General features: G+C 44.1%; 14 protein-coding genes across 27 annotated transcripts; 8 read left to right on the top strand and 6 right to left on the bottom strand.

Moving 5' to 3' along the window:
• Positions 1-7,939: 7,939 nt before the first annotated feature.
• Positions 7,940-13,902, bottom strand: mtfr1l (mitochondrial fission regulator 1-like). Of its 2 annotated transcripts, XM_072690053.1 has the most exons (8): positions 13,818-13,902; positions 12,476-12,607; positions 12,275-12,382; positions 12,003-12,112; positions 11,643-11,854; positions 10,252-10,609; positions 10,011-10,162; positions 7,940-9,130 (listed from the first exon to the last, which is right to left on the bottom strand). In XM_072690053.1, the coding sequence occupies exons 2-7, from the start codon at positions 12,488-12,490 to the stop codon at positions 10,054-10,056; spliced, it is 912 nt and encodes a 303-aa protein (XP_072546154.1). In that variant the 5' UTR covers positions 12,491-12,607; positions 13,818-13,902; the 3' UTR covers positions 7,940-9,130; positions 10,011-10,053. The 2 variants fall into 2 exon arrangements, with proteins under 2 accessions (XP_072546154.1, XP_072546155.1); XM_072690054.1 differs by lacking the exon at positions 13,818-13,902 and having other exon boundaries at positions 12,476-13,545.
• A 907-nt stretch (positions 13,903-14,809) lies between these two features.
• Positions 14,810-31,252, top strand: LOC140564509 (oxidation resistance protein 1). The gene is made up of 16 exons (XM_072690055.1): positions 14,810-14,925; positions 16,505-16,711; positions 18,944-19,113; positions 19,979-20,055; positions 23,396-23,500; positions 23,949-24,116; positions 24,921-25,052; positions 25,706-25,890; positions 26,040-26,389; positions 26,838-26,982; positions 27,070-27,274; positions 28,228-28,347; positions 28,440-28,592; positions 28,980-29,075; positions 29,326-29,399; positions 29,662-31,252. Exons 2-16 carry the CDS (start codon positions 16,650-16,652, stop codon positions 29,795-29,797), a joined length of 2,178 nt encoding a protein of 725 aa, XP_072546156.1. The 5' UTR covers positions 14,810-14,925; positions 16,505-16,649; the 3' UTR covers positions 29,798-31,252.
• A 6-nt stretch (positions 31,253-31,258) lies between these two features.
• On the bottom strand, positions 31,259-41,190 carry selenon (selenoprotein N). Its single transcript, XM_072690056.1, has 12 exons — positions 40,788-41,190; positions 40,046-40,163; positions 39,824-39,954; positions 39,191-39,403; positions 37,378-37,502; positions 36,404-36,541; positions 35,323-35,404; positions 35,042-35,230; positions 34,282-34,387; positions 33,911-34,023; positions 33,702-33,803; positions 31,259-33,450 (listed from the first exon to the last, which is right to left on the bottom strand). The coding sequence occupies exons 1-12, from the start codon at positions 40,992-40,994 to the stop codon at positions 33,286-33,288; spliced, it is 1,689 nt and encodes a 562-aa protein (XP_072546157.1). The 5' UTR covers positions 40,995-41,190; the 3' UTR covers positions 31,259-33,285.
• Positions 41,191-42,896: 1,706 nt separating this feature from the next.
• On the bottom strand, positions 42,897-45,864 carry znf593 (zinc finger protein 593). Its single transcript, XM_072690576.1, has 4 exons — positions 45,778-45,864; positions 44,298-44,500; positions 44,059-44,121; positions 42,897-43,562 (listed from the first exon to the last, which is right to left on the bottom strand). The coding sequence occupies exons 2-4, from the start codon at positions 44,495-44,497 to the stop codon at positions 43,436-43,438; spliced, it is 390 nt and encodes a 129-aa protein (XP_072546677.1). The 5' UTR covers positions 44,498-44,500; positions 45,778-45,864; the 3' UTR covers positions 42,897-43,435.
• Positions 45,865-48,238: 2,374 nt separating this feature from the next.
• Positions 48,239-51,546, top strand: morn2 (MORN repeat containing 2). Its single transcript, XM_072690577.1, has 4 exons — positions 48,239-48,313; positions 48,541-48,647; positions 48,901-49,037; positions 50,871-51,546. Exons 2-4 carry the CDS (start codon positions 48,573-48,575, stop codon positions 50,971-50,973), a joined length of 315 nt encoding a protein of 104 aa, XP_072546678.1. The 5' UTR covers positions 48,239-48,313; positions 48,541-48,572; the 3' UTR covers positions 50,974-51,546.
• Positions 51,547-54,240: 2,694 nt separating this feature from the next.
• On the top strand, positions 54,241-63,765 carry arhgef33 (Rho guanine nucleotide exchange factor (GEF) 33). The gene is made up of 15 exons (XM_072690579.1): positions 54,241-54,262; positions 55,302-55,345; positions 56,315-56,479; positions 56,905-57,002; positions 57,089-57,198; positions 57,597-57,707; positions 57,838-57,964; positions 58,432-58,564; positions 59,325-59,432; positions 59,775-59,867; positions 60,119-60,336; positions 60,440-60,511; positions 61,008-61,656; positions 62,589-62,725; positions 63,591-63,765. Exons 1-15 carry the CDS (start codon positions 54,241-54,243, stop codon positions 63,718-63,720), a joined length of 2,217 nt encoding a protein of 738 aa, XP_072546680.1. The 3' UTR covers positions 63,721-63,765.
• A 1,141-nt stretch (positions 63,766-64,906) lies between these two features.
• On the bottom strand, positions 64,907-94,169 carry map4k3b (mitogen-activated protein kinase kinase kinase kinase 3b). 3 transcript variants are annotated; one of them, XM_072690057.1, is made up of 33 exons: positions 93,968-94,169; positions 86,711-86,768; positions 85,782-85,872; positions 84,986-85,050; positions 84,828-84,883; positions 84,697-84,744; positions 84,543-84,585; positions 84,354-84,426; positions 83,065-83,196; positions 82,240-82,302; positions 81,927-82,008; positions 81,691-81,813; positions 80,354-80,432; positions 80,104-80,162; positions 79,201-79,241; positions 78,803-78,841; positions 78,441-78,509; positions 76,135-76,189; positions 75,819-75,996; positions 75,084-75,175; positions 74,951-74,992; positions 74,247-74,331; positions 73,846-73,925; positions 73,417-73,477; positions 72,901-73,018; positions 72,668-72,726; positions 72,400-72,503; positions 71,584-71,755; positions 71,178-71,246; positions 71,002-71,094; positions 70,805-70,875; positions 69,767-69,822; positions 64,907-69,500 (listed from the first exon to the last, which is right to left on the bottom strand). In XM_072690057.1, exons 1-33 carry the CDS (start codon positions 94,061-94,063, stop codon positions 69,413-69,415), a joined length of 2,640 nt encoding a protein of 879 aa, XP_072546158.1. In that variant the 5' UTR covers positions 94,064-94,169; the 3' UTR covers positions 64,907-69,412. The 3 variants fall into 3 exon arrangements, with proteins under 3 accessions (XP_072546158.1, XP_072546159.1, XP_072546160.1); XM_072690058.1 differs by lacking the exon at positions 78,803-78,841; XM_072690059.1 differs by lacking the exon at positions 78,441-78,509.
• A 2,379-nt stretch (positions 94,170-96,548) lies between these two features.
• On the bottom strand, positions 96,549-109,504 carry thumpd2 (THUMP domain containing 2). Of its 3 annotated transcripts, XM_072690061.1 has the most exons (11): positions 109,452-109,504; positions 104,848-104,978; positions 103,263-103,395; positions 102,768-103,030; positions 102,000-102,077; positions 99,747-99,799; positions 99,565-99,652; positions 98,725-98,796; positions 98,439-98,553; positions 97,428-97,548; positions 96,549-96,966 (listed from the first exon to the last, which is right to left on the bottom strand). In XM_072690061.1, exons 2-11 carry the CDS (start codon positions 104,947-104,949, stop codon positions 96,657-96,659), a joined length of 1,335 nt encoding a protein of 444 aa, XP_072546162.1. In that variant the 5' UTR covers positions 104,950-104,978; positions 109,452-109,504; the 3' UTR covers positions 96,549-96,656. The 3 variants fall into 3 exon arrangements, with proteins under 3 accessions (XP_072546162.1, XP_072546161.1, XP_072546163.1); XM_072690060.1 differs by lacking the exon at positions 109,452-109,504 and having other exon boundaries at positions 104,848-105,055; XM_072690062.1 differs by lacking the exon at positions 109,452-109,504 and having other exon boundaries at positions 96,822-96,908; positions 104,848-105,055.
• On the top strand, positions 105,754-111,100 carry ecd (ecdysoneless homolog (Drosophila)). Of its 4 annotated transcripts, none has more exons than XM_072690580.1 (13): positions 105,754-105,832; positions 106,639-106,851; positions 106,996-107,201; positions 107,304-107,482; positions 107,659-107,851; positions 107,944-108,072; positions 108,567-108,692; positions 108,794-108,879; positions 108,979-109,085; positions 109,504-109,711; positions 109,870-109,937; positions 110,272-110,468; positions 110,701-111,100. In XM_072690580.1, the coding sequence occupies exons 2-13, from the start codon at positions 106,656-106,658 to the stop codon at positions 110,893-110,895; spliced, it is 1,890 nt and encodes a 629-aa protein (XP_072546681.1). In that variant the 5' UTR covers positions 105,754-105,832; positions 106,639-106,655; the 3' UTR covers positions 110,896-111,100. The 4 variants fall into 4 exon arrangements, with proteins under 4 accessions (XP_072546681.1, XP_072546682.1, XP_072546683.1 ...); XM_072690581.1 differs by having other exon boundaries at positions 110,704-111,100; XM_072690582.1 differs by having other exon boundaries at positions 108,794-109,085.
• Positions 111,101-113,124: 2,024 nt separating this feature from the next.
• On the bottom strand, positions 113,125-117,402 carry LOC140564896 (uncharacterized). The gene is made up of 5 exons (XM_072690584.1): positions 116,879-117,402; positions 115,941-116,045; positions 115,608-115,815; positions 115,224-115,521; positions 113,125-113,730 (listed from the first exon to the last, which is right to left on the bottom strand). Exons 2-5 carry the CDS (start codon positions 115,955-115,957, stop codon positions 113,342-113,344), a joined length of 912 nt encoding a protein of 303 aa, XP_072546685.1. The 5' UTR covers positions 115,958-116,045; positions 116,879-117,402; the 3' UTR covers positions 113,125-113,341.
• A 6,670-nt stretch (positions 117,403-124,072) lies between these two features.
• On the top strand, positions 124,073-124,591 carry LOC140563950 (probable rhodanese domain-containing dual specificity protein phosphatase). The gene has a single exon (XM_072688904.1). It carries the CDS (start codon positions 124,073-124,075, stop codon positions 124,589-124,591), a length of 519 nt encoding a protein of 172 aa, XP_072545005.1.
• A 4,920-nt stretch (positions 124,592-129,511) lies between these two features.
• On the top strand, positions 129,512-145,586 carry p4ha1b (prolyl 4-hydroxylase, alpha polypeptide I b). Of its 2 annotated transcripts, none has more exons than XM_072690585.1 (15): positions 129,512-129,630; positions 133,230-133,306; positions 133,896-133,992; positions 134,207-134,358; positions 134,599-134,736; positions 134,856-135,095; positions 135,706-135,920; positions 136,580-136,756; positions 137,234-137,304; positions 140,551-140,650; positions 140,924-140,977; positions 141,806-141,871; positions 142,411-142,479; positions 142,994-143,090; positions 143,877-145,586. In XM_072690585.1, the coding sequence occupies exons 2-15, from the start codon at positions 133,231-133,233 to the stop codon at positions 143,945-143,947; spliced, it is 1,623 nt and encodes a 540-aa protein (XP_072546686.1). In that variant the 5' UTR covers positions 129,512-129,630; position 133,230; the 3' UTR covers positions 143,948-145,586. The 2 variants fall into 2 exon arrangements, with proteins under 2 accessions (XP_072546686.1, XP_072546687.1); XM_072690586.1 differs by lacking the exon at positions 137,234-137,304 and adding an exon at positions 137,847-137,917.
• Positions 145,587-147,493: 1,907 nt separating this feature from the next.
• actn2b (actinin, alpha 2b) lies at positions 147,494-168,578 on the top strand. Of its 5 annotated transcripts, XM_072690588.1 has the most exons (22): positions 147,494-147,619; positions 153,821-153,935; positions 154,295-154,414; positions 154,533-154,619; positions 155,295-155,382; positions 155,925-156,003; positions 157,898-157,979; positions 158,582-158,667; positions 158,796-158,888; positions 159,209-159,439; positions 159,588-159,749; positions 160,069-160,078; positions 160,207-160,357; positions 163,295-163,403; positions 163,579-163,719; positions 164,576-164,758; positions 164,870-165,004; positions 165,428-165,607; positions 166,007-166,153; positions 166,465-166,530; positions 167,236-167,394; positions 168,420-168,578. In XM_072690588.1, the coding sequence occupies exons 1-22, from the start codon at positions 147,494-147,496 to the stop codon at positions 168,576-168,578; spliced, it is 2,709 nt and encodes a 902-aa protein (XP_072546689.1). The 5 variants fall into 5 exon arrangements, with proteins under 5 accessions (XP_072546689.1, XP_072546688.1, XP_072546690.1 ...); XM_072690587.1 differs by lacking the exon at positions 160,069-160,078 and having other exon boundaries at positions 159,588-159,735; XM_072690589.1 differs by lacking the exons at positions 160,069-160,078; positions 166,465-166,530 and having other exon boundaries at positions 159,588-159,735.
• A 4,085-nt stretch (positions 168,579-172,663) lies between these two features.
• On the top strand, positions 172,664-233,903 carry ryr2b (ryanodine receptor 2b (cardiac)). The gene is made up of 103 exons (XM_072688906.1): positions 172,664-172,708; positions 175,188-175,304; positions 175,382-175,486; positions 175,916-175,990; positions 176,093-176,171; positions 176,475-176,587; positions 176,687-176,804; positions 176,924-177,020; positions 177,625-177,699; positions 177,901-178,057; positions 178,476-178,649; positions 179,287-179,408; positions 179,602-179,776; positions 179,921-180,056; positions 180,909-181,004; positions 181,759-181,877; positions 181,960-182,093; positions 182,413-182,654; positions 182,793-182,985; positions 183,295-183,514; positions 183,670-183,774; positions 184,353-184,456; positions 184,617-184,700; positions 184,865-185,024; positions 185,888-186,035; positions 186,267-186,478; positions 186,564-186,738; positions 186,874-187,082; positions 187,509-187,837; positions 187,936-188,050; positions 188,151-188,311; positions 188,419-188,578; positions 189,794-189,880; positions 189,991-190,217; positions 190,529-191,312; positions 191,448-191,648; positions 192,038-192,143; positions 192,238-192,384; positions 192,468-192,744; positions 192,907-193,021; positions 193,258-193,390; positions 193,486-193,589; positions 193,694-193,829; positions 193,899-194,085; positions 194,167-194,275; positions 194,396-194,516; positions 194,995-195,164; positions 195,257-195,480; positions 195,749-195,839; positions 195,935-196,075; positions 196,332-196,495; positions 196,586-196,664; positions 197,046-197,135; positions 197,241-197,378; positions 198,290-198,367; positions 198,461-198,536; positions 198,673-198,796; positions 199,379-199,494; positions 199,702-199,778; positions 200,715-200,836; positions 200,938-200,987; positions 201,214-201,274; positions 201,675-201,913; positions 205,137-205,218; positions 205,384-205,490; positions 206,021-206,350; positions 207,317-207,557; positions 207,745-207,832; positions 208,092-208,178; positions 209,031-209,204; positions 209,307-209,357; positions 210,199-210,282; positions 210,405-210,517; positions 210,620-210,713; positions 211,247-211,368; positions 212,238-212,289; positions 212,419-212,475; positions 213,154-213,253; positions 214,806-214,885; positions 215,342-215,418; positions 215,859-215,932; positions 216,047-216,127; positions 216,416-216,504; positions 217,356-217,484; positions 217,631-217,735; positions 218,461-218,542; positions 218,951-219,480; positions 219,579-220,373; positions 220,916-220,977; positions 221,190-221,343; positions 222,012-222,098; positions 223,084-223,269; positions 224,366-224,496; positions 224,596-224,638; positions 225,936-226,072; positions 227,032-227,092; positions 227,248-227,394; positions 228,186-228,320; positions 229,181-229,337; positions 231,191-231,255; positions 232,660-232,760; positions 233,136-233,187; positions 233,781-233,903. Exons 1-103 carry the CDS (start codon positions 172,664-172,666, stop codon positions 233,901-233,903), a joined length of 14,793 nt encoding a protein of 4,930 aa, XP_072545007.1.
• Positions 233,904-260,017: the final 26,114 nt, after the last annotated feature.

Raw genomic sequence — 260,017 nt, forward strand, 5'->3', positions numbered from 1 at the left:
CCCTCACTGTATATCTGAGCAACTGGGGGTTCATTTAGGAGAAAGGGACATTATGACCTACTCTAATTACAGTGGAGTACAAACTATGTATCTGTATATATCAAAGTTGTGTGTATATTTATATAAATATATTTTATAGTTATGTGTATATAAGTTATATAGTTGTACATGTATATAATATAGTTATGTGTATACAGGTTATATAACGCTGTATATATGTTTTTATAGTTATGTGTATATAGGTTATATATAGTTGTATATATAGATGTATATAAGATATATAGTTATGTGTGTATAGGTTATATAAAGTTGTGTGTGTATATATATATATATATATATATATATATATATATATATAAATAATAGTTATGTGTATACAGGTTATATATATATATAGTTGTATATATAGATGTATATATGTTTTATAGTTATGTGTATATAGGTTATATATAGTTGTATATGTATGGGCTTATATATAGTTATATAAGATATATAGTTATGTGTATATGTGTAAAATCAATTCTTTTTAGTTATATAACATATATAGTTATGTGTATATGTGTAAAATCAATTTTTGTGTTTACTGGTTTTGATGCAGTGTGTAAACACTGTTAATGCTACAAGACCATACAGTCCATAATGTGCTTAAGAACATACCGTTCAACCCATACAGTCCATAAAATGAAAAAAAAAAAAAAAACATCTTGAATTTACAGCTTTTGTGATGTCACAAAAAACAAGCACATTTGCATAACTCTGTCTATTATGAACAAAATAAAAACAATAAAACACTTTGATGCAGTGAGTAAACACTGGTGATGCCTCAAGATCCTAACATTCAACCCACACCTTCCAAAATTTGGCAACGAAAAAAAAAAAGTCGCAAATTAACGACCACATTTACATAGCTCCGCCTCTTCTGTTTCGGATGTAAAATCAGAGAAGGGAAGAACAGAGGTCGGTTGCCTAACATGTCCTACACTATGTAACAGGCGGAAAGTCCTTATTATTACATCATCAACTCCACCACTTGGGGGCGCACTAGCGTTTTAAACGTCTTTAACGTTTTAAAGGCACATTAACAGAAAGAGTTAAATAAATAATGTTATTTTATATGAATCACAGCCAAACATACAGGCTCTTTAAGACTTTCTACACTAAACAGGAAGAAGCAGTTGGTTAAAATGAAGAGCTGCTGGTCTTCCTTTGTATCTCTGCCTCTAGCCAAAAGCTGTTGCTAAGGATATGGTTTAAAAGTAAGTCCCCGGCACCAAGGTGTGAAGGCCGGCCGGCCGGCAACACAGACAGACAGACGCAGAGCCTCTGGTACGTTTTAATATAGTCTGCGTAGTTTAGGCCAGACGTCACGCTCGTTACCCAAAAAAACGTCTCCTATGGCAACCGGAGCTCTGCGGTGGTCCTGGAAGTCTCATCAGTCATTCGGACAGACTAAACCTGATTAAACGATCATTTCGCAGGTAGAACTTTAATCAAGTGGAGACAAATCGGATTTCTGAGTTTAGGGATTTAATGGCTTGCAGAACTAACGGCCGGAGAATATGGCAAAGACAGCGCAAGTTCGTTAAGCTGATCACTAGTCTTCTGGCTGAGGACGGAGAGTCATTTGGCTGGAAGTTTTGATCTGAGTTACAAAGCTAATGTTAATGTGGCCAGTAACAAGAAATGGAAATGCTAGTTAGCATAATGCTAACTCCAGGCAAACCGTGTGGCTCTCCAATAGACCTGCTTATGTGGTTTCTAGCTACTAACCTGTGCGGAAGCCATGCGCTGGAGCTGTGGGGTAACACCGAACCCTCGTCTGGCTATTGGAGCACAATCAGGTCACTGCTGGCGATCCTGATCAAAGGGAATGTAGTCATAGTCAGTCAGCAAACAACTCACGTTAGCTATTTGGCTAGCTAGTGCAGCTCACATTTACGAAGTTTGCGAAGTTTGTTGTTTTCTATTCAAGTGAACCAGTGTGAAGCCCGATCGCACACCCCTGTCCCAATTTTACTCCCCAAGGACCCTCAACACGATCAAGAACTACTTTATTAGCTAAAGTTAGCCTGAATTAAACCTGTTAGCGGTATTAGCTGGAGTTGACGCCATGTTAGCTTTGTTTGCTTGCATTAGTCCAACAGTTTTTCATTTGGATCGCCAATTACCCAGCCCATGCGTATCCCCCCCCTCCCGACACAAGTGAGGATGAAGACCAACACATGACCCCTCCGACACCTGTGCAGGCAGCCAACGCCTCTTTTTCCAACCGTATACCCGGCTCCGATACATTTCCCAGCAGACACCAGTGCCAGCTAGCACCGCGCTGAAGTAATGTAGGGAGAGAGCGCCATCTACCCACCCTGGAGAGAGCAAGGCCAATTGTGCTCTCTCTGGCTCCGGCTGCCGATGGCTAGCAGCGCCATATTCCGCTGGACCACTCTGGGCCTTGTAAAGTTGCCACATATTTACAAAGCCTTTTGAGGTTCGCCAGGTGTGTTTTCTTTGCTTTAGATGGTAAATAAAAAGTATGTTTCACACCAAACCATGCTGGAAGCCTGCGTTTGCATATCAGGGGGACTTGTCCTTTAAGCCATTCCAGATATTTCTGGAGGAAAAGAGGCAGATGAATGATCGGTGGTTGGGGACCAAGGAGTTGAGCATCTCTTTAGCATTCTGCTAAAAGCTTTCTGCCAAGATTTCTGCCAAACCCCTACTTTCCCCAGAAGAAATGTTCTTAAGATATGCTGCAAAGCCCGGCCTCCAAATCCATACAATTGATTGCAGTCTCAAATCTCAGTTCCTCATGTCTCGCGTCTTCAGAAGCTCTAATCCGTTCTGATGTTGTTGAGATGTATAAACGCCTCAGAAAACGTTGGATTACAGTGAGGATAGCCTCTAAAAATGCTAGAGGTGATAAATGCCCGATTCCATGGCTTCACTTTAGGTATTAGCCTACTTTCAGAGCCAATTAAGCCTTCATATTTTTGAAACCGAGATTCCCTAACGTGTTCCATCTCTGAACCTTTAGAGAATTTAGCAAAATCTGAAGGAGAAAGAACACAACACATTAGCACATTAGCACATTACCCATTACCCAAGGAACTTCAATGCTTGTTGGCTTGCCTGGTCAAGAGAGCGCGAGAGAGACTGGACTGACCAGGCTGGATCTTGTTGAAGATGTGGAAACGCATGTAGCTACTGCTGCGCTAACATAGTTACCAGTCCGCCAGGCCTTCTGCTGACACCGTGGATTAGCGGGAAAGGTGTCAGTGCCACCGTGGGGGTCGATATTTATAGTTTTCACCAATGACATTGTGACACTGGACTCTTTATTAATCCGAGTCTCGACAGACATCTCCTGGCATCTAAAATAGACAGGATCCACTTTGGCGAGGTGAGGAGTGAACTAGGCCAAGGACTCAGGCTCAGAAAATAGACCGCCAGCCGAAACTGGCCTGGATCAAAATGGGCCTTCTAGAGGAGGGGGGGAGAAGATCTCAAAGAAAGCAGGTTAACTAGAATCTAAGAAGTCACAGGGTCTCAGAGGGACGGCGATGAACTGGAAAGTTAAGCCTGTTGCTAACATGGACGAGGGTGCGGCAGCAACCATCACGAAGATGGTACCAGCTATAGGTCCACGGCCTGGTTGTGTCTAAAGCAAAGGTGGGTAGAGCAGGTTCATTCAGCTGTTACTTCCATGAAATAGCTCTAGCAGAAGTAGGTAGCTCTCAGCTTGAGTAGGAAAGCATCAGCTCCTTCAGTTCCTTTGAGATTCTTCCATCAGTAATAAGGTTTCTCAGGTGGTCTACTTCTCATTTCTGGCTCATTTTGGTCTAAAATAACATGCTAAAGCTCCAGAGGTTGACTGAGTAGCCTAAACCAACTGTTACTTCCAAGAAATACCTCTAGTAGAAGTAGGTAGCTCTCAGCTTGAGAATGAAAGCATCAGCTCCTTGAGTTTCCTCAAGATTCTTCCATCAGTAATGAAGTTTCTCAGATGCTCTCCTTCTCATTTCTGGCTCATTTTGGTCTAAAACAAAATGCTAAAGCTTAATGGGTTGATAGGGCAGCCTAAACCAATTGTTACCTCTATAAACTGTCTCAAATAGAAGAGTAGCTCCCAGCTTGAGTAAGATTAGCATTAAAGCATCAGCTCCTTGAGTTCCTTTGAGATTCTTCCATCAATAATGAAGTTTCTCAGGTGCTCTACTTCTTATTTCTGGCTCAGTTTGGTCTAGCTAATTCTCTGCTGGCCAAACTCTGCTGGCCTCTCATGCCTGATTCAGGCCGTACAGGATCTCACGCTGCTACTAGGCCTGAAGGCAGCAAATTGATGCCAGCTTGAGTCCAATTTATAAAGGTCTGAAAGAAGGAAGTGTGGAGCTTTCAAGGTGGGCGATGAGTTATACATCCTGATTCTAAAACATGGAGCAGGTCTACCACGGGTTCCGGGTCAGTTTAGCTTGTTCTCTGACTAGGTATCGAATCCACAAGCTTGTGATCAACACGGTGCCTTAACCACCAAACCACTGCTTAAACAAGCAAATGTCCCAAAGTTTGTGGACACCCTTTCTAATAAGTGCATTCAGCTACTTTAAGTCGCATTCACTGTTGACACACACACTTACACAGAGCTTGTCTAATCCCTGTAGAGAAGGTACTGCCAAGTACTGGCATGGGCTAGAGGCCTATAAAGCCCCCAGCATTGAGCTGTGGAGCAGTGGAACTACCGGAGTTCTCTGGAGTGATGGACAGTGCTCCGTCCAGTACTTTTGGGATGAGGTGGAAATGAGGAGGCGGAGTGGTGTTCATCCTCCAACATCCTGACCTCACTAACGTTCTTGTCGCTGAATGCAATCAACTTTTCACAGCAATGCTCCTTCAAAAGCTGGTAGAAAGCCTTCCTCCCTGGACAGTAGAGGAACCGAGCATAAACATTACTTTCTGTACTGGTGCTGCCCCCATGTGGTCAGTGGCCATCACTACACAGTACATTGAGTTTAAACAAGGAAAATGAGCCACAGGTTCTTCAAACATTGGCCTTTTTTATTTCCCTTTCTATGCATAATATACAGGCAGGTACGGTATTCTGCTATTGAGGGAAAAACACACTCACACAAACACACACACACTCTTCTGCATTAAAACGTCCAATCTGTGAACAATCGTGAAGAATATATAGCTCAAAAAGCCCCCGTTGGACAGCTGGCTTATAACAGATTTGCTCTGTTCCTCTGTTTGGAAGTACATCTTGTGTAGTGCACCATTAAAAGTATAAGATCCTTGAGGAACCTTTGGAGGTTCTTCAGTCTGAAACTGTGGAGGAACCTTCAAGAAAGGTTTTTTTTAGAAGAAAAAGATTCCTTAAAGCACCTTAACAGGTTCCTTAACAGTTTCAAACTGAAGAACCTCCAAAGGTTCCTCAAGGATCATATATCTTTGGAGGTTCTTGAGTCTGACTGTTGCAGAACCTTTTTCTTCTTAAAAAACAAAACATGTCTTGAAGGTTCCTCAAAGCACATTAAGAGGTTTCTCCAACTGAAAAACCTCCAAAGGTTGCTCAAGGATTGAATCTATTGGAGGTTCTTCCATCTGAAACTGTGAAGGAACCTTTTTCTTCCAAAACCCCTTTCCTTGAAGGTTCCTCTAGGATTGTATATCTTTGGAGGTTCTTTAGTCTGAAACTATCGCAGAACCTTTTTCTTCTAAAAACCCTTTTCTTTGAAGGTTCCTCCAACTGAAAAACCTCCAGGATCGTGTACCTTTGGAGGTTCTGCAGAAGAATCTCTTAAGGCGCACTGAGGAACTTTCAAGGATTCCTTCTCCTCTAAGAAAAGCCTTTTCTTGGGGGTTCCTCCGCAGTTTCACACTGAAGAACCTCCAAACGTCAAGGATCCTAAACTTGAACAGCGTCCAGACAATGCAGACGCATCAGCCTGAGTTCAGGTTAGAAACATCAACCCTCAGAAAGGTCAGAACCTCAACACCTGCTCTGCTTTCACTGGATTCAGTGCTGGAAGAGCATGGCAGCCAAGGTCGCAATGTGCAATACACACTAAAGCAGTGCATGATCGGCTCCCAGGGCCTGCCGTTATTAGAAGTGCATGTCTAGGGAACCGTCTGGACCTCCATACCAGGAATGATGATAAGGACTGAACAGGGTTCACGTTGGCATGATTCCAGCCATGCGTAAGGGGGCGGAGTTCACTTGGGCTTTAGAAACGTGGAAAACTTGTGGTCAACACGTGTGTCTATCAGAACACACTGTACAGTTTATCGCAATGGTCAGTCAAAGGATTGCAAGAAGAGAAGGCCCGAAGATGCTAAAGGCTAACTCGGCCAAAACAAGGATAGCGTTAAAGGGCCATTCTGACCTAAACCTAGCATTTGATATGTTACTTGTGGTGCCGTGCATCAGTCTATCAGAATTCATCCAGAATACATCTGCACTGTATCACTACACTTCCCAGCATGCATCACACAAACATGGTATACAACCACTGCAAACCACCCCCTCCCCTCTAAAGGTAGCCTGCTAGCACTGCACAGCCACTGCTCTAGAGACTACCGTTTCCTAGAGGGCGCTAGTTTTCTAAAGCTCCACCCACCTTCAAGAAATATCATCAGAAGGTAGATTTTCCAAACTTTATATTATAAAGAAGTATCTTGCTATACAAAACCTGCTGGTTCTGCAGGAGATAGCTAGGGGGCTTTTTTTTGGGGGGGGGGGATATTGTGGGAAGGTGACTTCCTGGAGTTTACTTCGTTCTGCAGGAGAACGCTGGAGAGCGCCAGTTGCGAGTCTGAAGGTTTTACCACTAGAGGGCGCTAGTGTTTTTAATTTTTTTTCTTTCCCCAAAAGCTCATCATCATCAGGAGGTGATGTCCTAAATATCTTGCTTTGCAGAATCTACTGTTTTCAGTTTCTTCTGCAGAAGCCAGATAGAGGGTGCTTGCCTTTCAGAAGCCCTCCCCCCTACAAGACACGAATTTCCTAAACCTCAAATTATAAAGAAACCGCAGAGTCTGTAGGTTTTACTGTGTTCTGCAGGAGACCACTAGGAGGCGCTATTGTTTTTTCTCCCCAAAAGCTCCTCCCACCCCCACAACGGCATCATCAGGAGGCGATGTCCTAAATATCTAGCCAGAAGCCAGATAGAGGGTGCTTGCTTTTCAGAAGCCCCTCCCCCCTTCAAGTTACATCATCAGAGGGTGATTTCCTGGTCTTTAAGAGGGAAAATCTCAGGCTTGAGACTACGGTGTTCACTTCGCTCTGCAGGAGACCGCTGAAGGGTTACACCGGGGCAGCGATGGTCATGTTTTTCATTTTGGTTGTAACGTCCCTTTAAGAGTGAGCGAAATCCAGGGGGCGGCGGTCAGCAGTAGCCAGGCGAGTAGACCTAGCGGACTGGTCCCCATCAGTGGATCAACCAGGTCCAATGCAACCAACTGGCTTCGTGCTGCACACCCAAAACACACCAAGTTGAACATTATGTACACTTCCCATGCTCCCTCGCTCCCTTGCTCCCTCCCTCTTTCCCCTTTATATTTAAACACATAAACCCTGAAGCGATCCTCGGGCAGCTGTGGCATTGATTTAATAGAAGCGGCTATTAAAATGAGCTCAATCTGCGAGGACAGGCACCCATCCACCCACACCCACCCACAGCAGGGTCAGCGGCTAGAGGCTTGGGTAAGGCGACAGGAGAGAGAGAGACACACACACACACACACACACACACACACACACACACACACACAGTTAGCATTCAAGGCTTCCAACTTTAGTTCAGTCCTCAAGAAACACACATACACACATGCAGACTATCACAAAATATGTTCTTGTAGACTGTGGGGAAGGAACACCACCATTATCATCATCATCATCATCATCAATATAAAAACACATACAGACCCCCCCCCCCCCTCCCTCCTCACAGTCAGCTAATCAGAGAGGCAGCAACAGCAGCTATAAAACACACTGCAGACAAACGTAGGTTACAACAGTTACACAGTCTGGGTGAGACGCGTACACCAGCAGAGTCTCCTCTCACACTTGCGCATGGACAGAAACCCCCCGCCCCCCCAAAAAAAAAATCCCACAGCAAACAATATGAGACCTAGCAGCTAGTTTAGATTAGTGTGTTTCCCCAAACTTGGTAACTTGGTTATCTTGTGGCTCAGATGAAATACTTCAAATCGGCTTCAGCTGCACAAGTAGAAAACTTGAGCTACTCAAGCAAATTAAAATAATAATTAAAAAAAAAGGGGCAACACACCTAGCAGAACTCTTACACCCTCCCAAAAACTCTCAGGTGTTCTGCTTTTTTGGTTTTTAGTGAGAGTAAAAAACTAAAACACACAAAAAAAACTAGTCAGTCATCAAAAATGGTTCAAGTATGTGTAGCAGGGCTTCATGAGGGACCCAAGGAGGCAAGACGGGCTATATATATATATATATATGTTCGGGACATTTAGAGAACTGCGCTCGTTCACTCAAGCATCCTGCACGGCTTAATGGTGTTGAGAACGTCGGCTGAGGGACATCAGGAATGGAGAGGCTTTGCATGCTTTAGAAGTAGATGCAGCGAGATCTAATCTGATCACATCTAGTCTGCGTTAGGGGCTTGTGTTCAGAACGATCATCAGGATCATCAGGACTTTGGAGGCTAGAAGAACGCCGGGCGCTTTAAAAAGGAGGAGATGTTCAAATAAAAAGATGGGGGAGAAGAAGGAGACGTAGAGGAAGATACAGCGAGATGCAGTGACCAATTCCCAACAAGACCACACTACACCACACCTACACTGCTTTAGAGGCCAAACGCTCTGAAGGACATCAACATGGCAATGTGCGCTCACACACTCACACCTCTACACAGATGAATCTTCTCTGTGCGTGTGTGTGTGAGGGAGTGTGAGTGTGTGTGTGTTCTGTACAGAAGTGTTTTGATGGCTAGGAGAACTACAAAAGAGAGCACGTCCCTCTCCTGCAGGTGTAGTCACTGCAACACTGCGTCGTTACGGGGTGGTGGGATGGGCAGGGCAGCGCAGGTCGCAGGAGGAAACTCTGCATCACTGCTGATGGGGCGTTTTGGGGTCTCCATGGCAACAGTCCACGGGCACAGGCCTGGCAACAGAAGCAGAAAAACAACAGACGGAGAGCATCGTCAGACTGAGCTCTTAGAAAGGACAGCAGGTCAGTGCAGCAGTGCTCAGCGTAGCTGTTGTGAACAGCGGCTGTGCCTCCGGAGGACAAACCAGTCCACTGGAATGACCACGCATGCTAATGATTCTGGGGAAGTGATCATATTTACTTACGTGTACAAAGACTGTTTAAACTGGCCAAAGATTAAAGGGCCTGTGTCTTGCTAGATTGTATTTTCCTTTAATTAATTATTTAAAATATAAAAACAGTGAGAAATAACTGCAAAATTATTGTTCAGTCAATTTATACACTGCACAAATAACCCATTTCTATGGAGCCCCTCTGGCAACATCCAGCATTAACAAAACTAAGTGGTGGCCACTACTTAGTAAGGCTTGGAAACAAGATAAGTTAACTCTTTCACATCCTAATTAGGGCTTTACTAAGTTGTGGCCACTACTAAGTACAACTAAGGCGCCTTGAGCAGATAACCAAGTTGTGGCCACTACTTAGTAAGGCATTTAAAATGAGACAATTAAGTTGTGGCCACTACGTAGTAAGACCTTTTTAAATGAGAAAATTAAGTTGTGGCCACTACTTAGTAAGGCGCCTGGAGCGAGATAACCAAGTCCTGGCAACCTGCCTAATGCCAGATGATAAAAGATCTTGCTCCCATGCCTTACCAAAGGTGGGTCAATTGGAAGTACCAATCTGGGAGAAAATGAGAAGAATTAGCCACTAATTAACTATTATAAAAAAATATTTTAAAATCATAAATAAAAAAGTGAAACTCAAAAATAGTCATATATATTATTTCCCATGACATCTACAGGACTGCAAAACGTTTGGTTGCATTTCTTACATGGAGTGCTGGACGAGCAGGTGGACAACGGCGTGGAGACACATTACTTCATACTGACATCTTCGTCCCTCAGCGTGAACTTCTTCCTCAGAGCTTCAGATATCAGAGTTGCAGAGTCTTCCTCTCTCAGTGACGTACAGCCACGAGTAAACCTGCACAAATACACACTTTTTTCCCCCCTGTCCAAACCAAACTTCTGAACAACTTCTGAAAGACAGCGTCTGCGTCCGTGTCCACTCACCTGTCCTTGCACATCTTCATGCGGTTCATGTCCTTCAGAATGTCCTTCACGTCAGCGAAGCTTGTGGACTTGGACAGAGACACCGTGTCTTCCTCCGCCTCTCGGAAGTCCATAGTAGGGTGGTCGAGGTCAAAGGTCGCAGACGCCGTCATGGAGACCGGCGGCATGGGGTCTGGCACCAGCTCGGACACCTCCGCTTCGTCCTCGTCTTCCTCCACCTCGTCTTCCTCAGTGACGTCGCTGATGACGAAGGAGGCCGAGGCGGCCGGCTGGTACATGGCTGCCTCGAAAGGAGCCATGGAGAAACCCATGGTGGTGTCATCAGGAGAGAGCAGGTCAGGGGTGATGGGGTTGGAGTCTGCAAAACAAGAAGCTGGCTTCAGGACGCTCATTATGCGAGAACCGGTGGGTCTTTGCTCATGAGCTCCCCCTACAGGTGGGGAGTGTAATTCACTTCTACACCACAGCTGTAAATACATGTGCACCCCTCGTGGACAACTGTACATGTGCATTTGTTGACAAGCTGAGGGATACAGAAGGTAGAGAAGCAATGTTTCGGCCCGGAGTGGGAATGATCGAGATGCCTCGAGCCTCCCCAGTACAGTCCGTATACCATTCCCATGACTCTGAAGCTTCTGTTCTAAGGCACTATCGGAGAACACTACATAGATTACACAAGCAACCCCAATCTTTTCCCCAGGGGTCTTGTTGCCTTGGTCCGTGCCCTGCCATGCAATGCCATTCAACGACCGGTGTTGCATAATGCACTTCTACCCCCTCTATTTAGACCGCGAAGGACAGGGAGCTGCTGTAAATAGCAGTCACATCTACACCGCGACAGGATTGGGCTTCAGCATTCATCATGCCTGTTAAAGCAAACTGCTGAAGAGTGGCTTTAACACTAGTTAACAATTTCACGTCTCACATATACTACATGTCCAAATGTTTGTGGACACCCCTTCTAAAGAATGCATTCAGCCACTTGAATATGCACCCATTGCTGACACAGCTTGTCTAGTCCTTGAAAAGAAGTACTGCCAATAGAACACCTATTGGGACCATGCTGCCTAATGCCAGGTGTGGGCTAGAGGGGTATAAAGCCCCCCAGCATTGAGCTGTGGAGGAACTGTGTTCTCTGGAATGATGGTATTGCTCCATCCAGTACTTTTGGGATGAGGGGGGGTGGTGATCCTCCAACATCCTGACCTCGCTAACGTTCTTGTCGCTGAATGCAATCAAATCTATACAGCAATGCTCTCTAGCAAATTTCCAATAGGAAGCCTCCTTCCCTGGACAGTGGAGACAGTGTCCCAATATTTTTGTCCATTTAGTGCATGTGAAGAACTGTTGTACATATAGTCACTGTTATAGTCACACCCAGCTCTCCCTACCTGACTCGCCGGACACGATTTTGGCGATCTGGGCCCGCAGCCGGCTGAGCTCGTCCTGCAGGGCTGTGGTGCGGTTCAGTGCGGTCACGCCCGGCTTCCTCAGACCCTCCATGCGCTTGCCCTCACGCCTGAAGTTGGGTACCGAGGAGTTCCTGTGGAGCACCAGCAGGGGCGTCGGCCTCCACTCCTGCCTGAAGGGGCGCGTGTCGCTCCTGGTCAGTGGGAGAAAAGAGCTGGTTGACGGAGCATTTCTTAATACGCTATTTGTCCCGTTATCCCTCCACGGCTCTGCGTTTGGATCGCACTGAGTTCGCACTGAATTAACTGACAAGAATAACCCTTAAAAGGTTGCAGACACACCTCACTCTGGCGTAGGTTTCCTCCTCATCAGCTGCGATCCAAGCTATGTCAGCCAGCGTTGGTACCATTGGGCCATCAGAGGGTCGCAGCGGAGGAAGACCTGGCAGCTCCTGGCAAACACACACAGGACAGATAGAGGTTCCCTTCAATAATAACCAACCCCATAAATATAGAATTGGACAGCTTGTACAAGCCACTGCCATTAGATTATGACAGCTTAGGCACACAGACAAGCTATGCATAACACTACACACAGTTCTCTGCGCGTTTACCTGGAAGCATGCTCTAGGACAAGGTTTCAGCGGCAGCGTGGAGCCGATTCGCCTCACCACACTTCGGGTCGCTCCATGAGGTTTGTTCTGCCAGATGGGTATCACGGCCTGGAAAAACACACAGGCAAATATAAGCCATGTACTCAGCACCACCAAGAGTAGCAGCAAGTAGGTAGCGCAGCAGACAGAGAGAAGGCTTACCGCTTCGGTTTCCATCTTATCAGAAGCAGTTAAGAAGATCTGGCACGCACTACTGCTGAAGGTGTATCACTGAACGACACAGGACATGATGCTGGGGATGATTCAGTCTACAGCTGTAAGACCACCAAACATCTAGAGAGAAGGACAAGGAGTTAGAGGGTTGATTTACAAGACCATGGTGATCAGAAGTCATCAGCAGCTGCAGCTCAGGTATCCAGTTTCCAGCATGTCACCATCATGGAAGAACTCCTCTGGCAGGTCCTGGGTGCCTGGTACACCACCAATGGGAGGTGACACAGAGGAAAACCCAAGAACCACTGGAGGGTCACATCCCCGGGCTGGCCTGGGAGCGTCTAGGGATCCTTATCGGAAAAGTGCTCGGAAAAGGGTTACTGTAGTAACCAAGCCTGTACGGTCTAAACTAATCTAAGGATGTGGAGCAACGTCCAATGTGCCAGGGCAAAGACAGAAGGACCCTGGCAGCGGAAATTGGCTCTTGATTTGTCCTAGTTTGTGTGTGTGTGTGTGTATGTGTGTGTGTGTCTGCCAAGTACTTAGCAGACAGACAGATGGCAAACTTGGACCTGTGTTGATTAATCCTGACCTGATCAGCCCCCTGCCAGACCACTCAAGAGGTTCAAGGCTTGGAGGCTGAATTAGGGAACCACTAAAATGCACCAAAAAGTCTAGGAGTGTCTTCCATTGATGCTATTAAATATGGAAGACATTATTTGAGTTAGAATAACGTTGATCAGACAAACCATTAATAAAAAATATTAATAATAATAATAATAACAATGAAAACCCATAATAATGTGTGCTCTAGTACCCAGGAGTCTCTAAGCAATAGCCTGGCTTTCTAGCTAAGCTAACCTCGCAAAGTTAACCACTAAAACGGATTGCTTTACAATTTAACAATTTATTTTCCTCCCCTAATTAAACTTAGTTCCGTGCTTATAAGAAAGCAAGCCGTTTTAATAAGCCAGCGTGTATTATTGACTAATAACCTTGCGTTGTGTGAAAAGGGGGTAAATGTAGGGCCAGAATGGGAAAATCCACCCCAGGATTTTGTTCCAGCCGCGTTGGCGGCTCCGCTGCAGCTTGACTGCAGCACCGACGGCCAGGCAGGCGGAGTCAAATCCCGGGGTGGATTCTCACATCCTGGACCTGAACGAGAGTTGACCCCCGTTTGTTAGTTAGCTTAGCCTCATTCGCTGCCAGCTAACGAAGCAAACACGAACCAAACGTATCCGCTAACAAACGCGACACGACGCGACCGAAAACACAGAGCAGGTGTCCTGCGATAAATCAGCGCTTAAAAGGAGCAGATTTTCATCGTAACCTGTACAAATCTCCCGTTCTTCGCTCCGTTGAGACGCAGAGGACCGAATACTATAAAGATGCGGCTTTAGCCAGTTAGCCAGAGATGCAGCGCTGTGATTGGTTAGTGGTGGTTCGCGCAATCTTAGCAACCAATCAAAACGGCGGACAAAGTAAAAGTTTAAACGGACAAAATAAAAGTTTTTAAAAAACAAACCTTTGGGCCTCTTTTTTATAACTTTCATAGGTTTTAAGTTAGAAGAAGAAGATTTAAAAAACATAAATAATTCCCTTGATTTAATTAAATATTTCCTCCATTTAAAAATACATCAGTAGATTTAATATACAAAAAAGTTGTTTCTTCAATGTATTTAATCATTCCCTCAGTTCAGCATGGAGATGGCACTTTAGTTAAAGGGAGGGAACAATTAATTTAATCAATAGAATATATCTTTAAAGTGAGAAACGGTTTATGAAATTGATGGAACCGATAGTCAAACCAAAGGAACAATGTATTAAATCAAGGAAACAAAAACATAATAAACTTGGAAAAAATAATAATTTAACAGAGGAAACGTTTTTCTACGCTGCGGAAACGTTTAATTTATTTTTTATATTATTTTAGAGAGGATAAATGATTTATGAAATCGAGGGAATAATTTCTTAAATTGAAGAAATGATTTATTAAACTCAGGAAACGTTTTGAGTTTATATTATTTTAAACTGAGAAAATTATTTATTATATTCAGAAAACGATCGAGAAAATCGAGTGAATTATTTATTAAATTGAATAAATTGTTTATTATATTCACAAAACGATTTATTTAATCCAGAAAACGATCAAGTGATTTTTTTTATTACATTGAAGGAACAATTTATTAAATCGAATAAATGATGTATATTTCTCCCCTGAATACTCGTTCACATTCATTTATTATTATTTTTATTTATATATTTTTATCCAACAGTATAATCCAACAGGAGGCGGTGTGCTCGTGCAGTATGCAGTCCCCTCCATAGAAGAAGCAGAAGTGCGTGCGTGCGTTCATCCAATCCAAACACACACACACACACACACACACACACACACTGCAGCATCCTGAGGATTAGTGGGACACAGTAATGGGAAGGTTAGTAGTCTGTGCTGTTTTTACTGTGTTTTGCACATTCTTACGAAATGCCGTAACGCGTTAGATAACAGCCGCGTGCTGGTCTTCCCTTATGATCATCATCATCATCATCTTCATCATCATCATCTTCACCCTTCACTTGCGATGGGTGGCGGGTTAGCCAGCTACCCGGGGAGGGTGTTCGCCAGCATGTTAGTGAATGGTTGATTCAGTGGAAATGGGAAGCCCGTGTTTCTGCAGCGGTGGTCGGGTGCACTGGCTCGGGGGTGGGGGTCTGTTACGCAGCGCTGCTCGGCTGCTCGGCTGCTCCGCCGGCCAGGTCCGGCCCTGAGGAATTTGAGGCGCTGTTGAGGGAAACTCGCTGTAACGGCGTGTTTTTAGTGGATTAGCCGCAAAATGGACTAAACGAGCCGGAAACGGATCAGAACCAGACTGCGTATTAACATACTGGAAAAGTAGCTCCTAAACAGCACCAGGTCCAAAACCCCTTATGTAACTGTGGAGCTGGGTTCTGCTACAGAACTGCATCTGACTTCTAATAGATGAACTTAGACCCAGTTAAGCCCTTAAAGCCTGAACCCTTCATTTATTTATACACTAATACATTTACATTCAGTCTAAAGGCCATTATTCAGTATCTGCTATAAATGATTCAGTATTCTCTATGAATTGTCCTGCAACCATTCTGAATTATTTACTTTAGTATCCACTATGAGTTATTCAGTATCCACTATGAGTTATTCAGTATCCACTATGAGTTATTTAGTGTCCACTATGAGTTATTTAGTGTCCACTATGAGTTATTCAGTGTCCACTATGAGTTATTTAGTATCCACTATGAGTTATTCAGTATCCACTATGAGTTATTCAGTGTCCACTATGAGTTATTCAGTGTCCACTATGAGTTATTCAGTGTCCACTATGAGTTATTCAGTGTCCACTATGAGTTATTCAGGATCCACTATGAGTTATTCAGGATCCACTAATAATTTAATAACTACTGTGGATTATTTGGTATCCACTATGAACTATTCAGGACCCATTATGAATTCATCAGTACCACTATAAATGCTAAAGTTTCTACTATGAATAATTCCATTTACACCGTGAATTATTCAGTATCCACTGTGAATTATTCAGTACCCATTATGAAATTATCAGTACCTCTTTAAATGATAAAGTTCCCACTATGAATCATTCACTATCAACTATTCAATAATTAACTGATTTGCTTATTATTCAGTATCCATTATGAATCTATCAGCACTACTCTACATTATTCAGTAATTAACTATTATTAATTAGTCAGTAACAACTTTGTTATTCAGTATCCACTATGAATTATTCTGTTTCTGCCCTAAATTATATGTTAATTACTGTAAATTATTCAGTATCAGTTTTAAGTATCAAGTATAAATAACACAGTGTCCGACAGTGTTTAGCAGTGTCTGCATTTACAAAGAATAGTGAGTGTGTGTGTGTGTGTGTGTGTGTGTGTGTATGTGTGTGTGTGTATGTGTGTGTGTAATTCTAAAATATACCTACACAGAAACTCAAGCTCTCCTCCATTTCACTGCAGGTGCTTCTGTAGAACGAGGATGACGAAGGAAAAGCGGAGGAAGACGGGTCCAGCTCGGCGAGCGGGAGGGGACAGCTCCGGCTTTTGTTTCGTCCACTGAAGCCCTCCAGGGACTGGCCTGCTTCTAGACCCGGAACCGAGAGCGATGGACTGCAGGCAGCAGAGGGACAAGGCGAGAGCCGGCTACTTTGGCAGCGTGAAGAACAGGCCAGTCCTTTATCAGCTCAGTACATGCTGGTTCATGTTTCACACGTTTACACATCAGTGCGGTGGAACCTGCTCGCCGTTGCTGATCGTCTGATAAAGACGGCGCGCTGTAGGTGGGCAGATGGTTCTTTGAGAGCTTTTGAGAGAGGCCTGGGTTGCCAGGTGTGTAAAATCGACTCTTTATTTTATGCCTGGTCTTGCTGCACCGCCACATGCTTAAGACCGGGGCGGTCGGGTGGGCTAGGAGGAGTTCTCAAGCGTCAGGTAGGGGTGTAAGGATATATTGATATATATATCGAAATATCGTGATATTATGTTTAGCAATGCTGTATCGATTCTGAAAAAGTTCAGAATGTTCTGACAGCACTATATGTCCAAATATTTGTAGACGCGCCTTCTAATAAGTGCATTTAGGTACTTTGAGTTGCAAATGCACACATACACACACAGCTCGTGTAGTCCCTGTAGAGAAGTACTGCCAAAACAATAGGACTCTGTGGAGCATGTTAGGCAACATGCTGCCTAATGCCAGGCGTGGGCTAGTAAAGGGGTGTAAAGCCCCCCAGCATTGATCTGTGGAGCAGTGGAAGAACTGTGTCCTCTGGAATTATGGTTGATGCTCCTCCATATGTCCAAAACATTGGTGAGGAGGTATGGTGGTGATCATCCAACATCCTGACCTTACTAACCCTCTTGACGCTGAATGCAATGTAGAAAGTCTTCTTCCCTGGACAGTAGAGACAGTTACTCCAGCAAAATCAGAATTAGCTCTTTTTAATACCCTTGATTTCAGAAGAAACCGTGAATGAGCAGGCGTCCAAATACTTTCAGTGGTACACATGGTTTAGTGTTGGATTAGAACCAAAGAAAACGGCACATTTCTAATTGGACGTGATTTAAAAGTAAAGCAGTGACCAGAGTGTGTTTCTAGAGGGCGCCAGAGGGAGCTCTGCTAGAGCTCAGCGGTAAAAACAAAGGATCGGAACTGGATCAGGCTTAGAATAAGTTGATGCTCTGATCCACTGGACTGGAGCCGATCCTGGCAGTTATTTAAGCTCAGTCCGGTTCAGGTCCTTTGTTTTTACCCCTGTGTTCTAGCAGAGCACCCACTGGCTCCATCTAGGAGCCTGCGATGTGGAACATGAAGGCTTAACATGTTATCTAAGGTTCATAATGTCGTAATATCGTCCATATAAAAGCCATAAATAATTACTATAAGGGCAATAAAATTAGTTTATAACTTTAATAAAAATTTTGAATGTGTCCTGAAGGTGTTGGAATTGAGTTCGGTAGTTTAGAATCATACTTTTCAGCAGCTCACCCAGACAGACGTGACTCAGACTAGACCTCTGCATCTGTTTTTTGCCTAAAAAGTCCCACACATAGCGCGATTGCTCACCGTAACCAAGAATGGAACATACTGAGTCATTTCAGTTTCAGCCTCAAGTTCAGGAATTCTCCCAGCAGCAGCTTAGAGAGCAGCAAATATGGCATATTTAACAGCGGACTGACCCAGCTAATCTGGGCTGGGTTTCCTGAAAGCTTCTTAGCACAAAAGATCTTTCTTTAATGGTAGAGCGAGCATCACTTTAAACACTCCCTCTCTCAACCAGTTAAGACGGTCTTAAAGGGTCCGTATCCTACATTATCCCCGGGTTTTATTATTGTCCTTAAGGGCCACTTACAACAGTTGTGCAGTGTTATGTTCCACAAATGGTCATAATTCATCTTTATGGAACCATTTTTAACCTTTCTTTATCCCATAGCTTTAACCTGGTTGTTAAGCACACTGCACCTTTAAGACGGATATATGCAAATGAGCTCTGTCTGATTGGGTGCCCGGTATTGTGCCTCATTCAGAACTCAAACACTACTAAGAATTGCAACATGAGAGAGGAGGAGGGGGGGTAAACTGCTGTTGGTTGAATAGGCGGAGATGTGTTGTTGACAAAAGTATTTGGACACCTTGTCATTTATTGTTTCTGTTTAAATCAATATTAGAAAAACTCTTTTTTATATCCAGAGAAGAAGGCTTTCTACTAGATTTAGGAGAAGTATTGCTGTGAGGATTTGATTGCTGATTGCCTTCAGTGACATTCCAAACCAGGGGTGGTCATAATATTCTGACATGACTGGATAGCACTGGTCTAAATAGCAGGGAACTGGAGCCCTTAAGGAATTTATCAGACGTTGACTGTGTTACATCATCCTCTCTCTTGCACTGACCCACAGACTGGGCACCAAGCTGCCAGCAGGCGTCACCCAGCCCCCTGGTTTCGTCACAGGGCCGTGGGACACCACCTCCCACACTAACCGAGCTCGGAACGTTCTGCCCACAGCAGAGGCCAGCGCCGGACGTCATCACATCCGCAACCCCAGACTGAGGCAGTACTACCTCAAAGGTGAGAGAGTCCAGTTTGGAAATGCCTGATTCAAACCAATGACCACAAGTCTGTAGACGGAGCTACAGGCAAGATCACACACATAAAATAAACAGATCTGAGGTGGGAGGGCAAGCCTTCGGATGCCCCCCGGAACACGGAGAGTTTCTCAACCCCTTGATACAGCCTTTTAACAGGGTGCTTTCTAATTCACTATGTGTCCAAAAGTTTGTGGACACCCTTCTAACGAATGCATTCAGCTACTTAAAGTTGTTCCCATTGCAGCACACAGCTTGTCTAGTCCCTGTGGAAGTAGAAGCACTGCCAATAGAATAGGACTCTCTGGAGCAGATCCACATGAACCTATAGGCACCATGCTGCCTAATGCCAGGCGTGGGCTTGAGGGGTATACAGCCCCCCAGCAGCATTGAGCTGTGGAGCAGTGGGAGAGAGCTGTGTGGAGAGAGCAAGGCCAACTGCGCTCTCTCTGGGCCTCGGCTGCCGATGGCTAACAGCTTGATTGGGATTCGAACCAACGATCCTCTGATCATAGTGACTGTGCCTTAGTCTGCTGGACTGCTTTGAGGGACCTTGTCAATGGCTGTCAATGGCTTTGAATGGAAGTTGGTGGGGAAAATATTTTCAGGTCATTTTAGAGCATTTCTATTGGTTTACTACACCCCACAGTGCCACCATAAACAGCTGAAGATGAGGATCCTGCAGGGAGAGCAGGATATGCAGCTGTATTTGACTCAGACTGATTCTATTTTAATAGGAGAACGAATCAGACACATTAAACAAACAGCAGATCGGGAGACCCAGCCAGCGACAGATGAAGTGTGGGAGGGTTTTTTTAATAGATGTTTTTGTGGGGCTGTTTTTACAGAGGCCGCTTTCCCATCTGAAACAACAAAGACTCTGGAGTCATCATCGAGTGAATCAAGCAGCAGAAATGCACAAGGGGTGAGTAAAAGACTTTTTCACACACACACACACACACACACACTTAAACACACAAACACACACACACATGCACACGTTCTCACATCTATGGGTGCAAATATCTGACCCTCACAACAGATCAGTTCAGTGCATTATAAAATCTCAAGTCCCAGGTTGAATCTGACATGATGAATCTATGATAAATGACTCAATAAACAATGAATCTATAATCTCATTTCTTTTTTTTAAATTATGATTAATAAAGAATCATTTTAGTGCAATATGAAATAAAATATGACCACATAATGAATTAGTTTAATTAAGATTCATTAAGAATAGATTTAGTGCATCATAGAATCTTGAATCTGAATCACAATGAGCTGATTCAATTATCATTAGCCATAAGATATAAGTTCAGTATCTCTGAAACCCGGAATCTCAAATGTGACCTTTCAATGAACAGACTCAATTATAATTCTTTAAGAGTTGATTCAGTGCACAATGAAGTCTCAAATCTGCTCTCACAATGAATCGATTCTGTTATGAATATTAAGGAACCAGTTTAGTGCATTATAAAATACTCTGATCTGACCTTACAATGAACTGACTCAATTATAATTCATTAAGAACTGATTCAGTGCAATTTCATGAATCATGAATCTGAATCACAATGATCTGATTCAATTATCATTATATAAGATCCGGTTCAGTGAATCCTAAGAACTCAGGCGTGACCTTGCAATGAACTGACTCAATTATAATCCTTTAAGAATTGATTCAGGGTATAATGAAGTATCAAATCTGTTCTCAAGATGAATCAAATCAATCACAATTCTTTTATAACCGATTCAGTATCTCATGAAGTCTCAAATCTGACCTCACAACAACTCAGTTCAACTTAGATCCATTACGAACTGATTCTGTGTATTTTTTTTTTCAATCTGAATCACAATAAGCTGATTCAATTACCATTACACAAGATTCGTTTCAGTGAATCTTGAAAATTCAGATGTAACCTAACAGTGAACTGACTCGGATATAATTCTTTAAGAACTGATTCAGTTAGTCTCAAATCTGACTTCAAAGCAAAACATTGTGCAAATAAAGAAGGATGATTCATTATTTATTATATGTTTTATTACATTACAATTATATTTTGCTTCTAAAATTTCAAAGAAATGCAAAATTCAAAGGAAAATAAATCAATTATAAAAATATGGAAGTTATGTGATATTAGTGTATTAATGAGGTTGTTCGTAGTCCCCGCAGACAAAACAATGCACTAAACTTATTCAGTTATTTATACATGTTTTAAATAGCCTGATCAATTTAGTTTGTACATTTGTTTATTAAATATTATTATCTTACGGTCATTGATTTGATGATGTATTACTACACCCTTACCCATAATGCACATACACATTGATGCACAGTATTATGTTGCACAGTATACATAGTGTAGGAGAGGTACTGCAGCTCACAGTGTCTCTCACCCACTTTCGTACTGTCAGTCACACCCTTCTACTCAACAGATAAAACCAGCAACCTCTGCAGATCTTACAGCCATTATGTTACATCATATTGAAACCCACAGAAAGGCTACTGAGCAAAGGTCAGCGAAACGCTGTGAGCTGTCAGTGCTGCACTTTTAAGCCGCCTGTTCATTACCGGCCGTGAGTCGTTGGGATTTATGGAGATTCAGAAATTTCTGCTGAAGCTTTACAATGGGGCCGAGTGGTCTAAAAGAGCTCTGGTAATGACCGAATTCCACATTCCCGTTACTGAAGGACGCCATAGGCTGGAAGCCGGTTGTGGCGTCTTCCAGTTTCTCGCTGGTTTAGCATTCTGTGTTTAGCATAGAGCCTTACTGACAAACACACGTTAACTTCAGCCTGAACGTTTCTGGAGCTTTATTGAGCGTTTATTGACTATTTAAGTCGTTGTTTTGGGAAGAAGTGCTCCGATACGGGCTGATTTACCACCCTGTTATTTTGCCTCGCTGATTTTCCTCATGGGAAACGCCACGGTTGGTCAGCTGGAGGGATTGTAGTAGGGTCTGGTGGGGTTAGCTTTTAACCTAGCACCTGACTGTGGCCTATAGTCTAGTGTCGTCTGGCCTAGCTTAGCCTTTAACCCGCAGGATCATGGGGCTGTCGTCTCAAGGTCCTGGTTCTGTTTGTTGTACTTTCGGTGTCCATTCAGCACAGCGTGCAGTTAGCTAGTCATATGTGATTGTGGTAGAGTCTTGTAGTGTTAGCTTTTAGCCTATCCTAGACCACCTTTTAAAATTGCACAAGGAACTTGTCTTTGTCCTTTTGTTGTCCTCCCAGTGTCCCGTCTGCATGGTTTGGGTTTGCTAGCTGAAGAGATTGTAGTAGCTAACCTTACCAGACCCTCTAACCAGCCCCTCTCAAGTGTTTCGATTGGTTAATCTAATGTTAGCTTTTAGCCTTTTTAGCTCTGCTTCCATATCTTCATATTCATATCCACAGCGTTAAGCATGGATATAAAATATAAGGAGTCAAGACTGTGATGTAACAGTCTGGGGGTTTTGGAATTGGCCCATTTTTCCAGCTGGACGTTCTTCTGGAGAAGGAACAGCAGCGGTTGAGGTTAACTTCCGTGGACTGGACTGATGCCCTTTTCCATTTTTGGGCGTTGTGAAGTGACCAGTGAAGTGACCAGACGCATCATTTAGCCTAGTTGTAGATTTCCATTGGAGATTTCATTCTGAGGGTAATCTGCGTCTGGAAAGAGTGTTGAAGTCATGCCCTGAAGTTATCCAGTTACGACACGGTTTACTGGTTTACTGGTTTACTGGTTGTCTAATGGAAGCGGAAAATTTCAGGGATTGTGAAAGTCGGGTCTCAGTGACTGCAGACACGGTCTGCCTGTTTTCTGCCTGTTTGTTTGGTTCTAGAAGTTCATCTCAGTCAGTGGATCTTAGTTGATCCATCAATCCGTATGCACACACACACACAAACACACACACACACACACACACTGTTGCGAGAAAAGGAAAAGCCAGTAGGCGGTTGTCTGTGACCCACTTTAGGAGCCTAATGGAGGCTTACTTGCTCTGCTGGACATTAACTTAACTCAGATGGACGGTCAAGAGCAGGTCTGCTGGGATTTTTGGATGGTCCCAGTATGGACCACCACATTCCCACTTAGTTAGGCTGTGTGTAATGGAAAACTGTAGACACTGTGTGATGGAATAGGCCTCTATTTGCATTAGTGTGCTAGTCCACTGTTTCCTCAATGCAAAGCATTTGACTGATAGAGGTGGTAGAGATAGGAGGAGTAGAGTTAAACTGTGTGTGTGTGTGTGTGTGTGTGTGTGTTTCTTTCTTTCTAACAGGTTCATCAGGAAGACACAGTCTTCAGCGTGGCCTCTCAGTTCAGCGGCAGACCAACAGATCCTTCCCTGCCACCGGTTCCCGGCTCGGCTCTCTCAGCCACGCAGGTATATACACTAATCAGCCATAACAATAAAACCACCTGGGCTTTCTGTTAGTAAAAACCTTTATATAACTTCAGTATTTTGGACCTTAATATTAACCACCATCTCACCACCAACCTCAGAGCCCCTGTACACAGCACACTTATCGGCCCTCAGGTTGTCCTAGATGACCTATTCCATTTCCTAGAGCGTCCTTCCTCTGCCCAGTTCCCCCAGAGTCGTACAGTGTTTACATCACGTCTAATCTGTCACATCATCTCCTCCCCATCCCTCGTGGGCTGAGTGCTGCTCATGATGTCATGGAGTGGGCGGGCAGGGGTGGGCGTGTTCTCCTGCGGTGAAACTGGAACCTGTGAAACGGGGAAGTGAGAGAGTTAGTAGTGGCCTGATAAAGCAGCGTGTGACTCCTGTGCTTTCCTTTGACACAGTGTTTCTCCTCCACCCTCTCTAGCAGCTCCTCGCTCCACGAAGCAAGGCCTCCTCCGCCCGCGAGCCGCTTCCCGCAGCAGCAACGGCGACGACCCATGACCTCTGTCCAGGTTTGGAGCCCAGGATGGAGGCTGTGACCCCCACAACCCCTGTGTCACCTTCTACGGACGCGGAGTACGACAAGCTGCTGGTGAGTGAGTCTGGTAGAGATCGCAGGAGAACAAAAGGGGGAGGTGGACTTTGGAACCTTGTGGAAATTCGGAGCTGTGGGATTGGCTGGTGGTTGGACACAGTGTCACAAACTAGAGAACTGACTGAGGCCCGGTTCTACCTTTATCTTTGCCTGTTTAGAGATACATTGTCTTCTGTTCTCGTCTGTTGTTCTTCTTCTTGCTTCTTCTGGGTGCCATAAAAAGCTGGTCTTCAGGTCTAACATTGTGTAGATCTTTCTTGTGCCACCAAAATTGCATGGACTCCACAAGAGTAGGCACTGACCACTGCATACCAAGAACACCCCTAAAGACCTGCCTGATGTTTTGGAGATGTTCTGACCCTGATGGTCGTCCTTTTATTGCAATTTGTAGACCACATCCTGATGCTTGCCCACTTCCATATTTCCTGCTTCCAGCAAATCGCCTAATGCCTAATGCTGGATGTACTGTAGATCCCATCCCTTGACTAGTGCCTTTATTGGAGGCAGTTTCCCAGGCCCGGATTAGGGCTAGTCCAAGAGAGTAGGCTTACGGACACCACACTATGGTGGTCCATGATGTGAGCTTTTCAGTTTTCGCCATGGTATTGTTTAGCTTTGAGCACAGTGATGCTACCAGTGGTATATGTACAGTGTAGGGTGGACTGTGCAGTGAATTGTTGGTATCTGTGGCTTAATTTAGGCTAATTTTAGGCTGGATGCTGCACCACATAAACATATACTGTACCTATTGTTCTCGTTGTTGTCTGACGTGTTCCTATTCTCCCCATTCATCACATTCAGGATGTGGAAGCGGTGCCAATGCCCGATGGACAGCTTTGCCTACTGGCCCTCCCACCTGAGTGCACACACGGCGAGGGGCCAGCAGACATGCCTTACCTCAAGTTGTTCTGTCGCTTCATCACAGATCGGAAAGTGAGTACCCAGCACAAGCAGGTCACACTACAGCAGACCACACTCGCGCTGGTGAATAGGGTAAGAACACACACCTGGAGCGTCAGGGTCAATTGGGGCACTTCAGCTGTGAATGTTGAGGGTGGAGAAAGCACTGCTCATTCACTTGGATTGAACTGGCAACCTTGTGGTCCCAATCCGAGAATGAAAAACGCTGCATGGCCAAATGTATGTGGACACCTCTTCTAATGAATGCATTCAGCTACATAGGTATAAAACCACCACCCCCCCAGCATTGAGCTGTGGAGCAGTGGAAGAACTGTGTTCTCTGAAATGATGATGGTGCTCCATCCAGTACTTTTAGGATGAGGTGGGGTGGTAATCTTGTCGCTGAATGCAATCAAATCCTCACAGCAATGCTCCTCCAAAATCTAGTAGTAGAAAGCCTGGACCAATTGACTTGGATCAATTTTGAGGCAGCATTACCGACCTGGGTATCAAACCTACAACCTTCTGATCTAGCCACCAAGAAGCCCGAAAGCTAGAGTCAGCCTTTTTTGTTGTCCGGCTCGTCCAGCTTGGACATTATAGGCCCTCTCGTTAACCCTCTATCCCGGTGTCTTTCAGAAAATAATAATAACATCCCTAATCGCTCCCCCTCTCCCTTTTTCTAGGGCGTGGTCTCTGGGATTTTACTGGTGACAGCCAATAAGATCTTTTTCGACCCTCATAAGTCCCTCCCACTGGTGCAGGAGAACGGCTGTGAGGAGTATTTATTCTCTTGCACCGTGGACGACCTGACATCGGTCAGCATCTTCTCCGACATTTCCAATGTCCACTTCAGCAAATCCACGCAGAGGTCTGTACTGGGGTCAGCTGAGATCAGCCTGTTGACCACACAAGGACAACAGTCTTTTGCTCTACCCTACAGAAATAGGTTCTCCTTCAGTCTACCGTGATGTTCTGTTGACCTCAGCAGTGACCTCTCGGTCCTTTCTGTCGTTGTAGATGGAAAGATCGCAAGAAAGCGGCGAAGGGCAGAACCTCCAAAGACTCCATGAAAGATTCTCAGACTGACGCCCACCGCACCGCAGCTCAGTCCAAGGTGGAAGCCGCTCCTGCCCTGAGGAGGTCCATGACGTGGGGCCTGGGTCCAGAGGCGAGCGCGGGCGAGGAGGAGGGCGGGGAGAGCCGAGACATGGCGGAGGTGGAGCGGCAGCTGGAGAAGATCAGACTGGAGTCCACCGGGGCGGCCGTGCTGAGCAGCGCCGCCACCTTCTGCTGCGGAGGAACCTACACAGAGCTGGAACGGGACGGTAAAACGGAGCAGCAGCCCTGTTTGAAGAAGCAGATTTCAGGTTATTATGCATTATGCACACTATGTGTCCAAATGTTTGTGGACACCCCTTCTAATTAATACATTTAGCTACTTTAATTTGCACCTGTTGCTGACACAAATGTGCAAATGCACACACAAACACTTACACAGAGCTTGTCTAGTCCCTGTAGAGATGTACTGCCAATAGAATAGGACTCTCTGGAGCTATAAAGCCCCCTTAGCAGCATTGTACTAATACTTTTGGGATGAGTTTGGGAGTTGGGGATAGAGGTGGGGTGGTGATCTTCCAACATCCTGGCCTCCCTAGTATACTTCACTAGACACAGGTGTTCCAAAACTTTTGTCCACATAGTGGACATTGAGGAGAAACATCTCAGATCTGTGTGGGTGATGTGTTTTGCATCCATAGATGCATTGATGGCCTCATCTCTGATCCTTTTGTCTTATGCTCTTCCTGTGCTCGCCAGGCCGGGGCGGCACCAGCTCCCTGATGTTCGTGAGGATGCGTCAGAAGCAGCAGGCCGTAAAGAAGAAGGGCTTTGCAGCGCTGGAGCTGGGCAAAACAAGAACCGTGGCCTCCAGAGACGCCTGGTTCACTCTGCAGCAGGAGAGGTAAGAGCAGCAGTGGTTTAGCACCCTGCTAATACGATTTGGCAAGAATTACTGTATGTTTATGATGTGCTCTGCTGACCCCTGCAGTTCAGACGAGCTCTATGCCTACCTAAGCCAGCACAGGCCGGACCTGTGCATCCTGGAGGGAGGCGAGGAGGAGGAGGCAGCAGAGAGGGACGAAGACGACTTTGTGCTTCTCGATGATGGAGAGGGAGGTGGAGAAGAAGAAGAAGAAGAAGAGGAAGAGGAGGAGGAGTCTTTGAGGCATGGGCGCACTGGGGACGAGTGGGAGGTGTGTGTGTTAGAGCTAACAAGTAATAGAAGCTTATTTACACCAATTAGCACTGTGCTAACTGCAGTCTTTAATCCTTACACCCTCCCAACTTCACACACGTCTCCTCCAATACATGCAAAGCCAGCCACAGCTTCTTTTCCAACTGCTGGGCACGCTCAGAGGAAAGCGCCAGATCCCAAGCTCCACCACACCAACAAACACCAGACTCCTGTGCCGGCCAACATGGCTTAAGACTGATGAGGGGAGAGCGCCATCTACCCACCCGGAGAGAGCACGGCCAAATGTGGCATGGCTCAGGCCAGCGCATTAGGCTGCTGAGCTCCTCTGAGCCCTCAGATTGGATTAATTAATCAGGGGGATGTCTTCTATTGCCTACTTGCACCTCTTCAGGATGCATTTCTATTGGTCCATTCGTCATAACATTTGGACACAGTGTAAAGAACAACGGCAGAAAAAGGCTCTGCCACTAGGAGCCAGTGTAGCAATTGGCCTTGTTCTCTCAGGGGTGGGCTGAAGGCACGTCCTCGTCACATGACTCATGGGGAGCTGGGCTGTCCTCCAAGTGCGCTGGCCTACCTACCTAGCGATGCTGCATCAGCGGCAGTTGGAAAAGAGGCGGTGCTAGTCTTCACCCTCCTAGTGTTAGGGGCATTGATAGTGATTGGGGAAGGTCCCATAAATGGGGGTTGGGTATTTGGCTTTTCGAATTGGGTGAAAAAAAAAAATGGTGGAAATGTTTTGCATGATTTGGCAGCTGCTGAGAGGGAAGTGAATGTACTACAGTTGACAGATGTCAAAGAAGTCACACCGGAAAGCTGTGTAAATACAGCGGGATGCAGGTGTGTCTTGGCTTGGGGTGCACTTTCAAGAGGAAGCTTGAGAAGTTCTGTTAAACGTGGTGTCTAAGGTTTTGTGTGTATGTGTTTCTGGTCAATGGTGTCCACGTGTAGATGGTGAGCGTGGAGGACGGCAGGAGCAGGGTCTCCTCGCTCTCCGTAGATAAAGAACCAGACGGACTGAGTGACATTCTGAAGCAGAGCCTCATACTTGATGCCCAGCAAGTCCGAGAGGTTAGGACATTCGCCCACGCATTCGTGCGCTCGTGTTAGTGCCTTACCTTTTTATAATCACGTGTAACCATGTTCATTCATCTCTCCTCCAGCTCTCTGGCGAGTTGCCTCCGCGAACGGTTGGTCACTCGTGGAAGTTGGCCTACGGAACGAGCAAACATGGCGCCAGCCTCAAAACCCTGTACAGGAGACTGAGTGTGTCGGACTCGCCTGTCCTTCTGCTCATCAGAGACGACAACCAGCAGGTCAGGCACTTTCCAAAGCCACTCCAGCCAAAACATTGAACGCTACTTCCAGAACATTAGGACTAGCACTGATATGAGAATTGTCGGCTGATGTCTCATCTGTGTCTAAATGGGTCGGCATTATGGAGCTACACCAATTAGCCATAGTATTAAATCAAAGGATGTTCCAATCAAGGTTTTTTTTATTATTATTTTTATTTATTTTTTTTTAGCCCCCTTTCTTAATGGTTCTTAATGCTGACTATCAGTCGATACCGATCCAATCCGACCTTTGTCTTTGTCTTATGTCTAAATCACTATCGCTGTAAAATCAGACTCAATTCTAATCTCATTTACTGCGATTTACATCTATAACCATTTGTTCTCGCTCATATTTCTGTATCTCAGGTGTTCGGCAGTTTCCTCTCTCATCCTTTACGGCCTAGCGACACCTTTTACGGTACAGGAGAGACGTTCCTCTTCCTTCTGCGCCCTCGCTTTAAGGTAAACGGCAGGTGAACACATCCTTAAACACACCTCCCACTTCATAAGAACCACCCGGTGCTTCTTATTTGAACCAGTCAGCAAAGAACATGTCCAAATGTTTGTGGACACCCCTTCTAATGAATGCTTTCAGCTACTTTAAGTTGCACACATTGCTGACACAGCTTTCTTAGGCCCTGTGGAGTACATAAACTGGCGTGGACTAAAGGTCTAGAACCTCTCTGATCTTCTGGTGTTGTGTGTTTCTCAGTGTTTCCGCTGGACTGGTGAAAACTCCTTCTTCATCAAGGGGGACCTCGACTCTTTTGCCATTGGTGGTGGAAGGTATGAACACCATTCAGGTATTTCTATGCAATCACAGTAGTAATACTCCACAACCTTACACTGCAAATAAGTGAACTTTAGAACGTCAGGGTCAGAGGGCAGGGTCGGCCATGCTCAAGCACACCTGATTCCTGGACTTGGGTTAAGGGCTTTGCACAAGGCTCAACAGTGGACCGGGGTATCGAGCCCACAACCCTGTGGACAATAACGCAGATCCCGTATTTATCCTGTTTTTTATTTATTCATTTCTTTCCCTCCACAGCGGTCACTTTGGCTTGTGGTTGGACGAGACGCTGTACCTGGGCAGGAGCAGCCCTTGCTACACCTTCAACAACTGCAGCCTTTCCGAGACCAGTGACTTCAGGGTGCTGGAGCTGGAGGCCTGGACCTTCTGGTGATCCAGTGGAATCTCACAGCAGCATGTTTCTCAGATTGTCACAGAACCGAGGACCTCATTTGATGGTAGGGTGGACACTAGTTGGGGGGTCATCTTTGAGATGATCTTGGCAAAGTGCTCAAAAAAGGCATGCAATACTGGATACTACCCAAATGGCGAAGACTCTTCATATTGACCTTCTTAGGCCAACACATGCTGGAGTCTTGGACTTTGGGCTGAAATAGAGAAACCTAGCTGGTCTGAATGTACGTGATGCCACTGGAATGATGGATCACAGTGGGTTTTCCAGTGTTGAGAAGAACCTAGACGTGAAATCTCCAGCTTTGATGGACTGACAGTATCTCTGGAGCAGAGTGCTTCATGGTAGTCAACTTATCGTTGCTTTTAGAAATGGACACTCTTCATTTCCATCATTATAACCACTGTCGGAATGGCTCCGAACGCCTCAGCCATCAGTGGTTTGAAGCACTGTCACGTAAAAGAGTGAATTTACACAATCGCAAATTGTCACTTTAAAGCAGAGAGAACCAGAACATTCTCTCAGCTCTACCATAAACGCTGCTTTAGTGTTCTGTTACAGCTGCCTCTTTCAGAATGAGACGTTCCTCAGCACCTCAGATGTCCTGAGGTCAGTTCAGAAACTTGTAAATATCATATCTGCGATCTGGAACGTTCCTCAGCACCTCAAATGTCCTGAGGTCAGTTCAGAGACCTGTCAATATTGTATCTGAAACCGGGACGTTCCTCAACACCTTAAATGTCCTGAGGTCAGTTCAGAAACTTGTCAAAATCATATCTGCGATCTGGGACGTTCCTCGGCACCTTAAATGTCCTGAGGTCAGTTCAGAGACCTGTCAAAATCATATCTGCGATCTGGGACGTTCCTCTGCACCTTAAATGTCCTGAGGTCAGTTCAGATACCTGTCAATATTGTATCTGAAACCGGGATGTTCCTCAGCACCTTAAATGTCCTGAGGTCAGTTCAGAGATATCTGGGACGTTCCTTATCACCTCTGATGTCCTGAGGTCACTTCAGACATGTCAATATCATCTGAAACCTGAAAGACCAATAATGTGAATGGCTTCTTGCCCCTCTTGAACTTTTATGGGTCCCTCCGCTTCGACTAGCACCGAATCTGTGTAGATTGTGCACCACTGGCTTGCTAACTTACTACTGGTCCACTGTAGATGACCACACATGACAGTTCACAACTCACCACTAACTACATCCTGCGTGCCAATGACCTGTACTGTCTGTTCGGTGACTGCAGATGAAGGATTTAACCTCTTGGCCTAAGGTTCTCTACAGCACCTAGAAAAGAATAATGTGACTTAAGTATAGTACCTCTGTCGGTGGTGGTCAGTGAGTTGCACAAACTCATCTGTTTATCCATACGTAACACACGTGCACATCAATCATGTAATATATAATTCATTAAATGTCAATTCAAGTTCATTTTTTTTTATTCCAGTTTATTTCATATAAAAAAAGGCCTTTTTGTTTTCTGGCACAGGTTCAAACAACACATACATTCACACAGGAACTCAAACATGGACTGACCACTCTGAAGCTTCTGAGGTGGATTGAGTCTATAGCATAGTACATACGTTATGTTCAATTGGGGGGAAATCTTCCCTTTGGTTTTCTTTGGGGCCATGATTTGGAGGCAGCTACACCAATCAGCCATAACATTATAACCACAACCACGTTCAACGAGAACTGTGATTTACAGCCGTCCCTTACATGCGTAACTCCAGCTGTGGTTATAAATTGATGTCCGAAGTCCAGCTAATTCAGTGGGCCAGGACCGTGTGCTCTTTTAGTGGGAGGTTGGTTTTAAAGGGGAATCCCACAGATTTATCATCACATTTATCGCCATGATCAGAGGGTTGCTGGTTTGAATCCCAATTATGCTTTTTCGAACTGCCGCCGTTGCAACATTGAGCAACCAACGCCCCTGGAGGGAAGCACCGCAGACCCCAGTGACGGCCAGCATCGCAGCAAAGCCATGTGGGGGTAGAGCAAGGCCAATTGTGCTCTCTTTGGGCCTCGACAGCCGATGGCTAGCAGCTTGACCGGGATTCAAACCTCTGATCGGGGGGGCCCACTGAGCTCAGCTTTAAAAAAAAAAAAAAAAAAAGGGGTGGGGCCCCAAGTGGTCCTAAGGTGCTGTCACTATGATCAGAGGGTTGCTGGTTCAAATCCCAGTCATGCTTTTTCTTCGAACTGCGGCCGATGCACCTGGAGGGTAGTGCCGCATACATGGCTTCGACACACCACCTCGCAGAGGCCAGTGAGTAAGGCCGATTATGCTCTCTTAAAGCCTCGCCTGCTCAGGCCCCCGAGCTCAGCTTGTTTACATCTTTGTTTAATGGTTAAAAAAAAGTGTGGGGCCCCAAGTGGTCCAAAGCACGTTCACTACAATCAGAGGACTGCTGGTCACGCTTTTCCAAACCAATGCATCTGGAGGGAAGCGGCACACCACCTTGCAGATTCTACCCATAATTCTGGAGAGAGCAAGGCCAATTGTGCTCTCTTGGGGCGGCGGCTGCTGCTGATGGGTAGCAGGATCATTTGAACCAGCAACCCTCTAATCCTAGTAACAGCGCCTTAGTCCGCTGGACCACCCTGGGCTTCCAAGCTTACCCTGTTTACAGCATCATTAAATAGTGGAGGAATTTTAAAAAGGGTGGAACTGCCATTTAATGTCATACCACAAAGTATGTGGTAAAGTATTTGGGATGTAAACAGGCACTATTTTACCCTGCAACACCCTTGTACGTACCTCTCCACCATGGACGGTCTTTCAAAAATATGTTTTAGGCCAAAAACACATAAAACATTGTCTCAGGTGTGGTATTCTACTAAATTTAATTGTGGTGAAAATGTGAAAAATGGGTGGAATTCCCCTTTTAAAGCTATACCACAGGATAGAGCCCACTGATAATCAAAGTGGTTACATTTTTTTAATAATTCCAGTAACAATGTTTGCTCTCTCAATAGCAGTTTTACTATTGTGTGTGTGTGTGTGTGTGTGTGGTCTAGCCCAGAGAGAGAAAATTGGCTGTGCTTCCCTGGACTGAAGCAACGACATCAGGCCTGGTCCCGCCCCAGTGAGCTTTCAGACCAGGCCATCACAAATTGCTTTATTCAGGAAACCACAAGCCCTGCGGCTCTCCTGCACTCAGACACACACATACCACTGAAACCACACACCACATTCCCAGCAGCCGCAGAAACCAAGTACCAATCAACCTCAGAAAAACCACAGGCATGAACGTCTTCTGGTGGAAAATCTGAATAAAAAAGGGGGGGTCCTTCCAGAATTCAGTCCAGTGCAACGTTCTCGCTATCTCCGCCGACTGACCCCGTCCTGTTTGGACAGAGACACGGAGGAGCCGAGCTTGTTTCCTGTAACTGCCTCTCCCTCTCTCCCTCACACACACACACACACACTCACTCACACAGTTGGACGGTCGGATGCATCTCTACGACTCCAGGTAAGGTTTGGCCTTGTCCAGACCCTCCTGTAGAAAGCGGATGTAAGTGGAGGTGGAGGGGTCCTCGAAACCCCCTGAGATACTAAAGGCTGGCCCCTCCTCCGGCTTCATGGACGTCTGGTCGAGGAAGTTGTTGGCATTGATGTGGTGGACCTGAAACCGACAGAAGAACATGACTTACACCATACTGCTGCAAAAGGAACTGCAGAGCTGGACAAAAGTATTGAGACACCTGCTCATTCATACTTTGCCCTGCTTTTGTTGGAGTAATTGTCTCTACTGTCCAGGGGAGAAGGCTTTCTACTAGATTTTGAAGTTCGTTAGCACGAAGTGCGTTAGTGAGGTCAGGATGTCAGATGACCACCACCTCACCTACATCATGAGGAGTGGTAAAGCGGACCTACCACTGTCCCGTTAGGTAACGCCACCATCATTTCCACCGGGAAGCTGTAGTTCTCCAGGTGTAAACGTGCCTTCTGACTCAGTGCCAGATTCTGCTCGTCGGCCTACGCACAAAACAAACGGCATTGGTTTGATGCCCATCACAAAAAATAAATAAATAAATTAGTAAACCTAAGAACCGAAGAACGTGCACTTCATGAGAACGCCTCACCTGCAGGTCCTCTAGTTCTTTGACTAGAGACCAGCTGCTGACGAAGCTCTGGTTGAGCAAGGCCAGGACGGGCGAACTTTCCAGGACCGTCTCCCGGAGAGTCCGCCCCGAACCTGCGCACAAAGAGGGGACACAGGACATCAGAAATTGTATGGAATTCAAATGGAGATAATTAATTAAGATCAACCTTCACTGCATCTCCTAAGTGTCATTAAACTGTAAACTGCAGAACCAGCCAGAATACGCTGGCAGAAAAGTCCCCTGGGTCATTAATCTCATACGTCATAATCAGACGCATTTCCTCCACGCACAATACTGGCAATAGCTGAGCTGTCATATTCTGCACTGGCCTGAGATGCTTGGAGTCTGACCTCAGCAGGACTGGTCATCCAGAGCGCCCCAGAGGAGGATGGAGTGTACCAGTTTCCCCTCCGCTTCTGCTCTGCTGAAGGCCTCTGTGAAAGGCAGATAAGGGACCTAGGGAAGAAAAGCATTCTGTTAAATACTCAAATACACTGTTGACTTCAACTTCAGTGGCCGTCACTGTGATCAGAGGGTCGCTGGTTCGAATCCCGGTCATGCTGCTAGCCATCGGCAGCCAATTTCCAGGTAATTTCTGAACATTTCTACTGGTGCATTCATCATGACATTCTGATTGGGCCAAAAAACCCTCAAAACTATAGATGCAAGGTTTTACTACCCTATCCTGACTGACACTTCTTGCATGGTCTAGCCTCACTAAGGTGCTAAATGTCCGTTAGCAGGCGTTAACTGGACACTGCTGCCCTCTACTATTTACTATTTCCAATCACTATTCTCTTAACTTTTTTTTTATTATTAGCAACATTACTGTTTATTATAGGCAGCCGGGCTATTGATAACAGGGTTGTGGGTTCGATACCCGGGCTCGGCAATCTGCCACTGTTGGGCCCTTGAGCAAGGCCCTTTACCCTCTCTGCTCCCCGGGCGCTAGAGTTGGCTGCCCACCGCTCTGGGTGTGTGTGTACTCACTGCCCCTAGTTCACTAGTGTGTGTGTGTGTGTTCACGACCACAGATGGATTAAATGCGGAGGACACATTTCGCTGTGCAGTGACAAATACGTGCACCTTTACCAGTTTCGGAAAGCCCACCTTTTTGAAGGGATAGAAGGTGACCTCCAGTCGGTTGGCCGCCTCCTCTCGGCTGATCTCGGAGCTCCAGCGGATCTCCTCGAACACAAACTGAATGGGCTCTGCTCCCTCCGCACGGCTGTCTATCACATTCCCCTGCTCGTCATAAATCACAGAGGGCGTGGACGGGCCGGCCGTGCGCAGCTCCATCTGAAAAGGAAGATCGAGGCGTGTGAAACTACGCCATACGGCTCCATTAACCGACGGCAAGTAGCTGTTTGGTCATTAATTGGGAGCCTAACCTGTGGCAGGTAGCCAATGTCCACTTCCATACTGCTGCTCTCGCTGGCACCATACAGCCACTCCATGTCCACATTCAGGGATCTAGAGACCCAAGAGAACGATCAGAGAACTACAGACCCAACATAATCGTCAGATATCGGAGTTCTTGGAGATCAGCAGACCCAACACGCTGTTATGGGGCCGGTTTATGGACTCCCCTGGAGAGGTCCACTTATGACATTTGTAAGATTTGTAAGAGTATGAATCCCCAGCAATGCCGCTTTGCCATCAGTGGCCGGAGTCTGAGAGAGCACAACTGGCCGTCCTCTCTCCGGCTGGGTAGACAGCCCTTGCTCACCCTATCACTCTTAAGCAATGTTAGCCAGCACAGACATCTATTAGCTGGAGTGATAGAGCTGGGGATCCGGTGTTTTCCTCCAAGCGTGTCGGCTGCCTGACAATGCCACATCGACACATAGCAGCTGGAAAAGAGGTGGTGGCTGGTTTTGCATGTATCGGAGGAGACCTGCGTTAAGTCCTTACCCTCCTAGTGCTGGGAGCATTGCTAGTGCTATGGGGAGCTACGAGCCGGTGGGTTTATTGTTTATTGCTGTTCCGGAAAATCCGACAAACATTATTTTTTTATATAATAAAAATTAAAAATACATATTTTTAAAATCATATTGAATGGACCAATAGAAATGCTCCAAAATTAATGACAAAAATGGAACAGATTTTGCATGACTGGCTGCTGCCCTGTATTGTGCTTCAATGAAAAAGCTAAAATACTCCTTATAGCTTCGCCTGGATTGGGCGGGTCTACACTGCTGTCGGCCCAATTGGAGAACGTATGTAAATGAGTTCGATTTTGTAAATCACATAAACGATAAGTTCAAAAAAGGCTGTTTTAGCAGCACAGATTCCAGATATGGACTGTATGAACTGGGGACTAATGACGTTGCCAGATGAGAGGCCTTGAGAGCTTTACAAACCCTACATCATCAACAGTGTGAGGGAAGCTTTGTCTGCCCGCCTCCTAACAGCTTTAGCTGGGACGTGTCAGCTGTGTAATTAAGTGAACAGGTGCTGCCGGGTACTGACTTGTCATTAGGCACATAGAGATGGAATTCCCGGACATGAGAGGCGTCTCTGGAGAGGACCACGTGACCGGCGAACTGTCCGGGAGTGAACCAGAATGGGAAATTCGGGACTTCGTTCAGCTGGAACTCTGCATGTACCCTGTGGATAGAATCGTAAAAGGACACAAAACCACTGAATGAGTTGGCCAGGACCATGATGTGACCGCCCCCAGCTGGTGTGGCAGTCCTCACTGAAATACTAATGAGGTCAGAGAAACGAGGTCTGTGCTGTAAGCCAGGACACGCCCCCAGGTCTAATTAAAGGGCCCATATCATGAAAAAACTAATGTCCTGAATGTACTCCTTCTAAAGGGTCCAGTTCACTCCCTACTCCGTGCACTCTATATATAAAAAGTAGGCCCAAAAATAGGCTGTTTTGAGTGAGGTCATAAAAAATATAGCACATTTTTTATATTTTTTACTTTTTGACCTCATGTGAATCTGGCAGATGTTCTGTACGTAGTGTCAGAATGTCATCATAAACGGACCAACAGAAATGCTCCAAAATTACCTGGAATAAACTAGTTTTCCATTGACTTCCATTGAAAGTTAAAACGTTTTTTCCTGCTCCTGTAAAGTTGTTTTTTTTTTTTAGTTTTTGGAGGTCTTTTTGATGTGGCAGCGACCTAGTCAGCTTACAGCAGTTTAGCTCCACCTATTTACACTTTTTTTTTTGCGGTACCTAAGCAGCCAATCTGACTATAGCTCATGTGCATATACGTTTTTAACTCTTTGAGGATAAAGAAGAGTCAGAAAATGCTTACGTAGAAATGAACAGCTGGTTTTAGAACATAAACACACACTAATGCTTCCCCCAGATGTCAGGTATGGGCCCTTTAATCAATTACCTGCCAGTCGTCAATCTTAGAACCGAGGACTAGGCATGACCAAGGAACTGGCCCTCACCATCACGTAAGGGCTAGAGTTCAGACATACCTGAAGACGATGTCGTAGTAGAAATCACTGACTGCTCGTATGCAGGCCACAACTCCCTGAGGAGCGAAGCGGGACTTGATGAACGGCCGTGGATGAAACATACTCAGCAGGTTGTGAATCAGAACCTGGAAGGGGCAGCAGAGGAGAGAAACACCAAGAGATTATCTAGAGTTCAGACATGGATCAAGACTCTCAGACTCTCAAATTCCCACTGCTGGAACACGGAAAGTGGGTCAGTATTGGCAGACTGGGCAGCCCAAAGAGCAAAACCCCCTACCTTCTTATATATTATTAACATTATAGCCCTTTTTTTATAGAATTCCCCATAAAATGCTGTGAAATTGCACGGTTCATGTTCCAAAGAAGGGAAACTGCTGACACTGCATTACGATTTAGTGCAGCAGACCCTCCCGAGCTTTAAACAATCATAAGGAACCAAGAATCACAATCAATGACATCAGAACATGCACTCATACAACTCGCAACATGTTTCCTAAGAAAGAGAACAGAATTAGCACTGTTTGACCGGAACCAGCTGAATTAAAATGATCGCCTGAGTGGTTCAACTGTCTAAGCGTTGGCCACATCATCGGGAGGTTGCAGGTTTAATCCCTGTTGATGCCACATCCATCCATGATGAGCATAACAAGTAGCCTCGCTCTTCTTGGGTGGGTAAGCTGGCCATCCCACTCACCCAATAAACAGCCCTGCTAGCAAACCTAGGCGTCTGTTAGCTAACATGATTGGCCGTTAGCCTTCTATTGTTTTATTGAGACCTGGCTAGTGGGTGGAAACTGGAACTGGAAGTGTCCCAATACCGTATTTCTGCTGTACTGCTCCCCACATTGGTTCTTAAACCGGTCTGGTCCTCAGGAACCTCCAGATATTTGCTCCACCCTGCTAGCACGTAGGAATAGAGCACAAATGTGGCCTGTCTGGGGTTCTCCAAGGACCACTTCTCAAATATATCATCATAATGAATCTACAAGTGGCTCTACACCACGCAAACTCCCAGACTCACACTCTCGCCAGACCTAATTACACTAATGGCCGCTTGTATAAAGCCCTGTTTATGCCTTTCAGTTCTAAACCTACTGCTTAAATCGCCAAGCAAGACATGGAGCATATTGGCCGTAATGTCAGATCAGGCTCCTCTCAAAGGGTCACCAGTCCAAATCCAAACTGCACACACACACACACACACACACACACTCACAACAGAATCCTTCCTATCCTCGCTTCTTCTACTCTATTGACATCTCCCACGTTTCCCCCAGCCCATCACAGCAGCAAACCAAGAGCTAGACCACTCAGCAACCACACTGTGGTCAAACAAGCATAGCATGCTGAGGCAAACCCTGAGGAATCTTGGCTTCCTTAGGAAAAATAATCTTGAGAGTGCCTCCTTGTACATCCCAACTAAATATTTACACCAACCAGCCATAACATTAAAACCGCCTTCCTAAAACAGCTCTGACACATCTATCTGGCACCAAAACATTAGCAGTAGATCCTTTAAGTCCTGGAAGTTCTTAGCAAGGTGGGACACTCATGACTCATTGTTGTCCTTTCTTGGAGCACTTTTGGTAGGTGCTGACCATTGCATACTGGGATCTACCTGATGTTTGAGACTGAATGGCTCTACTGCTCAACAGCCACCAATGCTGCAGGGCTTGGCCCAAAACCCTAGGCCCAAGGCTCTCGGCCCAAGGCTCTCGGCCCAAGGCTCTCGGCCCAAGGCTCTCGGCCCAAGGCTCATGTGCTGCTGCCTGAGAGCGCCAGTGATATTATCCCAAAGGTTTTGGGATTGCACCTCTTTGCCGTGGGGGGTTGGCGGATGGTAGCGGTTGTTGGGCAGGTAGCCGGTGAAGATGTTGAGTTCGCTGGGTATGATCCACCAAGTGTCCCCCAGCTGGCCCTTGTCCTTCGGAGGCAGAAACGCCCGGAACTGAGAGGCGGAGAATGTGGAGGATGGAACAGCGGGGCTCTTCCATGAACGGAGCCCACTCAAGGAGCTATGGGACACCTGAAGAGACAAAAGGATAGACTGTGCCAATTCAGACAGAATGTACTCGTTTCCTTTGGGGTCCCTTTTTACTTTGGTGTAGCATAGCGGGTAACAACACCCAGGCAGGCTAGGGTTTGATTGCCTGGTTGGGCAGGTTGCAACATGCTACACCAATAAGAGTCCTTGGGCAAGACTCCTAACTCTACATTCTCTTCTCTAGGAGGGCTCTTGGTGAGTTTTTTTTTGGGTAGGGATGGGTACACTTTCCTATTTTGAAAGTGCCAAGTCCCAGAAACCACATCCATATTGTCCATACTGCTCAAGCTTTGGTGGGATTTAAGCTAGCTATCTACATTAGCCAAACACAAGGTCAATACAAGCAATTCCTGAGGTCTTATTCTGGTTAATGACTTTAGAAACTGTGAAACAGCACATTACCCCCAGAAAGCCATCCTTGCTCTTGGTCATGGTGTCCAGCAGCAGAGGCTGCATTTCAGCATGAAGGGTGAGGGTCTCTCCATTCGGGTCATGAAGGAACTCCTCCTCAAACTCAGCAGGAGGGGCAATACCTTCAGTCCAGAGAGCAGACAAACAACAAAGCCATTAGCCAACGGACAGCATCACATAATACACATCAGCGACCATGTACACGCGTTGAACCTGTGAGCTTTTCTGCAATGGGTTTGAACTCCTCCGGGCTGAGGTAGAGGTCGTGGTCCACATCCAGGGACGAGAACAAGAAGAGCCCCTCCGGTCCCAGGGTCTTCAGCCCGGCTTCCTGTAAGAGACGAGACGAGACAAGACGGTGGAGCTTTTGACGACATCTGTGCCGCGTTTCTCATGGTCCAGCGGCCCACAATGGAGCACCATGAGTCAAGGACACTGGACAGGACGGTCAGCCTGAGGCAGCGAGATTAATTGCGAGCTGGTTTTAATACAGGCACATGGCCACTGGACCGGTGGATCTCCATCCCAGTCTTGTGACCTCACGTATTACTTTACACGTATTTTTGATCTAGTGATCTAACCATTAACTGGGATCTCCACAGATTTGGCTCCAGTCTCAAGTCTCCAGACTGGGAGGGCGTTCAGCCTGTGAGTGTGTATGTGCACAGAGACCACTGTCTAATGGAGGGAGAAGCTGTCTAGCACATTTCCCCTCAAGTGGGGGTTGCACATTACCAGCTGGGGCAAACATGCCCCCCCCCCCCACCCCTACTAAAACAGCTGGGGGCAGTTAGGGTACTGGAACAGTGGTGGTGGTGGAATGAATGATCAGTATAAAAAGTTTTGCATGATCTAATTGGTCAAAAAAAAAAAAACGACCCCCTTCCAGCATAATTTGAAAGCCCACCAACCACAGTTGAGAAGATCAGAGAAGATCCACAAACTTAATCCTTACGTGCCGCATCCACGCCAAAGTGTCCTGGTAGTATTTCACACCCACACCAACAATCGGCACAGCAGCCATGATCAGCAGCGTGGACAGAGCCCACCTCCGCCGAGAACGACCGGCTCCTCCGCTCGCCGAACCCGGAGCTTCGCGCTCCTTCCCCGGGCATGAGGACCCCTCCATCCGCGGGGCTGCGTCTGCCTCCTCCGCCGTCATGTTCGGGCTAAACGGCTAAACGGCGGTGCTTACGACCATAACGGTGAGTTTTCTCCTGGCTTCCTAGCAACAAAAAAAAAAAACGCTTCCCGGGGGGGAACGTTTCCTACACGGTGGGACTCCTCCGAGGGGGCCGTTTTTCTTCCACCCTCCAAATTCTCACATTTTCCCCTCGGCTTCCAACTTGGATCTGGGGGGAGAGGAGAGAGGAGAGAGGAGGGAGGTTGTAGCTGTCGTATTTTTTTCCGCACCCGTATTGCGGTAAGTCCCGCCTCCTTGCTGCGCTACGGTTGGCTGGTGACGCGCGTTCTAGAACGACGGGCTGATGTGAGTGGAACTAGTAGCCAATCGCAGCGCTGCAGGAGGCGGGGCTTGACGGAAAAGAGGTGGGATGTATAAACGCCGCTGGCTGGGAAAAAGAGGGATGCGTTCTTAAAGGGACAGTAACGCTCAGATTTTCTCCAAGTTTTGTAAGGAACACCGGCTCTGTGGGATCAGTGAGGTGTCTTATGAGTCAAAGATATGCTTAGGATTTAATGCAAATAAGTTTAAAGACGTTTATGGCTTATTTATGAAAAATTAACCCTTAAATTCCTGCTCCGGAGAGCCCTGGCTATGCACATTTCCACATATTTAATAATTAACAAATTAAAGGATCAGTTTGTCCAAAATAAAAATGTCCACAGTGTCCCCTCATACACCAGACGTAATCATCAGCCAAGACATGTTTGGTTTCCGAACCTCCCTTCTTCATCTGTGCACTAGGTTAGCGATGAGGCTAACATTGCTAACAAACAGCAGAAGCCAGTAGTCACCCAAATAGCTTCTCTAAGTACATACACACGCACCTTCATGGTTTTTAAAGACCCGAGATCATCAAAATTGAACTGATTTAATAGAAGGTTTCATAAGTTGTATAAGCAGCATTGAAGCCTGAATTGCGCTGGAGTGACGCAACAGTACAGAGCAACCAATCAGAGCAGAGGTGATTTACATATTCACACAACAAATACACTGCTTTGAAATAGACGGTTATATGCACCCGATTGGGGCAACTGGAAACCCGAATAGGAACAATAAGGTATGCAAAAATCAGCCATAACATTAGCTGAAGTGAAGAACACTGATGCTCAGGTTGCAGCGGCTCCTGTTAAGGGGTGGATACATTAGGCAGCGAGCGAACAGTCGGTAATTGGAAGTGATGAAGGTGTGAAATGCAGGAAAAATGGGCAAGAGTCAGAATCTGAGCCACTTTGACAAGAATCGGCTGGATCGAAACATCAGGCAGGGTTTGTGGGGTGCTGCCGATATGCCGTAGTCATATCCCAGAGGAAGGACAACCAGTGAACCAACAGTGACCGGCAGGGTCATCAGCACCTAAAGCCTTTATAGAGCCTCCTTACAGAGCTTAGACTCTTAGACTTAGACTCCTATTTAGAGTCCATGCCTCAAACGGTCAGATCTGTTTGTGCGGCACAAGAACTCTTACTCTAAATTAGGAGGGTGGTGCTAATGTTATGGTTGATGGGTTTAAATAATGACTATTACATATTACAACCACTAATAAATGATGAGTTATTAAATATAGGTACTATTTCTCATGTGGATATGGAGAATACATGCCTTGTGGTTGGTGTGGCGCAGCAGATAACACCACTACCTGCCACTGAGCTACCACATCTTGTGGGAGACTAGGGTTCGATTCCCGGTCTGGGTGACTATGCTGCGCAACACCAATAAGAGTCCTTGGGCAAGACTCCTAACACTGCATTGGCCCACCTCTGTCGCTCTGGATAAGAGCATCAGCTAAATGCCATAAAAGTAAATGTAAATGTTTTGGTTCTAATACCAATATCTGATGACAATATAAGAAAGGTTATGCTAATATAATTTTCAACAAACTGTGATTTTACAAGTCTTTATTTTTATTTACACATGAATTTACATATGTAGCCACTCATGATTTGCCTGGGAATTGATCAGAGACTGAAACACACCAACCACACTTACAAAGCCGTGATAAACAGCTGATAATTGAATATAGCAAAAAATATTAAACTGAAAATGGTTCCACGGTTCTTTGAGCGGTGCCACAGAAGGATTTTTTTTTTGTATGGTACCACAAATGGTTCCTCTAAGGCATCGCTCACAGAACCAGAACGCAGGGCGAAGTCCTGCCCCAACATTTATATGTCCAAGTTGCTTTATCTCAGGAAAGGCCTTACCCTTCCAGGACATCTATGGTCACTATAGGATGACCATTAGTGTACATCCTGACCTACTGCGTCCGCACACAGCAGTCTTAGTCTTAAACTAAGGCCAAAACAAGTCCAAAGAGCAGAGTCTGGTTCCTCAGAACCAGCAAAGTGTGTCCCCGGATTAAGGGCGCGTGAAGATACACGGTGATCTACCAGCGTCCTACAGTAAGAAGGCCAGGCTGGTCAGTCCATGTCCTCCTCCACCTGCTGTGTTTGCACCTCCACCGCTTTTGGTGGGATATAGGAGCCCATCCCCGCTGCTCTCTCCGCCTCAGCCTGGGTGTACGGCTCCTCTCTCAGCTGCTTCAACCTGAGGGAACGGGAGATCATCAGGGTACAGCGTAGTAGGACTGCGATAAAGTACCACACAGCTTGTCTAGTCCCTGTAGAGAAGTACTGCCAATAGAATAGGACTCTCTGGAGCAGATAAACATGAGCTTATTGGTGCTGCCTAATGCCAGGCGTGGGCTACAAAGGTATAAAGCCCCCCTCCATTATTGAGCTGTGGAGTTAGGAACGAGGTGGGGTGGTGATCATCGAAATCCTCACAGCAATGCTCCTTCAAAATCTAGTAGACAGCCTTCCTTGGAGAGAGTTACTCCAACAAAAGGTTAAACTTTTTTTTTTGTTCCTTTTTTTAATACCAGCAGGTGTCCTAATACTTTTGTCAAAATGTATCAGTGCATCAAAAAACCTATTTTCCCACCACAGCTTTAGTGTTCTCCATGCTCTAACCCACATCATTCAGCTACTGAAGGTCCTGGTAATGAGTGAAGTGACCACAGGGGAGGAAAGTTCAGACTCACCGTCTTTTATGGACCTTGGTCTTGAAATGCTCCTTTAGACTTTTAAGGTCAACGAAGTATCGCCTGTAATCAACAGCTGTCTCAATCAGTCTGACAAGTCAACAAGGCCAGGGGTGGGATAGCCCCCAACACAAAGGTTGAACAATGAATCAGCAGGTGTCCCAAAACTTTTGTCCAAGTAGTGTATATTCGAGTGTAGGCTGTAGATTTTAAAACGAGGGTACTGAATATGAACTCACGCGCAGTGCAGGCAGTAGTGCTGAGCGCAGCCCGTGACGTCATAGTCCACCTCCTGTTTCAGCAGCTTGGCAGCGTTAGCGGGGATCATGTCCACGTGGATCTGATCCAGATCCTTTGTCCGTCGCTTCGTCTTCCAGGTCTTCGCTATGTTTTTCTTTTTGTCGCTTTTGTGGTTTCCCACCTGCTTGGACTTCCCCATCACCTAACGACACACAGAGCGCAGAGACAAATCAGATCGGAGCGAGATACAGGTCAACTACATGTTATTTTAAAATCCCATAAGATGCGAGATCATAATTACGACATGTTGTAAACATAATATATTTTACAAGACGTTATTGTAATAACTAATAATTAATAAATGTCTTTTTTTTTACTCATCATAATCATGAGATACTGTCTCATAATCTCGAGGTGTTCTGTCAGTTACGACGATGGTATCGCAACTTGATACTTTGTCAATAATAAAATGTTCTTTATAATTATTTTATTAATGTTTAATAAAGTGTTTTTACAACATAAGATCTCAAAATAATGAAAAACTCAATTCTAGGATAACTGTCAATTACAACATACATTTTTTATGGCATCTCATAATAGCAAGATACTTTCATGCAATTAAAAGATTTTTATAATTATAACATCATACATTCATATATTATATATTTATTATTAATGATTTATTATTTATATAAAAAAACATTTATTAAAACGTATGTTATAATAAGATAAAATGTCTTATAATTACAATAACGTACATCAAGTATAATGTCATTTTAAGAAACATCTCATAAAAAAATTTCAAAGATCTTTTGTCATAATTGTGATGTCGGTTTTATGACGTCATAAGATACTTTCTCGCAATTACAAGAGAAAGTTTTATATCAAGTATGATGTGATTTTTACATAATATCATAACAAAATACTTAACAAAAATTCTCATTATGCTTTATGTCATAATTATGATGTCACTGTATGTCAACATTACATCAATTTCCCAACATAGATACTTTCTCATCATTTCACGATGTTCTAGGTCATAATGAGATACTTTCTTGTGATAATAAGATGTTCTGACAGTATGATGAGATAGTGATACTATCTCATAATCACAAGATGTTCTATGACATTATCTTGTAAACACGACTGAAGAAGATCTGGTTTGTCTGGCAGCAAAACAGCTCCACAGTATTAGAGCTCTAAATAACTCTGCGGCTTATGATTATAATAATTATAATATATTATAATTAGAATGATAACACTGACTACTGACTATATCCTGCAGTAAATCTGTGGAGACCTCTAACCTCGGAGAGACACATGGGGACCTGCAGCTGTTAACTCACATTAGGAGCGTTAGCTGCTAAGCTAGTGCTAACACCGTGTTTATCTATCTGTCGTTTAATGACGTGAAGAAAAGTGAAGAATATAAACCCAGTAACACACGACTGCAAGTGTGAGACACTTTAAGCTACTTACTTCACTATTAATCTGCTGTTTCACCGGCCTGCCTCAGTCCTCCCGCACACACGTGTTTACTCCTGCAGTGTGAAAATTAGCTTCCGGGTGGAAGGCTGCTGCTGCTGCAGTGCCGTGCAAGAACCACCAGATGGCGGTAAAGTGCAAACTCCTGTTTGTTTGTTTGTTTGTTTGTTTGTTTGTTTGTTTGTTTGTTTGTTTGTGAAGCGTGTTAAAGGGGCACTGCGACCAGGACTGAATGAAGTAAAAAAAAAAATACAAATAAAGTCAAATTAATCCACATTAATCATCTCTGCTTTATTTTAGCGTCTAAAATAAAAATTCCTAGTTTAAAGATTAGGAAACGCCCCTTCTGATGATGTCTCTTGAAGGTGGGAGGAGCTTTCGAAACACCCTAAGCACTGTGGGGCAGATAGTCCATACTCGCTACCACTGCTAGGCTAGCCAGACTCTACATCTGTGGCTACACTAGCACTAGATTTACTGACAGCGGTCAGCATATTGCATGCTGGGAATTGTAGTTTATTGTAGTTAATGTTAATAATGTTGATTTTGTAGCATTTTTACATATGCGTTCTTTGTATAAAAAGAACACTGGGGATGTTGAGAATAATAACTATATAATAACTATAATATCTGGCCTGATTTTTTTTTTTTTGTGTAGTAATGTGGCAGCCCATTTAATACAGCTAACAGAATTTGACCTGCACAACAGCGTCACATTTTTGCTTTGCATTAATTTATTAGTCAAATGAGCAAAAACAAAGATGTGAACGAATAATAATAATAATAATAATAATAATAATAATAAATATATAAATAAAATGTGCACGGTGAGATTTTTGGAGGGAAGTAAAATCAAGGTTGTTAATGAAGCAACTACAAGGTTTTAAAGTTGAGAAAGTCAAATTAATTAATCTAAATAAAAATTAGAAATACAAAAACAATAATTTAAATGGAAAATAAATGAAGTTAGAGAACAATATACCTACAAATATAACAAAACAAAAATACAAAAATGTACAAAAACGAAAACATAAATACAAAACGTATAAACACAAAAAAACATAAATATAATAAAACAAAAATACACAAACGTATAAATACAAAAAAACATAAATATAATAAACAAAAATACACAAACGTATAAACACAAAAAAATAAATATAATAAAACAAAAATACATAAACGTACAAATACAAAAAAACATAAATATAATAAAACAAAAATACACAAACGTATAAATACAAAAAAACATAAATATAATAAACAAAAATACACAAACGTATAAATACAAAAAAACATAAATATAATAAACAAAAATACAAAAACGTAGAAAAACAAAAAACGAAAACACAAATACAATAAAAAAAATACACAAAACGTATAAATACAAAAACAAAAAAATAAAAAATAAAATAATAAATATAATAAAACGCTACACCTGTGGATGCTGGGTTGGTGGTGGAGCTCCCTGGTAACGTTAGTCGCAGTAAACATAAGTCAAGTTTAACAGTATTTAATAAAAAGGTGCTTAAACAGCGGAAGTGATTATTAATGATTAAAATAATATTAAAATAATTAATTACTAAAAACGAGGAGCATAAACTCCGCAGAAGCCGCGGAGGCCTGGCGGGGGCTGTTGGTGCACCACTAGATGGCGGCACTGATCGTGGAGCTGAGCTGTTGATGAGTTGCCATAGTGAGGCGGCGAGGCCGGAGCCTGTGCAGTGCGGGGGGGTTCAGTGCGGGGGGGTTCAGTGCGGGGGGGTTCAGGGTGTCTGAGCTTCTGAAGTACTTCTTTTTATTTGTGGATTAAAAGACTAAATTAACTTGATTAATCTGTTATTAGAGGACCTTGCACCTTGTTTAGTACCATGTCCGGTGAGTATGGGCGTAAGCTGCTATCAGTATTTCACCAGTACGTCCAGAAACGAGACGTTAGAGAAGCAGTGCTGCTGTAAAAGATACTGTGCAGGGCGTTTAGCAAGATGCTTCAAAATATGTAAATATTTATTAATTATATTGATTTTTACTCTCTTAATTTATTTAATTATAGATGACAGGACTTTTATTATTTATTTAAATATTTATTAATTATATTGATTTTTATTCTCTTAATTTATTAAATTATAGATGACAGGACTTTTATTATTTATTTAAATAATTATTAATTTTATTGATTTTTATTCTCTTAATTTATTTAATTATAGATGACAGGACTTTTATTATTTATTTAAATATTTATTAATTATATTGATTTTTATTATCTTAATTTATTTAATTATAGATGACAGGACTTTTATTATTTATTAAAAAATATTTATTAATTACATTGATTTTTACTCTCTTAATTTATTTAATTATAGATGACAGGACTTTTATTAGTTATTTAAAAATATTTATTGTTGAAAATAATAAGAATAACTTTTTTAAATTGTTTACAATTAAATTTGTTTTATTAATGGTTGGATTTGTGTTTCAGAGCCTGAGCTGCTGAAAACCTCATACATTTTCCCGAATGGAGATAAGTACGGTGAGTGTCCGCTCACAGCTACAGCACAGACATGGAGCTAAGGTTGGGGACAGTAGTTGGAGCCCCTGTGTCCTCTGTCCTGTGTCCTGTGTCCTGTTTCTTGTATTAATCAGATTATGTAGGTGTGTTTTGCAGGCATTGGACTCTAAACCCAACTATACTGAATGTAGGAATGCACTCTTATGTCTCTCTCAATGTGTGTGTGTGTGTGTGTGTGTATGTGGTAGAGGGGGAGTGCTGCCGTACCCCTGAAGGAGCGATGATAAGACAAGGCAGCGGCACTCAGATCTCATCCTCTGGGACGACGTACACTGGAGAGTGGAGCGGTGATAAGGTGTTAGCTAAACTAATTTGCACCCTTATCTAGACCATGTTTGTTGTCCGACGTTACTGAAGCTACAAGTAGATGTGATAAGTGGTAACTTCCATAGGGAGGTTATAATGCACGTATGTCATGAAGTCCCTTCCTGGGTAGCCTTCAATAAAAATCATCTCATACTTGCCTCAAACCAGAGGCCGAGCTGTTAGGTCCTCTGAGCTGTGTGCCCTGTGGGTAACGCAGTGTCCTGTGTGTGTTTGTGTGGCAGATGGACGGCAGCGGGACTCTTTCTCACCCTTCAGGGGCGGTGTATGAAGGCCAGTTCAGAGAGAACATGTACCACGGCAGGGGAACGTACTCCTTTCCTGATGGAACCAAGTACTCTGGAACCTTCGTTAACAACAGGTTACACACTACTGCAGAGCTCAGCTCTTAGACCCTGACTAGCCCTAAGTAAAACAAATAGCAGTTGAATTCAGTGCAGTGGTCAGCAGTGATTGTCCACTGGGCTTTTAGGGCCTTTGGAGACGGTTCAGCCCTAGAACATCACATCATCACATATCCTTCATGTATTAATTTGCGGCCACTTTGACCCTTTGAGAGCACAACTGGTGGCTAGATGGCTGCCTCTCTCTCTCGCCCCACATCACTTGTGTGACGCTGGCCGATGCATCAGAGCTGGTGACCCGTCTCTCTGCTCCGAGCGTTTTGGTGGCCCAGTGAAGTCGCAACGTCAGCAGTCGGCAGCGCGCCAGTCCTCACCCTCCTGGTGTAGGGAGCAAAAAGGTTTGACACACGTGCCAGTGGTCTACCAGTGTGTCCCAATTCAGGGGCTGCATCCTTCCGAGGCTGTATGAGCGTAGCGCCACACGGCTGTCCCATTTCATAGGCTCATTCGTACGCTGCTGAGGAACACGTCCCTTCTTTTCCATGGTGAGTGGTGGCTCAGCGGTTAGAGCACCGGGATATCGATAACATGGTTGTGGGTTCGATTCCCAGGCTTGGCAAGCTGCCACTGTTGGGCCCTTGAGCAAGGCCTCTCACCCTCACTGTTCCCTGGGCGCTGGAGTTGGCTGCCCACCGCTCTGGGTGTGTGTGTACTCACTGCCCCTAGTTCACTGTGTGTGTGTGTGTGTGTGTGTGTGTGTGTGTGTGTGTGTGTGTGTTCACTACCACAGATGGGTTAAATGTGGAGGACTTATTTCGCTGTACAGTGACAAATACGTGCACCTTACCTTACCTTATTCGGCCGACAGCTGGCGAGGAAGTGAACGAACACAGTTTCACTGAAATCTGTTGTTGTTGTTGTTGTTGTTTTGTTATTTTAGGTAGAAACACGAATAGGAACTCCACAGTCGAGTTGACGGTCTAATTTCGGTTCGGCTTACGCAGCCTTTGAAGGCTATGCGAAGGACGCATCCCCTGAATTGGGACGTTGCATTTGTTCCTTTTTTTGGTTTTCAAGTAAGGCAGGATGAGACTGTACCACTAAAGCCACACACACACACACACACACACACATCTCTATGATGAAGAATAGTGGTTCTTAGTAGTGGAACCATTCGAAGAACCTTTATTTTGAACAGTTTGCTTCTTAGTATGTAAGTTAACATGTCGTCTCCGTCTGATAAAAAACACGAATCTCCAAAATGGTGAGTTTAAAGGAGAGGTGTTCAGATGTTCTTAACGTTGATTGGAAATGTATGTAAAATTAGAGCTTATTGCGATCAATTCTAGAGCATTTCTATTGGTCCATTCATTCAGAATTGTTTAAACAGTGTACAGAAGAGCAGCTGCAGGGGTGAAAGCATGGAGAAAACCGAAAATGTTTTTTACAGCCAGATTTTCTCGTCACGAGTGATGATGCATCTCAAGTCTGATGTTTGTGGAAGTTGCAACAAAGGATCTTTGATTGTGTTATTCTGACTCTGATACAGTTTCCCACATTTCACTCCATATCTCCTGCGGTTGTCCTCAAAAGGATTTCACGCTGTGAAGCGTAATCGCTTTAGAGAAAGGATTGGCCACAAGCTCTCCAGTTATGGGTCTGAAGACAATGAGCTAGAATTGCGTTACTGCATCACATACTAAACTAATATGTTCCCATCAAAGCATCACTGGGAGAAGACGGAGGTCGGATCCTTGTGTGTCGATCGTTTAAGGAGTTTAAGCTTCAGTAATTGATGATTGTGGCGATCTGAGACGCTCCCGTCCTCAATTGTTGTCCTTTCTTTTCAGATTCGAGGGTGAGGGAGAGTTCACAGACTCAGAGGGACACGTGTGGGCTGGAACCTTCCACAGAAAAGCAGCGCCAGGACTCAAGCTCAAGCTCAATATGTAAGCCGCAGATGCGGAAAAGTGCCTGGTGGACATGGGCCCTCAGTGCAGCGAGTTAAAGATGCTGTTTTCCAGTCGCTGAGCGTTCTCTGATCAACAAGTAAGCGTGTGTTCCTCTCATAACAGAACACTCATTGTCTGATTGTCTGTCCTGGGAAGAAAAGAGAATTTTTTTATCTTTTTTTTTTTTTTATATTGAACAGAGGCCGTTTCTGAATCTTCTCCTCTGTAGGAGCTCTTTGAAGAACCGAGCAGGGCTTTTTTTGTGCCCTAAGACTAGAACCACACACAGAGGAGAAGGATTTTGTGAAAAGCTTACATTAAAGATGTGCAATAAACTGATTTTAATAACATAAAAACATCACTGGTGGAAATTCTGTCCAATATCTGGTATCAGAGGCCGCGTTCACACCCCCCTTTGTTTTTTTTTAATCCAGCGAAATCGGACTGTGCTTCGTTTTCACCCTTGTGGGGCTTCGTTTGGGACCAAAACAACCACACTGAGACACTGAGATGGTCAGAGACAATTAAAAAGCCAAGGATGCAATGCCGAAGAAGTGTGCATGGCCGAATAACGTGCCCTGGGCTATGGCCATCGTTGGTCCCCGGTGGCTGAGAGTCCCAGAGAGCCTAACTGGCCTTCTTCTCTCTGGGTGGGTAGGTGTGCCCTCCCTCTCCCCCGCATCACATCGTTAGCTGATGCAGCAGAACTGGCAGTTAGGGTTCTCCTCTAAGCCTCTCGAACGTGGCCGAGCTTCACGTGACAGAAGGAGCACATGCTAGCCTTCACCCTCCCAGCACTGTGTGGTCATCTGCCCTGTCACACCCCAGCCTGCAGAACACTGCGTGTTCAGTCTGTCTGATCAACGTCCAAATGATGACAAACCTTGCATCACAATTTTAGGAAAGGGCCTCAGTACACACGTACACGCACAAGTGCACACGCACACACACACACACACACACACACACACACGTGTGCTCCAGGAAGAATCAGAACTTTGTCTGGTAGAGAAGCTGTGATTTGTGAGAAGACTGTGACCTTCTGAGAAAGAAGTCTTCTGTTCAGCATCTGAGCATCCTTACACACACACACACACACACACACACACACACACACACACACACACACACACACACGCAGAGCTGAGCTCATGACTGCGGTAAGTCAGGAGTTGTGTAAGTTGTGTAAGTTGTGTTCCTGTCCATGGTGAAAGAGAGGGTGAGAGGGCTCTCAGTACTATTGATCACTGCCTGTACACTGTTCAAAAGTTTGGAATCAATGGTTTAAAAATGTCCAGTATGAATATCCAGTGTGTATCCAGCAAGGATTTCTAATAACATGAATAATCAGTGTGATGTTCTATTAACACAAGCATTCAGTGTAAATGTCTAATTTAAATCATCTTGAATAAAGTTCAAATTAAATGAATATACAGTATGAATTTAATTTATTATAATCAATATTGAGAATAAAGTCTTAAAAAAAATATCCGGAATGAATTTCTAATAAATATCCAGAATGACACTCTAGCCACATATTGTTTGTTTAATCCAGATTATGGCTCTAATAAATGAAAATTGTTTTATTAAATGAATATCCAGAATTCAGATAATATTAACAATAACAATTCAAATAATAAAATCCAGCATGAAGTTCTGATAAATAAATAAAAAACAAAAAAACATTCCAGTGTGAATTTCTAATATAATCAATATAGAAAATAAAGGTCAAACAAAGTGAATATCCAGTATAGTTTCTGTTTTTTGTTTGTTTGTTTAATCCAGATTATGGTTATAATAAATGTAAATCCAGCATAAAGTGCTATTAAATGAATATCCTAAATGAAATTCTAATAATATGAAAATCCATAAATAATAAATAAAAAAAGAACAGAAAATGTTCCAGTGTGAATTTCTAATATTATCAACATTGAGAAATGAGAAAGTTCTAACAACATTAATATTCAGAATAACAACATAAATATCCAGTAGAAGTTCTTTTCTTTTTTATCCAGATTATCCAGTCAATATTGAGTAAGAAATTTCTGATATATAGATTTCTTACTCAATAGTAATAATAACATAAATATCCAGTATGATTTGTTTTTATCCAGATTGCGGTTCTAATAAATTAAAATCGATCATATAGTTATATAGTATATTAAATGCATATCTAATATTCTAATAATATGAAAATATGAAAATAATAATATGAAAAAAACCTAAAAAAATGTTTCAGTGTGAATTTCTAACGTAATCAACATTCAAACAAAAATGAATTTCTATTCAAATTAATAACCAGCATTAAACTCTAATAAAATGAATATGCAGCATGAAATTCTAATATAAACAACATTGAGAAATCCAGCATGAAGTTTGCATGAACACAGAAACTATAATCATAAAAACTGAAAAACATTTTAACAGTTTATACAGAATCTAAAAATATCCATTATATCAGTACATGAATGTTGTTTCTGATAAAGTGGCCAGTCAGTGTAGCTGTAATGTCCTGCAGTCTTCTGTTTGTCTTGTATTTGGTGTCTCTTGTATGAGAGCTAATTGTGCATGTGTGTGTGTGTGTGTGTGTGTGTGTTTTGTCTTTTACAGCTGGGTGTTGATGCTCTGCTGCTTTATTTAGATGTGTTCAGCAGTTTTAAGACAGGCCTGGCCTGAGTCACTTCAGTAAAACTCCATATGACTCCATAAAGCGTGTGTGTGTGTGTGTGTGTGTGTGTGTGTGTGTGTGTGTTTCTTTCCTAACTGCTTGTTTTTATGCGGGAGAGAAGTTCTGCCTGTCTGCAGTTCATGGTGAATTTGTCTTAAAGGTTGAGGAGGAAATTGAATCGTCTGTTTTTTGGAAGGAGGAGTGCATCTCTCTCTCTCGCTCTCTCTCTCTCTCTCTCTCTCTCTCTCTCTCTCATATCCCCCTCCCTCATCCCTCCATTTCTCCACTTACTGTAAAACAAGGCCTCTTTTTGTCCAGAGCCTCATCAGACTCACATGTTTCAGAAGAGAGGGAACAGATAGGTGGAACAGAGGAAGAAAAGGAGTGAAGGAGAATAAAGTGGTCTAAGAAAGCTCCGGCTCAGCTGCTCTGAGCTCATGGACACTGGAGGCCACGTTTTATGAGGTCTGACGTGCGAAGAAAGCTGTGAAGCGAACAAGAAGAAGGCAAGGATTCCAGGCCAGGAGTGCACTGGAATTGGAAATTAGAACTCGGGATATACCAGGGATTTAGCACTGGAATCTAGAACTTCAGTGGACCATGGAGAACGGCAAAGTGGAAGGTGAAGTTGAAGAGCCGAAGCCATTTATCCATTTATCCCACCAGTCTTTTTACTCATCAGTACTGTGAATGTACCCTGCTGAAAATTCAGGCTCAAGACCAGTTATTTTTGCTGGTAGCTGGTTTTTAGTATGATCTAAACTGGTTCTTAATGGTCAGTGTGGTAGAAAAGCTGGTTGTCCAGGAGAAAAGATGCCCTATGCTGGTTAGCAAGCAGATTTGGCTGGTTTTGACAATTTTGGTAAAGCTGGTCGACCAGCTTGTACAAGTACCTGTAGACCAACAAATGAGAACACCACCCTTAGCTGGCAAATTTAGCCAGCTTGACCTGCTGACTGGCGTTTTCTTTGTTTTTCCAGCAGGGATAGACTGTATGCATGTGTAGAGTTCAACGGTTGATGCTTAATAACACCCTATCTGTAGGCCTCTGCTGCCATCCAGAGGCTTGCTTTGCCTTTCTGGCCAGCATACCTGAAGTTCTGACAGTTTTCTTGGTCCTACAGATCGTAGCTTGACCGCCACACTTGGTGATGCTTCAGATAGTGGAAACTGTGAGCTGGAATCGCTCTGATGTCTTTTTAGAGCCTTTCCCTGCTTTCTAGACATCAGATTTTCAGGCAGCTGCTTAGAAGAACCCATGGTTGTTGCTGTTCAATCCTGGCCCTGGAAATCTACCACCCTCCAGTGTTTAGCTCCACCCTGAATCTAACACACCTGATCCAGACAATGAAAGCCTTTACATTAGAGTCAGCTGTGTAGGATCTGAACTCTTCAGGGTGGTAGATTTCCAGGGCCAGAATTGAGCAGCCCTGACTTAAGGGTTGAAGACCTTGAGTAGTTGGCAAAGCAGCAAGGCTCGGGATTTAAACTCACGTTAGTCCACTGAGCCACTTGCACGCTGTGATTGCTGCCAAAAGGGGGCGCTAGTAAGTCCTCACTTTGTAACTTTGTGTCCAATCTTGTGTTAATTTGATGTTTACTGCGATTACAGGAAAACACAGGAGTCCAGTGCTAAGTGTGCTTTTCTGTGTGTTTCTCAGATGCAGACGGACATATGGACGAAACGGATTTGCACATGGTTCAGGTAGACAGATCTACAGCTTCCTTTAGTGCCTCTGTCTCTCTCTAGAGCTCCAGAACTCCTGATGGCTTTCACATGACTGTGTCCTTGATTTGTGAGTGTGTGTGTGTGTGTGTGTGTGTGTATGTGTTGCTATGAAAGAACGGTCATGTAGGCCACCATTCAAGTAAATTGATTCACTTAGCTCCTCAAATCTAAGGTCACTGAGGACAAGACACACACACACACACACACACACATCAACACACAAAAATCATTGCTGTTCAAATCGCAGACAATAAGTCTTAATGGAGAGAGTGTGACTGAATTGTAGCCACATTTAGCTTGACCCTCCGCTACTGTAATCACTTTAAAGTACATGTCTCACACACTATCTGCACACGGTTCGATGTGGAACCTTCCATCTTCATCTTCACTACGTCCTCTTCAGTGTCCTCGCGTCACATCAGTCCTGATGAGGTCGCAACGCAGCTTTATGGAAGCCCGGAAGCAAGACAAATGCATAAAACATGACACCCCCCCCACCCCCCCCCCCCCCCCCCCCACCAGACAAAGAAGAAAACAAAGATGGAGGAAGAAACCTTCAGAGGAACCAACCCATCCTCCTCTGGTCAAAAAAGAACGTGAACATGATCAGAGTGTCCCCAGAAGCGACTCTAGCAGCAGATCTGATCCAGAGAGCCAGAAGGTAGCACAGACATGGGAGCACCCTGAAACACTGGCGTTCATCCAGTCCAGCATCTCACCACAGTTCCCACAATGTCCATAAAGCCCTGGATCTGCAACCTGTATCTAAAGGGAAAATTTAATACTATTAAATTAATGACTATTTCTAAACCTAGCTAGTGCACTATGTAGGGAGCACAGAGGTACTTAAGACATTTCAGACTTGACCTTTGCCCCTGCTTTCCCTGACTATTTAAACTTGAGTCTGTTGACTTCTGACCCCTCACCCTTTCCCCCTTGTTGCAGTTGCAGGCCTTGTGGGCAGAGCTAAAGGTCAGTCTTGGGGGCGTGGTCCAGGAGGTCTCAGCCTTGCAGCAAAGCAACATCCGATTGGAGGAGAAAGTCTCCGCCTACCAAAGAGACACTGGCGAGAAGATCCTCTCTCTGAGAAACACTCTGAACACACTTCAGGTACACACACACACACACATGCTCACATACATGAAAACACACTGGTCACACAGCTGGTCAACTGACAAGGCTATACTGGTCAGGTTTGGTTGACTAGCTTGGCAACACTGCTTAACCAATGTGACTATGCTGGTTGACCAGTATGACAACACCTGTTGACTCTCCAGCTTGATCCCACTGGTCCACCAGTATGACCAGGCCCAGCTGACCATGCTGGTAGACCAGCTAGTCCATCAAACTGATGTGAAAACATGTGTCCTATGCTGGTCAAGAGCTCAGCTGGTCAAACATCTGGATGAGCTTAGAGCATCTGAAGCCGGCAGGATTCGGCTTGTTAGCCATATTAGCCTAGTAACTCGTAGCTTGAGGACTTTAGATGCGGGAGGGGGAACTAAACACGATGACAGATGAGTGTGTGTTCGCAGGAGGACATGAGCAGCGCTCTGACTCAGATCTCTGAGCTCAGCTGTTCACACAAAGAGCTGCAGAGAGACATGGAGCTACTGCAGAACACACAACACAGGTAACACACTACTATACGTACACACACACACACACACACATACATGCTTTCTCACCTCTGGCTGAACCTCTTACCTGTGTGGTCAGCAGAAAATACTCCAGAGGGGAGGAGCTAATTGATGGCCATGCTCCACTGTGCAGCCAAACAGAACTGAGCCTCATTCAGCATTACATCAGCAGTCTGCCAGCCAATCAGAGTGAGTATATCACAATCTAGCCCCTGTCCCAGTCCTGGGCCCAGGCCTAGACCAAGACTCCTTGCGCGAATGAACCAAGATTACCTTGTACCGTCTGTTAAACATGGTGGAGGGCTGGACAGTGGTCTTGCAGGAGCCCCTGCCCTGTACATTTTAGTAGTTTCCGGCTCCAACACACCACCTTCAGCTCAGGAGCCATGTTCTCCATGACCAGGGCTGGGAACCATCTACCTGTAGCCAGCAGGTGTAAACAGGGTGCTTGAGATACAGGTAAGGACCAATCAGAGTATAGGGGTCTGAATGTTTGGGATGGGCCTTGCCACCCGTTTGGGTACTCTTGAGTTTTGAGTGGTTCTTCTGAGTGGACATGTGTGTGTGTGTGTGTGTGTGTGTTTTAGACTCCAGTGCTGAGCAGGACAGCAGTGTTTCGAGGAATCGCTCCAGATCACCAGTGTGGAGAGAAAGGAAGGACAGCAGAGACCTCACAGAACCGAACAACCAGGAGCTGAGTGAGTGTCATGGTTGGCCCACAAGACGTATCTAGAACATCTCCTTGTTACATCTTTCTATGATTTCTATGCATAAATGGACCTGTGTGTGTGTGTGTGTGTGTGTGTGTGTGTGTGTGTGTGTGTGTAGGTCGACGGCAGATGGCTGCTTTAGAGCTGCTGGAGTCAGAGAGAGTGTACGTGTCGTATCTGTCCCTGCTACTGAAGGCCAACATCAGCTTTAACGGCTGTGAAAGCAACAACCTTAAAGACAAACGGTAACACACTCACAGCTGCACACACACACACACACGCGCACAGACAACTCAGTGCCCCCTCACACACAGGGCTTCATAGACACTCCCAGAATAGAGGCTTTAAACTGAATTAAGCGAATGCCTCTCAAAAGTAAATCTGAGTAGAAAACACTGTTGAGCTCGAACCGGTGGTGGAACTACAGGGGCTATTTCACTGGGGCCCATAGCACAGGAGGGGCATACAGTGACAGGACCCCCCCCCGCGCGCTCTATCGACACCCCCCTTAAAATCTTTTTTGGGCCAAGGTGAAACCAAGACTCACTTGTACCAGGAAAGGCTCATAATCCAAAGCATACCACATCATCTGTTAAACATGGCGGAGGCACTGTTAAGGTATTGGCCTGTATGGCTGGTAGTGGTATGTATGTATAGTGTGTATTCTGAAGGTCTCTCTCTCTCTCTCTCTCTCTCTGTCTCTGTCTGTCAGGCCTTTCCCTTCCTCCTTGCGCTTTCTGATTCAGCAACATCTGGAGCTGCTGCACCTCCTGCAGGAGCGTGTACTGAAGAGTCACTGGCAAGGCATCATGGGAGATGTATTTCTGAGGCTCACTAGTAAAGAGGTGCTCTCACAAAAAAATTATGGCCAAATTTTAAAGTTCTGGTTTTTGGGATTTATGACCAGTGATGGCTGGTTGAATAACCAATATTGGAAGATACACTATATGTCCAAATGTTTGTGGACACCCCTTCTAATGAATGCATTCAGCTACTTTAGGTCACACCCATTGCAAAGATGTGCAAATGCTCGCACACAAACACACATAGCTCGTCTAGTCCCTGTAGAGAAATACTGCCAATACAATAGGACTCTCTGGAGCAGGTAAACATGGCACCATGCTGCCTAATGCCTGACATTGCCTAGTGGGGCATTATAAAGCCCCCCCACCAGCACTGAGCTGTGGAGCAGTGGAACTGTGTTTTCTGGAATGAAAGATGTTGCTCCATCCAGTACTTTGAGGATGAGGTGAGGTGATCATTCAATGTTCAATCATGCAATCAGCAATCAAATCCTCACAGCAATGCTCCAAAAATCTAGTAGTAAGCCTTCATCTCTTCCCTGGACAGTAAAGCCAGTTACTCCAACAAAAGCAGGATAAACTCTTTGTTATGTCCTTGATTTTAGTAGAATCACTAAAAAAGCAGGTGTCCCAATACTTTAGTAAAATGATTTAGCAGATTTATGGATCCAATTTAAGAAACTGCCCCTTAAAGCAAGTTCTGGGTGTGAAATTAGTGTGTGCTTCTCTGGACTGATGGCATCTGACCCTGTGCTCCTCTTGGAGCTCTATGAGCTGAAATGAACATGTGCATGTTTTACAGAGTGATTTTCTGGACCACTACGTCTCCTACCTGAAGGAGCTGCCAGAGTGCCTTTCAGTTGTCAGCTTGTTCTCCTCAAACTCCTCAAAGCCAGGTGGCCTACTAGAGGTAAACACTAACACAACACACGCTCATAGACACATACACACCACGAGAACAGTACAGACCACCTACAAAGCCTGTGGCCTTTGCAGCCACTATACCTCAACCCACATTAACATCTATGGGAGATAGTAGCTGGCTTAACTGGCCTGTTAGACAGCGTTCTCCACCACCACCACCATCAAAACACCTGAGGGACCACCTTTTGGAAGAAACCCTCCAGTCTCCTTACTAAGACACTTTGGGCCAGTTTAGGGACCATATTAGGGCCAAATGGTAATCCAAAGACATGTTGATCAGGTGAACGACACAGGTGCCCCCTGATTGGATGTGCTTATTTTAACATAGGGTGACATCGCTGGTGACGAGACACGCCCTCCCCTGCACACTCTTCTGCTCCAGCCGGTCCAGCGTGTCCCAGAATACCTTGGGCTCCTGCAGGTGAGTGTGACCAATCCCTTGGGCTTCTTTACTGTGGTGACCAACCCTTCACAGCTGTTACTGGGCTACTACTGGTTTTAGCATAGGTGCACACATTTATCCCAGTTCATAGAGAACAGTGTGGGATACAGAGTTGGAACACATAAGTAAGCAGGCCTGCAGTTAGCATTATGCTAATTGGCGGGGTATAGCCTCTCAGTACTCTCAGTAGCGTGTGTGTGTGTGTGTGTGTGTGTGTGTGTGTGTTTCAGAGCCTGTTGCGGCAGACGGAATCGGAGCACCCTGACTATTACCTGCTGTTGGTGTGTGTGCAGCACCTACGCTCCTTCACCACCCAGTATAACCCCCTCCTCCAGCACAACCAAGAGCTCCTCACACACTCGCACACGCATGCTGCGCGAGAGCGCTCGCATAACCTGTGCACACACCAGCAGGAGCGGGCCACGCACACTCGCAAAGAACTAAGCAGGTATGCCCAATATTATCGACCAGCTCATACAGTATCAGTTGGGCCCTTGTGTGTTGGAGACGCCCCCTCCTGAGTGTAACTGGTCCGCTGTGTTCTGGTTTAGATCGGCTGTAAAGCAGCTGTATAAAGTGGACTATGAGAGCTCCTCAAACTACAGCAGCACCAGCGCACTGATGTGAGTAGACAGCTGACACCAACCATCAAACACCTTCACAACATCATTCTGCAGCGACCAAATTCACACAGTGTCCCATTTACCCTTCATCCCTGGAGCAGAGGGGGTTAAGGTGTCTCTAGCGGCCCTAGATCGTAGAACATCCCACAAAGTTCCCGAGAAGTTTCCGAGATACTACTGCTAATACTGCTAATACTTTGAGCCGGTACCCTGTTACCATGCCCTTTTGGACATCAGATAAATCACCTCCTTTGCCCATGACGATCGTTTTGCACTACAACTGACTGGTGTGCTCGCTTATTCATACGTGCAGCAAATCCTGTCACGTGGCGTCTGTGACGTCCTGGGCCAGGGTCGGCCAGGGACATCATTCCACATAAGTGTGTACAGTCCGTGCCACAGCGTCTCGCTAGTGTCCTCCGAGCCATGCATGTGTGTGTGTCAGTTTTATCATTTAACACTTTCATCATTGTATCCATCCGTTTCTCCCTCTCAGTGATCCAGTTCATGGTCTGAGGCGCGCCAAGCAGGCATCGGTCCGCCGCTACCCAGAGTGGGAGGCGGAGCCTCACCGTTACCATAGTGATGTCCCATCTCCCATTTCGTTTGTGTCCGATTCGGAGTCCCATCACAAATCTCCCCCTCCTCCTCTACACAGCATACCAGAGACGGAGGGGACGGGGTCTTCTGCCCTGGCCGACGCCATAGGGGCGTTTCTTCCCTACGGAGGCGGAGACTCTCGCTGCTCCAGCCCCTCCCACTCCTCCGACTCCAGCATCGATATTGCTTTCGTGCGCTGCAGCCCCTCCCCTGGCACAGGCCACCAGTCACACGGTGGCGGGCGGAGCTCAGGAGGCGGGGTCTACAGGTCCAACCGGGGGTGCGTTTCGCCCGATTCGGTCGGCATGATGAGGCCACGCCCTCTGCAGGCAGTGCAGAGGAAGAGCAAGTCACTGAACGGCCTGCAGCTGGACAGCATTGACAGCCACAGCCACGGTCACAGCCAGGTGAGGACACACGCCCACCCAAAGCTGGAGCGGCAGTCGAGCGGCAAATCGAGACTGAGGCACAGCAGCCCGCAGCGCCGGCACGAAAGCCACGCCCACACAGATGCCGAGGAGCTGACGATACAGATACACAGCAAGGTATGAATGCAAGTTCACGAAACCCACCTTACACTATATACACGTTTTCCTCGTTTGACCCTTCGGCCCAACCATAGTTGTACAGGCTTTTAGAGCAATATCTTTAGCAGACTGTGTTGGCCTGCTGGGCTGGACCGCTGGACATGATTGTCATGCCAATACATGCCAAGCCTCTTTAAACTGGCAACATTTGACCACAAGGACCAGAGGTATATTGGGAGACGTAAAGGTGAGGGCCTTAAACCCCAGGAACACTGCACCAGTTGTTAAGCATGGTGGTGGTAGTATCATGCTCACTGTACACTGTGCACATCAGGACTACATCAGAATTCTTCAGCAGAACCTCAAACTATTGGCTAGACAGTTGAAACTCGGACACAGTTGGATGTTCCAGCAGGACAGTCACCCAAACACCCAAACACACACCAGCGGTGGTTGAGGAGTGGATAAAACAGGCTAATATTAAGCTTTTGCACTGGCCTTCCTTAACGGCCCTTACCTCAGCCCTGTCAGAAATATGTGGACTGTGGTTAAAAGTCAGATCTGTGCCACAGAACTACCACATTTCATTGAACGAGGACAGTGGTCAAATATTCAGCCAGAATTCTGACAGAAGCTTGTCGATGGCTACCAAAAGCATCTGATCAAGGTGCAGCCTGTTAAAGCCATTCTTTTGTTGGGATAGACCAAAGCTAGCTTGGTCTACTGCGGTTACTGTGGGTACTAGATAACGCACTGACCCTGGCGCAATGGATAAGCCTTGTACGTTGGTCTCAGCTAAAGAGCCTCAGCTAAATGCCTTAAATATAAATATTTATGACTTCGTCAACCATTCAAGCGCATCTTCCTTCTGGTAAAGTTGGAAACTCTGAGGAATTCCGAGGAACATCTGAATGTGTAATTACTTACATGTGCTTTTTCTCTGGTCTCAGGATTCTGGGACCCCAATATGGGAGGATCTGAAGTGGAGGGGTACGTCTGAAGACGGAGACCACACCCCTCTAAGTGAGCGCAGCAGGAAGGAGGGCAAAGGCTTCCGCAGCTCCTTCAAAAAGCTCTTCAAGAAGAAGTGAGAGGAACTGAATTTCTCCAGTTCACACAGACACACACATACTCTTGCCCTGTATGTTTGGGGTCTTCACAATCTTAGATGTTACCAGTTGTCTTTATCCATATGGACCACCTGTTTGATTCCCCTCCTGTTACTTCACAAGCAGGGCTGTAAATAAACAGAACTACTACAGTGAAAGTGTGAGTACTGTGTAAAACCTTACCTAATTACCTAAAGCAGAGGTATGAAGCCAAAATATACTTGGGTGAAGGTATATTCATTCATTCATCAGCCATAACATTAAAACCACTGGTTCCAATGGCACCTGTAAGGGCACCTGGATACATTAGGCAGCAAGTAAACTGTCAGATCTTGAACGTGATGGATGTGTTGAAGCAGTGTAAGAAACTGAGATGTTCTAGACGACTGGGTCAGAACATCTCCAAAACCTCAGGCAGGTCTTGTGGGGTGTTCCCGGTATGCAGAGGTCAGTACCTACCAAAAGTTCTCCAAGAAAAAAAAAGACAACCAGTGGACCGGCGGCAAGGTCACGGGTGCTCCAAGTACGCCCAGACTGATTGATGCTTGGCCGTCTGGTCTGAACCACTTTTTTAAGAGAGATGTGAGTATGAAGAAATGGCTAAAGAACATTTACAGCCACTTCTTTAGACCTTTAAAAAGTTCTTCTCACACAGATCTCTTTAACAAACCAGAGTCCATGTCTTCTCCTGCCTAGTCTAATCTTCTGCTGGAGTTTTTTTTTCCTCATATCGTCCACCCCTAACCTGACCTGACCCGACCCGACTAAACACACTTTCATGGAGCTAATATACTACCACCACTAACATTATGTTTGCTGTGTGTGTGTGTGTGTGTGTGTCAGGTCCAGTGGGGACAGTAAAGAAAAGGCTGTGGAGAAGGCCGAAGGTCAAAGCAGCAGTGAACTGGAGTCGTCCAGCAGGTCAAACAGAATAACCCACCCTGGAGACATTGACCGAGGCACTGCTGTCTGAACACACACACACACGCCTGCACATACAGACTCAACTTTATCACCTGAAAAGTGACTTTTGCCCTCTACTGGATGATCAGGTTAACTACAGCTCAGCAAAATAGGGGTGCAAATTCTCCCAATTCTGACTCACATTAGTGCATTATTCTTTATATTTTAATATTGATAAACTCAAATATCAACACAATTTGATTATTATTCTGTTCAAATTTGAAATATAAACAATTATTTATTTGGTTAAATAGAGAATTGAGAATTTCCCCACTGTGGGACTAATAAAGGATTATCTTATCTTATCTTAAATAGCCTTTATTACTCTATATTGTCCAATCACTGGCTATTATTCAAATCTATATACATACACTATATGTTCAAATGTTTGCAGACACCCATTCTTTTAGGTTGCACCCATTGCTGACGCAGATGTGCAAATGCACACGCACATACAGCTGGACTAGCCCCTGTAAAGAAGTACTGCCAGTGCTATAGGACTCACTGGAGCATATGCAGACACATGAGGCTTAACAAGGGGCTAGAGGGGTATAGATCCCCTTTTGAAATGATGCTTGCTGCTCCATCCAATGCTTTTGGGGTGGTGATCATCATTCAACATCCTGACCTTACAAACGCTGCTCAGTGCTGCCGAAATCTAGTAGAAAGCCTTCTTTCCTGGACAGTAGAGAGCAGGATGAGCTCTTTTAATAGCCTTGCTTTCAGAAGAAAGCAGTGAAGTGAATAAGCAGGTGTCCCAATACTTTTGTCAATATAGTGCGTGTGTATATTTTCAGTATATAGTTTGTATATATATATAGTGCACCCAAACTTTTGCATAAGGCTGTAGTACTTGTATTTACGCTGTCAAGTCATGGCTATATTCTTGGCTGTACTCTAATAGAATACCGTATAGATAGATAGATAGAAATGCTATAGAACTGACTATTATGACAGCACAACATCAGGATATACATATAGGGTGTATCACACTTGGGGCCCGGTTTGATGAAAATACATCGTATTGCAAAATGCCGTTACGTAGGTAGTATCATGTGACCAAGTCATAAATGTAACACTGCCTTAATTACTGAGACAATAAACAAGCCCTTATTTAATAAAAGTCTCTAAATGTGTTTGCATGTGTTTATATAATCAAAAAACAAAAGCCAAAAAAAAGGACAACCACAACGACCCTCTTTTCATTATTGTTCTTTTCTCCTTTTAATGTGTTACCTCAGTCTCATAGATCAGTTTCACATTTGAAACAAAATATAGACGATTGTACAGTCTGTAAAACCAAATATTATTTTACACTATTTACAGGTCATGTGCATCGCAGTGTGAATCGAATATGTTAATGCAGCCGACAAAACGTTTAGTTACCACGGGCCAGACCGTGGGAGTCTAAAGCTACAGCGACTTCATCGGATCAACCTACGGCAGGCGAAAGCTGCATTCTGAAAGGTGGCGGCGCAGCGTTAGCTGAAGATTCTCCACGAGGGGGCGCTCTTACTAACACTGACGTAACTATACCATGAACGTGTCATGACCGTGCATTCTCAGGACTCGTCCAGGATTACGTCCAGTAGTGTAACTACTAGTGGATTACTGCTAAATGCCATAACATTAAAACCACTGACAGGCGATGCGACTAACACTGATGATCTGGTTCCAGTGGACCATGTATTACATATTAGGCAGCAGGTGTGGAATGCAGGAGGTGATGGAAGGAGGTGTGGAAGCAGGGATCTGAGCCGGATCGTGGTGATGTTCTAGAGGACTGGGTCAGAGTGCCCACCTAAAGTGCTCCTAGGGAGGACAGACAGGGGGTCGTTGATGCTCATGGAGGCCCCACATCTCTTACACGACTGACTTTGAAGACTTTGAGGATCAGCTGCTATTAACAGGGTGATTCCATACATGCCTCCATATCTTGAGAGTTGTTGAAGTCTAAAGGGAACTAACTGTACAGCTGATTACATCACTGGGTCTTTACAGCTAAATACCACAGCCTGAAAGCAGCCTGCATGTTTTGACAGGTAAGCAGTGTGGAATGCCTTTTGGGGAAAACACAGCAGGCCCCAATCTGTCCACTCAACAGGCCTGGCGGGGAGTCTCGGGGAAAGTAAGAGAGAATGAAACCTTGCAGAATGCAGCTTTACATCACATCATCATCATCATCATCATCATCATCTGCTAGACGACACAGTCGGAAATGAACGTTAACTGCATTAAAATATTTTAGCCCTGGGTTAATCACCGAACCTGACGAAATTCGATTCTTTAGGAAGCGTCTTCGGAGAGACCGTGCTAAATCTGGCCCTTCATCAAGACACACATTACTTAGTCATTCCTGAAGAAGTGAACATTCAGTAATCACGACAATAAACACTCGGGAGGGGAGGGGGAGGGGGTGGGGGGGTGGTGGGTTTAAGGGGAACGCACTCACTAAGACATCTCCGCAAAGAGGAAACACACTGGAAAGAGTTCTCTGGGTTCTCTCTGGGTGCTCTCGTATTTACACATACTGCATCAGCAAGACATTGCATTGTTCCTTGTTACGTCAGAAATCGTCAGCAGACGTGGCCGAAACATGCGTCACCGGTCAGAGGTTTGGGCACACCCGCCGGAATGTGGTGGCACGCCTGGATTTGCTGGTGCAACCATGTAGCCATTAGCCAGCTGCTGTACTCATGATACTCCACTCTTTCGGGTGGAGTATCGAGTTGGAGACATTTCACGAGAACGTCTACAAGAAAATCAAATTTGCATAATTTTGCCTATTCCACTATTTATATAATTTAATTACAGTCGTGAAACATGATGGAAACGCTACGGAAAACCAAAAAAAGCAGGCGTGACCAAACCATCTGAGCGCTCCCGCTTCTCGCCACCGCGTCTTTCGCATCTACGATTCCTCAGATACCTCTACTGGTCTATACTTTTCTACCTCTTAATGACATCACAGCTTGAGAGTGCGAATGCACATGTCTGTAGTGTAAAGCGACGCATGTGTGTGTGTGTGTGTGTGTGGGTGTGTGTGGGTGTTCCTGCATTTTATGCACATCTCAAAACACATATGCACTTGCCGACAGTGACATGTCACATCATAATCCGTATAAAACTGTGCAATTTTTTTTTTTTGTCAAATACAGTGATTAGTAATGTTGTTACGTAGTCGAGAACTAAAACAAAAAAGTGAAAAAGTGAAAAGTGAGGCATGGCTTTCAGTTAAAAGCAATAAAATACAAAAACAAACCGTCATAAACTTCCCATCCATCTTCCCATAAATAAAACTGGTCTTCTTACTAAAATGGAATCAAGTCACATTTGATTTCTGGTGTTTCATTTCAAAAGGCAGGTACATGATCTAAACAGCAACGTGAAAGTCTCCAACTAAACGGCACCGGGTTCGAGTTCAGCCTCCACCTACAAAACCTACGGAAATCCTCCCTTTTTAAGTTCAATATAAGGCTTAATCTACGGTAGCTGAGGCCTGGGCTGACTCCAGCGTTTAAAGCAATCTCGATCCTCAATGACAGGACTGATCTACACTAACCCAACCCGGCTACGGCGCGTCAGTGTGGGCGAGGAATCGGCTTGCATTGGTCAGTTTTTTTTTTTTTTAAGAAGCGGAATGGATAAACATATTAAATAATATATTAAATTAAGACGTTTTGGTCCAAACTGGAAATTCAGCTGACTTTAGACTTGACAGTGGAGTCTGATTTCATTTGGACCAACATAAGTACTATTATCCCAGGATCTGATCTGATTTTCACTTGGCAGCTGCTTATACAGACAGATATATGTATATATATATATATACACACACACACACACACACACACACACTTGTAGGGAAACACTGGTTGAGGAGCGTCTAACTGAATTTAAAATACTTTTTTGATGTTTAACGTCTTAAAGGAATAATTCTACAGAAATGCCAACATGGCTAACAAACCGCAAAAACACAATATCTAGGGTTTAAGATGTAAATACCATCGGTCAGAGTGGGTCTGATGTGGAGCGCTCCGTTCTGGAGACTAGTCTGACTCTCTCTCTCACAGAAAGTTACGATAATTTTGCCATGAGTATGTTACTTGATGTCTGAGCGCTATTCTACTTTAGTGTTGAGACGATTTTACGTTTAGATGTGCTTTATAGTATAAATATAGTCATGGTGGAGGGATACATGCAGGGCGTTGTTAAGAAAGTAGTCCCTAATTTTCCCAATTAGCCAATTACATGTACTCCAGGCACTGGGAGGACGAGGAGCCAGCGAGGAACCAGCCACCACCTCATTTTTCAGACTGCCAGCGATGCTTACGTCACTGGAGGAAAAGTGGTGGGTACCCAGCCCAGTTAGCAGACCTGGCCAGCATCATACTGGAGTGATATAGAGAGTGATTGAGAAAGAGAGAGAGAGAGAGACACATCTACCCTCCCAGCCAACATGATCCTGGATTTGAACCAAGCCTTGGGCAGCGCCTTGGTCCACTGGACCACACTGAGCTCCAAGAACTGGTGAGATCTGCCAAATCTCAGAAGAGTCGTAGTGTAGTGTAGGTGGTAGGGTGGGTGTTAGCTGGTGGGGGGTTGGAGAGTAATACAAACAACATAAGATTTGGTACGTTTTTAAAGAAATGAACACGTCACACTCAATCCCACTCTGACTGACTCTGTTCACACCTCCACAACTACGTTCTGTGGGAATAGGTGTAGTGCTACGCTTATGATATTTAAGAAGTAGTTTATAGCCATTAAATAAGTCATAAATAAATCAGGGAAAATGATTAAATAAAAATAAATACGATTAAAAACACAGGAGCTCTACCGCTCCACTTGCGGCTTTCGCGGCTCATTAGCATCGCTAACATCTGAGGGCGAAATATTCCTTTAAGTCTGGAAGGGCTCGTATGACGATAGGCTCAGTAGGGGCGGACTCGGGACTCAATCGCGGTCCTGCTTCTTACCAGGCGCCCGGAGAACCAAAGTATGTACATAAGTATGCTGCTAGCGTACTGTAACTTCTATGCAAGTGCATGTTCTTATATTGTAAATGCAATAACGCACACCTACACAGAAGTTACACTCTGCCGGATGAGCGAACGCAGAGTCATTTATGGACCCCTGACGTAAAGGCCCACCGGCTCCAAAAAAAAAAAAAGGACGAGGAGAGGCTGCAAGCAGGAACGGTGACACGTTTAAAAACCCTACGAACTAAAAGAGGATGCCGTCTGCGGATCTCCGTAGCATGCCACGATAAATAGATGTATGAATTTCGTTTGTCTGTTTCTTACAACAACCACAGGTCGTTGTCGCGGTTGTGTACAGTACATTGTTCTAGTGTTTGCTGTAGTGCTTGTCAAGTCGAGCAGCGGCCAGGTGTGTTGGTTTCTCTCTCCTGGTGCTGACTGGGTACTGGTAGTGTGCGTCTGTGGCTGAGCTGTGGTGTACAGTAGTTTAGTAGAATGGCTGGTCGCACATGTAGGGGACGTGTGTTCTTATAGGAATGTCTACGTGCACACACATAGCTTATACACATGGCTGGAGGGGGGGGGGGGGGCATGGGGTGGGAGTAGTGTGTTATGTTGATTGGCTGTGGAAAGCCGGTTAGTGTTTATATATGTGTGTGTGTGTGTGTGTGTGTGTGTGTATGTGTGTGTGTGAGAGAGAAAGAGAAACAGAGAGCGATATCAGTAGCTGTTCTCATGGCCTGCAAGTATGTACAGATTACTCTGGGCTGTGGGGTTGTCTGTCGGTCGACTTTCCAACACCACCGTCCTGTAAAGCACAAAAACACACAAGTGCCCATTAGGTTCAGTGTGTGTGGAAAAGCAATTCATCAGTATTGTGTAACAATCGTGCACAGCAACTGTGCTGCAGTTGGGAAGAGCAGGGCACAACCGAACATGGAGCACACTGGAGCAGTTCAGGTCAGTAGGTTCGAGTGTAACAATGCTTTCGGTCATCTTGTCTTTCGACCGGCCGTTTGAAATGGGCAGATATTTCTCCAGATTCACCCTGAATTGTTTGAGTGTTTTTCTTACCTGTCAGCCCCCAGCAGTCTGAAGATGCGCGAGTTATCGGAGATCTCTTGTGTGATCTGGAGCAGTAAAGAGAGAGTTGGTCACTTATTAAGTTGCTCATTGCTATCTTACACTCTGCCAACAGTCTATTTTCACGCCTTCCGTCTGCTTGTGAATATATCTACGCTGTTGGGTGCGGTGGTCTCGAAATCAGGTGTGTTCAGGTAAACTGAACATTGCTGTGTATCTTAGCAATGGAAAAAAAACACAGGAGCTCCACTGACTGAAGATAACTTAGGCAGACGTTCGTCAACAGTCAGACGTTCGTTGCTATCTTGGCAGTGAATTGTCAACACAGGCGCGTGCAGCCTGACACTCATTCCCCCCCCACCCCCCCAAACTTTACACCACTGAAATAGCAACCCGCCAAAGTCAGTCAGACTGCACCTGGCTCTTAAAGAGAACGGTGAGAGACAGGCTAATTGGTTTATACTGCATGTTATACTGCACATGACTTTTGCGCGTTTCGTTATGATATCAAAGACACCCTGACACGGGGTGCTGCACGGTTGGCGGCTCGCCTAAAAAGATGGCTAAAATAGGACCCTCTAAGGTCTAAATAATCACCTGAAATCACATCATATTAGTAGTGCTGTCAACGTAAAGGCATTAACGCACACAATTCATCTGTAAATGTTAACATGTAAATCTTTTTGTAACACAAATGAATCATTCTATCAAGTTTGGCCGTTTTAGCGCTTTTATTTTAGCGATGTAAACACAGCGGCGCTACTGTTGAGCTCTGATGGGAGATTATACTTTATTTAGGCTGAAATATTATTTTTTAATAATAAGCTTAAATCCAGCCCAACGACTCTATATCAATGTAGAATGACAGTTTATTACAGCTCATTTAGAGCATTTCTATTCGTCCATTCATCCAGATTTCTTTACACAGTGTACAATGCAGCTAAAGGGTGCAAAGGGACAAAAGTCATTGGACAGCAGCGATTTTGCCCTTAAACTAGATGTAGCCCCACTCTCAACACAAAGACCCACCTCGTTGGTTTTAAAGCTGCGTCCTTGCATCCCATGTCTCCAGAATGCCAGCACACTGTCCTGCAAACAAACTGAACATAAACAAGACACAGGTGTTATGATAAACATTTTAAAGTTTAACGAGGCACATGACATTTCTACAGTGTCGCCTGGTTGCTGGGAGGGTTGTGCATGAACCCACACACAGCTTCACTTACCTATTGCTTCAATCTGGAAGTTGAAGGTGAGTTCAGCAGATAGCTTCTTGTTGGATTTTAACCTGCCTTGTAAATTCACCATCTTTATACAACCTGCAAATGCATATATATATTTATACACCCAGACCAGGGCCACAGTGCTGCAGGTTACAATCAAGTATCTAATCCATACTCACGATCCAAGCAGACCAGTATGGTGTCTCTTTCCAGCTGAGTAACGTGGATTACGCACGTCTGGGGCGTGTCTGAAACACAAATAACAGATACTGCAGTGTTCATTCCGCTACAGCAGGGGTCACCAGTACGAGCTGGGCTGGTGTGGGGTGGTGTGGGTGCAGGCTTTCATTCCAAACCAAGTGGAGCACACCTCAGCTGTCTAAGCACTGGCCCTGTCTTTGGGAGATAACGAGCTCAGCCTATGGCGATGTCGTAGCCATTCGTGGTCAGGAGTCCAAACGATGCCCCTCCACAATTACCATCACAGTCTCAGAGATCCCTATCATCTTAGCTAGTTCTGCTCAATTACTGGGCTCACTGCTTATCTGCACAGAATTCCCCCTCATCCCTCCCGCCCACTCGTACCTGGCTCAGTAAAGATGGGTGCTGGAGTGTTCGGGTCAACCGTGCCAAATGTCACCACCTGGTCAGGCTGGCTGCCCTTACTGACAGCCACGCAGATCAGAGGGTACTGGTGCTCCGGGACCACCAGCATCTCAAACACCTCCAGTGGACAAGGCAGTGTGAAGTCTATACTCTAAACAAACACACACACATACACACACACGCTAAGTCCATCACACAAACAGGGCAGTGTAATTGTCCAAATAAAGGAAAACAAGATGCATCCCATAAGCACACACACACATACAATATATTGACAAAAGTATTGGGACACCTCCTCCTTTATGGTTTCTTTTAAAATCAAGGGTATTAAAGAAGAGTTTACCCTGCTTTTTTTGGACTAACTATCTCTACTGTCCAGAGAAGAAGGCTTTCTACTAGATTTTGGAGGATTTGATTGCATTCAAGACTGTTAGTGAGGTCAGCATAACCCAAACTCATCCCACAATGTATTGGATGGAGCACCATTCATAATCCTAGAGACCACAGTTCTTCCACTGCTCCACAGCTCAATGTTGGGGGGCTTTATACCCCTCTAGCCCATGCCTGGCATTACGCAGCAGCATGGTGCCTATAGGTTACTTCTCTACAGGGACTAGAAATTGTGCACGCATTTGCACATCTGTGTCAGCAATGGGTGTAACTTAAAGTAGATGAATGCGTTCATTAGAAGGGGTGTCCACAAACATTTGGCCATATGGTGTTCGCACAAGATTAAGGCTAATAAGTTATAATAGAGTTATCATTTCACATTTGAGATAAGCACACAGGTCCCACCTTGATCAGCATGAAGCGCTGCATGGCCTCCACCCATTCGAACAGAACTACGCTGGACTGGAACGCACCACACAGGTACTTGTGGCCTGTGTATGGATTTCGAACTACACACAAATGCACAAACACACACACACACACACACACACACACACACACACACACACACACACAGCAAACACAGCATAGGTTAACTTTTTGAACAGAAAGTAATGTGTCAAGCAGAAATTCTCTGGGCTTCTGCATCTTCGAAAACCAGTGTGTCACTCACCTACACAACACTTCTGGCATCCCTTTGTGTCTGGAATCTTGTTGGACACTGTGAACTTTCTACAGGACAACAGAAGAAAATAGCTGCATGAATAGAAGCCATGCGAAAATTTTACATTGGACTACTCTGACAAACCTGACGGCTTTAGTAGACATTTTGTATTGGACTCTATGAAAATCACAGAACTTCTAATCACTGCTAGTTGGACTCAAAAAATCTGACCCAAAACATACCGGGGGATGATTTTATCAGGCAGTTTATACGTTGGTATGGCGACCGGTAACTTCTGCATCTGCCGAGCGTGCTCAAAGAGGCCAGACAGGTTATGAGAGTACAGCTGGGACGCTTTACCTGCAAATCAAACACACACACAGAGATGGTCAGAAATGGAGACTGGAGGGGCCCAAAGGGCGCTTTGCTAAAACACAGCGGTAAAAACAAAGGATCGAGCCCTAAAGGTACCCTCAAATTCTACCTCAGCTTTGTGAGGACACAACTTTGCACCCACACACCTATGGTACTATGCCTGTGCCATCTCCTCAGGCAGGGGCCATACTAGTAAATATGTGATCGATAAGAACTGAGAATGATGAGAATGTAAGACTGTGATGGGGCAAAGTAAGAGGACACCTCGGAAGGATCTAAGGTTTGATTATGTGGTTGACATTAAAACAGTGAGAGTAACTGTCGCAGCCCCATTGATGACCAATGCATTCCGTTCTAATGGTTTAGCGCTGGATTAACCTTACCCGATATGGAGAGAAGCCAGTTGTTCATCACATACAGCCATGTGCACCTCCTGGGAAATATCTGAGAAGAAAAAGACAAAGACCAACTGAGCTGTGAGCACCCAAGTCTCAAAGTACAGTCCCAGGTCCAGAACACAGCAACCAGCTACTTCATATAAAGACATGGCACATCCACATACAGCCTGACGCTATGTAAAAATGGTGATGATGGGGATCCAAATTCTGTGGTATCATTTATGTGGATGTGAGCTGCATGCCAAATTATACACTAAAGAATCTGCAATGACAGGCTTGAAATGCAAGTAAATGACCATATTCTGCTTAGGTCCTCCATCAGCTCCACCCACTTGTAGCTGATGTAAGTTCTGCATCATCTTCTTTCTGAGACACGTGAACTTAACTTGCACCACAGCATCATTATGTTCTCACCTGTTCCATGGTGGTCTCATGCAGCTCGTTCAGATTAAGGGTGTAGATGCCCTCCTCAGCTCCGAAAATCAAATACTGATCTGCAACACAGCCACAAGGTCAATATGCAACACTCAAAACCTTAGTTATACAAATCCACAGCTAGACTATCCCATCAGCGTGTCCTGAGATACTGCAGGGCAGCTCAGCTCATTTTCACATTCGGTGTTCTGAATATGTTCAAAAAGCCTGAAGAGTCCTGGACTGCTAGAGCGGGCACTGATTATGCAAACATTTAAGCACTGTATAATTAAGGGATTGAATCTGGACCTAATCTAGTGGACAATATGACGCTACTTGATCAGTATTGTGAGGAGAGAGAGGCTTTCAGAGATTATTTTGATAGTCTTCCCATCTCTTACCTCTGGTGTCTGGGTTGACCCAGGACGTGGCGCAGTGGACCTTCAGTGGGCAGCCATTGAACACTTTTGAGAAACATGCTCCCATCTGAGGACCAAGCAGACACAACATGGCAGTTTATTGTTATTTTTATTGTATATAATATAAATATTATTATTATTATAATTAATAACAATATATTATAGTATCACAATAATATTATTATTATATAATATAATGTTATTATATTATTAGATTATATTATATAATTATAATGTTATTATTATACTTTTTTCTTCTATCATATATATATTTTACTTAATATATTTCCTACTATATATTAGATCAAATATATTATATTTCTCTTTAAATGTATTTATATTGGCATAATAAAAAATATGCATTTCTTTTTCATTCTTTTTTATTGTATTTTAATAATTTTTCACTATTTATTTTATTGTGAATATATATTTAATTGTTATTTATTGTTATTTAGCATTTTAATTCATTCACATATATATATATATATATATATATATATATATATATATATATATATATATATATATATATATATATATATATTTATTTAAAAAATGTGTTGTGTTGTTTATTAGAAAGCAAACTGTAACATTATAACAAACAGCATTTTGGTGTGTGTGTGAGTGTGTGTATAGTACAATCAGATCTTGCATTCCAGAGAATGAGAAAGAGCTGGTTTACTTACATGCACTTTGGGGGTTGGAGGCAGGCCGTTACTGATGGGTTTCTGCAACAGCGGAGGGAGACAGCATTTAAAATAAACAAAAGAAAACAAACCGCGCTGAAGTGGCTGCTGTGAGGCGAGCGCTCAGACTCACTGGAATGTCCTTGCTCTTGCGGCTGGGGATTGTGGGTAGGGTCGACTGCCTTTCTCTCTCTCCGTTCTGCTGAGCTGGGCTGACGCCGTTACCTGAACACACACACAGTCCGTCAGCGCTACTGCTTTTTATCTCTGTATCAAATCTTATAGAACTCTCCTTTCACACACGTTACCATAAGCAGCTACTTTTGCAACAAGGCCTTCCTAAGCCTAATGCAACAGTTTGGTGGGAAGTCTAATTCACACAATTTTCCCCTTAATGAACAGAAGTGGTCTGAGGACATTTCAGCCACTGTGTGTAATGTACCAGTTCCACTGGTAGCGAAAAAGCCCCAGAGGACGATGCTACCACCCCCAAGCTTAACAGCTGCTACAGGGTTCTTTGTGTTGAATGCCTCGCCTTCACTCCTCTAAGCATACCTCAATCTTTGTCCATGTCAGTATGATGATTTTGGCATGTTATGGATAATTCACTACATTTAGGAAATAAGGGGAAAACCATGCAAACTCAATTTTGCTCTTTGCTGTTCCACTAATATCGGCTTAAAGCCACTCAAACTCAGACTGGCGGGAGCATCTACCAAACACAGAGCAGCATCTGGCTACTGGACGGAGCCAGGCTTACTGTCATCCTCCTGCTCTTCCGGCCCTTCCGCATGAAGCCACTCCCAGAACCTAAAACTCCCATCATCCCCTCCTGGCTCTGCTTGAGCCTGCTCGGTGAGCTCTTTACCTAAGCTGCTGCGTCTGTGGGGGGGCAGGCGAGGGGGTGGCGGCCTTGGGGGCACACAGGAGGCGGGACGAGGAGGAGGAGGGGTGGGGATTGGAGAAGTAGGGCAGCGCTTGATCGTCCCCTGTCCACCGCTGTCGTCTCCAGCAGGACCGTTCTGGGCGGGACTCAGAGCCTTGGGCTACAGAGAGACAGTGAGAGAGACAGAGACAATTCAAGGGTCAGGACATCAGTTAGACACATACCTGCTGAAGATGTCCTATCTACACTACTATTGGGTCATTTTCTTTAGTGTAATAAATTTTAAAATGCGTCTTACCTTAGGGGGTAATGGGGGCGGTACCTTGGGCCTCATTGTGGAACTGGAGTGTGAACTGTAAATGAAGTGAGCAGTTTCGATTATTCAATTATTATTCGATTATATATACATATATCTACTATGTAAAGAAATATAAGGCAACACAGTGGATGGCAGGATTCTAGGACCAATGGTATTTAGGCTTATCATGACAGACACAAACTGGGCAACAACAATAAAGGCTAATGTATGCTTCTCACCCAAACAAGTACCGGGGACTGTTTGTACGCAAGTCTGCTCTCTCACGACTACATAATTAGTGTTTAATATTAATTTCAGAATAATAAGCCCTGATTAAGCACAAAATTAAACCCTGCGCCATGCCGCTTTGCCATCAGCAGTCGAGAGAGTGCAGAGTCTCCGAGATGGCACAACTGGCCGTGCTCTCGGGGTGGGTAGATCGCACTCTTTCCCCTTATCACTCCATTAGCTGGTGTGGTGGGGTCAGGGACCCGGCACTTTCCTCCAAACGTGTCGGCTGCCTGGCAATGCCGATTCGGCAGCACTCTCGAAAATATGCCATTTGCAAATTTTGTGGTGCCTCAGAGGTTAGAGCTCTGGGTAATTGTTCGCAGGATTGTGGGTTCGATATCTGCGTCCGCAAACCCGCCACTGTTGGGCATTGGGGCGAGGCACTGAACCCTCTCCGCTCCGGGGCTCCATAGCAACATACAAATACACCGGAGAACATGGTTTTGTTGAGGATGCAATGCCAACATGTTGGTTTCACGGACCTGCTTAACATCTACTAGGGTAGTTAACATATACCTAGATCCTTGGGTAATTAGTGAGAATCATAGGTTTAGCAGAACCAGTGAAACCTGTGGAATTATCAGTTGGTAGCCATGCATGCAGCAGCATGGAGCAGAGCTAACAGAACCATGGAAAGGGAGCAGACTCAGCAATAGTGTTGCAAAGCACCGGAGCCAGAAGCAGAATAAGCCTTAATAATGAAGAAAAGTTGGAGACTGCAAGAAAAGGCATGCTAGGACATGGACACAGACACACAGACACACACACACACACATTCACACACACACACCCCAAACACACTCGGTTTCTCTCGCTGCCTTGAAAAGTGAAAACAAGAACATGCCCAACATAAAGGCGCTCAAGGAGGCACATGAGGAAACGACAAACACGGAAATGACGACAACGGTGACGCCAGCAGGTCTTTGAGCAGGCATCTCGAAGCAGCTCAAAGCCCCTAATATTTATCCATATTACGTACACATACACAGACAAAGCAACACACCTGCATATTAGGGCCCAACTGATATGGAAATGAGATGACCGATAGCAATCTTTAATAGCCATATAGACTTTTAGACAGCCAACTGATAATACTGTCCAATATTATTTTATTAGGCAGGTAACAAACAACGTACTGTGCTGTACTGAACAGCATATAGTACCGTATCCTTGTAATAGGCCTGGCATGTGAGTTTTTGCCAAGTGTGTTAGCTGGTTAGATTAGATTGGGACACTACAAAGAACATAGTACATATAAAAGTAAACAAGGTATATATTATCATTTCTAAAATTGTATTTTTGACACTCTGACTGGTTTAATAACCTTAAAATAAAAACACTGGATTTAAAAAAGCAGTTTTAGCCACTCAAAACTACTTTTTGGGCACCCTTAGTCAAAATATCTGCAATTGTGGTCTTCCAGACCTCAACTTGACCTCCACTGACATTTCTTAAGGTGCTCCATTCACTACTTTTGAGATAAGCTGGGGAGTTGTGGATAAGGTGGGGCGGTGATCATCATCATCATCATCATCATTATCCAACATCCTGACCTCTCTAACGCTCTTGCTGAATGCAATCAAATCCTCACTACAATGCTCCTCCAACCTCTAGTAGAAAGCCTTCTTCCCTGGACAGTAGAGACAGTTACTCCAAAAAAAGCAGGATTGACTCTTTTTTAATACCCTTGATTTCAGAAGCAACTAGGAATGAGCAGGTGTCCCAATACTTTTGTCCGTATATTGTATATACAGATAGATATCAGTCGGGCCCTGTTGCATGCGGGACCTCAAGCTTCACCACCCACTCTGGACACACTCAAGACATCGTTTAGAACACAGCAGTGCAGAAACCGTTAGGAGTTCATCAACATGGACAGACGAAGGCGAAGCTTGTCCAGGTGGTGATGATGACCAACCAAACCATGCGACATGAGAGGGGCGCGGTGGGCGTGTTTGTGTGACGGAGGGTGTTCACATATAAACACTCCACTTCTCTTACTCTCAGACACTTACTGTACAGCTTCATCATCACCACCATCATCATCATCCTCCTCACCATCCTCTAAATGTGTCACATGACCCCTGAGAGAAATGAAAAAATGGGCGGAGACTAAGAGAGGGCGTGGCATCCAGAGCCAAGGAGAAGGAACAGATACACAGAGAGAAACACACTCTCTTTCTCTCTCTCTCTCTCTCTATCACACACACACACACACACAGAACACACACACACACACACACTCAGGCAGCAGTGAGGGCAGCTAAGCAGTGCTGAGCAGAGAAGGGTTAGTCTGCATAGCTGCTTGGCTGGTGGGTGGAAGGGGGTTAACTAGAGCGGGTCAATCAAAATCAAGAAGGGGCGGGGCTACACTCACCTCTGATTGAGCTCCTCCGCTACTGATTTTAATAGACTCCTGAATGTGAGAAAGAGAGAGACAGAAAGGAAAAACAGAAGAAAAAGCGCGAAAGTAAACAAAAACAAGAAAGACAGAAAAAGAAAGAATGAACGCGAAAGAAAGAAAAAGCGAGAAAGATTAGGCGCGAAAGAGACAGAGGGAGTAAGTGAAAGCGAGAAAGAAAGAAAAAGAATAAAGTAAAAGCATGAAAAAAAAGAGAAAGGACAAAGAAAGAGCGAGATAAAGAAAAAATAACAACAGTAAGAATGACAGAGGGGTTCAGTTACACGCAACACACAGATATAAAAGTACGTAAACATTACACACCTTTACACACACACTTACGGTCTTACACACACACACACACACACACTTACTTATTGTCGCCTAGAATGCTCTGTGGCTCCAACTGGAGCTCCTAGAAAAACACACACAGGACCGTTTCAAAGACATGCACACACTGCTGTCAACCCACAGTTTACTAATACAGACCATCAGTCCTGTTCATTTTCTTATCCGGATAGTATCAGGAGTATGTGGAGTAACGGGATTATCTGGAGTACCTAGAGTACTTAAGAGTACCTGGAGTACCTGGACTCCCTGAATATCTGGAGAATCTGGAGTACCTAGAGTACCTGGATTACCAGGTATATCTATATTCTCTGGATTACCTGGACTCCCTGAATTATCTGGAGTACCTGGAGTACTTAAGAGTACCTGGAGTACCTGGACTCCCTGAATTATCTGGAGTACCTTGACTCCCTGAATTATCTGGAGTACCTGGAGCACCTGGAGCACCTGGAATATCTGAAGAATTTTGCGTCTCTAGTGTGAACAGATGAGATCCAATTTTCCCTTCCTTTCCAAAGTTGCTAGACGGCTGCTATGGTGTTGCTAAGAAGTTGATATGGTATCCCAGGTGGTTGCTATAATGTTGTTAGGTGACTGCTATGGTATCCCAAAAGGTTGCTCCAGTGCTACTAAGTGATTGAAATGCTGTTGCTAAGGTTTCCCTAGGCGGTTGCTAAGGCATGATTGCACTTTTTACAAGCGACAGATGTATTTCCGCTTGTCTATTTCCATTTTCAGCTTAAACATGGTCGTGATTCATCTCTTTAAAAGATTCAATTATAATCCGATTACAACGCATCCTGGGTTGTTCACACCTGGCTTTTCTCCTGTGATCAAGTACAATTCTGAATCTAATCCGACCACGGGGAAAAAAAAGTCTGTTAATAGCCTCTACAACTAGAACTATATAATAAACACGTGTTACTGACCGGTTCATGGTGCAGTTCTGTCTCCTTCCTCAAGGGGGGATCAAACTTCACCTGATCAACTGAGTCACATAAAGACACAAGCATTACACACACACACACACACGCTTTATTATGTGAGATCACCAAGGACACTCTCACATGTACATATTTCTCAACTATCGCAAACACTGAGACTGACAAAAGATCACAAGATGAGACTGAACAGACTGCATGCACACACACACACAAATACACACACACATTCACTCACAGTTTATCTCCGACAGAGTCTTTCCATCCCGGGAGCTTCTACTTGTGGATCGAATCCGATGAGGCACAGTCACAGGAGACTGCAAACACACACACACACACACAACATGCATCATCTCACTGACCAATACACTCTCCATCAACCATCAAAGCTCTCATCACACTCAGTTCCACAGTAACACTGCAAGCCACTGCAGGCATGCAACAGTGATGGGCGGAGTTATCCTTATAGTTATTTAATCATCCTCCCCAATCACAACAATGGCACCAGTGCTGGGAGACGAAAGCTAGCATGTGCTTCTTCCTGAAGGTCCACCTCGTCCTTCCTATAGTTGGTCGGTGCAAAAAAACACTGGTCATGCAGATTTCTCCTCTACAACATCTGGAGAATTCGACCCTTCCTCACTAGAGAGAACACCAAGGTGCTTGTTCAGTGCCTCATCACCTCAAGACATGACTGCAGCGACTCCCTCCTGGTTGATCGCCCTCTGCATACCATCACTCCCTTCAGTCGATCCAGAACTTGATCCAGAAGACTTGTCACCAACCTTCAAAAGATCAAGCCATGTGACTCCTCTACTGCCCTCTCCTCACTGGGTTCATGGAGCTGGAACATCAGATTCAAGCCTTGACGCAGGTCTACAAAGCCAAAAAATGGACTAGTCCCTCTCCATCTGATGGCAATGGTCAAACCCAGATACGTATCAAGATCCCTTTGAGCTTCAGGTATGGCTCGGCTTGACCCACCATCCCTGAAGATGTATGCAGCAGAACGCAAGCATCTAGACTCGGTTGTGTCCTGGAGCTTAGGGAAGTGGAGCAAACCTCTCGTGAGTGTCCAGATGGATGAGAGGTTGCGGCCTTCAAACTGGTCAGACCACCATTTTCAAGAGATGAATGTTAACGCCACTGGACAGCTCAACACGCTTGGAGGAGAACACTAAGTTCATGGGGGAATCACTCAGAACGGCTTAAGTGCTGTTTATCTGATGGGGTCCGTGTTGTTGGTGGTCTACCAAGTCTTGCATGGTTGTTAGAGTCTGTAATTTTCTGAAGACTGAAGACTGCCCATCTTTAACATGCACACACACACACACACACACACACACACACATATACACACACACGTCCAAAGTTATGACTCCTTATAACACACTGGTTGGTACCTGAATGACCACTAGCAGAGTGAGCAGATCGCCTTCACTGAGGCCACTGCTAAAGAAACAACCAATAAGACTTTCAATGTTCCATCTTGGGAGACCCCCCCCCCCCAAAGAGTCCACCCCGTGTATTTTCAGTGATTCTATGAGGGTAGTAGGGTAGTCTATGTGAGCTTACCTCAGGGTCAGGGTCCTGGTCCTCATCGTCGAGGTCACTGTAGTGGGCGTGGTCAGGGTTGCTGGCCTTGTCCAGCAGCTCGATGGCGAGGGTCCGACTCAGGGGCTGCGATACGAACGGGTGCTGGCAGAAACACAGAGAGGCATGTCACCTAATTCACTGAATTCACTGATGCACTGCGGTTATTATCGGGGACAAACAGCGGACACTCAGAAATGGGGCGAGGCGGTTCTTACCTGCAGCAGCTTCTCAGCGGTGGGTCTCTTCTTGGGGTTTTTGGTCAGCGCCATTTTCACAAAGTGATGGAAGTTACTTGTCCTAGAGTAAAGAAGAGGACATGCCTGCTTCATCGTCTTTTCCCTTGTCATTTAATATTTCAGACACTTCTTAAATAATCAGTTTATTAAAAAAATAAATCATAACCTGTGACTAATTCAGCACATCTATTTTTAATTCAGCAAAATTTCAAAGTCTTGTTGCATCCTGTCACACACACACACACACACACACACACACACACACACACCAAACAGGCATATACACACTTACCACTTGACTTTGTCTTTCAGTTTAGGTGGCTGGAAATTGCTCTTGGTCATGAGAAAAAGGGCTCTGAAAAAAAGACACAATTGACAAAATTATGAAATATTAATCAATAAATTAAACTTACAAATAATATGTAAAGGCTAATCAGTCTGTAAATCAATCATTAATTAATTAAATAAATACATAAATAACTTTAAAGGTGAAGGTGCACAAATCTGTCACTGTACTATGTACAGTGAAATGTGTCCACTGCATTTGACCCATCTGTGGTAGTGAACACACACACACACACTAGTGAACTAGGGGCAGTGAGCACACAGAGTGGTGGGCAGCCAACTCCAGCGCTCAGGGAGCAGAGAGGGTGAAGGGCCTTGCTCAAGGGCCCAACAATGGCAGCTTGCCGAGCCCGGGTATCGAACCCACAACCCTGTTATCAGTAGCCCGGAGCTCTAACCGCTGAGCCAGCACTGTAGACGCCTCATAGACGCTCACCTAACATCCATCTAACATTTAACTGAATGCTTATGAAATGCAACTGAACTCTAAGCTATACCAGGTTTAGGGTTAGAGTTATTGCTTAGTTTAAGGCTAGACGTACGGTTAGGTTTTAAGGTTCAAGTTCAGGGTAAGGGTTAAGTGCATTACATTTAATAGACAGTGATTTACATTAATTTGCATTTAATTGATATTTAGTTGAATGTTAGTTAAATGTTAGGTGAGCATCTATGATCCATCTATGAGACCATCCACACTTCTTCTCCAATCTCACTTCTCAAAAGTCCAGCAAGAGCAACTGCTCAATAAACAGGGATCTACATGAACACACACCTCATCGGGTGCAGGTCGAACATGGGTGGCTGTAGCTCGGCCAGCTCTATAGCTGTGATGCCCACAGCCCAGATATCACACAGCTGATTATAACCACCCTTCCGTTCTACAGCTGCCACCTCTGGAGCCATCCTGCAGCGAAAAAGAGAAAGGGAGAAGGAGAGAGACATTTTATTCAGTTTAGTTTAGTACTGCATTGTTTAACTGAAAGGAGCCAAAGCTACAGCAGGACCAATCACAGTTAAGAGGAGAAGACCTCTTCTGTTCTTAGGACTAATTACAATCACCAGGACCAATCACAGTCAGAAAAATGTCTCTGAACAAAATAATGAGATGGTTAGGACAGTCTGGAGGAGGTCTCAAAACAAACACAGTGGTGATTAGGACCAACCGCAGTCAAAAGGGAGGTTAATACAAACAAAGGAGTGGGTGATAAAGGCCAATCACAGTTAGACGAAGGTCTCAGAACAAATAAGTTGGTGATCAGGACCAGTCCCAATTTGGAAGACATCTCAGAACAAACCAGGGGGTGATTAGGACCCATCTTAATCAAGGAGTAGGTCTCAGAACAAAGCGATGGTAATTAAGACCAATCACGGTCAGGAGGAGGGTCTCAGAACGAACTAGGTAGCAAATAGATCCAATCGAGGTCAGAAGAAGGGTCTCAAAAGAAAGCGATGGTAATTAAGACCAATCATGGCAGGAGTCAGGGCAAATAGTATGATTCACAGTCAGGAGGAGGGTCTCAGAACGAACTAGGTGGCAAATAGGTCCAATCACAGTCAGGAGGAGGGTCTCAGAACACACTAGGTGCCAAATAGGTCCAATCACGGTCAGGAGGAGGGTCTCAGAACAAACTAGGTGGCAAATAGGTCCAATCACCGCCAGGAGGAGGGTCTCAGAACAAACTAGGTGGCAAATAGGACCAATTACAGTCAGGAGGAGGGTCTCAGAACAAATTAGGTGGCAAATAGGTCCAATCACGGTCAGGAGGAGGGTCTCAGAACAAACTAGGTGGCAAATAGGTCCAATCACCGCCAGGAGGAGGGTCTCAGAACAAACTAGGTGGCAAATAGGACCAATTACAGTCAGGAGGAGGGTCTCAGAACAAACTAGGTGGCAAATAGGTCCAATCACGGTCAGGAGGAGGGTCTCAGAACACATTAGGTGCCAAATAGGACCAATCACAGTCAGAAAGACAAATAGGACCAATTGTCAGGAGGAGTACAAACTACCAGCACAACAAGATCACAGTAGGACTCCATGGAAAAGCTGCAGTAGAACTTTACCAATATGGCGTTCCAATGAAAGACTTCCTCTTGGCCAGAGTAGCCGAGATCTGAGCAGATACTCCAAAATCCGCTACACAAACAGAGATATAGAGAAACAAGAAAAAGAGAAATTCAGAGATGAATGGCCATGAAAGAAGTCACATGGGTTCCTTAACCCAATTTGTGCTTCACTGTACAATGCCTTACCCAGCTTCACATAGCCGTTGTCTGTGAGTAGGATATTAGCTCCCTGTAAAAAGTCACAACAGCAGGATGAGCAAAAACCTATTCAGGCTAAGATAAAGAAATAAAACTTCTGTATGAAAGACACTGCTGAAAGTGAGACCACATGGGAGCCTACCTTAATATCTCTGTGCATCTTGCCTTTATTATGGAGGTAGTACAAACCCTGAAACACAGGAACAGAAGAATGGTGAAAGGTTGCTCCCACTAGGGTTTACTTAGTAGGGTTGTGAGGGTCCGTGTGTGTACCTGTAGTGTCTCCCGTGATACATATGCAATCTGGGATTCCAACAGAGGCCCAGTCACTGTTGTGAGGAAAGAAAGATACGGAGGCAATTAATTAAGACACAATTAATTAACAGAGAAAACACACAGGTGACACAGGCTGCCACAGCAGCTGCCTTTACCATGATAAATATCCTGCAGCGAGCCTCCTCCACAGTATTCCATGCTGATCCATAACTTGTCCCTCCTGAAAAGCAGTGGGAAAGCAGCCAATCAGCACACAATTTGAATGTAAATTCAGCTTATAATTAATACACAAACCATTTCTGCTACCTGAATATCCACATTTTTAAGCAAATACAGCCAAATATCAGAGTAGGGCCCACGGTGTTAGGCCAACTACAGTTCAAAAAAGGTCTCAGATGGGGATCAGGACTAATTGCAGTTCTTAAAAACAAAGAAGTGGGTGATTCGGACCAATAGCTAATGGGTTTGGACAGAAGCCCAAAGGAAACAAGTGTTTGTAAGCGGTTTTGAAGGTGTGCCAGGTTGTTATGGGGCTGCTGGGTGGTTGCTGTGGTATACCAAGTGGTTGATAGGAGGTTGCTTAGGTGCTGTGAGTGGGCTAGCATCTAGATAGTGCAAGAATGGAGTGCAAGAACGTTTGCCCACAAAGTTCCACCATTCATTCCAATCTAATTAGCTAAAATAATAATAATTATAATAATAAACACAAAAGCAACATGATTATAAGTCTGTGGGGATATGAAAGGAATCCCAAGCTGCAGAATTGTTGAAAACCTCTGCTTTAGAAGGTGGTTCTTCTATGGCATCAGAAACAGTGCATAGAAGATTGAACAATACTGCATCAAATCCACTACCTCCATTGGTCTCAGAAACACATTCCAATTCTAACACATTGTCCAAACTTTTGACTGTTTTAATAGTTAGACATGATCGTGATAGTCCAGGCCTTACCGGAGATAGCTGCCGAAGTAAGCAACAATATTGGAGTGTTTACAGTCTTTCATCATGATGATCTCCTGCTGGACCACCGCAAAGTCTTCCCCTGCAAATCAATCAGTCCCTCAATCCATCAATCAATCAAATTAATCCATTCACATCCTTCTTTAATGCAGTATTTCACTGCAGTCTTGAGAAAAAAAAATGTTGACACTATGTAAAGGACAACTGCCAGATTTCTATATATATATATATATATATATATATATATATATATATATATATATATATATATATGTGTGTTAAAAAAGACGGGGGTTATGCAGGACTATAACGCTGTAAGGATACTATTTTACATTTTGCTGAGGATCTTGACCAATCGCAGTCTAAGTGTTCATGCAGTCCCACAAAAGTAATCCAATAAAAGTTATGACACATTAATAACTCCTTACTGTTTTTAAAACACTGCAGTGGCAACATATAGTAACATCATCAGGGCTAGTACACTGTCCAGATCACACACCCCTATGGAAAGTGTACGGAACCCACTGGAAAGAACATGGGCATAGCGATTGGGTAAGATAACACCTTCAGTCAGCATTAGGTGAACAACAGCTCTTAAATGCACATACAAAGCACGCACACACACACACACACACACACACACACACACACACACACACACACACACACCCCTAGTGAGCACTGTTTAACTGCCTGTGACCATTACACGCTTACTGATGCATGAATGCACTTTTGGTTAAATATTGCATCTGAGACTCTGTGTGTGTGTGTGTGTGTGTTTGTGTGTATCTGTGATTTTGCAATGAAGAGTGTGTGAAGCTGTGATGGGTGGTGGGACAGTCAGATGGACTGCTGAACGGATGAACGGACAGATGGGTGTGTGGACGGACAGAGAGAGAGAGAGAGATGAAGATGTTTACCCGGCTCCAGTTTAATGACTTTGATGGCCGCCAGCTCTCCTGTGTTGACATTGCGCGCCTGAGGAATAACGGAAGAGATAAAGAAAAACATGATTAGCGACAAAAGGAACCTTAAAGAAACGTTTAACAGCTTTACTTCTACGTAACCCTTTAAATACTTCCATTCCTCATCTTTAAACAACACATTAGTTTCATAGCTCAAAAATTTAAGATTCATTCAAATAATTATGGAATAATTTTAAGTAGTTACTGAATATTAGGTCTTAAAAGCAAACCTCTACTTGCTAGTTACTCCTCTAAGCTTCACTTAGACTAAAGAAAAGTTTGTAGACGTCTCAAACACACATGGCTACATGGCTAATGCAGCTAGCTAACAAGTCAAGGACGCGTATACCTCAGCAATTAGCGCTGTTCACACTACAACCTTCATCCAAATCTCCACAAACTGTCCTCAAACCGCGTGTAAACTCAGTAATCTCGAACAGACTCGCTTATGTACCATAAAACGCATCAGAAACTCTTCATTCATAAACATGGAGTCAAGTGGACATCGCTAGCTAGCTAACATAGCTAGCTAACATAGCGCTCGCTAAAAACAACAGCAGTACCTCAGGACGAGTCAGACATTTTGAGTATTTGAACAGGTGATGGAAATGCTGGCAAATTAGCTTTCACTAACATTATATATGATTATATTTGAGATATATACATATATACTTCATTAGAGGACAGCATACAACCAGTTTCTTAGGTCATATATGAGAGTTTCTTATCTGTTTTTCCCAAGGAGGGAAAGCGACTGTTGTAAGCTAAAGGCTAACGCCTCAGAAGGATCTCCAAAGTGGAATAGGTAATAGAAAGCGCATCAAAATAATGCTGTAAGCATGAAGCTCAAGTGTATTTTTACATCAAACAACTTGTGTAGGTTTATTGGAATAAAATAGAACAACAAAAACAAAATTTCACAGAATAATTTTGTACATTTATCTATAGCTTGCTATAAGCTAACCAGCTAGCTTTAAAAAAAAACACTTGCTCTGAATTTCTGAGGTAAAATATGATGTGACTAAGACCCTGTCCATGCAAACCCAGATATTTCCTAAAACCCGAGCCTTTTCTCTTCATTTTGGCTTCCTGACCACAGGCAAAACATTGACGGCGACGTTAACTTGCACACGGCTGTCGCTGACTATTGACTGGGTTTTCTGTTTCGTTAAACTGTGATAGAATGTTCTTAGCTCATGTTTGGAAAAACTCTGTCTAATCAGGAGTATGTGGGTAAATCAGGGACCACATTTTGGCCACAACATCACTAAATATTTTTTTTTTTTTCAATTTCTTCCTGGTACAAATCATGTACTAGAAGATGTGCTTCAGCTTTCGCACTGTATTTAGGTCTGTTTTGGCCGTTATGCTGCTTCTTGAGGAACCTGACCGTGAATTACACTGTGATTCACAGGGAAGTCTTGGCCTAATGGTTAGACAAGTGAGACCGAAAGGTTGCCGGTTCAAATCCTTCCCTTGTGTGTTCCCTACCACGGATGCGACAAATACTTGCACCTTTACCTTTAAGTAGTAGCGCCCCCTGCTGAGCTGATATGATCAAGTAAGTGTTTTAAGGTTGTTTTTGAATGGAGTCTCATGGGAATGGAGAGGTTTTAAGAAATGCTGACCCGGAAATACACAGATACGTGTGGACAGGGATGCATGATGACGTTGGAATCATGTCTAACTACAGAAGTAGACCTCAGACATCAAACATCTTGGCTGACTGAAACCCCCTATTCCTTCAGATCCCCCCTGACTGTCTCTTTTCCCGTCTATTGTCATGGATGCGCTCTCTGTGCCAGCAGGTGGATATTTTGGGATATTCTGGAGACGTATACTGGGATGCTCTCTTTATGTCTCACACACACACACACACACACACACACACACACACACACACACACACTCTCTCTCTCGCAGACAAACACGCACACTCACAGACACAAAGGCATCTTCTGTAAGGCTTCACTAAGAGACATCTGTCTTACAGAACAGCAGATCAGATGAGGTCATCACAGACGAGAAGAGAGAGGACGAGCGATGGAGGAATAGAGGGACGCTACAGTCCAGCAACAGTGAGGGAGAAGCAATGTTCTGGTACCACAAATTTATATCCGAAATTGTAATATTTAAAAAATAGCCTTTCCCCTTCACTGTATCTCTGAGAAGCTCTTGAGACATTTCCAGAACATACTAGAACCACCATGCTAGACCACTTGTAGGTCCAGCAGTGTCATTGCTAGGTTGAGAATGGGTCCACCGTCTAAAACATCCATCCAGGAGCAGATCTTTGGTCAGAAACTGACTATTATAAAAGGCCTGACACAGATGATCTACAGTCACCTGAGGCCTAGATCTAATGATATGACTGAGATGACTGAGATTAAGGTTCAGCATCACTGAACGAATGTGGTGGCACTTATGCTTTACTAAGACTGCTGAACCACATGGCAAACACACACACACACACACACACACACACACACACACACACACACACACACACACACACACACTAACCCCAACCACAAAACTTCAGGAAGAGGGAACAATCAGGAACAAACAGGATGGATAGGGCTCCAGCTTTGCACACACACATGTGTGTGCAGGCACGCTCACACGCTCACACTTGCATCCTCAAGTCTAGTCATTTCCCGTCCTTGCAGGAAGTCCGACACGCTCACTTTTCCCAAAGAACTGAGAGAACGCTCACACGTCCTACAACCATTCGGCGATGAGAAGCCGACACGCCCACCCTGCCCCCACGGCTCTCGGTAGATACCATCTGCTACTACTGCATTGTGTCTCCCACGGTCTCAGCCGCCTCTCCAGTCCTTAATTTCACCCCAATAAACAAACAGACTCGTGGGTGAATGGGACAGCCTGGCCCCTGGCGGGACAGTTTAGTCAATCTAAACATTTTACTTCTCGCGCCAAACCAGGCCGACCAGCCGAGACATGTTTGGAGCCTGAAGTTTCTATGGCTTCATAACTCATAACTCATTACAACATTATAACGAGCAGCAATACTTACCCTGTCTAACCATGTTTAACATCTAAATTCTGTTAATATTTCCATCCCAAATTCAGACATATTTAGCTAGCCTAGTATTACTGTCTCTTAATAACCTTATAATAACGTTAATAATAATAATATAATAACTATCAAATAATATAATAACTATCAAAAAATAAATATCACACTAGAGTGGTCTAGGGGTCTAAGGGTTATAAGGGTACTGTGACACCCCTAGTACTAACCTACCAAACCTGCACTATTAAGATTTGGTATATAGTCTGTACCTCATAGCACTAAAGTGTAACATGCAATTGGGACGAGGCCACCCAGTTTGCCTGGTGAGTTGCATTAGGTGTGCTTGAGTAGACCAACTACCACACTTTGCTGGAGACAGGCCCCAATACTGAAGTTGTGCACCACTGCTCTACATCATAGGGGCTTGGCCCAGGACTGAAGCAGGAATGCACCAATATGGAAACTGTGAGGCTATGTCCATGGTCCTCATTTATATACTAGGGATAAAATCTGAGTTAAAGAAAAGTTAACTTTTCATATCCAAATCAGTCAATAATCAATCAGTAATCAATACTGTGTTTGGGAATTGATTCAGTACTGCAAAGTCTACTATCCTGATACTTCAATATATAAATATATTTTTTAGTCGCAGAAGTATCTAATCTTTGCTGGGGAAGCTCCAAGTTGAAAGGTAACGCCCTAAAGAGGAGACCACTGGCTCACAATGGGCCTCAATGGGCATCGTCACCTCTAGTTGGTTTGCTCTGGTCCGAGTCAGTTAACGAGTCAGTAAACTTGTTTTTACACAGAAGAAAAAATCCAATCACAGCAATATGCAGATCACAGATTACGATCAGATCATGTTCTCACCACCAATGAATCGCTTTATTTGGGACCAGACCGAGACCAGATCCTCTCATAGGCCCCGGTACGGTTGTTTTGGTTTGGTCCACATTGGAATGCAATTCCTGTGTTCACACCTTCCCAACGAACCGCACGAGTCCAATTTCACCCGACTAAAAAACGCAGGTGTGAAAACACCCTAAATATGAATCTTTCTTTCTTTCTTTCTTTAAAATAACTTTTCTGGATAAGGGGACTCTGGACCCCCTTAACTCACAGCCCACTAGTCAGACTGTGAATCTGAAGGAAAGCTCTGAACATGAAGGAACTTGCACAGGCTTGAAGAGGCTGCAAACTATGATCCACGTGTTTGAAGATCTCATTGAGCATTGCTGGATCAATTGTGAGGGAATCTAAGCTGTATCATACCATCCGGACAGCACCTAAACTAGGCCGTCCCTCAAAACTCAAGAAGGGGCTTGTGTGGGAAGCCACAGATAGGCAAAGAATCACTTTGAAGAAGCTATGAAGGAGCTCACTGGCTGAGACTGAAGTCAAGGTGCACTTAAGAGCTTTGTGTACCACTAGAAAGAAGCCATTGCTGAAATAAAAACATGAAACCATCAAAGCACGCCTGACACAGCCCATTCCTCAACTAACGCCATCCCAACTGTGAAGCATGGTGGTGGCAGCATCGTGTTGACGGGATGCTTTTCCTCAGCGGGGATTGATTGGAAATCTTGTTAAACTGAATAATGGATGGTGCACAATATATGTGAGATACTGTCACACAGCTTGCTTCAGGCTTTGCTTCAGTCTTCTAATAACTAAAGCTTTGGAGAAGCTTTCAGCAGGTCAACGGTCCCAAGAACAAGGCCAAACAACTCACACTCAAAAGACACTCAGTCTGGTTACGAATGCTGGGACACAAATGATAGAAAACCTACAGTAAAAGCAAAGTACACGAGCTCTGGCTCTCCAGTCGAGAGAAAGACGGACAAAACTTGTCCCGAAGAAGAGTCAACTCACCAGTTTGGCAATATTTAACCAAACGAACACGAAGAACCACTGGATGTTAACAGTGTTCAAGTCATCCGTAAAGAATGTAGTTGTCCTAATAAATGATTCACTAATATTAGAAGCGAGCCCAGTTGGTAATTACAAGATAATTGTCTTACCATCAGGGAAAAGGAGGGGTTTAGGGAAAGTCTGTAACACTCTGGATGTAACACTTCACTTCATCATCCAAGCTTAAACAACAGCTCCACAGCTCTAAATCTAGACCTACTGTCCAGGGAAGGCTTTCTACTGGATTTTGCCAAAGCACTCCTGTGAGGATTCGATTGCTTCAGCAACAACAGGATTAGTGAGATCGGGATGTTGCCTGATCATCATCATCATCCCACCTCATCCCAAAAGTACTGGATGGAGCTCCACCATCCATCATTCCAGAGAACACAGTTCTTCCACTGCTCCACAGCTCAATGCGCCGGAGAGTCCTATTCTCGACAGTGCGTCTCTACAGGGACTAGACAAGCCGTGCGTGTGTGTGTGTGCACTTGCACATCTGTGTCAGCAAAGTGAGCAACATAAAGTAGCTGAATGCGTTCATTAAAAGGGGCGTCCACAAACATTTGGACACATTGTGTGTTTTAGCAAAGTAGCCCAGGGTCACCCTAGGCCTTGGGCGCTCATGAACCTTTTGCTGGTTCTCCACTGGTGTCTCCATTTTTGGTAGGTACTGACCACTGCATACCGGGAGCGCCCCCTTCACGAGACCTGCCTGATGTTATGGAGATGTTCTGACCCAGTCGTCGCCTTGTAGCTACAGTGCTAACGACTAAAACCACACCAAATGTGTGACCCGGCTGACCCTCCACGTTTCGGATAAGATCGGACAACTACGTATACTTGATTTTGACCTTTTTGACCCCTCGAAATCCCAGTCTTTGGGTCTATCTATTAGCGACTCCATCAGCTACAACAGGGTCCAGTACAGGCCCAATTAAGCCCTCAGGACATGCTAACGAAGCTATTAGCCAGCTATTACCTATCTAATTAACATCTATTAAAGACAGCACTGTCTCATACAATGTCTAATTAGCGATTAATGAACGACTTTGATCTGATATTTTGCATTTCGCAACCACCAGGCTGTAAAACGAGCTGTTTTAAATGAAGTATCTAAGCTAAGTGTGAGGGTGTGTGTGTGTATATATATATATATATATATATATATATATATATATATATATATATAGTACAGACACAATCAGGGCCTCAAATATGCTATTAGCTAGCTATTACATATCTATTAGCTACAGCATTAGCCCACGAATTAGCCGAATTATGTCTAAGCTAAGCTAAAACCCTTTTCATAATTCATATATCACATTTAATCCATCATTCATATAGATCCCCATTGCTGTATCATTTATTTCATATATTTTAGATTTGTATTATTATTATTATTATTGACGTATTACTGAATTATCTTTTAACATAATTAATCATTTTTTGGCTGATGTAGCTAGTTATATTAAATATGACACATTTGGCTCTAAATTGTTAAAAAAAAAAAAAGTACATCAATAGATTTCTGTGGTAGCAAGAATTTAACAAAATAAAAGTCACTTTTATTGGTTTAATTATGGTCTAATTTTTTTTTAGGTTTTAAATGGTGTGTGTGTTGATCGTGGAAGTGATTTTAATAGTATATAATAGTTAATAATAGTTTATTATATTAGCCAGGGTTATAAAAATCTACATATGAAGCTTAATCTGGCTGCTTGTCCGAATTGTCCGTTCCACCTTAAATGGTGCAGCAGTTGCATTCTGGCGCCTGAGGCGCCAGAATGCAACTGCTGCACCATTTAAGGTGGAACGGACAATTCGGACAAGCAGCCAAGTAAAGTCAGCACTATTATCAAGGATGCTGTTGAAATCAGTGTACGCACTCAAACCCCCTCGACCCCCCAGCCATTCAGCAATGCCCCCCATCCCCAACACCATCACACACACACACACACACACACACACAGCACAGTAAGTGCCAGCCAGAGACCTGGCTGCAATAAGAGTGCCAATGATGCAAGTCATAAAAGCAACAGTGTCCCAAACCACACCGTCTATCCCTCCCTCCCTCCTTCTCTCCCTCCCTTCAACGCAGCACCCAAAACACACACCCGTCACCCTATTTTTGTGCCCCATCACAAAAACCACACTCCCAGCAATCGTTGTCTATGTGGTCCACAACACCAGAGCGGGCCGCTCCCGTTTGTTTTTATCACGCTGCTAGCGCCTATGCTAAGCTACGCTCCAGCTCAAGGCACCTTGTACACATCCCCGTAGGTTCCGCTGCCGATCCGCTGGATCAGCTCGAAATCCTCCTGCGGGTTTCGCCTCGACAGGTCCAGGCTGGAGTTCATGGCGGGACCAGGGCGCTTGTCCCCCGCGCCGTGTCGGAGAAACACCGAGCCGAGAGAGGAAACACGGAGCGCCGCTCAACGAGTCAGAAACCAGTCGCGCTTGGGAATCGGTACCGACAACTCGGTTCCACTCGGAGTCAGTGAATCGGCTAGCGGCTCGGTTCACGGATTAACCCTTTCAACACTGAATTATTTTGTGCGTTAATTATTTATATAAATATATATATCAAAATAATTAAACTGCTTATTTAATAATTTATGAATTGTTATTAATTATTATTATTAAATACTGAATAATTATTTTTATACTGGATTATTATTAGTAGTATGTACTGAATAATTGGTCTAATTCGTAGTAATAATACGGTGTCGATACAGAAAATTTTTTAGTAATATGAACGTTCTGAGTAATTAGTAAATAATCAATTACTAAATGAGTAGGTACAGAATAATCGCTTCTGAAACAACGAGTAGAAAAAATAGATATTGAATAATTTGTATTTATTAAATAACTAAATATTTAGTAAATATTCATAGGTAGCAGATTATTAGTAGGAACTAAATAATTACTTCTTACTGAATATTTAGTATGTGCTAAATTAATAAAATAAATCATTTAGCAGATAATTAGTATATATTTAATAATTCGTTGTTGCCGAATAATTTGTACTTATTTATTAATTAAGCAGTACTGTAAAATGTGAAATTAGCTAGTGTTAGGAGGTACCGACCGCAGACTGATTCACTGAATCGAATGTCTCTGTATATGCAGGGTTCTACCACTGGAAGCTCCGCTACATAAAGTACAATTATAATTACATAAAATAAAACCTAAATATTTTTTAGAAGCTGAAGCTTTTCTGTCAAACTCATGCCTGAAAAAAGTAGCGGACACTTATGTTTAATATAATTATTATTGTAATGAAAAGGGCTTGTGAAACGAGGCTGTAGCAAAGTCCTTATACCGTCTCTGGCTGCATCCTCCTCCTGCGAAGCCTGGAATGAATCGTTGAATCGGAACGGTCGAGTCGCTGAAACGGTGACCGGAAGAGTCGGTTCGGTAAACTGACTCACAAGCAACTGGACCGACCGCAACATGGCCTCCGTCGCGCAGTGCGCATGCGCTCGGCGCATCCAGCGCTGGAGGCTGCAAATGGCAATAAAGCTGCTGCTGCTAACAGATTTAGCATCTCCGCTCAGTGGATTCATAAAAGAGCAAGAAGAGGAGCCTAAAATATTACTGAGAGAAAAATGTTCTACTTCAAATAAAAAAAGAAAAGGACTGAAGTGGCTCCCAAAACACTTTCAGCTTAGGAATGAGTGTGTTACAGGGCTGGTCTTCTCTTTTTGGATGGGTTTGGATGGGTTTCATTTAAATAAAATAAAAAAGTCTACAGAAAGAAAACCCAAAAATAGAGACAAATTATATGCTATATATATATTAAGGAAAGATCTGAGGACACTGGTGTGTTTCTCTCCTAAGAAATGTTCTCCAATGTGAGCAATACTTTGAAAATGTTGAAGACGCTCACATCCATGCTGTGTTAAGCACATAAACTAAACGGGTAAACATAATTCTACAAGATTCGTGCCAAACAGACATGCAGATTCTGTCCATTTCGTCCAAATCTTGGCTTGTAACTAACTAATGAACTCATATTTAGCAAGCTTGGGATTCTACACAAGGGGGCGCTATTCAGGCTCAACTAGCTTTGCTATTTGTCCTTGTTATTACATGGTTATTAGATGCAAAGCGCCTCATAAACCTGGCTTGTAAGCAGAGTCATAGCCATGGGTTGGTGCATATAATATAATAATATAATATATTATATTATATATATTAATATATAATATAATAATTAATTTAAGAAATATACTATTATTATTACTCAATTTTAGTTTAAGTGAATGTTTTTACGTTTAAAAAATATGTACTGTTAATATATAACCAAATACATTTGCTTATGATGTCAATACAATTTCCGTGACTGTCCACAACCTTAACACACACACACACACACACACACACACACACACACACACACACACACACACACACATATATATATATGGATTTTTGTTTTTATATAAAAGTCATGAACTCAGACAGTACTTCCCATGTCACTTCCCACCTTACAGGTTGGTGTTTATACAATTATCTTTAGACCCCACCCTACATGTGTGCGTGCGCGTACACACACACACACACACACACACACACACACACACACACACACACACACACAGAGAGAGAGAAAGCTGAGTCACCTGACTTAGATATCTGGTTTAGGATAGTGAGTAATGACATGAGGAATGCTGTTAATGCAGAGCACTACTCAATATACTGCACTGCGATCACTCACTGTCTCTCACTCACACTCTAACTCTCTCTCTCACACTCACACACACACACACACTTGTAATTGTGTCCTTGTAAGATCAAGTTTCAATTTATTGTTATTAATAATAATAATAATAATAATTATTATTATTATTATAATTCTTAAAACAGGCCCAGTTTTACTGGGTTTATGAGAACAGTCCATGTACTGTGTACCAGGGCTGTGCTTTGGTCTTGGTGTGTGTCTGTGTTTCAGGACACTGTTTCAGGTGTGTTGCGCATCTTGCTGTAGGTGTGTATGAGTGCGTCAGTGCTGCCTAGGCTTACTCTGTGCGTGTTCTGCAGAACCAATGACCTGAGCTTTAGGCTTTCTGCCTCACAGCCGTGTTTGTCTGTCTCTGAGATGTGTGTGTTGACGGTGTGTGTGCTGTCAGGTGACTCCTCGTCGTGGGTGGTCGCGCGAGGCTGTCGGCTGGGCGAGCTCGATTCGAGGAGCTTCTTCACCTGGGCAGAAAGTTGTAGACTTAACAGCAGAACCAAATATCCACCCTCCCGGAGAACCCTGTCAAATCAGACACATTTAAACACCTCAGCTTGTGACAAAAGTATTGGGACACCTGCTCATTCATAGTCTTTTCTAAAATCAAAGGCCTTATAAAGAGTTGATCTTGCTTTTGTTGTAACTGTCTCTACTGTCCAGGGAAGAAGGCTTTCTCCTAGATTGCTGTGAGAATTTGATTGCATTCAGCGACAAGAGCTCATCTCAGAAGTACTGGATGGAGCACCACCCATCATTCCAGAGAACATAGTTCTTGCACAGCTCAATGCTGGGGGGCTGTAAATCCCTTTAGCCCACGCCTGGCATTAGGCAGCATGGTGCCAATAGGTTCATGTTGATCTGCTCCCCAGAGAGAGTCCTATTCTATTGGCAGTACTTCTCCACGGGGACTAGGCAAGCTGTGCAAAGTAGCTGAATGCATTCATTAGAAAGAGTGTCCACAAACATTTGCACCTATAGCGTACCTCTCCATCTCGGCCAGTATGTATGGCAGGGCAGCAGTCATATCCCTGCTACAGCTGAACTTTCTGCCGAACGGGACGTCACACAGGACCACATCCACTGAGCTTGCAGGCAGTGGGATAGCTGGAGTGGGAAAAGAAAAGCCTTTACCGTGTTGCCAGATTTCTGTGATCGTTTTACACAGAAACAAACAGAACCATGACTATAACTGCAGGATCGAAGAATGTAAAATACAGTTATACACTGGTCTACTTTTTCAACATTGCCTGTTGTGCTTTATGTTAACCCTCACTAAAATAAATAAATAGATTCTATATTAATATTTAGCATTCTATGACATATGTAATAAATATTTAATTACTCATACCAAAACCTTGCATCTCCATTTTTGATATTTTTGACGTGATCTGATCTAAATCTAAATCTGTTCTTTACATTGTGCCAAAACGTCATGATGAACGGACCAATAGAAATGCTTCAAAACGACTTGGAATAAAATCGTTTTTCATTAACTTCCATTTAAAGTTAAGAAAGTTTCTTCCTTCTCCTCTAAAGTCGACATTTTGGAGATAAGAAAATGTTTTGGCATTGTATAGTATGACATACTAACCAACTATCCTGTAGTATTACTATAAATCTATAGGATAAAATCTATAAATATTATAAACCTGCAAATTAACAGGTAATATAATATAATATATATAAATATATAATGTAATACACGTTTTTCACTGGACAGTGACGAGATAAGGTGAAAAAGTGATATTGTGACCCAATTAATTACTGAAGTGCTGTTGATGGATCACATGATTACATAAGCACCCCCTTATTTATCAAAACACTCAACTCCTCCAGAGCTGTGATATGCTCATGGCGCTCACTGCATACAGTTGTGTGAGGCCTCATTTGCATATCCAATATGAGTACTACAGAGACCAGCATTTCAATAACGATTAAGAGAGACAGTGAGGGGTGCAGCCAGACAGATGGATGAAAGGAAAAAAGAGACGTACCCATGCAGGATGACCGGACCAGCAGCATTCTGCTTTCTTGGCCAGCAGCGTCGACGTTCTCTGCGGCCTTCTGCAACTGAGCCTCTTCACTGTCCATTCCTATAAACACAGCATTCTACACACACATACACACACACACACACACACACACACTAAAATAAAATGTATGTGATGACAGTGCTCAAAGTGGTGCCAGGTAATTAAATGGTGGGGGGTTTGTGTGTGTGTGTGTGTGTGTGTGTGTGTGTGTGTGTGTGTGTGTGTGTGTGTGTGTGTGTGTACAAACCGGACACTCTTGAGCTGCCTCTAATAATGTTGTGCCAACTCCACACATCGGATCCAAAATCAGAGAGGCCTCCTGAGAGAGAGAGAGAGAGCGAGAGAGAGAGAGAGGAGGGAGATTATTTATCCCTTAGAATTAAACAGGCTTTTTTTGTTACTATACCTTTAAGACACACTATGTGTCCAAATATTTGTGGACACCCCTTCTGATAAATGAACGCTACTTCTACTTGCACCCATTGCTGACACAGAAATGCAAATGCAACACACACACACAGCTTTTCTAGTCCCTTTAGAGAAGTACTGCCAATAGAATAGGATCATCAACCTATTGGCACCATGCTGCCTAATGGACCGTAGAGACAGTTACTCCAACAAAAGCAGGAATTAACTATTTTTTTTATACCCTTGATTTAGGAAGAAACAATGAATTGGCAGGTGTCCCAATACTTTTGTCCAAATAGTACAGGTGCAATTGTGCTCTGTTGTAATTGTCTGCTCCTTTCGGATGTGTGGATACTTTGGAATGCTGCACTGATCCATTTGCTTCCCGACAGCAAGGTGCACCACAATGATGTAACTGCTTTCCCGCATTCTCCACCACAGTAACTGTGCCTTAGACCATCTACAGGAACAACACCTCACATCACTTCAGCTGTCAGTGGGTGGGGCTAAACTGTTGCAGGGTGAATGGACGGTCACATGCACATATGTATCATGGTTGTGAGGTCACAACAACGCCAGATTCAACACAGGGTCTTTTTTAGCAGCTTAGCCGTCACACATGCACATACATACACGTCCCAGGCACATGTTTATTCGTGTTCTGAGCTTAGAACCCTACCTGTACAGGACAGAGAGATGCCATGGCCCAGGCTATAGTGGACCTCAGCCCTGTGTGTTTCATATAACCACGACTGGCCAGTGGATGCCTGGAGAACACACATATATACGCATGCTCAGTATAAACTCTACACTCCTAAAACATGAACACAGAGTGTGGTCAGAAGTAATATTAAAAAATACCTTAAGAGAGGGATCCCAATCACACAGTGGTCATCACTCAGGTACACATTCACCTGGTGTTCAAGAGGAGACAAAAGACAACACTAGAGTTTAATCAGACACAACTAAAAACTTGGACTGGAAAAAATGTTAAAGATTTAATTTGAAGATGTAGGATAAGTAAGTACAGTAAGGTTGAGGTTAAGGTAAGTATGGTTTTGGATGGGGTTAGGGTTAAGGTTAAGGTAAGTATGGTTTTGGATGGGGTTAGGGTTAGGGTTAAGGTAAGTATGGTTTTGGATGGGGTTAGGGTTAGGGTTAAGGTAAGTATGGTTTTGGATGGGGTTAGGGTTAGGGTTAAGGTAAGTATGGTTTTGGATGGGGTTAGGGTTAAGGTAAGTATGGTTTTGGATGGGGTTAGGGTTAGGGTTAAGGTAAGTATGGTTTTGGATGGGGTTAGGGTTAGGGTTAAGGTAAGTATGGTTTTGGATGGGGTTAGGGTTAGGGTTAAGGTAAGTATGGTTTTGGATGGGGTTAGGGTTAAGGTAAGTATGGTTTTGGATGGGGTTAGGGTTAAGGTAAGTATGGTTTTGGATGGGGTTAGGGTTAAGGTTAAGGTAAGTATGGTTTTGGATGGGGTTAGGGTTAGGGTTAAGGTAAGTATGGTTTTGGATGGGGTTAGGGTTAAGGTTAAGGTAAGTATGGTTTTGGATGGGGTTAGGGTTAGGGTTAAGGTAAGTATGGTTTTGGATGGGGTTAGGGTTAAGGTTAAGGTAAGTATGGTTTTGGATGGGATTAGGGTTAGGGTTAAGGTAAGTATGGTTTTGGATGGGGTTAGGGTTAGGGTTAAGGTAAGTATGGTTTTGGATGGGGTTAGGGTTAGGGTTAAGGTAAGTATGGTTTTGGATGGGGTTAGGGTTAAGGTAAGTATGGTTTTGGATGGGGTTAGGGTTAGGGTTAAGGTAAGTATGGTTTTGGATGGGGTTAGGGTTAAGGTAAGTATGGTTTTGGATGGGGTTAGGGTTAAGGTAAGTATGGTTTTGGATGGGGTTAGGGTTAAGGTTAAGGTAAGTATGGTTTTGGATGGGGTTAGGGTTAGGGTTAAGGTAAGTATGGTTTTGGATGGGGTTAGGGTTAAGGTTAAGGTAAGTATGGTTTTGGATGGGGTTAGGGTTAGGGTTAAGGTAAGTATGGTTTTGGATGGGGTTAGGGTTAAGGTTAAGGTAAGTATGGTTTTGGATGGGATTAGGGTTAGGGTTAAGGTAAGTATGGTTTTGGATGGGGTTAGGGTTAAGGTTAAGGTAAGTATGGTTTTGGATGGGGTTAGGGTTAGGGTTAAGGTTAAGGTAAGTATGGTTTTGGATGGGGTTAGGGTTAGGGTTAAGGTTAAGGTTAAGGTAAGTATGGTTTTGGATGAGGTTGGGGTTAAGGTTAAGGTAAGTATGGTTTTGGATGGGGTTAGGGTTAAGGTTAAGGTAAGTATGGTTTTGAATGGGGTTAGGGTTAGGGTTAAGGTAAGTATGGTTTTGGATGGGGTTAGGGTTAGGGCTAAGGTAAGTATGGTTTTGGATGGGGTTAGGGTTAAGGTTAAGGTAAGTATGGTTTTGGATGGGATTAGGGTTAGGGTTAAGGTAAGTATGGTTTTGGATGGGGTTAGGGTTAGGGTTAAGGTAAGTATGGTTTTGGATGGGGTTAGGGTTAGGGTTAAGGTTAAGGTAAGTATGGTTTTGGATGAGGTTAGAGTTAGGGTTAAGGTTAAGGTAAGTATGGTTTTGAATGGGGTTAGGGTTAGGGTTAAGGTAAGTATGGTTTTGGATGAGGTTAGGGTTAAGGTAAGTATGGTTTTGGATGGGGTTAGGGTTAAGGTAAGTATGGTTTTGGATGGGATTAGGGTTAGGGTTAAGGTAAGTATGGTTTTGGATGGGGTTAGGGTTAGGGTTAAGGTAAGTATGGTTTTGGATGGGGTTAGGGTTAGGGTTAGGGCTGGTTTTGTTATGGTTATGGTTAATGTTAGGTTTTGAGTAAAGGTAGGGTTAAATTAAGGTTATGATCAGTACAGTTATAGCTGGGTTATGGTTACTATGGTTATGATTGGGTTAAAGTTATGGTTATTATGGTTAGGTTATGGTTAGGTGTGTGTGTAGTATTGTTAGGTTTAGGGTTAAGGTTAAGGTGCAGATGTCATTACTTAACCTCACTAATACTACATCACGGACAGTCCTCACTACATATAGTAAAACAACGTGTGTGTGTGTGTGGTGTGTATCTGTTTACCTCAAGGGTCGGCTCTCGAAGATCAGCTTTCCATCCAAGCTCTCGGCTGATGGCCACCCCGATGATACGACTCAAATTCTGTACGGTAAATGTACAGAGTCACTAAAACAGTTACACTGTTGAGCCAAAACATTAAGACCAATAAGAGCCAGATTGTTATGGTCAGAGATCTCTGGAACAGTAAGGGGGTTCCCAGTCAGCAGTGGTGAGTACATACCAAAAACGATTCGAGGAGGAACTGACCCTAAACGGGCGACAGGGGTAATGAAGGCTATCCCATCTAGCAGAAAGGCTACTGTGGTCATAGAAGTGTTTAATGATGGTTGCAGGCAGAACATGTCCCAATGCACAGTGCAGTCCTCCTTGCTGTGTATGGTACTGTACAGCAGTGACCAGTCAGAGTGCCCATGCTAACCCCTGTCCACCATCAAAAGCACCCGTAATAGACAGGCGAGTGTTAAAACTGGACCTCGGAGTAATGGAAACAACAAAGGTCCTGCTTTCCTTTCTGGCCAGGTACAATTGGACCCAATACCCGTGGGATGCTCTGGAACGACATGTCCAATCCACGTCAGCTCCACCTCACAACTTACAGGATTTACAGAATCTGCTGGAAAGTCTTAGAGCCAGATACCCACAGATGACACCTTAAGAGGTCTTATAGAGTGAGGTTTGGCAGCATGTGGAGGAATATTAGGTCATAATGTTTTGGTTGATTAGTGTATATACTCTTAAACACATACACTGTACATGTCCTTCCACACACACCTGGGAGTTGTAGCAGCGAGCGATGGCTCCACTGCAGCGGCAGCTGACCCTGAAGGTGGGGCGAGTCAGAGAGGACACACTTCCAGTCTCACTGCGCCTCTCCTCTTTCACTTCCTCCTCCTCCTGCTCCTCTCTCTTCCTTTTCTGACCCCGCCCCAGGGTGCTGTCCAGCTCCGCCTGCAGCGCTGCCCAAGTGGAGAGGGCGTGGCTCCAAACATCTGGACTTCCCACAATGCTTCGCTGTATCGCGCTGGATGCTTTTGCTGAAGGAGGAATGATGAAGGGTGAAACTTTCTGACACTCTAAGTAAAAAGGGTTCTAGATAGTGGCGATACGGGTTCTGTAAAGTTCTGTTAAGTCAGCTTACATTACGCTCTCCTTCTTCTACACCATCGCTAAAATATAAACGTTAAAGATATTAGGCTGGAAAGCTAGCTACTGTATCTGATCACGATTCCAGGTTAGTTGCACACCTGTACGATGCGAGCTGCACACCTGGATTTCTGGGAAGTGGAGTGGGCGGAGCCTTGCGCAGGAGCAAGAAGAGCCTCTCGGCAGATTTCAAGCGCATCACTTCCTGCAGAGCCGAAGTGCAGCGGAAAAACACTCGGCCAGGGATGTGCTCCACCTAACACACACACACATACACACACACACACACATACACACACACACAGGTAAATGGTTACACAATCAGAATAATGATAACCTGAGCGTCAGAGGATGGGCTGAAGTCTGGGACAGTCTGTAAAGTACAGAAATATACTGCTTCCAAGCAAAAGAAAAAAACATCAAGTTATTATGAGAAAATATCTTGATATTATGAGATTATTTCATAATTATTTTATTAATTAATTATAACAATTTTAATTATCATTACATTATATGTTACATAATATGATAATATAATAATGTTACATATTATAATGTCTCAAAAGTGACCTATGTTGTCATTATTATGTCATATCATAACACTGTTTTTGTGACAGTATCTCAGAATAACTAGACATTTTGTCATATTATGAAATACATAGTTTTTAGGACAGAATATCTCATAACGAGATAACTACAGAACACAAGACATTCTGTTGTTTTTAGGACATAATATCTCATATTAACAAAATATTTTGCAATTTAAATTTTATTCTGTCATAAATAAGACATGACTTAATATCTCATAATAATGAAACATTTTCTCATGATCACGAGATTATCTCATAATAACAAGATATTTTCTCGCAATAATAGAGGTTTATTATGACATAATTTCTTGTAATAAGGAAACACTGGAGTTTGTTATGATTTTTTTTTTGGTTGTAGTCAGAAGACAGGTGGGTGTTTCTAGTAAAGTGGACAGTGAGCTCAGAGGTGTAAGGACTTTAAGATGAGTTAAGAGTTTAATTCAGGTTTAATTCAGGTTTAATTCAGATTTAATTCAGGTTTAATTCAGATTCAATTCAGGTTTAATTCAGTTTTAATTTAGGTTTAATTCAGGCTTAATTCAGGTTTAATTCAGGCTTAATTCAGTTTTAATTCAGGCTTAATTCAGATTTAATTCAGGTTTAATTCAGGTTTAATTCAGTTTTAATTCAGTTTTAATTCAGATTCAATTCAGTTTTAATTCAGATTCAATTCAGGTTTAATTCAGTTTTAATTTAGGTTTAATTCAGTTTTAATTCAGGTTTAATTCAGGCTTAATTCAGTTTTAATTCAGATTTAATTCAGGTTTAATTCAGTTTTAATTCAGATTTAATTCAGGTTTAATTCAGATTTAATTCAGGTTTAATTCAGTTTTAATTCAGATTTAATTCAGGTTTAATTCAGTTTTAATTCAGGCTTAATTCAGGTTTAATTCAGGTTTAATTCAGATTCAATTCAGGTTTAATTCAGTTTTAATTTAGGTTTAATTCAGTTTTAATTCAGTTTTAATTCAGTTTTAATTCAGGCTTAATTCAGTTTTAATTCAGTTTTAATTCAGGTTTAATTCAGTTTTAATTCAGGCTTAATTCAGGTTTAATTCAGGCTTAATTCAGGTTTAATTCAGGTTTAACTCTGGAGTGTGGGGTGAACTCGTGGTTACCTCAGTGGCCTCCAGTTTGTGTTTGACCTCCTCCAGCAGGAACGTCTCCATCCCGCTGCCCGCGGTGCAGTAGTAGCGAATAGAGCCGTCAGCTCCTCTCATGATCAGCTCAAACAGCCCAGAATAAATCTCTGAAACATTAATTAAAGGAATTTGATTGTTTTGGGTTGATGTAAACAAGAAACGCATGAAACCTGCAGCACACCTTGAACCACATAACTTCCGGGTTAGCCTAGCGGACCTATCAAAATAAAACCGTGTCAAGGTAGAAAAATAATATTATATAATAATATAGATTTAAAACGTTCCATTGATTTAATACTAATCATTTATCCCGCTTATTTAATTATTCCAAAACAAAAAATATGTTCTCCTCAATTTAATATATTTTTTTTCTAAATTGTGACTAAAGCATTCATTTAAATTATGGTAACGATTTATTAAATGAAGACAATTTTGTTTTTTGTTTTTTATCGAGGGAACGAATTATGTCTCTGAATAATATTCGGTTCGGTTTCAAAATTTTACATTTTGATCATTTATTTCATTCTTTAATTCAACGACATTGAACATTGAAGTTAGCTATGGCACTTTATAACAGAGTTATTATATATTGATTATATAATTTTTCATTTAAATTTTTTTTTTCAATTGATGATATAATTTCGAGTTTTAGTGGCGTATTAATGGTCGCATTTCAGATTATGTTTTATAAACTCTTTTTTACTTTTCAGCAAGAACGTGTAAACGTTTTTAGCTCATTTGCATGTTGAAATATTATCTGTCATTTTTGTGGTAAATATTGAAATATTTACAAATATGCATTTGAGTGAACAGCGCGTTTGAATCTGGCTTTTATTTTGACACGTGACTCGTCCCAAGCTGGCGAGCGTCTGTTGTTTTGCCGTGTGTTGTACGCATGTGCAGAACCACATGCTTACGTCTGGGTCTGTTCTGCCCTTCCGATGAAGTGAAATAATAAACAGTAAGTGAAAGATTAATAAGTCAGATCATATTCATTCAGATTTTCTGTCTTTAAAAAGCATTTGTTGGGTTTTAAGACTATTTGTGAATATACAGTAAGGCAGTATTCTTGTGACCTGGTTATAATTTTAGCAAAACATGCTAAACAGTCACATCCAGGCATGTAGCCACATTTATCCAGCAGTGCTAAGCTGTTATTATTATAATTTAAATATTATTATTAATATTTTTTTACACTGTGGGCAGCTGCTTTGGGCTGTAAAATCGCGCCCTGTGTATGTTATCCTGGTTTTACGTTAAAGGGGAAATCAGTCTTTTTAGTTTTGCCACATTTCTGCATAATTCAGTGGTACAGATGAACACAATCACCATGGATTTGGTGTGAAATGCTTCATTGTAAAGGAACCTGCAGTCTGGGGATTTCTTTACAATGGTGGTGAATGGAACCAGGGGTGTCCATGACTGCAACACAAGTATAGGCTATATATGTACCACCAGAACCCGCCAGTGAACCTACACATGTCTTCTGAGTTGTTTGTGTAATGTTGATGATGTTAAAATAGTGAGAAATCAGGAAAATCAGAAAAGCTTTAGGGGAGAACTACTTTACCAAACTACGAGCCATGCACGTACCCCTCCGCCATGAATGGACTGTGAAAAAAAATCCTATCTCTCACTTAAAAAAACTCTGTTTTAGACATCAGGCAGTGCATTAATAACTATTCCAAGTAAAAATGTATGTGATAGAGCTTTTGGAGACTGTGTTTGACTGTATAGTGATTGCTATATATTGATTATATTGCTCAGCACTACCAGCCACTGTGATGGACCCTCTTAAGAAAGTGCCTGTGCCTGAGGACGTGGTCCACTACAGGCTCTTCCTAGTCCATCCAGACCCTGAGACCAGCGAACAGACCCTCCTACAGCTCCTGGAAGACCTGCTGGCTGAAGTCGCTCCTCTCTTGGTGCAGTACATTTGGCAGCAGCAGCCGTTCAACCTCAGCTACCGTGCAGAGAAAGGTAGGAGCCTGCGGTGGGCTGCTGTGGGTTTAAGGGGAAGGTTTGGAGGGGAGGTTGTTCCACCAATTAGCATCAATCATCATCCATCGCCCAGTTGCCCCAGACTGGGTCGAGTTCTTAGGCAGTGTTCATTTTGTCTTCTAGGGGGCGTGCCAGCCCACTTGGGAGGCAGCACGGAGTTTGGTGATAACGTGGAGGACGAGTGGTTCATCGTTTATCTGCTCAAACACCTCACGCGCACCTTCAGCCAACTAGCGGCCAGTATCCATGACAACGATGGGCAGTTCCTTCTGATTGAGGCAGCAGAACATCTGCCCAAATGGCTCGACCCTGACAGCAGTGAGAACAGAGTAAGACAGTGACCGTAATCAAACCCACTGGTTCTGTTTGTGTCTGTAGCGGACGCCTGGCTGTGTGCTGATTGGCTGCTCTGCATGTCCATCACTCTACAGGTGTTCCTGTACGGGGGCGAGCTGCACATCATACCGAACCGTGTGCGTTCTGGAGAAGTTGGCTGGCCTCGGGACTCTGTGCCGTCTGTGCAGGACGCTCTGGGCATGCTGCACAAACATGCTGACCGGTGCCTGGCAGAACAAGGCATCCGATCCGCAATCGACCACCGACTGGAGGGGTGAGAGACGAGGCTACTAGCCTGGATGTCTGAGAGTGCGGCCCTGAACCAGGGCAAAATCTGTGGTCTTAGGCTTGTCTAGCACTAATGCTGGGGTAATGAAGTGGAGATAATGTGTGTGTGTGTGTGTGTGTGTGTGTGTGTGTGTGTGTGTGTGTGTGCATATGCATGTGCAGGTATCCAGATAAGATCCAGACCAGTCTCCACCACGCTCACTGTTACGTGCCTGGGGGCATCGCAGCAGTGTTGTCACGCAGACCGGACCTGATAGCCCCTGCCGTATCTGCTTTCTATCTGCGTGACCCCATTGACCTGCAGGCCTGCAGAACGTTCCGGAGCTTTCCCCCCGACACCAGGGTCCTCACATCCGTACGTGCCCTCACATTCGTTCAGAGTGCAGTGCTGTAGCAGCCTAATGTAGTATGCAGTGCTGATCACCCTCTCACTCTTTCTCCTCTCAGGTAACGTTCACCCGCTGTCTGTATGCTCAGCTGACGCAGCAGAGTTTTGTCCCGGACCGGAGGAGCGGATACACCCTGCCCCCTCGCTCGCACCCCCACTACAAAGCTCATGAGCTGGGCATGAAACTGGTGAGCGCATGGGCCTTCCCCCACCACCATGACCCTGGACCTTCAGGAGCCCACAGAGAGCAGGGGTCCCAGCATAGCATAGCAAGCTGCCGCTGGTTCTTATAACTGTCGCGGTACAAAAAATGTGAGGATCCTTTTTCCCTGCATGTGAAGGACCAAAAGTTTGTGGACATAGCACTGTTATCCAAACGTAAAGGGAGAGCTTTTGGAACAACCATCTTTAGTGCAAAGGTTTTGGCATCCCACATTTGACCACGCACCTATACCACAGTAACACCTTAGCAACAACTTAGCAACCCTCAGATATACCATAGCATACCCTGGGATACTATAACAACCAGTAAGAACCACTTTAGCTGCTCAACCATTCTGCGTTCGAATTTTGGTCAGCCACTTAACAGATGGTGTACATCAACAAGCAACTCCCAAGGAATCATGGGAAAAATGAGTGTCCGTTTACTAATCATTTACTAATCCACCTTGTTTTTCTCCAGGCCCATGGCTTTGAGATCTTGTGCAGCAGGAGTGGACGGGCGGAGGGGAGTCAGGAGACTCCGGTCAGCGCTGACCCTCGCTGGAGAGGCTTTCTCGACAGCTTGCAGAGGAACGGCTACTTTAAGGTGGAATTGAAGGCCGTCTTTCAAAGCTTTGTTACACAAGTCAGATCCATTTAACTGAATAATCCTGTAACAGTGCTTTTGGGGTGTGTGTGTGTGTTCAGGGGGAACTGGAGGGCTCTGTGTGCTACAAGAAGCTAATGACCTCAGCTGAGAACTTCTTTAAGCAGTCAGTAACGAGCACATGCAGGTACTATAATTACAATATGAATCTCTCTGGATCAGTGTATCCATCACTTAGCAGTTGTTCAGTGTATCAGATCTCCCCCTCTCGCTCCTTTCCCTCCAGTTCTAGCATTCGCGGCCCAGGTGAGGAAGTGCTGCAGGTGATGGAGAGCACCCCCTACAGTCTAGAGGAACTGAAGAAGCAGGAGGAGCATCTCCCAGCAGAGGACAGTATGTGTTGGACACCCCTTCAGAATGACTAGTGGACCTTCAGGAGTTTTAGATGTAATGTTAGTGATGGTAAAATAGTGGTAAATCCTATTTGGCCTTAGAATGCTCTGCATAACGCCGCCTGGTTCCATTCACCCCCACTGGGAACCATTCTGATATGCTGCGTTTCTCAGGAACGGAACGTTTCACGCCAAAACCACTCAGAGTGACCTGATTTACATCTCAACCATTAATTATTTTAGGACTTGTGAACAATCAGTGGACCTCCCCTTTAAGTATCTCCCTCATCTTTAAAGGCTGAGATTTGTCTGTAATTTTGTTGCTAAGCAATATCACACTGAGCGCCGTCTGGAGCAGGATCAGTACCTGCTCGAGCGTTGGGGATGGTGGTGAGATGTCTCTCTGCCGCCCCCTGCAGGTGATGACTGGCTGAACATGACTCCTCTGGAGCTGGAGAAGTTGCTGCAAGAGCGCGGGGGTCTGGGCCTCCCACGTGAACCTGGAAAAGGAGTGAGAGAGGGAGAGGAACAGGAGGAAGAGGCTGGCTACAGCCTGGTGGCCGTGACGCAGGGCATGAAGAGCTTCATCAACGCCATGTCGTCCCACGAAGGAGCTGAACTGCCACGGTATGGCCCTCATTAACCCCTTGTTAGCCGTGAAAAGTGGGCGATGCACCATTGACCGTTTATCTTTTGCAAATTGTGGGAGTTGTAAACCAGGTCCTGGAGAGTTGACCCTGCTCCCAACCCACCTGATCTACTAAGTAGCTGACCTTTGCTTTCAGGAGTTGTTTGTCAGAGCCCTTCAGTTTTGACCCTGACGCAGTGACCAATGCGATGGACAGATTGCTGGGTAAGTTCCTTGTTCAGTTCCTGTCAGGCCAACACTGTGCACACATTTCTGTTAGAACTGTAGAAAGTATTGAGCTGATGGATGATGCTCCATCCAATACTTTTGGGATGAGGTGGGGTGGTGATCATCCAACATACTAACCTCACTATTGCTTTTGTGGCTGAATGCAATCAAATCTTCGTAGCAATGCTCCAAAATCTAGTAGAAAGTCAAAAGACATAAAATGTGAAATATGAGCAGGTGTCCCAATACTTTTGTCCATGTATATGTATGTATTTTACTGTTTATTAAGTGAATCCTTACTTACTTAAAAGAGGATCACATTGTTTTACAGGTGGCCAACACGAGGAGCTGGATTCTGATGACTTTGAGGATGAGGATGAGGATGAGGATGATGGCGATGAAGAAGACCTCGGGCCCCGAGAAGAGAAAGGGGCAGAGGCTTTGGACAATTTGAAGAGATACATGGATGAAATGGACCAGGAGCTCCAGACCACAAACGTTGGCAAGAGTTTCATTCACAATGGCAAAGTGAGCGCTCCAACACCTACACCCCGCTGTCTTTTACCCTACAGGAGGGGGTATTATATAGAGTGTTTAAGTTATATTTAAATATGGTAACAATTATAGTGTTTACTTTCATTTTTACAGCAAATACCTCCCAGGTGTCCTCAAAGACTAGTTCTGCCACCAGCAGTTAAGCAGTATAATAAACCGTCCAGCCACAGGTGTAAGTTTAACGCTCCTTGTTGAATGTCTCCAGCAGGGCGGCGACAAAGCGGATGCAGCAAAAACCCCGGAGACAGCTGAGGAGGAGCTCCAGCCTCTGGATGTAGACCTCAACCTGGTCACTAATCTGCTCGAGTCGCTGGCTTCGCAGGCTGGGCTTGCTGGGCCTGCCTCTAACCTGCTGCAGAGCCTGGGCATCCACCTGCCCCCTAATGCTGACCAGTCCTGAAGCAACCAGATGAATTATTTTTCACGTGGTCTGTATTTTCTGAGCTTTGTCTTGTGATATTACATATAGTATGTATTTTTGTACAGAATTGTGTAACATGTTTATGCACTTGGGGTCACTGACAGGTTTGTCTGGAGACAATGAAATAAATTCTATTTAATTTTGAATCGTTTCCTATAATAAAAAAATGCTTCGTACAGCTGCAGTGTGCTTTACCTCTCCTGCTTTTACAGATAAGCCGAATAGCTGGTGGTGTTCTATTAACCGAACTCACAGGAATTCCTCACACTCAGGGTCAATGATTGGTCATTTTATCTGACGATACCTAGGAAGGCTATTGTTCGTTTTTGCGCTGCTTTCGCTCAGTCTGCTGTATGCGTCAGACCGTGCTTTCTTCCTGGATCTCACTGGGATTCAACATTTTTGAGGACAACGCAAACTGTCAGCACTAGAGCATTCACATCTCCACTTGCCCCAGGTGTACTTGATCACCCCATACCCCATATGGACAAAAGTATTGGGACACAGTACTACTCATTCACTGTTTCTTCTGAAATCAAGGGTATTAAAAAGAGTTGATCCTGCTGATCCTATTGGAGTAACTGTCTCTACTGTCCAGGAGTCTCTACATGGAGGAGCATTGCTGTGAGAATTTGATTGCATTTAGCGACAAGAGTGTTGGATAATCACCATCCATCCCACCTCACCCCAAATTCCTTCCTCCAAACTTATTCCAAACATATTGGATAGGTCACCATCATTTGGCACCATTCCCAACAGGTTCATGTTTATCTGCTCCGGAGAGTCCTATTGTATTGGCAGTACTTCTCTAAAAATCTAAAATCATATATTGATTACAGAAGCTTTCACCATCCATCCCACCTCACCCCAAATTCCTTCCTCCAAACTTATTCCAAACATATTGGATAGGTCACCATCATTTGGCACCATTCCCAACAGGTTCATGTTTATCTGCTCCGGAGAGTCCTATTGTATTGGCAGTACTTCTCTAAAAATCTAAAATCATATATTGATTACAGAAGCTTTATGTGCTTGAAATGGCCAGTATACTTTTGGACATATTATACATGGGTGACGGTGTTGTTTATTCAGGGAAAGGAGTGGGTTGAGTGTACTGGTGGTGAGGAGAAACACTGAGCATTATCTGAGGCAGCATTTACTTGTCAATGGTATAATGATATAGCACGGCTATACATTTTTTTACAGCTGTCTGTAGGACAGACATGAAATATATAGTTTTAATATTTACTTTTATATTTACTGTCAAACTCCTCTGCAGTTACAGACGATAAACCCAAACGTGGGTCTGGCTGTTTAGGCCTAAACTGGAACCCAGCTCTGGAAGCAGTGGTTGGTGTGGCGCAACAGATACCACCACCACCTACCATTGCGTTACAACAACACCATGTGGGAGACTGGGGTTCGATTCCCGGTCTGGGTGACTATGCTGCGCTACACCAATAAGAGTCCTTGGGCAAGACTCCTAACACTACACTGGCCCACATCTGTAATACCAGTAACCATGTAAGTCGCTCTGGATAAGAGCGTCTGCTAAATGCCATAAATGTAAATGTAAATGTAAATGTAAAGCTCTAACCCAGTCATTAGCCAACCCAGTTCAGTCATTACTCCACCATTACATTAGATTAGATACTCTCTAAGGTGACGAAGGCACTGGTCACATCTTTAGAAACCTCTGTTTTATACAATCGCTTCAAAACTAGCTAATTAAACGAAGTAGAATCAGGTGCCTGGCTGAAGTAAAGCCTTTCCAACATGTCGCCATACATTTTCCCCTGAATGCCGCCAAACACTACCATTATGAGGTTGTTAAAGAGCCAAAATACAGGGTTTTTTTATATGCTACGACTGGCAACCTCAATAAAATACCTTATTATTGATATACTGACTTGTTAACATCTTGTTAACAGGCTGGAATTCAGATGACCTAGTGGCCATATGCTAAGCTGACACAGCTGTGCAAGGCAAAGAAGCAAGCTTTGTGAAATGAGGCTAGCTAGCTATGTGTCTTTGACAATAGTAGAGAGTTTAGGGGTCTTTTTGGGTGTTTTTATAAAATAGTGTTAATGTGTGTTATGTTATTTTAGGTTGGTTTAGAGCTTGGCTTCAGACTAAATACAGTTTAAACTTGAGTCCAACAAAATATGCCTTGCGTGGCACAGCAAAAAACAAGTACCAGCAGCCATCTTCATCCAATATTTTTTATTTTTATGTAGAAAAGTGTCAGACACCATTTAAACAAGTCATTTATAGATTAATCTACAGCTTTGACCCATTTTAAGAAAGTATGTGATGATTTTTCTTAATACTTTTGCTAATCTTAGCTATTGTTATTTGTTCGCTCCATTAGCCTCGTAGCTAGCAGTTCAAAGCTAAAGAAGTCAACTTTGCTGTCCATCATGTGCTAGAACAGGTGGAAGAGTGGCAGCGCGAGCCCCCTGGCTGAGTGCAGGAGGGCCGCCGCTGCAGCGGAGAGCCGCAGGGCTGTGAAGTCCACCATAAGGCCTTGCGCAGCGCCCAGCAGCAGCATGCCCAGCATGTAGCCCAGAAAGAGCAGACTGTGCCAGCTGCCGTACACGACGGCCCGCGGGCTGTCCGGGTGCAGCAGACACAAAAGGCCCAGCAACAGGCAGCGGGACACTGCCAGGGTGTAGTAAAGGTCAAAGATGGACGTGTGGCCTCGTTCTGACTGGGCGACTTTGGCTAGCCAGGCGAGAGAGAGGCTGTGCAGGAAGAGGCTGAGAGGAGAGTAGAAATACTCCAGAGGTTCGATGGCGTACAGGCCTTCACACACTGAGAACACAGACAAGTGCTGTTTATTATGGGATATTCATGATGACTTTACATCACATTCAGAACACAGGAGTATGTATATATATATATATATATATATATATATATATATATATATATATATATATACACACACACACATTGACACTTACATTATACATTGACACTTGAGCCCATTCTGAAGTTGCTATTATAAATCAGAAGTGTTTCTGGTTTATGTATATAAAAACTTTACTTAAAAATGATTAATAATGAATATTGATTAACACTGTCAAAAATAATGACTTGAGTTCTTAAAATGATTTTAATTTTGTTAAATTTTAAGAAATTAATAAATACTTCAGGATAAGTCATTATTTTGAGACACTAAGTCATTATTTTAAGATTCTAAGTAATTATAAGTATAAAAATAAGTCATTCTTTAGATGCTATGTTAACATTTAAAAAAAAGAAATCATTTCAAGAGAATAATTATTTAGATATTAGGTCAATAGTTCAAGAAATGAAGTAATATTTTCAAGATACTGAGTCAATGATTCAATTAATGAATCATTTAAAAATTAAATCAATATTAAGTAATTAAACTGTCAAGATGTGCCATATTTTAAGAAATTAAGTAATTATTTACTTATTAATTCAATATATTAAGAAAATAAGTAATTTCTCAAGATATTAAGTCTATATTGAAAGAAAAGAAGTAATTATTTAGCTATTAAATCAATATTTTAAGAAAATAAGTAATATTTTTAAGATATTAAGTCAATATTTCAAGAACATAAGTCTTTAATTTAAATATTAAGTTAATATATAAAGAAAATAAGTACTATTATTAAGATATTAAGTTAATATTTCTATGAAAATAAGTCATTATTTAGATATTAAATCAATATCTTAGGAAAATAAGTAATTATTTAGATATTAAATCAATATTTTAAGAAAATAAGTAATATTTTTAAGATATTAAGTCAATATTTCAAGAACATAAGTCTTTAATTTAAATATTAAGTTAATATATAAAGAAAATAAGTACTATTATTAAGATATTAAGTTAATATTTCTAGGAAATAAGTCATTATTTAGATATTAAATCAATATCTTAGGAAAATAAGTAATTATTTAGATATTAAACCAATATTTTAAGAAAATAAGTAATATTTTTAAGATATTAAGTCAATATTTCAAGAACATAAGTCTTTAATTTAAATATTAAGTTAATATATAAAGAAAATAAGTACTATTATTAAGATATTAAGTTAATATTTCTAGGAAATAAGTCATTATTTAGATATTAAATCAATATTTTAAGAAAATAAGTCATTATAAGACAAGAACATTTCAATATTCTCATCTAGAGAAAATAATTCATGAATTTGAGATGCTAAGTTTATATATTTAATATTTTGAAACGTTAAAGCGTCTTTCTCCTCTGCCTGGCTGTACTGGGCTTTCACAGAGAACTAATGTACAGAACCTCATTGCCCTGTTCCTGCTACCTGTGAGGGTGACCGAGATGAAAGAGACCACCGCCAGCAGGCAAGTGAAGCGGGCGTGACTGGGCGTGGACAGCGCCAACAGGTGGCTCCAGGCCAGGCTGAGGAGGGGCAGGAGGCGGGCAGTAAGGGGGTACAGACCAGAGTGGGCGCTGGCCTCAGCCCACAAGGCCAGGACAGATTGGACACTGCCACACACGGCTGGCACCATCAGGTGCTCGGCCAACCTGAGCGAGAACGGCTTCAGCCTGACCAGACCTGTGGCACGCAGGGCTAGCAGAGCCAGGAGGCTCAGAAGAGTCTGGGGGGGGAACACTGCCGTGAATCAGAAGATGAGCTACAGTCTGTGCACATACCTTCATTATCAAAGGGTAAGACGATGAGTACCTGGATGAGGGCGAGAGGCACTGCGTATGGATAGTGGTACTGAGGCATGAAGATCCCACACACAAAGCTGTGCAGCCGATCTGCCAGCGAGTACACCACCACCACCACCAGTGCGGCAACGCAGAGCAGGAGCGGGGTCAGGCTTTTACAAACCTTATACACATGCGCCCTCAGAGCGGGGGAGCCATAAACCTTCAGCAACACGGCACTGAGAGAGACATCCGGAAAAAAGAGAGAGAGTATCAGACAAGGAGTTGTGTGATAGAAATTTGGAGATACAAGCTTTTCACCAGGCAAGGAATTTTTAAGTTAAGTTCCCCACGTAGAACTGACCATCTGTAGATGCGCATCTTCCTAGTTCCAGTTGGGCTGTCCCAGGGCTCCAGCAGAGAAAAGGCCAAGGTGGGCCCAGGCCACTGGATGCCAATCAAGAAGCTCCTACACACACAAGCATGATCGTGAAGAACAGCCAAGACTCTCCAAACGTTATGAGGACCACCACTGTGTCAGCACAATAATAAAAGACCCCGTTTACACCTGGTCACTCTTGGGACTACAGTAGTATCTGGACTGTACCCTGATCAGATTTCTGGCACATGCGTTTACACTCGGTGGTCAGAGGCATCTCCAAATGTTAGCCAGACTGAAACCACTGAAAGACGCTACTCTAACTTGAGTATTCAGCTACTTCCACTCGAACCTATTGTTGACACAGATGTGCAAATGCACACTTACACACAGCTTGTCTAGTCACTGTAGAAAAGTACTGCCAATAGAATAGGACTCTTTGGAGCAGATCAACAGTAAACATGAACCTATTGGCACCGTGCTACCTAATGCCAGGTGTGGGCTAGAGGGGTGTAAAGCCCCCAGCATTGAGCTGTGGAGCAGTGGAAGAGCTGTGTTCTCTGGAATGATGGATGGTGGAGCTTCATCCAGTACTTTTGGGATGAGTTGTGGAGTTAGGGATGATGAGGTGGGGTGGGGTGGTCATCATCCAACATCCTGACCTCACTAATGCTCTTGAATGCAATCAAATCCATACAGCAATGCTCTAGCAAAATCTAGTAGAAAGCCCTCTTCTTCCCTGGACAGTAGGGACAGTCACTCCAACTTTTTGTAATACCCTTGATTTTGGAAAAAACAATGAATGAGCAGGTGTCCCAATACTTTTGTCCATATTATAGATTGCATAGACGTAGACCAGCTCTGAAGGCCGTGACGAAACACAGCCGAGACACATTAAAGGACATGAACTTTACCATACTCACTTTGCCGGTGTGTTGTGTAGTCATGTTTTTTGTGTCCTCGTCTTCCTAAGCCACCATGACGATCACTGCTGGCTAGAACTCAGTAGAACCCCATTGTTATCCACTGGGTCATTTCTCTCACACCCAAAAGCTCACCAGTGTTCTGTCCTGCAACCTGGGGGAAGGTTTAGTTTATGTCCCTTGAATTTGCATGTGTGTACGCCGCTCTGAGGCACTGACCGCTCAGGATGGACTTTGAGCCTCTGTCACTAACTATAAACTAATCCATTTCATCGTCTCGGCCTCTCTCCTGCTCTCTCTCTCTCTCTCTCTCTCACACACACACACACACACACACACACCAAACAGGTCACCACCAGCCACTTGCTAGAGGGTCAAACCACATGCTAGAATGGGTCTGATCAGTTTACCAGTCTCTTGATGGTTGCTAAAGGATCAGCGTCGTTCCTTCAGGCAGGAACACCCTTCCCCAGAGCCTATGCTGACGGTAATGTGGGACAGATTCTGTCAGATGTTTGCTTAAACGCCGGTTTCTCCCTTCAGAAATTCATGCTCAGCTGGTTTTGGTCTGGATATTGATTTGGTCAGGTTAATAAAGCCCCAGGGAGCCTAAATCAAAACAATGGATAATGAAGATCATCCCAAAGTCTACCAGTATCCAAGAGGAATGGACGGGTCGGGTGTACGTCAGCATACCCCTGACCAATCACAAGGTTAACAAGGCTCCACTCTGTGTTTGAGTCTGAGCAACCTGGAGAACTAAAGCTAAAGCTGGCGAGCTAAACCTCAAGGCTGTCCCGCGTGTCCGGTTGTACCTCTGCAGAATTTACAGAGGTCCCGGACGGACAGGAGGTCATATCGCAGCACCATAGCTTTAAGAATCGACTTTGACAAAGACCAAACTGTGGTGGCTAGACAACAATCTCCAATCTCTTGACATCAGTCAAGTCTTGTGGGGTGTTCCCGGTATGCAGTGGGCAGTACCTACCCAAAGTGGATCCAAGAACTGGCGACAGGGTCATGGACACCTAAGGCTCAATAATGCGATCCATGGAGGCCCTACCTAACATTGCTAACGTTGGTCTTGGTGCCAGATACCACAGCAGCACACCTTCCAAGGTCTTGTGGAGTCCATGCCTCAAATGGTCAGATCGGTCTGGGCCTACTCAATATTAGGCAGGTGGTATTAATGTTATGGCTGATGGATTCGACGTCATCAGAATCATAAATGCTGGTAGGCATTAATTACTCTGCCATCACTGCTAACACAGGCTGATGAAAGGGGCAGGGCACCTTTTGGCTGGACTCCACCATCTGTAAGTGACACTCCTCCACGCTCCCTCCTCAACCCTGTATTCTCTTAGTCTGAGGTCGCTGTAGTCCAGCATTGCTCTTATCAGTGATCTGCGCCACCGGAGAGCATCACGGTTTGGTGTTTTGTGTAGAACGTGATAGAATTACACTGTGCTTTGTTTTTTTTCAGGTTTTGTAAAACCCATGTAGATAAATCGGCCACTGCCAGGCAGAGCAAACAGAAGCTTCCAGAGCTCTTATCTATTAGCTGCAGTCTCCCACCCAGAACGCTAATGATTATCCAATGACTGATGACCCTGGTGGCATCATAGGATGTAGCTACCTGTGTGTCTGTGTGCCCATGTGCTTGTAGTTCAAGTCCCCTTCACCCCAGACCAACTGTGAGGGCTGTGTGCTTCATCAGAAAATACAGACCAATCAAGGCCTTGAAACCTGCTTACATTATTACAAAGGTGCTGCCTGCTGCACAGTAGACAAGTGCACCATCAGTCCAGAGTCTTAGTTTTGTCCTCCTTAAGGTCTCTTCCAGGTCGTATTGGATGCTATTAGCAGTGCTGAGGTTGCTCAGCTAACCAGCAAACGGTGCTGAACCCGTGCTGTGCATGTGACGTACTATAAGTACATAAGGACATGCAGTGACATGGACAGAAACACTCCTACCTACCAGACCACTCTGTTTTTAGAATGAATACATTAGACGTTTCAGGGAGGGTCCCGTAGCGCACTGACACCATTTATTAGAACATTTGCTCCACTCAGTCAGGAATACTACTGCTTTCAATAAAAGTAAAAAAAAAAATTACAGACTGCTGCTTTAAAGCCACAGCGTCAAAATCATTGCGATGCTCCACTGACTTGTAATAGGGGAGAATAGTGCAGCGTAGCTGATGTTGCTACGTAACTTTGGAGACGCGGACAGGACATCGCTAGCGTATTCGTGTAAAGTCCTGTAATAGTACTTAGAGCCTGTCCAGAAAAGCGTGTCCTTTAGGGGTTCGCCAACTACACTTCTCGACAGTAGGGGGAGCCCAGGAGTCAAGAAATGTCGATGGCTACCTGTAAATATAGCCTTATGGCCTTCTCCTGCTTTGTGGGCAAGCCTGGGAGTCATAGTATTTATAAAGAATTAAAATGACATCATCTGGCAACACTTTCTGTAACATTTTAGAGGCCTAACGAGCAAACTAAGGCCTTGGTTCGAGTCAAATGAGAGCTCAAGGGTGCCCAAAAACATTTGCATGATTTGATGATTTCTGGAGATCAGTTCTCAGATCTTCTTCTCGACGAAAGCTTGACCAGGGGTTCCCAAACATCTGGACTGGGAGCAACAAATATCAGACCTTTGACGCGGATACTGCATATAAGTATCTAGACGTGCATGTGTTTGTGTTTTGTCGTGTGTGTGTGTGTGTGTGTGTGTGGGTGTGTGAGTGAGTGTGTGTGACACTCTGACCTGTCAGGTCCAGCTCCCCCCGGGCCTGTAGAGCACTTCACTCCACGGCATAACCAAGGCAACCCACGAAAATAAGGAGCCAACCAAGGGGGGAAGGGGTCGGACGGGGCAGAAGGAAAGCACCATAATTTTTTTTTTTAAAACCCCGAACGAAGACCATGGCCAGATATCAACCTCACCCAGTGATTTAGGTTCCTTCTAGACGTCCTTGCTCAGGAGGTGTTCGTTCAGGTGCTTGTGTGGGTGTGAGGGTGCCTGGATGTCCTGGTAGTCAGGATGGTTACATCGACTCTCTTACCTTTCGGCCCGTAGCAGCAAAGAAGGCACGAGCTACGAGTCCCGAATGCCTCCCACCCAAAACCATGGGCACTGTGCTGTCCAGGTGAGTACCTGCAGTGTAGAGCAGTAAGAGCTAGAATACATAGCTGGGTTAGTGGTGTTGAGTCCTCCTTGTGTACTTAACACCTCTACAGTGTGTGTTGGCCACTTCTAGAGATTACTACTGCTATACTACTACCATACTACCATAAGATTAGTACCCAAGCTATTAACCCACTGTGCCATTTTAGCGCCACGAACAGGAAGTAGGAAGTGTTAAGATGCTAATTTCTCAGCTACTTTGGAACTAGCACTAGAAATGAAACTAGCGTAGGACATAGGAATAGCATAGGATTATGGATCTAGGATTATGAATTTATGACAGTAATAAATCATTTCCACAGTCTTGCTGTCATTTACGCACCACCATTTGTTTACGTAGCAAGTGGTAGAGAAATATTAGAGAAATATGATTTCAGCTTAAACAACATGGTTAAACTCACGACATTTTACCACAGACGTAACGACTACTAACCTCACCTCAAATTCAGTCAGTTAGCCCAGACAGGTTTAGTGTGCCAAGTTGACGTTGAAGCCTCCTTCATTTCTAACCGGAGGAATGAGGCTAATGTAGCTAGCTAGCCTCCGCGTAGTGTGCATTTCCAAGATTACAGCGTTGTTAGCAGCGTTTAAAGATTGTTCTCAGGTGTGACTTTTTTGCCGGAATAATGTTTCGAATTTTACCCAAGCGATTGGCAAAGAGAGAGAGCAGAAATGATATCATGCGCAATATTACGCAGAACTAGCCAATATTGGGGCGGCCATTATTAGACGACTAACTGCTACCATAACAGCTGTCACAGACTTTTAGTTTCCTGTGCCTGTTTTCAGTCTATAATCTAGTCTATGTCTGTCTATAAGGTCTGGACACTGCTTAATTTACCTTAGCGTTACAACTGTACTTTGGCTCTGTTGGCTGGCTAAGGTGCCTAGCTAGGTGTCAAGTTTGAGCTTATTAGTTAGCTAGCTAGCTAGCACTCATTTTTCCACTTTTCCACCAATACTACACTCAAAAAACAAAAAGAAATAGGTATCCGTGTTATATTTTTACACAAGATTGGTGCTGAAATTGCAATACACAGCCTACTCTTCTATTTACTTCCAATCCTAAGCTAAACACACCGTCCAGAAGGCCTGAAATTCAGACACCAAGCGTGTCGATATAGTACTGCTGGGTATCAATAGCAGAAATTGAAAATTTGATTGATAAAAATAATAATCAGAAAGTGTATGATGTGATGTTGTTGGTTATATTCCTGTCTCGTTTTAAAGCTCTGTAGATAATCAGCACACCCGGCACTATACTGTCAGAGTATAGAATTGGGACACAGCCTTAGTGTTTAGTGCACAATTGGGACACAGCATGTGATTAAAACTACAGATTAAAGCCTTTGCTTCTTCTCCCTCTCACCCTTCCTCCGCCTCCCTCACCATGCAGGACTGATAAATGGCGCTTAGTCTCCTCCACTGGGCTCCGCAGCGCCAGGCCTGGGGAACACAGCGCCCCCTGTAGTGAAATGAATGGAATAGCCAAGCTCTCTCACCACTCAGGACCTCAGACTAACAGTGAAGGTTTGGTGGCTTCAGCTTGGGATGCTGTTATTTTGTTATTCGTGTCTGAAATCTATTTATATGTAAATATTTAGATGCAATGCATTCGGATGGTCCTCGGACCCTTTCACTTTTTTCACATTTTGTTATGTGGAGGCCTGTTCAGGACGAAATCAATTCAAGGTTTCCCCATCAGTCTGTCCTCAATACCCCGTAATGAGAAAGTAAAGTTTGGCAAATTTATTTAAATGGAAAATGTAACTTTTTTTTTTTGCATGGACATAAGTATTTAGACGTCTTGCTATGACACTGAAAATTTAGCTCTGGGGGGGGTCTCCCATTTCTCTTGATCATCTTTGAGATGTTTCTACACCTTGATTGGAGTCTGCATGTGGTGAATTCAGTTGATTGGACGTGATTTGGAAAGATACCCACCTGTCTATAGAAGGTTTCACAGCTGGTAATCTGAAAATGAATATCAGAGCCCTGATGAGGAAAGGACTGCCTGTAGAGACAGGACTGTGTAGATGCACGTTTTTGGAGAAGGCTACATAACGTTCTGCAGCACTGAAAGTTTTTAGGAGCACAGTGGCCTCCATGATTCCTAAAAGGAAGAAGTTTGGAACAACCAAGACTCTTCCCAGAGCTGGTCTTCCCACCAAACTAAGTAATTAGGGAGATGGGCCTTGGTAAGAGAGCAGACCAATAACCCAATGGTCACTCTGGCTGAGCTTTAAAGATCCTGTGTACAGAAGGTCAGTCATTAGCCATTAGCCAGAGTGGCCAGACAGAAGCATCTCCTAAATAAAAGACAAATGAACGCCCCTGAAGGACTCTCAGATTGTGAGAAACGAGATTCTCTGGTCCAAAGAAACCAAGATTGAACTTTTTGGCCTCAGTTGTAAGCATCATGTCTGGAGGAAACTGCCCGATACCATCCCTACAGTGAAGCATGGTGGTGGCAGCATCATGCTGTGGGGTGTTTTATCAGCAGTTGGGCAAAGCTGAATGGAGCAAAGTCCAGACATCTTCTTAATGAAAACCTGATCCCGAGCACTCAGGACCTGAGGCTGGGACCCTAAGCACACAGCCAAGACGACGCAGGGACAACTCTGTGAATGTCTTTGAGTGTGGCCCAGACAGAGCCCTGACTAGCACCCAGTCGAACATCTCTGGACAGACCTGAAAATGGCTGTCCACTGACTGTCCCCATCCAACCTGACAGAGCTTGAGAGGCTCAGCAGAGAACCTAGAGGCTGTAATCGCTGCCTGAGGTGCTTTAACTAAGTACTGAGTAAAGTGTCTGAATACTTATGTCAATGTGATTCCCCCCCATAATTCTGTTTTCACTTTCTTGTTATGGGGCATTGAGTTCAAATTGATGGGGAACATCTTGAACGTCTGAAGACTTTCCGAATGCATTGTGTGTATATATATATGTATGTGTGTGTGTGTCTGTGTGAGTGTGACTGTGTGTGTGTTTGTTTAGAGGAGCTGCTGGTTCCTGCTCTTCCAGAGAAGACTGATATAGAGAGGGGCTATGTGACCCCTCAGCAGGTGTATAACCTGCTAAATGCCGAAGCTGGAGAGCCTGCACTTCACGATCCCTACTACATCCTCATACTGGACTGTCGCTCTGCAGAGAGGTAACACACACACACACACTGTACAAACAACACATGCCCAGTATGGTAACAGACACTTACGAACACTGGTTTTTATGTACACAGGTATAAGCAGAGTCACCTGGTGACAGCGCGTGCAAGTGTGACGGTGATTCACCCCGAACTGGGCTGTCTGATAAGCTGCGTCCAGCTGCAGGAGTTCTCCATCATTCTGCTGTATGCAGAGGAGGGACACAGCCCAGGTACCATGCTCCTCAAACACTAGTCAGCACTCCAGACCTCACCTGACATGTCACATGTCAAGAAACAGGTAAACAGATGCCTACAAACTGCACCAGAAACGACCCTGCTGAAGGTCTGAACAGGATGCTTCCATTGATTTGAGGAATAGCCCAAATCCAGATGTTTCAGTTGGGCTAATCCTCAGATATGGAGCTCCAGGTCATGGGAAAATACAAATACTAGCCAGACAAACACTCTCAAATGTCACATTTAGCCAATCTAGTTGCTGGAAATGTCAGTCTGCTGGCAGATTGATTATTTACTGTCAATTTAAGTTGGATTCTAGTGCCCTCTACTGGACAAACGTGTCCAGCACAGCTAATACCATCAGAACATTAAATGTGTGTCTATCTGGGTCCAGGATCTGGACTGGTACAGACCACTGGAATAGCACAGAGGTTCTCAGCAGCTGTCCTTTTCGTCATCTGCTTGTGTTTGTGTGTTTTAGTCGGCAGTCAGGAAGCCCGTGCTGACAGCCCCACTCTACAGCACTGTTTCTTCCAGCTCAGCGCTCTCGGTATGGACCCCGTCATCTTACTGGGCGGCTTTTCGGCCTTCCACTCCCTCTACCCCTTCCTGTGTACGCCACGCATGGTACTTCTTGAGTCTGAGCGCCGCCTGCTCACCATCTACCCCTCTGAGATCCTGGAGGGGGCGCTGTACCAGGGCTCGGCCTCCCAGGCCCATGACTACCGCATCATCAAGAACCTCCACATCACACATGTGGTCAACGCCACGGCCGAAATCTCTGACGCCTTTCCGAACGTCCTGCGTTACTTGAGGCTGCGGCTCAGTGACGACGCCCAGCAGGACCTTCGGCAGGCACTTCCAGAGGCCTCCCGGTTCATCGCAGCGGCTCTTCGGGGGTCTCCGGGATCACCCGGTGGGCGCGTCCTAGTGCACTGCAGCCTGGGCCGCAGCCGTAGCTCGGTGTTGACACTGGGTTTCTTGATGGAACAGCGCCACTGGTCCCTGCTTCATGCCTTCCGCTGGCTCAAGGAGAGGCGCACCTGCGCCGCACCCAATGCAGGGTTCCTCCGACAGCTCTTGGACTACGAGGAGCAGCTGTTCGGGCAACGTCTCACCTCGCTGGACGACATCCGGCTCTGAGAGGGACACGCGATCAGGGGGTCGAACAAACACTCGACGATAGGGAAAGTTCACAGATTAGGGCAATGGTCTCCAACCCAGTCCACAGATGGTCCACATTAGCTGCATCCCAGGTCCCAGCACACCTGTACCACCTGTGTCCACCTGTTGGGAGCTTAGAAAGAGCAAACCTGTCTAGGGGTTTGTTGCCCAACCTAGTTGACCAAGACATGTTTGGTCACTGAGGTTTTCACCTTTAGACAAAAGCTGTGTCCCAACTCAGGGGCTGCATCCTTCAGAGGCTGCATTCGAATACCAATGGCGTCACAGCGGCACGACTAGGCTGTCCCATTTGCGGCCTGAGAAAAACGTCCGGGTGGATCCTTCGCCAGCCAAAATATCCCAAGATTCATTGCAGGCCAACTTTAGCCATCAAGGGTGCTGGGTGACAGGAGTGGAGTTCCGTGATGCAACAGCAAGGGCAGGAACAGTGTGTGTCCTGTTAGCCAGGAGGGTGGTTCAGTGTAGATTAGCTTAGCTTAGCCAGCCAGACCCTTGCTCATCCTACATAAGCTCAGGATGTCTTATCATAGCTACGCCAGCTAAATATGCTAACTCAGCTAACAAGCGGTAGCCTGCCAATTATTAGCGAGGAGAACAGAGGCCTACGCCTTTGTATACCATGTCTTTCAAAGGATGCAGTCCCCGAACTGGGACACAGCTATTGACGTCCATTACATTTTAGCGACATTAGCATTTTAGCCGTTGTAGAACAGAAAAGGTGAAACTGCAGAATCAAACCCCTGGTCTTGGCCTTATTTTTTGGAGAACCACTCCTTTAAGTAAACATTTCCGCTCCTGGCAGTTTTTGGAAAGACATTCCTTATGACTTGATGGGATTTTTGGGATCTCGCCATGATCTGTGGAGGAGGGACACTAGGAGACTGAATGTCTGTAGAGTCAGTGCTAGTATTAGTGTTGGATTTAAAAATAGGCATATATATATATATATATATATATATATAGTTCAGTGGTTTTTCTTGTGGAAGTGTGTCTTCTGTGTTTTCTGATCTCTAGCCAAAGTGCACCAAAGAACAAAGCCTTAACAGTAAACACAATGCTGAATAATAACCAAACAAACACACTTTATGTCCAAATGTTTGTGGACACCCCTCCTAATGAATACATTCAGCTACTTCAGCAAATGCATACACACGTATACACAGCTTGTGTAGTCCCTGTGGAAGTACTGCCCTTAGAGTAGGACTCTCTGGGGCAGATAAACATCGAGGCATAGAGGGGTATAAAGCCCTGGTGCTCCATCCAGTGCTTTTGGGATGAGTTGGGGAGTTGGGGATGAATGAGGTCGGGTGGTGATCATCCAACATCCTGACCTCACTAACGCCTCACAGCAATGCTCTAGCAAGATCTAGTAGAAAGCCTTATTCCCTGGACAGACTAGATACAGACTAGATAGACTTTTGTTTAATACCTTTGATTGTAGAAGTAAGAATGAAGTGTCCCAATACTTTTGTCCATATTGCATCAGATGGCGCTCTGAACACTGTGGTTAAAACAAACACTCAGAACTGGATTGGGATTAAACTAGCCTATACCCGATCCATTACAATATGCTTGGATTGGCCTGGGACAGCTGGGGATGTACACTAATTTCGAAAGCAGCTGTGAATTGCAGCATTCTGGCTCTTTTTTATGATAGCATATTAGATCATATCAAATAATGAATTATTTAAAATGCTTAAACTGTTAGCCAATAAAATAAATGTGCGCTAAATTACACATTTATTCACAGCATGTTAAACAGCAGTGAGGTCATTTGTATAAACCCTCCTGACTATAACAGAATGTTGTCATCTGCTATACTGTGTAATAAAGCCATCAGTATGTTATCAATACTGCTCAATTTGTGGTCACTTTCTGCAATTTCACCCCAATAGCTTAAGACAACAAGGTGTGAGGAGGCCCACAATCGCCACCAAACTGCAAAACACACATTTGTGAATTCCTCGGCCTCCTCCCGTAACCCCCTCCTGTGGCGGGGATGGCCTGCCTGGGCTGCTCGGGGATGAAAGTGAGCATTTACTGCTGATCTGAAACCGACTTGGCTTCAGAGATTTAGAGCCTAATTACAGGCGTGCTCCAGAAACTATCACTTTATTCCGCCAGTATTCTCTCTCAGAGAGGGCGTACGGAGCAAATTAGAGAGAGGGGGAGCGGCGTGGGGGAGGGGGAGGGACCTCAGGCCGAACTCACGTCCTCAGTGAGCTGGAGGATTCTCCAGACTTCTGTGGAAGTGTGAAAAGCTGGGCCTCCAGCCCAGTATTTACAGTACTGCCCCCAGGCCTTGAAAGGGGACCCCACCCTCTTTGGGACGACTCCACAACAGAATAGGATAGGATGTTAGGATGTGATGTCTGAGCTGGATTATTAAAATGCTTTATGATTTAAATATGTATAATGGAGTGTGGTCCGGGTGCCGCGCAGTATGAATCCCGAGCCATTCCGCGTTGCCATCAGCAGCCAGAGTCAGAGAGAGCACAATTGCCCCTGCTCTCTCCAGGTGGGTAGATGGTGGCGGTGTTGCCCAGCTGGTGTGGGGGAGCTGGGGTCCTGGTGCTTTCCTCTGAGTGTGTCAACTGGCTGGAAAAAACGAAGTATAAGAATTAACAGTAAGAACTATGTAGTGTTGGGGGTGGTGGTGGATGAGGGGGTCCGTCTATGACGAACTATGACGAAACCAAGTCTCCGGCATCAGCAGTCTTAACAATGTTTAGTAGTGCTTTAGAGAAAGTCTTCAGACAGCTGGTTCCATTCACCACCACTGTGAAAGAAATCTATCTGGACGAGTTTCTTTCGAACCGAGGGTTTCACACCAAACCTCTTCAGCTGACGTTGTTTACATTTTAAACATTTAATTATGCAGGAATTTTAAAAAGTCAGCAGACTTCCCCTTTAAAGGTTTTCCCGAGTAACCCTTTCTGGTAAACTACAAGGTTCAGTGTGCCGTCATACAGACACAGGACTACGCACATGCTGCCTGGGGACAAATCTATTCAGATGCTTCTATGGCTTCATGGTGACAAGTTGCAGCACGCCACTGGCCTCTGATTTCGGCCTCTTAGCTCATAATGGGCCTAATCAAACAACACTGTATAAGCCTCTATAAAATCATACACATGCCATATATTCAGCCATAACATTAAAACCACCTTCCTAATACTGTGTAGGTTCCCCTCGTGTCACCAAAACAGCTCTGACAGCATGAACTCCACTGGACGTGAAGCAGCTTAGCAGCAGATCCTTCATTATAAAGTCCTGTAAGTTGTGAGCTTGGACCTCCCCAGATCACAAAACAATCAGTGAAGGCCCCTGGTTGTCCTTTCCTGGAGCACTTTTGGTAGGTACTGACCACTGCATAACGGGACACCCCGCAAGACCTGGAGCCAGATGATCAATGATGTTCACTTTTAGCTGGCAGTGGTGCTAATGTTATGGCTGATTGGTGTGTATTGGCTGTGGATATTCAGGCCTGTGGCACTGAAGGCAAAGTATGGAGATAAAATAAAGATGAAAACCAGTAAATCAAAGAAGTAAATCATAAAAGATGCCAAATAAGAGGTCATGACCTTTGAGTTAATCCGACTTTATTTGTGTATTAGTTTACTACGAGGTCTGGATTTAGTCTAGCACAAGTCTAACACACGGCGCATGCGCAGTTTAAGCGCACTCGGTTCTGAATTGAGTGTGTGTGTGAGGCTCTGCACGTATCACGGCCGGGTCTGGGTTGCCAGAGTGGGCCTGAAGCCTCCCCTGTGCTTTGAATGGTGTATAATTCCAGCTCAGAGTGGAAAGGTAGCTGTATTTATTTGTAATATTTAATAAACAGTTGAAAGTAATAGTAAAGTCCCTGAATCATTACATCTAAATACTCATGTCAAACAATAAAACGACCGACCAAGTTGTTTAATATTAGTGAGCAATTTAATAACTGGAATCCATCATATTTAAAAAATGGAGACAAGGCAGATAATGTGGCACATCAGCACATCAGCTTATAGTGTATTATTTATTATATGATATTTTGTTCACGAAAAATGTAATAATAAATACATGACGCTAATAAAATACGCCATAAATAATTAGTTAGGATTTTTAACTAGAATTGCGTGAATATCCTAGTATTTAAAGTAAGTAAAATAAGTTATTATTGTATATTTAATAAAAACAATATGATATATTCACGAAAGATTCAATAATAATACATGACGCTAATAAAATACGTCATAAATAATTAATAAAAACATTAAACTAGAATTCGGTGAATACCCTAGTATTTTAAATTAGTAAAATAAGTTATTATTGTATATTTAATAAAAAAATTATGATATTATATTCACAAAAATTCAATAATAAATGCACGACGCTAATAAAATACGCCATAAATAATTAATTAAGGATTCAAACTCTAATTTGGTGAATATACTAGTATTTTAAATTAGTAAAATAAGTTATTATTGTATATTTGATTTAAAAAATGATATTATATTCACGAAAGGTTCAATAATAATACATGACGCTAATAAAATACGCCATAAATAATTAATTAAGGGTTCAAACTCTAATTTGGTGAATATCATAGTATTTTAAGTTAGTAAAATAAGTTATTATTGTATATTTAATAAAAAATAACAATAACAATATTATTACAACACTGATTATAAGCAGGTTGCCAATTATTAGCAAATTAACTCGTTAAAGCCGTTGTTAGTGACCCGTGTTAGTGAATCAAATGAATCAAAATTCATTCGAAAGTGAATCAGTAAAATGATTCGCAAGTAGTGTTGAGCCGTAGAGCCGTGATTTAACGGGATTCATCCCCTCCAATCTGGCAACCCTGGAGCGGGCTTTGGGAGCCGAGGAGCGGAAGAAGTTCCCCCAGCAGATAAATGCTGCAAAGCCACGCAGGGTCCATCAGAAAGTTCGCCGAAGCTCCAGGTCTGGACGTGGATTCTCAGGGGTTCCGACTGACAGCAGTGAAGGTGAGGGCTCCTTTGCAGCGTAACGGAGACGAGGCGGTGTGGATGTTTTGGTGCTGTTAGATTATAGTCAGGGTTTTTTTTTTAGAAGATTGTGGAGACGTTTTGGGATTTAGGGTTTATGCATATTTACATTTAAAATAAGTAAAATAATAATTTTGCTGAATTTTGCCTCTCATTCGCTGATGCTTTTCAGAACTTTCCGTTCCACCTTAAATGGTGCAGCAGTTGCATTCGGGCGCCTTGGGCGCCCGAATGCAACTGCTGCACCATTTAAGGTGGAACGGAAAGTTCCAACATGCCACAAAAAACAAAGTTTAAAGTTGATCATTTTAATAATGTAAACTGCCATATTATTTTTAACTGCATTCTGAAGCATTGTCAGCTCTATCTAACATTTAAAAAATTAAATACTCTCATTAAGCACTTTATTATTTATCTCTTATAATCACCACCATCAGACTGGTGGGCATCTATGGCAGTCATACTGGGGCTATGACCTCTTGACCTGCCTGCTTTGGGTGTATTTATGTGGCTCATTTTATTTAAAAAAAACTCTACTCTAAAAGAAGTCCTCTGTTTCCCCTTTCTTATGACCACCAATTTCTCTCTATATAGTGGGGTCATTTTGGTTTATTATAGTTACCACTGTATAACTGGAGAACGCCTGGGGTCAGCAGGAGTAAAGCCGAACCGGCAAAGTTTAGGAACTAGATGCTCAAGGAAAGATCAGGAAAGTCCAGGTACTACAGAGATTAACAGAACGGTCTACTATGCTTTGAATGCTTTTGCAGGTGAGGGAACTCCCCCCACGCCCGGTTTGTGTGTGTGAGGGGGGAGGTGAGGGGGCGAGAGAGGTGTGGGGGGGGTTAGGGTAACACGTGGCAGTGAGCGGGACGTCCTCTGCCTCCATGCCGGAGCCTCACATCCTCACGAGCGCACAGCTGGACAGCTGCAGCTTCTCACGTCCCACATGTGTGGTTTTAGGGTTATCATGTGGAAAGTGTGCTGCAGTGAGAAATAACAGACATGTCAGCTGGACTGTTGGTCAGTTAATTAATACTTACTTTATTAATACTTAATACTAAATCAATTTCATTAAAAAGTATTAATTATTCAGTAACTACAATTAGGCCTAATTATTGAGTAAATAATTCAGTAAAAGTAATTAATTAATTAAGTATGTACTGTTAGTTATTCAGAATCTACTGTGCAATTATTTCTTTAGCATTTACTATGAATTATTCAGCAACTAAATGCTGTATTTTTTTAATACTAATACAATAAATACTAATAATTATTTAGTGTCTCTTGAGTATATACTATGAAATGTCTAATATTTACTATGAATTATTTAGTAATTAAAATTGGGATAGATATTATAAATGATTTGAGAATTATTTGAGAATGTCTAATTAATTCATAATTAATAAATAATGAACATGGGGAGGTAAGATATACACACAATTGCTACTTTGATTTTATGTGGTTTTATCATTTTAATGATGTCATATCAAAACACCACGTTTTTTATTAAGAGCGTCTAAAAAAACAACAACTAAATTCTCCAGTAGAACCAGCAAAATAACCCCTCAAGAATAAATATTACATAATAATAAAATATTTTTATAAGCCCCTCTCCGTCTGGAGCGAGAGTGAAGTTTGCACAGTGCTGATTGGTGGAGTATTTAAGTTTAAAATAAGTTAAATAAGAATTTAACTTTCTGTTCCACCTTAAATGGTGCAGCAGTTTTATTAAATGGTAAATACATTTTAATAGTAATAATAAACATTAAGCCCTTCTTCTTCTGAAGTGAGAGTAAAGTTTGCTCAGTGCTGATTGGTGGAGCTCTCGTTACTTGTTATTTACATTATCCTGTAAAACTATGGAAGCAAACTAACTACATACAGTTTATGTGGCTCCTCGACTACATTTGCAGAACTTTTCCTTTACATACCCGCACTGACAGACAGAGGTATTTGCGTAACCCTAGTATTATTAAGCCTGGAGTGACAGAGGAGCGTCTCTTTGCGGGAAAGCAGCCCGCAGCTATGTTCCGTCAGTCAGAGACTCTGTTAGCTTGTGGAAGAGTGGGCCAGTGAAACACACATGAAAGGAAGTTTGGAGGAAGAAGCACTTTGTTCTTCTAGTGTTAAACAGATTTATGTGTTGTGATAAACAATGCACAAAATAACTAGGCTCATTTTTTTCCCAGAATTGTTGTTATTCCCAATTCCATCCCCAATTCCCACTGCAATTCCCACCTTATCCACTCCCAATTCCCACCATAAACGTAGCTAAGCTAATTAATATAAACAATGCACAAAACAACTAGGCCCATTTTTTCCCTAGAAATGTCGTTATTCCCAATTCTGACCCCAAATCCGCCCACAATCTCAATTCCCACCCTAAACGTAGCTAAGCTAGGCTCATTTTTTTCCAAAAATGTCGTTATTTCAAATTCCCAACATAAACGTGACTAACCTAGGCCCATTTATTGTCCCCTTTTTTCCCGCCCACTAGGTAGGACTCCTCTTTTCACTTGATGTTACCAGAGCGGAGAGGTTCAAAGCTAGCATGCTAGCAAGCTTAGCATTAGCATGGAGGTCACTTCTTTTTGAATTGTCAATTAAAGCAAAATCACTCGAGCTCAACACGCTTGCAGGAGAACACTAACTACTAGAATCCTGATACTGAATCCTGATACTGAATCATATCAAAAGAATCAAATCGTGGCGGAATGTGAGATTTCTTGATGCGCTGAATCAAATCAAGCTGAATCAACTCAATCAAGCTGAATCGTGACCTCTGAGCTAGCGAACAAACATGTGAGCTAATCCACATAGCTAGCCGAGCGCTGGTTGTCCGGGGCGCCCTGTGGTCAGCAGCGTTTGGACGCATCGAAGCCGCCGTTCCTGCACTGACCTCATAGATGGACCGAGATGTAAAAACTGTTGTAAAAACTGTAGAAAAAACTAAAATTAGCTTCTGTTTCCCGCAAACGCAGATGGTGAACAGATTCGGGGTGACCCCTCCAGCACACTGTGTGTGTGTGTGTGTGTGTGAGTGTGTGTGTGTGTGTGTGAGTGTGTGTGGGTGGGTGTGAGTGTTATTAGCACATTTGCTAAAGCATTCCTTCTCTCCTCCCCCACATTGCCTCTGGGGTTGTAGAGGTGGTATTGTGTTTATACAGCCTAGTGTCAGGCCCCACACACACATACACACACATCTGTGTTTGTTCAGCCAAACACACACACACACACGCATTTTACTGTACTGGCAAATTTACACACACGTATGCATCCTAGCAAACACCTGACCCCACCACACACACACACACACACACACACAGATAAATACATGACTTGGGCAGTAGCTTTGCTCTGCAGATGCCTATTTGGGTGCCAGACATGGCAAGTAGTGGTCTATGTGTATGTGTGTTGGTATGTGTGTGTGTGTGTGTGTGTGTGTGTGACTAGACAGAATCTGTTTGTGTAATTTGGAGGGATGCATTAAAACACTGTTGTACAGAACTGGTTTAGACGCTTAACTGGACATTTATGGACTGACCGAGCTGACGGTGTCTTTCTCTGTCCCCCAGAATGGCGCTGTGCTTGGTGGTCCTGGGTCTGTTCCTCCAAAGTCTTCACGCTCACGTTGACTTCTTTACCTCCATCGGTGAGTTTGTCCCTGCTTCCTGTTCCCCCTAGCCCCCTAGCTAGGACACTCCCCATCGCACAGAGCCTCCAAGGCGGTATGAGAACATTCTGGAGGAGCCTGTAGTCTGGTCTGCTCTTGATGGTTGAAGTGAGGGGTGAAGAAGATCACCATGGCCAGATCCAAAGAGCTCTCTGAGGCCTTCAGAAAGAAGGTTGGAGATGCAGAGGAGTCTGAGAAGGGGCTTAAAAAGATCTCAGAACTATTAGAAATCATCTCCATTTACAAGTGGAGAACATTTTAAATAACTGACCAACAAGGCCAGGTCAGGCCATGTTTGCCATCCTGGGTAAAGAACGTCACCACAGGATCTACAGGTAGCTCTCGCCACAGATGATATCAAAGTACACTGTTAAAATTAGAAGGAGGAAGGAATCAAGGAAGTGCCTCAAAGCCTCAGAAAGAGAGCACACATGTAAGATTTCCTGGGAGCTGTGCAAGGAGGAGGAAACCCTTACTGTTACGAAAAAGTATAATAATAATAATAATAAATTATGTGAAGTAGTAGATTATATAACTATTGAACTTCTGACCTTCTTGCGACCCTCAGGCCAGATGACTGACCTGCTGTACACAGAGAAGGACCTGGTGATATCACTGAAAGATTACATCAGAGCGGAGGAGAACAAACTGCAGCAGGTTAAACAGTACGTACACACACACACTTCTGTTCTGTAAGTCAGGTGGTCATCATTTGCCAAAAATTAAAGCTTCAATACATCTAGTTAATAACAGAATAAAGAATTTTAATATTGGAATATTTTTGCTTTATAAATGCAGATTTTCAAATAGCAAAAATAGTTAAAGGACCCACCCTGACGTTAGATACTGCCTCTCACGCGGTGTGTGTGTCTGTCTCAGGTGGGCGGAGAAGTTGGACTCTCTGACCTCGACGGCAGTGCAGGATCCCGAGGGCTTCCTGGGGCACCCGGTCAACGCTTTCAAACTGATGAAGCGACTCAACTCCGAGTGGGCCGACCTGGAGAGCCTGGTGCTCAAGGATACCACTGATGGTCAGTGGCTTTGCGTGTTTGTTTGTGTTGACCATGTAGGACCTGTGCTTTCACTACAGAACCATGAATGTTTGACCCCTTAAACAGCATATGGTCCGCCGGTGGGCCGGAAGTGTTATTGCTAACTTCTATGACCAAAGAATAGCCCCACCAGTCCCCACATAATAAATATATAAACATATATACATATATATACACAATATTACAATATTCTAAACCATCCCTTTTGTCTGTCTGCAGGCTTTATCTCTAATCTGACGGTGCAGAGGCAGTACTTCCCCACAGACGAGGACCAGACAGGAGCCGCTAAGGCATTGCTGAGACTGCAGGACACGTACCAGCTGTCGTCCAATGCCATCTCCGTTGGAGATCTTCCTGGTGAGTGTATTGAAGGGCATACGTGTGTGTGTGAGCTTTGAGGAAAGCTTTGAGGAAAGCACTGTTGTATCTGTAATCTGAGGGTCATCTGTGTTGATGCTGCTGCTGTCCCTGCTCAGGTGTCGTCCACAAGAGCCCCATGACGGTGGAAGACTGTTTTGAGCTGGGCAAGATCGCCTACTCTGATGTGGACTATTACCACACCGAGTTGTGGATGGCTCAGGCTCTGAAACAGCTGGACGAGGGCGAGGAGTCCCCCATAGACAAGGTGACCATCATGGACTACCTCAGTTACGCAATCTACCAGCAGGGAGAGATCGACCGGGCACTGGAGCTGACCAAGAGGATGCTCAAACTGGGTAAGAGAGCGGCTCGTGTGTTGAATCATGTGAGGATTTACAGGGGAAGCCTAAACCTATCGATAATCTGGCCACTTTATTGGAAACCCCTGACCCTGCTGCTCCACCGTGCTGGTGTAGAGGTAGACACTGTAGCTCTTCTGCTGCGTTGGGCCTTCCCTGTTCTGTCTTTATAATGGTCGGTTTCTGACCACAGAGCTGCTCTAGGCTAGATGGTATTGGGGTGGTGGACTCACTCTCAGCCTAGCAGTGATACCACTGTGACTGATACCCCTCATACCAGTGCCACACACACTACCAGTAACAGTACCTGGTCAGTGTGACCAGTCTAAGAATGGTCCACCACCCAAATAATCTGTGGTCAGAAACAGACTGAGGAATGATGAAGGTGGTAGAGAAGGTCGGTGGAGCTCATAAAGTGAGCGATGACACAGGAGAAGCACATTTTGGCTCCATAAAGAACCATGTTTTTAATAGAGTAGTGAGTGTGAAGAACCTTATAAAGGTCTAAAGAACCTTCGGCTGATGGTTCTCTTTGGAACCTTTATTTTTAAGATTGTACACTGTGCACCTTGTTGAAATTGTATCTGTGTGTGTGTGTGGTGGTCAGATCCCACTCATCAGCGGGCCAACGGGAATCTGAAGTATTTCGAGTTCCAGCTGGAGAAGCTGAGGAAAGCTGAGGAGGAAGAAGGAAAAAAGGCTCAGGAAGAGGGAAAGACAAAACACGTGGACAAGCGAGACGTCCAGATGAAGCGCTCCAAAGACCTGCTGCCCGAGAGGAAGAGATACGAACAGCTGTGCCGAGGAGAGGGAGTCAAAATGGTGAGGATCTTAAGAACTCTGTTCTTCTCGTGTCCTTTCTAGAGATGGACATTCGGGATTCGGGAGATTGTTGGCTCAATTCCCGGTGATGCCCCAGCCGTCCATAACTGGCCTCCTTCTGGGTGGATCCCTGGATCACTTAGTGCGATGTTAGCCAGTGTCCCTGTAGAGAAGTACTGCCAATAGAATAGGACTCTCTGGAGCAGATAAACATCATGAACCTACTGGCACTATGCTGCCTAATGCCAGGCGTGGGCTATAGAAAGCATTGAGCTGTGGAGCAGTGTAAGAACTGTTTTCCTAGAATGATGGATTATGGTGCGCCATCCATCACTTTTAGGGTAAGTTAGGAATGATGAGGTGGGGTGGTGATAAATCATCCAGCATCCTGACCTCACAAATAACGCTCTTGTCACTGAATGCAATCAAATCCTTACAGCAATGCTTAAGCTAAATCTAACAGAAAGCCTTCTCCCCTGGACAGTAAAAACAGTTACTCAAGTAACAAAAGTGGAATCAACTCTTTTTAATACCCTTAATTTTGGAAGAAACAGTGAATGAGCAGGTGTCCCAATACTTCTGTCAAAATAGTATATGCACTGTGTTTTTGAAGAGCTTATTCATTCTCTGGTCATATGCTATCCTTTCTCTTCCTGCAGACCCCTCGCAGGTGGAGCCGCCTGTTCTGCCGTTACCAGGACAATGGGCGCACCCCTAGTTTGGTGTTGGCTCCCGTGAAGGAGGAGGACGAGTGGGATCGCCCCCACATTGTCCGCTACCACAACATCATCTCCGACTACGAGATCAGCAAGGTTAAAGAGCTCGCCAAGCCACGGGTGAGTTACGCTCTCTGACGCTCTTCAGGCCATCGTGAGTTTCTCTGATTTTTGAGCCCCTTGTGATTGATGGAGGAGGCTAGAGGGGTATAAAGCCCCCCAGCATTCAGCTGTGGAGCAGTGGAAGAATTATGTTCTGTAGAATGATGATGGTGCTCCATCCAGTACCTTTGGGAGGGAGGATGAGGCGGGGTGGTGATCATCCAACATCCTGACCTCGCTAACCCTCTTGTTGCTAAGTGCAATCAAATCCTCACAGCAATTCCCCTCCTGAATCTAGCAAAAACCCTTCTTCTCTGAACAGTAGAGACAGTTACTCCAACAAAAGCTGGATCAGCTGTTTTTAATACCCTTGATTTTGAATAAAGAAATGAATTAGCAGGTGTCCCAATACTTTTGTCCAAATAGTGTATTTGACATAATGTAGCCCGTGAGTGGCGAACGGTGCAGAGTGTTAACCACTTTCTGGCTCCTTAGCTGCGGAGGGCCACCATATCTAACCCCATCACAGGTGTGCTCGAGACCGCCCCCTACAGGATCAGCAAAAGGTAAGTCCGCAGAACTGGAGCTGGTGCAGCCGTCTCCTCGTTGCTGAAATTCACACCGGGGCCACGAAACTCCTCAGCAGAGACCTGTATATCCAACAGAGTGACGATGAGGTGTAATGAGATGTGTTCCAGTAAAGTACTCGAGGTACACTTCTGAGAGAAGAGGTGGTCTTGCTGAGGAGTTGAGGGCCCTGACTGCTTGGCAGTTTTACCCGGATATTGAAGGAAGAAGTGAAGAACCCCAGGTTCTCTGCTTTGTCCTTCAGCAGGTTTAACATGCTTCGACTGTGGTGGAACAGGGACGGCTGAAGTTTATTAATTACCCCCCTGAATGATCTCCCTGTAGAGGAGATGGTCTGAGCTATAGCTTCGTCCCTGTTCAGCCTGTAGTCACCATTTAGCATTATTACCCCTACTGACCTTCTCTCTTCTCTGTCTGTTTTGTCCTCTTCCCCCCCGTCCCCCCGTCTGTGTCTACTGTTTATTTTCTGCCTATCTCTTCCCCGCTCTCTGCCTCTGTCTCTCTTTCTCCCTGGGTATAGCTAAGGCGCGCCACAGTGCATGACCCTATTACGGGAAAACTCACCACCGCTCAGTACAGAGTCTCCAAGAGGTAAGGGGGTCAAACATGGCCAAAGCTGTGAGGTTAGACTCTGCCTGCAGTTTATAATCTTCACAGCAGTCTCCTCTTTCACTAGCTAAGCAGAATTACTGTTTATTTGCTTAATTTAACAAATTAAAAATATATATATTTTTTAAATTTAATTCAAATTTTTCATTACTTATTTTAACAGAAATTAACAAAGTGTATCGACAGCCTAGGGGCGGCCATCATTTTGTGTAAGACTGTGTATATAAAGTGCTTCAAATAACAATAACAATGATTAATATTATTAAAAAATTATAATTACTTACATTATTATTATAATGATTCAATAAAAAAAAAAAGTTGGACAGTGCAGCTAAGGCCATCTACGATGCTGCTCACCTTCACATTCTTTAAAATGCACCATGTATTATTAATCCATGTATTACACTTTCATTAACGCTGTTATTGCTTCAAGTCCTGCTGCTGCTGCTGCTGCAATGCATCATGGGTTTTGTAGTTTTTGACCAACCCAAAAAAATGTCTCCTTTAAGACCTGATGGTTTGGGGAGAGCAGATTCTTTAAGGCTCCTCCTGTGCTCGTCTGTTCTTCGTCTCAGTTCTCGGACCCTCTAAGTAGCCTCCAGTAACGTCCAAATGATCGTATATCATTGTCTCCAACATACAGGCACTCTCAAATTCACAGACACACACACACACACACGCTCTGGAACTCCGTGCATAAGCAGCCGTTTGAGTCTACGTACGAAAATAACCTTTAATAAAGATATACATAGAAGGTCCAGGCACTCACACACACCGCCCACACTACAGTGGTTTAACTCACCCTGGTCATTATGTGTGTGTGACTGTGTGTGTGGAGTGTTTGGATATGGGAAACCTGGGTGGGGTTGTGTTCACCATGTTTCCTCCAACTTGGTTTCTTCTGTAGCCTTTCTGTGCAGATTTGGCCTACGTGAGCTGGCGCATGCTTAAAGACTGCACGTAGACTTCAGAGGGCCGAGCGAGAGAGAATTGCAGAGAGAGTGAGAGAGAGAGAGTGAGAGAGAGAGTGAACCAGGGCGAGGGAGGGAGACCAGAGACAGAGAACAGCGTTTCTGTAATCCTCCAGCAACCCTCAAGGCCAGCAGCCTGATCTGATTGGTCGACTGGAGATATAAAGTTCAGGAACGCGCCCAATAAAAATGCGTCTCTCGGCACGGCAGACTTGACCTCTCACCTATGACATAGCTGAGATTCCAGCTTCATAATCGGCCTTTAGATAGCATCTTAGCTTAGCCTCCAGTGGTCAAATTGGTGCAAATTGGCAGCAAAACAAATGCTAGTATATATATTTTTATGAATTCATTAATTTAATTACATTAATAAATAAACAACTAATTCTAAAAATACCAAAAACAAAAGTCCCAAAAACCTTTAAATGTAGCAAATAAATAAAGTGTTCTCCAAAAACGCAAATAAAGTAATTATATATATTTTTATTTAATTTTCACCTAAAAAATGTATATACATTTATAAACAAAAATACAAAACAAAAACAACAACAAAAATATATATGTAAATATGCAATGTAGCCAAGTAATACAGAATGATATTTTAGCAGGGGTATCCAAACTTCTGCTTACAAATATTAGTTATATATATATGAATGTATGAATGTATGTATGTATGTGTGTGTGTATATACTCTAATACATATATATATGTATATACTCTAATACATGTTATTAGAGCAGGGGCATCCAAATATTTTATAAGCTAATCTAATATATATTTAAATTTAATAAATGTTAATACATTTAATATTATGTAAGTATATAATGTATTATATAATATATAATGTAACCAAATAATACATAATGTTTTCTGAGCACCAAACATCATCATACAAATATTGTAGTGTTTAATAATAATTGTTATATATATATATATATATATATATATATATATGTTTTTTTGTTTTTTTTTTGTATTTCTTTTTAACATATATATACTTTCCATTTTCTCTTTCCTCTCATTTCTAACCTCAACTGCTTCACATTTAACCTCCCATTCACACACATCCAAAACCTAACAGCAATCAGACTTTCATTACATTGGTTTTTGGTAAATCCTCCTGATACAATCAAAGAATAGCAAATTTATACAGTGCTGATCTTCCAGGAGTGTTATTATCTCCACAACATGTCCAAAACTTCTCATTAGTCAGTTCAGGTACTTTAAGGTGCATCTATTCAGCTTGAGGGATACAAAGCCGCCAACCCCCCCCAACCAGCTGAGGAGCAGTGGAACTGCATTCTCTGAAGCTCTGGGACCTAATCATCAGGACCTCACAGCAATTTTCCAACATCTAGTGTAAAGCCTTCCTCGAGGTGGTTTCTGCAGTAAAGGGGGGCAAAGTTCCTATACATACCCTTGATTTCATAAGAAACATTAGAAGAGCAGATGTCTACAAACTTTTGGACATGTAGTTCTTCCCTGCATAGGAAGTGATTCAGGATTTCTGAGAATTCCTACATTACGGATTTAGAAACACAAACCAGTGTGAAAAAGTCTGTCAGAAAGAAGTTCATTTGCATGCCTGTTAAGGTTGGCGTCAATCACTGCTGTAACGGTATTTGCTCCTCCCCTTTCCTCCAGTGCTTGGCTAACAGCTGATGAGCACCCAGTCATTGAACGGATAAACCAGCGCATCGAGGACCTCACAGGCCTGGAAATGGACACAGCAGAGGAGCTGCAGGTGAGGGGCGGAGCACTGACATCGTCAACCAATCAGATGCTTCGAGAATAAGATATTTACATACTTCTAAACTTAAATCTTGGCCGTAATGATATTTATTTGAATTGTTTACATTAAATTTACATAGTGATTTACCTTCAGTTGCATTCAGCTAAATAGCTGCTACATAGGCCTTAATCTCCACCCATAACCTAAACCTCACCATCACCCTGGTCCTGTTCTTAGGCCTGAATGTGTTAAACACATGCTGAAGAGGGGTTTATATCTTTGCAGGTTGCAAACTATGGAGTTGGTGGACAGTATGAGCCTCATTTTGACTTCGGCAGGGTGAGTGTCCACATCTGACACCCGTTAGCTGACATTATGCATGTTATTATATTGAAGAAATGTGCTGTTAATATAACTGCAGTTACTAGATGAACATTTAGTAAGAATATGAATTAAAAGGAGTAACAGAAATATAATATAATATAATATAATATATTATATTATGAAATATATATATATTTATTGCTGTAAATGTTTTAAGTTCTACTTAAACTTAAAACTGTGAAGTTGAATAAATTCATTTTAGACACATTTTTTTCAGAATTGACCATAATAGAAAAAAAATCATGTGACAGATTTACTATGCCATTATTGTCTAAAGGATGCTAACGCCCAGCATTGCATCATTGCCGCTGTGGTAGCCTCACTGCCATGGCGTTAACATTGCTTTCGTGGCATTAGCATCGCTATCCTGGCATCCTAACTGCACCAGCCGCTGGCCGCTTGTACAGGGATCTTGGAATCCGGGATGGCCAGATAACTTGTGTATATCGTCGGTGTCGAGCCAGAACCTCCTTTAGAGCAGGAGAAAAAAAATTATTCTAAACTTTTAATTAGAGGTACACCGATCAGTGTAAAGTTCAGTGTAAAGAGATTATAATCCAAGTCAATTTGGCGCATTTCTATTGGTCAATTCATCGTGAAATTCTGACACAATGTAAAGAACAGCTGTCCGATTCACATTGATGATATGAACTTTTAACTGTGTGAAGTCTTTTGTGTATTTTCAGTTTTATTCTTACTGTGTGCATTTGTGTGTGTGTGTGTGTGTGTGTGTGTGTGTGTGTGTGTTTATGATGGATTGCTCCTGTGTGTGTGTGTGCACAGAAAGATGAGCCGGACGCATTTAAAGAGTTGGGCACAGGAAACAGAATTGCCACCTGGCTCTTCTATGTGAGTTATTTCACACATCTGTTCCCCATCTGTCCATCTTCATTCTTTCATTCCTCCTCTCATCTCCTCTGACGTCTGTCATCACGAACTGGAGGCGGCTTTGGTTTAACACTCACTAAACAGTCTATGGACCGTCGGCGGGATGAAAGTGTCATTGCACACTTCTATTCCTAGAGAAAAGCCCCTCCGATTTGTACAGAAGTCCCTGTAGTTACTGAGTAATACACCTCAGTGTGTAATAATCCTTGGAGGGTTAAGGGGTTAACTGATTTGGGTATCTTGGGTTGCATTGTAGCCTCGTATATAGAGATCGACACTTCATATATAATTTTATTAGCATGTCGAAAGAACTGTATATTTAAGCTGATGACTGTTCCTTTGGCTGTTCCTAACTGTTCCTTTTTAACTGCTCCTAATCGTACTCTAAAATGGTCCCTTTAAACCGGGCCTTTGAGCTGTTCCGAACTGTTCCTTTGAACTGTTCCTAACCGGGCCTTTGAACTGTTCCTACCTTTTCCTTTCAACCCTGGACACTGCAGATGAGCGACGTGTCAGCAGGTGGCGCCACAGTGTTCCCCGATGTTGGAGCTGCAGTGTGGCCAAAAAAGGTAGGAGGCTACTCCCTAAGAAAGTCCCACTACACCGATCAGCCATAACATTAGTACCAGGTATGTTTTGAAGCAGGTAAAAAATGGGCAAGGACAAAAATCCGAGACACTTTGAAAAGAACCTTTGAAGATACTGCGATGTTCTAGACATCTGGGTCGGAACATTTCCAAAACACCAGGTAGGTCTCCTGGGGTGGCCGGGGACGGACAGGGTTCACTGATGCGGTCCATGGAGGCCCCACCCTTAGAACTTACAGGACTCTAAAGATCTGCTGCTAATGTTAGTCTTGGTGCCAGATGCCACAGCAGGACACTTTCAGGAGTCTGGTGGAGTCCTGGTCTTAAATGGTCAGATCTGTTATGGCGGCACAAGGGGGGCCTACTCAGTTTTAGGCATATGGTGTTAATGTTAAGGCTGATCGGTCTATATGTTGAAGTAGTTTGTCTTCTTTCTACGTGTTGTGTGTGTGTGTGTGTGTGTGTACATATTTAAAATGTGTGTGTTCATTTGCAGGGCACGGCAGTATTCTGGTATAACTTGTTTGCCAGTGGGGAGGGCGACTACAGCACAAGGCACGCAGCCTGCCCGGTACTTGTGGGCAACAAGTGGGGTAAGTGTGTTCTACTGCCTCTGGACATGCATCACAACTGACAGTAGTGTGGAATGGCACTGTAGTCCACTTATCCTGGTCCTACTTGACCAGTTTTTGATATATCAGACCCTGGTACTCCTCTTCTAGGACTCCCCATATCGCACTACAACACTACAAGTGCCGAAAGCGTGAAGGCTAGCTTGTGCTTCCTCCAAGTCAAAAGTCAAATAACACAAAGCTTGGCGGAGAACCCTAAACGCCAGCGTTGTTAGCAGCTAACAGTCGTGCGCACCGGCTAGCGTCATGCTATGTGATGGGGTGAAGTGGGAGGGTCATCCTACCCACCCAGGCCAGTTCTCCTCTCTGGGACTCTCTGGGTCACAGATGGCAGATTGTTGCATTACCAGGAGGCAAGCTCCAGAGTGGCCTAACTGTCTAAGTGCTGACCTTATCATTGGATGACTGTAGGTGTGATCCCCAGAGCTGTGTCAGCTATCCATTGCCAGGAATTAAAGAGAATCCAATAATTGGCCTTAATTCTCACAGAGTCGGTAGAATGCTGTCTAGTGGTGTTGCATTAGTTAGGGATTAGAAGTTGAAGCTTTTTGGAGGAAGCTTGGAGGCGTCAGGTGATCCCTAGGGGGATTCTTTGTCAATGGGCTGGAAAAGGGACTAGGGCATATTTTCAGACCAAACTATTCTTCCATTAAGATGTTTTGGAGGTTTTTCTGGGCACCAACTCTTATACCAACTGGCTTCCAGGGTTTGGTTCACACTCTCGCTCTGCCTTTTTTTCCCCTCCAGTATCAAACAAATGGATCCACGAACGGGGTCAGGAGTTCCGGAGACCCTGCGGCCTCAGCGAGACAGAATGATGAACGGAAACCGTTTCCTCCTCCTCCTTCTTCACCACCTCCACCTCCTCCATTCCTCCTCTCTCATCCCTTCTTCCATCAAAGCCCCGAGGTGCCGGTTAGCTCGGCATTTGTGGACATTGAATTGACAGTCTTCCCCCACTTTCTCCATCTCCACCAATCTCCACTGGACCTGGTGCGGTGTGAGGTTCTTGGATGGACTTCTTTCTCTGGTCCCCTGACTGACCGTGAAGGTGTGGCAGCCCAGTCAAAAGACGGAAAAGTGATTCTTTGTCAAAAAATCAAATGTTCTGGAATACCATGTCGGAAACCATGTGACAGTGCTGTCGGAGCAAAACCTGGTGTCTCCATTTTTCATCAGCACTACTCATTACACCACAGACACACACAAACCCTGGAATGTGAAGTAGTGAGGATGAGGGTTCCTACTAGAGAGCAGACTTCTCCAACTTCTTCTTTACATGATTTAACGGTTCTTGTCCAGCACGACTGTCTAGCACAGCTTCTCTAGATGATCTAATGGTTCTTCTTTAGCATTTCTAGCATCTCCAATATCTCTAACTACTCCAAACGTCCCAGAATTTCCTTTACCTTCTCCAGCTTCTCAGATCTCTCCAACTTTTCTAGACGATCTAATGGTTTTTCTCTAGCATTGTCAGCATCTGTGTCTTAAACTTCTCTGAATCCTTCTCCAATTTCTCCTTTACATGATTTAACGATTCTTCTCCAGCATTTTTAGCATCTCCCAACATCTCTATCTACTCCAAACATCCCAAATGTCTCTAAAGTTACCATTTCAAGCTCCTCCAGACTCCTTCTCTATGTGATCTATTGGTTCTTCTCTGTCATCTCCAGCTTTCTCTGAATTATTTAAATTCCTGACTTTTTTTTTTAAGCTTTTCCAGTTTCTCCCATACTTCCCATAATCTAGAATTGGCTGTAGTTCAATTACCTTGTCTCAGAGTTTCATCAGAAATGGTCCGAAATGACCTCAATTAAAACGTCTTTGCATTAACTTTCATTGAAAGTTAAGAAGGTATTTTGCTCCTCCTGTAAAGTTACTGCTTTGGAGATACGAGATTTAGGTCCGACAACGTCTGTTTGAAAGACACAGCTCCTCATCAGCCTGGGAGCTCATCAGTGCAGATACTAAAGGCACCACATGTCTTTTGTAATGGCCGTGTTTGGGTTAGGGAGGTGAGGGAATGCTGTACATTTGATTTTTTGCTGAACTTTCGCTTAATAGGTGATTATTTGCACTTTGGTTAGTTAGAGCCGAGAAAATGCCGCCAGGCCACAAGCATGACCGTGTTAGTTGGAACCTCTTCAGGTCTATAACCACTGAAACACCCAAGCACTCCAGACCAAGCTCAGAGGAGAGGAGACGGAGCAACTACGACTGCCTGGAAATAAATAAGGGTTTTAGCTGAAGACCAAGCGCTGCCGAAGTCTTCCTGAACTTTCCCAAACGAACACTCCTGAGATGACCAAAGTAGAACGCCTAAGAGCTTCTGAGTTCTGGGGCCAAATGCATATTTTTTATTTATCTTAACCTTTTTTGTGAGCTTTTGTGTGTATGGAAATATGTTTTTGAACGTGCAATGTTTTCTACGGAAATAAAAAAATACTGTGCCATTCACTCCCTCTCGTCTGCTTGATCTCCCTCTCGTCTGCCTGTTTTCTTCAGCTTGAGTACAGAGCAGACTGCAGAGCTCTTGTACTTGTTATTTGTGTCCTACACTCCTCAAAAAGGAAGGTGCATCAAATGGTCCTTTGAGAGACGCCCTTGGCCCTAAAACCCCTGTTGGTTCCAGCAGCGGTGGCTCAGCGGTTAGAGCACCGGGCTGTTGATGGCAGGGTTGTGGATTCGATGCCCGGGCTCGGCAAGCTGCCACTGTCAGGCCCTTGAGCAAGGCCCTTCACCCTCTCTGCTCCACATGTTCGCTGCACGGATGGGTTAAAGGCGGAGGCCGAATTCCATCTGTGTCCAACACTAAAGAACCGTGTATGTAATAGAGATGTGTGAAGAACCTTTTCCTGAAGTACCTTCATTTTTAGGAGTGTAAGGCTAAAAGCTTTTGGTCCACTGAATGATGAGAGCGCCCTCTACTGTATGCTTCCTGCCATTATTGCTTCACTTCCACTTGGTAGCCTTACATGATATGTCCATAAGTTTGAGGACACCCCTTCTTCTTAGTAAACAGGTGCTTAAATGAGAACACACACAGTTTGTATTCTTGCCTTCTATAGAAACACTGACCAATAGAACAGGAATAGAGCAGCCAAGTGCTCTTTTAGTTTCTCCAAATGTTCTCCAAACTTCTCCAGCTTTTTAGCTTCTCCATATTCTTAAATGTCTCCAGCTTTTTAGCTTCTCCAAATTCTCAAACGTTTCCAGCTTTTAAACTTCTCCATATTTTCAAACGTCTCCAGCTTTTTAGCTTCTCCATATTTTCAAACGTCTCCAGCTTTTTAGCTTCTCCATATTCTCAAACGTTTCCAGCTTTTTAGCTTCTCCAAATTCTCAAACGTCTCCAGCTTTTTAGCTTCTCCAAATTCTCAAACGTCTCCAGCTTTTTAGCTTCTCTAAATTTTCAAACGTCTCCAGCTTTTTAGCTTCTCCATATTCTCAAACGTCCCCCGTATTTTAGCTTCTCCAGCTTTTTAGCTTTTCCATATTCTCAAACTTCTCCAACCTTTTAGCTTCTCCATATTCTCAAACTTCTCCAGCGTTTTAGCGTCTTGTACTCCTCTGATGTCTGGAGATTTCTACAAACTCTACAGACTGTTGAAAAGACTGTGGACACACTGCCTAGAATAGAACAGGACCATCTGGAGCACCCAAATTCTCACATTTCTCCAGCTTTTGCAGCTGTTCCAACCTCTTCACCTTCTCCATCTTCTACTCTAACATTTCAAACTCTCCAGCATTTGTAGCATCTCCAGTGTCTCCGGCCTCTTTCCATCTTGTCCAGCTTCTCCTGCTTCTCCAACTTTTCCAACATCTTAATCGTTTTAAACCTCTCCTACTTCTCTGATTTCAAACCTGATGTGTCAGATTTCAACAACCTGCACAAACTCTGACCAAATGTTTGTGGACATGCCTTATTAAAGAACAGGAGCTTTACGTAATTGACCAATGGAGCAGCCTAAAGTTCTCAACCTTTGGGATGAGCTGGAGTGGCATACCTAATCATCCAACATCAATCTAATGAAGATGAGGAGCAGGAGGGCAGCCTGTTAGTGATGAAGATGGCAGAGAGAGACAGAAAGAGACAGAGAGAGAGAGAGAGAGAAAGAAAGAGGGACTGTAGAGGGATGGGAGGTGCATGTTGGGAGGGGAGGGGAGGGGAGGGGTCATGCCGGTACAAATTGATGACCCGCGCTTCTCGCTGTGCGGTTGCAGCAGAGTGAGAGAGAGAGAGATAGACAGACAGAGAGAGAGACAGGAGGAGACTGAACGTCTGGAAGCTCAGATACCCTCAGAGCACCGAGCAGTGTTGGAGTCGAGGCTGTAGAACCTACTGAAGAGTCCCTGAGGCCGAGATGACTCAGATAGAGAACATGGTGCAGTACGATAACGGTTACAGTGAGGAGGAGTACATGACGCAGGAGGAAGAGTGGGACAGAGACCTGCTGCTGGACCCAGCCTGGGAGAAACAGCAGCGCAAGGTAAATCTAGCACTGGGTATTACACCCCAGACACAGAGAACGGTTCCTGCTAAAGAGGAACTTCCTCAGACTTCTCCAGCTTCTCTAACTCACTGCTCTAATGGTCCTTCTCCAGCAGCCATAACACATCTCCAACCACTCCAACTTCCCAGTCTTCGCTTTTCTAGCTTCCCCAATCTCTCAATCAATGTCTTCTCTCCAATGTCTCTAACTTCTTCTTCTCTAAGCTCTCCAGCATGTCCAGCTTTTTAGCTTCTCCAACTTCTCGTTTCCAACATCTCCAACTTGGGCTGAGTTTTTTTAGCTTCTCCAAATATAGTTTGACTTGTCTTCAGCTTCTCCATCTTCTCTCCATCTTGACTAAATTCTCCTGATTCTGCAACCTCTCCAGCTTCTCCAACATCTCTCACTTTCCAAACTTCTCCAACCTCACCAACGTCTAAGATTTCTCCAGCTTTCCCAACTTCTCCAACTCCTCCATCCTCTCCAACCGATCTAACCTATCCAGACCTTTTTCCCAGCTTCTCAAAACCTCATTTTAGTCCTGCTTTGCTCTCTTATGGATAAACAGAGGAACCTGACCCTTATGACCCCAGCAGCTCTCTCCAATGAGACGATGGCTTAGGGGGCTAGATGCTACCATTGGGCCTCAATTTTAGATAAAAATGACTTTACTTCACCAGTCTATGAAGACTTTTCAACCTTTAGATGTGAAGAATTTCAATGTTTCCATCCACCCAGTGGCTCCAGCCTCTTCTCCAACTTCTCTAAGCTCTGACAGAATGTTTAGTGGACGTTCCTTATTAGAGAGCAGGGGTTCAAGCTTGCATAACCTCCAAAGAAAAGCCCTGAACCCAGCTTTGAGAGCTGCTGGAGTGTTTTTGTGAGGTTTAGTGCAGTTTCAGGAGGAATGCCTCTCTTGTAGTCTCGGTTAGTTAATGTTGGAGTGTCTGGTTTGGAGGCTAAAGGCTAACAATAGCCCAGCGGCTCTCTGAGACTGATACGCCTGGAATGCGGGACTGTCAACAGATGCTACTAACGCATGACGACGGGCTCTGGGATTAGAATGGATGCTGAGGCTAATTTTAACTCTGGGGACCAACAGGCATCATGGTGGGTTAATCCGATGTCCTTGGTGAGGAATTCTTTTGTTTGCTGGAGAAAAAAACCCCCACAGGAACTACAGGGACCAGCCTGGAAACATGGGTTTACCTCCCTTTCTTATTAGGTGTACCGACGCATTAGCCTCAGCTGGGGTCAAACCTATGACCCCTTGAGCCGTAGCATGAGTTTTGTCATTTTACTCTATATGTCCAAATGTTTGTGGACACCCCTTCTAATGAATACATTCAGCTACTTTAAGTTGCACCGCCTGCTGACGCACATGTTTCTTGTCTAGTCCCTGTAGAGAAGTATTGCCAATAGAATAGGACTATCTGGGGCAGATAAACATGACCCTAATGGCACCATGCTGCCTAAAAATGCCAGACGTGGGCTAGAGGGGTATAAAGCCCCCCAGCATTGAGCTGTGGAGCAGTGGAAGAACTGTGTTGAATGATGGACGGTGCTCCATCCAATACATTTGGGGAGTTGAGGATGATGAGGTGGGGTGGTGTTCATCATCCAACATCCTTACCTCACATCCTAATGTTCTGGTCGCTGAACACAATCAAATCCTCACAGCAATGCACAAGCAAAAACTAGTAGAAGGCCTTCCTCCCTGGACAGTAGCGAAAGTTACTCCAACAAAAGCAGAACAAGCTTGCTTAATACCTTCGATTTCAGAAGAAACAATTAACGAGCAGGTGTCCCAATACTTTTGTCCACAGTGTTCATCTAAACTGAAGTAGGTGCTGAAAACTATGTGACAAAGAAGCATTGCTGGATCTCATCTTCGAAATCTGAAAATCCCTGACCAAAAATGACCTAAAAGAATTAACGCCCCACACCTGTTGAAAGGTGTCGGTCAGGAGAGTGTGGTCTCAGTTAAGGGAGGACGATTCCTGGCATTCGGATCTGACCCCTCACCCAAGGCTTACTTGCCTGCTGAGAACTTAAAGGGACGCTACGGCAGAAATGGGAAATCTACATCACCACATCAGCATCACCACGTCTGTTCAAAACACGCCTACTTACCTCATACAGTAGTGCTGCCCCATTTTCTGGTTTAAGGACAAGGGAAACTGATGTACCCCTGATGATGTATCTTGAAGGATGGAGGGGCTTTTGGAAAACTACAACCTCTGCTTTTAGATGTGAGGTTTTGGCTAGTTATTAGATTATGGTTCGATTTTTCCTTGCCGGGCAGTTGCACCGTACTACACCAATAGAGTTAGGAGTCCTTGGTCAAGACTCCTAACTTTACATTCTTCTACCTGTGGAACATGACTCAAACGTTCTAGATAAGAGTGTCGGCTAAATGCGAGAAATGTAAATGATAGTATCAAATATCCAGAATTAGAGATATCTATCTATCTATCTTTGTTCAGGCCTAGTTTCTGATCAATTTCAAAGGAAAAAATAATCATGTCTGCTTAAATTTAAGAGTAGTGCCCGAGTGGTCCAGTGGACTAAGGTGCTGGTTCAGATCCCGGTCATGCCAAGGCCTAGAGAGAGCAGAACTGCTCTTGCTCTTTCCTGGGTGGGTAGGTGGCTTGCATACTAGCCGATACTGGTGTCTGCAGGTGCGTTGACTGACCAGTGATGTTGCATCGGCGGCGTGTGTTCGTCCGCTCTTACTAGCATTGGGGGCATCCCGTGCAATGGGGGGGACTTTAATACGCTAGGTTAGGTAGTATGTCTTACAGCATTAGAAACCACACAGGCAAGCCTACTGCACATTAATTTACCGTTTAGGAAAAATGTGTGATAATGTAGGCATGCAGTTAGCTCAGTGCTCATTGGTAGTTATAAGCTTCCATTGCTTCATTAGCTTCGTAGCTCCAGCGCTAAACCGAAAAAGCAAACCTTAACTTCTACTACAAAACTGGGCCTTTAGATTTTTCTCCAAACTGTCATTTTAGGACAGTGAAGCATGGAGGAGTAACGAGGAGGTATGGATATGTTAGCATCATCACTGATGTGCATGTATTGGACATGGCCTACTGTTAGCCTCACCCTATTCCATCCTACTCGTCTCAGCATATCCTGTTCGTTTCTCGTCACGTCACACCACCCAATCCAGCACACTCTCCACGGATGAACGAGATTCTTTCCCATCCGATCAGTAACATACTTCCACCCCCCCACCACCTGGGGCCTGGATCCCCAGGTTCTCTTATCAAAGCAGCCCAGGCAGAGAGGGCTAAATTTACCCCCTTACCTCGTTAGGAATGTGCTCTGGACTGGGCCCTGGAGCTTTGATCTGCCCTGTGATGACTTCACCCAGTCCAGTATTGCTTCAGTGGCTTTAGACAAAAGCTCTGTTCTGTTCGGATGCCACACACACACACACACACACACACACACACACACACAAAGCAGGGGTGGGAGATGCTGATACATTACAGTGCTGTGATATCTTGGTACCATGACCAAAGTAGATTCCCAGGAAGGAGTTTGGTGTGTAGGCTTCTTCGTTCAGTGAATTCAGTGGGTGAAATTATGGATTTTCCATGAATTCAACCTTGGTGAACCCTGCGTCCACAACCGTTAGCGGACCTGCTTTGACTGCACTGACCTCTGAAGGGATGGCCCAGCCCTAAAGACCCAAAACAGAGGAAACGCTGTTAGCTAGGAAGCATTTTACTGGGTTTTCACTGTGTATTGTACATGAGTTAGCCAGCATGCTAATTACTTCAGCTGAGAGGAACCGGTGTCGTGACACATCCTATCCCCCCGAACACATCCTATCCCCCCGAACACATCCTATCCCCCCGAACACATCCTATCCCCCCGAACACATCTTATCCCCCCGAACACATCCTATCCCCCCGAACACATCTTATCCCCTCTGCTGTCATCTTATGGAAGAACCATTTAGGACCCAATATGTTAGCCAGCTGATGTAGCTAGCATGCTACTCGATAGCCAGCAGAGCTGGTCCACCCCCCCTCGACTGTGTTAGCTATCGTGCTACTAGTTATCCAGTCGAGCTGATCCCCCTTCGATTGTATTAGCTAGCCTAGCATGCTACTGGTTAGCCAGCCGAGTTGCCCCCCCTTCCTTCACAATGTGTTTTATCTGGTGTCATTTATTATTATTTATTTATTTATTTAATTTGCATCCCAATTATCTGCTGATCTTGCACAAGGTTAGCTCGATAGCGGATAGCAAGTGCACAATAACTAGCTTTACCTGTTGGTAATATTATATCGTTGAATTTGCTAATAAGTGAATCACATTTACTAAATAAAGTTAAATGGCAACACTTTATCCAGATAAAAACGTCTCAGTAATGATCAGTAAATCAAAAATTGAAGATGGACAATTAATCACGTGCACGATTTGACCCCACGACCACAGTTAAATATACATATATATATATATAATTTTACATACAAACATTTTATACTAATAATCTGGCACAATTATGCTCACTTTGGTATTTAGTTGTCTGTGGTAACCAAGTTAGCTAGCTAGCATTAAGTTAGTTAGCTTCCCAGCTGGGAGGAGATGTGTAGCTAACTCATATGTGAGCTAACTTGGCTAGCTTCATTAGCTACCAAACTGCAGAAGTTATACGTAGCTTTCTGCTAAAACGAAGTAGGCTATGTGGTAGTGTACATATACACTGTGGCGAGTTTATAATAACGTGGCATAATTATATTCACCTTAGTGTTTTTACTGTTTATGGTAGCTGCATCCAGCCTGCTACTTGCTAAGTTAGCTTCAAGCTAATTTCAGCTCCACATAGAAATACAACCACACAGTATTACAGTATTACTGGCTAACGGATCATGTAGGCTAGCGTGTTCCTAGAAGTTGCCAAAGAAATCCTGGGCATCGGTCAGAGGAGATCCTGCTGGTGATTTACAACCAGTGCTTTTCCCTCCTGTCTTTTTCTAACCTCTTATTAGAGTATGACTAGGCCTAGCATCTGCTTCGGAGAGGTGACCTCAGTGGCTGGACGGATGAAGTGTTTTCCATACTCTCATGCTGCAGAACGCCTCGGTCAGCTAGCGCCTCGGTCAGCTAGCGCTTCAGTCAGATAGGGTAGAAGAGGGAAGTTCTGAATGGCTAAATGATCATGCTACATGCTGCATGGTTGCCCACAATCTGTCCATAAATACATACGAAATGAATAGTGGGCATCGTTGAGGCATTTCACTTAATTACAAACCAAAATCCAATCAATAAAACCAAGTTATCTGATTGATTATCTACAAAACTCAGCATTAGCGGCCCGTTATGACCTTAGGGGTACCATGACCTATTCAGAGGTTTTCTCCTTTCCTTTTTTTTTTGAGAGTTTTTGTGTACTATCGTTTATGTGAGCTACTCAAGACTGCTATTCTGACACTGGCATGTGTGTAGTGTCATGGCTTTGGGCTTAATTCCTCTCTAAGTCTCCTGGATATTGAGGTTTGGGCCACAGGCTTTGGAACATCATTTAGGATGTCACATCAGATGCTGTGTGCTGACAAACGCTTGGCCATTGGGGTTCGGATGTGTATTTATTTATTTGTGTGTGTGTGTGTGTGTGTTGGTCCTTCACTATGTGAACCGAAATGATTCTTCACAAGATTTTGTGGAAGTCATTTTCTAGTGGATTGGATATACACAGATCAGCCATAACATTAAAACCACATACCTAATATTGTGTAGGTCCCCTGTGTAGGTGTGTGGAACCATGGCGGGTCAATGCAAACGCTTGATGGTAAACGTCTTGTATTTGGTTCTTTAAAGACGTTCCATGTAGCAGCAAAGTTATCCACTACTGTTATGAGTCCAAGGGAGCGTAATTGGCTCCTGGGAGGGAAGGATGAGACGCTAGCGCCATGTTCTTTACATATCTCAAAGGAACCACATGCTAAGCTTCACAGTCTCGAAGCTGGTGGTGTAGTGGGATGGGTTAGGCCTAGCTAGTTGGGTAATGGAGAAATTTGAGACCTCCCAAAAAAAGCAGTTCTCTGAGGGTGCTAACAGGAATTATCATGATACTAAACGAAGGCCTTGCTCTGATGTGTGTGAAATTGGGGTATAGTCGCGTGTGTGTGTGTGTGTGTTTATAGTCGTGTATGTGTGTGTTTTCTATCTCAGACGTTTACTGCGTGGTGCAACTCTCATCTGCGAAAGGCTGGAACTCAGATTGAAAACATCGAGGAAGACTTCAGAAACGGCCTCAAACTCATGCTACTGCTGGAGGTCATCTCAGGTAAACACACACACACACACACACACACACATATATATGCTTACACACACTCTGCACTTTCTGAAAACTGCATTTAATTAAGCGGATGGTCTTTTGGGGTCTCAAGTAGTGCTGTTGGATCCCGTTAAGTACAGGAGGTCTAGTAGGTAATATAGGTTATGTAGGACCATATAGGTTAGAGGTTTCCCTTCTAAACCTGGTGTGTCACCAAACTGTGCTGGACTGTGGTCTTGCTATTCAGCTCTATTTTAAGAAAATTCTAAATAATTATTCATAAATTTCATAAATATAAAGTTTGATGTGAAATTCTCAATTCTATAGAAACTGGAACTGATTTCTGTCCCAAACACCCGTTGCAGGAGAAAGGTTACCCAAGCCTGACCGGGGCAAGATGCGATTTCACAAGATAGCCAATGTCAACAAAGCTCTGGAGTTCATCACCAGCAAAGGAGTCAAGCTTGTTTCTATTGGAGCTGAAGGTATGCTTGCAGGCCACAATCTTCAGCTTCAGTGAGTGGGGCACATCATCCAGGTTATCCAGGCAAGAGTCGGGTCCTTTTCTGGCCCTTGACGGTGTTTTTGTGTCTCTTTCTGTAGAAATTGTGGATGGCAATGTGAAGATGACTCTCGGCATGATCTGGACCATCATTCTCCGATTTGCCATTCAGGACATCTCTGTTGAAGGTACAACGGTTGTCATTTGTAGGCTAATGATGATTGTTCTACTTGCCCACCCACTGCCAGAGGTGGAGCAAAGCACATTGCATACTTTACATTGCATTTTACACAAGTAAAAGAGTCATAGGAACTGTGGTTATGTATCCTACCTACTGTAAGTTTATTAAATGACAACCAAACAAGGGTTAAACTTTATTTAATTACTAGAACTAAGCATAGACAAAGCAAATTCCATTTGTGTGGGGTGCTCACATGGTCAAACACTGAGAACATTGGTTAGGGAAACTCAAAACAACTGGTTTTTGGAGTGCAACATAGAACTGACATTGTTTTATGGAGCCAGGTTGCGTTGAAATTGCTAAACCAGGACATGCAGTGTCCATAATGTGAAGCACCAAAAGCTATTTGAGTGCTAGCAGCACCCCCCTTGTGTATAATCTGCAGCTTGTGAAACATGAGTGAGTGAGTGAGTAAGTTCAGTAAGTCGGGTCAATGCTGTGGGTCACATCTAAAACTGTTGTATCATTTTAAAGCTAATTACGTTGCTCTAATTTACTAGACTAAACTGTTAGCTTCAATCGTTTATAATTGTTTGGCAGCTGCTCAGATAATCTCAAAAAAATAATAAAAACATGAGAAAAAAAAACAAAACCTAAACAAGGTCTTGGTGTGTGATTTCAGAAACCTCGGCTAAAGAAGGCCTGCTGTTGTGGTGCCAGAGAAAGACTGCCCCCTACAGGAACGTCAACGTACAGAACTTCCATGTCAGGTAAGGAAAGCTTTGCAAATTCCCAAACTGAAAAACATTGTCCATGACGTCACTGGGGATTCGGATAGTTTGGGATCTGGATCATTTGGAAATAGAGTAAGTGGGTGATTGCATGATTGGAGGGGAGGGGGAGGGGGGGGGTATTTTTGCCTGTCCTAGCACAGTATAGCTACGTTCTGCCTTGCAAGGTAATCATTAGAATACGTCAATAGTCATTTTAAAGCCCAGTTAACGTCTCAAACTTTGGGATGTCTCTTTTCATGAGTCATCAGTTGTGAAAATGTACATTTTTGCTGTATCATTTCTATCAAGCCTTAAATGCACCCCAGCTAATGTAGTAGCCCTTCTGTATAAAATGCATTCCCGGATTCATTGGTAGTTTTGCAGCAGTTTTTACTACATATCAATAAAACACACACAGTACATGCTGCCTTTATTAACATAATCAATCAATATTAATCAATAATAATATAGTTGCATTAAATACGTTGATTTACTTTATTTGCCCTGAACATGACCTCAGTATTCCCTGTATGTTAAAGCTGGAAGGATGGCCTAGCATTCTGCGCCCTCATACACAGGCACAGGCCTGACCTCATCGACTACGCCAAGCTCAACAAGGTCTCGCGTGTGATTCTGTGTCATTAACATGGCTGGATAATTTCAGAATTATATTAATGCAATATTAGCGTAAAATAATTAACCACTTTGATTATGAGGTTAATGTTTTTAACGGTTTGCTGTGCAGTAACCTGCCATCTGTTGTCATGACTTGCTGATCTGTTTTAAATATGTTTGATGTGTGCTTTAGTTTGGAATGGGACATGCTAAGCTAACATTGCTAACCAACACTGGACTTAAACCAGTTACATGCCCAAAAACATCCGGCTCCTCATTTGTTTGAAGCAGACAAATCAGTGTGGTTTAGAACGTGTTAGGACTTACTTTAGGAAAGCTAGGTGGATGCTGTGGCGTCCCAGGTGGCTGCAGTGGTGTTGCTAAGTGGTTGCTGGGCTTCCCCATATGGGTGGTTGGGTTTTACTAGCTCAAAAAAGCCGTATGCGAGCCTGAATCCCACCAAACTATCTGATTTGCTGGGTGAAAGCAGTGACAGATAGAATGACACTACAATAGCACTTTTCCCTAAAGACAATCGAGAGACTGTCAGTAATGTGGACCCAGAATAGCGCTCAGGAATGCAGCCACAAGCACTCCAGTTGTGCCTTCTGATAAACCAGCAGCCGGAACTCTGCCCACCAGACCTCCACAGTCCTCCAGTAGACATGTGATGGACCCCGGACCCTCTACTAAGCACATCGTCACAGTCATAACAAAGCCATGTAAGGATCATCGATGCTCATGGGGGCCCGATCTCACAACTTACAGGACTTGAAGGATCTGCTGCTAACGTCTTGCAGTGCCAGGTCCCACAGGACCCCTTCAGGGCTCTGAAGAGTCCATGCCTCGTTGTGGCCTACTCTATAGAATGCAGGTGGTTATAATGTTATGGCGGATTGAGGTGGACATTTGTCAGGGATTTAATTAGACACTGAAGTTTAAGGATTTATTTAGAGCGGACGGGTCAGCCGGTTTAGCCGACTGAATGGAATGTCGTGCCATGCACACACACACACACACACACACACACCCACACATATATGCCCACACGTCCCTCATCCCTCTCAGCTGTTGCAGTTGGCTCCAGGTAAGCTCGTAAGGGGTAATCCTGAGGTTTTCTGGTTAGACATGGGCCACCAAGAAGCCCCTGGTGTCCTTTGGATCTGCTGCAGCTGACCGCTTCCCGCTCTGCAGCTTTTTACTGTCACAGAGAACAATGAGTGCTGACCCTAGTGCACCCTCCTACACACAGACACACTCAGAATTCCCCCTAGTGCCCAATGCCACCAGCACTGGGAGAATGTGCTTCAACTCACATGAGGCTCCATCACATTTTTTTAGAACCGTGGCTAATTAAACACCACTGGAGCTCAACACGCTTGGAGGGGAGCACTAACTGCCACTACTGTTACATCAGCTAACAGACACCCTGAATAAAAGGTTCTACCCACCTGAATAAAAGGTCATTTCTCAGTGATCTCCTGGCCACTGAGAGTGGCCAATTCTAAATAACATTGGGCCAAGAACAGATCCTTGTGGAACATCTTCAGAGACTGACTGGAGTTGGAGGTGAAATGCTGTTTGTCTGAAAGGTGGATGTTAAACCAGCATATTGTAGTTTTTGTATTGTCACCTTCTCTCATATCTGGATAGGCCATTAATTACTAAGCATCTATCCTGAGAGATATTTGGGACTTGAACAGTTGGGCTGATAATACGCCTAATGTTTGCGTTGGCTATTTGGGACATTAACACCTACAGCAAATAACTAATATTTTTTTGGCTCACTGTTGCATGTTTATCAGTAGTTTGCACATTATGGTAAAGAGGTAAGGCAGGGCCTATGCGGCGGTCATGTATTAAATAGGCTGTATTTGGTGTGTTACTGGTCCCGCAGGATGATGCTCTTGGTAATCTCAATCTGGCATTTGAAATCGCTGAGAAGCATCTCGACATCCCTAAAATGCTGGATGCTGAAGGTGAGACATTACCGCTTAATGTATATCATCTCAATGAAAAACATGTATCTCCAAATGGTGACTTTACAGGAGAAGGCAAAAAAGCTTTCCTCTTCCAGAATTATTTACACAATGTATAACTGATAAAATTGGAGATTCATTTTTTTTCATTGGACAGCAATGAAATATTAATTTCATTACAATGAATTAGCAATTCTATATTTATACACACATTACCAGTCTAAAACGTCTGCACACACCTGGTCGAATGTGTGCTGATCATCATCTTAAAAGCATTTGTTGTCCAAAGCTAGGGTGGTCCTATTTTTCTTTTCAAAAAAACTACACTGGGGGGAGGGGGTGGATTAGTAGGCCTAAGCTGTAGGTTGAACTGAAAGGGGGTGATTTGGAAATTAAGGCTATTTATTGGTCTTGCTAAATATTAATATTAATAGTTTATGGTTAAAGGTTTAAGAGGCATAAATCTAACTACAATGGACACTCGTGTGTCCCCAGTGTCCTCTTTTTTTAAAATATGAATACCAGATCAGATCTGCTGTAAGGCTTTGTGGCTCTGGTCAAGTCTGATTACTTAACTGTTGTCCCTATCCTTTCTTCTTCAGACATTGTGAACACCCCTAAGCCTGATGAAAGAGCCATCATGACCTATGTGTCCTGCTTCTACCATGCTTTTGCTGGAGCAGAGCAGGTAGTATAGTGTGTTTGGGGAATGTGTGTGTGTGTGTGTTTGGGTGTGTATGTCAACTCTTCTTTTCCTGTGATTCATTCCAGTCATCCATTCATTTCTTCTCTTTTCTTTTTCCCCCCCCTGGCCAGGCTGAGACTGCTGCTAACAGGATCTGTAAAGTATTGGGGGTGAATCAGGAGAATGAGAAACTGATGGAGGAGTATGAGAGACTGGCCAGTGAGGTACAAACAAGCACACACTCTGCTCGTCTCTGACCCCCTCAACTGCAGTATATATATATATATATATCTTGTCCATATCATCAATACTGACTATTAAGAATAATATAATGTGTAGTTTTTAACCTCTCAAAGATCAGATAGGCCAAACTGAGGTTGGACAAAAGTATTAGGACACCTACACATTACACCTACAGGAGCTTTTGCTGTTTATACCAGACTGAGGAGCATTACGGCAGAGCGTCCTATCAAAAATGATCGTGATTGTGATCGTGAATTTCTAATTTCGCTTTCCGTCTCCACTCTTCTTTTCTCGTCTCCAGCTGTTGGAGTGGATCAGGCGTACCACACCATGGCTGGAGAACCGCACGTCGGAGAAGACCATGGCGCAGATGCAGAGAAAGCTGGAGGACTTCCGTGATTACCGCCGCCTCCACAAACCGCCCAAAGTGCAGGAGAAGTGCCAGCTGGAGATCAACTTCAACACCCTGCAGACCAAACTGCGCATCAGCAACAGGCCCGCGTTCATGCCCTCCGAGGGCAAGATGGTGTCGGTAAGACAGACGTACAGGATGTACAGTGAAGTGGACTAGGTTTAACCCTTCCCTTAGAAGTGTAGTTGTTATTATTAAGGCTCATTTATACTCCCTTTATGACTGTTTTAGACATAAAACACCCATGAGTGTATGTGTGTGTGTGTAGGATATAGCGAGTGCATGGCAGTGTCTGGAGCAGGCAGAGAAGGGTTATGAGGAGTGGTTGCTGACGGAGATCCGCAGGCTTCAGAGACTCGACCACCTGGCTGAGAAGTTCCGCCAGAAAGCCACCAGCCATGAGACCTGGGCCACAGGTGAGTACAGCACAGTGTACTGGACAAATAGAAAATTACTACAAAATAGGCAGCGCAACGTCGCTCTGAAGTGAAGCAACCAAAGGTCTAGTGCCTCTTCTGGCTGGTTGTAGTACGATGTGTAGCCCTGCCCAACCCTATAGGTTTCAATTCCAAAACAGCCCAATTTCCATTACAGCCCATTTCCCGGTTAGTTTTCCCTTTGCTTATATTGGCCCCTTTTTTTGTCCCCCAGAAATAGAAAGAAGGCAAGCATGTTACAAAAGACAGATTGTCCCCTTGCTGTTCATTACATGGAGTAGCTGAGTTGTAGCTCTGCTTCTGCGCTGAAAGCTCAATGAAGGCGGTCTGAGACACGTTTGGTCTGGGAGAAGGAAGCGAGTCTGGCTCCACCTGTGGTCTTTACTGCAAATTTGACATGCTGTTGTTAATGTGTGTGTGTGTGTGTGTGTGTGTGTGTATGTGTTACAGGTAAGGAGGAGATTTTGACTCAGAAGGACTACGAGTCTGCCTCGTTAATGGAGGTTCGAGCCATGCTGCGGAAACACGAAGCCTTTGAGAGCGACCTGTCAGCTCATCAGGACAGAGTGGAGCAAATTGCTGCCATCGCACAGGAGCTCAAGTATGACTCTCCTTAGACCTAAAACCCATTTGTTACTATTTGTTTATACTGTATGTCCAAGAGTCTGTAGACTCCTGCTCTTCCAGGGTTTCTTCTGAAAGTCAAGGGTACTAACAGAGATTTTGCCCCATTTTGCTGCAGTGACATCCTGAACTCTTCTGGGAAGGCTAGAACGTTGGAACATTGCTATGAGGAACATTGTGTTTAGCCACTAGATCGGTAGGGAGGTCAGGTACTGATGTTGGATAATAAATTCTGGGTTACCAAATCGGGTAGCTAATACTTCAGGTTTTTGAAATTGCATTGGACAGAGATTGGACAGAGATTGGACAGAGATTGACTTGGTTTTTATTCTTTGCCCTTGTGCTTGACCTGTCACGTTTCACCCCTTGTACAGATGAACTACCTAATATCAATTACACACACACACACACACACACACACACACACTTATGCAGTGTGTACTGACATTCTCAATGTGTCACTGGGATTCTATTTTCACTTACATTATCTCCCTGTAAGCCGGTGTGTGTTTGGGAGTGGGGGTATAAGTGAGTGAATATCTGTGTGTGTGTGTGTGTGTGTGTGTGTGTGAACGACGGACACACACATTGTGAGTCCTGTCTCTCAGTCTAATCTCCCTGACCGCTGAAACCTAACCGTAATGCTTTCAGATTCTGCAGGCCAACAGAGGAAACAGAACGACCCTCCCTAAAACAAAATAAATGTATACAAATGATTGAATTAATTAATTAATACAAATCTTGTTAATGTAAAATAAACATTTCTGTAGTGGATAACGATTTAGCCAGTCGCTAGACAGGGTATCAGGTTAGTTGTAGGGGGAAAAAAATAGTTATATGAGTTAAATGAGTTATAGATATTTATTTAGTTCTTTGTAAAACTAAAATGTATTTCAAATAACTAATTAAATATCTATATATTTATCTAAATATCTATATATCAGCTGCAAATTTAGTTTATGCATTAGTTTTATCTATCTGTGCTAGCCGTTATTCAGTGTAACAGGCTAGTTGTGGTAAATTGCCAGCTAAAAATACGCTACAAATATTTCTGTTGCACGTTTAATGGTCTTAATTAAGTTGTTTTGTTTTATTAGTAATTTTAGGGTATAGTTTTTGACATTTCAAATCACATTAGTTGGTTTCTGTTAACCAAGCTAACTAAGGTTAAGCTAACTGGCTATCTAGCTTGCTTGCTTGCTAGCTATACTCAAAGGGATGACTGAAGTACATTTTATTTTTTATTTAGATGATTAGATTACTTTTTACTAAATACATATACTCAATAATGAGATAAATCACTTCACAAATCAAACTATTTTATCATTATAGATAATTCTAATATCTATATTTTCTGTCACATTACTTGGTTTCTTTAGACTAGCTATACGATTAAGATGGCTAGCATGCTAGTCAGTTGTAACAGGCTAGTTGTGGTAAATTTGCAACTGAACAATTAGTTATAGAAATATATTTAGTTATTTGTAGAACTTTGTACATTCATAGTTTAGTTTATGCATTTGTTTTATTTTGTTAGTAGTTTTAGAGGTTTTTTGGGGGGATTTTCTGTCACATTAGTTGGTTTTCTTGCTAACTAAGGTTAAGGTGGCTAGCTAGCCATACTCAAGGAATGCCTGAAATTGGAACGCTGGATTTTCCTTAAATTTAACTAATCTTACTAAATACTTTAATGACACTTTCTTTACTTTTATATGTTATCCTAAATTGCCCTTTGTGTAACTGTAACATCTCTATTAGCTGCTACAGGCTGTAACAGGCTAGTTGTGGTAACAACATTAGCAGAAACATTAGTTACAGGTATTTATTCAGTTATTTGAAGAAGTTTTGATATTTTTAGTTTAGTTTATGCATTTGCTTTATCTTATTAGTAGTTTTCAAGAATAGTTTTTGAGATTTTCTGTCACGTTAGTTGGTAAATTTTGCCTAGCTAACTAAGGTCAAGCTGGCTAGCTATCTTGCGAGCTTGCTAGTTATACTCAAAGGGATGATGAAGGGGCAACAGTGCTTATTTCTTAAACTTATATTGTTATTATTTCTTTTGCATTTTACTGTAATGCTAATCCACACCCCTGTGTTTATCTGCTGTCCTCTACCCACTTTTGAGTCAGCAGCTGGCTAAAGCGAGTAGCGTGGCAGTCAGAACAGGGGCGAGGGAATGTGACTTTATAAGGCCTCATTTATAATGAGGTCAGAAGGCAATGGGGAGTTTGTTATCAGTGCATGTTCTCTTTCCTCTTTTCTTTATCTTATCATCGGTGTCCCATTTCAGGCATCACTATATGTTCAGGTGCTCGTGTCATGGAGTGAGAGCAAGGACACAAAAGCACCCTTTCATTCAGAAAATCGAACATGGAGCTCGTTTGACGTTATACGAGTTCGGATAAACATTTTAAATGAACTCGTTAAACTCTAAGAGCTTGGATTGAGCCTAGTCCTGGAGTTCACAGCTTTCTGCACTCTCATAGGTGAAGGCCCTAAAATGGTTCTTTGAGTGATGCCATAGAAGAACCACCTCTGGGTTCCATTAAGGACCATTTAAAGCACGTTGTGAATGGAGACTCTCCTTTAAAAGGATAACGAAGCCTCAGACTCTAAATAAAGAGTGTGGAATCTGAGACCATACCTCCATACGGACTCTCCACGGGTTCTCCATGATCCTAGGTCCTCTTCAGCCCAATGGTTTTCAGGACGTTTAGGTCAGGGGACTCGGACGACCATATCAAAAGCTTGATTCTGAGGTCATGAACCTTTTTGGTGTGGACTTGGAAGTATGTGTAGATCACTGTCCTGTTTTAGCTTTTTGGCATGATGTCCATCATCAAGGGTGTCAATAATTATGGCTGGGGGGTGTTTTTATGAAAGTAGTGGGTTTCACTCAAATGTGTTTTGACAGTGAGTTGGACTACCATGATGTGGCTGCGGTGAATCAGAGGTGCCAAAGTATCTGTGATGTGTGGGACCACCTCGGAACCCTCACCCAGAAACGCAGAGAGGCTCTGGAGGTACACTTTCCCTTTTTTTCCCAAGTAATGGAAATGAGACCCCGCCAAGTAGGACTGTTCAGAACCTGTTCACCATCACACACCACATTAAATACGGTACATCAAATATGTTTGCCTGTAATATCCCACACATTGAAGTGGAAGTGTGTGTGTGTGTGTGTGTGTGTATTGTTAGAGAACAGAGAAGCTGCTGGAGACGGTGGAGCAGCTGTTCCTTGAGTACGCTAAGAGATCAGCCCCCTTCAACAGCTGGCTGGACGGAGCCATGGAGGACCTGCAGGACATGTTCATAGTGCACACCATCGAGGAGGTCCAGGTACACACACACACACACACACACACACACACACACACACAAATATTCAATATATCAAAATATTTATTAAGAATTAATTCAGAATGACATTTTATTCAGTTCAGTATGTGGACCTGTTTTGTGTGGAACCCCTAATGTTACATAGTGATAAGATCTTCATAAGGCATGGCCACCAGATAATATATTGAGGCCACAAGTTAGTATATTGAGGCTACTAATAATATATTGAGAGCATAAATGTGTATATCAAACATTTTAAGGTTGTAGTGGCTACAAATTAATGTATTTAGGCTACATATTAATACATTGAGGCAATTAATTAAAAGAATTGAAGCCATAAATGTGGATATTAAACATTTTAAGGTTGTAGTAGCTGCACATTAATATATTTAGACCACAGATTAATGCATTGAGGCAATCCATTAATAAATTGAAGCCACAAATGTATATATTAAGTCCACAAATTAAGGTGGTAGTGGCAGTGACAGATTTGTATATTTAGGTGACAAAATCACATTTTGAGGCTATACATTAATATATATTTTATATATAATAAATTAAGGTAGTGTAGGATATTATTATTATATTATTATTATTATCTAATATTTGGGACAGAAATTAAAGTTTGGCAACAAATTAATATAGTTAGTTCACGCAATCATATATTGAGGCACCAGATTTATATTTTTAGGCCACAAATAAACGTATTAAACCACAAGGTTGTGTCAATATATGAACCATTTTAATATATATATTATTTTGTGGTCACACATTATTAAAAAATAACCATCATATCACTTAAAAGGCACCATGGTAACGCACAAATGCCCACATATGTGCATCTCTCTCTCTGTAGAGTCTAATGGCAGCTCATGAGCAGTTTAAGGCCACTCTGCCGGAGGCGGATGCAGAGAGGCAGGCCATACTAGGCATCCAGCAGGAGGTGCAGAAGATCTTCCACAGTTACGGCATTCGCGGCGACCTCACCAACCCCTACAGCACCATCAGCCCTGAGGAGATCCTCAGCAAGTGGGACAAGGTGAGATACACACACACACAAACACACACACATTAGAGACATGTAGAAACTTCTGTGTAGCAGTGCTGCAGCAGCGGTGCGGTGAACTTGCGTCTTCATTTGTGTGTGTAGGTGAAGAAGCTGGTTCCTCAGAGAGACGGTGCTCTGCAGGAGGAGCTGGCGCAGCAGCACGGAAATGAGAGGCTACGCCGGCAGTTCGCTGCTCAGGCCAATCTCATCGGACCCTGGATCCAGACCCGGATGGAGGTGTGTGAAAGCGTAATGTTTCAAAACATACCACTCACTCTTCAGTAAGTACTTATATACACTGATCAGCCATAAGATTAAAACCACTGACAGGTGAAGTGAATAACATTGATTATGTGGTCAAAGGTTGGGATCTACATATCGGGCAGAATCTGAGACACTTTGACAAAGGTCAGATAGCTTGTGATGGTTAGACGGTCAGGTCAGAACCTATCCAGGTGTGTCTTGTTGGGTGTTCCTCATATGCAGTGGTCAGTACCTACCCAAAGTGCTCTACTGAAGGACAACCAGTGAACCCGCGACAGGGTTGTGGGCACCCAAGGCTTTTTGATGCTAATGGAGGCCCCACCTCACAACTTACAGGACTTAAAGGCTGCTTTAAGGCATAATGTTTTTATGCTTGTGTTCGCTTGATTAAAACAGGAAATCGGCCGCTGCTCCCTGGAGATCGGCGGGACCTTGGAGGATCAGATGACTCAGCTGAAGCAGTACGAGCATGTGATCGTCAGCTACAAACCCAACATCGACAAACTGGAGGGAGACCACCAGCTCATCCAGGAGTCCCTCATATTCGACAACAAGCATACTAACTACACAATGGAGGTACACGCTCAAATACATAAACACACACACACACATATGCCGACATGATAGTAAAGTCTGGCAAAGAGTGGTGGCCCAAACTTTAGCTGTTGGGGATCCAAAGTGCAGCGTTTGTGGTGCGCCGAGGTTCAGTGTTCAGTAGGGTTTAGTGTGCTTGGCAGCTGCTTAGAGGACCCCACGCCTGCTGATTGTTGGGACAAGGCCTAACACTCACTGTGAACAAGCCATAATCCTAAAAAGCTATTTATGGTCTGAGACCTTGGTAAAAGTTATCTGAGAGATCAGATCTCTTGGGGTGCCCAAACCTTTGCATTCAACTGTACTATATTGGGCAGGGGCAAAGCTATGTACATATCCTGCTCCCTGCTTCCCGACATCCATGCCTCTTTCTCTCTCCAGCATATCCGCGTCGGCTGGGAGCTGCTTCTGACGACGATCGCTCGCACCATCAACGACATCGAGACTCAGATTCTGACCCGCGATGCTAAAGGAATCAGCCAGGAGCAGATGAAGGAGTTCCGTTCCTCCTTCAACCACTTTGACCGGGTACTGTTGTCAGATCAGCCCTTAAACATTCCACAAACCCTAAACGAAGCCCTAGGTTTTAACACTTATTTTATTTTTATGATTATGCTGCTCTGTTCCTGGAGCTGATATCAGCAGAAAAGGCATAGATATTGAGCAGTTGCTACAGCAGGACACTAGGTGGTGATGTTTGCCTTTTACTCACTCGCACTATAAGAAGTCTAGCCATTCACTCACAACAGCACAGCAACCAGCTATGAGAAGAGTTAGCTAGTGAAGTCACCTCAGTGTTGAATCATCATGATTAATCAAGTTAATCCACTCCTCTACAGAAGAAGAACGGAGCGATGGACACCGATGACTTCAGGGCCTGTCTCATCTCCATGGGCTACGACCTGGTAAGCGATTGATGCTAATGAGACATTGGCAGGCAATGGGTTGAACAAATATAAATAGCTGTAGTTGTAGCGTTAGGAGACTTGTCCAAGGACTCTCATGGGGTGCTTGGCCAGCCAGAGAATCAAACTCTGGTCTGCCATGAGGAAGGAGATGTTACTCACTATGCTACACCAACCAACAGCAAGCTGGCTCCCTTGCCTCCATCACTCAGTGCTATGCTAGCCAACATGGACGACTGTTAGCTGTGGTAGCAGAACTGGCAGGTGGCATTGTCCTCCAAGCACTATGAGCTGCCCAATGTGCTGCAGCTTCACATGGCTTGGAAGAACCATATGCAAGCTTTTACACTCCCAGAGCTGGTAGCATCACACGATGGGGGGGGGGGGAGTCCTAGCTAGTGGGTTTTTCACCATTACAGAACCCTCAAGAATCATTTAAGCACCCAACTGGTTCTTTGAGTTGCCATAGATCCATACAGAAGTGCTGTCTTTCAAAAGAACCCTTTTTAAGAGCATATGTTTGGTCTAAACAGTCTTGGGCCCAGTTTCCCAAAGGCATTTTCAGGTACATTAAAGATCATCAAGATCAACTAGTGGGAGAGAGAGTGTTGAGTGTAATGCTCGCTCCACCACTGATGAATGATCTTTCATTCAGGAAACTCAGCCCTGAGTGTGTGTGTGTGTGTATATGTGTGTGTACATTAGGGTGAGGTGGAGTTTGCCCGGATAATGATACTAGTTGACCCTAACGGGACGGGAGTCGTGACCTTCCAGTCATTCATTGACTTTATGACCAGAGAGACTGCAGACACGGACACGGCCGAGCAGGTCGTTGCATCCTTCAAGATCCTCGCGGCAGACAAGGTCAGTGTGTGATGTATTACACGTTTTACACAGTATTACATATGCTTAATGCCGCTGTCGTGCAAAAACCTTGTATCTCCTTTTTTTTTACTTTTTTACTGCCAGTTATTCTTGACATTGGGTTTGACCATGGGTTCTTTGGGTTGTCATGTGTCTACATACGAAACCATTGCCTTTACTCTTGAAGAACCTGTTTTTTAAGTGTGTTAAGAGTGTTCTTATACATATCTGTTATTAAGACAATAATTTAAAATGATTATAGCATTTATTAATTTATAATAGTATTTAATAATTGAATAAATCATTTAACTCTTTAAAAACTCTTTATGTTGGCCTATACTTCAGTTCTTCACCCTCATAACTGACTGGGTTACTCGGTTATCACAGTTTAATAGGCCCTAAAATAGAACCTTGTGGGACAATATATAAATTGCTACTAAATACATACCTACATAACTATTTAAAATAATATAATAATAAAATAGAACATGTTAATAAAAATGTATTATGTAAAATGTATATAGAAATATAATAGAATAATAATTTAATAAATACAATATAATATTACTAATATTATAATATTAAGGTTATTATTAATAAATATTAGTAGTAAATAATTTAATAACCTTTTATATAGCACTTTTCATACATAGCATGTGCTTCAGTTGTAATATGAATATAAATATATTATATGAAATAGAGGACAAAAATAAATAAAAACTAAATACAAGTTAAAGGAAAATTACTTTTATTTGAAATATACTGTGTATATTTCTTATATATATATATATATATATATATATATATATATATATATATATATATATATTAATTTGATAAAAATGCCAATTTATCGACTATATATAAAATGTCCTCTTTTTTAGTGTTTATACACTAGTTTTTATACACTGTGTTATTAATTATTAACATGATGTTACTCCAGGCTCTCTAGCCGTAGACAGCACTGATAGAAAGCTGGGTTTATGGTTTAGTTGGGAGTCATTTTGCTGTGTTTTGTCCTCCAGCCGTACATCCTGATAGATGAGCTAAGGAGAGAGCTGCCCCATGACCAGGCCGAGTACTGCATCTCCAGGATGCCGCCATACACTGGCCCAGGATCCATGCTAGGAGCCCTGGACTACACTGCCTTCTCCACCGCCCTCTATGGAGAGAGTGACCTTTAAGCTGGCCGCTGCCTGAGCTTGACCCATGACTTTTAAAGTTTCCTTCAGTGCCCCTGTGAGAATGGTCCAGAATTTAACTCATTAAAATAATGACATGCGGAGCTGAAGTTTTCCAAAAGTGCATAAAATCTTCATTTGTGAAATGTGTGCATTTCAGCCCCTCATATATAAAAAGCAAAGCTATTCCTATAGATGATATATTCACTGTGCTTTCAATAAATATTCAGTACATAAACTGACCACTAATCAGTGCTGCCTGTGTTGCTCTAATTCTACACATGTATCCCTACAGGTTTACAGTTTTAGCAGCTTAGCTATGAAAGCAGCCTGTCACAGAGATCCCAGAGCAGAGTGTGTGTGTAAGTGTGTGTTGTGAATGTTCAGGGAAACGTTTATTCCCACTCATCATCCCAAGCTTTCCTCTGAACTGTGATCATGCAGTAATACTGATGCTGAACAGGCTGACTGCTTTTTGTTGCTTTAAGAATTTAGTAGAAGACTGTATGTGTGCCGACCTGCAGCTGGCAGCTTCACTACAGCACTGTGGTGTAGATGAGGAGAGTTTACAGCTGGACACCAATAGAAATTGATTTATTTCAGCATGAAATAAAACATTAAAGATTACGATCTGGTGGACGTTCATCCGTGAATTCAGCTCGAGTTTAACCTATTATTATTAACCTTTATTACACAATGACACTGTTACACTTTTATCACCCAGATCTTCCAGATTCCAGTGAAATTCCATTAAACCTGTGGGTAAAGTTAATACAAATTCTAGTGTCATTCAGCTGATTTTTCAGTGTTATTCTATTACACTATGTGAAAATTCTCTTATGTGAATTATGTGAAATTCTATTAAAATTCAAGTGTAATTCCTCTGATATTACAGTTTAATTCCAATGAAAACTATAAAAATACCAGTGCTATTCCATTAACAGGGAAGTTCCATTCAAAATTCTAATGAAATCCATACAATTCTATTGTAATTCATTTGATTTTCAATGTAATTCTCTAAAAACAAAATAATATGATGTAACAAATATAAAAATAAGAAAATGATGTAATTTCTTTTGACTTTTAGTGAAATTCTGTAAAATCCATGATGTAATTCTAGTGTAATTCTATAAAAACATTCTATTGTAATGCATTTGACTTTTGGTGTAATTTAAATAAAAGAAATCCATGATGTAATTCTAGTGTAATTACATCAACATTTCAGTGAAACTTCATAAAAAATCTTATTGTACTTTCTTTTGACTTTTAGTGAAACTCCAATAAATCCATGATGTAATTCTAGTGTAATATTATAAAAAATTATATTGCTATTCCTTGTACTTTCAGTGTAATTAAAAAAAATCCATTCAACATTTAAGTGACATTTCATTAAAAAGCTCTTTGGACCTTAAGTGAAACTCATGGTGAAAACAAGTGAAATCCATGATGTACTTCTAGTGTAATTCTATAAAAAAAATTCTATTGTAATGCCTTTGACTTTCAGTGTAATTAAAATAAAAGAAATCCATGATGTAATTGTAGTGTAATTACATCAACATTAAAGTGAAATTCCATTAAAAAACTATTTTAATTTATTTTGGCTCTTAGTGAAATTCCATAAAATCCATGATGTAATTCTAGCGTAAGTCTATAAAAATTCATGATGTAATTCCTTTTACATTCCAGCAAAGTTCTATTTTGCAGAAAGATCAGATACGCTTGGCAAAATCAGAAAAAGAACAATTGAAATCTAAAACTTTGTATTACATAATTAATTCATTTTAAGCAATATAAAAAGTATTTAGAGTTTCAAAAACCACAAACATGTTACGAATAAAACTGGGATTTCTGCCACTGCTGGTAGACCCGTAGGACCGTATGCTTCCACACACCTGCAGATTCAGCTCAACTACTTCCTTCACACTGTGGTCTCTGACACGCCCAAATCAATCAATCAGTCAATCTTCTCAGCCAATCATTACTATTGTTGCGACCCACTGGACCCATTTCCCACACATCCAACGAGACGCTCACTGCACTGTACTGCAGTCTTCTCAATGTCTGAGTTCCGTCACACATCCCGCAGGTATTTATAGCCCCATCATCCTTGCACAGCGCCATCTGCAGGAGCCTGAAGTTACTACCACCTTAAACACACAAGGAATAGTATTCATACAGCTCAAACACATCAGATAATCCTTTATTAGTCCCACAGTTGGGAAATTCTCAATCAGAGGGTGTGTCACAGCGAGGACAGTTCACTGTACAGTAAAACATGAAGAAATAAAGTGTTTAAACCAGGGGTGTGGAGATGAGCAACACTTCAACACTAAAGGGGAGACACTTAGGCCTTTAGAGGGAACACAACAGCTACTGGGGTGCTAATCGCTCCCCCTGCAGAAGAATCAATCTAATTAATTTAAATATCAATTAAATTAATTGAAATAGCAATAAAATAAAATAAAATAAAATAGAATTACATTAAAAATGTAAATAAAATTAAACAAACATTTTAACTTAAACTAAAATTAAATTAAATTACTTAATTAATTAAAAAAATAAAATAAAATAAAATAAAATTAGTGTCCAGGAGAAATCTGGATGCATGTTTTAACAAACCATTTTATGGATATTTAATTGAAAATATGCCCATATTAATTTAAATAAGGTATTTCTAAGCCTATAAGTTACACTTACTTAAAAAATAAGTAAAAACTGTTCTTAGAATTAATCAATAATACATGATTTGGTTTGCAACCTCACTTAAAACAAGCAAAAATAATAAATACAAAATTGTGACACGCTCTGCTACAAATCTTAATAGTCTTAATGTCTTAATAACTGACCTCTTTTCCTAATTGTTCGTAGCAACACCTGAGATTCTCTTGTCTAAGGAAGGTCTTATGGTTGGTACTGTATCTTCTATGGTTGGGGGTCTTCTGTTTCCCATATTGTGGCACTACCAGAGCACCAGAGTACTTACAGTACTTACAGTACTGGAATCAAGGCATTCCCTTTAAACGGCACGCCGCTAGGGGGCGCACGTCTAAAACAACGCCTTGAAACCACTGGTTTAAAATAGTGGCTGGCTCTCCGGCTACTTTCTTCAAATGTCCTTGCTATATACAAAAAATACAAATAATTAATATAAATATAACAAATAACATAAAACGCTTGCATTTAAATTTTTTAATGTAAGATTTTTTTTTAGCATTTCTATTAGTCTATTCATCATAAAATTTGAACATAATGTGAATAACAGCTGTGAAATTCACATTTTAATTAACTTTAGGATTATATGTATTATAATATATAGATTTAGGATGATTGTACTATAATAAAAAGCACATAAAGCAGCATAAAGTAAAGTAAATGTGTATTTACATAAATCCACGCCAGGATTTTGTTCCAACTGCCTGGGCAGCTCTGCTGCAGCACAGCTGCAGCAGAGCTGCCCAGGCAGTTGGAACAAAATCCTGGCATGGATTTCACGTTCCACCTTTATTTTCCACATTTAACAGGACGAAACTCTAAAAATACGAATTATGCCCAACTAAAAAAGGACAATGAGGATAAACAAAGCTGTTAGCACCTGAAACTACTCATAAAAACTAATAATTTGTCCATTTAATACTGAATACATTTATATGAGGCTACGCTAGCCGAGAGACAACGATGCTAGCTAGCTCCGTTCCTTCAAAAAGGGGGTTTCCAAATATGTTATTTTAATAAATTACCTCACCATATTTATTTTCCTCTTAATAAATTAACTCTTTTCCTAATAGTTTTGATTTAAAAATAAGCTCAAAAACGATAAATTAAAAAAATATTAAAAAAAAATAACACAAAACTTATAGTCAATGTAAAATATTTTAAGATTTTAATTTAAGATAAATGTTTAAAAATTATATATCATATAATATCTAGATTTAGGATTATTTCACTTGCTAAGATATCGTCTCGGTCTCTGTGCTTGTAGTGGGTGTCTCTCTCTCTGTTTATCTCTCTCTCTCTCCCACTGATGCTTCCTTGTGCATGGTGGCCCACTCTTACCTGCGCTCAGCTCCCAGTAGGACCCATCAGACATCATGGGAGCCACCGAGGGAGAAGAGGACTTCCAGTTTCTCCGCACGGTAAGTTCACAAACCAGGCTCATCTATACAGCTGACCAACAGTCCTGCAGGTGTTTAGAGATGAGTGCTGTTTCAAGCCTGCAAGACTAGACTAGTGTAAAACGGCGAGCCTCCATCAGCATAGGAACGGAACTGGAGTCTGTTAGGAATAGTTTCTTCTCTTTTTAGACTAAAAAATGTAAATATAAATGGTAAAGCTGTTAAAGTATGAGATGCTAGAAACGATAGTGCAGATTAGGAGATGGAACAACGGACAAGAAAGCTGTGGTGGCTAATTTAGGGTCGGAAAGTACAAAAATTCACGCCAGGATTTTGTTCCAACTGCCTGGGCAGCTCTGCTGCAGCTGTGCTGCAGCAGAGCTGCCCAGGCAGTTGGAACAAAATCCTGGCGTGGATTTTTGTACTTTCCACCTTTACTTTACTTTCCACTGCTCTCTGTGCTTTTTATTATAGTAAAATCATCTAAATTTATATATTATATTACATAAAATCCTAAAATTAATTCTAATGTAGATTTGACAGCTGTTCTTCACATAATGTTCAAACTTTATGATAAATAGACTAATAGAAATGCTCCAAACTTTATTTATCTTAAATTAAAATCCTAAAAAGCTTCATCTTATTTATTATATTTATATTTATATTATTTATTTGTATTTTTTCACACAAAAAAAAACTCACACAAAAAAAAATTGTAGCAATTTTTCCATTCAATACTGAATACATTTGTATGAAGCTATGCTGGCCTGGAGCTAGCTCAGTTTACTCAATATCCTTCAAAAAGGAGGTTTCCAAATATATTATTATATTGTGATAAATTACCTCGTAATTCGTAAATTCATTAAGTGTAATTAGGCCTGGTTAACTGAAGTTTACCTCATTAGTAGCACTGCAGGCTACTTCAGGTATCGCAATGCCATATTCGGGTCATATCGCCTAGCCCTAATCTAAAAGAAGAGCTTGTGAGTTTGAACAGATGTAGCTGGACGTTTTCGGTCACTAAAATGCTCTGTATTTTCTACAGTTGTAGATCTCCACCCTCATTTAGTGGAGAACAGGGTCGAGAGCGGCCGGCAGAGAGGCCCTGATGGAGGTCTATTTTGATCTGCTTTATCTGAAGTGTGGGAACAGGGTTGGGGGTGTGAGCTGTTGACTCTCCAACTTCACCACTGTCTCAGAGATGCATACACACACACACACACACACACACACACTGTTTATCCATGCAAAGACCATGCTAAACTAGCTGGTTAATAAGGTTGAGCAGCTCAGCTCTGGACCAGTTGGGTCTTGCTGGTCATCCTGGCCGACCAGCTTGGCCATGCTGGTCATGTTGACCGCCTACCAGCGTTATCATGTTGATCAGCCAGCTGTAACTTGCCGGTCATGCTAATTGACCGGCAAGTTGGTCATGGTAGTTGACCATCTTATTCATGCCAGTAATGCTGGCCGACCAGATTGGTCAAGTTGGACAACCAGCTTGTTTACTCGATCTCTGGCAAGCTGGTCATGCTGGTAAACAAGCTTGGCTATGCTGGTGATGATTGTGGACTAACTGGGCTTTGCTGGTGGACCGCCACTTCGGTCTTACTGGTCATGGTGGTCGACCAGATGATTGGACACTTCTTCAGATGACCCTTTCTTTCACTGGATCTTGGTTCCAGAATTGGTTCCAGGGGAGATAAGGAGGAGGAGAGCTGATAAGTAGAGACAGGAATGCCCCTAACGTGGCTTGCATTTACAGTCAGGTGTGTGTGTGTGTGTGTGTGTGTGTTTATCAGTGACCCTCTAATGGCCTGTGTAACGTATGTGACAGCACAGAGGTGTTGGAATTCTCCTTGTTTGACATGCTGATAATATCCTTTCTCTCAGCCCATATATGGCCATGCATGTACACAATATGTCCAAATGTTTGTGGACACCCCTTCTAATGAACTCATTCAGCTACTTTTAAGTTGCACCCATTGCCAATGCATACACACAGCTTGTCTAGTGTAGTAATACAGAAGTATTTCCAATAGAATAGGACTCCTAAAACATGAACCTATTGGCACCATGCTGCCTAATGCCAGGTTTGGGCTAAAGGGGTATAAAGCACCCCCCCAGCTTTGAGCTGTGGAGCAGTGAAAGAACTGTGTCTTCTGGAATGATCTGATGGTGCTTCATCCAGTACTTTTTAAATGAGTTGGGGGGTTGGGGACGAGGTGGGGTGGTGATCCTTTCTGGTGAACATTCTGATCTTGCTGAATGCAATCAAATCCTCACAGCAGTGCTCAATGCAAAATCTAGTAGAAAGCCTTTTTCCCTGAGCAGTAGATTTAATTTGGGAAGAAATTGAGGAGGTGTCCCAATACTTTTGTCTATATGATGTACAGTCATTGAGTAGATGGAGAACTCAGTAAATTGAAATTGTATTGTAGGCTTAGTGTATCGTTACACACGTGTGTGTGTGTGTGTGTGTGTGTGTGTATTTGTACAGTCAGATGAGCTGGTGTTGCGATGCTGCTCGGCCGCACCGCTCCAGCAGAAGCTGTGTTTGGCTGCTGAGGGCTTCGGCTACCGCCTCTGCTTCCTGGAGTCCACCTCCAACTCGAAGGTGAGAGACTTACGTCTGGGGTATAGTGGTAGGAGGATGCACTTTGTCATATATTTTAATATTTAATCTTTCCTCAGAATGTTCCGGCCGACCTGTCCAGGTGTGTGTTTGTTCTGGACCGATGCGTGTCCGTCCGAGCTCTGCAGGAAATGCTCGCCAACCATGAGGATCTGCAAGCTGAGGTAAAGAAGCTAGAGCTGTTACTGCACCCCACTTCACCACGTATTCCACTCACTGACCACTTTCTGAACTCCACCTACCTCATAGGTCCACATATAACCCACCTGCTGTCCTGTAGCTGTCCCTATACTGGGTATTCGAGCCAAATATCCAGCCAAGAGTGTCTCTATGGTCATCAGCATACTTTTACACTTGTACAGTACGGTGAAATTCATACATCCCAGCTAAGAAAGCCGTGGTTAAAGTGCAGAATCAGCCGTGACACAGAGCCCCTATAGCAGAAAGGGGTAGGTGCTTTACCTAAGGGCCTAACAGTAGCAGTTTAGCAGTACTGCCTACATTTAAAGGTGAACAAAAAGTCTGGGTTGCCATACATCGCTGTTTTACCCTGTAAGTTTACAACCATGTCATTTATTGTGGTTTTGCCTCAGTCTTCAGAAGCCGCTGGCCGCCGCACTCTCCTTTATGGACAGGCGCTGCTGCTTAGACACGCCCACAGTGCCATGGTAAGTCCAGTCTGTGCTCCAGAGCACCTTAATGTCTTTTGCCTCACTTTGATTGCCTAGTTGAGCACAGTATCAGTCGATCTGCCCTTATTCCTGTTCTAGTATCTGAGCTGTCTGACCTCCTCTGGACTCTCTGCTGATAAGCTGGCATTTGACGTTGGACTTCAGGAAGATGTAGCAGGTGATGGCCAAGCATTTCACTGTGGAAAACATGTGTGGATTCACATGTTTTGTAAGCTGTGGCTAAGATTATTTTATTAGTATACTCAGGTAAAACCACAGTGGTGGTCACAGGGTTGTGGGTTTGCTATAAAGCGTAGTTGCTTACATAGCTGGAACGATGCAGTTGCCATGGTTGAAACGATGGAGGTAACCATGCTGGTAACCTGCACGATGCCCAAACTTTTGCCTCAGGCCCTTTAACCTTTTCTTTTTTTTAATTAAATGCCAGCATACGAGATTACATCACTTTCTGCGTCCTCAGGTGAGGCCTGTTGGTGGACGGTCCACCCTGCCTCCAAGCAGAGGTCAGAAGGTGAGAAGGTGCGAGTGGGCGACGACCTCATTTTGGTCAGCGTCTCGTCCGAAAGATACCTAGTGAGTCCTTCCTTTTGTCCTTCTCACACCAGTCTTTCTGGTACGTATTCTGTTGTTGTGTAATGGGCTGACCTCTCTGTCTCTGTCTCTGTCTCTCAGCATGTCTCATGGAGTGCAGGATTATGTGACGATGCTGGGATCAGTAGTGTGGACGCAGCGTTCCAGCAGACCCTATGGAGTGTGGCCCCAGTCTCCTCTGGCACCGCTGAAGCCCAGGGTATTGCAGCTCGTCCTCACAGCAGAATAAAACATGATGGTCCAGGGGCTCAACAGGCTTGGAGGAGAACACTAATCAGGTGCACCGAGGTAACGTTTCTACTGTTGTTTAATTTGCAGGCCACCTGAGAGGTGGGGACACCCTGCGATTGCTGCACGGTCACACAGATGAGTGTCTGACCGTTCCGCAGGCTGGACGTGGAGAAGAGGAGCGCAGGTTGGTAACACCATGACTTGCTGGTCAGAGAGTAGATCAAATGATTGCTGGAAAAAATTGACCTAGTCAAGCTGCAGAATATGGGGCGTCCTATGGGTTGACCAACTTGACCACGCTGTTCTACCAGCCCAAACTGGTCAACCAGCTTTACCAAGCTTGCCCAGTTGGTCATGCTGGTGGACCAGCTAGTTCATCAAACCCAAATGAAACATTAAGATCAAATGGGGCTCACATGGGTGGCGCATGGGCTGGGTGGGTTCGAGGTGGGTTCGAGGTGGGCATGGGCTCTGAGTGGGTTTGCACATGTGTTGTTACTGGGATCCAGTTGGGCTTCCCAAACAGGCTACTTTGTTACAGCCCACCCTAATCTCACATAGGTCCCACCTCAGAGTACAACCAAGATGTGGCGCATGTTTAACCCCTTCTGGTCCTATCACTGATCCTGGTAGGATCCTGGTGGGCATCCATATGTGGGGTCATCATGGAACCCATGGACAAAACCTTCTAGCTCCCAGCTGGACTACCCATACAGGCCCCTACCATTCTGCAGCTGTTGAAGGTATCTGCAGTGCTTGGGCAAAACATCTCTTTCTTCTCCTTTCAGATCTGTTCATTTTGAAGGTGGCTCTGCGTCGTCTCAAGCTCGTTCTCTCTGGAGGATTGAGATGTTATGCGTCTCGTAAGTCCACCCATGCGACCTGCAGTTGCTGCAGTTCTACAGTTTAGCATTGACATGTCATTGGCATTATAGCAGATGCATAGCAGTAGGTCTCTGGACCTACAGCCAATATACGAAAAGGAAAAATGCTTGCTGTGCCTACCTTTTGATACTGAAATATCCAGGTAAAGGGGAACTGAGACTTTGTGTGTGTTCCCACAGCTGGAGTGGGAGTCACACTCGTTGGGGGCAGCCGTTCCGTTTATGTCACGTCACCACAGGAAGATATTTAGGCCTGTCAAGGGATGGAGGGTTGCAGCTGGTGGAGAAAGAGCAGGCAGACATCAAATCCACTGCCTTCCGTCTCCGCCCATCAAAGGTACAGTATGGGCAGCGCCTGGCTTGTGTTTTGTAAATGTTGTCAAGGGCAGATTCTGCACCTTTGGCCTAGGGTCCACTGATCAGCCATAACATTAAAACCACATGCCACCAAAACAGTCTAAGAGATATCCAGACACTTTAAGACCTCCATAAGCATCAGTGAGCCTTGGATACCCATGAACATTTTGCCAGTTCACCTGTTGTCCTTCCTTGGAGCACTTTTGGTAGGAACTGACCAAAGAGATGTTGGAGAGGTCCTGCCCAATCGTCTAGCCGGCACAATTTGACTCTTGTCAACGTGACACTAATAACTTTATAGACTCCAAAGGGTTGTATTATACCTGCCGGTGGAGTGGTATGAGCAGGGCATGACGTGGTAAACGATTGTCCATTACACTCTGTGCCTCTCTGTGTAGGATGCTAGCCAAGAGCGTGTGAACCTCGCTCAGAAGAGAGAGGGAATGGGGTCACCCGAGGTCAAATATGGAGACTCCGTCTGTTTCGTACAGCATGTGGACAGCTGCCTGTGGCTTACCTACCAGACCGCTGATTCGAAGAGGAGAAAGGAAGAGAAAGGGCTGCATAAGCAGGTAACACACACACATACATACACATACCAGCCCAGGTATACTGACCCTAATCGTAGACAGAGACTTACACTTACACTTACAGTTACGGCAATGTTTTCTGCATCTACTGTACACATATATATATACGTAGTGCTATATAGGACCCTTTTTGCTCAGGGTACACTATATACTGTAACTATATAGTGTTCATCTAGAGTGCGCACTCTAGAAGCAAAAAGGGTCCTATATAACACCATATATACATATATGTATATGTAAGTGTACAGTAGATGCAGAAAATATTACCATAGTCAATCTGTTGTACTAGGCACTGTGTACAGTTCTGGAGAACAGCAAACACACCCTTCAGCCCCTTCAGTGCTCCTTTTAGAAGCTCCACCCCATACATTCCCATACATGTGTGTGCATTGTCAAGAAAGCTAGCAAACCGTGAGGAAATATTTGCTATAAGTGCATTGGATTAAAAAATTATATATTTTTTTAATTTATTTTATTAACATTTTAATTTATTTTATTAACATTAAAAAAAAAAGAAAACAGTGCCTTTATTGTGTAATTTAGCAATTTTAGCTGATCCCTTCACATTCAAATACGGGTGTGTCAGTGTGTTCCACTAAGTAGGTGCAATCGTTTCCAGGCCATTCTCCATTCAGAGGGGCACATGGACGATGGGCTCACCCTCTCTCGCTCCCAGAGGGAGGAGTCTCAAGCTGCTGGTCTCATACGTAGCTCCGCCCTCCTTTTTTCACACTTTATAAGGTAGCACACCATATGAACATACCTGATTGAATGTATATCTGCCATAATGATAGATAGATAGAAGTGAAGTCAATGCCTGTGCATGCATAATTATTTCCCCCTAACAAATAGACGGCGGTCAAATGTATGATTTCCGAACAAGGTCTTAAAAGAATCTGTCTTCACAAATGACTCTGATTTTCTGTTTGACCAGGGGATTGGAGGAGAGAGGCAACATTTCAGCCCCTGAACTCCAAATTGAGAGATTGCGTCTGAGCTTGCAGGACTTGATTGGGTACTTTCGTTCACCTGGGGACGGTCAGGGTCACGAGGCAAAGCAGAGCAGCATCAGAGCGCTGAGGAACAGACAGCGCTTGTTTCAGGAAGAGGTAATGTCTGCAGGACATGTACTAGTAGATGTTCTTTAGGGCGAGGAGTCCTTTTTTATTGGGGACTCTTACTATCTGAGCTTCAGGAGGAATTTGCACACAAACATTCAGCTATTTTTTTTTTTATCTTTCTCTGTCTCTCAGGGCATCATTACCTTGGTGCTGGACTGTATTGACCACCTGCATCTGTACGGCAGTGCGGCCCATTTTGCCAAGGCTGTTGGGAAAGAGGCAGGAGATGTGTGGGAGGCCATTCTGAGCTCACTCTATGAGCTTCTGGGTAAAAAAAAAACCCAAAACAAAACACTACATATTTACCCTGTATGGGCGAAAGTATTGGGACACACGTTTTAACCATTAAATTTAGGTGTCTCATTCAGTCTCATTGCCACTGGCGTATGAAATCAAGCCCCTAGTCCTGCAGTCAGCCTTTCTTACACATGTTAGTGAAAGAACGGGAGGTTCTGAAGAGCTCACTGAACTCCAGCGTGGTTCTGTATGTAATAGGAGACACCGCTGCACCAACAACAACAAGTCAGCTGGTGAAATTTTATCTCCCTCCTAGATCTTCCTCCATCAGCTGTGAGTGGTGTTATTATTGAACAGTGGAAGAGTTTAGGAGGAACAGCTCACAGAGAGCAGCTCAGCCACAGAGTGTCTGTCAGACCACGTAAAGTTACAGAGCGGGGTCAGGGCCGAGTGCTGAGCTCAGAGCAGAGTGCAGAAAAGCCTCCAACTGACTCAGTAACTGCAGCAGAGCTCCAGACCTGCTGCTGCTGGTAGAGCTTAGAGCAAAGGAGGACCAGCTTCATATTAATACCTATGGGTTTAGAATGGGAGGTGTACTTTAATCTTATGTCTATATATATATATATAACATGAAGAAAGGAAGGATCTCATAGAAAATGTTATAGAAACACAGATCTACACATTCTAAAACATAGTAACTGTTTATTTGCTTTATTAAAGTGAAAAAAGCTAAATGTACATTAAATTCAGAAAGAATAAACAGATTAAGTTTCAGATTTTGTTCACTTTTCTGTACACGTTTATTATCTTATTTTGCTAACTAAAAATTTTGTTCTATTCAATATTTCCCATTTCACCCCCCTCCTCCTCCATTCTTCCACAGCTGCCCTCATCCGGGGCAATCGGAATAACTGCTCCCAGTTCTCCACCTCCCTGGACTGGCTGGTCAGCAGATTGGAGAGGCTGGAAGCCTCCACTGGTAAGTTTCCCTGACTTAAAATTCAACCATTAAAAACTACATCTGTATTGTGGCTCCGAGTGGCTCAGCGGTCTCTAATGTGCTACCACTGAGTTCGAATCCCGAGTCGTGGCACTGTGTCATCAGTAACTGGAGTCTGAGAGGGCACAACTGGCCTTACGGGCGTACTCTCTCCTGATGGGTAGATGGGTAGATGGCACTCCCTCCCTTCATCAGCACAGGCATCTGTTAGCTAGTGTGGCAGAGCTGGGGACTCGGCACTTTCCTCCGAGTGTGTCGGCTGTCAGACGATGCCGCATTGTCAGCAGTTTAAAAAAAGAGGCGATGGCTGGATTTGCATGTATCGGAGGAGACATGTTGGTAAGGCCTTACCCTCCTAGTGCTGGGAGCATTGCTAGTGCTGGGGGGGGATACGAACAGGTGGGTTTTTTGTCAGTAAGGAAAAAAATTGGAATAAAAAAGTGGATATTTAATTAATTAAATTAATTATCCTGTTGTTTAGTCCAGTCAGTCAGTCATTAAAATCCAGTTCATTATTGCTATTCCACTACTGTGTAAACTCCCCTGCCTCCTCCAGAATTATATCAGAATATTAAAAATGTAATAGTTGTGAAATTTGAGGTTTCTGGATGCACTGAACTGCGTCCTAAAAAAAAGCACAAGTGAAGCCAGTCATGTAACAGTCACAGATGAACGCCCCCCAGTGGTAATATAATGTACGTTTCCTTCCTGTTCTCTCTCTGCATTGCTTCAGGAATCCTAGAAGTTCTGCACTGTGTGTTAACGGAGAGTCCAGAGGCCTTGAACTTCATCAAAGACGGTCATATCAGATCTATCATCTCACTGCTGGATAAACACGGACGCAACCCGAAGGTACTGAGGACGTGCACGTGTGGGATGCCTGTGTATTCCGACCCTGAGGTCATTCTTTGAGCCTCTGCTTTCTGTGTCTCAGATCCTGGACGTGCTGTGCTCGCTGTGTGTGTGTCACGGGACTGCGGTCCGCTCCAACCAGAACCTGATCTGTGACACTCTTCTGCCAGAGAGAGACTTGCTGCTGCAGACGCGACTGGTCAACCAGATCACCAGGTAACCACTGACATGCAGCCTTTATCAGTCTGTGTCCAAATGTTTTCGGACACCTGCAATCTAACATTGTGTTTGGGTGTGAATGAGAAGTTTGTCCATCCCTTTTGCTTCAGTAAAGTCCACCCTACTCTCCTGAGGGCGCTGGTCTAGGACCAAGTGGTAAAAACAAAGGATCGCAACGGAATCAGGCTTAAAAAATTGACGATACCTGATCCCTGGATCCTTAATTTATACAAGCTGTGTATAAACTCATGAATTTTCACTTTTGCACATCAGTTCACCTCTCAAAATATGACCTGCTGTCTGTGTTTCATCCCAGCATCCGCCCGAACATCTACCTGTGCATGGGTGATGACTCCGCCCAGCACAGGAGATGGTACTATGAGGTGGTGGTGGAGAGGGCGGAGCCTTTTATAACAGCGGAGCCTACACACCTGAGAGTGGGCTGGGCCTGCACTGCAGGGTACCGCCCGTCCCCGACAGGAGGTAATGGCTGGGGGTCAAACGGAGTAGGGGATGACCTCTGCTCCTATGGATTTGATGGACTGCATCTGTGGACAGGTGAGACTAGCTTACAACGGTCCGATTTGCACGTCATGGTCATGTTGTAAAGTAGTTTAATTATTAAAGGATGATAATAATAATAATTCTGGTAAAAGTAACGGTACAAAACCTTACATGCACTGGATCCCACCACAGGAGGCACTGGGCGAAGGGTCAGCTCACTCAATCAGCACCTTCTGAGGGAGGAGGATGTCATTAGCTGTTGCCTCGACCTCAGCGCACCCTGTATCTCCTTCCGGGTCAACGGGCAGCCGGTGCAGGGCATGCTGGAAAACTTCACTGCTGACGGGCTGCTGTTTCCTGTGGTCAGCTTCTCAGCTGGAGTCAGGTGCTGACCTCATATTTGTTCCCTTTCTAGTGTCTTGGAGATAGAAATGCAAGCTCTGAAATGCCAGACAATTTGGGAGACTCCCATTCCCCTTACAGCTTGGGGCTAATGTAGCTAACAGGTAGTGGACGTCCTAACAAAGGTTCTTTAAGCGATGCAAAAGAGACGGGAGTGTGAGGAACCTTTAAATTGGTAAAGAACCTTTACATCAAGCCCTTCTTCTCACTCTATAGTATGTGATAATTAAGGCCTGCATGTAGCAGAGTACCAATCAGGGGGGGTGTGACCTTACTTTGCTTGTTTTTGCAGGGTACGTCTGCTGTTCGGAGGCAAGCAGGGGGAGTTCAAGTTCCTGCCCCCTGCTGGATTCTCCCCATGCGCTGAAGCTTTGCTCCCCAGGGAGCGCTGTAGGTTGGAGCTCTGTGAGGAGTTCGCTCGGTTTCAAGGCAATGGCCAGTGTGACCTCTTAGGCCCTGCGGCACCCCTTGGCCCAGTGATCTTCACCCCAACACCGGTGGACACCAGCCAGGTAAAGAGAGCAAGCGTTAGCATATCTTTTGAAGGGCTGGGTGATGTGGAGGAGGAACCTGGTGCTAGTTTAAAAGGCAGTGATCACCCATGTTGGGAAAAAGAGGCCTAATTAACATTGACATTGGGGTTTCCTTTCTAATTGGTCTCCTTTAGGTGGTGTTACCTCCTCAGCTGGAGCTGATCAGAGAGTGTCTAGCTGAAAACCTTCATGAGCTCTGGCTCTTGGACAAGATCGAGCAGGGGTGGACCCATGGACCTGTGAGTGAAAGCTCCTGAGCAGCTAGTTTTGGGATAGGTTGCTGTACTTAAACACTTGCTTGAACTCTACAGGAAAAGATTCTGTGCCCTAGTACTTGGGATTACACATATTACAGATAGAGCCCAGCCCATTCCCGTCACCCACTACATCACAGCCTCTTTACCTGGGTCATCAGCTAGGCAATTCAGTGTTTCGCTGAATTTAGCCCACAACACCTCCGGAGGGCACAACAGGTACACACCCCTCCAAGCCACTTCACTTCGTCAGATTACTCACAATTTACAACAGTAACGCTACACCAACAGCATATACACACCACAGCCCAGATCTTCCACCATGCTACACCTTCAGTCACACCCTACCCATCCTTACCCCACCCCAGCCCTTCTTATCCATGACAACTGAGCTCCCAGTCAGAGTTGGTTCATTTAAAGGTACAGTGTTTCAGATGAAAACTGAAAGGTTTATGAGTAAATTAGATGAACTGCAGTTTAATTATATCCCTATAATTAGTAATACAATTATAATAAGTGAATGCTGATTAATGGATACATTTTCCAAAATTTCTTTCTTTCAGGTCAGAGATGACAGTAAAAAAGTTCACCCTGGATTGGTCGAGTTTTCCAAACTTCCAGACCAAGAGAGGCACGGCAACCTGCAGGCTGCTGAAAACACTATCAGGTGCTCCCTTCCTTTCAACTGCAATCCTTTCTCACCAGCCAGATCTGACCCTTATCCTTAGCCTATTGACCAGAGGTTATTTATTCATTCATTCATTCATTTATTAATTAATTTATTTATTTATTTATTTATTTATTTTTAACATGCTGCATGTCTGAAGGACGCTGTTGGCTCTTGGTGCACATATCGGACTGTCGGATGACCACGCTGAGGAGAATGTGAGGTACATCCGGCTTTCAAACAAGTAAGTGTTCTTTCCTACTCTTTTTTTGTATAGATAGAAACAACCCAAGCCAACTGAATTAATAACCATTAATAAGTTTTTATAATAACCATTAATAACCATTAATAAGTTTTGGCAAAATATCTTGCTTCAGGCGATACTTTTAAATGGTTTGACCTTGGCAGGTATGAGCTGTGCAACGGCTACCGACCTGCTCCAGTGGATCAGTCCAGCATCTCCCTGACCGCTGCCCAGGAGGCTCTGGTGGAGGCACTGGCTGAGAATGAGCACAACCTCTGGGCCAAAGAGCGCATCAGACAGGGCTGGAGCTACGCAACACAGCAGGTGATGTGATGATAATAATCTCGCCCTTAGAATGATTGCCCACAAGGCAGGAATACCCTCATGTCCCCTGGACAGGGGCAACAACTTAAATATGGGGTTTAAAAGGCCACAGTGGGGTAGAGGGTAGAACACCAAGAGGAGGACACCAAGGTATTTACAGGTTTAACCAAGTACTGGGGAGGTTTTTAGGACTGTTGAGAAGTTCATCTACTGCTTAACATCATGGAGGAATAATAGTAGGGCAGGGGCTGGGAGGGGTGTAAGAGCTTTGCTGCTTAGAAATCTGGGTGTCATAACTGATATGCATATATATAACTGAGGGCCAAGCACTGATCCCTGGGGAACTCCTTGCGTAACAGTTGCATAGTGAGATGCACAGCCTAAAGGACTAGCTCAGCCAATATTTAAATTATTGTGAATTATCACATTAATGGTTGTGATGCAGCCAATCAGCCAAGATGTTAATTTTGATTGGAAGAGACTAGGCTAACATGCTAGACTCATGCCCAAAAATCTCTCTCAATTCATTGCATCCATATATTTGCTTGTTCAGACAATAGTATGACTGGTTCATCCAGGTTTGCTTGCTTTCCCTTGAACTCTTTTTTCTCACCTGGTTTTAGAGCTTGAAATCATCAATCAGTGAGCTCCCACAGCACCCCCACACCCTGTGTCTCTCTCCTTAATGAGCATGGGGGAATTAGCTTATTTGGCTGTGCACTGGATAGACACAGACATCATTACTGTTATACCTCCCAAGCCTAGTGTACACCATCCACATTCTTACAGCCCTCTTAACTGTCTGAAGATAAGCTGAATGTGACGCTGGTGTGAACTGTGAACTGTGAACTCTCTCCTTTCAGGATGTTAAGGGTAAGAGGAGTCCCCAGCTGGTGCCGTTTTCTCTGCTAGAGGAGAGAATCAAGCGCTGCAGTAAAGAGGCAGCAAGGGATGCCTTGGGGACTCTGCTAGGGCTCGGATACGCTGTAGAGCCACCGGAGCACCAGCAGCGTGAGTACAGGGCGTTCGTGTGCATGTGTCTGATCTCTTGTAATGCTTCAACATCGTCAGACTTTTCGTCTTCATTTAGTAAACGTATTGTTTGGTGTCAGCAAGCTAACACTACACATACTCACAGTGTTATAGCTATAGCAGTGGGGGCTCAAGGCTAGTGCAGTAGTGGTGCCATAGGCCATCTGTTGTCCACTGTTAAAAAATTCTTTAATGTTTTTTTTTCTGCAGCTCTTACAGGCCTTGTGGTGAAATCTGCAAGTGAGGAGACTGTCCGGATCTTCCGCGTGGAACGTCCCTTTGCTGTCTGTGACGGGAAATGGTATTTCGAGTTTGAGGTGCTCACTGATGGAGAGATGAGAGTGGGCTGGGCACAGCCTGGCAGTAAACCAGATGTGGAGCTGGGGTCGGACGACCAGGCCTTTGTGTTCGATGGCTCTACGGTATGTTAGAAGACCATTGGCAAGTTTATGTTGTCATCAGTTCCTCCGGTCACTCTGTGTGTCTCTCTTTCTCTGTTGTCTGTAGGGTCAGTGGTGGCATGGCAGTGCCGTGCGACTGGGCCGTCCCTGGCAGAAGGGGGATGTGGTTGGCTGTTTGTTGGATTTAACTCAGAAGTCCATGATGGTCACTCTAAACGGAGAGCTTCAGCTGAACAGCTGCGGCTCTGAGATTGCTGCCAAAGACTTCAGTGTATCTGGGGGTAAGTTTTATTACGATATATTGAAATTCTTAAACAGCAAGGGGTCTATAGTTTAACACACGACATAGTAATAACATGCTTTATATAGTGTGTGTAAATATATAGTAATAACGTGTTTGATACTTTGCACCCGAGGTCTCCTCCCTGTGTGTAGTTTGGGCGTGAACCAGGTGGGACGGCTGAATTTGGGCCGGCAGGTCAACTCGCTGAGATACTTCAGTGTTTGTGGGCTCCAGGAAGGGTACCAACCTTTTGGCCTGAACATGAGCAGAGACCTGCCTCTGTGGATGAGCTGGAACGAGTCCCTGTTTGTTCCTGTACTGGAGGACCACCCTTACCTACAGGTAAGTCGAGCGCCATTGTCCCTTTAGCCAAATGTGGAGCCCCAGTCTATACAGTCCACACAGTCCATGTATGGAAGTGAAGCTGCGAAAACATTATATTACACGGGGCCCCACCAGCCAAAATACTCAGTTAATACATTTTTAGGGCCCCTGTCCGTCACAGGCCCTTGTTTTATAGCCATCCATTCAGCTTATGGCAGTTTAGCCCACCCCTGTTGCTCCTGAAGACACACTAGTAGTTATCAGGCTGCAATTAAGGGAGTAGTTGAGCATGATTGATCACTGACCTCAGATGCAGTTGATCAGCCAGTAAGATATCTTTGATATCTGCTTGATATTTGCTTCTTTAGTTTCACCTTTACAACTAGGAATGCTAGGCTAACATTGCTAACAAATGCTGGACTCTGACTCTCACCAACCTCACAGGTGACGCGCACTGATGGAACAGCAGACTGCCCACCAGCTCTGAAGGTCTCCCAGAGGTCAGCGGGGGCGCCAGACAGCGTCGGCACTGCGGTCGAGTTCTATCGCCTGAGCATGCCCGTAGAGTGTGTGCAGGTGTTCTCGAAACCTGCAGAGGGCGCTGTTCCTCCCAGCAGCAGTGTGATCTGCCACGTCAGGGAGCCAGAAGAAGGGGAGGTGGACTCTGACTTTGAGGTGCTATTGAAGTCGGCCCACAGGTGCACAGGAAGCAGAGATGAGCTGAACAACCACAAGGACCATACTCAAGAGAAGCCCTCCAAGCTCAAGCAACGGTCAGTTCACACGGATAAATCCTGTAGCCTAGTCCAGCCCACTTGACCACTTCATTAAGTTTGAGAGTTCTAAAGAGTGATTTCTTGGTGTATTTCAGGTTTCTTTTGAAGAAGAAGCCAGAGTTCAACACCAGCGGATCTTCAGCACGGCTACTGGAGGAGGTGCTGGCGATCGAAAGGGACGATTGTAACCACCTTGCCGACTGCACTAAGGTACGGGACTTGAGACCTGACTGACCTGGATTAAAATGCTTGATTTGGCAGCTGCGTTTCCCCCTCCTTCACTCCTTCTTCTCATCTCCTACGTCTACAGTACTACTATTCGTTGAAGGTCTTACCCGGACAAGAACCCTCCTGTGTCTGGGTGGGGTGGGTAACCTCACATTTCCATCCTCCTGAGCAGACCGTTGACCTGGAGAGAGTGTGCACTGTGATGGTAACACTGGGAGATGATTGGGGCAAAGTCCTGGAGAGGTTGGTGACACTGCTGTGCCTCTGATAGTGTAGTAGTGTAATAGTGTACGCTTCCCAGGAAGAGGAGCAGGTTTATAGACTTATTTTAATGTGTGTGTATCCTGCAGCGTCAAGCGCTCTTGCTGTTACATGGTGTGTGCAGCAGAGGGCAGTAGTCTCTCTCACAGCCGCAGTAGCAGTGGGCTCGAGATTGGCTGTCTGGTCGACACTGCGACTGGCCTTCTTACCTTCACCGCTAACGGCAAGGAGATGGGAACCTTCTTCCAGGTCTATATTTTCGTCAAACTTTCATACACCTTATGGTGTTCCTCAAGGATCAATAATGGGTCCCCCTCCATTGTCCTTAAATGGGCTGTCTTTAGGTCAGTTTAGCACTGAGTGGGTGTGCTGGTCATCAACAAACCTGTCAAAGACTAATAGAAAAAAAAACAAGGTCAAATTAGGGCTGGACAACATGGCAAAAACACTATATAAACATGACTTTTTTAACATTCAGATGATACACGATAGAAATCACTATACATGTAACCATAGAAAAAATACACCAGTAGAGACATTTTTATTCTTTTATCTTCTGCACTTCATCTAATTAAACTTTGTCTAATTACACTGTTGGTAATGAAAGCTGCTGTTGATCAGTGTTCTTTAAACAATAACCATATCCTCGACATACTCACAATAAAAAAGTTAAATGTATCACGATAAAAAATATCACAATATGAAAAAATATCGACATATTTCCCAGCCCTAGGTCAAATTTTCGTCAAACTTTTTTGCGACGTTTACCATTCGTCTCACACGTTTTTTATTACATATATCATTTTAAATACACAAAATTCATTTATAAACTTTTGGGATTACAGTATACTTGCATAATTTCATGTGAAATTGTAAGTGTGCTTTAAGTGAATTAATGTAGTAGTTGTTTTTAATAGTTTTCAAACACTTAGAAAAGTCTATTTCAACACAAGTAGTTAAGGAGAACATTAATACATAATTAATAATTTAATGATTAAAAATGTAAATTAATAATTATATTGATTATATTTTGAATAAGTTCATTACTTTGCTAGTATATGAGCCAAATGTAAGTATTTCTTAGATTTGGTTAAGGGTGTTTTTTTCACTAGGGTCCAGACATGGTTCCCACATGGCATTACTCAGCATGGCAAGTGTTACACTACTCAAATAATCAATGTATTCTTTTACGCAGACATGAGGTGCTAAGGTATCTTACCTAAAAACAGTATAGCATTTAGTGTTCTTGCTATGTTGTGCAATCTAGGCCCTTAATCAAAGCAGCAGCTAATTGTATTTCACCTGTAGCAGCAGGATTCCTCTAATACAGACCTCCAGAAGAGAAGCTGTTGGGAATAGGCGCAAATATGCCAGCGGACTGATGAGGAATCCAAATAAGGCAGTTAAATTACTGAGGAATCAGATAATTAAACCAGTGAACCCCATGGAATTTTACTCCCCTAGGTGGAGCCAGGCACTAAGCTGTTCCCAGCTGTTTTTGCCAAAGCCACCAGCCCTGATGTCTTCCAGTTCGAGCTTGGGAGGATCAAGGTGAGCTCAGTCAACTGTTTCACAGCCGCAGCTGAAAGTAAAGTAAACGTAATGGAAATGTAACATAGGTGCTGTTCTTCATGTAATTCGGTCCAATTTTCTGTCTTCAGGGTGTACTCCCATTGTCTGCTGGTGTGTTCCGGAGTGAAAGGAATAATGCAGGGCCTCAGTGTCCACCAAGGCTGACCGTGCAGTGCCTGACGCGTGCAAGATGGACCCGGTTACCTGACCACAGTCCGCATGTGCAGCTGGCTCGGCTTGGGGAAGGCCACGGTTGGAGAGCACAGTGCACGGAGAGCCTGCAGGCCATGACCCTGCACATCCCTGAGGAAGAAAGGTCTTCATGTCATCATGTTCTTAAGATTTTCTGGCAGGGAAATTGTTACAGAAACTGTGGGCTGCATAAATTACCTTATGGTGTTCCTCAAGGGTCGACAATGGGTCCCCTTCCATTGTCCTTAAATGCGCTGTCTGTAGGTCAGTTTAGCACTGATCATGGGGTTAAATTCCATAGTTATGCAGGTGGTCTGCAGCCATACATACGGCATCTAGATGATGCCGCTGCTGAAATTCAGCATTGGGAATTAATTATTTAAAAAAATATTTAATTTAATAATATTTTATCGTCTTTCCCTGGTTGCCTCTCAGGTGCGTTGACGTTCTAGAACTCTCCGAACTGGAGCACCTCCTCGAGTTCCACGAGCACACCCTCCGCCTTTACTCCGCCCTCTGTGCCCATGGAAACACACATGTAAGCCACGCCCTATGCAGCCACATGGACCAGTCCCAGCTCCTCTTTGCCCTGCAGTGTCCTAGAATGCCTGGCCCCCTGCGAGCCGGTTTCTACAACCTATTAACCAACGCCCACCTCAGCGCCCATGCCAGTGCCAGACAGGCCACCACCCACGAGTACATCGTGCCCATGACCGACGCCACAAGGACCATCACACTCTTCGAAAGAGATGGCACACGGCACAGCCTCCCGGGAAGTGACACCAGCACCACGCTGCGACCCAGAATGCACTTCTTCTCACCTTGTTTCATCAGCTCTAACGACACCGCCCAAGCGGGTAGCCCGGAGTTCCCACTGGACGTCCTGAAGGTCATTACCATGGCCATGCTGGAGGACGCAGTGTACGCAGTGGGCCAGTGTGTGAGAGATCCTGTAGGGGGCAGTGTAGAGCTGCTGCTGGTCCCTCTCCTCCAGCTGCTCCACACGCTGCTCCTCATGGATGTGTTTCAGGGCTCCGACTTGCAGCTTGTGCTTTCCCTCGTCTTGTCTCCTGCCTGTATTAGAGAAAGCTACACCGGAACATGTGGGGATGGAGAGGACGAGGTTATTGGAGAGATAGAAGACAAGGACATAGAGAGATGGGCCAGCGTTCCTCTTCTAGAGCTACAGATGAAGCTCCCGGAGGCAGTTAAGCTACAGGTAGATCAGTAGATCACCGCTTACAGGACAACAGGGTCTTGCTTTCTTGATTCTATCAAATCTAACCCTAACCCTAGTAAAGCATCTGAATGTAATCTATAGGGGCTCTCAAACCATATTCTCTCTCTCTCTTAGCTCTGTCACCTGCTCCAGTACCTGTGTGACTGTCAGGTCCGTCACAGGGTTGAGGCTGTGGTGGCGTTTTCCGATGAGCTTGTGGGGCACCTCCAGGACAACCAGCGCTTCCGATACAACGAGGTCATGGAGGCACTCAACATGTCAGCCGCCCTCACCGCCCGCAAGACCAAAGAGTTTCGTTCTCCGCCTCAAGAACAGGTCAGTGGTCTAGGCGGAAAGGCTCAAAGCCAAAGGTCATGTTTGGCACCAGTGCAGGGCTCATGCTGTTGCCACAAAGCTCAGCCCAAACCCTGAAAAACAGCCCCGATTAGGTTTGGTCACTGAGCTGTTTTTGCCCCTTGAAGCTCCCATTCACAATAACAGCACTTACAGTTGTCTGGGGCAGGCCTAGCAGGATAGAAATATTTCAGACTGACAGCTTGTTTAAAGTCACTGAGCTATATGGAGATTAGACTAGGTGTGGCTGAAACACACAAACTCAGTAGTTAGGAATGGGTGTCCACACACTTTTGTCCATATAAGGGCATATATGCTCATTCAGGCTGCTGACCATTAGTCCTAAGGTGTCCTGTCCTGTCCACTTCCAGATGAACCTGTTGCTGAATTTCCAGGACAGTCAGCAGGAGTGTCCCTGTCCTGAGGACATCAAAGACCTGCTCTGGGACTTTCACTTAGACCTGAGGAGCCACTGCGGTAAGCGACAAATCACAGAGAACTATTACGAGATGTTTAGCATATAGAGAAACACTGAGAACGTGTTATTGATCCGAATTTTTGTTCCTAACAGGAGTTGAGGTGGATGAAGACCTAGTTACCGAAGTGGATGAGATGGATCAGCCTATCAGGCATAGGTTAAAGGGCCTGGTGGACAGAATGGTCCGTCTGAAGAGGAGGATGTCTGGAGTGGTCGAAGAGGACATTGTGACTAAGCCTGGTGGGTTCTTCTGACCCCAAAAGCATATTGTCATATTATCGTAATTTAACATCCCACTCAACCCCTCTGTCCTGTCCCTGCAGTCTCTCTGCAGCAGCTGATCTCAGACACCATGCTACGCTGGGCTCACGAAGGGCCACTGGAAGACCCCGCTCTGGTGCGGGCTGCTTTCAGCCTGCTGCAGTGGCAGTACGCTGGACTGTCCGGCCAGATGGCCACCCCACTCCTCAAAGCCTACTGTATCAGCCAGAGCTCGGTGGAAGACACCCTGTGCCTGCAGGAGGCGTTGGGACGTATCCGCTCGCTGCTCAGGGCCAGGATGGGCAGAGAAGAGGAGGAGCTCATGATCCGGGGGCTTGGGTAAGAAGACAAGTTCAGAATACAGATTTGTGTACTGAGTTGAATGTAGTTAAGAGTGGTGTTCCTGGCCTGCCAGGGAGTCAGAGTCCCGCCAGCCTGCCACAGGAGAGGCAGGGTGTTACCCACTATGAGACTCTAACCAAAAGGCTCTGTCCTCTGCAGTGACATCATGAAAAATAAAGTGTTCTACCAGCACCCGAACCTGATGAGAGCTCTGGGCATGCATGAGACTGTCATGGAAGTGATGGTCAACGTCCTCGGTGCAAGAGAGTCCAAGGTAATTGGTCCTTTGCATGGATGTTTATGTTCATTTGTAGGAATGAACCTTTTGTATTGTATTGTTTGTAAATCTGGCAGTTGTACTTGGACTTTAAACGGACCAATAAAAATGCTCCGAATTTACTTCCATTGTAAAGTTGCCGTTTTGGAGATTGGAGAGGTTGTCGAGAGACATTGAAGATTTGTTCACATGGTCTCTTGATATGTGAGCAGTTTCTTACTCATCCTTTAAAGGAGATCATGTTTCCGAAGATGGTGGCCCACTGCTGCCGTTTCCTGTGTTATTTCTGTCGAATCAGCCGACATAACCAGAAAGCCATGTTCGATCACCTCAGCTACCTCCTGGACCACAGCAACGTTGGACTTGGTAGGCTAGCTCACGTTCAGTCAAGTATCAGTACAGCCATATCTATGGTTTGCAGTACATTGTCAGCATCCTGTATAATGTATGTATCTCATTAGCATCCCCCTCCATGCGAGGCTCCACCCCCCTGGACGTAGCTGCAGCCTCAGTCATGGACAACTATGAGCTGGCACTGTCCCTCAAAGAACCAGATCTGGAGAAGGTCAGAGCTACTGCTGTCTTCATAGGAACGCTGGGTGGGGCTATACTGTTATTTCTTGTCAGCTCATATATCACTGTTCTCTCCTTCTCTCCGTGTTGCTGTAGGTGGTGCGATATTTGGCAGCCTGTGGTTTGCGCAGTTGTTCTCTGCTGGTCTCGAAAGGATACCCGGATATCGGCTGGAACCCTGTGGAAGGGGAGCGATACCTGGACTTTCTGCGCTTTGCTGTCTTCTGTAATGGTAAGCTGAAATGCCATGTGACAGGATCACATCTGTGACAGGAGGCCATGATGTGTTCACACTGTGCAGGTGAAAGCGTGGAGGAGAATGCCTACGTGGTGGTGAGGCTCCTGATTCGACGGCCCGAGTGCTTTGGCCCTGCCCTGCGAGGGGAGGGGGGAGACGGACTCTTGGCAACAATGGAGGAGGCAATCAGGATCTCTGAAGACCAGAGCAGAGATGGGTCTTCCAGGGCGTACCACTCTAGCAGTACCCTGTTAGTTACAGTCTCTGATCTCTCTGTTTCTGAAGAAGAGGTGGTGGTTGCTGGTTTCATCTGTTCATCTGTCACACTCAGGGATACTCTGGATGATGAGGACGATGACATCATCCACATGGGGCACGCCGTTATGACCTTCTACTCCGCTCTCATAGACTTGCTGGGCCGCTGTGCCCCCGAAATGCATGTAAGTGTCTGGTGCAGGGATGCATTGCCCGATGTTAGTTGTTAATGTTAACAGTCGTCTTGGAATTTGTGTGTGTGTGTGTGTGTGTGTGTGTGTGTGTGTGTGTGTGTGTGTGTTCAGCTGATAGAGGCTGGTAAGGGTGAGGCTGTTCGGATCAGGGCAATCTTGAGGTCTTTGATCCCCATGAAGGACCTGGAGGGCATCATCAGCATCCCGTTCTCGCTCCCGTTTCTGGACGCAGGTACAAGTGTTTTCTCCAGTTTGGTTTATAGTGGCTGAAACACTAAACGAGTGGCTGACCAGCCATAACATTAGAACCATTGTGTAGATCCCCCTCATGCTGTCAAAACAGCTCTGACCCCTTGAGTCATGGAATCCACAAGACCTCTGAGGGTGTTCTCTGGTATCTGGCACTAAGACGTTAGCAGCAGATCCTTGTAGGATCCTGTAGGTTGTGAGGTTGGGCCTTCATGAATCACATCTGCCTATGACCCCTGGAGCACTTTTGGAAGGGCCTGACCACTGCATACCGGAAGCGCCTCACAATCTCAAGATCTGCCTTATGTCTTGGAGATATCTGACCCAGTCCTGTAGTTTAGATTATTAAACTTGACCATTTTTTATGGTTTAACTATCAGTGGTTTTAATGTTATGGCTGATCTGTGGTTTCTTTGGAAAGGAATTGGGACTAAATGTGGTGAAATTCTTACCTGTTTCAGAGGGTTCAGTGGTGGAGCCAGACATGTCCAGGCTTTTCTGTCCAGACCATAAGGCAGCCATGGTGCTGTTTCTGGACCGGGTCTACGGAGTCCAAGACCAGCAGTTCCTGCTTAGTTTACTCAAGAACGGCTTCCTCCCTGACCTGCAGGCTGCTGTTACCATGGATAATGTGAGAAAATGACCTTTCACACATGAATCCAGCTGCGTCTCATGTTGTTTTATACAGTGCAAGCTTTCCTTATTCTCACTCTCTTTCTCTAGACTGGTCTGGGTGGTACAGACATGGCTCTGGCTCTGAACCGTTACGTGTGTGTGGCCGTGCTGCCGTTGCTGAGTAAATACTCGTGCTTGCTGTGCGATCCATCTCCTGTCTGGATGGCTGCAGTGGACGCTCTCCTGCAGGCGCTGTACACCTTTTCCAAGGCCAGTGGCCTCACCAAGGCCCAGAGGGACTCCATCCAGGACTGCTTGCTCTGTGTGTGTGGGTGAGTGGTGTTCTGAGCGTACGTACGTACGTACACCAATGAACCAAATTTTCAGCCGCAAACCGGGCTGAGTGCCCATGCTGACGCCTGTTCAACACTGAAATCCCCTTTAGGACCAGATACCTTCTTGAGGTCTTGTAGTAGAAGCAGTTTTGCCCACATATTAGACAGTGTTCATAATGTTATGGCTCATTGATGTGTCAAAACCTTGTCTTAAATGCTACACAAGAATTTGAGCCTCCCTTTTTACCATGACATGTCTTTGCAGAAAACTGAAGCCCTCCCTGCTACAGCCTCTCCTGCGGAATCTCGTGCTTGACGTTCCCCAGTTGACGGAGAACGCCAAGATGCCACTTAAGGTCTTTTGAGATCTTAATCTTTGAGAAGAAAGGAATGGTCCATAAACAGTATCATTTGGTCCAATAATTTGGTCTTGTTAATCCCGCCCTTATAGCTACTGACCAATCATTATGAGCAGAGCTGGAAGCACTACTGCATGGCTGGCGCAGAGGGAGGCTCTGGCTCTGCCTCGGAGGAGGAGCTTCAGCTCAGCAGGAAGCTCTTTTGGGGCGTCTTCCAAGCTCTAACCAAAAAGGTGGGTTCATGCAATGTCTATCTTGTAGATCTTGCTGCTCCACCTTGATGGCCACCTTGATCCTCTAGCCCAGTGGTTCTTCTGTGTAATGCCAAAATGGACCCCAGGGTCAGGACTGAGAACTGTGGTCAGTTTCTAACTACAGAGATGCTCTTTACTGGTGTTTTGTCGTATTGGTGACCAGTAATAAACTATGCAGCAAAGATAGGCTACAGTGACTGACCTCTGCCCATTGCTTTTTCCCCGTCTCCTCCAGCCTTACACAGCCGAATTGTTCGAGCTGACTTTAGGCTGTCTCAGTGCTGTGTCCGGGGCCATTCCTCCTGACCACACTGACCCCAGCTGTTCTGGAGGGCTGGAGAGGAACTCCTCGCTGGACTCAGAGGGAAGGTTCTGCCCTCAGCCTCTGGACACGTCCACGTAAGAGCATGTGGGATTGGGATCTGCCCCTGTGAGTGTTTTCTACATCATGCCTGGGGATTTGTTCATTTTTTTAATGACCTTTTCCAGAGTGACCGTGCCTGAGACGCTGGACTACGTGGTGAATAAGTACGCAGAACACACTCATGAGAAGTGGTCACTGGAGAAGGTGAGAAATCTGAAGGGACATGTAAATAACATAATATGGACTAAAGTATTGGGACGTCTGCTCATTCATTGTTTAATCCGAAAACAAAGGGGAATTAAAAACAGCTTACCCTGCTTTTGCTGGAGTAACTGTCTCTGCTGTCCAGGGATGAAGACTTTCTACTAGATTTTGCTAAAGCCTTGCTGTGAGGATTTGATTGCATTCAGCGACAAGAGCTGTGTGTGTGTGTGGGGGGGCATTTTTACATATTTGTAAGCAATATTTGGCAGTAATGTGTTCATTACTATGTGTCCACATACATTTGGACATACTGTTTGCTGTTGGATTTTCCGTTTTAGCTTTTTTCACCAGGTCTGTTGAATGCTGTGTGTGTGCTTCCAGTTTGCCAGTGGTTGGGTCCATGGGGAGCAGATGTGTGAGAGCTCTAAAGTTCACCCACTCCTGAAGCCCTACAGAGCCTTATCAGAGAGGGTATTGGATGCATACACTTAGCCAGTGCTTTTGAAAGAAACTCAAATTTAACCTTGGTCTGAAAAAGTCTTTGCTTCTGGTATTTGATTTGTTGCTCATTTTTAGGATAAAGAAAGCTACCGCGGAGCCATTAAGGAGACTGTGAAAAGCATGCTGGTCTTGGGCTGGACCATCGAGAGAACGAAAGACGGGGAGGCAAGGGGCCTGCACAACCCAGCCAGGAGGATCTCCCAGTCTGGGCAGGTAACGGATACTTCCAAGTAAATATTATGTAAACAAAAGGTTCTTCATGAGAAATGGTAAACAAACAAACAAACAAATAGTTAATTAATTATATAATAAACCATTACGGACCACCTTTCTACTGTGCAGCGTTACTTTTTAATTGCCAAGCAATATTTCTGATAGCAGCCACTTTCTTACCTGGTAAATATACGCTAATATAAGATATTCCAGCCCTGGCTAGTGCGCCCCCTAGAGGTTGAAAGTTCAGTTCTGTTGCATCTGTGAGGATTTCCCTCACCATTACGTCGAGGTGGCTGGCAACCTTCCAAATGTCAGCGATGACGTACGAAGCAGAGAACTCCGCCCACTTCCCACTAAGCCCCGCCTCCAAACTCTTGACCCTTTCAAATGTGATGAGGGGGTGGAGAAAGACCAGGAGATACTGAGGGTGGATCTACTCTTGTGTGTGTGTGAGTTTGGACAGATAACCTGAGCCCAGAGTCGAGCTGAGGGACATTCCTATTGGACAGACCTCACGTTCAGGCTTAAGTAATCAGGCTACCAAAACCAAGCCTGCCCAGTAGCAGAAGAAGTAAGGGACTGGACAGTTCCTGCTGGACACTTCTCACTATTCGTCATTTTTGGAGAACATTCCTGGAGGTGTGGTTGGTGTGGTGAAACAGATAAAACTACTACTGCCAGGGAGCTATTACACCATGTGGGAGACCTGGGTTCGATTCCCGGTCTGGGTGTGCTACACCAATACGAGTCCTCGGGCAAGACTCCTAACACTGCATTGGCCCACCTCTGTAATACCAGCAACCTTGTAAGTCGCTCTGGATAAGAGCCCTGGACATATCAGATTGCTCTCATGTGGCCTGGAATCCTCTGTGAGCACAAACTGAGGCTTTTTGTGTCCCTTGTGGTAGCTCTCGTTTGAAGGAACCTCCACATTCAGCCCCAAACCGGCAGACACCAGCTGCATCACGCTGACCTGGGATCAGTATGTAAGTGGGTTCACCACGGAACACATACGTAAGCAGTACCCACCGGTCAAACCTTCAGTTCACCTTATGATCTTCTACTCTCAACTGTTGCAGGCTATGGCTGAGCAGCTAGCTGAGAACTACCACAACATCTGGGCCAGGAGGAAACTACAGGAGCTCCAGGCTAAAGGTAGCTGTTACCGTGCCTTTTCTTCTTAAGACTCGTCTGCGGTAGAAAGTGACCCCTGACGTCTTCTTAAACAGTTCGCAGTTAGCTGGAACAACCCTCATGATTTCAGACCTGTGCTATTTAAACCTGTGTCCAGGAGGGGGCAGTCATCCACTTCTAGTGCCGTACGATGTCCTGAGCACCAGAGAAAAGAACAGAGTCCGAGAGCGAGCTCAGGATGTGCTGAAGTTCTTCCATATGAATGGGTACACAGTGTGGAGGTGAGGGAAAGGCATGGGCAGAGTTTTAAAGGCTCCATACCATAAATATCATCTGGTTGCCAATGAAGGTCAGCATTCATAAAGCTACATGACACCTGCATGAGCCTTTCATGATCACTGACATAAACCTACATAAGCAAGAGTTCAGAAATCAAGTCTGATCTCTAGGAACTGTCCGATCACATGAAACAATAAGATATAGATAATAAGGATGGGGCCTTTCTAAATGTCTGTATTGGTTTATTTCAGTTGTCATAAAAGACTTACATAGGCGTTATGTAGCCTTATGAATGCGTCAGAAAAAAAAGTGTACGCATATGGGCAGAGTGCATCAGGATGCAGTCACACGAATGCAGTCACATCCTCGCTGCAATGCTCTAGCAAAATCTAGCAGAAAGCACCCTTTTCGGAAGATAGCAGGTGTCCAGATACTTTTGTCAATGTAGCAGATTTGTTTACACTTAATTAAAAATGAAAAAGACGGCATGGTGGGTGTTTGTGGTCAGAAATGAGGTGGTAAATGTCTTAAGTGGGATGAAGTTAAACAGAACGCATGAGAAACCCTGATTGTCTTGCGTTAAGGGAACGGACGCCTGCAGATGTGGACTCTCCTGCTACTGCCAGCCGCTTCGCCTACTGTCTGCTCCAGCAGGCCCTGTCCATCACTGACCAGGCACAGGAGCAGATGCTGGAGCTGGGTATGAAACATCTTCCAGCTCTGAATGGAGATTTTCAGTTGACTAGGACTGGCCTTAAACCCTGTGGGAGAAACTGACCCTTATAATGGGAAACAGGATCCTGCTGTCCCGGTACGACAGAGCAGAGCGCTGAAGCTGGATGGTGTGTGTGTGTGTGTGTGTGTGTGTGTGTGTGTGTGTGTGTGTGTGTGTGTGTGTCCTATACAGAGGTTGTGCAGGCTAGAGGGCAAATGGGAAGGACAGAGAAGGTGCCTCATGAACAGCAGATCTACTTCTTCATTAAGGTGGGTTCAAGCTAGCTGCAGCATGCTCCATAACTATTGGCCCCCTTGGTTAAGATGAGCAAAAGATGAGAATCTGGTCATGAAACAAAAACGTTTGTGGTTAAGTAATTAAAATGATTGGCAGTATAAACTTCTTCAACATCTTTTCACCCTTGTGAGCTCATGCATAGCAACAGTCTAGTTTTAACGTCGCAACGCTAACTATTTAAGCTCTGGCCAGCAGAGGGAGCCATGCACTCACTGCTAAACCCTTAGCAACAGCTTAGCAGCCATTTGGGACACCTTAGGAATCATCTAAATCTGAATCATCTAAACTACTATAGCAACAACCTAGCAACTACCTGGGGTACTATAGCAACAGCCAGCTCTGGCCAGCAAAAGGGGCTGTGTACTCACTGCTCAACCCCAAACAGTGTCCTGAATCATAGCAATCACTTTAGCAATTCCATAGCACCTACTTTTGCAACACCTTAGCAGCCATTTGGGACATGCCATAGCAACAACCTAGCAACCACCTGGAATACTATTGCAACAGCAAGCTCTGGCCAGCAGAGGATGCCAAATGCACTTACCGCTCAACCCCTAACAGTGTCGCAAATTAAGACGTGAAGCCAGTGGTACCCTCTCCCTAGCGCTTGTTTCTACATTACTGTGATGGATAAAGGCCTGATTTGATTGTATACAGAACAGTGGAGGAATCCAGGGGGGCTGGTCATTCCAGAGGACAATGTATACATGCAACTGGGATGCCAGTTTTCCATATATCACGAACACTATGCTGTAGGGCACCTTTCATAAGGCTACGCAACACCTACAGATAGAGCCCTACAGTAAAGCGTCACCTTTTCATTAATATCAAATTAAAGTCTCTCTCTCTCTCTCTCTCTCTCTCTCTCTCTCTCTATCTCTCTCTCTCTCTCTCTCTCGTTCTCTTAGGTGTTGTTGCCTTTGATTGATCAGTATTTTAAGAATCATCACCTCTACTTCCTGTCCAGATCCCTGTGTCCACTCAGTAACAGTGCTCATGCCTCTGGTAAAGAGAAAGAGATGGTCACAAGGTAAGAACGTCTGAGATGTTTGTGCTCTCTCTTAGATGCTCTACACTTCCTCATTTCCTTTAACATCTGCATCCGTTCTTTTTCTCTTTCTTCATCCCCAGTTTGTTCTGCAAACTGGGAGCACTGGTCAGACGTAGGATTTCTCTGTTTGGTAAGAGCTGGCGTGGACAATCCTATTGCTTTGCTTCTGTAGAGGCTGCTTTGGCTCATTTCTTTCACACTCCTGTATGTGGTAGTACACCCTTATGAAAAAGGGCTCTTTAGTAAAGACAGTGGTTCTGTTTAGTACCATAACAAGTCAAAGAATTGGTTAAATGGTGGTGTATATATATGTCAAAGATTCAGTTCAAATCTTATAATGCATTTGATGCCTTCAGGTAAGGATGCTCAGTCTGCGGTGAGCTGCCTGCAGATTCTTGTGCAGTCTCTTGATCCCAGGTAGGTGGCGCTGCAGTGCTCATCTGATATCCTGTGGTTAGGAAGTGTTTGAACGAAGTTACATTGCTTCTACAAGACCCAGGGCCTGTATAACTTTTTATTAGGTGTCCAAGTCAGATTACATGGATAATAAGGATTTTAAGAACGTTCTGGATTAGTGTTTCTTAAATACAGTCCTGGAAGACCTGAAGTTTAGCAGATATGCAAGTTGAAGACCCCCCCCCCCACACACACACACACAATCACATAGAGTGTAAATAAGACCAGTTTAAAAAAATTTCACATCATTCGTACTCTACTGGCTACACAATGGAGCCTAGTGCTTGGACCCCATGATTGCCACTTGTGTTTATCATTGCGATATTAGCATTCCTGACTGAAGTATTCCTTTAATGTGTAGGGCAGTGATGAGGACACAGGGGGAGTTTGTACGGTCAGACCTGTGCTCGTTCTTTGAGGACGCGGCGGTGGATCTGGAGCTGGCTGTGGGGAGTGTGAATGCAGGGTCGTATGGCCAAAGCAGGGTCCAGGCCAGAGGAGATGCAGAACTGCTGGCCCACACCACCACTGCACTCATTCCAGTGCTGACCGCCCTATTCCAGCATATTGACAACTGCCACAGCTCAGAGGAACTGATCGGTGGGTTATGTTAAACTATGTCCAAAAGTCTGTAGACATCTGCTCACCAAGAGAATCAAGGGGATGTGAGGGCTGGATGGATGAAGGGACTGAAGCAAGGATGCATGAATGAACGGAATGGATTCATAAAGAAAGGAATGTTTGATGGATGGATGGTGGAAATAAAGGATGCATGGATGGATGAAGATGAGTTTGCATGGCTAGGTGGATGGATGAAGCATGAATAAAGGGAATTGGATGGATGGATGAAAACGAATGCAGCTGGCATGGATGGAGGAGATGAATGATGGCTAGCTGATGGACAGATGGTGGGAATGAAGCATGGGTGGATAAAGGGAAGATATGAGGGCTAGATGGAGGGACTGAAGGATGGGTGGATGAACAGAATGATGGATGGATGGATGGATGGATGAAAGGAATGAAGCATGGGTGGATAAAGGGAAGATATGAGGGCTAGATGGAGGGACTGAAGGATGGGTGGATGAACAGAATGATGGATGGATGGATGAAAGGACTAAAGCATGGCTGGATAAAGGGAAGAAATGAGGCATAGAAGGAGGGAATGAAGGATGGGTGGATGAACAGAATGATGGATGGATGGATGAAAGAACTGAAGCATGGATGGATAAAGGGAAGAAATGAGGGCTAGATGGAGGGAATGAAGGATGGGTGGATGGACAGAATTATGGATGTATAGATGAAAGGACTGAAGCATGGATGAATAAAGGGAAGAAATGAGGGCTAGATGGAGGGAATGAAGGATGGGTGGATGGACAGAATGATGGATGGATGAATGGATGAAAGGACTGAAGCATGGACGGATAAAGGGAAGAAATGAGTGATAGATGGAGGGAATGAAGGATGGGTGGATGGACAGAATGATGGATGGATGAATGGATGAAAGGACTGAAGCATGGACGGATAAAGGGAAGAAATGAGGGCTAGATGGAGGGAATGAAGGATGGGTGGATGCATGCATGAAGAAAATGAAGCATTGAATGAAGGCTGGATGGATGGATAGATGGATACAATATGGGAACATCCATGGGTCGATGGATAGATTGATGGATGGATGAAGGAAGAATAAGTAGATGAACCAACTGATATATTAATGGATGGATGAAGGGAACAAAGCATGGCTTGCTGGGTGGATGGATTGAGGGATGGATGCATCGAATGGAGACTAGATAGATAATAGTAATAATAGTAAATGAAACATGGATGGATGGATAAAGGGAAAAAACATGAATGACTGGATTGATGGAAGGAATGAAGGTTGGATGGACGCATGGAAGGTGTGGATTGGTTGGTAGATCAGTTGGATTGGGGGATTGGTGGATGAATGGAAGAATCGTGGTTGGATAAACAGATTGGTGGAAACTGACAGTTGTCGAAGTTGAGCTAAATCTGAATGGTATCTACAGTTTGTCAAACACAGGTTCTTGGTGTCCCTCAAACACGTCCCGTTAAATCTTTCTTGCGGATACTGTCCAAATGTTCGGAATCGTCGAGAACAGAAATGCATTTGTAATGACTTTGACTTTCACCCCAGAAAGTCCGTCGGCCGTCTCCCTCCAGAGACGATTCTATCACTCAGAAGTTCCTCTGCCTCCGTTGTGTTTCCTTGATTGTGACCCCCACGTCTCGGCTGACTAAAATCAGCGTTGCGAGGACCCGGGCCAAATCGCATCCGAAATCTGTTTGAGTTGCGCCACAGGAATCTGTCTGGCCTCATTGAGATAAGCCCTGTCTCTGCTGTAAACGCCAACCGGAGAGCAGACCTTTGAATCATTCATCCCTTTCCCTCCTTTCTCCTCCTGTACACACTCATTACCATCTCATTCACATATGCACGGAGGTTCGAGCAGCGCTGAATAAATCTCACTTCTCTCGTAGACTGAGGTGCTCTTTGCGGAAACCCTCCGCATTAGGCCCCGAGATTTCCCCTGGATACTGCCAGAACATATTCATTTATCCTTTTAGATAATCCAGCTCTTGGCTCACGACGAGGTGTAGGAGTGGAAAGTTTGACGTTCCATAAGATGTCCTATGATGAAATTGCACTGCATCGACATTCGGGGCCTGAGCATTGACCGGTGACGTGGATAACATTGACTATCTGGCTCCAGTGGCACCTGTGGATATATTAGGCAGCAAGCGTATGTAGTAGTTAGTACCTACTATTGATGCTCATGGAGGTCCCACAACTTAAAACAGCACTTAAAACATCTGCTGCTAATGTTAGCCTTGGTGCCAGATACTACAGGACACCCTCAGAGGTCTTGTGTAATCGGTGCCACGAAGGGTCAGAGATGTTTTGGTGGCACCTGGGGGACCTACACTATATTACAGATATGGTTTAATGTTATGGCTGATCAGGGATGGTAGACGGTGCTCTTAACCAAGTCTTAATAACCAAGTGTTCTAATTGGACAAATGTCCCTCTCAAATGGACAAATGTCCCTCGCTTTAGCTGTAGGCCTGTTAAAGCAACACTATAGAAATTGGTCATTTTCTTGCTTCTGGGCTCCCCCTACAGTTGGGAAGTGTAATTCACGCTTTGATCCAAAGGACACATTATATTTAAGAGTGGTTAAAATTATATATATATATAGCTCTGGAAAACCTTGAACCTTAAATTTGCATCTTTACGTGTTCGACAGCCGTTTTATTCCAGGCTTTTCATCTAACAGAGCTGAGTTTGCCGAATTTGCAGACTGTGACTGGCATAAAGTCCCAACAGCAAAGTGAAAGACTAGTGGAGAGCCGGCCGAGACATGAGAACGGTGAATGGCAGTGAGGGTTATTTCACCATAGGGATTTCTGAATGCTCTCAGAGTTCTGGATATTAGTACTGTGTTGTTTAAATTTCATTAATAACTTCTTTTATTATAATTATTATAATCATTTCTTTGCATTACTTAAGCAGTTGTTTTTGAGCAGTTTCTGTAAATAAATGCTCTAAATATTTTTATTTGGATTTTAGGTGAAATGTTGTCCATGGTTTATGAAATACAAGGCAAATATTCATTTCCATTAAACACACTGCCTATAAATAGAAAAAAAGTAATAGTGGGAATAACCACTCTTGGCTTGGACCAGCTATTATGTAGGTGGTCATAATATTCTAACATTGAATGACCGTTAACCTTTGCACTCTAAGCGTATTTGTTTCATATGTTGACATATCATATGATTGTTTTTTTCTCCCTCTCTCTCTCAGTGGGTGAAGTGCGGGCCTGCTGTTACCGCATCCTTTGCAGTCTCTACACTCTTGGCACATGTAATAACACGTTTATGGAAAGGTATCACTGTGGCTTTAACTGTTTTTTTTTTATCTTAAATATAAATTGAGCTGAAGTTTGAGCTGTAGAATGAAAGTAAGGCTAGCCCTGAGCCCTAACCTAGATTAGGCTTTGCTGCTGTTGGGCTGTGATGTCTTGAACCATGTCTTATCTCTTGTTTCATAGGCAGAGGCCTTTCCTAGGGGAATGTCTTGCTGCCTTATCAGCTGCTTTTCCAGTGTGTTTCCTGGAGCTGCCGCTTAATCGCGCGAGCAGCGATGAAGAGCGAGAAGGTAAATGCAGTGGAATTCCAGTTAATGCTACAAGCTTTTTAGCCACACTGAAGAGCCTGTCTTTTTTAAATCAACAACATGAAAGATATGGTCGTCCCCCAAAAACATATTCTCCCATATTATTGTTATTGTACTTATTTAGACATGGGGGGGGGGTGTTTCGGAGTTTGAGGCCAGAGCCAGGCTGCTTTGCCATCAGCACCCGAAGTCTGAGAGAGCACAATTGGCTGTGGGTGGTGGGTCGATGGCGCTCTCGCTCCTCATCACTCTTAAGCGATGTTGATTAGCTGGTGCGGTGGAGCTGGGGACCCAGCCCTTTCCTTTGAGTGGTGATGCTGCATTGGGGGCAGTTCAAAAAAGAGGCTTCGGATGTCTATAGGAAGAGACATGTCCCCACTAGTGTCGGGGGGGGTGTTACAAACGGGTGGGTTAATTGGCTGAACCAAATTGGGTAAAAAATGAAAATTTGTCATGTTATTTAATTAATTAATTAATTAATCAATGAATTATTGTCTTATCATGTGTCTCAGCAGGTGTGTCCACTGCACCGGAGGCGCTCTGCACACTCCTCCCCTCCCTACAAGATGTGCTTTCAGAAGTCGAGGATCTGGCCGAGGCAGGGTCTGCTGCCCGCCACGCCCTTCTGTCCCGAGTCATGGAGGTCACTCTCCCTCTGCTGTGCAGCTACGTGTGCCGGTGGGGTGATGCGGCTGACCCGAGTGGAGCTTCAGAGCTTCAGGATGGGCTTCCATGCTCCTCTGTCACAGCACGGGACACCAACATCCTCCTGGGACAAGCCCTGTCCATCATCCACAGCCAGCTGGGCACACCTGACTGCAGCTGGATGAAACGAATCGCAGGTAAGTAGAAATGTTTAAGCATATGAAGTTTATCATTGCTGTAGGTTTACATCCGTTTACATCATGCAGTTATTTAGACTGCAGCTCTGCACTTCTGCATTCCTTTTGTTTCGGGGTCAAAATGAAGACAGAATGCCTAAATGCCTAAAACAAGGCAGAAATGCAAATGAGCTGTCTTGCGAATGCAGAGCACTCTGAGCAATCAGATTCCAGCCGTAATGAAAAATCTTGTTTCATTGTGAGGAAGTCAAGGGAAGTCGCAAATTGAAATTGAAAACAGTGCAAACAAGCTGCTCGGAATATAAACTAAGACCAGAAATAACCTTTAAAATAATAATTTATCCAGGAGCAAAACTGGCTATATTTCATGATAGTTATTACAGTATTGTTGGTGTTCACTGCAGAGCAGTTTTTCCTGCAGAATTAGCTGAGATCATGATCATCTTAATAATTATGATGGCTTTGCCATCAGCGGCCGGAGTCAGAGAGAGCACAATTGGCCTTGCTGTCTCAGGGGTGGATTGATGGCACTTCCTCCCCACATCACTCCTAGTGTGATGGTCGGTCAGCACAGGCATCTGTTGGCTGTTGTATCAGAGCCGGGCAGCCAGGCTTTCCTCCGAGTGCTGGCTAACCTAGCGATGCTAGCCCAGACATGTGCTAATATTTACCCTTCTAGTGTTAGGGGCATCGCTAGTGATAGATAAGTGGTTATTATTGGGTTATTGGCCTTCCGAATTGGATTGAAAAAAATCTTTTTTTCCTGACCCCAAAAAAAGATTGGGGTCAGGAAAAGAATGTATTAATTTAATATTTAAAAATAAGCGGAATATTTTAGGAGTCTAGGGATACCATGTTATGAGCATGGATGGTTATCATATCGTGTACATTTGCTTACTGTCTGTCTTTTTTTATGTATCATTTTTTGCTTGCTGATTTCTGATAACTCCTCTTTGTCATTGTCAGTGTTTGTTCAGCCTCTTGTTCGTAAGGCGGAGTGCCGTCTCCTAAAGAGTCACTTCTTGCCTCTGATGGAAAAGCTAAGGAAGAGGGCGGAGTCAGTGATGCTGGAAGAGGAACGTATGAAGACAGAAGGGTGTAGCGACGTGGCGGAGGCAGAGCTCGCTATCCAGGCGAAATTTACAGTGATGGTGCAAGATCTGTATGCTTTTTACCCCCTACTCATCCCATTTGTAGACCATCACAGGTGAGCAGCATCCACACTGACCATACACTGTATTAGATAGCCCTTCCTTGTACCTTGTTGTACCTAAAGTCCATGCAGATAAACAGTCAGAAGCAGAGTCACGCAGTCTGGTAGAGCTACAAGGAAGGGGTTTCTAATAAATTGGCCATTGAGTGTCAATCATTATTGTGTGTGTTTCTCTTATCAGAATGATCTGGCTGACAGATCTGAATGAAGATGCGGAGAGGCTCTTCTTCCTGGTGGCAGAGGTTTTCATTTTCTGGGCCAAATCTCATGTGAGATGCTCTCATGCACGCTTCCAGTCCATTCACACTCCACTCACTCACAGCCCTCTGCGGGGTTCTTCAAGGGGTTAGACACATCTGTAGCTCCGCTGCTGATTTTTCCCAATATTTCTAATGGAATTGAATCAGACCACCACAGTTCACAATACATGGGCAGTGTGTGGTGTTTGGGCTGGGGATCTGTGTATTATTTAAAGAGACTGCATTTTTGAATGAATATTTATGATATATGTAATATTATAAATTGCAGAACTTCAAGTGGGAGGAGCAGAACTTCGTGGTCCAGAATGACATCAACAACTTGACCTTTCTCGTTGGTGGTGGGAGGAGCCAAAAGGTAAAGAGTTGTTCAGTTTGACCAGCAGCTTTATTGCTTTACTTTAATGAAGGGCTGAGTAGATAAACTAGGCATTGGACAAGAACTGGGAATACTGGGCTTCCCCCAGGACAGCACCTGCCATGTAACCAGCTTCACAAATCATTTTCTTTATTTTCTTTTAAATTATTTCAGTTAGTTTCACTTTTTAACCAATTTTCCTCCTCATTTTAAGATTAGCCAATTACCCAGCCCACTCCTTAGTCCTCCCCCATCACATGTAATGCTTCTGACACAGAGTAAGGAGTGGCACATGCCTCCTCCGACACATGCGCAACCAACCACTGCCTCTTTTTCAAAGCACCCAGCTCTGATGTACTCTGTTCAGAGTACCCAGCTCTAATGGTTCAATGGCTAGCAGATGCCTGTGCCGGCCAGCATCGCACTAGAGTGATATGGGGAAAGGGAGAGAGTCATCTAGCTACTCGGAGAGTGCAAGGCCAATTGTGCTCTCTCTGGCTCTGGCTGCTGATGACAGCATCATTTTCTAAGCCTAAACCTTCTGCAGTCAGATATTTAAGAATATCAGTACGCTCACTCAGCACTTTATTAGGAACACTATTATACAAACACACCAGTTTTGAGTAGGGCACTCCTATTCTCTCAAAACCTTAATTGTGTAACCCCACATGGTCGTCTTGTGGGGGTGCTGTTAGCACTCAAATAGCTTTTGGTGCTTCACATTAGAGACACTGTGTGGGCTTGTTTGTGTGTTCAGAGAGCAGACACCGTGCAGTAAAGGTGTAGCTATACTGTTTATACATGCACGTATAAATGAGAAGAAGGAATGTGAGCTGAGTGAATGTCAATCAGGGTGGAGTGTGTGAAGATGAGAGGAGGAGGATGAAGAGGAGTAAGGACGAGCGATACTCCGCACACACCTCGCTGATCGTGGCCGCCCTGAAGAGGCTCCTGTCTGTTGGCTTGAACCGATGTTGTCATGGCGATCGGGGCCTGGTTGCTGTGGCAAAGGGCCGGTTCTCTGAGGTAGGCTCTCTGCTGCACCAGTCCCTGAGTAAAGAGATCAGTAATTTGAATGTTGGCATTGGTGAACCTGGCACCACTCTGCCTGTGCTGTGTCTCCTGTAGAAAGACACAGAGGATGAAGTCCGAGCGTGCATCTGCAGCGGCCTGCAAGAGGTGAGTCTGAAGGCCACTAGTTGTTTATGAACAAATATTAATATAGTAACTTTGGTTGGGGGTGAAAAATGCTCTGACGCAATTTAACAGGCCTATTTACCACCCTGTTATTTGACCTCGGAATGAACCACGCTGTTACCTTTTATGGTGGTAAAAGAAAAACACAAGCTCTGCTTTTTTTGGCTGGTTTGCCTCATCACAACAACTCTCGGGGACCACATAGCATAGCCTAGCATAGCATGGTATTGTTTTTAGCACACTGTAGTTTTTTATATGTATATATGTGTTTTAGTATGTATTGAGTCTTATGGGTTTTTTAAGAGCATGCTGAGGTTTCTCTGAGGTCAAACTCATTATATGCTCACTGGAGCATAAATATGACAATATTTGATCAGATCGTGATAACAAAATTTATCATGGTACACAGTACACAGTATTCTTTTATGAGTGGGTATTGTCAGTGCTTAGAGCAAGAGCACTGATTATTATTATGTTTCATTATGAAGAGTGTAATCAGTCTTATTAAATCACCAGCATTTTGTAGACGAAATATTGAGATAAATATCACATCGTACAAAATGTCTTTAAATATCGTGATATCATTTTTTATGATATCATCGCCCAGCTCTATGCAGATTGCATATGTTTACAAATGATAGAATTAATGTACAAATTGCATGTTATTATTTGATATTTGATATGAGTTCTGGTTCCCATAGCAACCGGTTTTCGCATCTTAAGTAGTAAACAAAGTAGTAGTAGTAGTAGTAAAAAAAAAACATAAGTCAAATAAAATACTATTCAAAATAACATCTGGAACATCTGTTTTGTTTGTCTTAAGGAGATTAGGGATGACCCAGCGGATTCTCTACTACGGGTTGAGAGGATCCTGACCATTGCTCGGGTCCTTTTCTACCTGGAGCAGGTAGGGCTACTTTAAAATTTTTTCCCCAACCTGCTTCGTAGCTTTTTCATGGGAAGGCCCAATATTCATATCCTTCAAGCTCTGAGACCTTCCATCCATCCACTCGTGCTGCTTTTGCCCAGGTGGAGCATCCTCAGAGGAGTAAGCGGGCAGTGTGGCAGAAGCTGCTGTCCAAGCAGAGGAAGCGGGCAGTGGTGGCCTGTTTAAGGATGACCCCTCTCTACAACCTACCCAGGTACTTAACTGGCCTCCCTAGCTGTAGCTAATGCATTAGCTGTAGCTGTTTTCATTAGAAACATGTTCACAGTGGCTGGGCGGGTGTTTTTTTATTTTGCAGACACAGAGCGGTGGATTTGTTCCTGCTGGGCTACAGAAAGATCTGGGTGGAGGCTGAGGATGACTGCAAGAACAAGCTGATTGAAGATTTGGCTGTAAGTTTAGAACATGCCGTGCGTGTATTTAGCTCTGTGTTGGGACGTACAGCGTGTAGAGCTCTATGTATTTGAATATACTCTCCTAAAAAGGGTTCCTTATTAAACACAATTGCTCTATTTAGGAACATGACACCTCAAAGAAACATTTGAATGCATGAAACTAGTTCTTTCTAAAACTTTTTAAAAAGGGCTCCCAGTACCACCAAAAAGTTACAAACCCTCATTGCTTTAGGAACGCATTTTTCAGAACTAGATAGAATCATTTTTTGCTAAGAGTGAACAAAGAATAGTCATACCTCACTTATCTCATGAAGAAAGACATGGAAACAGCCGCCAAGAGAATTTGGGGACTATTTAACCTCACAACACCCTGCATGTATCCCTCCGCCACTGTATCGAGACTAAATATTCAGAATAAAAGCCTCATATAGCTAAAATCAAACTGTTTTGGGAATATATGAGGAAGCTTTTAGAAAAAGTAAAAATTTTCAGTGTATTTTTGATGCTAATGGAAGTTGCCCTTGTACCAGAAAACCACAGGTGGTGGAATGTTGGAGGACGGAAAGAGAGAGGGAATGAAGGAGAAGGGGAAGATCGACCCTCTTCATCAGCTCATCGCTTTCTTTCGTCAAAGCGCACTGACGGAGAGACGGTGAGCGCTTCACCGTTACACAGTATAATTGGGCCTGCAGGTTTACTTACAGGTGTAAAGGAACTGTTTGCCTGGGGACAAGCTTGCTTGCTTGCTTGCTGCACCACATGGCACTCCACCCTGTTGCTAGCCTCTCCATGAAAATGAAAATGGGATCAGGGGGATGATAGTCATGTGAAAAGCCCTTAATCACTACAAATACAAAGGAATCAGTGTTGAACTTTGTGTTGAGTCTTTTCCAAGCAGTTTGCTGTCAGAAAGACACTGGACCCCAAAAAATTGGTGGGATGAGGTGCGTTGGGATCGTCCAACATCCTGACCTTCCTAACGCTCAGATTCTCACAGCAGTGCTCCTCCACAGTCTAGTAGAAAGCCTTCTTCCCTGCACGGTAGACAGCAGACAGTTACTCCAGCAAGAGCAGGATAAGCTAATACCTTTAATACCTTTGACTTCAGAAGAAACCTCATACTTGTCCCAGACTTGATGGTGGTCCTTGATGGGATGATCCTCTTGAACTGATCATGATCGTCATAAAAACAAAGAACATTAATTCATCCTACATAAATGTTGAAAATCAGTCTTCTCCGAGCAGTTTGACGTCACATCGGATGTAATGTTGAACAGACATTTTGGATTTTATAATATATATATATATAAGAATAAGTTGTGTTGACGTCGTCCAAACCCAACATTGCACTTGGTACAGTGTTGAAATTTGCTTTGGTTTGATTTTTGGTTGAATTTGAGACTTTTGGTAGAACCATAGAGAGATGGATACCAGGCTGTCTTAGCTGCTCGGCTTCAATTCTGAGATATGAGAAGAATTATCAACAAAACTGTCCTCCTCCCTCTCTGTTCCTGTCCACAGCAAACTGGAGGAGGACACTCTGTACCTGGCCTACGCAGACATCATGGCCGAGGTAGGACCTCCTGCTGAGAATCCTTCTCCTAATCCTCCTATTGGAGAAGGTGTTGGTCTATATATGGTCTAGATATGCCTAATATGACCACAGTCCTGACCACTGTGATGTGTTCTGGTCTTCATGCAGAGCTGTCAGACGGGCGATGATGGGGACGCTAATGACGAAGAGGTGAAATCTTTTGAGGTGAGCCGTGATGATGCCGCTGGACATTGCCTTTATCAGTAGCTCCACCTTGTTCAATTAGCCAATCATTGCAAGTATGAACGATGCACAAGTGTACAAAATTTTGTGGACACCCCTTCTAATAAATGCGTTCAACTATTTTAAGTTGATTGCTGTCATATATGTACAAATGCACATACACACACACACAGCTTGTCTAGTCCCTGTAGAGAACTATAGCCAATAGAATAGGACATTATAGAGCAGATCAGCATGAACCTATTGGCACCATGCTGGCTAATGGCAGGCGTGGGCTAGAGGGGTATGAAGCCCCTCAGCATTGAGCTGTGGAGCAGTGGAAGAGCTGTGTTCTCTGGAATGATAGTCATGGATGGTGCTCAATCCAGTACTTTTGGGATGAGTTGGGGAGATGGAGATGAGGTAGGGTGGTGATCATCATCCAACATTCTGACCTCACTAATTCTCAGGTTGCGGATTGCAGTCAAATCTTCACAGCAATGCTTCTTTATAATCTAAAAGAAAGTCTTCTTCTCTGGACAGTAGAGACAGTAATTACTCCAACAAAAGCAGCATCAACTCTTTTAACATCCTTGATTTTCAGAAGAAAAACTGGTGTCCAAATACTTTTGTCCCAGTAGGGATGGCTGACTGATAGATGCATTAATTGTCTGTCTGCAGGAGAAGGAGCTTGAGAAGCAGCGGCTGTTGTTCCAGCAAGCCCGACTGCACGATCGCGGAGCTGCAGAGATGGTCCTTCAGAGACTCAGTGGCAGCAGAGGTGAGTAGACCACGGATGGCTGTGGCTACAGCCGTGAACTCGCACACTCCTATCGATAGAGCCAGCGCTTAGACAGTTGTGCCACCCATGATTCAGGAAATTGAGTTGTTATTGGAGAGGATTGGAAATTTGGAGATTGGATACATTTCACAGATAGAAGCTCTACATCTCTCACACATCTACAGCCACACACACACTCACACAATTCGAGTGTCACACATCCACAAATAGAGTTTCATATATTGGGAGAATGGAGGCGAATCCAAATCCTTGTTTAGTTCCAGAAATGCACTAACACTCGGTTGATGAAGAATCTCTGTGAGATGCATTTGGCTTGCCTTTCCCTCTTATTACTCTGAACAGTGACTCATCGGAGCTCTGGCTTGCCTTGGGCTTTTTCCTTTATTATCTTTGGCCGAGGAACAGCTTCTGCTGGCGGACTCTGATGTAATATTTATGTTCTACTGGACAGTCTGCCCTGCCCTCAGTGGCCCTATAAGCCGGCCAAAGCATCTGTTCAGCCCCAGTACACCTGAAGCACGTGGGCAGAGTGATGTAGCCTTTTGACCGTGCTGCTCCGGTGTGTTTGGAGCTGGAGGACAACCATTCCTTAAGGACAGGGTTGGGAAGTCTTCTCGTACAGTATGCAGGGACTGTCCGCTGTATGGACAAAGGGCTTAGAAAGACATCAAAACAATTAGAAAGTGTAATTCAAGGTGGAGTCTGATCCTTTAAGAGGTCAATGAATGCTGGGTCACTTTGGCCCCTTTTCCATTGCAGTGCCAGTTGGCCATACCATTCTGCAAGGGCACAGACCCTTTTTTTCATTGCTGTGTTGCTAATTCTAATTAGTGACAGGTCTAAGGTTAATGTAGTTACGCTAGCTAACTTACTGAAGCCGTAATTCACCTGTTAGCATTGTGTAATCGTCATGCATAAACTATACCAAGGAGGCCGTTTTATAGATGTAGTGCAGAATAATGTTGGAATCCACTTAAATAAATTAGTGCTATGCTAATGGACAGCTATAGCCGTGGTCCTGGCATAAAGGACGATATACAGTCACAACATCATGAACGTCCAGTCCAGCACAGCTGTTACACATCAGCTTTTAATACAGAAACCCTGCAGTTCACTTTTAAGTGTTTGCCTCGTAAAGCTAATGCTGGTTTCCACTAAGCGAGCCAGGCCTTGCTAACGCCATGGTAGCGTTGTTGGACGAGCCCGGTAGCTGGGCCATGTTAAAGCCACGGTAGTGTTGTTGCACGAGCCCTGTATCCAGGCCGTGCCGTTGCTGGATGAGCCCCGCAAGCCACAGTAGCGATGTTGGACAAAGCCCATAGCCGACTCAAGTATGCTGAACTTTATCGTGACCTGAACTTTTGAAGAGCACTAAAATGGAATAACTGACCATATAAAGACTGCGGATCTTGTGGCACAAAGATGATGCAAATATGTAGCCAATCAGCTGATCTCTACACCATTGAACCCACCCACTGCACAGTTCCATGCTCAGAACCGTTCAGCATATCTGTTCTGTTCTGTTTCACAGGTTCTATGGGGCCAGTGGTGGCGTCCACTCTTAAGCTTGGCATAGCCATTCTGAATGGAGGGAACACTGCTGTACAGCAGGTAGGTTTGAAGACATGTCCTATCACATCCTGGAGATCTGCCTTCATGCCGAATTCACCACCAACTCAAGTCTAATAGGCTATTCCAGCACTTCTGAAGAGTTGAAGGGTTGGTGACCACTACTCTAGCCCGTCAATGTTCAGACTGGATATTTCTGGGTGGTGGACCCATCCTCAGCCTAGCAGTGACACTCTCGTTGTGTAAAACCCCAGTAACACCTAAAATACTCATACCAGTGTCACACACCCCCTTGCAATACTATGACAGTACCATGCGAGTGTCGCACCTGAGCTGAAAATGGTTCACCAACCATGTGATGGTCCTCTGGTCAGGAACTGGACAATGGCGACTGGGTTAGAGGTCATTTAAAGGACACTTTAACAGATTTTTAAAGATCTCTGTGTTTGGGTACCTGTCTTTGAGAGCCCTTCTTCTCCTCCTTCTGCTTTCTGACAGAAAATGCTGGACTACCTGAGAGAGAAGAGGGACGTGGGATTCTTTCACAGCCTGTCTGGCCTCATGCAGTCCTGCAGGTACGCTACACGAATGACCCTATATCACACGTATGTGGTGGCAATCTTCGCTCTTGCGTCTGAGGCGGCACCCTGCAACTTGGGCGATTATAGTTGTGGTACCAAGGTTTCGTCGCTGTCAATGACTGCTGTTAGCAGTTAAGGGTGTTGCACCAACTTTTTGCTGCTCTTCGCAACCTTTCCCTAGGGCTGAGCTATTCTGAATGAGTCCCCGGACACCCGTTCTCAAGAACAGCCTAAAACAACCGAGATCAAATTATATCCAGTAGCTAAAGATGCATTAAGTATACACTGGCGATGGTGCAAATGGACTGAAATCGGCCAATGTTTGGATTGTTTTTCTTGTACTTTACTGGGGGTTTAGTTCAGTGCCCTGTGTTGTACCTCTGTTTAAGTGTGTAGTCTCAGTTGTATCTGTGTGTTGCACATCTGTGTTGCAGTGTGTTGGATCTGAACGCTTTCGAGAGGCAGATGAAAGCAGAGGGTTTAGGAGTGGTGGCTGAAGACAACGCAGGTAGAGCACAGCTCAGACATCAGGAGGCATTTGTTACACTCTGGGAAGAGCCTACTAGCTTTTTACTGGCATCTGCCTTATCTGTCTGTCTGCTTGTCTCTGTCTCTCTGTTAGGTGATAAAGTGATGGCAGATGAGCAGCTGACCTGCGACCTCTTCCGATTTCTCCAGCTGCTTTGTGAAGGACATAATGCAGGTCTTTGTCAACCATGGGAAGACAGCAGACTACCTGCTGTGTTCTCGTCCTCCATGTCAGATTCCCCCTTTATGAAAGCACATTCAGCTTCATCCTTCAATTTACTCTGCACGTTTCCTTTCCCCTTACTTGGCAGCTTCGTTTGTTTAATCCGTTTGTCTTTGTGTGTTCGTTAAATCCTTTAATACCTTGGTCAAACAAAGCTTTGCTGTTTACTTTTTTTAATGTCCTGCTTTCAACTGTATTTGAAAGCTAGAAAAGTGCTAAATGTGCTTATTGTTGTTACAGGTTTTCAGAATTATTTAAGGACTCAGACTGGAAACAACACCACCGTCAATATCATCATCTCCACTGTGGACTACCTGCTGAGAGTACAGGTACATCAGCAGCCCTAGCTATCACTGAGGGTTCACAGCAGTACACAGGAATTCTATTTAGTGAGTGAACACACACACTCCCGCTACTGCCACCTCTGCACAGGAAGCCGATTGTGGTAATGTTGAAGGAGTGCTCTAACCTTTAGGCCATCTTTTTAACCCCCTTCCAAAAAGGTGCACGTATTTGTCACTGTGCACTGTACAGCAAAATGTGTCCTCCGCATTTAACCCATCTGTGGTAGTGAACACACACACACACACACACACACACACACTAGTGAACTAGGGGCAGTGAGTACACACACACACCCAGAGTGGTGGGCAGCCAACTCCAGCTCCCAGGGAGCAGAGAGGGTAAAGGGCCTTGCTCAAGGGCCCAACAGTGTCAGCTTGCCAAGCCTGGGAATCGAACCCACAACCCTGTTATCGATAGCCCTCCTAGAGAGCTCTTTGGATCTGGCCATAGTGATCTTCACCACTCACTTCAACCATTAAACCATCATAAGCAGACCAGACTAAATGTCTAAGGACTCCTCCAGAATCCTCTCTAAGCATGTTCTGATCATCTGCACCTACTTCTAATTCTACACATTTGAAGGAGTAATAAATAGAAAATGACATTTCTATTAATTACATTAATTACTAATGATGCTTAAAGACATTTCGTCTTTAGTCATAGTACCTCCATCCCTCTGTATTGACCACATGAAGATCAAATGTTCAGATGTTTAAATGTGTTGAGGACATTTATGGTCCTAATGTTTTGTCACGTGTCTGTACTTGATATTGATCCCAACAATAACAGTGAATATCGATTTTAAAATAATGCAAATATCCAACGGTATGTTTAGGAGTCCATCAGCGATTTCTACTGGTATTACTCTGGGAAGGATGTGATTGATGACCACGGCCAGCGCAACTTCTCCAAGGCCATCAGGGTGGCCAAGCAAGTCTTCAACACGCTCACGGAGTACATTCAGGTGAAACACCTTTTGGAAGGGAAGTTTATTACAAATACACTATATGGACAAAAGTATTTGGACAAACAACATCTTTGTATAATTGATCTTATCTTATTGTTCTTGCTCCGTATGTGTTTATAAACCAACTACGTTTATTTCTTCAGGGTCCGTGCACGGGGAACCAGCAGAGTTTGGCCCATAGTCGTCTGTGGGATGCTGTTGTGGGGTTCCTGCACGTCTTTGCCCACATGCAGATGAAACTGTCTCAGGTTTGCTGGAGCAAAAGAATGTCCTTATCTTCAGTCTAGGTCATATAGCTAATATTTCATGTTCAGACTGTTGTAAGAAAATGATACGAATATTACCTTATTTTAGATGTTTTATCTTTCATCTGTTAAAATCGAGCAGTACTGTCATCTAGCCCATTAGCAAATCTAGAACCTAGAATGCTTTTAGAGCATGTACAGTCATCCACACTTAAAAATATAAAGGCGTCAGAGATGTTTGCTAGATGTTTACTAGATTGTTTAATAGCTAGAAGATTTGAGAGAAGACTGTGGTGGTGGTGGGCTGGCTTCTGCCTTGGTAGCCAGGAATGATGCATGGAAGGGTTGGTTAAAAGGGAGGTGACTGGGTAGTGCAGGGGTTGCACAGTCCTGTTGTAGACACGTGAACAAGGTCAAAATAGAATTTATAGGATGTTGGATTTGGGGGGAGGGGCTTCAGGCATGTTCCTCCTCCTTAAATTCAGTTATTTCATAACTCCACTATGGGTCAATAACCTGTTAAAGGTTTATAATTCATACATTTTCTCACTTTGGAACCGAAAAAAGGTTCCTCCATGGCATCGCTTAAAGAACCCTTGTACTAATAGAATACGACACTTACACTAGATAAAAACCAGTTGAAATATGAGATCTGTTTTGTGTGTTTGTGTGTTCAGTGCAATCAAACACTTTCAAAAATGACTTTTAAAATTGTGCTGGATTTCTAGGACTCCAGTCAGATTGAGCTGCTGAAGGAACTGATGGATCTTCTTAAGGACATGGTGGTGATGCTGCTGTCTTTGCTGGAAGGTAAGAAGATCTGATTTCTGGTTCAGAAACTTTCAGCGTACCTCCACTCAAATGTTTTGAATGATTTTATGGATTTTTCGTTTTTTTTTTAAATCAAAATAAGTAAAGCATGGGGCTCCGAGTGGCTCAGCCGTGTATTGCACTGCCTCTATGGCCCTTAGGGGTCACAAGTTTGAATCCTGAGCCATTCTCTTGCTATCAGCGGCCAGAGTCTGAGGGACTACAGTTGGTTCAATTGGTCTTACGCGATGTTGGCGGCACAGCTGTCTGTTAGCCGGTGACCCGGAGACGTGTCCTTACTCTCCTGGTGTCGGCAGCATTGCTAGTGCTTGGGGGAGGTACGAACTGGTGGGTTAATTGACAAAGCCAAAATGGGGAGAAACTCCTAACCTGCATCGCTCGTTCCAGGAAACGTGGTCAACGGGACAATTGGCAAGCAGATGGTAGACATGCTGGTGGAGTCCTCGAGCAACGTTGAGATGATCCTCAAGTTCTTTGACATGTTCCTGAAGCTCAAAGACCTTGTATCGTCCGACGCCTTCAAAGAATACGACCCGGATAGGCAAGGGCTTATCTCCAAGAAGGACTTCCAGAGGGCCATGGAGAGCTACAAGCGCTACACGCCGTTCGAGACTGAGTTTCTTCTGTCCTGCGTAGAGACCAACGAAAGCAAGCTCCTGGACTACCAGGCCTTCGTGGCACGCTTCCACGAGCCGGCCAAAGACATCGGCTTCAACGTGGCCGTCCTCCTGACCAACCTGTCTGAGCACATGCCCCGCGACGGCCAGCTGCGGAACTTTCTGGAGCTGGCTGAGAGCGTGCTGAGGTACTTCCAGCCTCATTTGGGCAGGATCGAGATCATGGGCAGCGGGAAGCGCGTCGAGAGGGTCTACTTTGAGATTAGCGAGTCGAGCCGGACGCAGTGGGAAAAACCACAGGTAAGGAAGGATGGTGTGTTGAAAGCATGGTAGCGATGAGAAGCTCGGAAAGTAGAGTTCGGTTCCTTTACCTTTTTTTTGCGCTTGATTTCACCCAGGTGAAGGAGAGCAAACGCCAGTTCATCTTCGACATGGTGAACGAGGGAGGAGAGAAAGAAAAGATGGAGCTGTTTGTTAACTTCTGTGAGGACACCATCTTCGAGATGCAGCTAGCCGCCCAGATCTCTGGGTCTGACCGCGGGGAGGAGGCCAGGGGGAAAGAAGAGGATGGGGCAGAAGAAAGCAAGGAGAAAGATGAAAACGGCTATGTGGAAATCTGCGACGCCGAAGAGCCAAAAGGCTTTCTCTCGTCTTCTTCATCGAAGATGAAAAGGGTCCTCCTGGCGCCTTTATATGGCTTAAAGGTGATCCTCTCTCTCCTCTCTATAAGGAACCTGAGGAAGAAGATGAAAAAAAAGATGACCATGAAGGGCTTATTCCTGACCATCTTCCTCTTCTTCCATAATCTTACAATGGGCATCACTCGCACTGTTCTGGGCACCATATTCTTCTTCCTTCACCTCCTCTACCTCGTCTTCCTGAGCGGATGGGTTATTGAGATTGCCAAAGAGACGAAACTCTCAGAACTCTTCTCCAACTTACGGGACCCGACTCTGGATGAGGTCACAGGGGCCAACGAGGAGGTCGCTGAGGTCAGAGATCAGACACGAGCCCTTTCGTCTCGAGACGTCCTGCGGGCGGTGAGTCTGGATCTGTCAGCCGTGTCCAGAAACCCTCAGCTGCTGACGGACATCTTCGGCCTCCAGCTGAGAAAGGAAGGAGGGCAGTACACGTTGCTGACCAGAGAGTCAAGCGGCAACCTTAGCGACCTGGTTGATCCCTCCAAATTCCAGGTCAGGGCACTCTGTATGTAGCTTGTGACTGCTTCTGTTCTACACCAATCAGCCATAGTATTAAAACCACTGACGGGTGAAGTGAATAGCACTGACGGTCTGGTTCCTATGGCGCCTGTCAAGGGGGGGTACAGACCAAACTGTGATGGCTACACGACTGGGTCAGAAAACATCAGGCGGGTCTTGTGGGGTATTCCCAATATTCAGTACAACCAAAAGTGCTTCAAAGAAGGATAACCAGGGCGCCCGATGCTCATGGAGGTCCCACCTCACAACTCTCAGGACCTAAAGGATCTGCTGCTGATGTTAGTCTTGGTGCCAGCTACCACAGGACACCTTTAGAGGTCTTGTGAAGTCCATGGCTCAGCAGGTCACAAGGGGACCTGACTTGGTTTTAATGTTATGGCTTATCGGTGTATATCTTTATTCCTAATTTGGCCTTGACTTAGCTTCAGGTTTGAGGTCATGTCATTTCAGCTAGACTTTTAGGTTTTATAGCCTGAAACATCGGCCAATTTATCCGATTATCTCTTTGATGATAGGTGATGGTGTCTGAGGAAGATTTGGAGGAGCTGGAGAAGCAGTCAGAAACTGAAAAAGCTGAGTAAGTACCTTGGTCAGGTAGGAGAATGTAGAGTTAGGGGTCTTTCCTAAGGACTCTTATATTGCTGTAGGCTGGTGTTGAACCTGCCCAACCAGATAATCAGACCCTAAGACTGAAGTGAGGAAGGTGGTGTTGTCACCCACTACTCTGCACCAACCACTACAATCAAATTTCTAATGGCAAGTTAACAAGGTACATGTTTCTTGTTGTAGAGGAGAAGAGGATGAGAAGAAAGACAGGAGGAAGGAGGAGCAGAAGGCCAGAAGAAGAAGAATCCGAAAGGCCGACTCACACAAAGCAGCAGAGCAGGAGGTTCAGGAATCGGCTGCTTGGAAAACCATCTGCTCTCAGAAGACCAAGCTTCTCGTAGGGCGCGCTATCTCTCTCTCTCTCTTACTCTGAAAGCTGTTTAGGGCTGTATGCATGAACATACAGCACTGTGAACAAATTTTTAGTGCCGTATGACTATTGGAACAAAAAGACGCTTATCTGGGCAGTAAAACACTGTTATTAGAATAAACACTAATATTAACACTCCTAGAGAAAGTGGTGGAGGTTCTCCATCACTGTGTTCATCATTAGAACATCTCCAAAGTTCTCCTCTCTCATGGAGTCTAGTATTATTTAGAGTTCTCCTCAGATCAACACCTGGTAAATCAGGGCTTAATGATGGTAAATCAGGTGAGCTGCTGCTGATGCTGCTGATGCTGCTGCTGATGCTGCTGATGGAGTTGAACACATACTCCATGCTGTGCTGAGACTGGGGGGGGGGCGTCCAGGAGAACCCTGGAGGAACCGAGCATCTGTTCTTCAGACTAGCTCACCGTCAATATCTTATTACTTTCTTTCTAAAGAACGAGAAGCTCTTGTTTCTCCTTTTTACTGGATGTATGTTCACCTGCATCTGTTCTAATGAGATCTGGAGCTTCTACAGTAAAGCTGAGAGACGGGGGTTAGAGGAATGTGTTTGGGTAGCTAGAACTTCTGCACAGAACTGGGTATGTGTAGTAACCGGTATGTCTTGTCTTCCACAGAACTATTTTGCCAGGCATTTCTACAACATGCGAGTGCTCGCGCTGTGTGTGGCCTTCACCATCAACTTCATCCTTCTGTTCTACAAGGTGAAGCAGTCAGGCTCCTCAGTCTGCTGTACACGCATCAGTGTATTTTGGACACCCACTGGCCACTTTATCAGAAACCCCTCCTTTGAAGCTCCATCTTGCTGGTGTGGAAACTGTAGCGTGTCTCGTAATGCACAGCTTGTGTTAGATATCCTATAGGCCTTGATCAGTAGGGGGTTCTAATAAAGTGGCCAGTGAGTGGAAGCACAAGGCAGGGGTTTCTAATAAAGTGTCCAGTGAGTGGAAGCACAAGGCAGGGGTTTCTAATAAGGTGTCCAGTGAGTGGAAGCACAAGGCAGGGGTTTCTAATAAAGTTGCCAGTGAGTGGAAGCACAAGGTAGGGGTTTCTAATAAAGTGTCCAGCGAGTGGAAGCACAAGGTAGGGGTTTCTAATAAAGTGTCCAGTGAGTGGAAGCACAAGGTAGGGGTTTCTAATAAAGTGGCCAGTGAGTGGAAGCACAAGGTAGGGGTTTCTAATAAAGTGGCCAATGAGGGGAAGCACAAGGTAGGGGTTTCTAATAAAGTGGCCAGTGAGTTGAAGCACAAGGTAGGGGTTTCTAATAAAGTGGCCAGTGAGTGGAAGCACAAGGTAGGGGTTTCTAATAAAGTGGCCAGTGAGTTGAAGCACAAGGTAGGGGTTTCTAATAAAGTGGCCAGTGAGTGGAAGCACAAGGTAGGGGTTTCTAATAAAGTGGCCAATGAGGGGAAGCACAAGGTAGGGGTTTCTAATAAGGTGTCCAGTGAGTGGAAGCACAAGGTAGGGGTTTCTAATAAAGTGGCCAGTGAGGGGAAGCACAAGGTAGGGGTTTCTAATAAAGTGGCCAGTGAGTGGAAGCACAAGGTAGGGGTTTCTAATAAAGTGGCCAGCGAGTGGAAGCACAAGGTAGGGGTTTCTAATAAAGTGGCCAGCGAGTGGAAGTACAAGGTAGGGGTTTCTAATAAAGTGGCCTCTAAGTGTGTCTGTCTTCATGTTTTGCTGCATCAGGTCTCCTCCAGTGAAGCTGATGAGGAACGTGTGACTGATCTCAGGGAAGAGAAGGAGAATGGAGATTCGGGGGCGGTGTGTTTCGTACTGGGAGAAAGCGGTTACATGGAGCCTGTTCTCCACTGCCTCGCTGTCTTACACACTCTGATTGCTTTCTGCTCCATCATCGGCTACTACTGTCTGAAGGCAAGTCTGGTGGTGCAGATGTATATGCCGGCTGCACCACTAACCTATTAAGCCTTTATCTTCGTTGCTGGACTATAGAGTAATGGATTTGGTTCTGCTGTTCCCGCGCAGCTGCGCCAGTTAATTAGCACTCCACGGAGCTTGATTACCTGGCTCAGGTGTGTTTGCAGTGCACAAAAGATGTAGAGAACAATGTGTGGGTCCTCAGGGACTGAAATGTGAATAGCTGAATAGGTGGAGTCCTGTGTAATGAGAAACGAGCAATTTCCATCTGTAAGTTAAACAAAAGTATACATTTATCATATAAATGAATACAATGTATGGTCAAAAGTATTGGGACACCTGCTCATTTAGTGATTCTTCCAATATCCAGGGTATTAAAAAGGCTGCATACCTCTCTAGCCCACACCTGGCATTAGGCATGACGCCAAAAAGTCATCTGCTGCAGAGAGTCCTATTCTATTGGCAATACTTTTCTACAGGGACTAGACAAGCTGTATGTGTGCCCATTTCTACATCTGTTTATAATCCTGGAGATTATAGCGGTGTTCTCTCACTACAGTACCCAGCATGCATTAGTCAACTACGTCATACCACCATTGGGAATATCTGTGGTGCTCAACCAACTGCTAGCCTAGCCACTGAGCTATCAGCTAAAAAAAAAGGCTCCTCCCACTTTTAAGATGCATCACTAGAAGGTGGGTTCCTAGGCTCCCGAGTGGCACAGGGACCTTTTTTATAGCATCATTCAAAGAACAAATAGGTACTCCTTTATTGTGTATTCAGGTGATGCCACAGCCATGCGTAAGTCCAAGCTAGTGTAACTGGCTTCATTCTATCAGGCAAGCTAAATTGCCCTCCCTCTCCCCCCTCCATTAGCGCCATGCTAGTCAGTGGCAGTGAGTGGTCTCTTCCAAGTATGTTCGTTTACAGCCGATGTGGACATGGTCAATTTTTTCATTTTGACCAGAGTGTCCATCTAAACGAAAGGTTTACAGGTTCCACACACACACACACACACACACACACACACACACACACACACACACACAATGCAACAGAAGGGTATGACTGTTTGGTGGCTTGTTTCTCTTAGTTACCTTTAGTGATCTTCAAGCGGGAGAAGGAGCTGGCCCGTAAGCTGGAGTTCGACGGCCTCTATGTGACCAAGCAACCCTCTGAGGACGACATCAAAGGCCAGTGGGACAGACTGGTCATTAACACGTCGTGAGTGCACTCTCCCACGTCATAAACACAAGACCTCAAGCGCTGTAGCTCCTCGTCCTACAGCCGAAATAAACCCTGCTCTGTTCTCTCGTTTCTCAGATCTTACCCCAGTAATTACTGGGATAAATTTGTGAAGAGGAAGGTACGCGTTGAAGCACAGGACTGTAGTAAAGCGGCGGTGTTGAATTAGACCAGATTAACACTGCATGAAGTGAACTGGACGTGGATGATCACTGTAATACTGAGCTAACAGAGCATGCATGATGTTTTTTTATTATTGGTTAATACACTGATTTATTAACATACCAGTCAAAACCAGTTTGGACATCAATGCATAATTTACTTTAATATTGTCTCTACTATTAATAGTAAAGTTGATGCATATGTTTCCAAATCATCAATTCAGTATCTAACAGTATAGATACTTATATAGATACTATATGGGTATGTGGATAGATGCATAGATACTATAGAACCATTCCCTTTGCTAAAGAACCCAGAGTGTTCTCCATATACAACAAGAAAGCCTCTTGGGGATGGTTCTGTACAGAACCCTAGAGTTTCACTATGGTTCTATACAGAACACTGTTATTAATATAGTATATAAATATTATCCAAATGCACCCCTCCGACTAGCAGCTTTGAGAATTCCCGGGTGACTCCTCATGGGGCTGCCGGCGAGCACACTAAGCTCATGCAGAAGATATTTTAATGTCTCCAAACTTTTGACTGGTCCTGTAAACGACTTCTACACCGTCACTGTCTAATCAACTGCAGCCGAGATGTTTTGAAGGTTTCTATGTTAAAACCCATTACACACACTGTATGTCCAAATGTTTGTGGACACCCCTTCTAATGGATGCATTCAGCTACTTTAAGTTGCACCCATTGCTGACATAGACACACATACACACTGCTTGCCTAGTCCCTGTAGAAAAGTACTGCCAATAGAATAGGGCTCTCTGGACCACTAAATATGAACCAATTGGGATCATGCTGCTGCGTAATGCCAGACATGGGCTATTAGAGGGGTATAAAGCCCCCAGCATTGAGCTGTGGAGCAGTGGAAGAACTGTGTTCTCTGGAGTGATGGATGGTGGAGCTTCATCCAGTACTTTTGGGATGAGTTGGGCAGTTCAGGATGAGGTGGGGTGGTGATCATCCAACATCCTGACCTCACCTAATGCTGAATGCAGTCAAATCCTCACAGCAATGCTCCTTCAAAGTCTAGTAGAAAGCCGTCTTCTCTGGACAGTAGAGACAGTTACTGCAACAAAAGCAGAATCAACTCTTTTTAATAACGTTAATTTTAGAATAAACAATGGAGGAGCAGGTGTCCCAATACTTTTGTCCATATAGAGTCCATGACATATTTACAAAGACACCTAAACAACGTTGCTGAATTATACTGTGTGTGTGTGTGTGTGTAACTGTGGCAGGTGATGGCGAAGTACAGCGAGTTGTACGGCTCGGCTCGGATCAGTGAGCTGCTGGGTTTGGATAAAACGGCGCTGGACTTCAGTTCTGAGGCTCAGGACAGGAGAAGACCAGACCGGGAGAGTCTGGTCAGCGCTCTGTGAGTTATTGGGCATGACTAGAGCTGATTTACACTTTTACTGTTGACTGTCTTTACCTGGAACGGTTCTGTGTCCATTCAGTTTATGTTACGTAATTATGAATATGTAATTATTAGAATTACTTGATGTATGTATGTATTGAAAAATGGGTTCTTCATGGGTTCTTTATTAAAAGCCAATGGTTCTATGTAGGTCCTGTAGAATCCATGTAAAATCATGACAACTCAAAGAACCATCTGGATGCTTTGCTTGGTTAAAGTGATCTTCTAATTGGTAGAGAACCCTTTGTAGATGGTTCTATGGAGCACCAAAAAGGGTTCCAATATTGCCAATATTAACCATTTTCAGTCCTGTACAGAACCCTTTTTGTCTAGAGTGTGGCTGGTAACACTTCATCTACTACTTATGAGCACTTTATTTTATTTTATATACACTTAATAAAAATGGTTCTTCAAGAATTCTTCTATATAGAACCATGACGATGCAAAAAAAAAAACATTTGGATGCTTAAATGGTTCCTTGCCTGGTTAAAGACAGTGGTTCTTCTAATTGGTGGAAAACCTTTGGAAGATAGTTCCATGTATCTATTTGCTATGAGACCATGACAATAGAAAGAACCATTTGGATGTTTAAACAGTTCCTTGCCTGGTTCTGTCATTAAGAAAAGAACCATGTTTGTTACTAGATAGAACCCCTTTTTGCTAAAAGCAGACACAGAATAGTCAAACCTCACTCAGATCTCATTCAGAAGGACATGGAAATAACCCTCAAACAACACCATGCATGTACACAATAATGGACCTAGAAGGGGTTCATTTTAAGAATGCATACCGTTCTCCTGCCAACATCTTCAAGACCCTTACAGATTTGTGGTGCAATGCCTTCTTAAGCCAGAGGATGGCAGTAGTGCTTAGTGTGCAGCTGTGTTTCTAACCCATACGGCTTTTTGTGATGTCAGATTGAGTGCCGTTGATATGAAGTATCAGATATGGAAGCTGGGAGTGGTCTTCACCGACAGTGTGAGTTATTTCTGAGCGTTTTAGGATCTGCATTTCTTTGCTAGATGAAAAAGTCAGTTCCGTTTTTCACACACTTTCTCTCTCTCTCTCTCTTTCAAACCATCGGTCCATGTCTCTCTCTCTCTCTCTCTCTCTCTCTCTGCATCACCTCTCAGTCCTTCCTGTACCTTACCTGGTACATGCTGCTGTCAGTTCTGGGTCACTACAACAATTTCTTCTTCGCTGCACATCTGCTGGACGTCGCCATGGGCTTTAAAACACTACGCACCATCCTATCATCGGTCACTCACAACGGCAAACAGGTCACTTTATTAGAAACACCTACCTTGTACTACCATTTCTGGCCACTTTATTAAAAACACCTACCCTGTACTTCCACTCACTGGCCACTTTATTAGAAACACCCACCTTCTGGTTCAGTTTTGGGCCATTTTATTAGAAACACATACCTTGTGCTTCCACTTACTGGCCACTTTATTAGAAACACCTACCTTGTGCTTTCACTCTCTGGCCACTTTATTAGAAACCCCTACTTTGTGCTTCCACTTACTGGCCACTTTATTAGAAACACCTACCTCGTGCTTCCACTCTCTGGCCACTTTATTAGAAACCCCTACCTTGTGCTTCCACTCACTGGCCACTTTATTAGAAACCCCTACCTCGTGCTTCCACTCTCTGGCCACTTTATTAGAAACCCCTACCTTGTGCTTTCACTCACTGGCCACTTTATTAGAAACCCCTACCTTGTGCTTCCACTCACTGGCCACTTTATTAGAAACCCCTACCTTGTGCTTTCACTCACTGGCCACTTTATTAGAAACCCCTACCTTGTGCTTCCACTCACTGGCCACTTTATTAGAAACACCTACCTCGTGCTTCCACTCTCTGGCCACTTTATTAGAAACCCCTACCTTGTGCTTCCACTCACTGGCCACTTTATTAGAAACCCCTACCTTGTGCTTTCACTCACTGGCCACTTTATTAGAAACCCCTACTTTGTGCTTCCACTCTCTGTCCACTTTATTAGAAACACCTACCATGTACTTCCACTCACCGGCTGCTTTGATCAGTAAATGCTCTTATTGTGTTGTAGTTGGTGCTAACCGTGGGACTCCTGGCAGTGGTGGTGTATCTCTACACGGTCGTGGCCTTCAACTTCTTCCGCAAGTTCTACAACAAGAGTGAAGACGGGGAGCCTCTGGACATGAAATGCAACGACATGCTGACGGTAGGTCGGCCAGGTTCTCACTGAGCTCCATCGTCATGAGCTCCGCAGTGAAGGTCCTGGAGTCAGTGGCTCTGCACTCCGCTCTGTGCAGGAGGAAGACGACAGTGAATCGGGCCCTGTTTGATCTCTACCATGATTTGATTAGTTAGGAGAAGCTAAAAATGCCTCCTCGACTAGATTCTGGTATACGATTGGTATCTGTCCTGGCACCATTTCCCCTGGCTCCAGATACAGAGGACGAGATGAGACATATTTGATGTCTAAGGTTCACTTCTTCAGCTCTACCCTGGAGCTAATGTAGGCCAGTGTAGCTACGAAGCAGTGGAAGCTAATGCTACGAAGCTTATGCTTCTCCAATTAGCATGGCTGCAAGATGGCTACAGCTACGATTTTTAGCAGAAGCCACATTAGCCACACATTAGCTACATTAGCTAGGTGTCCACAAGGTTCAGGGCGAGCAGGTGAAGAATAAAGTAGGAGCACAGAGCAGAACACGCAAAAATATGAGGTTATTCACAAGGTTGTGGGTTTGAGACCCACATCCGCTAAGATGCTACTATTGAGCTCAGCTGTCCTCCTTTGCTGTGAGGAAAACAAGGAAATTAGATTTTTTGAGGCTGAACTAATTCTTTCAGGTGCTTCTCATACTCTCGGAGCCGAGCCTCAGTCTGTAGGTCACCTGCGGATGGGCTGATAATACACACGTTCCTGCGGATCGGCTGATAATGTGCATGCTAAGCTCTTTTGGATCTTGCCAAATGCCAAAGGAAAGGGCACAGGATTACAGTTATCTGATTCACTCAGTGGCTGCAGACCGCTTACAGGTTGATATGTGTGTGTGTGTGTGTGTGTGTGTTCAGTGTTACATGTTCCACATGTACGTCGGGGTCCGAGCTGGAGGAGGGATCGGTGATGAAATCGAGGATCCAGCAGGAGACGAGTTTGAGTTCTACCGCGTCGTTTTCGACATCACCTTCTTCTTCTTCGTGATCGTCATCCTCCTCGCCATCATTCAGGGTGAGGCTCACACGGACAAACACGAAGGAACACGAATGCTGGGTTGGTGTTCCACGGCTGTTCGCGTTGTGTTGACTTTTCCACGCGTAGCTGCGCATTTACCGATACTCAGCTCACCATTTTACTGGTTACTATAGCAACAAACAGCTCACTGATGCCATTGTTTAGCTTGTTTTTGCTAAGCTATGACATTGATAATGGCATCATTTTGGAAGGAGAGGACCTCAAAGTAGGGTCCTGAGAAAGCACAATCGGCCCTTCCCTCTCCAGAAAGATGGCGCTTTCTCCGCACATCACTCCAGTTCAGTGCTGGCCGGCATCAGAGCTTTCCTCCGAGCATATTGGGTGCCTGGTGGCGTTGTCACAAAGGAGTCACAAAGGAGTCACCATAAAAAATAACATTTTAAATGTGTAAATATTCATAAAAAAATAAGAACGTCCTAAAAACACTGCAACATTTGAGTGTTGGGCTTCATCCTAAAGTGTTTAGTCGGTGCGCTCTGGCCTTTAACCAGGTCTGTCCAGCTCACATTTGGGTGATTTCCCTGTCCATTAAGCTTTTCTGTTAGTTATCAGGTTGTAGGACATGTGAGGTTCTAAATTACATCCATGTCTACACTCCAAAAACACTCCTGGGTCATCGTGTAACAGAACACATGCTGGGTTAACTTGACCCAGCATTGCTGGGTTACATAAATAGTCTTGCATGCTAGGTTTTAAGATATTTATATCCAGCACTGGGTGGTTTTAACATTCTATATTTGAGATTTTCTGCTTATTAGTCTAACAGAAAAACCAGTCTGATCATCAAATAAATGTTATTACCGTGTTCGCTTCCTCTCAGCTTGCAGATATACCAGCATATTTGTTCCATCCTGTAAAGAGAAGATTAGAAAAGTTAGGAAATATAATTTTACAGACATGAAACCACACACACAGCATTTTTCACAGAGAAATTCAACCAAACATGAAGAAAACAGCAATGATATAAAAACTAGCTAGTTTGTTTGGCTAGCTAGCAAGGTTATAGCCAGCTATAATTAACATATTACACAGATAATAACTAAACTACACTATAATAACAAAAAAAAAACACAAACTTTCAGTTCTACAAATACAAATAATAGTGGTACTAACTAGTGGAAACAAACATTAGCCTTCAACTGAATAGCACATTAGCTAACGTTAGCTAATACTAGCAGTCACAAAGAACAAATATAGGTTAGAAAGTTGTCTTTACTTGAAAAAAAAAAACATATTTAGGTTTCCTTTTTTTTTTTCTTCGTTTTTCTTGATGATTAGTAATATTATGTAGCAAATGGATAAAAAACAGGAAGATTAGTGTACCGATTCCTGTCCGTCGTGACTACTAAGCGCTGCTGTCTGAAGAAAAGCTAATTAACCGACTCTGATCTAATCGGTTTCCTCAGCTGCTGTTAATTACTTGAAACGATTCTTTTCAGGTGCTGATAATTAACCCATTGGCTGGGTTGTTACTATGCTGTCAGCTACAGTTACTGTCAGAAACCTAGCTGCTAGGCTACACAAAAACTACCACTACCCAGCACTGTGGAAATGACCCAGCAAAGTGACCCAACAGGCACAACCCAGCATATTGTGCTGTGTATTTTTAATGGATTTTAATGAATGGGTTTTATTCAACATCACACTATTCAGTGAACATACAAAAATATCCAATCTTGTGTACACGTGTGCTATGGATTATGGGTTTTAGCTTTTTGAGACTTTAAACTTCCACTAGCTGTTTCTAATTGGACCACTTTTGGCACGTTCACCCTCATCTTTTCTCCCGCCATGTCTGCATATGCACTGACACGCTCATGTGTTGGCAGGTCTGATCATTGATGCCTTCGGAGAGTTGAGAGATCAACAGGAGCAGGTGAAAGAGGACATGGAGGTAAGAAACGGTCACTTAAGGAAGGGCAGAGCCAGAGCAAGCAACCTGCACTGATCTGCTAAGAATGACACAGTCATCTGTTTAAGCACGGCTGTTTATGGACAGTTCAGCAGTAAGCAAAGCGCCTGCAGATGTTGTGACGTAGCTCATAAGATAAGGGTCACTGGGAACAGACGGGGAGGAGCTGGTTGTAGCAGTCAGTAAAACTTCTGATAAACAAAAACAAAACACAGTGAAATTATTACATTTCCAAGCTGCTGGGCTTTCTAATCTGAATGAACACTGTTCTAAATGCTGTGAGGGAATGTGGAGTCTTTGGGGATCTTTAGTTGGATCTAACAGTTTCTGAAGCTACCTACACCATGTTTGGCGGATGTATCTCAGCCTGGCTGGTTCTCACTGTGAGTTATTTATCTGATTCAAAACAATGCTCTGTTTCAGCCATCAAAAGTAAGATATGTGTGTGGTGTGTGTGTGACTTACATGCACTTAGAATCTACAACACTTACTATTAAAAAAGAAAAAATCATAATTTTAAAGACGCTTTAAAAGGCTAATGCCTAAACAATTAATTATGTATTCAATAAAATATTATATAACTTTATTTAAACAATAAAAAAGCTAAACAAATGATTATAAAACAAAAATACTTTATTTATTTATTTATGCTAGTTTCATTGTTTATTTCACTTTATCAAGAGTGGACCAATAGAAACTGTCCAAAAATATTTGGAATACAATATTTTACATTAACTCACACCACATTACCCAATTTATTTAATATATATATATATATATATGTGTGTGTGTGTGTGTGTGTGTTATTGTTATCTATTGTCATCTAATTGTTTCATCATTATTTATATATTTTAAAAATATCTTTTATATATAAAAATATAAAATATGGATTTCTCCTGCATTTCTCACTGTAGAAAATAAACTACAGATTAGATGTGTCCAAACCTTTGATTGTATCCTGGGCTTTTGATTACTGGCTTCAGCATCATCTGTGATTACTGCCCGCTCCCTGCAGTCCCTGCACTGCCATTACTGTTCTGCCACTTCCTGTTATTTCAGTGTCATTGTTTTTGACCTTATTTCAGACTTCTGTGGATTTATGATTTCTGCGCTTACGACACATGGCAGTCTCATTTCGGCTCATTCTGTTCGCCACACAGACCAAGTCTGCTCTTATTAACGTGGCCAGAGGAGCGATTCTCCACTGATAGTGTGTTTGTTTGACATCAGGCCTAACCCATGTCTGGGAAACTGACGCTGTGCATTTTATCAGTGTCTTTGGCTGCGGGTCATTCCCTTCTCATTCACACTGGGATCAACGTTTCTCTTCTTTTCCCTCTCTCTCTCTCTCTCTCTCTCTCTCTCTCTCTCTCTCTCTCTCTGCAGACTAAATGCTTCATCTGTGGCATTGGGAGCGAATACTTTGACGCAGTGCCTCACGGCTTCGAGTCTCACACCCTGCAAGAGCACAACTTGGCCAACTATCTGTGAGTATCGCGTCTAGGATCAGGAGGGAGGGAGCAATAGTGCAGTGCTAGCGCACGATAGCCACGTTTATAAATTACACGAGGTGTCCAAAAGTTTGTGGACACTCGATGGCATGCATCCAGCTACTTGAAGTCGCATCCATTGCTGCCACAGATGTGCAAATGCACGCAGACAGCTTGTCTAGTCCCTGTAGACAAGCACTGCCAATAGAATAGGACGCTCTGCAGCCTATTGGTGTGAAGTAAGAAAAGTGCAGTCCCCTCACGGAGGAAATGTGTTCCGCAGCCCTCAGCCAAGCAAGCGTTCCTGACTTGTAAGTTAATGAATGTGTCTTGTACGTTTTGCCTGAGTTTTGTGTGAATTCTTGCCTGCAGGTTCTTCGTGATGTACCTCATCAATAAAGATGTGACAGAGCACACGGGACAGGTACGTCCACGGCTTCCAGCCATCCGTCACACCCGCGTAAACTTCACCGAGAGGAATCCGCTTAGCCGCAGCAGCATGGCTCTTACAAGACACAAACAATAACACAGCTAATGAGGTCTGTCAGTCAGCGCGTGGTGCATGAAAGTCTCTATTATTGTTCAGCGGAGAGGCCTATTGATTTTTAGATCAAGCAGACGTTGATCTCATAAGCTCCGTTCTTAGGGATGATCTTCTCTGCGGTAATGGCAAGCTTTGCAAAGCCTGCCGAGCAGAATAAAAAAAAAAAACCTCATTTAGCAAATTCAGAGACACTCCAACACTCCGACCCTTATCATTCCACCCACACTGGGACCCACCAGGGGGTTGCAACCCACAGTTTGAAAGCCAGCAGGCTCGAGGAACGGCTAGCACAAATTGTGCATCAACAGATTGCAGTCAGACTCCAGCAAGGTGGACAAAACAAGATAACCAAGAGGGTGAGGGGGGGGGGGGTTACAATGAAGAGGCCACTGTGTGTGTATATGTAGGTGTTGGTGCAGATCAGCACCAACAAATCAGAATAAACTTCATGACATTCCTCCCTTTCCAAATAGGAGTCATATGTATGGAAGATGTACCAGGAGCGCTGCTGGGAATTCTTTCCAGTCGGAGATTGCTTCCGTAAACAGTATGAGGATCAGCTCAGCAAAGAGGTTCCTGTAAATAGTCAGACCTAAAGGACTGTCCTAATGGATCTGCCATCAGCCCTGAAGGATCCAGAAGGATTTCACCCTCCTCATGGACTCCCTCGCCTCACACCGTCCAGACGGAGAAGCTGTTCCCACAATTCTTCTTCAGGAATCTGTTGCATGCTGTATATTTTCCCCCACACTGGCTACTGTTTTCCGTGTGTATTGTTATGTTGATTCTCTGGCAGCATGCAGTGTTTATCCAGTGCTTTCCGCTGTTCTCCTTCAAGAACATGAACAACGACCCATTTTCAACGTCTCCTCAGAACCACCGGTGGTTCCTGCCTTTTTTTTTCACCCACTAACTCAGCCAGTTTGCATCGCTTTGCCTGTAGTTACCTGAGGGTGTAATACGTCTCGGAGCATAAGGGGTTAAAGTTCTCCAAATCAGTTTGTTGTGGTTCTTTAATAGAACCATTGTCCTTACTAAAGAACCCTGGAAGAACCCCATTAGTAAGGGATCCAATCCAAGCACACTCATATACTCATCCGATCAGTTGTCATGGTTCTACATAGACTATACACTGTATGTCCAAAAGTTTGTGGACACCCCTATTAATGAGTGCACTCGTCTACTTTAATTTGCACCCATTGCTGACACAGATGTGCAAATGCGCACACACACACACACAGCTTGTCTAGTCCCTGTAAAGAAGTACTGCCAATAGAATAGGACACTCCGGTGCAGATTCACATGAACCTAATGCCAGGCGTGGGCTAGAGGGGTATAATAAAGCCCCCCAGCATTGAGCTGTGGAGCAGTGGAAGAACTGTGTTCTCTGGAATGATGGATGGTGGAGCTCCATCCAGTACTTTTGGATGTGACCCTGTCAGCCAGATATGTTGAGATGCTATGAAAACCATAACATTAACACCAGGTTTCTGCATTTACTGTCTAGGCTCCAGGCTGTATCCATCTGTTTCTATGCATACTTTATTATCAGCCCCCTCTCACCCTGTTTGTTCTTCAATGGTCAGGATCCCACAGGACTGACCACCACAGAGCAGGACGTATTTAGGTGGTGGGTCATTCTCAGTACTGCATTGACCCTGGTACAAGGTACAAGTGTCTAGTGGATCGGACACAGCAGTGCTGCTGGAGCTGATCGGATGGACAATGTGTGCAGAAACAAGGAGGTGGTGTTAATGTTATGGCTGTTATTGGTCCCTCAACATCAAGTACTTTCCTTTCCAGCTTTGAAATTTCTCCACATGCCTACATCCATCTCTCTCCCCCCCCCGCCCCCCCCCCCCTCCTTTTTTCTTGCTCCCCAGCTCCCTCTCGTTTGTTCCTCTGTGAGCGCCGGGCATCCTGAGCGTGAAATTAAATGGCGGCCTACATCACGCTCAGCCTCACGGGTCCACTATGAGTGGTTAAACCGCTAGAGTGTTGTTTGTGCGTATGTGTGTGTGTGTGTACGCATACCTTACTTCAGCTTACGACAATGCCAGGAGGAAGAAGTGGCTATAAACACTGTACGGACACTGTACGGACAAAAGTATTGGGACGCCTGTTCATTCATTGTGCCCTCTGAAATCAAGGCTAGTAAAAAAATGTTTGCCCGGAGTGACTGTCTCTACTGTCTAGGGAAGAAGAAGGCTTGCAGCGACAACAGGCATTAGTGAGGTCAGAACGCTGGATGATCACCACCCCACCCCATCCTAAAAACATATTTTCTGCTATTAGTGCTGCTATCTTAGGAGGTCCTTCCGTACTTCTTTTATGAGGTACTCACTGCCACCAAAGGGGGCACCGAGTGGCTCAGTGCTCTGAGGTGCTGCCACTGTGGCCGGGAGTTTGAAACCCAAGCCACGCCACTTTGCCATCAGCTGCCGGAGTTTGGGGGAGCACAATTGGCTGTGCTCTCCCTGAGTAGGTGGATGGTGCGCGTGTAAGCGATGTTGGCCGGCACAGGGGTCGCTGTGTTAAGGCCTTACCTTCCTAGTGTCGGGAGCGTTGCTAGTGCTAGGGGGGGCTATGAACGGCTTGGTTTGAGGGTACGCTCCCATCCACGCTCTCCGAGGCCCAGCATTCTCGTTTTTTTTACCGACCATAGAAGCAAAACACCGTTCTGATGAACTTTTAACGAGCACGGGCCACAGTGGCTTAAATCCCACACCTCACCAAACGCTGCATTCTCTTCCTCCCAAAAACGTATATCCTTTCCACCATCCATCACAATAGAGCTTTCTTTATTTGGATTACGTGCGGTTTTGGGGGCAGTGTAAGATGAATGAGGGTCTGTGAGGATGATGATGGCACTGTATGACCACTGCTATAGTTGTAATGGCTGCCTGTGTGTGGGAGAGAATGGGCTGCTCTATGATGGATGGCTGGGACATGGCAGGCTGGGTAATGTAGTCGGCCTGCGGTTTGTATTGACCCTGCCGGCTCAGGTCTAGCCACCGGTTCCGCCGTGGAGTCTGGGCCCTTGTGGAGGTTCTTGTTTCTCAATCTAAAGGCAAATTCTCATGAATCCTCAGAAGGTTATCCAACTCGCTGGCGATTCGCAGTCACGTTTATTTGAGCTCTCAACGCAGCCAAGCATGCTAATTAATGGGCCACGTAGAACACAGTAGAACACAACTCCTCTGGTAGCAGAGGAACGTAATAAAACAGAAATGGGAGAACTGGGAGGGCTGGCAGACAGCAGTAATCATCTCACAACTTTCATAGGAATGAAAATGAGCGAGGACAGTGTTTAGCTCTTATACAAATGAGGTCTTAAGGAAAAAAAGGCTTAGGCTAAACCGCTTAGCCCTGACTTTAATGAAGTGAATTATGAATTATTAGTGCAAATTTGCATCATGAGCAACAAATGCATTTATTTTATATTAGAGCAAGCAGTGCAGAAACGTACACGCTGAAGAAATATGATTTTCAGTGGATAATAAGGGCAGTATTTGTTATCTATACAGTGAGAGAGAGAGGATGTTGGGCCAAGTAAAAGCGGGTTTTCCATATGCCATGTTTTTGTGTATATTTTGTGTATATAATTATGTAAAATCAAAACATAAATAATCAAAACATAAATACATTGATATTTTGATTGATAAGATAGGATGTTTATTGCTAGTATGAGGCAGTTAAGTTATATCCAGTTAATATATATATATATATATATATATATATATATATATATATATATATATATGGAATATATGGGAATATCATAATTAAAAATTCTAAAACTAAAAAAATACCCACAAAAAGATGTTCACTCTAGGATGAGGTGAAAAAATTCTATTTAAACGTTATATTTAGGAATATTAGAATATCAGAATGAAAAATTCTAAATAATTTAAAAAAATCCCACCCAAATGTTTGTGGACACCCCTTCTACTGCACACATATACACCCTACACACAGACAGGCCAGGCGTGGTCTATAGAGGGGCATAAAACCCCCCAGCATTGAGCTGTGGAGCAGTGGATGAACTGTGTTCTCTGGAATGATGGGTTTAGGAAGAGGATCATCCAATATCACCTCACTAACACTCTTGTTGCTGAATGCAATCAAATCCTCACAGCAATGCTCTCTGGCAAAATCTAGCAGAAAACCTTCTTCCCTGTACAGTAGAGACCGTAACTTCAACAAAAGCAGGATAAACTCTTTTTAATACCCTTGATTTTACAAGAAATATTGAATGAACCGGTGTCCCAATACTTTTGTCCTTATATGTATGTTCCAGTCTAGGAGATGCAACACAGACTGTCCAGCCAGAGCCACCTCCTGCTTCATCTACTGCGAAGTATTATTATTGAGTGATTGTTGTTAGGCTGCCTGGGGGGGCTTCAAATCACTACACCTCTGCCGGGGTCCGCTGCTGAATGAAAACCCCACCGAGTTAAACTGAAGCAAATCTAGACGCCGCAGGCTCGGCTTTTAACACCGTAGGTGTGCTCTTGACCCCGGTGATTTTCTTGCGCTGGCCATCCATGCATCCATCCGTTAATCCAAACAGCGAGACACGGCCAACCCACCCGTGAACAGTGGTGATTCCTGTCCCATAACTCTGTGCGTTTGTGTGATGAGAACAGCAATTAGCACTTAGCATCCGCCGGCATGATCTGTAATGCAGTGCGCTGTAATTAATAGCTACAGTCATCAGGCGGAGAGCCGGAATTCTCTCACCCGTCCACGTCTCCACTCACCGTTCGCACCACCATAGCTTCGGATATGCAATATTTGCTTGTCTCGGGGCCGTGCTGAGAAATGAGTAAAGCGTGTTGTGTGTTTCAGAGGGACTGCAGCTAATCTCAGCTGTGTACAGTTGATGCAAAAACAGGAGGACGCTGAAATATGAGCCTTTCCGTTTGCCCCCTAGTGCAGAGGCATTATGCAAAAGAAATAGCATCCGCTAAAACTTCCCTCGCTTTCCTCCCGTTAATCTTTCCGTTTGCGAGACAGGCGGATTCCTCAGGCCTCTGCGCGAGAATTAATGACAATGGGTCTTGAGGTGCAAGAGAAACCCCCACCCGCCCCCCATCACATTCAACACCCCGACCAACGCGCCTGAAGGGAAGCGGCGTATACCCAGCTCTAACGCACCGGCTAGCAGACGCCAGTGATGAGAACAGGGCCAACTGCGCTCTCTCGAGGCCCCGGCTGCCGATGGCTAGCAGCGTAATCGGGATACGAACCATATGGGATGTGATCAGAAAGATATGCGACCCTCTGATCACAGTGACACACCTTAGTCCGCTGGACCACCCAGGGCCCCAGACCTTGAACCCTGAGCCTGCTTGTACACAGTTGTACGTCTTCATCTGGGCACCCCTGGCCAGCTCAGCAGAGTCAGCATGACCCCTTCCAGTCCTACAGTCTCCTAAAGTTATCTCATTAGGCCTGAATTGACCTGTTAGGCCTGGCTCTGACCTTGTGCTAACACTCAATAGCAGCAGGCTTCTCTGAGCAGCGGTCAGTGGATCTGATAAACAGGCTAATTGATGCTACTAAGCAGAAGGGTTCCACAAAACCTGGAGAACCCTCAGATAGAACTTCTCATATGCTGGCAAGAAAGGCAAAGCGAGGCCCCTCTTCTGGCCCCTTGCTAGCTACCATTTGAACTTCATGCACAGTCAAGGGAAGTGGCTGAGAATCAGCCAAAAAGGAAAAGATCAACTTCCTTCCTAGATCAAGTGAGGATGAAGACTCGTGAGGCGTGGATGTGTACAGCTAATTACCGAATTACATGGCATGACGTTGCTCTCTGTAGCGTTAAATCAAGGTATTTGATCGTACAACATTCGTAAAAGGTTTCATGGCAAATCGGAAATCGTAGTTGTTTGCTAGCCTCAATTCATGTCTAATTTGAAACGCTATGCTGGGTAACGTTAGCGGGACGAGGCCGTTAGCCAACCTAGTAACCTAAAATAGCTACCACAGAGTTAGCGCACTGTCTAACGGACAGCCTTGCTCAACATTTGAGACTTCGGAAGGAGCTCTGAAGGGAGGGGTGTGTTTCTAGCGGTTGGAAATGTACGTACAGTTGCTGAAAAAGACGTTAGCAGGAATCCTGATTATTATTATTATTATTATTATTATTATTAGAGATTATTGAACAACCAGGCAGGTTGTTGTAAGCATGCTCTGCCTGAAAGCGACACAATACCAGTGCTTTCTGTGATGCTCTTCAGCAACTTTCGACCCCAGACTGCGATGCCCTTTCTCTTTTGAGCAAGGTTCTTTACCCCAGGCGGTTCTATTGGGTTCTCTCTCTCTGTCTCTCAGACACATGTTTTTTATTCTTCTCAGGACTTCTGTGCAGTCTCAGGGGGACGTCTCCATCACACTATGGAGCTGACCGGTGGGAATGGCTGTGACACATGCGACGCTGCATACAGATATGGAGTAAAAGACTCCAGCATCAAGGAGAAGCTTTATGACCCAAAGGGCCAAATCAGCAGATTTGAAGGACACGCTCCTGCAGCGAGGAGAGCAGAGAGAGAGGACAGAGACAGGGTACGGTAAGTGTAGAGAGACACTATAGAAGACATGAGAGAGAAAGAGTTATAGGTAGAGATGGTATGAACTCATGCCAGTAGACAGACAGATGCTATGGGCTTAGCAGACATCATGATTGGAGTTAGACAAGGAGATTCAAATCACTCTCTCAGGAGGACACAAAAAAACAACAACAACAAAACCCATAAAAATGTATAAATATTATATTTTATATATTTTACATTATATAAAAAACATTCAAAAGGCTGCCAAACACAAAACGCAAAATTCCAATGCATTGGAAATCAATGAATTTACCGAAAATCTGATTATGTTCTGCAGAGAAAAACTATATTTCAGATTGTTTCTAAATTATTATGATCAAACACCTTTAAAAGTAACGGCACAAAAAGTTCAGCAGAGAAAGAAAAACATTATTTTACGTTATTTTGCCGTTACGTTATTTATTATGAACAGCTTCAAGACTAAAAGTTATGACACTAATTTTTTTTTTACGTTTTCCCACCGAAATTGATTGATATTTCATATTCTGACTTTGCTGCCAGTCATTTAGTTAATATTTTTTTTTTTTACAGTGAAATAAGGAAGAAAGAATTAATTATTAGTATGGACATAAACCTTTTTTTATTGCCACATGTTTAATTACAGATAATTATTGTATGTACATATTTTAGAAAATGTAAAAAAAATACTGAATAAATATCCTAAGGGGTTTAATAATAAATGAATAAATAAATAAATAAATAAATTTGTAATTATTGGCATACTACTTAAAATAACCGTTGGCTTGTTCAGTAAAGTTGAAAGTTGTAAAGTTACTTTCCATTAAATTAGTAATTTATTTATTTATTTATTTATTTATTTATTTTTTTATATAGTGTGTTCTAACAGCCAGTTGCGAATCAGGGCCAGCAAAGCAAAGGCCATAAATCTCAAAGAAATGACTAAAAACCCGTCTGACCTGCACAGCTAAATCAGTATCTCACTTTTAATGAAAAGAACTAGCTAACCCTTGTGTCATCAGGGGTTAAAAATGACCCACCGCTATATATTTAACTGCAGAGAAAGAGCCCTGAAAGAGAACATGAGACCTCGCCGTCCTTCATACTTCCACGAAAGCTGCACACCACCAGGGTACGTAGATTCATCAGGCCATTTTTGACCCTTAAGACTACATAAGGGTAAAGCATTCTCCTTTGCCTTTCGGTTGGGCCTAGTCTTTGAGAGAGATTTTTATTGGACGATTCCCACCAACAGCATAATTCAAGCCTAGTGCACCCCCTCCCCTCCCCTCCCCCCGCCCCCCTACAAGTGCTCAGATGTTAATCCCTCGTTTTCAGCTCGATGTTGTCGGGCCAGATCTGTGGCGGAGGATATTCCGGCGTAATAAAACACAAATTGCTGTCTGCGAGTGAGAAGCTATTCCTCCAGCCGGGCCCGTATGCGCTTCTTCCAGTTTAATATGCAGCAAAATTGACTTTTCATGCTCTTTTGCTTCTTATCGCGCCTTGCTGCCCTGGCTTTGGCTCGTTAGGGGCGGGGAATCTAAGCGTCTAAGAGTCCTCAGACATTTACATTTCGATTTACACGTTTAGCAGACAGCTCTGGTGGAGAGCAGATCACAGCAGGTACTGAAACGTTAGGTGTGATTAAAGGGGCTCTTCCTGAAGGCCCAGTTGGCTCTGGACTGGAGCATGAATTCAGAGCTAAAGAGCCTCGAGGGGCAGCAAATGGAGAATGAAGTGGAGAGAAGATCTTTATAAGAGTAAATTGAAAATCTCTCATTCTATTGGCAGATACACTGTGTGTCCAAAAGTTTGTGGACACCCTCTTTTAATGCGTTCTAATGAGTGCATACAGCTACTTTAATTTGCAACCAATTCCACAAAAACAGATGTGCAAATGCACCCCCCCCATCCCCCCGTCCCCCCATCCCCCTTCAGACACACACAGCTTGTTTTGTCCCTGTAGAGAAGTATTGCCAATAGATTAGGACTCTCTATAGCAGATCAACATCATGAACATATTGGCACCATGCTGCCTAATGCCATGGAGCAGTGGAGGTGGGGATGAGGAGGGATGGTGTTCATCCAGTATCCTGAAATCATTAACGCTCGTATTGCTGAATGCAATCCAATCCTCACAGCAATGCTGTGAATCTTCTTCTCCGGACAGTAGAGCAGGATCAGCTCTTTTAATACCCTTGATTTCAGAAGAAACTATGAACGAGCAGGTGTCCCAATACTTTTCGCTCTTGCACGTCACCTTCAAGATCTGACTGATTCACTTGCTGCCTGATATGTGTTAGTGATTTCACTTGTCAGTGGTTTTAATGTTATGGCTGATCAGTTTCTATGCATATGGATCGAGTCCTGCTGAGAGCTTTTCAGCGCTAACCATCCACCAGTTATCGGATATGAAGATGAAGGAAATGAAAGGGCAGCTCGGTTTCCTGTTCATTTCTCTGTGTGTTATGAAGCCGGAGGTTTAATAAGAGGAAGTGTTCTCCAGAGCCACTGGATCGGCTTCTCAGTCCGAGCTGTGCTTTGCTTTTCTGAAAACGCCCGTTGTTGGTTGTTGCTGTAGATTAATGTGAAAGAAATGCTGCTAAACGGCCCTTTTTACCAGAACGTCTTCGTGCTTGAACCAGTAGAAGCCAGGAAGAACAACAAGTCTGATCTTCAGGGAGCCTTTAACATACACACACACACACACACACTCACACTTACACACACACACACACACAGGTTTTGATGTGTGCTGTGCAAGAGAACAAGCTTGTAAAGTGTCCAGCTAATAGTGTGTCCCATCTGTGAGAGAGAGAGAGAGATCATGAGGTTTTATTATCGTGGACATTAGAATCCCCATACAGACCTGAGACAGAGTGAGTGAGTGAGTCAGTGGTGAGTCAGTCAGTCAGTGAGTCCGTGAATCAATCAGTGAGTGAGTGGTGAGTCAGTCAGTGAGTGAATCAATCAGTCAGTGAGTGAGTCAGTCAGTCAGTCAGTGAGTGAGTCAGTCAGTGAGTGAGTGGTGAGTCAATCAGTCAGTGAGTGAATGAGTGAGTCAATTAGTCACTTAATAAGTCAGTGAGTGAGTCAGTCAGTCAGTGAGTGGTGAGTGAGTCAATCAGTCAGTGAGTGAATGAGTGAGTCAATCAGTCAGTGAGTGATTCAGTCAGTGAGTGAGTGAGTGAATCAATCAGTCAATGAGTGAGTGAGTCAGTCAGTCAGTGAGTGGTGAGTGAGTCAATCAGTCAGTGAGTGAATGAGTGAGTCAGTCAGTCAGTGAGTGAATGAGTGAGTCAATTAGTCACTCAATCAGTCAGTGAGTGAGTCAGTCAGTCAGTCAGTGAGTGGTGAGTGAGCCAGTGAGTGAGTGAATGAGAGTCAATTAGTCAGTGAGTCAGTCAATCAGTCAGTGAGTGAGTCAGAGTCAGTCAGTCTCTCTCCTCCAGAATGAAGCTCAGTCTGTGCTGGTCTTCATTTTGTCCAGTCAGAAATGCAGGGTCGGCCCAAGCCTTTATGGGGCCCTAAGCTGATTTTTTTTGGGGGCCCCCCAAACCACCACCTCAGATACTTCATCATTCCACTAAGCTGAAGTGCCCAGGCCTTTATGGACCACCCAAGCGTCAGCCTAAAGAGACGTTCTCACAGGAGGATTCCTAGCAGATCACTGCTATTCAGAGCCGGATGTGAAAACACTGGGACTGGGGGGAAGGTTCTTTTTTTGTTTCTTCTAGATTTCTTCTACATCTTATTTTAAACATGTAAAAGACTGATATTTGTCAGGTAATGATGTAGGTTTAGCAGTTATGAAACCTAATCTGGGTTAGCGGTGCTAGCTAGCTAATTGAGTAGCAGTAGCACGGTCGTTTAGCTCATAACTCCTACATCTACTGTAAGCGTGAGCGTTAAAATGCTAACGTAAATGCTAACATTTCATTTACAGCATTAATAAAACACAACACTTTATTTTTTGGCCTCACAAGAGCCGGACGTTCGAAGCTTGTGACAGGCATTAGCGCGTACGTGAGCTCATACGTAGCATTTTTGCAGTGACCGCTTCCTGCAAAGAGCTGCCGGCGCTGTTGGAGGCCTCTGGGTAGGCCATTGTGCCAATGCAGCTGGAACTAATGGAGATGTCTATAGGTCACAGTGCAAGCAAGTGAGCCAAGTACAACCTGTTAACATTGTGTGTGTGTGTGTGTGTGTGTGTATGTGTGAGATCCTGTTTGCGCGAGAGAAAAGAACGATCAATTCTTGTATTAACATTTAGATTACATAGTCAGTCCTGCTAAGTTAAACTGTCAGGAGTAGACGATGAGGCGACCAGCACGTATACACACACACACACACACACACACACACACACACACACGTTTTAATGAGCTCCTCCTAATACAGAAGTCCTCATCTGTACACATCTGCACCTCAAACAGGCTCATGCTGCTCAGTACAAGTAAGCTACCAGCAGGGGGCGTTTCTAGACTGCTTGTTGTACTGGGGCACAAACAGCTGTACCCCTCTGCTTAATACGGGTTAATATTATTATTAATAAAATGTTGATGAAAATAATGTTATTAATAATAAAACTAGCTATTATTACCATATTAATACCGTTAAAGTGATATTACCCAGGCTTTTATAATCAGTAGTTTACTGGTGATCTCACGCTGCTCATTTTGCAGGCGGGTGTATCAGCGCCACCTTTTGACCAGCTAGCATAAATACAGCCCATGCTAACGCATCTGACACCTTTGCTAGTTTAGTTATACAGTTATTCGGTTAGAAGAGGCCTTAATCAAAACATGCGGCTATGAGCTTTTGAAACGACGCTGGGGCATTATGGGAAATGTAGTGCCATGTCCTGTAGCTCTAGCTCTCCAGGATAAACGTGACTTTTTCCCGCCGTGATTTTAGTGAAGCACATCCAACGTTTTACCAGGGGACGTGTCCCAATAAATTGGGTCTCATGACGCCCCTGACTAACAGTAGCGCTAATAATTGCTATTAAACATTACAACCGAATTCAACTGACATGCAATGAACTGTGGCTGCTGCCATCAGAAAATCAGAAAACTGGCCTAGGTGAGAGAACAGGAGGCAGGATTGTCCGCGCCAACAAGAGGTCTATAATGGTCCCTAATGCCACTGATCTCACATTCGAGTGATGACATGTGTAATGGCGTCAGACCTCTGACTCGGATCCCTCCAAAAGACAGCGGGAGTGGGTATCAGTAAATCTGCGGGATTAGACGGTCGAAGCTGGATCGATGGAGAATGATGGTATCTCATATGTCAGAGGGATAAGCTCTATCTACTGCTCAGTCTGTGAAGAAAGAAAAGAGAGAGAGAGAGAGAGAGCTCCAGCTACACTATATGTCCAAATGTTTGCGGACACCCCTTCTAATGAACGCATTCGACAACGCAGCTCCTCTAGGCCCTGTAGAAGTAGAAGTACTGCCAATAGACTAGGACTCCATCCATATGTGGGACCAAACCCCTGCACTTACATCATTGTCCTTTTGACCTTTGACCTTTTTTTTAAACTATTATTATCCCAAACGCTTAGCATTGCATTGTGGGATAATAGTGTCCACTGTAGCCACACTGAACAACGTCCGGTTCTGAGTATGTATGGTGGATATTTGAGTATACTCACCTGGGACACTTTTATCACACATCTATTATAATTAGTAATTAGGACACAATTGGGACACACCCCTAATCTATATTTGTAGCTGTAGCTAGCTAGTCGAGTAGGTCTGACCGACTTAATTACCTCTTAAATTTGAATTGTAGCACTAATTGTATATAATAACAGACCACAGTGTGTGTGTGTGTGTGTGTGTATATATATATATATAAGCGAGTGTATAGGTTTGCTCGATGCTGAACTGATGGAGCATAAGCATCCATTACTTCTTAGCTGAATTAGCCTCCAGTGCTAAATTTAAGGACCCCTGAACGTGTCTCGGCTGGATCCATCTGGGGCAAACTGTGTAAAATAGACTTTTTCACTGAACTGTAGCTTTGAATCTTGCTGTTAGCGTGGAATGAGAGTGTGAGAGAATCTCTCTCTCTCCTGCTCTCACTTTCTCTCTCTCGCAGGAGAGACTCAAGGAATGGGAGGCTGCGGATCTGTGCTTAGTTGAACCGGAACGGAGCAGAGCAGAACCTGATCAGAACTATGTGTGAGTGTGTGTGTGTAGGGAGGGCTGTGTGTTATGGTGTGTGTTATAGCCAGTACTATATGTAGCTGTGAGAGGCCTGAGAGTGAGAGATAAGAGAGGTAGTATGTGTGTGTGTGTGTGAATATGTGTGTGTGTGAATATGTGTTTGTCTGTGTCCTGGCCAGTCCATTCATCTCCAGAGGCAGGTGTGCATTCCAGAGAAACACTGGAAATCAAACGCCCTCACATCTGACCTCAGACGACCTGCAACCTGGTACAATTTTTGATATTTCTCTAAATGAAGAAATTAGTTTGCAGTATTGCAGCGTTTAACCCCCGTGCTTCAGCCGCTCCAGGTTTACAGAACATCGCAACATAATATCCAAGTGTTTGGCTCTCCCAGTGAGCACAGCTGGGTCTACTGGGAGGAACCTGTGCCACCCCCAGGCAGTGCCAACATACCTAACACTGCCCATCCTTCAATAAACACCATCCCGACAATGAGACATGGTGGTGCATCTTCATTCTGTGGGGACTTGGTATCTAGTTAAAACGGAAGGAGAAATGGATGGATGGTGCAAAATACAGGAATATATTACAAGACCTTTTAACAGGACAATGATACTGATCACAAGGTCGGTGGTTCTAATGGCCCAGGGGTTGCTTTGCCATCAGCGGCCGGAGTCTGAGAGAGCACAATTGGCTGTGCTTTCTCCGGGTGGGTAGATGGTGCTCTCTCCTAAAGTCTGTTAGAGGGTGCGGTGGAGCTGAGACCTGGTGCTTTCCTCCAAGCCTCCATAATGTTATGGCCTTACCCTCCTAGGGTCAGGAGCATCGCTAGTGCTCCCCTAATAAGAAAAAGTAAAGCTGGAAACTAGAAGGTCCTCCCAACAGACCTAAAGCTGCTACTCTGAAGGTGTCACGTCACCCATTGACGACGATTCCCAGGCCAGACCCATCTAATTCTACTTCTCCAATGGGCTACATTGCGTCATTGGACTTCATTAGACTTCCCTGGGAGATCACAGGTCACGTCAGTCATGCAGTCCCCAGTGACTGAATGATGCACTCTTATCCAGGTTCTGTCTGTAGCACAATCACTACAAAATCAAGGGCACCAAGTGAGGAGAAGAAGAAGTGACCAGTGACCAGTTCAGTCAGAATCATTCATCTGATATCAGCTACAAAACCAAACAGACCTGTAACGCTCCACATATCCAGCACTAAACCTTCCCCTTTCATCTCTGTCTCTCTCCCGCTCGCTATCCTCCATCTCGTGTTGACCAGAGCGCTCCAGACAGACGGAATGACCCGGGCGGATGCCGGGCCTTATCTCAGGCGCCTTTCACAAAACAAATCGATTGCCCACAGATGTAAACTTCAATGCTGAGCGTTATTGTCTCAGTGCAGAGCATCGCTCCACTCCTCCAGGCCCGTCGCTGTCTGGCCCCGGGCTTGAATACCTGTGACGCTCGGTTAGTAAGGATCAGGCCGGACAGGGGAAACGCTGACCCTTAAAAGCCTCGTAGGCAGAGAGGGGAAATGGGCGACAGAGAGATTTAGGGAAGAAATGATGAAAAGAAGTACATACCAGAATATCCACTAGACAAAGCTTACACTGCCAACCCCTCTGGAGAACTGGCCACTTTATTAGAAACACCTACTTTGTACTTCCACTCACTGGCCACTTTATTAGAAACACCAACCTTGTGCTTTCATTCATTGGCCACTTTATTAGAAACACCTACCTTGTGCTTCCACTCACTGGCCACTTTAGTAGAAACACATAGATTGTGCTTTCATTCACTGGCCACTTTATTAGAAACACCTACATTGTGCTTTCATTCATTGGCCACTTTATTAGAAACCCTGACCTTGTGCTTCCACTGCATTGGCCACTTTGCGACAGACGGTATCTGACAGTCTGTACCGGATCACAGATCTTTTTCTTGTGGTGCTCTGAAGGACTGATTGGGCAGCCGCTGGTACCATCACGGGCAGATTTCTCTGTATTGAATTGACCCGTGGTCAGATTGTATCTTGGATACCATGTTTTCTCCAGCCCTGCTTTTCACAGAAATCCCGTTCCCTTGCCCGGAACCCGCCTTTTCTTCCTCCGTCCGCTCCGTCTCCCCATCAGCCTCTCCAGACAGCGCGGTGAGGCAGGCGAGCGGGAGCGGAGGGCTGTCTGCTTCATTAGGTCACAGCAGATGGATATAGAGCCTCACAATCAAATGAGCGAGTCTGCAATTCTGACAGAGAGAGAGAGAGAGATAATGAAGCTCTCCCTGCTAGGAGGAGACTATCTCTGTGTGTGTCTGTGTGTTAGAGAGTCAAAGTAAGTGGGCGTTGTGAGTGTGTGTGTGTGTGTGTGTGTGTGTGTTCATTCTCCCCTGCTGGGGGAATCAGTGAAATCAGGCTTTGGTCAGGGCTGAGGAAAAAAGTTGCTCTTTGATGTCGACTCTGATGAGAGGATTCTCGCAGGAAATCAAATTTAACACTTGATTAAACCCCCTGAAACAGCACATCTTTCACTAGGGCAAGAAAGAGATGAGTGTTTTTGAGAATGGAGAGACTGTGTGCGTGTGTGTGTGTGTGTGTGTGTGTTTTAAGGCTGTACAGTATGTGGTAGTCTTAGGTCGAGTCTAGAGTCTCTATAGTTGCAGTAGAGTATCTAGACTTTGAGTCTAAGTTGGGTCTAGATTGTCTGGGGTTTGGGTCTAAGTCAAGCCGAAACCTTAGAAGTCCTAGTCTTCTCCCAGGCAGGGGCGCAATGTGACACGGAACCCCACAACTCAACAATTTGGCCAATATCAGGTCACAGGGATTGGAGTCTGTATTGAGTCTAGAGTCTTTGAGTCTTTGGGATTTGAGTCCAAGTCTGAGTTCCCCAGATATCAAGTCATGACTGGAGTTTCTTGGGCGTAAGTCCGAGTCAAGTCTACAGAGTCTTGAGTCATCTTTTAAAGTCTCTGAGGTGTGAGTTTAGGTCAAGTCTAGTCTCTATAGTTGCAGTCTGTGGAGCCTAGAATCGCTGGGTTGAGTCAGAGTCTCTGAGGTGTGAGTTTAGAGCATCTAGGCTCTAGTCTAAGTTGGATCTAGATTGTCTGGGGTTCGGGTCTAAGTCAAGCTGAAGTCTTAAGAGTCCTAGTCTTAGAAGTCCTAGTCCTCTTCCAGGCAGGGGCACTGCCAGGGATTTTGGGCCCGATTTAAAGATAGTACTCTGGGCCCCATAACTCAACAATTTGGCCAAAACCAGGTCACAGGGATTGGAGTCTGTATTGAGTCTAGAGTCTCTGAGTCTTTGGGATTTGAGTCCAAGTCCGAGTTCCCCAGATATCAAGTCACGACTGGAGTTTCTTTGGCGTGAGTCCAAGTCAAGTCTACAGAGTCTCTGAGACTGAGTCTCTTTGAGTTGAATTTCGATTCTCTGGGCTTTGAGCTGGAGTGTACTCTGGAGTCTTTAGGTTCTGACTGAATATTTTATAGAGTCTGAGTCTGACTTGGGTCTAGAGTCTCTGGGATTTCAGTCCTTTTTCAAAAGTCAAGGTACATCATCAGACGAGGATTTTCCTAGTCTTTAAACGGGAAAATTGTGCAATAGCAACGTCTGCAGCACAGCTGTAGGAGACAGATAGCCATGTTTTCAGCGAATGGTTACAGTGATGGTTATTTCTTTTCCTTTTGTAGGGATTTTCCATTTGGCGTAAGACATGTTTTAAATATTGGAAGATGAATCACAGTCCTGATGTGTTTGTATAGTGCAGTCGTAATTAGAGGAAATTCTTTCAGTAATTCCGCTATTCACAATGACATCACTGCACTGTCAGGGTTTGTTTTTGGCTTGTTGGTAATTGCTTTTCTTTCACTCTAATTATTCAGCAATCACTCTAAACGAGGCATCCTGGATACGCAATTAGATTTAAGTTGAATTAAATGTGATTTCCAATACTGAGAACACTGCCAACACATCAAAACTTGGCAATTACACCTTTGTTTTTTCCAGCGTTAAAACGCCAATCAGGAGGCAGAAGACGAGCTGCTCTATGATTTAGCTCTGTGTCGCTATCAAAAAGCAAGACACAAGAAGATATTGTACATTTCAGAAGATGCATTCTTTTTAATCAGAAACTTTCAGAGCCGCAGTGGGAAATACTGACCTGCTCAGTGAAGCACTTACTAACCAGAGCTCTAAACAGATTCGTAGTCTAGTAGATACCCAAACCGGTTGTCCCCTAACCTCCTAAAATGCCGCCAGTCAACCAAAACATTCATTGTAATTTTCAGAATTTCTGCATAATTAAATGGTGAAGATGTAAACATATGTTGGGAGGAAAACTCTGTATATGACTCCCAGTTGACTCTTAAGTATCATGAGTGGGAGTGGGCGTTGAGTCTGGAGTCTCTGAGGTCTGAGTCTAAGTCAAATTAGAATTCCCCAGAGGTCTGAGTTAAGTCTCAAGCCACTGTTGTGCGAGGTGAGTCTAGAGTCGATTCTAGAGTCTCTTGGGTCTGAAACTAGAGTCTCTGAGGTCTGAGTCTAGACTCCCTGAGGTCTGAGTCTAGAGTCTCTAGTGTCTGAAACTAGAGTCTCTAGTGTCTGAAACTAGAGTCTCTGAGGTCTGAATGATTAGTATGAATAGATTATCTGAGTTGCGAGTATGAGTCGAGTCTAGACTCTCTAAGGTCTGAGTCTAAACTCCCTGAGGTCTGAGTCTAGACTCTCTGAGGTCTGAGTGTGCACCTGCACGTTTGAGTCAGGTCTAGAGTCCCTGTGTGTGAAGTCTGGGATTTGGTCTGAGGTCTCTGAGGTCTGAAACTAGAGGTCTAAGTGTAGAGTCTCTGGAATGTGAGTCGAGTCTAAATGTAGAATCTCTAAGTTGCGTGTATGAGTCGAGTCTAGACTCCCCGAGATCTGAGTCTAGACTCCCAGAGATCTGAGTCTAAACTCCATGAGGTCTGAGTCTAGAGTCAGGTCTAGTCAAGTCCCTGTGCTCTGAAGTCTTAGATTTAAGACTCTGAGGTTTGAGTCTTTTGCTAAATGTTATTCCACCAGATGGTTGTGAATACACTGCCTAAAGGCCCAGACACTGTTTTACCAGAGTTTTGAGAAGATCATGGCCTAAACGTGTGTTTAAAAGGCATTCATGGTGAACATAATTGAGGCAAAATCATCTCTGAAGAGCATTTATATAGACATTCCACTATTTCACCATCATCACCATTCCAGATAAAACTCAAAAGACACGTGTACGTTCACTGGTGGGTTTGGATAGAACATAAAATGAATAAATGTGTGTTGTAGTCATGGCAACATCCAAACCCCCACTCTGTGAGAACCTGGTGGAGTTCCCCTTTAAATCACTGCTAGCAGAAGCACTACAGAAGAGTCCTTTGGTTGTGACTGTAAATGGGGTTCTGCACTCACCGGCAACTTAATTAGACACCAGATTTGCTTCCACCTGTGTGTGTGTGTGTGTGTGTGTGTTTGAAGAGTTAGGCGGGGGGGCTCAGTGTGATATGCCTGTGCTGGAGCTGGACGGTCCAGTGTGATTAGGGTGATGATGGTGTGATTGTATTGCGGGCAGCAGGAGGAAGCCTCTAATTGTGAAGCTTTAATTGGATTTGATTAATGAGGCTGAATTTCATTACAGTGATTGGCAGACTGAAGTGGGCGGGTCAGAGGAGGGCCAATCTGCTGCCGTCTCCGACCTTCATTCTTTTTCTTTCTTTCTTTCTTTCATTAAATTTCTTGTTTTGTTTTTTCTTTTGAGGATTTACTGACTTGACAATTGCTGTAATCACCTCTCCTGTTAACTGTGGATTGTGTGTGTGTGTGTGTGTGTGTGTTAACAGTCTCTGTGATTATACTGTGCTTGTTTAAATTTGATTTTTTTATTATTATTGTTTTTACACACCACACAAACACACAAACACTTTTAGCCCAGAACCATATATGAGTAATGGGACATAAAGAGAGAGAGAGAGAGAGAGAAAGAGAATACTGAGTACTGAGGCCTCATTAAAGTACAGCAGGTGTCAGACAGTAAACAGCTCATTACTGTTGAAAACAACAGCAGCGCTCTGAAAACAACCAGATATTTAACCTCCAGTTATCTCCTCCAATCACAGGCAGACAACTCTAATTAAACACGACCCATTCAGACCAGCGTGCTTCTGACAGGCCGGGGTGAAAGGTCAGAAGTTACCAACATGCAGATGAACTGCAGTGCTGAGACACTCAACAGCTTTAATTCTTCTGTGAGTGAAGTCTAGACTTTCTAAGGTTTCAGTCTAGATTCTTTGAGGTCTGAATCTAGACTCTTTTGAAGTCTGAGTCTACAATCTCTGATGTCCGAGTCTAGACTCTTTTGAGGTCTGAGTCTAGACTTTCTAGGGTTTCAGTCCAACTCTTTGAGGTCTGAGTCTACACTCTCTGATGCCTGAGTCTAGACTCTTTGATGTCAGAGTCTACACTCTCTGATGTCCGAGTCTAGACTCTTTTGAGGTCTGAGTCTAGACTTTCTAGGGTTTCAGTCCAACTCTTTGAGGTCTGAGTCTACACTCTCTGATGCCTGAGTCTAGACTCTTTGATGTCAGAGTCTACACTCTCTGATGTCCGAGTCTAGACTCTTTTGAGATCTGAGTCTAGACTTTCTAGGGTTTCAGTCCAACTCTTTGAGGTCTGAGTCTACACTCTCTGATGCCTGAGTCTAGACTCTTTGATGTCAGAGTCTACACTCTCTGATGTCTGAGTCTAGACTCTTTTGAGATCTGAGTCTAGACTTTCTAGGATTTCAGTCCAACTCTTTGAGGTCTGAGTCTACACTCTCTGATGCCTGAGTCTAGACTCTTTGATGTCAGAGTCTACACTTTCTGATGTCTGAGTCTAGACTCTTTTGAGGTCTGAGTCTAGACTTTCTAAGATTTCAGTCTAGACTTTTTGAAGTCTGAGCCTAGACTTTCTAAGATTTTAGTCTAGACTCTTTGATGTCTGAGCCTATACTCTCTGAGGTCTGAGTCTAGACTTTCTAGGGTCTCAGTCTAGACTCTCTGAGGTCTGATTCTATAGTCTCTGGGGTGCGAAGTTACAAACATGGTGCTGCTTCAGTTCTTCTGTAAGTGAACTTCAATGGTCGACAGAACAGCACTTGAAGTGATGCTCACTCTAGACCTAAACCTTCATCCCTGGTGCGTGCATAGACATTGGTGACCTTTTCAGGCTGCGGTGTGTGAATAGAGTTATAAGGATGGTCTCTCTCAGGTCCTTTTGCAGCATGCTGGGTGTTCTCTAAGGGAAAGCAGTCGACACTGCAGGGCATGCGGTGCGGCGATCCAAAAATACACCCCTAATAGAGATAAAGGAAGCGTGCTGCTGGTGTGTATTTTCAGACAGTGACAGACAGCGGCTTTAACACGCCTCTGCGCGAGGGGTGTGTGTGTGTGTGTGTGTACAAGGTATTGAGAAATGAAGATGTCATCAATATCCTTGAGAGGAGGTACAATCACACACATACGGACAGGTAGATAGGATCGTACAGTGCCATATAGCTTGTTCCTATAAATAACAATGTGTTGACCAGGCTGTACTGCACTATTGCTGTTAGCTGCAGCTTTACTGCTCAAAGGTCATTGGTTCTTTTCTCTCTCTCTCTTCTCATGCCTCTCTCTCATCAACATCCGCCGTTCCTCAGACACCTTCCAGCGTACCAAGACCATCACCAAGCCGCATCACTGTGGCCATGCCAGATAGCGCTACAATTGAACTAGCATTTCTTAAAGCGCTGACTAATCACAGTATTCCAGTTCCAGAGAGATGAAGTCAATAATAGAACAAGAACCTTGAATTAGAAGCTTCACCTCATTCACTTCCAAACTAACAGAGGTCCCAACTTCCCTGTGAAGTGATAGTCCCAGCACTGTCATCGGGAGACTGTGAGGTCAATCTGCAGTGATGCCACAGCCATCCCGAGTCCCAGAGAGCATAACTGACCTCGTTCTCTGAGGGGGAAGGTGGTCAACCATCTCATCACCCACTTCACTCGTCAAGGACTGACCAAAACAAGGTCTACATATAATGAGACAATGAACAAAGAACAATGAACACTTGGCAATGATAACAAGAGGGGCGGGGCAAGATACTGGTGATGGAGGGGACAAACAAGACTACAGTTACAATAGCAATACTCCTAAACCACTACAGATCCAACAATACCATGCAGATCTAACGGCTTACGACCTAAAGTTTTGTTGCCATACACGCTTGTGATACTACCGGATTTACCCTAATAGCATGTACCGTGTATTCTCCATGTGAATATGCTGTACAGATACATGTACTCTTATACCCAGACATCCCCATCCTACTCCTACTTTTTGCAGTGAGAGACCTAATCAGGGCGACAAGGATGCTGATGTTATGGTATCATTGACGTAACAAATTCCAGCTCTTTTCTAAATGTTCCCAGCTCCAACACTCCAGACTCCACACATCGGCTCATTATACAGCAGGCCAGATCAGGAAACACTCGGACTTTTCACACTTCCTGTGTTTTACACTGGATTACTAAATGTAGTCAGTTTCCTGAAGCAGAGTGGGACTGATATTGCATTTGAGAGGAGAATCTTGTATGCTACAGGACCCGTTTGAAAGCATCTATGTGGAGTAGAGAGTGGTGGTGTTTTGTGTGTAAATGTGTGTTTTGGATGCAGTATATTAACGTACAGTCAGTAATGGAGGGGAGAGGGAGATGAGAGCTGGGTTTGGGTCTCTCAGCTTATTAGCCTGAGTTTTCACTGTAAGCGACAACACAGTCTGTTTACCTCTCTCTCTCTCTCTCTCGCTGTCTCGCTGTCTCGCTCACTCTATTGTACAGAGACTATAGAATACGCGGTGGAGAGCAGTCTTTCTAAATATATGGATATATATATATATATATGTAGATATAGATAGAACCGTATACATGATTATTTATACTCACACACCAGAAGTATCTGTAAGTATTTTTATATGTACTTTTCTACATGTATTGTATATCATAATAATGTAACAATACTATAATATTACTGTAACATGATTAGTATATATTATTAAAACATTACTGTAACGCTACAGCAACACTGAATGCTACTGTAACACTATTGTAACACTAATTGAAGGCTACTGTAACACTACAGCAGCACTAATTGAATGCTACTGTAATGCTATGGTAACACTAATTGAAGACTATTGTAACACTAATTTAATGCTACTGTAACGCTATGGTAACACTAATTGAAGACTATTGTAACACTAATTTAATGCTACTGTAACACTACTGTAACACTAATTGAAGACTATTGTAACACTAATTTAATGCTACTGTAACACTACTGTAACACTAATTGAAGACTATTGTAACACTAATTTAATGCTACTGTAACGCTATGGTAACACTAATTGAAGGCTACTGTAACACTACAGCAACACTAATTGAACGCTACTGTAACACTAATTGAAGACTATCATAATGCTATGGTAACACTAATTGAAGACTACTGTAACACTACTGTAACACTAATTGAAGGCTATTGTAATGCTATTGTAACACTAATTGAACGTTACTGTAACGCTACTGTAACACTAATTGAAGGTTATTGTAACACTAATTGAAGACTATCATAATGCTATGGTAACACTAATTGAAGACTACTGTAACACTACTGTAACACAAATTGAAGGTTACTGTAACACTAATTGAAGACTATCATAATGCTATGGTAACACTAATTGAACGCTACTGTAACGCTACTGTAACACTAATTGAAGGTTACTGTAACACTAATTGAAGGCTATTGTAATGCTATGGTAACACTAATTGAAGGCTACTGTAACACTACTGTAACACTAAATGCTACTGTAATACTACAGTAACACTAATTGAAGGCTACTGTAACACTAATTGAAGGTTACTATAACACTAACTGAAGATTTACAAATCTCTACTGTAACACTACTGCAATATGACTGTAATACTACATGTGGCTAGCTCACTAGCAGCTTCCAAACAAAAATGGGAAAATAGTCCTGTTTCTCTGTGTAACAGAGGTTAAAGAATATAATGCGCACAAAAGAGACCTGTTTGTTTGCAATAGTTAAGGTTAAATGCATAAGCGCTCGGCCCTCTAATGAACACACTTCAGCATTATTCATAGTTTGACTTGTTTTGGCTAGTGGTGTCATAATTCAGCAGATCCAGTGATCCAGGACAAAATGCATCAGCTTTGGAATATTGCTGTTGACCTCGGGGCTGGACTCCTGAAGTCTGTTGTCAGGGCTGTAGTTAGGAAAAGCTAATGCTAAATCATCTGTTAGCACTGTTAGCACTTCAGGGTCAATTAGTTATCATCTTCTGCTTAACGTCCATCATTTTCTGGTTAATGGTACATCCTCAGATCTCCCCAGCTGCTGTTTACAGAGCGTATAAAACATTATTACAGGTTTGAACACTAACTGCCGTCCAGAAGGACCTGTGTGTTTGCTCTTCTTCACCGGGCACTTCCCTTCTCGCGTGTGGTTAAACTCCTGATTGGACGAGTGGATGAGACGACATATTGCCTTTATGTCTACACGAAATAGCACATAACTCTGTGTGTGTGTGTGTGTGTGTGTGTGTGTGTGTGTGTGAAAGAAAGAGAGAGAGAGAGAGAGAGAGAGACAGATGACATGTCTCTGCTTGCACATGTATATTCCACTCACCCTGATTCTCCACATTGAGTGTCCTTGTCTGGTCAGCATGTTCTGACCACGACTGACCTATTAATGGAAGTCATTTAAAGTTTGGGGACGTCCAACTTTTAGAAAATGTCCCGAGCACATTTTGGCCGTCACTGGCCAGCAATCATTATAGTTTGTATATAATATACAGGACCAGTCAAAAGTTTGGACACACCTGCTTGAATGTGTTCTGATCACCATCTTGATCCAACACTTGATTCAAATGCTAGGGTGACCAAAAAGGACAATGAGGACACACAGGTGTCCACCGTGGGGGGGGGGGGGGGGTTTCAAGTAATGCCAGGTGTGGGCTAGTAGAGGGGTATAAAGCCCCCTAGCATTGAGCTGTGGCGCAGTGGAAGAACTGTGTTCTCTGGAATGATGATGGTGGAGCTCCATCCAGTACTTCTGGGATGAGTCGGGGAGTTGGGGATGATGAGGTGGGGTGGTGATCATCCAGTGAACATCCTGACCTCTCTAACGCTCTTGTCGCTGAATGCAATCAAATCCTCGCAGCAGTGCTACCTCCAAAATCTAGTAGAAAGTCTTCTTCCCTGGACAGTAAAGACGGTTACTCCGACAAAAGCAGGATACACTGTTTTTAATACTCTTAATTTCAGAAAAAACAATGAATGAACAGGTGTCCAAATACTTTTTTTCCATATAGAGTAGGTCTCACACAATGCTACCAGTGCTCAGAGAATGAAGAACTGCCGCTAACACAACATCACTTAAGCTCAATGCACTTGAGGGAGAACCAATTGTGCCATCCTGGACTCCCAGTTTACGGATGGCTGTGGCATCTTCTTAAACTTCTTGGGCGACCTCTTGCTGATACAGCCAAGGCTTCGACAGTTGCATCCATGCAGAGCAGCGATGTCGAGGCCGGGTGCAATTCAGCCTATAGCTAGCGCCCGCTCTGTGTGTCCTACTTGCGCTCCCTTTGTCTTTACCTGTCAGCATTGATGTCCTCACTAATGGCATCTGCAGCTGTTAGTGTGCTGAATTTGTCTGAAGGTTTGAAGGTAATTCAGTAATTACTCCAATCAGCTGCCTTCACGCACTGCTGGCGCCGCACAATGGGCCGCGTCTGCTTTCATTTGGCCTCTCAGACTGTCTCGAGGAAGAAGCTGGGGGGGGGGTGTGTGACTGCAGCTATAGGTGATTTGTATATACGGGTCTGTTTGTGCAAACTTCCCCGTAGAAGAATCACTATTGAAGAAGGTCACGCAGCCGAGATATTCACGTCATATTCATGTTGTGATGGATGCACGCGGCTTATCTGACCCTCTAAATATTCCTTTGTATGTGCGAGAGAGCTAGAGAGACAGATTGTGGTGAGATGTGTTTGTGTGTGGCGGTCTGTATACGTTCCCAAGCTGCGGTGGAATTCAGTTCTATTGTGTCGAGTCTTTTTATGGCTGTTATTTCACGAGCTTAACAGGACTGGGTGCTTATTATATTTAGCATGCATTAGCATTTTGAATGAATATTTAAATTTATTTACTACAGGGCACGAGGGATCACTGAATGGTTGGATGAGTATGACCAAAAAGTAACGTCACATGCTATGGCCTTTACAGTCACTAGATCATAACCCAGCTGAACACATCACATACGGCATCACATAGCCACAGTATTGCAGTAATATGATTATCGCCACAGCCCTACTTTCACATGCTAGTGGCTCCAATGAAGCTTGTATGGGGAAAAAAACACACCAGCAGGTGTTTTGAAAGTCGAACCTCTCAGAAGATCAATCACTTTTCCCTAGACACCAAGTTTGCGAATACCTGAACCCCCTAAAATACCAAATTTACCATTATGTGTGCAATTTTAAGGGGGCCAAGCACCATCCTGGGCCTCTGGGATCTGGGTTTCGCCCATATGAATGTATTTCTACAATAATTCTAGAATGGACCTAAAAAATACTGTAGGTCACTTGTCCATTTCTATTATATAAGTGAGCCTGTCCGATAACTTCTGCTAACTCTAACTCACATTATGATGCTTTTTATTGTCATTTCTCAGCTCTCTGTATTGTGTGTTGTATCGGAAGCTCTTTTTTCTGTAGATGAACCTAACAAAAGAACAGGGACTTTGGGAAACGAATAAGTTCATTTAAGTTTGAAATTTGTTGTTAAAACTCATTTATTTCAGTCATGTTTGTCTTTTAACTCTAAACCAGGGACTTCAATTATTCCCCCGTTTGATTTGGAGCTGGCAATTCACTGACAATGGCTCGCTTTCCAGGAATATTTCCATATATATGGATCCCCTGAGTTCCTCTGCGGTGGCGTTTGTGTAGGGCTTTGCCAAGGGAACGGGCTCTGGGTAATGAGTAGTCGAGTTAAGGGAAGAAAAAGGTTCTCCAGTTTCTCACCACTGCCCGGGCATACTCCGGCCTTACTAATTCAGAGCAGTCAGTAGAAAGGTATTCCTGAATACGTCTCCACTCCAGCCTCACTCACGCAATGGAAATGCAGAAGGGACCCACATTTCGGTCCAGTTCAGGAACATACGAGAGGTTCTTTATGGTGTGGATGAATCTCTGGAGGCCCTGTAAAGTGCTTGGGCCCCTCAAAATTGCTCGCTCTATGGGAAACGGAGCTTGTTGGAGTTCTTGGCATTTTGAGAAATAAACTGACTTTTCAATCTAGTTGAAAGTGACGATGATCTTCTGTTGTGTTTGGCTTTATCTCCTCGCTAGCTTCATCGGAGCGCCGCAGACGATCATTACTTTTACCGGAGACAAATTCGAAAACAGAAAGTGCTGCCAAACTCTCCAGGGAGTGCGGAAGATCGGAGCTGTGATCACAATTACAGCCCTGCGAGGTGTGAAATCGCACAACAAACGAAGACAACGCAAGAATCAGTGTTATTAAATGTGAGAAAATCAGCAAATCCACTCAAGGGGCCCAGAGTTATGTATTATCTTAAGTAAAAGTTGCGGACCAATCAGCCATAACATTAAAACCACCTGCCTAATATTGAGTAGGTCCCTTTTGTGTCCCCAAAAACAGCTTTGACCCTTCAAGGCATGCTCCACAAGACTCCACAAGACCTCTGAAGGTGTCCTCTAGCACCAAGACAAACCTTAGCAACGGATCATATAAGTTGTGAGGTGGGGCCTCCATCAAGGGCTGCAGTGGCTCACTGGTTATCCTTCCTTTGAAAGGTTCATACCGCTGCACAAGACCTGC

This window comes from Salminus brasiliensis, chromosome 10 (assembly GCF_030463535.1).
Source record: "Salminus brasiliensis chromosome 10, fSalBra1.hap2, whole genome shotgun sequence".
Taxonomy (NCBI): domain Eukaryota; kingdom Metazoa; phylum Chordata; class Actinopteri; order Characiformes; family Bryconidae; genus Salminus; species Salminus brasiliensis.

Coding starts and splice junctions, on each gene's coding strand:
- mtfr1l (XM_072690053.1), bottom strand. Junction 12,113..12,274: donor GTCCTAGAGCATGCTTCCAG/GTAAACGCGCAG, acceptor TGTGTTTGCCAG/GAGCTGCCAGGTCTTCCTCC. Junction 10,163..10,251: donor ATGAAGATGTGCAAGGACAG/GTGAGTGGACAC, acceptor GTATTTGTGCAG/GTTTACTCGTGGCTGTACGT.
- LOC140564509 (XM_072690055.1), top strand. CDS start 16,650: ATGGACTGCAGGCAGCAGAGGGACAAGGCGAGAGCCGGCTACTTTGGC. Junction 23,501..23,948: donor CGGCTCTCTCAGCCACGCAG/GTATATACACTA, acceptor CACCCTCTCTAG/CAGCTCCTCGCTCCACGAAG. Junction 28,593..28,979: donor TCAGAGACGACAACCAGCAG/GTCAGGCACTTT, acceptor TCTGTATCTCAG/GTGTTCGGCAGTTTCCTCTC.
- znf593 (XM_072690576.1), bottom strand. CDS start 44,497: ATGGGGAAGTCCAAGCAGGTGGGAAACCACAAAAGCGACAAAAAGAAA. Junction 44,122..44,297: donor CACTACTGCCTGCACTGCGC/GTGAGTTCATAT, acceptor TGTTGATTACAG/GCGATACTTCGTTGACCTTA. Junction 43,563..44,058: donor ACCAAGGTCCATAAAAGACG/GTGAGTCTGAAC, acceptor CCGTTCCCTCAG/GTTGAAGCAGCTGAGAGAGG.
- morn2 (XM_072690577.1), top strand. CDS start 48,573: ATGATAAGACAAGGCAGCGGCACTCAGATCTCATCCTCTGGGACGACG. Junction 48,648..48,900: donor GAGAGTGGAGCGGTGATAAG/GTGTTAGCTAAA, acceptor TTTGTGTGGCAG/ATGGACGGCAGCGGGACTCT. Junction 49,038..50,870: donor GGAACCTTCGTTAACAACAG/GTTACACACTAC, acceptor CTTTCTTTTCAG/ATTCGAGGGTGAGGGAGAGT.
- arhgef33 (XM_072690579.1), top strand. CDS start 54,241: ATGGAGAACGGCAAAGTGGAAG. Junction 55,346..56,314: donor CGGATTTGCACATGGTTCAG/GTAGACAGATCT, acceptor CCCTTGTTGCAG/TTGCAGGCCTTGTGGGCAGA. Junction 60,512..61,007: donor AGCAGCACCAGCGCACTGAT/GTGAGTAGACAG, acceptor TCTCCCTCTCAG/TGATCCAGTTCATGGTCTGA.
- map4k3b (XM_072690057.1), bottom strand. CDS start 94,063: ATGAACTCCAGCCTGGACCTGTCGAGGCGAAACCCGCAGGAGGATTTC. Junction 82,303..83,064: donor TTCGACCTGCACCCGATGAG/GTGTGTGTTCAT, acceptor TCTTTTTTTCAG/AGCCCTTTTTCTCATGACCA. Junction 74,332..74,950: donor CTCCAACCCCCAAAGTGCAT/GTAAGTAAACCA, acceptor CTTGGTCCTCAG/ATGGGAGCATGTTTCTCAAA.
- thumpd2 (XM_072690060.1), bottom strand. CDS start 105,036: ATGCGTTTCTTGTTTACATCAACCCAAAACAATCAAATTCCTTTAATT. Junction 98,554..98,724: donor AGGCAGCTCAAGAGTGTCCG/GTTTGTACACAC, acceptor ATGTGTGTGTAG/AATGCTGTGTTTATAGGAAT. Junction 97,549..98,438: donor GGTCCGGTCATCCTGCATGG/GTACGTCTCTTT, acceptor TTCCCACTCCAG/CTATCCCACTGCCTGCAAGC.
- ecd (XM_072690582.1), top strand. CDS start 106,656: ATGGACCCTCTTAAGAAAGTGCCTGTGCCTGAGGACGTGGTCCACTAC. Junction 107,483..107,658: donor ATCGACCACCGACTGGAGGG/GTGAGAGACGAG, acceptor ATGCATGTGCAG/GTATCCAGATAAGATCCAGA. Junction 109,086..109,503: donor GCATCTCCCAGCAGAGGACA/GTATGTGTTGGA, acceptor CGCCCCCTGCAG/GTGATGACTGGCTGAACATG.
- LOC140564896 (XM_072690584.1), bottom strand. Junction 115,522..115,607: donor TGCCTCTCGCCCTCATCCAG/GTACTCATCGTC, acceptor TTCCCCCCCCAG/ACTCTTCTGAGCCTCCTGGC. Junction 113,731..115,223: donor CATCTCGGTCACCCTCACAG/GTAGCAGGAACA, acceptor CTGTGTTCTCAG/TGTGTGAAGGCCTGTACGCC.
- LOC140563950 (XM_072688904.1), top strand. CDS start 124,073: ATGGTACTTCTTGAGTCTGAGCGCCGCCTGCTCACCATCTACCCCTCT.
- p4ha1b (XM_072690585.1), top strand. CDS start 133,231: ATGGCGCTGTGCTTGGTGGTCCTGGGTCTGTTCCTCCAAAGTCTTCAC. Junction 134,359..134,598: donor GCTCAAGGATACCACTGATG/GTCAGTGGCTTT, acceptor GTCTGTCTGCAG/GCTTTATCTCTAATCTGACG. Junction 140,978..141,805: donor CTCATTTTGACTTCGGCAGG/GTGAGTGTCCAC, acceptor GTGTGTGCACAG/AAAGATGAGCCGGACGCATT.
- actn2b (XM_072690588.1), top strand. CDS start 147,494: ATGACTCAGATAGAGAACATGGTGCAGTACGATAACGGTTACAGTGAG. Junction 155,383..155,924: donor GTACAGAACTTCCATGTCAG/GTAAGGAAAGCT, acceptor TGTATGTTAAAG/CTGGAAGGATGGCCTAGCAT. Junction 163,720..164,575: donor ACACCATCGAGGAGGTCCAG/GTACACACACAC, acceptor CTCTCTCTGTAG/AGTCTAATGGCAGCTCATGA.
- ryr2b (XM_072688906.1), top strand. CDS start 172,664: ATGGGAGCCACCGAGGGAGAAGAGGACTTCCAGTTTCTCCGCACG. Junction 186,739..186,873: donor AGACTTCAGTGTATCTGGGG/GTAAGTTTTATT, acceptor TTTGCACCCGAG/GTCTCCTCCCTGTGTGTAGT. Junction 229,338..231,190: donor CCTCCTCGCCATCATTCAGG/GTGAGGCTCACA, acceptor ATGTGTTGGCAG/GTCTGATCATTGATGCCTTC.